Source organism: Pezoporus wallicus, unplaced genomic scaffold (genome assembly GCF_028554395.1).
Source record: "Pezoporus wallicus isolate ANWC-B61680 ecotype Strahan unplaced genomic scaffold, APGP_CSIRO_Pwel_v1 contig_3181, whole genome shotgun sequence".
NCBI classification, from domain to species: Eukaryota; Metazoa; Chordata; class Aves; order Psittaciformes; family Psittacidae; genus Pezoporus; species Pezoporus wallicus.
The window spans coordinates 5,139,260-5,427,617 of NW_026641700.1; the positions used below are offsets into that span (position 1 = coordinate 5,139,260).

Here is a 288,358-nt window from a genome sequence, read left to right on the forward strand (position 1 = left end):
AGGGATCATCAGAAAAATCATCAGGCCACTTGTAAATTTCCTCTGCAGTGTTGTAACCCAGGTATGTATTTAACATTTCTTTCTGTGTTCACCTTCCACTCAATACAAAAATGTTCCCTGTATCCTTGTTTTCTATAAATTAAGCCATGGCAATACGCTTAAGTTTTCAGTTTACTTCCCTCAGTTACTTTGATGTAACATCACCTAACCTTCTGATGTGCCTTCAGGATTCTTGTACGTTTTCTACTATTCCGGAAGGCAAAGCAGAAACTGCTTTTGGAAGCAGCCTGTTGGTCTAATGAGATATTTTGAATTAGGATGCTTCCAAGCTAAATACTGAGTTGACATTTCTAACGAAACATCATTTCTTTTTGTTTTCCTCAATTGTGAACTGTAAGATTGAGTCATAAATGTACTTAACCCTAAAAATCTGCCCAGTGCGTAGCATTTCTACAAATTCTGTAGCAGCCAGAAGTGTCTTCTGATAGAATTGCAGTGGTCACCTTTCAAAGCTCAACATTTACCCAGAAATGTTACACAACTACCTACAGTCAAATGATGAAAGCAACAGGAGTAAAAAGTTTTTAATTTCTGAAATTGTAAAGGAAAATATTTCAAATCTCTAAGCAAATGGCTATTCATTGTTTTAAACAGAAAGACAACTGTCAAGAGTCTCAATTTTGAAACAAATTGTCAGTTCAACAGTACGTGGATACTTGTTTACTTATATGATACATATGCCCTTTAAGTGTTGTATATCTCCTCTTCCAAGGTCCTAAAAACCTAATATGGAATATGATTTTGAACTGAGCTTTAGAGGTGGCAGCTGGAAGCCAGTGATAGTTGACCTACATGAAGTGCAGTGAACTTGCTGTGTGCCTTAAATGTTATTTTAGCAGTAACCTAGAAAAACAATCTGTAACTTCTTCAGCTACAGCTAAAATCTATGTCTTCCAGTTCTCAGGCAACTGCTGTAGTTCTGAGACTACTGTACAAAACATAACTAGTATTGCCATTGTTTGAAAAGACACGGAGCCATAGTGAAATTACAGAGCACAACATAGGCATTTAAGTTCATGGGAGAGTGCTGCAAATGCTGAACTTACATGGCTACACACCACAGCAAAGCAGGAAGAGGTTTCTCCAAGTATGATGTAGTTTCAGGCACACTTGTTCCCTGAGCATTCCTTCTTCCACATTGGTTTAGCTGACTGCACTTTGGTGTGCAAGGGATTGTAATGCCATTTCTGGGAGAACTAAAACTCCATTTGCTGCAAAAAATTAGATTGAATTCTACTCCTGGACGCCTCAACTTTATTCCATTTTCGATATTTCACTGTGGATTGGGCCTTAATATTTATGAAAGTCCTAAAATCCCACTGAATTTAGGTAGTTTGACGCTTACGTATATATCTGTCTCCCCACTAAATATAAGCAATGAACAATATTAATCCACTTGAAGAATATGCCCTACAGGAAAAAACTTTTTTTCTTGTTTAGAAAGTAAGAAACAAATAAATATTCTATTAATAAATAACGCAAGGTCAAATAGACACGTGCATAAACCTAAACACCTTAATTTCCCATTGAATATTTAACAGGAAGACAAAGACAATGACTTCAAGTGTAAATGAAACAAACAAACAAACAAACGAACAAATAAAACCCAAACCAAACTCCACAAGCTAAACAAAGTTTTCTTTTTTAGAGACATTTAAACATTAAGATCAAAGAAACTGCCTGGTACTCTTATTAAATTAGAGGGAGCCAAGACTGTTTTACAAGCGCAATATTCACAATGGAATTTCCAATAGTTTTTTGCCCTGACTTAATGCTCTAAGAAGCTCATTATTTCAAGTCTTAGCGGCAGAGAAGTTATCAGAGAGTTAGGCTGGCATTGACAATAATGTGGTATTGTGCTTAGAGGCACAGTACTACAGCACCTACTTATAGTAAGATATTTGTAACATGAAACAAATAAATCTCTGAAAGTATTCCTGCTTTTGACATCTTTAGCCATCCAAAGCTGAGAGAAAAATAGAAAAAGAAAATCTTGTCATAAAAATAATATTTTAAAATGTTGCATGAAGAAGAGACTTAGCATTATACCTTCTCCTCTGCTGCTGCACTAACAAAGGGGTAGAAACAGTTAGTTCAGAAGTGGGGAACTGCAAGCTGCAGTATATGATTTGTTCCCCAAATCTAAGGAAGCATTGTAGCAATTGTAAAGAAAGTTAATACTCCCTCTCCATCTCAGATGATGAATGAAGAAATAGTGCTGTCCTTTAATAGAGACGTTAGCAAAAAAATCCTCAGTATCAGTGTTTTTAATCACATTCTCTGCACAGTAAAATCTCTCTTAAATTTATACTGTTGATGTATCCAGAAAAACTACTTCTGTGCTTCTAATAAGTATATATGTCTTCTAATATATCCTTTTGACATTATATGTTTGATTGAATAGCAATACTCAACAAAATGATGGGAATACACAGAAGAGAGATCCAAGATTTTTTCATAATTCAGTTCAACAGTAACAAAACTAAGTTTTTCAAAAGGTTTAAATGTCATCATTAAAAGGCTTGAAGCCATTATCTATGAGCACACAACCACCCACCCCACCCTCAAAACATCTGATCAGTGAAGCCATTAGTAGTGGCAACATTTTCTTTGGGTTTTGTAAAATTTTAGTGAACAAAAACTCTAAAAGCCAAGTGTTTCTTAGTCTCATTTCTTTTACTTGTTTGACTAGGCAATTATCAATGTATTTTACATGAGCCCATAAAGACATTTAATCTTTGCCTTCACAGTTAATAAAAATTAATAGAGTACAGGAATATCTACAGCTCTACTCTCATGACTGCAGCGTGCTTGGCCTTACATGGGTCTAGATTTAGATTCAGCTGCCATTTGGAAGACTTTCTTTACAGTCATAAGGACTAGAAGCATTTATCTGAACATGCAATTTCTGTAGAGTTTGATAACAGGGTAGCAACAGCTGTCCTCATATGTGCTATTAGCATTAGTGTCACCAGTTACATCTAAACTGTACCCTGCCTGGGTAGTTGGTCTCAATTACAAGGAAGCCAGGACCATCATGTGGTGTGCCCTAGGGCGCAAGTGTCCTGGAGTTTATATGCAGAGAAAAAAAGGTATTTCCAGAAAAGACAGAGAAGTAAGTGATTATATATTGGTAAAACGTTATCTTGAATACCATATACAGCTAAGTCCACTAAGATAAAGAAGAAAAAACTCAAACTACAAAAGATATAGAAAACATCTATCTAATAAGCAAGAAATATGTGACAATGCTATAAATGGTTCTTTGCTTATTCTAGTAAAACAGAGGCTGAGATAGGGTATATGCTGCCACCAGTAATTACAGCACTGGTAAACAGTAAGAGTGAATGTTAAAATTGATGTTGTCAGAACAAAACAGTATGTTTTGACCAAGATTAAAATTATTTTGATACTTGAAAGACATTGCACAGGGTTCAAGGAGCATCTGGAACCATCCTCCGAGTCCTCCAAGATCAACAATGGCAAAAATTTGATAGATCTCAATCCTTTTATTAAAGCATTATATAATGTGTTCCCTCTGATAATAGGCAAGTGGTCCCATTATCTCAAGCTTTCTTTCTGCCTCTACCATTCCTTCGTAATTTTGTTCAACTGAAACATACACCAGCAGTATAATTAACAGCCAAACAGCTACATTTGCCACTGCTATTGCATTTCAGCACTGCCTTGTATACAGAGCAAAACAGAAATAATGGAGACAGTTACTACAATACAGAAGTTAAAATAAATGTAGAGTTGTTCTGTTATTGACAAACCTAAGGAAACTCTATAGCAAATGACGACCAGGAGGTAGCTGACCTTTATGTAGTTATATTATAATCTTCAAAAGCATGTGTATATGTGTGTGTATGTATATATGCATGCGAGATTTTAGTAAGCATCAGCTGGCAAATCTATTCAGCTATTTAAATAGGTATTATCTCACAATGTTGATTTCTCACGTTTATTTATACTCTGTGCATTGAATTGACTGCATTATGACAATGTTTGTCATGTTAACTATTTTTAAATGTTGCCAACTACATAATCATATATGACATGAAAAAGTACTTGCCTTTCACCCCCAAAGAAAATGTGTTCTGAGACTATTGGTACTTCTCTCTGCTGTAACCACTACAATATACATGTTAGAGAAAAAAAAAAATCAACTATATATGCCATTCTTTTTCATTTGTATATCAAAGACATGTGAAGAAGTTACTCCCTTTTGGTTGCAAGACGGTGCTCATATGGCCTTCTGCAAAAACTTCACAGAAACATCCTCACCTCTTCAGACGCTTTTTGTTTAAATGTTTTCAGTTGAATAATGAAAGCCAAAGGCTTATGATGCATCTCCTAATTAGGACAAACAGCATTCATTTCCATTTTTAAATGCTATGTATTAGTTTGCTTCCATCTTTCTTCTTTTTTGCTTTTCACTGCATCCCAACCATCAAATGTAAGACTTCTGATTCTCCTGCAAACAAAGGCCTGCACAGCTGTTACTTTGCAACAAGCACATTGTGGGCCCCATCCAAAGCTCATTGAAGTCACAGTCTTTCAATTGACTTCAAAAGGCATTGGATAGACTCCTTTTTTAAGCTATATCTTAATCTGTGATGCATTTCTAAAGCTGAAAAACCTTTAATGCACTGACGTTTAGGCAGTTTATTATAACAGAAGATACAAGAAAGATACTAAAAAAAAAATTAACTGAGTTTACTTTGCACGAAGTCTTAATACAAAATGTGCTCTTATGATACTGCTGCCAACTACTTTTAATATCCCAATAATGCATTGTTACTCTACGACAATACAGAATAATTTTAAATCCCCATTCATAAGGACTCCAATTATAATCTAATTCAGCTCAGATTAACTATGCTTTGATAGTAATTTCCTTATAAAAAAAAAAAATTAGCCTAAGATAATGTGCTGCAAATATAGTTTCGATGCTAATAAGAGGCAGTTTAACAGCCTAGAGAAATTCATTTTGACTACCTTTTCATTGCAGTGATAAACAGTATATAAAGCACCTCAATTACATATTTAATATAAAAAATGAAGTTGTAACATACAATTTTGTCAAACTACTGTTAACTTCACTTTACTCTTTCAATAAGTAAAATTGTAACTTTGCTACTTTAACACAACTGTGGCAGTTGAAATTGGTGTTAGCAGTGTCACTACAGACGCATCTGCTTCATATCATAATTTCATTGCTATGAAAAAGTACAATAACTGTCACTGTTTAAAACTGCAACAGCTGTAAGTGGGACATTTTAGTTCATTGCTGCTTCAGCCAAGCTCTGCACTGAAAATTATTCAGCAAACTTTCATGACAGCTTTGGATTTTTCTGTATCTTACAACAGTCTTTTATTGACATAAGTTGTTTTCTTGCAATAAATGTAAAATGATATGGAGCTACATTGCTTATGCCAGCTGAAGATTTGATCCAAAAGCTGATTCTGACATCAAGGCCTTGGCACAAGGGCAAATCATAAATCTAAATGAAAAATCAGAATAAAGATATCTGCTGAAATATTTAACCTCAGTGAAATCACTAAATCATTCTCTTTCCTTAGAATGCAAGGATTAAAATTCCTCTATAATCTTTAATATTAACTTTTAGCTAACATAATTTTTATAAATCTGAAAAACAGTAATTATATTCCAACTTTTCTCTGCATTTTTTTTAGCTGTTATTCAGGAAGAAACTCATGAATGAGTGAAATCTTCTGACTGATACATAACAGCGACAGCCAGAATTTTGTTTCATGAAAAATTCTGATTTTGTGTTCCAGAGCATAGAAAAAGGGGATAAAGGGGAATTCCTCTGAAGCTCTTTTATGCAAAGAACAGTGACCAGAAAGAAGCCTAATTAAGACTGACAGCTATGATTAAATGGCCCCACATGGAAGTTTGATCTGTTTTATATCAAGCAGAGACTGATCTCCCTTATCCCCAAGTAGACTTGATAACTAACTACAGGGCAAAAATCTCCTTTAATACACTGTTCTGTTCGTTTTCAGAAAGAAATATTGATTAACCAGATTAACTCTATAATGGTTGTAAAGCAGGTCTAAGATACAGAAGACCTAGATCTGAATCCCCATTCAGAATCAAAGACATGGAGAGGGATTTTCATCTTACATCTTTTCTGAAAAGCATCTTAATCATTCCAGTTAAGATGAATGGGTTCTCTCTGACACCATAAAGTCTGCCTTTGACAGAGAAAAGCTATTTAAAAGTACTTAAATATAATAATTTTTGCTTTTGATGACTGAAACCAATCCAAACGCAAAAGCAACTCTGAAAGACTCCCACTTGTGTCTCAGAATGACCGTATGCTATGGTCAAGATATGTTTATGTATCTTTTCTTGCTAATAGCTCTATCTAATACTTTATTCTGCCCGAATCACTCTACCAAATTATCACCTTTTGAATGAGCATTGGGTTTCCTTAGTCTTTCTGAATTGTTATCACTTTTAACTTTTGAATATTTTCCTTTCTTAATGAGTTTACTAAAATGAAATGTTGGAATTCTCTCCAAATCTGAATTGAATCAGTGGCTTCCATTGTTTTTTTCCCAGTGGTATAAATCTAATCCATTATGAAAGGAAAACAGGGATGCTAACGAACCAGATTTTACAGTAACATAATAAAATTATTTATGCTATAAACTATGGAGTATGTCCCTTTGGTTACTGTAATTTTCAAAGTCCTTTTAGTATCGGGAATGAGATTTTTCAAATTAATTACCCACTAACGACAAAAAGAGAACAAAAGCCTTCTGGCCTTCGGTTACTACGCCCCAGCTCCTGGAACACAGAGGGTTATACCGCTGACCAGCAGATGGAGACACAGTATTCTTCTTGGAGGAGAAATTGCGGCTCGAGGTCCAGGTAGTCTTCAGCTCTCCTGATTGTGACTTTGCAATTCATTAGTTACCAGGTTAGCTCATTCCAAACCTAAATCCATCTTCTGTTTTTTTTTTTCTCAATTGTAGCTATTACTGCTGTAAATACTCTAATTACTTGGATAGTGTCAGTTTTGATTTTAAGCAAAATTTGTAGATATATTTGCATAACAATGAATTAGACAAATGTTTAACTACTTTATCATCTTTCTATGATTAACAATTTCTCAAAAAGACAAAATTTCTTGTAAATCAATTCATCTATGTGAGCTCCATACGAATGGAATCACATTTCTTAGACACTCCCTTGCTCTTGTTTTTGAGTGTAAGTTTCATAAATTCAAATATTTGTGTTTTTTTTTTTTCTTTTCTCAGCTGAACACTACCAAATAGCTTTATTTGTATATTCCAAATGAATACTTGGGACTACATTTGCTGTAGGAAAACTCACCCATTCATATTGTTTTTCCACAAATATTCCCATCCATACGTTCAATAATTGTAACGCTCACTGAAAACATGAGTTTGAAAATTGATTAATCAAAACAATCTTTTAAAATGAATAGTGGGAAAATAGATTTTCCATGAGGTACACCATGAAAAATCTTGAAATGATTCATCATCAAGCTCTGAACCCTGTGCCTCCAGATCCTCAACACAAGTTTTATCAGTTGTGTCAAATGGCGTCAGCATTATTATTATTTTTGGCTCCAGAGAAACAAAGGGGTATTAATTTTCCCAAGAGATAAAGTAATAAAAAATTTGCATATTTGACCTAAAGATAAGTTGTAAGTGGTGCATCAATTATTCTGGACACTTGGGTGTCTGGTGTCTAAAACACTAGAATATTATATCCCTTTTTGTTAGAGTTACCATATGGAAATTTTGAGTCATCTTACATTTTAAATTCTGGAGAACAGCAAGCAGGTTTTCTCAAGCATGATACTAAGCCAGAGTAATTAACCAAGACTGAAGAGAACAGAAATAAACCCACAGTTTACTATTATGCAATGAGTCTACCATGATTGTTCCTCTTTTGGTTGGAGCAAAATGGCTCAGCCAAGACAATTATTGACAGAAGTCAGAAAACAGCTAGAAACCTTCAGAATCAACAAGAAGAACAGCTTTTCAAGGTGACTGGACTGAAACTCCAGAGTTCTGTATTCACAGAGGCTTGCTTCAGCTTTAGGACACCAGAATTCAAACCATCCATCACTAAATAGATCACACTGGCAGGAAGCAACAAATATGAGAGAGTAGGGCTTGCATTTAGAGCCATCAGCGTGGAAAAGCACATAGATCAGCATGCTTCTGAGCATGTGGTAGAAACTTTAACTTTTCCTTTTCTATATGACATTGATTTAATTCATGGCACAATAGAAAAGAGAGAAAAAGTCAAATAGAAAAAGTAGGATCTTTCCAAAATCAGCAAAGCATGTAGGATCTGGTTAGAGATGATTTCCTAAAGAAGTACATATTATCCATTATGTTTCCATGAGTCAGTATAATAACAAATGCAAAACCACATAGGATTTAATGTTAGCTCTTGCAAAGTCCTCGTGCAGCACACTGCCTAGAAACAGAAAATGTATTTGCCGTGAGCCCATGAGCTTTGCAGTCCGCAGCAGGTCTAGAAGCTATGACAAATTCTGCAACATTAAAAGTTCAGTTGCCCCTATTTTTTATGACTCTTCACAAAAATATCCCTGTTATTCTAATAGGAGCATAGTTAAGTCAAACTGAACACAGGTAAACATCTCAGTTATGCTACGGGCCCATATTCACAACTTCTCTTTTCTCCCATTTCTCAAAAGTCATAGTTATCTACGAAATGAAATTTTACAGTTTGGTCAGCTCTGTTCTTGAAGTCTGTAGGTTAATGCCAAATTTGCTACAGCTTAGTGGCCATTTAGAAATCTACTGGCTGTTTCAACAATATTAAGTATTATGCACAACAGGAGCAAAAATGTTCAGCCAAGTACAGCTGGTGCTGTTATCCACACCATATTAATTACAGAGGGGCTTTTGGATTAGCTCTGGTCTGATCTCCTATGCTGAACACCAATTAGAATTCAAAGTGTGTTAGGTGTACTCCTGGGGATCATCTTCCATTTCAGTTTTTACCCAAAAGGAGCCCTGTTTATGTGTTCTGCCCACTTAGAGGTGTGAAACAAAGCAAGTCAAGTTGGACAAGAAGATTCATTTCAGCACTTCTCTCCTAATCTGAACTAGAACACTAATGTAGCTGCAGCTACTGGTTATTTGCCACTCTGCCAAGAAAGGCATTATTGTTACCATTAAAAGTCTAAAAGAACATACATAGAAAAAGTTTTTACTAAATTAATATAGCTATTTTAGAGGAAGACTGCAGAAATTTGTATAGGTGGGCAGACATACTATCTTCTAGCAACATCTCAACTGAGGAGGTCTAGCTCATTCATGGCTTTAAGGCAGAAGGGAGAGCAAAACTTTTTTGCTGCTGTTACCAAAATCAATCCCATTTTAGCCAAGTTGAAAGTTGAGTTGTGTTCAGCAGAGACTTAACAGAACTTCGCAGTTCATTTTTTCAAGGACTTCGCCTCACTATAGGCTGGCATGAATTATAAGATGGACTAAGGATGTGGAAATGGATTGTGACAAGACTACTATGAAACATTCAGAAAATAGGGTTGAAAGCTAGTGGGAATGGGAGAGTGAGAAAGAAACAGAAGCAGGAGGTAAAGAAAGAATACTGAGATTCACCAAAAAAATAAACGGTGACTAGAAGCCATGAAGAAGCCAGTGGGAGCATAAGAGAGGAGGCTGGAAAAGAGACAGGATGGTAAGAATGAGGCAGACTACCAAACACTCTTTGCCCCTCTCTTTTCTACCTACGCATATATATAATCCAGCTTTCCAGAGTTCAAGTGCAGTGTTTCAGTGACATGCAGCTATAGTCTTTTTGGATGGAAAATGATCCCATACATCCATATCTCCTAAAAGCACCAGAAATTCAGGGAGAAACTTACAAAGAATATTACTTAGAATCTTAGTGTATGGCTTGCAGTTTCTGCAAATTTCTTAAAACTACTCAGGAGATTGACAATAAAGAATAAGGTATTCGCTATCTTACTCGTACAGTTCTGCTTTTGAAAAAAATCAGTATTTTTTCTTTGAAATTCACAGTAATTTTGTATAGCCTAAAACGTACTAGCTTTCTTTGGTGGAATGGCATGTGTATAGTACTTGTTTTATATTTGATAAATAAAGGATTCAAAGTTGTTTCCTTTTGTTACTTCATTAAAACTTTGCTAATAATAACTGCTCTTTAAAAGTCCTTTCTAAGTGTAAAAATAACATACATTATAGAATACATTTGTTCATAAAATGAACACATGTAGAATTTCTTCTATTAATACTGCCAACATTATTTCATCAAAGTCATTATCAGTCATTGAATGGCTTTAGTTTATGTCTTGAGACATAACAACAGAAATTCCATTTTTATTATGATAATATTCTAAGGATGTTGCTGTTATTGTTGTTATTATTATTATTACCATTATTGCTATCATTATTATTACCATTATTGCTATCATTATTATTAATAATGTTGAAAAAATTGATACTATTGCCAGCTACCACAGTATTTTGGCTCTTCAGTAGACCCTGAGGAGTACTAAAGTCTAATACAAACTGTGTTTTTTGTATCCTGCATATTTTCATTTCAGCTTCAGTCCTAAAATTTCATTTGTTTTCTGACTTCAAATATCTATGCCAACGATTGCTTTTCCATTACATTCTCTGCACGTAGGAAGAGAAAAAGAGTCGATACAAGAGGTATGACAGTGTTCAGGTAATCCACGAATTCTCCAGTGGTAAGGAAACCTCAAAAAACTAGCTGTTGTTGGAGTGGAACGAATCAGACTTAAAGGGATGGTGAATCTGATTTTATATTTACTGCATTTTGCCTTCAGCAAATACTACTGAACAAATCCTTTTTCTCCCCAAAGGGATGGCTAGAGCTGGTTTTGGTTTGAATCTCTGTCAATATTTTTACTTCAGACGAATAAAAGTGATTAAGCTATGGTTTGAATAAGTTTGTCAACTCAGTCTTAAATGACAAAATGAATTCTGAGTTACTCCAGCGAACACATGAAAGTAGAGATAGCAATAACTTCTCAGTTTCCTAACATTTCAAGTATCTGTTCAGTTTTTAAAAATAAAAGGAAAATAAGCTTTGCTGCAACAGCTTCAGCATGGAGTACATGCACATTTATGTCTACATTTTAACTCTTTAGAATGGGTTAACGGTGAACAGTACAAGCAGTGATGTTTAAGAAAGTGGTATAAGTTAACCTCTGTGACTGTCAACACAGAGGCATTCCTTGTTCTGTGGTCACACTTTAGTTACAATAAAACATGCTTATGGAACACATAGCCAAAACTTGTTGTCAATTATTTAGTATTCCCATAAACCATTAGATGGTCAAAAATATCTTTAATTGATTCCATCTCTACCTACACTACTTATTATTTATTAGTATAACAAACTTCTCCATGGGAACAGCTAATTGTACCTCCCTAGTGGCCACTTCTAGTGGAATAAGCATTGCACAGTGCTGCCTAAGATACTGCTGAAAGGTCTTCAACATTTGGGATTTGATTAAACCTGTATTACATGTGCATATCAGCAACCATCTCTAAAACAAAACACTAATTTAAAAAATCCTTCTGCTATACAGCTTAACACAATTGAAAAGCTTTGCATGCATGGAAAGGGAAGGGTGGGAGAGTCTGCTATCTCTTTTTTTTCCCTCTCAGACAATCATTTTGTAATAGAAATAATATAGCATTCTCTTGTACAATGAGAAGGGAAAGTGTGAACCTTACCAGCTGCACTGTGGGAGAGACCTTCTCTGACATACGTGTAGTACAACCAGCTACTGCTGTCTAAGCTGCATGGTTTTATTTCCCTTTTTTTTTTAAGACATAATTGTGAATCTATTCTATAGTAGAAAAGACAGATGTTACAGAAATAATAAGCCACACTATGTTTAGATTGTTCTGTGACAAGATATTCCATAGGCAATGTTTCACAAAGGAAAATTTGGACAATAAGGCGTACATTGAGACATGCAGGTGAGTTGTAACTACTACTGGACAATATTAACATAATGGCATTGCAAGCATATCATTTAATGAAAATGTTCAAAAGATTATGTAAGAGGTAGCAAACAATTTCTACAGTGACCAGTATAAACCAAGATTTTATAACTATATTTTAGCCTGATTACTATGCTAAAATTTAACAAAAAATGAGCAAGCTATTTTTCATTTATTAAAATAATTAGTGCTCTTTTGTCATACTCAGAGACCCTTTGTTGAAATGAATAATCTCTGAAAATCTCTAAAGATGCAATTCAAAATGTGTCTGGATGATTCAGATCACTCTTACTCAGTTTTTCTTTTGCTTTAAGCCAAATGGCATATCTGGAAGTGACCTTTCAGGCAATTAAGAGACACATTGTAAAAACTGGATTCTACCTATGCAGAAAGGAGACTCTCATTCCTTTCTGATGCCCAGACTACATATCTGAAAGTGGATTTACACTATAAATGCAGCACCAAGAGAAGAAGATACAAACTAAGGAAATCATCTAGCATCGTGAATTTGTTCAGAATAGTCATGGATAACAGTCAGTTCAAATCACCTCAAAGACACGAGTGTCAGTAGTCTTAGAGGTAAAAATAAACTCTGGCAAAATACTGATGAACTGGCAAGCAAAAACACCACTGGTGTTTGCAAATGGGAGGTGCTATGCCCAAGCCAGACTTTGAACACTGACTCCCTATAGAGTCCTTTAATTCAAATTGCCTTCCATTAGAAATTCCCTACTTAACAAATGAGATAGCCTTTTGCTTTTCTCTCCCTATCTTTTCTTTTTCCAGTCTTCAGGAGGAAAGAATAAAAATACTGATACATTTTATTAATCACCAAAAATAAAAACATTTATAAAAAAAAATTCTTTCGAAATTAAGGATGTAAGGGAATTTTTTTCTATTTTCCTTAAGTGGTAAACTAGAATTTAAACTGCCAGCATCTATTAGATGTTAAAAGTAAGCAATGTGGAGCAAAGAAGAGTTTAAAAATTATCAAAAAAATCAAGTTAGAGCCACTAGCAGACAAAGCAGCTGAGTTACCACATATGGTAATGGACAAACATTACTGAAGCAGAAATAAAAGCAAACATTAAGTTTTAGACAGAGAAAAGAGGGGGAAAAAAAAGCTATTTAACAGTCACCAGTGTGAAGTGACAGGAATAATGGAGTATTATTTTTGAGAAAGAAATGCCTTTCTGTACATGCACTAAAATGAAGTGTTTTGGTACAAACATTTGTTCCATATTTTAGGTGAATGGCCTGTATTACAAATATGTAGTGAAGATCTGTAATTGGAGATTTAGGTGTAAACTGACACATCTTCGCTGGAGTCAATGGCGTTTCTCTGCTGGAGGGTGTGGATCTTAATATTCATGGAAAAATGGCACAATGCTGCTCACCGAGACTGCAATAGGTATCCAATGTGCAACACTTGCCACTCAGCTGTGATTGCATTAACTATCTCCTGAGTGCGGGAAGGACCATGGAGTGGAAAATGCTGAGACTGTCATGGGCTGCATAGTAAGAGTTAGAATCTGATTCATATAGAATCATTGCTAATACAGTGGAATTAGGGGAGTGCCCTAGTGCTGATATATGTTGCTGTTATCCTAATTTCTCCTATAAGAAAAGCAGCAGCAGTGAATAGGAATGATGTATAAGACACATCTCAATTAATTTTTAACCACTATATTGGGTGGATAGTTTGCATCTATAAATCTGAAATAACTTTCTGATGCCTTGGTATTCACCAAGAATTAATAAACTAAGGTAAGCTTAGAATCATCTCTGCTTCTTAATTCTCACTCTTTGTGATTTTTATCTACAGTAAACAACCCTTCTATTAGCTTCCAAAAAAGTGTGAGATATGTAAAAGCCTTTTAACAGAATTGTTTTTGAATGACAGTCAGTGTTTTTCAACATTTTTAGTAATCACTTTTACTCACTGTTTTATTTCAAAATCTGTTAAAATCTGCTGGTTTACTTCAATAATTTTTCTCTCAAGAAAAGGAGGAGCTAAAACACCAGTTTGTAATTCATCCCACTATTACCACTAGGAATGTTGTTTTGACAACAGCAGACTGACTCCACCAATAGTTACTGGATGATCTTTGCCACTTCTTTTAGTTGCCATATGACTAAGGCAGTAAAAGTAGGATATTAATATATGCCTCCACCATAGCTGGTTTATGAGGTATCATTTTATTAGCTTGCTGTAAAAGCAGAACTAATCAAAAAGATCAGAATATTCATACTATAAAACTCCAGCATCTCAATGTATATTTTAACCCTGTCAATATGACAATAAGCTACAAACACACAAAAATTTTATTAAAACAGACAATTTGTCAAATTCAAGATGCTCATAAAACAATGTGCTTTCCAGTGAGAACTGAACAAAAGACTCACTGAAAACGCATCTCTGAAACGGATGAGCTTTAGAACTAGGGAAAAAATATTCTCTTCATCTTGACAAGAAATCTAAAAATAGAAATTCCTCTAGATTATTACTTCACCAAACTTGTTTTCTTGATCTATTACTTAATTAAAAACTTACATGTATAGCCTAAAAAAATGCAACTGTGTGTTCTAAATACCTAATAATAGGGCAAAGTCTCTGCAAAACCAAGGCAAACCCACTTGATTTTGTACAGATTATCATATCTGGCTCAATCATAATGGTAGAAATATGGAAACCCAGAGGGAATTGTTCTGCTGTTATTAGGACTCACTATAAATAAAATATGAAGCATATATTCCAAGAACAAATCTCCATTATGATTACAAAGACGTATCTAAATGAAGAGAGAATTCTCTTGGTTACAGAGTATACTGAAACAGAATATCATTGTAAACAAAACGTTTCACCAATACAACTTTTTCTGAAAATGTTAATGAATTTTACAAAGGAATGTTCTTTTCAGTCTTGAAAGACCCACCCTCAAGCTATGCTCCAGATAGTCTGTATATTAATTTACCCTAAGATGCATTATGCTAAGGATCATAATACATAAAGCAAGCACAAATACAGGCTGGTCAGAGAATAGATTGAGCACAGTCAGAGAAGTACTTGAGGGTATTGGTTGAGAAGCTCAACATTAGACAGCAGTGTGCACTCAGTTCAGAAAGCCAATCATATGCTGGACGGCATCAAAAGGAGTATGACCAGCAGGTTGAAGGATGTGATTCTTCCCCTCTACTCTGCTCTCATGATACCCCACCTGGAGTACTGCGTCCAGCTCTGGGCCCCTAACATAAGAAGGACATGGACCTGTTGGAGTGAGTCCAGAGGAAGCTATAAAGACAATCAGAGGGCTTGAGCACCTTTCCTATAAAGACAGGCTGAGAGAACTGGGCTTGTTCAGCCTGGGGAAGGGAAGGCTCCAGGGATAACCGCAGCTTCCAGTACCTAAAGGGGGCCTACAAGAAAGTTGGAGAGGGAATTTTACCAGGGTGTGTAGTGATAAGACAGGGAGGAATGCCTTTAAATTTTAAAAGAGGGTAGATTTAAATGAAATATAAGGAAGAAATTCTTTACTGTGAGAATGGTGAGACACTGGCACAGGTTGCCCATCCCTGGAAGTGTTCAGAGCAAGGTTGGACAGGTCTTTGAGCAACCTGGTCTAGTGGAAAGTGGAAAGCGTCCCTGTCAATGGCAGAGGAGGTGGAACTACGTGATCTTTAGGGTCCCTTCGAACCCATTCTATGATTCTATAAATAAAGACTAAAAGAAGTGGTTTAAAAACAAAACAAAAAGCAACCACAAAACAAAACAAAAACCACACAAAACAAACAAGCAAGAAAAAAAAAAATAAAACCACTAAAAAAAGACTAACTGGCAGGAAAGCAGGGAAATAATGATTTTCAAAAATAGGCAAAAAATCACTTTAAAAGCTGTAGCTGAAAGTCCTTAGATTTAAGAGAGTAGTTACTAACATAAAATACTGAAAAAAATAAAGAGGTAAGTAGTATGCTCACTAGTAACAAACTAGCTAAAGACAGTGTTACAAATTTCAAACAAGATGATCTCTAAGGCCACTTGCAACCCAAGCCGTTCCATGATTCTATAAAACTTTTTTTTTTTTTAGTAAAGAATCTGGATATACCAAACTAATAGTAATCTTAAACAAATTGTAAACAATCTTTCTGATATAACTTCTTAGCTATTCCTCAATAATAATACCAACATTAAAACTCACTAGTAAAACTGTGTAAGAAAAGAAACTGGATTTCCCAAATCACAGCACTTTCTAAGACACATTTCAGTTTTCTCTGCCCTGTAGCCTGTTATGCATCAGCAATGAAACTTATAAAATTAGAAACCGAGTTATGACAAGGACAAATGTGATAGTCCTGTATGAAAAGCCCCTTAAAACAAGAGCAGTTGCTTCTGCCTATTCCTGCCTCTCAGTGGCAGCAAAGTCTCCAAGGATCTCCAATTCTTTACCAACATTCTTTCCCATCTCTGGGCAACTTCAGAGCAGCAAACGCATTCTTCTCCATATTCTGAGAAGCATGAGAAAGTGCTGAGTTTCCACTTTTTCCTAATCCAAAATTTCTCATTTAATTAATTTTGTGTTTCCCAGCCTAGCCTAGGGTCAGATTATGCATCCATTTAATCCATAAATGAATTTTCATCTGCCAGTCATTTGTTTGTCAATGCATCTCCACAGGTTCTTTTGTCACCTGGAAACTGGATACAACAGGGCTTAAAATCTTCTCATTCACCTGACAGGAGAAATCAGCAGGTTTTTTCCCTTTCCTTAATAACACCTCAAAATCCTCTACAAAGAGCAAAAACAGAGATGAGGAGACCTTGGATGAAGAATCCCAGAAGTGAGACAGGAGCTCTCTCTTTCCATTCTGTGTATGGTACAGCATACGGGCACATTCATCCTAACAGGTTTTTTGAACAATATCACTCCAAACACAGGTGAACAATAACGATTGCCAATAATAATTAAAGTAAGCAAGATATTGGGTGGGCTAGGTTGAAAAGTGCTCATCATTAAAATAAGAAAAAGTAGTGCTAGGATAGTTCTTGTATATATATTAAATATACAAATAAGTCTATAAAAATGTAATGATGACTGTCATATTAAGCTAGGGGTATTTAATGATTTCATAGCTCCGTTATCATGCCTGAATGTTTAATGAACAGTTTACTGCTACTCAATTCTTAATGACTTTAAAATATTACTATCCTTACTTTTGAGGAAAAAAAAGTACGTGAGATGACCATTTTTTTTTTTATTTAATTGTACAAATGCTCTAAATTATCTTACATTTATAGGCTGTGATATTATTGTTTAAATGAAAAATCAATCCATGAAGTTCTGCTTTTGTTTGTGTTTCAGTTGTTTTGGGAAGAAGATATTCCTGGATGGTAAGCTGATATTATAACATCCATCACAGTTTTTGATATGACAAAGTTGCAAAACACTGGCCAACAGAAAGCACTTCCCATTTTTTAGCCTTTAATTCTAGAAGATAACGTCTAAAAGGATTTCACAGCTATCTCATATTTACCCGAAGGCATCAGTTCATATTTCAGAAATTATCTACTTTAGAGAATTCAGTTATCCCACTGTTCTGGTGCAGAATGTAAAAAGGAATATCCATTTTGAGAACTCTTACCCTTTTAAAAAAATGCTCATAAAAGAACATTAAAAATATACTCATATAAAAATGTTTACACATATGCATATGCATATATAGTTGTATATACACATGCACACATATGTATTCCTCTCAAAACCTGAAGTTTACAGTTCTTGTCTTCTCCTTAATTGTGATCTACAATGAAAATGTTTTTATTCTGGAGATGACCATGACTGTATCATTTCACTGACTTACAGGTACCTCAGGAGGCTCAATAGCTGCAAAGAAGCAAAAAGAGTGGGAATATTTTAGCAACTTTTATTTATTTGCAACTCAGCTGTTCAGAGTAACATGAACAAATTTGCTCCCACTGAAAGCAAGCCACATATCTACAGATACCTTGTTGATGGATTCTAAAAGTTATTAAAAAAAAAAACACAATAAGCAAGACTGAAATAAACTACAGAGAGCACTGGGGATCTACTGGGTACAGATCTACCCCTTGCCTGTTGTCTCACTTCCATCTATCCATCCATCCATCCATTCATCCATCCATCTATCCATCCATCCATCCATCTGTCCATCCATCTGTCCATCCATCTATCCATCCCCAGAGATGATATAGGTCACACATACTTCAGTTGATTCAACAGATTTTGGTAAATAGTGTCATTATTAGTCCGATTTGGAGCCTAGAGAATAAAACGTCTTCTCCATTTTAAGGAGTCCAAGGAATATTGTATAACAATGCTAACCAAATAATGCACAGTAATAATAAGAGGTCAAAACCCTATCCTTTAATCTACTTCTGGACAAATACTACTTTTGTTTATTAACTTCCCAAAATGTTACCAGGAATATGCCTGTGAAGACTTCCACACTATGAAGAAGGTAACTCTGTTATAAAACAGTACTGATAACATTCTGTCCTATACATGTGTTGACCTCTGTGCCTGCCATGAGAAGGAGGAACAAAAATTTAGGGAAAAGGCAGAAAGATACAGCAGATTACTAGCAACAACTAGGGAGCTGCTTCAACCTGCTTCTTCAGAATACTTATTGACTGCTAGTACATACCTGTAACTGGAAGAGAGATTGGTTATTATTCTTTTATACATAATTACTATATTTTCTTTTAAAGGGTCTGAGATCAGTGGTTAGCCATCTAAGCATATTTATTTAATAGTCTCCTGAGGTGATTTTCTCTTTTTCCAAGCAGCAGTGGGGTCCAGCTAGAGAAAGGCTGAGTCAGTTACTAACTACCTTACCAACAGTATTCACCAGTTACAGTTACTTATAAGCAAGTTAGAAACAACACTCTTCTTATACTTTCTTCTGCTATATTGCAGCATATTTTCTAAAAATGTTTTTATTTCAGGTTCATTGTTTGTTACCCATTTGCCACCTTGATTTCAATGGCAGGGACAGATCCAGCCATACACTGAAAGGGAGCAGTGACGCAGATTGCACAGATTGCAATGTAGCTGCAATCAAGTCAGGCAACATAGTGCATGAACCATACCAGTGGTGCTAATTGAAAAAGCTATGACTGCCTGACTGACTTACCCTAAGTAAATCTATTCCTGGTCAATCCTTTATTTTGTGCCTGGAAGACAGAGTATTGTATGATAACATTTTACAGAATACTGAGAATGTGAGATAGGTTTAAGGAAGATATTTAGTTGGTTTTATTATCATTGAATACTTGCTCTCCTGACACCACTGTCTTCAGGAAGAACTTTTTATCAAGTAAGGTTCTACTCTCTGTGACTAAAGCCAGCAGAATCTGATCCAAACAGATTTAAGCAAACTTGTGGTTTTTCTTATTGTTTAAGTCATGTTTTTACTGCTTTCCCTTTTAGCACTAGGTTTAAATTCAAGTGTCATTTCCAAAGAAATAGCTATGATAATTTGTGGTGAGCTGATTAATAGCACATATGCAAATTTCAGTGACCACAAAGTTGTGAATGTGTCTGTGTGAGTGATCTACTTCTTATAAAGTAAATGAGACTTCTTTCACATGTTTAATAATAGTCAGAATTCTCTTCTCCTCCTCCCCTCTGCATTCACTCTGAAGTCTTCTCCTCTCATTTGTTGTTGTTGTGGCAAAGTTATTTTTTTCTTCACTATTTCCACTCACTCACAGTTAATCATTTATGGCCTTTTCCACTGCAAACATGTAGAAAACACGTAAAAAGGAAGCCTGTTATCACACAATCAGCAACTCCGATTATAGCTTGATCAGAACTGACATCACTGTGGTTTCATTAGTGATATTAGATAAGTGCAATCTATTTTCAATCTTTTTTTTCTTTTGCAATGTCAAAAAGACACTTACCTTGCCCCAACTGGTTCTGTTTGACAGTGACAGGACTGCATAAAGGATTCCTTTCACTTATCATCTCAAGACCATTTTACATGCCAAACAAATCAAATCTACACATCTCTCACCATCTTTATCAACCTGCCCAGACAAACGGTCGGAACCACTACAACCTTTGACTTGTTAACTTATTTTTCTCTCTTTACAGCCTAAAGCAACTAGTAAAACGTGGAGGATGTACGTGCAAAAAAGTAAGTTTTGCAATATAAGTACTGGGGCAGAGAAATGCTCCCACTGACAAGATCTGCCAATGCAAATAATGTTCTCCCCCGTGTGTTTCATTTTACACATTCTATCTTAGGTTTGGCAGATATCTTACCTAAAGCAATCTTTGTGGGGGGGAGGGGGGGGGAAGTGCTTATCCCAGGAGATTTTTATTTTATTCTTAATATTTTTATTTTTGTTATCTCTACAGTTCCAATAATTAAATGAGTTAAAGTGTTCTCAATTGGGGAATCTGGGATCCCTTAGGAAAATAGCTTTTTGCCTAGTAAAAATAGCATTATTAATTTTAAGTTATGTATTTTTCATTATATAGTGCTTCTACAGTACTGTTAAGACCCTGGCCATAAATACGATTCTTCAAATTTGTATTTTTGGTAAGAATTTTTTTTCTCAATTCACATTTGTGAAAACTAATGCTGTCCTGAGTTTCAGTAAGATTCTTTATTTTCCCTCAGATATTTCCAACTAGGCTGAATCAAGAACACACTTTCACAGAGTCACAAGAAGCAAGGCATTCTTCTTGAAAGGAACCTGAGAAAATCCAGAGATCCTGACAAAGCCAAGGGAGATGAAACTTCATGATCTTCTTAGGGCAAGACCTGGGGGAAGTCTTTTAAAGCTGTATGGGTGCTTAAAAGTGCACCTACAGGAATGTTTGAATAGTGAATGTAACAATTCAATATTTGATGGTTAAATTAAGCTATTGCTTGCCATGAGCTGTGAAGATAGATCAGGAGAATAAACATCCTGTACTTTAACTAGTTTCTTATTATCCCTGGGCATTTTCTATTGGTTTTTATCAGAGATAGGAGGAGGGATTAGATGGAACAGGCATAAACTAATGCAGTAGCTCTTCAGGGCTTAGTCCACTTGGGCTCCAAAGTTCAGCATCACAAGGAAGCATATTTGTAGCTGCTGCCAGATTGTACCCTGAAGTTATACCCTAGAGACCCAAAATTAAAAAGTGTAACAGATGTTCTTGCACCAAACTAGCTGGGAAGTGAGTGGGATCTCAAGATAGGCCTAATTTAAACATGTGAATGGTCACACACTAAGCAGTTAGCCTCATCTACTACTTATATCAATAATAATTACACTCTTAAGTGAAAAGACTTTGGAAAAGAGGACAGACTAGATGTAAGGTAACATTAAGTTTTCATATGTACTCTTTGGTGTAATATTCACAGTGAATTGTATATGCTAAATCTTTCATAGAAACTATATTCGTTCTACAAAGAAGAGAGGGAGTGCAAGTTCCTTCTTTCCATAAAAGGAAGAAAAGGAAGCTAAAGAAGATGAAACACTGATTCTGGACAAATATAGAACTCAGTCACATATGCAAATGATTTAGAGATGATAGAGGAATTCAGTCTGGATAGGTAACAGCATGCAGAAAAGCAGCCCTCCTCCACAACAGCTCTGAATCAAAACACAATTAAGTTCCTTGACAAGGAGAAAGGCCATCTGGACATCTGCAAACACTGGAGCCCCAAATAAACACTGATCAAAGTCAAGACAGCAACACTGAGTCCTCTGCATGGAGTTAAACTGGGGGCCCTTCTGTAGTCCCATTAGCTTTTAAATCACAGCTGGATAAACCACCTGTGCAGACATTGCATCTCTCCGACATATGTATCTTTCCATAATCACCTCCTTTCATTTACCTGCAACCTCTATTCTCATATAGACACACCTATCCTTTGATCTTCATTCAGGTCTTTCCCCCACTCACATACACTTCTCATTAGCACAGACAAGATGCATCTGACTAGAAGAAGGGTTTCTGTCAGAAATGGAAGCTCAGCTATGTGAAGGAAGAGGCTGGATTTTTGAGAGAGGAGGAGATTAACATTTTTTTAACAATACAGTAGTAGCTTTGGGAAACAGATACATATCTGAGTTTGGAAGGAGGTGGGAACAGTTAGGTGGAGAGAGCTACAAAGATATTTTCATGCAGGTGAAGATAAACACAGTAAAACCATTAAAGTCTAATTTTGGAAAAACTTCTTAGAAGCCATTCCCGGCTAATTATTCTCCAGTAATAAATGAATAGAATAGTAAATGTTATTAGAATAATTTACTATTCATCAAGAATAACAAATGAATAGAATAATTCATTGTTCCCACATCCTTATTCTTTGCAAGCTCTGGCAAGCAAACTAGGGCACCAGGAGGAGTGTCTCAGGAAGAACAGGGAAACAATGCACACAGAATTTGGAAAAGAGGTTTTAATTTTAGGTGAAAAGTTCACATATCCAACAGCATTTTGTAATTGTGCTGCTGACATGAACTACCATTTGAGCTATGTGCATTTTACCACACTGTAAAATTTATTTAGTTTGCTATTGCAGAGATATCCAAAATTATGGAAAAGGGCTGTGATCTTTTCATATGGGTATTATTTTTTCAAAATTATTTCATTATTTCCCGGTCATACTTTTGTTAGCATAAACAAGTTATGCACACTGATATGGCAGTGGCACAAGTAACAGAAATCAAAACTAATGTACCCTATGTCCGGTTCTCTTGGCCAATTTACTGGCTACGCAAGGTCCTACACCTGGGTCGGAGCAATCCCAGGCACAGCTACAGGTTGGGCAGAGAAGAGATTCAGAGCAGCCCTGTGGAGAAGGACTTGGGGGTGTTGGTCAATGAGAAAATGAACATGAGCAGGCAGGGTGCGCTTGCAGCCCAGAAAGCCAACAGTATCCTGGGCTGCATCAAAAGGAGCATGACCAGCAGGTCGAAGGAGGTGATCCTGCCCTTCTGCTCTTGTGAGACCTCACCTGGAGTACTGTGTGCAGTTCTGGTGTCCTCAACATAAAAAGGACATGGAACTGTTGGAACAAGTCCAGAGAAGGGCCACGAGGATGATCAGGGGACTGGAGCACCTCCTGTATGAAGACAGGCTGAGAAAGTGAGGGCTGCTCTGCCTGGAGAAGAGAAGGCTGCGTGGAGACCTCATAGCAGCCTTCCAGTATCTGAAGGGGGCCTATAGGGATTCTGGAGAGGGACTCTTCATTAGAGACTGTAGTGACAGGACAAGGGGTAACGGGTTACAACTTAAACAGGGGAAGTTTAGATTGGATATAAGGAGGAAATTCTTTCCTGTTAGGGTGGCGAGGCACTGGAATGGGTTGCCCAGGGAGGCTGTGAATGCTCCATCCCTGGCACTGTTCAAGACCAGGTTGGACAAGGCCTTGGGGGACACGGTTTAGTGTGAGGTGTCCCCCCCCATGGCAGGGGGGTTTGAACTAGATGATCTTAAGGTCCTTTCCAACCCTAACTATTCAATAATTCTATGATTCTATGATTCTATGATTCTATAATGTATATATTTTGTATTTTCATATATATAATACATTAAAAGACTTTATTCCATCAGACAAGGAACAAATCCTTTCATATCTCACATGCTCTCCAGACAGCTTTCTCTGCATCACAGGCACAGTTATCTCCATAGACTCACCATTTGCTGTCTTACAGAGCTCCATTTGCTTCATGCTCCATTTGCTATGCATGCTGTTCTCCACCAGCAACCAAAGGTCACAATATAATCATAACAACTGAACTTGTCTAGAACACTTATGGATGTAATAGGAATTCATGAGAATAAGTCTAATCTTCTAGATCTTTCCATTCAGACATAGTTTACTGTAGGAGCCATGCAAGTGTTGTTATTAAGGCCTATATTCTCTTTGTGGCAGGTTCTAGGGCTTTTGTATCAGCAGATACTTTTTCAATCAGATGCAGTCTATTAGATGAGAAGTAGGCTTCTAGGGCTTCTCAAAAGGTCACAATAAATCCATTAAAAAAAAAAAAAGGTACAGAAACATAGAGGGAAATCATCTTTTTTTTTTTTTTTCAGATGTGGGAAAATTCGTCTTTCATAGTAGGTTAATATTGTGTATTACAGCAGGGTAAAACAATAAACTGAGGGTTGATCAGCTTAGGGTAGGGCACTAAGCATCCTTATAACCTTGGGCAAGTCATTTAATCTTTCTATGACTAAGCTTCTAAGATGTAAAAAAGAAAATCTTCCTTTATCTTACTGCCTATCTTTTTTTTTTGCCCTCCGTTTAAACTTCAAGTTCAGTGGGTTTAGGATTATCTTAACATGCATCTTGTAAAAGGACAGTCTGGCATGTGTTCTGCAATGAGCATAGCTCACCTGTCTCCCAGGATGTGTCTGTGTTTCACAATCTGCTTTACATAGATGGTGAGCATCTCCTTGCTCCATTCTCAGACCTCACTAGACTATGGGAAGACATAATAAGCAAGGCTAAAATAATCCGTATGCACAGACAGCTTTAAACAAAAAACATGCTTATAATATGCATTGATGACTTAAAAAAGCCAAACAAACCAACAACAAAGGCTGGAAAAGTTTGGTGGGATTCAGTGAGCAAGCTTCCATCATAATTCTGCTGTGGCCCTATATGTTGAGTGATGTTGCAATGTTTCATAGTCCTAGCTCGCTTTTTCCTTTGCGTAATTTCTTTTACCTCTACTGAAGACTTAAACTGAGGGGAAATCTCATGTCCTCTCTGAAAATTTAAAATAAAGTAATGATTCAAAGAAAATCTTTGAGATGCTGTTGCATAAACCAGTATTTTTGGACTGCTCTGGCAAAGCCAGGCATCTGATTATTGCAATTGAAAAAGGACAGACAGTAGAAAGGTGTAAAGAGGAGGCCGATATTATGAAAGAGAATTTCTAAAGAAAGACTTGAAATGCATGTGAAAGGGAACATTTTTCCAGTGATCTTGAGGTGAGAACCTATTCAAGTGCTTTAGGTACACAGAGCTAAGAAGAGCTGTTTCTTATAAATGTTATAAACAAATTCTGAAATCTGGAGAGATGCTTACAGAACTTAACACATGAGCTCAGTTTGGCCCAGCTATAAGAATGTTGTATTTTTAGAGTGTGGTTTATGGTTTTTACTGGGTTTTGCAAGGAAACTGGCACACCTAACTTACAGAATTTCTCCAATTTTGAGATCTGTTCCTACCCATAACTATTGGTTTGTTAACATTTTCATGTCCTGAGACACCAAAAACATTTTATATTAGTAAAAATATTTTGCTTAACCTTGTCTTTCAAAAAAGCCAAACACAGAAGTTAATATTTTTACTCTAAAATGTCGTTTTATCTAGGTGTCCTTAATAAAATTGTTTTATTAAAATGTAAATATTCCATATTTTATTCTTTACAGATTTTGAATCAGGAAAGTGTCTAGGCAGACAGTTTTGTAGTTTGTTTTTTTTAATCTTACCTTTTGGTAAAAACATCATTGGTAAAATAATTTCCTATGAAATGAACTGTTTAGCTAATTTCCCTTGTCTATTCGGCACAGTCTGACCTATATTTTTATTCTGTCTTTCACAGAATTTTCTGCTTAAGTGTAGACTGATAATGTACTCCATGCTATCCCTAATTTTCTCACTACTACTACAGGGGTCTAAAATTTTATGATGCTCCCTCTTCATTTAATGGTAGTTAAATACCTTCTGAAATAAAGAGACGGGCAAGGAGGCTGAGGAGGCATATTCAAGAACTTCTATAATAGCTTTGATTACATTCCTTAATACTTGACAATAGTAGAGAATAGAAAATTAAGGCAAAAACTAAGGAACAATTCATGTATTTAAGTTGATCTCACCTAGATCAAGATTCTCCCAGCTAAAAAAAAAGAACTGCTGACATGAACATAATAATCAACCACTAGAAAGGATGAGAAAATGAAAGTTTCTCACACTGTCCCTTGGGGGAGGCAAACTTAGAAGTGGTAAACAAAAAGAGGCAAGGTATGAAGTGCGCCATATGTATGAAATGCTTGCAGGTGCTCTTCATATATCCATTACGTTTGGGAAGGCAATTCTTGTAATTTTCTTTGTGGAATGAGTCTCAGCAAATTCTAAAAGTACCCACAAACTGTGTGGAAGAGAGTGGGAAATTCCAGCTTCGGCAGCTGGTCAGTTGCTACAAACTCAGCATGTTGCACATGAGTATTTTTGCTTAATAAATCTCTGAAGTCTGAATAAAAAAAACTGAGACTTGGGGCTGACTCCTGTTTTTGTTAACACAAGTTCCAGTACCAAAAATGACACTGCTTACTTTTTTATGAGATTCTGAACATGCATGGATAAAGTACACTTTTTTAAATGTCATTTAAGTAAAACATGCTGTTTCTACTTTTCTTTCTTTTTTTTTTTTTTAATTTTAATAGCAATATATCTCGCAGCCCTCAAATCTGCGAGCAGTAAAAAAATAAGCACTACACCAACTTGTTTATCACAGTTATCAGTGCACTTGTTTGTGTGAGATTTCCTGTGTTAACAGAAAGGAAACATACTAATAATAGATGGCAAATACATGTTTTTGAATTTGTGCAACTGGGCTTACTATTTATATTTTATACAAATTAAATTACTGTGCTCTTGGAAAGAAAACACTAAGAAATCCATATCTGAAGTGAAACAATGTGCCTGTCAATAAAGCCAGCTTTACACCAACTAAATTTCATTAAAGACAAAGAGAACACATTTAGACACCTGCAACTACAAGATAAAGATCCATTACCTTTGAGAAAAGGTCAAAGATGAGCTTCTATAACTTCAAAGGAAAATGTCTTAAAATAAACCTGCAGTTTAACAGAACAACAAAATCAGGTAAGCTAACTTTAGGAATTATTTAAGCTGCTGTTTGTGAAGAAGTCATCAAACAGTCTTTTTTCTTTCCTAATATCTCTGTACATTCACTAACTAAGCTATCTTATTTCCCAAATACATACAACATTCTCCCTGCTAAATGCTCCTAATAAATATTTCTTTCTTAAGTACCATAAGTTTATTTATTTGTAACTAATTATACACATTTTTCAAGTGAATATTTTGTAAAACTGCTAAAGTCTGATAATTTGTATGAGGTTATGTTTTCATATTTAACCTTAAATTTGACCACATGAAAGGTTTATCATCACACCTATATTGCTTTCAGTACATAGCAGAAAGACATTTTCCATTTGAAATTTGCCTCGATCCAAATGTCAGCAGCCTTCTGCTCCATGCCTCAGATGTTATTTGACAATGTCTCCAAAACTCTTTGCTGCTTAGCTTTTTTCTTCCATTACCAAATTCCCTTTTGATTACTTCCCTTTAGGCTTCGTTGGACATGTTTGACCTTCCGCACTTAGGAACTATCCCAATAGTTCCTATTAACATCAGGACCAGTTCCTATGACATTAGGACTATCCTAATACAAGTTGGAAAAGTACTGTGATTCACCTGCAGTTGGCCATTCATGGATTTTATCACCTTGAAGGTAAAAAAATTCAAGGGAGAAACTGGGAGTAAAGCATCCTTCTTAACTGATCTCTTCTAACCAAATGCTTCCTAAGCTAAATCAATGACAGCTAAGTCAAAAGTCATTGTAAGATACTATGCTAATTATCTGATAAATAAATATATAAATAGAATTTTCTCAGACTGCAAAAATACCTTAAGCCAAATTTCCTATTTTAGACATGAATGCCTCATACATTCTTGCAAATATATGATATATACATGCAAATCAGATCTTTACATCTGCCTACTTCAGGGTGTAGATATTTGTCTGTATATGTGCAAATATGCAAGCATCCATGACTAACACCGAAAAACAAGTAAATTAAAAAGACATCCATGTTCTCAAATCTGAAATGAATGATTGTATGCAAGTTATCTCCTGTATTTTGCACAATATTAACAGCTGATTTGTTGATTTTAACCTGGAACTGGGTGGGTTGTGGGAAATACCCAAGTCTGGCTTTGTTGTTGTGATTCTTGACCATGTGAGTAAGGTGAGTTTTGGCTTCCTTGTGCAAGAGAGAATTCAAATCTGTGGGACCAGACTAAAAAATAAATGCACTAACAAGCAAATAAATACAAGAGGACTCCTTCTGTGTGAAATCTATCAAATTATTTCCTGTCTGGAATGATTACCTGACAAGTCTGAGGAAATATAACTAGCAATCATAAAAATGGCCAGTAGGACTACTCAGAAGACAAGAGTTGAGTTTTTCCTAATTATTCAAGCTTTCAGAATTTTTTGAGAGAAAACAAGTCTTTTCACAAAATCATAATGAAAATTCTGAGAAAAAATAAACTCTAAAACAGGAATAGAAAAAGCATCCATGCATGACAGGTGAGTGGACAGACCTGCACACAAGGCTATAGAGTCAGTCTTTAATCTTCCCTAATAATTGTTTATATTAAGTATATCACCCTCTAATACCAAAAAAAATTGCTGTCCAGCAAAAAATAAATCATCTCTTTGTAGGCTATTTTCAGGGACTGTTTCTGCTTTCTTTTAGTATTTTGCAGACAGTCAAAACACCCCCAAAGGGAACTAAGTTCTCCCATTAAATTTCTGAGTAAAAGGAAAAGGACTCTCTTTCCCCTTTAAAAGTAGGGTCTGGACAGTGGAAATAGCAGAGATGAGTTCTAGAGAACTCAGTAGCCTTTCATGCCAAGGTAGTCATGTCCTATCACTGCCTGCTTCTGCTCTCCTCTCAGTAGTCACTTAGCCCAGAAGAAATGACAGTGAAAAGGTAATAGAAATTAAAATCAATTCTCAAAACATTTAAATAGCAAAAAATGGCATTTGAACAGCAATACAAAGAGAAAGAATGCTTCTGAGATCTATCTAATTGTGGTAAAGGCTTTTTAATGGGGAATGGTATGTCTCCGTGCTGCTTCATAATTCACTGTGCCATTCTAGATGCCTCTGTATCTTAAGTACAATAAAATTTTAGTGGGATTTTGAATACTCCCAAAGTTAACAGGTAAGTCAATTTAATGCCATAAAAAGAGATGTAACTCTAGAGATCACAAATAGTTTAATCAGGTGTAACCATTTCTTCTAAAGTACTCTGATATTTTTTATCAGGTTAAAAAGTACTACAGCATATCCATATGCATGGCTACAGACAGCAACGACTGATTTCATTTCATGTGCCTGTTGCTGAGAAGTATAATAATTCTGCACAAGTCAGCATAGGCTCGGCAAAATCTACTAAAACCTCTGCATTGACCAAAAACTGCTCAGTTTTGGCTTTTGTGAATCTACTTTAGCAAAACCATATAATTTTGATAGGAAAAGGAATAGACTTCCTTTGTTATATAAGTTTATAGATTACTTCTAGCCTAAAATAGCAATTTATTTATACTTTCATGCCTATGGCTGAAAGTTTGCCATTGATTTTAACTAGAGATCACTGATTTTTTACAGTCTTTTATGGCTACCTAGGGATCAAGTTGAATGTCCATAACAAAGCATGCCTATTAATTATTTGATTTGGAAGGAAAAAATCGTTGATCAGATTCAACCTGACCCCCTTTGGTGGAACAACCATAAACCCCTTTAGCAGTTGTCTGTCTTTGGTGATAGACAATAAATGAGACTTTGAGGTTATTTCTCCATTTGTCCTACAATATGTTTTGCAGTATGCAGGAGTTATCCCCAGTGCTGCTCTAGTCCTTAGGCCATCTCACTGTTCAAGGCTCACTAAATACAGATCAGTTTAGGGCTTTGTTTTTCCTCAAATTAAATGAGGTTGTGTTTATTTTGTACTCTCTTGTGCACCCTCCTACATGCCCACCCACTATTTACCCCATGTGGTAGCACAGCAGAAAAACAAGGTTTGCTGTTGTCCAGGGAGTTTATTCTATGTTATTGCAGTTTGCATTTTATTAACTGGGGCCTGGGAGAAACATGACACTGCCAATGTTTGTGATTTTATTGCAAGTTTCACAATATTTAGCCCTCTTATTTTGTGAAGTTAAATAAAAAAAAGAAAGGAGCTTGGGAATGATAGAATCTCAAATACTGGAAGATTAGTCTAAAAGAATACACATGCATACTTATACACAAATGATATATTGCCTTTAAAAATCATGCCAATTTTTAGCTGATTTCATGATTTAAAAGCCTGATTTTTGATTTTGAACACTTCTGGTTGGCATTATGAGTAGTTTAGCAGAAATTGCCTGGGTTTTATTTCCTTCTAGTGGAATAGAGTAGAAAGATACATCATTTGCATGAAATGGGAACATGCAGTAAAATTAATATAAATTCTTTTATAAATCTTTTTCCCCTTTATTTTTCTTATTATTTATTGTTTACCTCTGTACTAATTCTTGCCTTTTATTTGCAGCCTAAATGAAGGCAGGATATTAAAGTAATATTCCCAGAAACCCAATCCATGAAAAAAAATTACTGCTTGCTTTGAGTTCCTCCAACTTTCTTATTCAAACTGTGAAAACTCCAAAGTCTTCTAGGCTTACTGGGCACTAAAATCTTATTATCTATACTGAATGAAATTTAACCTTGCTTTTAAATGGTTACTATATTATATCAAACAGATATGGCTATAATGGATAGCCATATTTTACATGTACTGTTACCCCCACAGTTTCACATTTAGAGGTTTCTGCCTTTACCTCAATATGTTAGCTTAATTACTTTTGATGAAACAATTTTCCAGCTGCAGTTGTTTTGCTTCTTTAAAGAAAGGGGATTTGATTGGCATTTGTAAAGGAAGGTAGATTTCAAACAATACTTAAAGAAAGAAAATGTCTGTTATGTAACTAAAAAAAATCTAAAAATGGAAACAGTTTTTAGTTATTAATATGGAATTTTTAGAGCATGAAACAAATGGATCCTATCATGCATGAATCAGTATGAACTACTGAACATACCTTTTTATTCCTTACTGCATAAATATTTGTGACTGATTATGATTTGCAGTGAATTAAAGAAAAAAAAAGTCAAATAGTTAAAGAAATAGGATGTAGAAAAGGATACCTGGACCTACTGGCAAGTCTTATGTATATTTTTATGACATGCTTTGACAGCAATGAGATGGGAGGAAGGAACATTGATACTGATTAGTAGTACTGTGGCTTGGTGAAAAACTACAAATTTGACAGAACACCTAGAAAATACCATTTGTACCTTCTAAAAGACTTTACCATGTTTGTTTGGATGCTCTTTGCTCATACCCACATTTTAAAGTTTTGTCCTGCTCACTGAAGTAATGTGAGAGTAAATCTATGAGGATGAGCCCAATGTCCTCAATACCATCTGCACAGAACATAACCATAAGACATCCACTGATTGTATTTATGAGACCTGTCTACACTGTTCTGTCAGCTTTCTCTTGAGAGCCATGATCATCTTCACACATAAGCAAAGTAAAACTGCCTCCAGGTGAAGGGACGCTGTCTGTATCTATGCTGCTTGACCCAGGCACGAGTTGCTTCAGACATGCTGATTATTCCACAAGCCTTTCTAGCACCCCTGAGAAATCTCAGGTAGCCCTTGAGTTGTGCCCCACTTGTGATCCCTCAGGCTGTTTGCCGTAAGGAATTCTGTCTGCCTCTCATCATTACCTACTAGCTCTTCTGATTATCAGGAGAATGTGGGAAGGAAGGAGAGAACATGAATCCAGACCCCTGGGCTATTAGCCTTCTCCAATTTCCAAAGAGCTGTTTATACCTTTAACCTGACAGCATACAATAAAACAGCATAACAAGTACCTGCCCCACAGGCTTAGCCTGCCTGAATCCTTGATGGAACACAATGGCCTTTCCCACTGGAGATGGGACAACGAACATATCCCACAGTCACCCTCCAACACTGCCTACCTGAACATCCTCTTGAAGAAAGCTTTTAATCTTGGCCTTAGAATAGCAGATCCCATGCGAGTCTTCAGCAGGGCTGGGAAAGATGGAAAACCTTCATGGGGCAGGCAGACCTCTTACCTGAGGTGATGCACCTGAGCATGCCTGTGCTGGGTTTTGGAAAGGTTGGGTGCTGGCCCCCACACAACAGCCACCATCAAGAGAGAAAATGGCTGCCGGCCTGGGGAGGAGCATGGCATGGCTGAGCAGAGATCTCTCATGGGCTAGTGGCAGAGCACACACAGGGAAGGTGCTGCCAGGCAGAACAGGGGCATCTGGTGATGTGGAGCAGGGGGAAGGCGAGGGCAAGGAGAGCCTGCTGCTCCTGAAGGCTGAAGTAAAGGGGAATGGAGCCAACACAGCTGTGCAGGTCTGTCTGACAGAGGTCCCCTCCAGGCTCTGGATATGGTCAGTCAGAGTCGTGGACTGTCCCTATAGACTCTCAGGACAGATTCCCAGCAGTGTGGGTGGCAATACCAACAGAGGAATAGTTTTCCAATGTCAGCATTTTTATGTGGCACTGTATGCTTTCAGGATACTGAGCCATGGAATAACCCACATCACTCTGTGGGGCAGGTGGCAGCACCTTCATGCAAGAACCAAGGAAAAGCTGAAGACAGTGCTTCCCTTCAGCACCTTGGCCACATGGCTCTGAAAACATCCCTCAGGACCACCTGAGACTGAGAGGAAGGACACCTGAAACTAAGTAGAGGTGGACAGCCAGGCAGTGCAGCATCAACAGGGTGGCTATGGGGTGATCTTTCAAGACAACACAGAGCCAACTACAGAAATTAAAATATTAAGACTAGTAACCTGGAGGTGTTCATTTTCTGTGAGTATTCACAGACATTGTGTGCACGTAAAGAGAAAATATCTTCTCTTCCTGTGGTGTGTAAACAGCAAAGTAGCAGGTATATGGAACAGTATTTGAAGTTTCCTTATTCCTTTACCCACTGAAAGCTTTACATATGTAACATAGTATGGAGTATATGCTTGCAAAACATATATTTACATCATTAGTCATTCACAGAATAATGAATTAATTAAAATCAGAATATTTCTGATTTCAAGATGAAGCAGTTCTGTTTGTGTTTTTTTGTTTAAAGGGAAATGACATTATATCTGGGATTAACATTAGTTTTTCAGTTTCACACATAGATTAAAATCTTAATACTTTGTGGTTAAATCTCACGACCTCAGGAAAAAAGAAAAAAAGGATAGAAATCCAGTCTCATTTGTCCTTCACTGTTTTTGATGAATATCCTACACTCATCTGCAGAACACCTAGTACCCACCAAAAAAATCCAGACCTGGGACTTTCTATTGTTATATACCTCTGATAAAAAAATGTAAAAGCATATGAGAAAAAGACGATGAAGAGCAGCAAAGAGGCGCTTCCCTCTGGTAGTTCCAAGAAACACTCCTGAGAAAAGTTATGGCAGGCTTGAAAATAAATGTCAACGCTTTTCTACCATTAAAAGTGAAAGGAAGCACCCATCATCTATATATTCCTACAGTAAGGAAAGTATGGCACATGGACAACTCCGCACTGCTCCATGCAAAAACTCTTATACTGTCAACCACTCCAGCTATGACACCATGCCACAGTTTTTTCCAAGCCTCCTATAGAGAGAGAAAGTTTTCTATAACGTAGCATATTAACATGGGTACAGTAGCCATCAGTTATTCTGTACAGGCTGAACTCCTGCAAATGAGCAACTTGTGAAAAATAAAACCCTGCCAAACAAAGAAATCTGGCAACATACCATACAAAATGTACTATAGCTTTTCCTCAAATCAAAGAAATGCAACTGCTAATAAAACCCTAAAATGAAAGCTTTTTTAGGGTTCCTAAAAGGAACTCTAAAAGTAGTCAGATCAAAACTAGAGAAGGAAAAGGATAGACAGGAAATGAGTAGAGGAGTTGGTTGGTTTCTGTTGGCTTATAATCAGTGTATTCAAAGAAATGCCTTTGTTACTGAAAGTCAAGAAGCAGAAAAAAGATGGAGACAAACTACAGCCAGTTCAGGCAAGGCTTTTATAGCTCTTTTGTATAGAAAAATTTAGGCTGTGGCTGTTTTGAAATACCTAGATGTACCCAAGACTTTTTTCCACTCTACCTCGTGCTTACCTCAGCTGGATATTCTAGAATATCTTCCTTTTCCTAACATTTTGCTCTGAGGTAACCAACTTTTTGTTGCCACACCTTTTTTTTGGTAAAAACAACATAGCCCGATATTTTATGTGTAAATGGTACGAGTCTTACCTGTGTCTAGGTGGATTTATTGCATTTGTTGTAAGTTAGGTTAAGAAAAATAAGCTGAGTTTTGCTTCAAAATATATTCTTAATCACTTATTTCTGAAACAAACTCTATTTTATTAACTGATTCTATGATTTAAATAAAATCAAGATTTTAAAATCTCATTGGGAGCAAAGTCTTGCAAACTTTCCAAAATTGAATACTTTAAGTGTTGATGTATGGAACTAGTTAGAAAACTTCAGGAAAGATATAACATGCTACATCTACTTGTTAGAAGTACATTATACAATAAAACCCAGATATTCTTATCCAGCATGAAAGATGATGCTGCCGTATATCATATTTTCCTTTGACGACCATGTATTTATCTTCTATTTCAATTCTAACCTGAATTAATTAATACTATCAAGGAAAAAAAAAACTTAGAGATTTACTTATTTCCCTGCATCAGCTTTTTAACCATTTTAAATATAAGCATTGCCTTTGTCATCCTTTCAACTTATTATTGCTAGCTTGGTAATATTTACTAAGGGTCTTTGTTTTCACACCTACAATTATATGGAGTTGGGGGTTGGGTTTTTTTTTCAGAATCAAGGACTAGATATTACATCCTTCTCTCACCTGGAGTTCAGTAATCTCCTAAAGTTCCCAGTTCTGATTTTCCTACATTTATTCTAACTTTAAATCTTCCCTTTAGTCCTGATGCTTAAAGTCATCATCTACACTTATAACAAAGGACTCCTTGTATTACTGGAGCCAAATCTAGATGATGTGGTGTATTTAACCCCAATTCCTGACCTTGCAGCCCACCTTTCCTTTCCCTACTCTCATCTGCTTTGTATAAACTGAAGAAGTTCTTTTGCCTGTAGATTCTGCCTTTGAGGGAGATAAAGATCCAAACCACAGCAGAAAGCTTTGTAATGAATGCCAACACCTCGAACTACACTCAGGAACTAATTAGCAGTTGATGTAGTAACAAGTCAAGAAGCTGTTAATTCACACAAAAAAAAAAAAAAAGTCAAGTCTACCTGAGTAATTCATTGTCAATATGCTCATTTAGACAGATGTTTACAGCTGGCACATTGGTACACGCATACAGTACATATGTACACACACATCTGTCATGGATGTACATATACACATGCTTAAGTTTACATGTGATACTGTGTTACTAAAGTACAACAAAGTAGCATTTCTTTAGTAGAACTTTCCCTGGTTTAATAAAACACCACTTATTTTTACTGGGAATGATGTACAGACAATGGACCCATTCATTGTTAGGATCCTACAGGGATGACTGCTTGTGTGTCTTTGAGGAACACACTAACTACTATAGGTCACAGATCCAGTTTACATCTTTATTTCCAGCAACCAAGAGGAGTCAGTCTTCCCTCCTGTCTCTTTGAGAAGAGATCCTTTCCATGAGCAATGCATGCCAAATGATATGGAGATAATTCACAACAGGATTTGCTTCATTAGTAAAAAAAATCGAGATTGGTCATCCCTTCTCATGACACTCCTGTAGGTTATTGCAGGTTCATTGTCCTGTACCGTCTCACTTGTAGCAATGTTATTGTTTATTAGTTCAGTTAGAGAACAATAGTACTTTTTTATAGGTCCTGTGCACTGCAGCTGGGCACCCCAAGGTGCCCTGCTCTGCTGCCATGCTCCCTGCGAATTTCTGTGTGAATTCCTTTCAGAAAGTAATGCAATTGCATAGCTTAGGATCAAGACAGATATTTTCCATGCTTCTTTTTACCTGATCCGTGTTAGCACCATTTTCAAAGAGCTGCTAAGTAGCGTGGAGAGGACACCAGTGAATGTCACAGTCCCCCTGAAGGAATATAAACAAATTGCTACCAGTAAATCTGTAGTCAAATAATGGCCTGTATCTCAGAGCACTGAGGGTTTACAAGATCACTGAAAACTCATCATTCTTCCTCCTACATATTTTCTTCAAGTAAATGTACTGCACGCTATACAGCTTTCAGACTCAGATAGCAAAATCTGACTAGTGCTGCAGGTAATCAGTCTCAGATCTCCAGGATGTCAAAAGGCAATTTCCTAGAACTCCTAAGTTCCTCTTGGAGAGGTAGTAGCAGAAACCTGCACATGAGTTCCCCTCAGCATGAAGAATCACATGGAAACCTCTCAAAAATATTTTACACTTATAAGTAGCTAGTCTGGTGCTTAGTTTGGTGCAGGCAGATAAATCATCACATTTTTTTTAGTGACAATGAGCACAGATCTGAAGATGTTATCCTCCTACATCATTAAACACAGCACAGAGATAGACGTAAGACCACACATAGGTAGTTATGAAAGTGTTTGATTAGTTAGGATTATATAATTATGCTGCAACCACTGATGCAACACAGACTTTTTAACTTGTAATTCACAGATACATAAATGTGATGATCCATGATACTGCAAAGACTGGTTAATCAGTACTAGGTTAGGTTCTAGAAACCTCTGAAATGGAGGATCTCTTTAAGGCCAATTTTTTTTTTAATTTTGAGAGATGGAATTTTTGCTGTGATGGCAGTAACATTAAGGCATTGTTCTTTCCCCTAGTCATCCTGAAGATCTAAATTATCTTTTGTAACCTTGGTCCATGAAGTCTTTGCTAGACACTTGCACAGATAAGAACATCTCTATCAGGGCAAACATCCTGTTTCTGAAAAATCTGGATGCAGATATTCTGGAAAGAGTATAAGAACAAGACAAAACTGTAGCACTACTTCCTCTCACAGCTCTGGAATGTCTTAATGCTAGGAAAAATTAAATGGAGTTTTATTTCATCCATTTGTCCAGTTGCCTTTAGAATTCACGTAATAAACATCCACAATGTTCTGTGCCAAGGAGTTTCACAATTTTAATATACACCGTGCGAAAAAGTATCTCCTCTTGATTTGATTTCAATCTGTTATCTGCATAGGAATAAAGAAGGTCTCTACACCCCAAGTGTCTGTGGAATAAAAGTAGTATATTTGAAAGATTTAGGAATAGAAGGAAGATACTGAAGCTGGAAGTGGGAAAAAAAAAAAAAAAGTATTTTTCTGTGGTGATATGAATTTTCTTTTCTTTTAATCAATTATAGGACCAAAGGAGAAATGGTTTGCATAGATTGGAGCAATAAAGAAGCATCTCCTAAGCTTTTCCCCATATCTTCACTACATACAAAAAAATATTTTTGACTTGGCATATTCTAGCCCAGCTGGGACTATTCTGTTTTCTGGAGAATGACCTGGTATAGGATTTACATATGGCACCATGATATTCTTTCAGGCACGAGTGTTGTACAGACCGGCATAGTACAGCTGGGTGAACACCATCTGCTGTAATCATATAAAGAACTAACTCCTGGCTCAGCTCTAGCTTTTAAGTAAGGTGACTTGTTATATTGGTTAGAACATTCTCAGAGCCATACAGGGCACTCAGATAATCAAAGAGCTGACCCCTGTACCCCACAAAGTAATATGGAAGAACCTGGGAGGACTTTGACGCAATGTCCTGGGTTCAGCAGTAGCAGTCATTTTTCTCCTTCTTGGTAGCTGGTGCAGTGCTGTGTTTTGACTTCCAGCCTGGGAACAGTGCTGGTGATACCGATATTTTCGATTGTTGCTAAGTGATGTTTACTCTGACCAAGGACTTTGTGAGGCTCATGCTCTGCCAGGGAGGAGGGGAAGCCAGGAGGAAGCAGAGACGGGGCGCCTGACCCAAACTAGCCAAAGAGGTATTCCATACCACAGCACGTCATGCCTGGGGGGGGGGGGTGGGTAACTGGGAGTTACCTGGAAGGACACGGGCTTCTGGGTGGGACTCGTTTCTTGGCCGGTGGTATCATATTCTCTTCCCTTGTTATTTTCTCTTATCATTGTTGTCGTTGGTAGTAGCGGTGGTGATTTGTGTTGTACATTGGTTGCTGGACTGCTCTTGTCTCAACCTGTGGGAGTTGCACTCTTTCAATCCTCCTCCCCATCCCTCCGGGAGCGGGGAAGGGGAGAGCCTGGGGTGGGGGCCTCGACTGCTCTCAGCCCGGCACCACTCACTGGGAGTGAGTGAACAAGCTGTCTGGCTAGGGTTTAAACCACGACACATGTATTAGTTGTTCTATGATGAGTACATATCCCTTCATACTTTGCAGCAGGTCAGTCCAGCCCACACCTCAGTAAACCTAACAGAAAACTTGTTTTAGTATCTTGCTTTAAAATGCCATGGGATTTGCAACAAATAAGCATTCAATGTGAAGAGAAAATGCTTTAACATGAGAGGACTTGAACTAACTTGCCACAAATATGAAGTGTACAGTGCCTGGCACAAGTATGAAGTTTACACTGGACCTTGCAAACTAGGACTTAGTTATTCTGTTTTGCTCCAATTGAGGACACATAGAATTTTTTGCAAAAAGAAGAAAAAGTAGGAAGGTCTGTGGCTTTCATGTTTGCTAGAGAGCATTTCCTTGTTTCACCCCAAAAACTGAAAAATAAAAAGTAGTCTATGCAGAAGAGTATATTTGTCTGTATGGCTACTTGTATACTGGGTCAATACAATATTTTCTTTGTATATGTTAGTAGCATTTGTTTCCTTTGTTGATACAATGATTTTGTTATTGTTGTTGTCAGTAGCAAGGGTGATAATGGAGTTGTTATTCATGGAATTATCTATCTATGACTGGGAAGCAGACCTGCCTGTAGCACTTGTATTTCTATAATATATCTGTAATTATGCATTCGGGAAATTTGACAGCAAAATGTCAAAACAAAAGCAGATTTTCTCTGTTGAAGGTACTTGAAGACAAACAACGTTACATCAGAAGCTTGTATCTGGTTCAGACAGGCTATTTACTGCAACAAAAAAAAAAATAGCCTGTACTTTCAGCCTTCCATGCCTCATGTTAAAAGGCCACTGCGGTGCTCTGTCACTTACTTATCAGCAGAGTAGTGGGCAAAGAAGAGCAGGAGTCACAAAAAGAGTTAAAGAAAATGATCACTTCAGAAGACTGATTTCCTGTAGCTTTGAAAAATGAGGGTTTCCTTTAGTAGTATTTAATAGTTATGGCTGAGTACATCTCCTTCTTTACAGGCATTCCTAACACCCATGTGAGACATTATTGATTTTCACACAAGAGAATGTCTGCTTGCTTGTTGGAGCTAATGTAATGCTCACAGGAGGCTGTACCAAGCTCCAAAAAGAAGCAGTGATAAATTCCCTCATTCTGTGTAAGGGACAATATATTCCTTTCTTTTACCCTCTGATATCTACAGTCTGACAGCTTTATACATCAGTGTTTATGAATCACCAAACAGGCAGTGGGAGTTAATTCTACTAAAAAATAAGCTGATACATTTCAGATTATGGTTGAAGGTGGAGTTTGTCTACATAAGAGGTTAACAACAAAAGAGTTTTGATCACCAAAAGACTTTAGGTTTAATGCACTATTTTTTTTTTAAAAGATACTATTTCAATCCTGTTCTTTGCAATGAGCATTAAAAAAAAAAATTGCAATTAAAGCTAACATCAGACTGAATCTTTTGCTAGAATCTTTTACATAGGTGTTAAGAAAAGACTGGCATGGAAAACAGGGTTTCGTGCTACAGACACAGGTGTGACCTCTGTACCTGCACTGAAAGTTTCCAGCAGACCCATATGTAAAGAGACATGTGAGCATTCAGCCTGGAAAATCTATGGTGGCTGTCACACAGCACTCTTTCTTTCACCTTCTTAATTCTTATTTTGCTTTTGACAGTTGGTAAGTCATCTTTTTAATGGCTCACCACAGTTTTAATGCACAACTTCAGACCAAATTGTTTGAAACCATTACTTAATTCATGGAATCTATTAAAAAATGTGTTGACAGCCTTCATTCCAGGAAGAAAATGTTAATTACTTGTATCACAGTAGCACTCAAGATTCAGGCCATATTGCCCTAGATTATAGATATGCATAGTTCTTGTATGTGACTGTTTTTCTCTCGAAATGGAATTGACTGATGTGAAGTACTGCCACACTTATTTTGCACAATACAGAGCTAGCTGTTATTATTGTAGAGGTAAGGAATGGTGCCAAAGGCATGATAACTGAACTGTCTAAGGTCACAGAGAGGTCTATGGCAGAGTAAATAATCACTTATGGACATGTCTCTTGAATCTTTGTCTGACACAACAAGAAAGAATTACCTTTCCTGAGGACATAATGTCCATATGATAGTATAGAAAGTATATGATGGAGAAACATGACTTTTAAAAACTGGCTGTTCCTACCTGATGATTTGTATTCTGAAGTTCAATTTCTAGATATCCTTAGGTTTAAGTATCAGAAAAAAAAACCAAACTCTGCAAATCCACCAAATCCAAAATGCTTCCAACTGGGCATTTAAAATCCAGGGGACCCAGATCAGTGGCTGTTTGTGAACATTTGCTCTTACAACTGTGATTTGACCTATATAAGAGAGTAATTCAGAAATGTCTGGAGTCTTATTTTGTTCAACAGATCTGTAACTGATATGGGCTAATGAAATATCATTCACCATAGTTCCTAGCCAGATTCACAACAACTTCTTGGTCCATCTGTTCACTGAAGACACAGCATTTTACATATCTCTTTGTACCCATATTTGTAAAGTCTGTATTTAACTTCCTCCATTATATTTATGGTCCTTTCTTGGTCAGAAATAGAGAAACAAGCGGATTCAAGAAATAGAAAATAATATAGATGGGGTACAGTAAGTATATAAAACCCCCTCTAAAATAAAGAAAAAAACAAACCTCAACACACTTAAATCTTTACTGAATAATCTGCTGCTCAGAAATACATATTTATGTGAATTCACTTCAGAGTTCTTGCCTTTCTACCAATAACAAACCACAAATAGCTAAAGTGAACAGCACATGAATAACGAATAGACTAAATATTAATCATTCAAAATATTCACTAAGTACTTAGAATTTTTAACTACTTTAAAAGAACAACTTTGTCCACTAATGATGTCTGCAGCAAAAAGGAAATTAAATGAATAAGTAAGGATTTTATTGTATGCAACTTCTGTGGATGGTTATTACCAAGCTTTACATATGTATTTTTCTTACAGATACTGGCTACATGTTGAAATAATATTTTTAAAGTATGCTGTTCACTTATTTGTTAGAAATCCTAATTAATAAATGTTTCTCTGCTTCTAAGATATAGATAAAGGCAAGGGCTTGTTAAATTAGTTTTTTTCTGAACAATAACATGTAGTGTATATGTAAATAAAGCCATAACATTTAAGAAAATATACTAAGTCGTAAACATAATTTTTTTATATTGGTTGAAAGGATCTGCATGAAGGAGTTAAGTTTGTCTTAGCAGTGTGGCTGTTTTCTTTTATTGTCTTAACTGCCAGGAAATGTAGCCTGATTATAAAAGACTGATGGAAAAAAATAAGTTAAAGGAGCCCATGCTTCATTTATGAATTTTTAAATAGGTGCACAGGTAACGCTCTTGTCTATACCTAGCTAGTCTTTATAGAGAGTGTGTAAACATATTTACTTGCAATAAACAAAAAATGGGATCCCGAAAGTTGAAGTGTCCCACTGATTTACTTTTCTTTCTTTGTTGAGCAATAGACTGTTGGTGAAAAGGGGTTAAATACAGTTTCTAAATGAAAAAGTGCTTTATTGTGTCAAGTGTCAGGAAGTGAGTAGAGGTGCAAAGGAAAGAGAGCGAGAGAATAAGATCGTTAGAGCTGATACCATGAAGTGTAACATAAATTCAGAGATGACAGAGCAGGTGAGGTCTTTGAAATGCAGCCATCACAATAATGTCACCTACAGCTGAGAATCCACAGAAGAAGAAAAAGAATGAGAAAAAAATAAAAAAAAAGGGGGGGGAGGGGGGGTTCTGGTGGGAGGGAGAGAGAATAAAAGGAAAGAAAAAGCATAACCACAATTCAAATGCGATCCAAATACAGAGCAACAGATTTTACTATATGGAACCTACTGAAAGAATTTTTCAAAAAGCCCTTTTCAAGTAAGTATTGAGTAAAATAGGAGGAATATCATGTAGGCCTTCCATAGGAAGTATGCAATTTCTTTTTAGCAAGTAACTTTCTTGGAGTGCCAGATTCTGTCTTATAGAATTAAATTAGAAACATAAATTGCATGAGCATTTGGCCCTACACATATTGTTACTTTGACTGTTCCTTTTATCTTGTCAGATACCACAAACTTTGACAAGTTTATTTGCGCTCACTGTGATAAATTCTCTAGTAGCGCACATAAATACATGTATTTGCCCCAGTAAAGAATGTTATCTTATAGCAGACACACTTTTGTTTTCATGTAAAGCTTCTTCATGACTATCCAAGGAAATGATTGCAGGAAATTTTCCTTCTATTCTTTTCTCCCAGTGCCACAGTGTTTCACCTCGTAGGCAACATGTTACTCTTCTTCTTAACTGTCTCAGCTACACATATCCCATTGCTTTTGCCGCCCGAGGGCAAAATCCTGCAGTCAGGATTACACAGACAAAGCTTACATTGAAATGAATAGCAGTGCTACTCACATAGGGCTAAAAGATTCTCTGGTGATGAAAAGAACTGATATACAAGGTAGGTCAAGTTTTTAGCCAGTATAAATCAGTGTAACTCCAATACAATGGAACAGAATTACCGTGCTTCAGCCAAAGAAGCGATGCTACATGTGCTGCACTTTCACACTATGAAAGAGATATTTGTTACATCAGGAAACAGGGCCAATGCTGCAGTGGCCTTGTCAATTAGAAAAGAAAAAAGAAACTTAAAAAACCTACTGCACATTAAGAACTCTTTTTGTCCAAACGTTGCATCTTGTTATGATGAGAGGACATATAAACAATATTTCATCAAAGACCAAACTTTGCAGGGCTCATACAAGATTCATTCCTGTTTACATTACATGTCAGATTCCTAACTGTTAACATACTAAGAGCTGTGTTGCATCTTCTGAAATCTATTTAAGGTTCAGAGCTGGGAAGAGAGGGACATTGAACTTTTTGAGAAAAGGATTAGAAAGAAAGGCACTAGAATTCAGTGCGAAAAATAAGCACTATCTAGAATAAGACAGAGTATGTCAGACTGGTAAAAAGGAGAAGCAAGGCACGCTGTCAACATCAAAAAGGGAAAAAAAGACTTTTAAAATGAAAATGTCTATGTGCTACTAAGTATCCTGAAACTAAAACAGTTCTAAAAGTCTGACAAAATAGGAAGCTACTTGTCAGGCTTCAGTAATTTATGTGCCATTTGCTTAGATGAGAAAGTCAATATGGGACAATTCTCTAATAATTAACATTTAACTTGTTGTGCGTAAGCAATTATTCAGCACCACCTTTTCCTATCCTACAAGCGTATGTCTTCTGCTTACCTATAATGAAAATAAGGACAAAGGACTAAAGAAAAGTTTATACATTTTCTAGAGTGGAGAATTTCTACCCAACAGACTGTTTTTTAATAGACATGATGACAAGAGTCTGTTTCATTATACTTTAAGACCAAATTGAATCTGACTACTGCATAAGATATTGGTGCAAGACTTCGAGAAAAGCAGGTCACTAAGTTTTAGTTTTATTTTCATAAATGGCTACTAATGACAAAGTATCCACATTTGGGAAAGTTTGAGAAATGAGGTCCTTTGTCCTGAAAGCTATACATCCCAATGAACTGTTGGCCATGTAATATGTTTTCAAAGAGCTTTTAAAAGTAGATATACCAACTGATGATATTTTTTACCTTCTCTCTACACACTACTCACCCGGTATTTTTGACGCAATTCATTTCACAGCTATTAACAGATAAATCTGACTGCTTTGAGCAAGAGAGGCTGAACTAAGTGATCTGTAGAAGTCTCTTCCAACCTCAACTATTCTGTAATTCTGTGATCTTGTCAAAGGAATAGCTCTTCCCTTTTTAGTATGCTCTTTTCAGGAAAAGGCTCGGCTCAGATTTAAATGATCTAAACTCCACCTTTGCTCTTACATAGACTGCCTTATAATAGTGAGATGTCTTTGACAGCATGGAGTTATTTTGCAAGCTTTTTATTTCTGTAGTACTTGCACTGCTGCATTTGGCTTGGCAGGGGAAAACCCCAGAATAACTGTGAGAGGGATTCCTGGACTTGAAACCCATGCCCTGATTCTTTTCTTTCTCATTTTCCAAATTTTATTTCTAATTTATTCTATTTCTACCTGTACTCCTACTTGCATCCTGGTTTTTTTTTTTTTGGTCTGTGACTTCTATAGTACACATCACTACTTCCACGCTGTATTTTCTTCTCCTTGGCCAAGGGTATGTTCAATGAATTTGCAAGGAACTTCTCAAATTCTGGTAGAACAAATAGCTAAAAAGGGTTCCTAGTATTCCTTAATTTCCCAGATAAATCTGTGACTAGCATATTATGAGGGTGCATCTTTTCCACTGCTCTTACCTGTAACAGCTTTTTTTAACATACAGCTTTTAGATCTGACTTATGGCAGGAGTGACCACATGGGCTCTCTAGTAGCAAGGGACTACTTAGTGATAAGAGTGCATTAGATAAGTATACAGAGGAAGTAAAGGCTTGATCCCAGATTAAAGTGATAACAAGACAGTTTAGTTTAAGTTCTACTTCACAGAGAGAGTGCTGGACTTTATGCAGGATATGAAGCATGTCTCACAGCAAGGACAGACTATCCTATGTAACAGATCTGCCCTCAGTACCCAGGCCTCTGAGTACAACTACCTTCTGTGGATTTGGTATGAAAAGAAGCACAGCAGGAAGAAAATACAGCTCTTGCTTTTTTGTGATTTCTCAGTAGAATTAGAGCAATGATGCTTATTTCCTAGTGTCCTTTGGAAAAATCACCTGCCCACCCCTCTTCATGACCTTATTTGTAGCAAATCTCAGCTAAATCAGAGAGAATTCTTATGCAGCCCAGGGAGTGTGACTGAGCGAGATGTTACATGGTCAACAGACATTCTCAGCTATCTGCAAGCACATCTTTCTCTTTACAAAGGAGCTGGATGCTGCAGTGTTGGGTATTGCTGACAGGCTTGAATCACACAGATTAAAGCAAGGGATATTCACCAAAATAATGAAATATTTTCTGTAATGACAGAAATGAATAAAATAATGAACAAGGAGGAAATATAGTCCTCTAGAGTGTTTTATAACTTGACTAAAGGTATAATGGATAGCAGGGACTTTACACGCTGTCAGCATTAACATTAGCAGTTTTTAACCATGACCTGAGCTCTGACAAGCTGTTTCCACACTGTCAGTCTCTCTGCTTGAGCTGGCAAGTCATATATAGTAAAACTGTCCAGACTTTAACTGTGCAGTTACTTAAAAAGCCTATCTGGTGCACTTGCCTGTCCCACCAGCATGAAGAGAGCCTGGAAAAGTCTGAGTGACCTGTTAATCTGAGCAATCTTATTGGATAGTTAAAAACAAAACATCAACATGCGCCACCAGGTTGGCTTGAGAATCCTCATTGCCTTTCTATTTCAGCAGATTTCCTAGAAAATACCTCACCGCTGCTTAATGCAGGTATTGATTAAAATACTGTTTATTAAAGAGTTAAATAAAAGCAATATTCCCTCCTAACCACTAAAATGTTCATTCAAAAAATTTGTTGAGTAGAAGGTACTAATGACTTTGGGGTCTGTACGCTTTTCATTTTCAACATCATCAGGGTTTTTGCTATACCTTTGAGTTCAGTATCACTTTTCAAATCCTAGCCGTGGGCATTCAACTGTGCACTTGGAGTTGCCCAGGAAGGAGATCTGAGTGTGTAGGACCACAAGTGAATTGCACCATGGCAATCTTTCCAGGACCCCAGTCTGGACAGCAGACTAGACAACACAGAACTCAGCTGCTCCCCAATCTAGATACAGCAAATAATACTGAAATACTCTTACAAATCCCAAACTCATCCTATTGTGCCAGGTTATGCTGTGTAAATTTTTTCCATCTTTCTTTAATTAAAAGTGTGCCCTGAGTTCAGCAGTAGCAGTCATGGTACTGCATTTCCTAAAAGATCCTAAGTTTTCATTAAGAATAGAATGATATTTCGTATTGCAAAAACCTCTGTCTGAACAGTATGAACAAAGTTTATAATTTCATATGGAGAACCTGGAAGGGTCAGACTATAAGGTGAAGATTCTAGATTATAAATAAAACACCTGCTTAAGATAACGCTAAAATAATGAACACTAATCACTTATTTCCATCCTAATAACTAGTCCTTAGAAGACTCAAGCTAGAAACCTGGCATTTGCTATCTAAGTAGACATAATACCATTATTCTCAAGCAGAGTCCTTACTATTGTGTATACAAACCCTTCCCTGTGCATAAAAGTAATCGTCCCTTTATGCAGCCATTCTTCAACCCCTCAGCATGCAGCCCCTCTCTCCACTTGAAGAACTGATGCAGTAAGCCACCTGTGAAGTCATTACCCACTCTGACAGGTTGCTGGTAAAGAACCACAAGACACTGAGACAGGCATGGTTTCCTTGCCTTCCCCATTTAAAGAAACAAATCCAATATATATGATTAAGTAGATGGACTGTGCCTATCTTTGGAGCACCGAAAGCAATCCTGAAGCCCTTAGATCTGTAGGCAACAATAATGACAGACTTACTTTCTGAAATCTGTAAACAAAATAAATGTGTGAGCATAAATCTGATGCTAACAGCCATATATGTGAACTTCTACATGATGATTACTGCATACGTACATTAATTAGTAGAGAGGAAAGTCTGGAATACAGAATTTTAAAAAGCAGAAATAACTTGCACAATGTTCTTTTGATTTAAACATTTTAAGCAGAATTTGTTTTCTAGGAGACTTTCTGAACAGAAAAACAGAAAAACTGTTGCTCCCTCATGCAGTGGCTTTACATTAAGTCTACACTACATTTAAAAAAAAAGAAAAACAGAATTAGAACCTTTAGAAAAGTTATTCAAATACAAGGGGTAGAGGGGAGTCTGTAAAATTCTATTGTGTGCAATACTGATTTAGCACTGTTAGAGACCTTCATCTGCCTAAATACACTTATAAGAAGGAAATGTCAGATAATCCTTGGTGTTGGTAAAATTTTGAATGTTAGATCAGCTGCAAAGCAAGCTCCTTCCTCTTTTGATCTTGGTGTGGGAATGTGAGGTCAAAGCTGCTGTGGTATTACTTACTTTCATGGGTTTTGCAGGGGCAAAAGATATTTTGGTTTGTATAACTCCCCAGTAAAAATCCTGTTCCCTCTCACAATGGAACAATGGAAGAGTTGTAAACTTTCTTTTCTTTGAGTCTCAAAGAAACAAACTAATCTTGGAAGTGACATTTTCTAAGCTCTAAGGTTTTTTTGATATGATCCCAAATCAGTCCAAAGAAATCTAAAATAAAAGCTAAGTTGCTAGTGACATTTCAGCTGTAGATCCTCCACCTATAGAAACTTGAATGGTCCTGACTGAATTTAATTGAAGTGATAGATTCACTGCAATTTTAAAAATTAAAGCCAGTTTCTCTCATTTTTTCTCAATAATGTTAACGAGTTGTAAACTTGAAAATGATTTCACTCATGCCTAATGGATTCATGGCATTGTTTGGTAAATTGCTTGTTTTGTCCAAATTACCAGCAACCACCACCAGATCCTAAGCCCAGATCTTCTAATGAACCTCATATGCTGAGACACAAGTTGTCCACCATTTGCAAGTCTGAATTTCCTGTGTAAAACAGGTAAATTCTGATTATTATACTTGGACAACATTGTTTGAAATTTAATGCTTTGGAAGCCATTTTGAATGTATAAATAAAAAGCATTATAGAGTTGCCAAATTACAAACCATTAGCTATCATCTAATAGTGAAGTGACACAATATCACCCAATCTAAAAGCTCTAGTCCAAAATATTGGAACTTGATTTTCAGTTCCTGAATCTAAATAAAAGTTGACAAAAATTGCCTTATCTGTCTGTGAACGGGAAGGCTAAATCAAATCATCCATGAAACAAAACCTCCTGAAATGCAATTCTGTCTGCAGACTTTCAGGGTTCCCTTTTATTTTGAAAATGTAATGTTGAACTACTTATGTATATACAGTGGAATGCAACAAAAGAAATGACAAATGAACCACTTAAAGCAATCACGCAGAAACTGGCTAGAGCAGATATTCAGACTTGTCTTGAATTACATTCTTAGGTATGTGTGCTGTTACCTCTGAAAGGTAAGGTAGCAATTATCGTAAAGGTCTTTATGTCCTCAGCAACCCAAACAGCAGAGCAAGCAATTGAGTAATCAGCTGAGCCCATGACTCTTCACATGGGCAATCATTGGCAGGGGAACCTAAGACATGCAAGGTTTGGGTTTTTTTTTTCATTATATGTTTTGACAGTTCATGTGCAAATCTAGTCAGATTCAAGTGAAACTTTTCATTACTTTGCTTTTAATTAATTTTGTTTGTTTGCTCTTTAGTGGTTTGTTTTGGGGTGGTTTTGCTTTTTTTTTTTTTTTTGCTAAGATTAATCTTTTATGTGCAATTTTTTACCAAGAGAAAAGCCAGTGACCTTGAAAGGAAACTACTGCAGGTGGAAGGCTTGGATCTTAGGGTTCTTCCTCGGTGTCATTCCAGAGTTAGTACAAAGGTCCCTTTTTAGAGCTGGTTGTTCAGTCATCAGACCGCTGTGAGACAGTGAAGCCAAAGATCACAGTCAAAACAACAGCTGATACTGGAACTGGTCACAGCAAACTTGTTGCAGGGGAGGTCATTACTCTTAAGTGTCAACTGGCAAACACTTTGAAATCTGTATTTGCTGCTTTGAAAGAATTTTCTTCACAATATGTCCTTTGCCAGAGGTTAGAGAAAGGAGACAAAGGATATTTTTATTACAGGCCGATTTAATCAACTCGTAAATGGAATGGCAGCAACAGGTCAGCAAACTTCTGTACCTTGAATACTGCTTTCCAAGTGAAGGGCAGTAATTAGCTGAAAAATGCAAGGTTGCTGAGCTGTTCTTTAACGTTTTTTAATTTATTTATAGTGAAGAAGAGTGTGTTCTAAATCTCTGTAGTGGCTTATAATAATGAGGGTTTCTCTAATCTTTCCCACGCTGGAAAGGTGTTGATAATTCTAAAATGAAATAGTTCCTAAAACACAATTCAGTCATTTTCTTCATAGTTCAAAGTTATTTGCATAAGATATATCACTCTTCGCAAATATTTACTTTGCTATAGCCAAAGACATTGCAAATTATATGTGATGGGTTTGAACTCCTGTCTTTCACTCTTGTCTTTGAGTCTATGTCTTTCACTCTTGCTGGGTTTCAGAAGCATGAGGAGAGAAAAATAATTTCTTTCTCAAATAAGGTCCAATGTGGGCTTCAAAGTGAAAGACCTGAATTCTACCTATAAAATTTGATTACAGTCTGATTAAAAAGATTGGGGGAAAAAAGGAGCTGTATTCATGGGCTCATTACAGGCACAAAAAGGGGATGCTCATACAGACCATAGAGAATTTAAAAATTTATTTATGATGTATTACTGTAATTTTTAATTTAGACATGCAAATTTTTTAATTTGCACTGACTGCTTTGCCTTAATGGTTTTGATTAATACTTGGAGGTAGTGTTTGTGAAAGAGATTTATACTGTGATTCATCTGCAAAATAATCAAATCATTACCAGCTAATGACAAAGCTGTGAAAAATGATATAGATATTGTGTAACTCCCAGCTACTGCAGTGCATGTAAAGGTGCCCAGTACTTCCAGCAAATGTGGACTTGTATTAATAACTGCTCAGAAGTTTGCTCTAGGTCCCTTCTAATTTGGTAACAAAAAACATTGATCTTAATAAAGCTGTCTGATAAAAGTAGAAGTGATTAACATCCCTGAACCCTACGTTCTACTGAACATGCCAAGGTTGGAGACACCCCTTCTGTTGACCCAGAAGGGAGACCTCATAGGAATTTCTACCTATCTCTGCATTTTACTTCAGTAGTCACAAACTGTAAGGTTTTGTGACAAACTGTAAGGTCTTGTGACAAACTGTAAGGTCTTGTGACAGGAGAGTCCTCAACAACAAGACTAGATATCATCAGTGGCTTTTATTATTGAAAAATAAAAAAATAGAAAATTATTGCCTGTAGCTTCCTAAGCATTTTGCAATTACACCTTTCTTGCTTCCTATCACAGACTTTTCCCTTCATTTTCTTTTCTGCTAAATAAAAAACTAATGAAACAATTACTGGGCTGCTAATATACAATATTTTTTGCAGCATAAGTGCATGTACACAAATGTAGATGGGTTAACACTCAGGCATGCAAAGTCCAGAATCTTAGACATGTCTCTGGCTGGAGACAATTTCAAAATAACCCCATAAAGTTATCTAGAGAGACATTCTCTTGCTTGACTTCAAGCTGCTTTTTATGGATTTATAGTAGACTTTCTTTTTGTTTTCCTTTTTTCAAAAAGATTTTCCTAAGGAGTAGATGAATCAGGACTTTCTGCTGAAAAACAGGAAAAAAACAGGAAGAGAAACTAGTTGCACACCAGCTTGTGAATTTACACCTCTAAACCAAACTAGATCAACAGATGCAAACTACAGTACACCTATTAAAAACAGTAAAGCTGTATGTTTTTAAACCAGCTTCTGACATTGTCATGTTAGTTCCATGGATCCAAGGATGTAGTTTCACCTGAGCACTTAAATTTAAATGTGCGTTGCAGCCTCCCTCCTCCCCCTTGCCAAAACATACCTTAATGATGTTTCACTTGTATTCAGGGCTGATTCAGTTCAGTTCACTGATCTGACAGAAAATTAACACATAAAAAAATACAGTTAGTTTATTGATGTGACTCACTCAGGAGTTGCACTATTGCTACAGTTGAAGAAAGTGAAGTAGGGGGAGCATGTGTGCAGGGAGGGCAGCACACTGCCCTTTGGACAGCAACCTTGTTGTTAAATCAGGTCAAGCAATAAAATCGCCTTTATTACTCCATGGCATATAGTGGGACCTCAAGCCAAATAGAAGTCTCACAAAATGCAACCACATTATCCAAGTTCTCATTTTCTAAGCAGACCCACTCAGACCTCTTCATGATCATAAACCTATCCTCTGATTTTTCTTCCTGTGTGATTCATGCTTTCTCTGCCCTTCCACAACAGCCTCTAAAACTTCAGCAGCCAGCTTATAGATTAACAGCAACAACTTTTTTCTGCCAAACCCTTCTGTAAAAATTGGTTGTTTGATACAGTGATTCAGCTATTATCACTTGAATATCAAAACCTAGCCAACTCCCTGCCTTGGAGGAATGCCAGTCTGCGGTGTATACACTCAGTTTTTGGATCCCATGAGTCTGTCAGCTTATGTACCCTCCTCTGAGCACAGGCTTCAAGTATCTGAGTTCACATGTCAATTTAGTCAACTGATGGGTAAGCAATCTCAAGCCTGACCTACCACCAGTCAAACAAATTTCACGGGCAGGGTTCAGACCAAAGGCAGTCCTACACCACAGCTGACTTTCCCAAGTGCAGAAGTAGTCTAGAGGGTGAGCCAAAGTCTACCTATGAGCAGCCAGGAAAATTTAACTTAAATGTGAACTTAAATCTAAATGAACGTGATAGAACAGAAGTGTCTACTGAGTCCCTAAATCCTTTCTGTTAAGTAGAGCTATGCCACACTCAAGAGGACTTTTCTCTACAGCATGCTCTCAGTTGTGAACAGCAAGTGTGGCCACTTTACCATTAGGTTTAACACTCCACAGCTCTGCTTTCCTCAATGCCCTTTGCCATCCCCCAGCTGTTTATTCGTTCTGCCTCAGCTTTTGCATTATTGTGGTTATTGCTATTCTGTCACTGTTCTGGGTAAGAAGAATTCTACAGAAACAGAGAATTGCGGGTAAATCACAGACTCATAAAATCATACAATGGTTAGGGTTGGAAAGGACCTTAGGATCATCAAGTTCCAACCCCCCTGCCATGGGCAGGGACACCTCACACTAAACTGTATCACACAAGGCTTCGTCCAACCTGGTCTTGAACACTGCCAGGGATGGAGCATTCACAGCCTCCCTTGGCAACCTATTCCAGTGCCTCACCACCCTAACAGGAAAGAATTTCCTCCTTATATCCAATCTAAACTTCCTCTGTTTAAGTTTGAACCCTTTACCCCTTGTCCTGTCACTACAGTCCCTAATGAAGAGTCCCTCCCCAGCATCCCTATAGGCCCCCTTCAGATCCTGGAAGGCTGCTATGAGGTCTCCACGCAGCCTTCTCTTCTCCAGGCTGAACAGCCCCAACTTCCTCAGCCTATCTTCATACGGGAGGTGCTCCAGTTCCCTGATCAACCTTGTGGCCCTCCTCTGGACTTCTTCCAACAGTTCCATGTCCTTTTTATGTTGAGGACACCAGAACTGCACACAGTACTCCAAGTGAGGTCTCACGAGAGCAGAGTAGAGGAGCAGGACCTGCTTTGACCCGCTGGTCATGCTTCTTTTGATGCAGCCCAGGAAAGGGTTGGCTTTCTGGGCTGCAAGTACACACCGAAGCCGGCTCATGTTCATTTTCTCATTGACCAACGCCCCCAAGTCCTTCTCCATGGAGCTGCTCTGAATCTCTTCTCTGCCCAACCTGTAGCTGTGCCTGGGATTGCTCCGACAAGTTATTCTCAATTGCATCCACAAACAAGCCCCTGCAATCTGCCCTACTTCAAACCCCAGCAAACAGAGTGGAGTTCTTTAGATCTAACTACTACTTCATTATTCAAAATTAGTACTTAAAATATATAACTGTATATTGTGCTAGATCGAATTTATAGCTGTTATTGCTGTTTAGCTATTAATTGCCAGACTCCAGTGCTTGCCATGGGGCTTGCTTGTTTTAATGCATATTAGAGTCTAGTGCTTGTTAGCGGCTGCTTTTTGCTTTTTCTTCTTGCTGTAGTGCTGTACTGGTTAACATCTTACTCTGCTGTGCCTGGGAACATTTTGGTAACAGCAGTGGCTATGCACCACCTGTTTCTGTGCTCTACTGGATAGGCTGGAACTCCAGTGTGAACTTGAGTTGAAGGGACTGTTACCTGTGGCTGAGCCCATGTGGGAGCAGGACACCCTGAAGCATCTGTGTCTGTAGATAAACTCATGGCACACCATATATATCTCAAAGCACTGGTGGCTGTGGTTATGTCTGTGCAGGTGCACCTCTGAAGGGATTGTGGCCCAAGGAGAAGGTACACCTCGAAGCATGCATGAGGTCACACTGGAGCACCCCAAAACATGTGGCCAAGAATAAGCCAACAACAGAGCAGGTACACCCCTGGAGGAACTGCAGCTAGGTGTAAGGTCATGTTAGAGCAGGGTCACTCCTGAAGGGACTGTGGCTGTGTGAAAGGCCACGCTGTAGCAGGTATACCTCTAAAGGCTCTGTTGCCCATGGACAAGGCCACACTGGAAAAGGTGCACCTCAAAATTGTTGTGGCTGTGGATAAATTCACCACAGCAGGTATACCCCTGAAGAGACTGTGGCACATAGATAAGGCTCCACTTGGAGCAGGTACTCCCCTAAGGGACTGCAGTCTGTGCATAAGCCCAAGCCAGAGCAGGGGAAAGGAAAGGGTTCATTGCAACCCCAATGGGACCTGGGGTGGGGAGAACATTGTAATGGAAATATCTTTAGATCATTGTAGCCCATGATTTGAGTTGCATGTTATAGGAAGTACTATAGCAGGAATCACCTGAACCAATGGAGGACAAGCTTTACAAGCAGCAATGCAAGTGCAGCAGTGACCCCACTGGAGCTGAATTTAATGCCCAGTAACTCCACATAACACACCATCTCTCTTGTCCTGAGTGACCACCATAACAGATAGATCCCAAAGTAATGAACTATATTAACTCAGTGGATATCTTCTGGCCATTTTACAGACATTTTACAACGTTCTATAGACTAGAGAAATGATATCTGTGTATTATACTAGAGGATGGGAAGGACGGTTGGTGGTTAATGAGATTGTATTGGACCTGAGGATTACATAAATCGTAAGGAATAAGGGATGGACAATGGTTTTGGCTGGGATAGAGTTAATTTTCTTCATAGTACCTAGTACAGGGCTATATTTTGGATTTGTGCTGACAACAGTGTTGGTAACACAGGGATGTTTCTGTTACTGCTGAGCAATGCTTGCACAGAGCCAAGGCCTTTTCTGCCTCTCACACCACCCCACCAGCGAGTAGGCTGGGGATGCAGAAGAAGTTGAGAGGGGACACAGCCAGAAGAGCTGTTGGGAGGAGACTTACCCTGGTAACATATTATAGGATATGCCCTCAGCAATTAAACTTGGGAAGTTTTGGAAAGGGTGTGGGGTTATTGATCTAAGGTGGTCAAATGTAGTGTATCTTCGAAGTTTTTCTGGGAAAAAAAAAACCTATTTTTACTTCCAAACCCAGCTGCTTTCATTAGCCTCTTCTTGCATGAAAATTTGACTTGTTACTGATTTCTTACTTACAAGATTTATGATTTGTTAACCTATCTCTAGTCATGCCAACAGCTGGACATACACACACACATACATAAGCAAAACACAGTGCTATTAACCTTGATATAGGTTAATTTGTCATATAAAAGGGGTTTCTAGGGTTTTAAAGTATTTTATCTGCATCTAGTGTGTGTTATATATATATATATAAAAAAAACAACATTTAAAAAAAATCTTCAGTAAAATGTTCATATTGTGCAAGACTTGAAGACAGCTACACTGGAACATTCAAGAGAACTATTGAAGCCAGTAAGAGTTTCAAGTATCCAATAGGACTTTTTCAGGCAAAGCCTTGTAAGACATGGATACAGCATTTAGGACACAGGGCGATAGTGACAAGGGACTAGAAATGACTTATGTCTCCAACATATTCTTATAGGTATGAACAATTAATTCCATATTGTTGCAACCAGATGGAGCTTCAGTCTGTCTAAAAATCTCCATATTTGTTAATGTCATGTCATTTTAGAATTTGAATAAGAGATTTCAAGCATTTCTGCTACATATGACCAGGCAGATCATGAGTTTATACCATTGATACGCAAAAAAGCTACTGGTTTCAGTCTACATGTGGATGAGTGAATCTCTGTGGCAGATTTTTTTCTCATAGTTCATCAATCTCCTTTTGAGTCTGCGAGAAGCCAAAATTCAGTTTGAAACTTAGGCTTTTCTCAGATCCTTTGTAAAACCACTAATTTACAAATGATTCACACTGAGAATGCACAGTTCTGAGTTGTGAAAGTCTAACTGTCTTCAGGTAAAAATTATGTTGGAAACCAGAGACAAAAAAAAAAAATACCATGAAAAATATTCAGATATCTTTAGTGGTTTTTCCAATATGTGTGAAAACCCGATCAGTTTAGTTTTGGTTTTTGCTACCAAAAGAAGGGAAAAAAAAAAATAAAAAATAAAAGAGCTGAAGTGCATGTCCTTTATTACTGTAGCTGTTTTGAATTTCTCCAGAGAAGCAACTGCATGTTGTTGATAAGTTGATATAAATTTCTGAAGAAAACTTCAACACAGCAGGTACCAGCCCAACTGCAGCATCACAGAGCTAACACATTTGCAGGCACATGAAACCTGAAGCAGCGCCAGTTTGTAGAATCCCAGTACTGTCAGACACAACCACACAGTCAAGGCTTTACTTCACATAATCTGCGTCACATGCCACCAAGCTCTGTAAGCCACCAAAAGCTTCCTTGCATGCTCTAACAAACTTGTAATCAAACACGAGTTTACGGAGGTGTGAAGTCCTGCAAGAGGAGGACAGGAGAACAGCAGATTGCTGAGGTATAGTAAATCACCCTGGTGATCCTAGCAAGCAAATCATACGCAGCCCTTCAGAGAAAGGCAAAAGAAAGGCTACATATTCCTGCCAATCTGACTGTACTGGGAGGGAGTGAGAGTGGACAAGCTCTGCCCAAGAATGGAGGAAGCAAGTTCCTTGCTGGTCCCTTTGAGGAACCAGTTGAAACTTTGAAACACAGTATGTCTGCAATATGAGGAGGTTGCACACAAACTGCATTTCAGTCTTATGTCAGTCTCCTTCAGTTACACCGCCATGCTGGATATCCAAACACTTGTATTGCAGTTTCCCTGTTCCAGAAATTCACGAGTTTTAATCATAGAAACTCTTCTATGAATTATTATATTCAAGCAATTTTAGCTTTTTCCATTGCTATTATGTGCAAAAAATATAACTCCAAGAGTAATGAGAAACCTTCTGCTAAAATCCATTCTATTCATAATTTTAGAACCACTGCTCTTATGCACTATTACCTTTTCAGTTAAACAGCTGTTCTTTGTCTTTAACAATCCTGAATATATTTCTGAGGAATCTTCCTGTCCCCTCTCAACCTTTGTTTGTTTAGGCTTAACAAACTATCTCATTTAATCTCTCTTAGGAGATTAATTTTCCATTCCTATAAGCATACCAGTAGTCTTTCTCTTCCGTTTTAAGGTTATCTTTCATGAATATAAGTGACCAGAACTTTGTATAAAATAAATAAAGCCTTGTCACTGCTTTTAACAATGAAAAAAACATGGATAGCACATCTTACAATTATACTAGATTTTACAATTACCATAGAATTTAAAAGTTGCTCTACATGGCAACTGATAATCATGCAGGAAAACTATTATGTCCATATTTCCACTACCTTCAACTGATAAATACATATTATATTCAAGAAAAAAAAATCTAGTTACTCGTCCATAAACCATTGCTTTTGCAATCTGTGCTATTAAATTTCATCTCATCACTTGCATTAGCAAAATCATCTGGTTTCCCTTTTAACAAAGGATGATCCAATCCTTTGTTAAGGTGATGCTTTCCCATTTTATGTTTTCTGTACAACTCCCAAATAAATACGCACTTCTTACTCCTGTATCTATCTCCTATATCACTAACCAATATGTTAAATGGTGATTGTTCCTGAGACCAACCATGAAAATATTTGTGATAGTCTCTCCTTTGAGCAGCTTCTTGCTCTTGTCACAGTTCTCTTGTAAAAATAATTACTAACTTCAAAAATAAAGTACAATCCATTGTCATCATCTAAAAAATCTATTACCTAATTTAAAAAAATACTGGGTTTATCTAAGATGATCTACCGTTGTGAAATCAATGTTGTAATCAACCTGTATTCGATTTCTCTTCATGTTCTTTTCTTTAAAATGTGTTCTAAACCTGCATACTGCTGAAATTCCGTTTGAAGTCTGTAGTTTCCTGGATCACCGTTTTGCTTCATTTTTTAGGTATAGATACTATACTGGCTGTTCTCAATCTTTGCATTGTAAACACACATTAAAAAAACTCTTGATACTAGGGTTGTAGTCAGTATAAAGACTGGATGCCGTCCAAATTCTCTGATTCTGAAGTATAGAAAGTTAATTTTTTCTTTTGCTTGGATATAATTTCTATTGCTTTATCCTCATTTTCTTTAGATACCTTTTGTTGTTGTAGATTGAAACCGTTCAAAACAGCCATGCGGCTCTGGAAACTCTTCAACTTCAGAAGGCTTTTTGAATGTATCATTGAGTTTGTAGTATTCAATAGAGTAATAAAAAAAAAAAAATTCATGTCACTACATTTCATGCTGCTCTTGCAGACAGGGATTGGGAAATTTGGAAACCACAGAATCATCACTTAAGAAGGCAAGAAAAAAATTTAATCTCCAGAACTGGGTCTATTACAATTCAGAGACTTACAAACATGAAAAATTCAAATGATGGAACACCTCCTGATCTGCATGGCCTTAGAGAAACCATCAGATGACAAGTATCTAGGCAGGGCAACAGCTTGAACCTGTGACTGAATTTGGAAAGAAAGAATATTTGTGAGGGATAGGAATAGATAAGTGATCTGACATTATTCTCCTTAATTACCACCTTTACTGAAAGGTGGTATTTATACACTTGATCAGGTCCATGGTTAGCCTTATCTCTTTTCTTGACACCTCACCATCAGCGTATAGAAGAACCAGTTCCTCCCAGTTTTTGTTTATATGATTAACAGCTTCAGACATTTGTTTTCTTCACTAATCCAGAAAGACTTGAGAACAATTTAATTTGTTTTCTATAGATGCTGATATTTTGAAGATGAACAAACATTTTAAAGAGTTTACAAACAATAAACTCTTTGCTCTTCCCAAGAATTCTACACTTTTCCCTCTAGATTTTCCACTTAACAACATTATTGCCTCTTTGAATTACAATAATTCCATGTCTGGTAATGATCCTCAGTGTATGAATTCTCAATTTATTGAATCCAAGTCCTCATCCTATTAACTGGCATTCCTATGTATCCCTAACTTGCCTTTCTAAAATCCCAAGCTTTGATATGTCCTTTATTATTGCAGTAGTTAAGCATCACACAACCACTGATAAATCTACTTTTTGAATTCCTCTGTAACAGACGAAAGCACTACCACTATTTTACAGAAAGACAACAAGGTAAATTGGTTGCCTATGGGATCCATGGCTGCAGTAAGAAACAAACCCTATACCTAAAAGCATCATAAGTGTGATAATTCTTATTCAAATTGATATGAACATGGGATAAAGGCATTCATATCACAACAGTAATCACCAAAATATGAACACAACAATAAATACAGTAAATACGAGCACAACAGTAATCATCTAAATATGAAATATAAACTTTAACCTACTAAGCTTCTCTTAATTGTACTCCACCCATTATTTCACAGTACATATTTCTCTTGATTCTCTGTACCTCTTTAACAAATATCATTTTTACCTGCTTACGCAATGTGGAATGACTTGAGACTTCAGGGTGAATGCGAAGTGCTTCAAAAAGCACGTATGTTCAAATCAGAACATGGTATAAATGAAAGCATGTTGATACTGTTGCTGATGTATTTTGCTTCTGTCTCTATTGCTTGCATAATATCAGTGCTTGGGCTCCCCTCAGTTCTTTGGAAGGTATACTCCCTTGGGGCCATGGAGATAACAACAGCAAACCCAAACCACCTGGAGACAGTATTTAGTAGATGATTAACCCAATGGTGAATCAGAATGTTTGAAACAGAAACAAGAAAACAGCAGGAAATAACTTGCACTATATGGCTGGAAACTACAGTGAAATCCCAGCCCTATCAAAGTTAACGCTTAATGCAGAAATTCATTCTTAATATTTATGATCTTTCCTGAATAGTTCTAATGTCATTTATTTTATGTATGACAAATTTGAGATGAAAAAATGATATGCAACTATGTATCAGTTAACATAATAGTCATGCCCGTACCTGTTTCCTTCTGTGTGCTCACATTTGCTGGAAATTTATAAAGATTCTTTTTTGTGATAATACGAATGAGAAACCTGTAGAAACTTACCTCTTCTTCCTTTAATGCTGACTCAAGGTTGGGGTTTGGTTGGTTGGTTTTTGTTTTTTTTTTAATAGCTATACAACCAGAACAACCATGTTGGGAGAACAATGAAATTATTCATTATGGCTTTATTTATTGCAAAAGCATCGAAAAAGAAACCAGTGTCAATCAAGTCTTAATATCTGTTGCTAGGAGAATAAATTAGGAGAAGCTTACAGCACTCAAGCTCCAAGGATATTCCCCTGGTGTGGACACAGAGAGCATGCTCAGTAGAATCCACCTGGCTTCATCAGAGCTGGCAATCTTTCATATCATCATCAGGGTATCATTTGGATCAGGTTTCATGCTATTTCAGCTGAGGGGATGGTTGAGGCAGGGTAGAAGGTCAGAGTCTGAGTGGGCTCATGAATCATGACTAAATATTCTCAGTGGGTGCCAACTTTTAAGAGCTACCATTGACAGCACCCATAGGGCTGGAGTCTCCATTGAGCAGGGTCCCAGATAATTTTTTGTTTGTGTGTTTGTGATATTTTCTTATCTGTGTTTGATGTTATTCATGCTGGTGAAGTTATATATTTAAAGGAGACCTGAGATTTTGAGGGGAAATTGTGTCTTTGGATTTTTTTAGAAGAGACAAGTACATAACATCCATAGGAGGAGTCCTATACAGGGGAGGAAAGAGAGAGGAAGTAACATGGGAACTTTCAGTATTCTCTATTATCTTGATAATATGGGCTTTGTCAAGCCTGAAGTGAAGAACCCATCAGCCTCTCTCTGAGCACAGCCTTAAATTGAAGCACAATTGTGCTTCACTGGGAAGTCACTGGGACTACTCATGATGATCCACATAAATTAGGCAAGTGCCTAAATGTGATGTAGGACTACGAAAATTCCATTTAGAAAATGCCAGGAGGTTTTTGAGGACGTTAAAAGAAATCTTTGTGGATTTTTTTTTTTTTTAATTATTATTATTTTTCTAATGAAGTCACTGTGCTGCTTCTGTAACACTGTAAAGCTTTCTGGATTGGAGGTCTCTGGCAAAACTCTGGGGGGGAAAATACCCCTTCAAGGCAGCGGCATACTAGGTAATGTCAAATGAAAAACAAACAAACAAAAACCTCCAGTAAAAAAAAAAAAAAAAAAACTGAAGCAAACCAAACCACATTTCCCCCCATTTCAAGGGAGATTTTTTTTTTTTAACTGAAACTATTAAATAAATATGCTTGTATTTTACAAGTGTGCTTGCTGCAAAAAGTGCAATCTATTTGTACAGCAGAGAATGAAGGACTTACTGCTTAAAGGCACAAAAAGGGTGTGTAATAGGATTCTGGCATCTTCCCAGACAGCTTGCAGACAAATTCAGAGATGAACAGAGAAGTATCCTTTTTGAAGTATATTTGGCCAAGGTCTCATTCACAAACAGATAAAACCAACACATTTCTGCATGATAAGGGTCAACAGAATAGCGTATTAGTTTGAGAAGAGAACCCATCTGCAATTTTCTTATATAAAAATATACGAGGACACAACAGGAAAGCTGTCAGCATGACAGTTGGAGGATTCTGCCAAGGAGCCAGATGCTAGTGTCAGAAGAACATGTTCCACAGCTTGGCATCTGGGTTCTCTCATTGCCCTCCAAGAAGGAAGAAAAGGAGGAGTGATAAGATATGCCTAAATGAATAAAACTACAAGCAATTCCACCACCACCCCCAACATGCTCAAATCACTACTTCTTTTAGAAAATCCTCAGCTACATGTTCTCCTACATCTTTTAAATCAAAATGGAAGGTGATAAATTTAACCCACTAATGTTTTAGTATGTTTAAAAAGCACTTGCAGTTCTGAATACATGTCTTACATGATTTTAACTGTGTCACTGCAATTTATTTTATTTCTTGTTGGCTTTCCACAACTTTGCTACAGAATAAATTTCAAGCTCAATTTTTAGCCCATGTCATTCTTGGGGAGGGGAGGATATAATACTGCATTTACAGTTGAGACCTAAGAATAATTACAACTTTATACTTTCCCTGAATAGTTACTAACTGGGAAAAGCTCAGTAATATCAAGGGCAAAATGCTAAGGGTCAGTTTAGGATGCAGCAAGTTCATGTAGCACCATAAGGAATCACCTTATTATGGGATGTGTGTAGTGGAAAAAAACACTGTTCTTAAGATACCTTTGAGGAAGCCATAGTTGCTACACAGGCCCCTTAATTATTCTTATCATAGAGTAGCAATGCTAAGGGTATGTTTGTAGTCCCAGGTCCTTTTGTCACATCCCCTTGTTATGGGCAATTAAGTAAGTCTTACCTTTGTATCCTTCTTCCTTTCCTGAGACTATCACCATGATGCCTGAAAATTGCAGCCTTCCTTAATTCTCAGGATATCTCTTTCTTCTGAAGACCAGCTCTGACTAGGGAGGACAGAGTGGTCCCATCCAGTAAGTTGGTTAGATCCCATGTGTAAAGCTTTAAAAATGAAGACCAAACTCCTGAAGTTTTTGAAATCTCTACAAAAAGAAACCAGAAGACAGATATCATGTACTCTCACCGGTCTTGCAAAATAAGCTGGCTGCTGTCCTCTGAGCTGACGGGCATTTTTTAAGGTTAGACATTTCAGATTTACAAGTATCATTTGCCCTCATACCTTATTCTGCATAGGTATGTTGTAGCCACCACTTATATTGATCTTCTAGAGGGCATGGGACTGGTTTCCACCTAGGACTATTCCTAATTCAGACAAAACAGCAGATGATTGATCTCTCTCAGCACTTGCTAAGCACTTTAAGTCACCTCGAGTACTAGTCCATCCCCAAAATGCAGAGGGAATGAGGCATAAATGCTGCAATTTACAAGAAGTTTTATTCCTTCTCTATGCAATAATGTCTGGCATAGTTGCAGTATTTGCTATCAAAAAACTAATCATAGAATAGCTTGGGTTGGAAAGGACCTTAAGATCATCTAGTTCCAACTCCCCTGCCATGGGCAGGGACACCTCACACTAAACCATGTCACCCAAGGCTCTGTCCAACCTGGCCTTGAACACCGCCAGCGATGGTGCATTCACAACATCCCTGGGCAACCCATTCCAGTGCCTCACCACCCTAACAGGAAAGAATTTCTTCCTTATATCCAATCTAAACTTCCCATTTAAGTTTTAACCTGTTACCCATTGTCCTGTCAACCCCAAGTCCTTCTCCACAGGGCTGCTCTGAATCTCTTCTCTGCCCAACCTGTAGCTGTGCCTGGGATTGCTCTGACCCAGGTGTAGGACCTTGCACTTGGCATGGTTAAACTTCATAAGGTTGGCATCAGCCCACCTCACAAGCGTGTCAGGGTCCCTCTGGATGGCATTCCTTCCCTCCAGCGTATCAACCGAACCACACAGCTTGGTGTCATCGGCAAACTTGCTGAGGGCGCACTCAATCCCACTGTCCATGTCAGCAATGAAGATGTTAAACAAGACCGGTCCCAACACCAGTCCCTGAGGGGCACCACACATTGCTGGTCTCCAGCTGGACATTGAGCCATTGACCAGAACTCCCCTCACCAGTCCAGTGCAGGCACTCTCTACACCCCGAGCTCTGCACTGCAGCCTCCCCTCTCATCGGCTCTGTCTGGGTGCCTACGCTGGCCACCGCCGGGGCAGCCAGAGTAGAGCTCCCAGAGCAGGCCCCGGTCATAAGGCGAGGGCCCCCCAGCTCCCTCGCACTGCCGTGCAAACTGCCTCGACCCACCTTGCTCGCCGCGCTCCCTGGGGCAGGCTCTTAACCAGTCAGGGCTGGCGCCGCTCCTCCTGGCTCCGCCCCCTGTGAGTCCCTGCTCGCGTCAGCTGAGCTGTGCCCACCCCCCGAGCAAGTCCCGTCGATGACTTAGGGCTCCCCCGGTGGCGGCAGGACGCTGAGCTTCCCCCAGCTCAGGTGTTGGTGGCGTCCTCTCTCGAGCTGCTCACCTCAGCAGATGACCTCAATGACCGAGCCTTTCCAGGTACCACCAACACAGCACCTACAGAAATGACTGGAAAAGCTTTTTCAGCAACAGAGGGGAATTCAGAAGATAGTACTGCAAGTTCCATCCCAAGTTGTCTTGCTAACAAACTGCTGGGAGAGTCTGTTATAATTCTCTGCGGGAACAGAAGAAGGAAAGCAAGCTACCACCACTACTGTATTACCTACCCTTTGGACGCATGATAAACTATGCACTTAAGATAAAAACTTACGGTGCTTGATCCCAAAATTAAGACAGTGCTATTCATATAAACACAGTCAAATAATTCTTTAAAACTGAAGCCTACATCTGAAAAGTGAATCTCTGTATTTGTTCTGCCCAAGTGACTTCAGGAACACATTTGCTTAGTTCAGAAATCAGGTGGCGATTTTAGTCACTGTCTACTTTAAAATCCATTTGGGTTCTGAACATCAAACTTCTTGCTGTCTTTTCCATCAGCGCTGCCAGTGAGGTGTCTGCTGTTAGAACCCCTCTGACAATGGGATGTGGGACATGAGGTGAAATAGATCTCAGCTCAGTCTTCTGTGGCGGACTTTGCCTCCGCAGAGCTTGCAACACAGTAGGAAACTCAGTCAAGTCAGTGGATACAGTACAAAGGCACATATGGGAAACAGATGAGGAAAGGGTCCATTTCTGCACTAACACTTCCTATTTTAATTTAATTTTCTGGCCCAAATTTGGGCTACATTATGTTCTTAGTCTTACTGATGGGATATAAAGCTGAGTTTTGGAGCAGAGAAATTATGCTTCTTAATCTTCTAAACCACTCTGAAAGAAAAAAAAAATTGAAAATTCAGATCAGCCAGAGCTGACCCCAAAATTAATCTTTTCTTGTTGAAAGCAGATATAAATCTGATCCAAAAAGGAGGAACATTTTGGTTACTATTTGCTTCCATTGTCACGATTGATAGAATGGGTTGTATTCAAAAGATGTTACCAAGTCCATTTTTTATTTTAATCTCCTTTTAATTTTATGAAGTGAAAACATATCTGACCTTGTCAAACCAAGGCTGTTCAATTCTATTTTAGTTTACTGCGAGGACAGGAAAAATGCTGATCTTGACACCTCTTGGAAAGTCATCAATAAGAAGAAATCTAGATCCATCAACTTTTATTATTGCAAGACTGCTAGAACAACCTTGTGAAAGAAAACCTTTTCACTCAAAATATGCAGTAGAAAGATCTGTGCAAACAACAAAACAGCAAGAGGCTAGAAATACATGAGAAGTGGTGTTCCTCTGATCAAAGTTTGAGGGCATTTGTCATCAAAATATGGAGATCCTTATAGGATTCATCTGACATGGAGAACTCTGCATGACCTGAAACCTTAACAGAACCTTAGACAAAAGCAGACCAAAGCAGGAATGGGATATCCTAGAGGAAGTTCAGAACCAGGTACCGTGTTGTTTTCAACAAAATATTGGGCCTATGCTTCTTGATTCCCTGCCACATAATTCAAAAAACTTCTTCCCAAAATCCCTACAAAAAAATCAAGTAAGTATCCTGAACAGAACCTTGAGGGACTGTGGTGGTGCTGGTGGCATGAAATGCTGCTCTGGGCAACTAGGGTAGCTGGAATTGGGACTCCAGGAACACTCAGGGGCACAGGCAAGAGGTTTGATTCCAGGGAGAAGTGCTAGAGTTGCAGAGTAGGAATCAGATCTTCAGCAGACCAGAACCAGTGAGCAAAGGGGTCCTGAGATACCCAGTGGTGTCCATAAGAGGCTACAGTATCCCTAAGCTGGGATACTTTGCACACAATACCAGAAGCATTCTGAATCAGCCTATAATGCTTTTCTCAAGACCTCTTATGCTAAAGTCAAAAGTATTGAAAATCTCAGAAGACTTCCAAATCATCCTGTAGTATCAAGGACTTCTTCTGACATACAACAAAATCTGTAGCAGCAGACCACCTCAGCTTTTCTAGTTCTTCAGTTAAATTTCAGAATCTTCCCAAGGCCTGTCCATAACATCTGTGGTTTGTTTTTACCTGTAGCAGCACTGTATATTTTATGTGATAAATTATGGGGAAATCCACTCAAAAAGGAAAGTTTTAAATTCCAGTGCAGAGTTTCTTTGTTTCAAATTGCCAAGAAATGAGCAAGGAGAAAGAGGGAGTAGGAGTGCTGCGCCTGCTACGTGCTTTTTATGCCACTTTGATTCATGAGAGGCAAACTTCAGCGTATGTTTAAAGTCTTTAAAGATTTATATTATTAACGAAACAAGGATTTTTACAATCAGTGAACATTTGTTTAGTTTCCCCCTCGCCTCCTCCCTCCCTACACGACCCCCCAACCAGCACACACAATTTTAGGAGAATATTTTGTTGGCTATAATTAAACTATGTGTGTTAATTAGGATTAGATTTTAAATGCACTGCTTGGGAAGTAGAAAAAATACAGGATCTGAATGAGCCCAAATTGAGATGACACTTGAATTTTCACAGATGTTTCCATAATCCTAATTTCAAATTGATTGTACTTCCTGAACAGTGAGAAGCCATTTTCAGTTATTTATTCAGATATGAACTACTTTTTCAGTGAGTAGAAAATATCCAGACCCATCGTTAACTCCTTAAAATACATGGATACCAGAGAAGATTTTGTCTAACAATAAGTAAGTGGTTCCACAAAACTGCAGAGTATCCATATCAGAAAGAAGGCATCTTTAAGCATGTGCAAAATCTCTGCTTCATAAAGATTATTGCTTGTTGCTGTTGGAGGACAGAGTAGGTTGACCATTGCAACCAGCATGTGCCACCATATATTCACGCTGCTGTGCCCACAGTGGAGATCTATAGAATCTATCATACAAAGCCAATGCAGTCTGGTTGTGCACCAGGAAAACCTAAATTATTCATCATGAAACCAAGTAGAGCCTGAGGGCTACTTTGATTTAATGGCAGCTGGCAATGGCCCCAATGGACTAAAATAGTAGCCATTAACCCATGTGCTCAGTGGGTATTTTTTCCTTCTCTTTTATCACAATCTCTAAACCACTGTCAGGGAGGGTTGGCATCTCACTCGCTACAGACATGACCTCTTCTTGCCTGGCAGCTGCTGGAGTCTACTGGAAGAATGGCACAGAACAAGAATGACATGCTACATGACCAAATTCAGCACAATAACTTCATTCACAACAGTATTATTGGCCTTGTAAGATTGGACCCAGATTTGCAACCTTGCTGCAGAAAGGGGCTTATCACTATTATTAATGTATGTCCTTCTGGTCTGACCAAGCCTTAGAATTCTTGCTGAAGGAATTAATGTAATTTAGAGCCCAATCCAACCTGTGATTTGGGAATAGTCCTAAATGATGTAACTCATAGTTTGTTCGTGGCCATATCTGTGGTACTGAATGTTCCAAAAACATCAGAAAGGATATGTCTGAGCAAGATTTTAATTTTCTTTCTAAAAATTTCTAAAAGAATTAATAACTTTTAGCAATGAGTTTGGCTGGGCTTGTGTAGACAGTTTTCATACAAGCTTCTCCACATTGCTGTGCCAGTGATCTACAACATAAAAATAAGTAACTGAAAATTAATCTCTTTTTTCACAACACCCCCCCCCCAAAGAAAAAAAATCTATTCCCTTTTTCTTGTTGAAATCTTTATTCCAATTTTATTCATCCACTTCATCACTCATTATACAGCAATGTTGGATCTAATGTGAATAACTGCAATGAATTCCACCAAGTTCTGAATATGGAACATGATAAGCAAATAGCATGACTGGCTCGGGCACAAGTACTTATTCTTACATGTGGTGTATTTATGTTTCTATACCATATTATGAGCATTTTCTTATAAATTTAGGTCATGCCATTCTGATTTTACACTCAGGGTACATAAATATAGGACAGGGAAGCTCTGACTAATGACAAGAGCCAAAGACTCTTGTTTGTCATTTGAACCACAGGCTACAAATAACATGCTGCACAAAAATGCCCACTATTGTCACTAATAAAGGACAGAAGGAAAGTCCTGTGTGGATCAACTGGCCCTTGAGATGACTATTTACTTCTGGAGCAAAATCAAGGAGAAGACCTAATAAGAGTCGTAGATCAATACTGCCTTTGGGTTTGCATTTGCAGAGCCAAGCAGCTTGAGACAGTTGCCTCCATATTGCCTTCAAGGCAAAACAGCCCTAAATCTATACCTGAATTGCCTGGGGAACTTCTGCCTCTCTCCTGTCTCAAATCAGACTGACAGTAAAAGTAGACACAGGGAACAGGCAATGAATTCAGCATCAAATATGAGTCTGAACCCCAGGTTAATGTAAAGCCAAAATGCAGCACCTGTTGTAGGTCTCCAATCAGGACCCTGTAAAATAGGCATATACTTAGTAATAGCAAGCAGCTGCAAGAAAAAATACCATGCATGTATTTTTTGTCAATCTCATAGCTTCTTTTTACCATCAACACAGGCAGCTTTTCCCAGTTTGCCTAGGAGCTATAATTCAACCTAGAATAATGAAGACAAGAAACTCTTTAGCAAATGCCATCATCCTTTGTTCACCACCATCAGCAAAAACGACACCTCTGACTCCCATACAATTGATTAAAGTTTAAGTCCATAAAAGCTGCCCTCATGCCACATTTAGTGTTACTTTTTTCATTAAGTGTCAGATTAACTGGTGATCAGTTCGATAGAATTACTTAATATTATTACTTCATATAAAATGCTCTATAACATTTCTGCACACGAAAGCATGTGATTTACACCAAAATCATTGCATGTCAATACTCCAGTGCAACAGTATAAAATCGAGATGTCATGCGGTGTATTCAGCTAAAATGAAATCCCTTCCGTTGATTCCTCCTCTGGTTTTTCTGAGTATGCACTTCAGTATTTCTGAGAATTTTAAGCTAACCGTATCTGTGGTCTGAACACTGCCCAAAATAGACATCTTGAGATGAAGTTCTAGCAGTGCAAGCAGTAATAACAACAAAATACCTTTCAGTGCTCTTATAGTTGTAAACAGAAAGGCTCTATCCTATCTTACACAGCCAACCTATATTGACTGCAGTGGGAGTTACATGAAACCGAGGTCAGAATTTGGCCTACAGTTAAGGAAGTAGTGCCAGCAAACTGTTTCCACTGAAAAGTCAAAACAAGTTTATCAACTAAACAAAGTAGATTTCCTGAAAATGACAACAGGTATAGGTGTAATTTCAAGAACAACTTGAGGGTTTCATCAGGCCTCTCTTTTTTTCTCTCTCTGTCTTTTGAGAAACAACTCATTTTATCAGAAACTGCATGTGTGTGCTTGCATGTGTGAACATATAGTCACTACAAAAGTGAAGTGGTAACCAACCTGAAGTTTTTCTCTTTTGTTTCCTGGCTGTGTAAGCCTTTCTTTCTTCTATTACTGTAATTACGAAATTATGGGAGGGGCTGGTATGTTGACCATCATATGCAGGACTCTTACTACAGAACTTTACCAGTAGTTTTTCACGTACATGAGTGTATATAACTACAAATGCTCAGCACATGTGCACACACAGATTATAGTGCTGTGGTGTATCTGTATGCCTGTGTAAGCACACACAGACACACACACAGGGTAATCTGCACACATACTTCTACATATATTGTGGTATAGCTGTGGTAACTGCAAATAGCTTGATGTAGTTGTACAGCTATTTGTGGCAGGTTGTATTCAATAATATTACATGAACACATGGCAAAAGCAAAGAAAAATAAAAATTTTTAGATGCATAGCTCTGTAAATGGCTTTATCAGAAAATACAGTGTAGTGTTTGATAGGTAATGGCTGGAAATACTCTAAAAATGCAAACTTTAGAAAGCATTTTTAAATCCTTTGGTGAAAGACAAGCTGTACTGTGAAACATTGGTATCACTTCTAACCTCTTCATTTACTTTTTGGTTGGTCTGTCATGTCTGTCTGCCTGACAAACAGTTCCAGGAAGATTATTTGTATTTAACAGACCTCTACTGAGAAATTGTTCTTTGTGCCATAAATTTCTTCTTTTAGAAAAAGTAGATTTTGGTTGCTGTTTTTTTTTTTCTAAAATTCACAAATCAAGAAGTTACTGATTTTCTGGAAACTTCAGTTGAAAAGAATAAATACACAAAAAGAAAAACAGTAGTTTAGTTTGAAAAAAAAATGTTCAGTTTCACAGAAAAGGGAATTTTGGCAGATACTATGCTTCTGAAGCAAAGGTAAAGTCACAGTCTTAACACCTGGCCTAAATACTTAGCTTACATTTTAAACAGGTATCCTGGAGCAGCAAGTCTCATGATACCTTGCATATCATAGAGAGTGACAAGATGAGAGAAACACAATCTGAATCCTTACCGTTGGCTTCTAGCAGCACCAGCAAAACTACTCTCCAGCACCCAGCTCTGCTCCCTGTCCTGTCCTGTGGTCCAAGCTCTGCCCTGCAGCCCTTCCTTCCCCAGCCACCTCTGCTGCCCAGGAAATCTGATCAGTATCTGCTCTCTGAGGTTGCTTGGTACACAAAGATATCTGAGTGAGTGAGTTTTATCCTACATGGCACAACTACATTGCCAGATCTACCAAATGAATCTGCTGTTTGGCTTTATCAAGGAAAATCAGGGAGTGATAAAACTTTGCCTTTGTATGTCCTTTTCTGTGAGGCCAGACTATGCACAAGCATTGTAGGACACTGTGTCTGTCATGTGGCATCCTCTCTTGTTCATATTCCTCTTCATTCGCTGGTCACGATGCTGTGGGGTGATAGTTAAGTTTGCAGCATGCCCTTTTAGTTGCCTGTCAGCTGAAGTCAATCATGGTTTCCTGGAAAAATGTAGCATTAATTTTGAATGCAAATTATTGAAATGTACAACTAGTAATTCATAATTTCTAATTAATAAATATTATGTGCACGATGCATTAGTAATGCTATTAAATATTTATCTATAGATGGAGATACTGTGAATTAAAATAAGCTGTAAAAGGGTTCTATTAGCTTTTTCAAAAACACAAATAAAATTGAAATTGTGATCAATATAATGAATAGATGATGTTAAAATTCCTCTTGCCTCACAAAACCATATCTGTTGATGTGTTTTATGAGCAAATCTCATAAAAATGCTAGCAATATTTAAAAACAAAATATGTTAAATAAAAATAAAATCTACTATGGAAAGTAAATTTAAATATTTAATGATATAATTAAGTCTTATTAATGTAATGTTCTTTATTTTTTTAGATTAAAAATTCACATGGATTGTCATCCTGTTTCATCTTAATCAGATGGTATGTTTGTCATAATTATTTGTTATGTATTTTCATTAACATTTGATGAATATTAACTTTGCAAAATAGAACAATCGTGCTCCTGAACAGATCAGCTGTAGCAATGTAAGGCCCAGTACCCCGTGCCTTTGCTGCAGTGCTGCTGAGGGGGCAGCAAAGAGACAGCAGGATTCTCTCCAGCTTCGAGGACTTTTTCATACGGTTCATTGCCGTTGTGCTCCTTCATGCAGGAAAATGGGTATGTGAAGTTTGGGCCCTCATGTCCAATTTGTATTTCCGGTCATCTGGGTCAGACTCTCAGCTATGGCAAACTGATGTAACTTCATAACTACCCCAGTCCAGAGAGGCTGAAGCTCCATGAAGTCTCTCCTCGAGCATCCTCTCCTGTTGCTGCCTCTCCCTGCCTGCCTCTTCAGGCTCACGTGTCTAGCCTGCAGTAACAGCTCTAACAAGCGCAGGACAGGTTCAGCAGAAGCTATACGGCACCTTCAAAAAGGCTTTAGGCCTAACTTTCCCCTGCTTTCCAAGTCTGCTAAGCATTGCTACCCTGGAAAATTATTATATGCAGTCAGCATTCAGGCCCTGAGCTGCATACACTGCCCATGCAGGAGTGGGAATGACCACAGATAGTAAACGCGGTACAAAGTGAGATCCTCTCTCCTGAGGTCTCTATTTACCCTCTGGGTCTTTTATCTTGCACTGCTCATGTCATTGGGACCACATGTCCAGTAACATACTCCTCACCATGGGAAGGGTTTTGATGAAAATATGGCCTTCTGTGTTATTTCAATGTGTTAACTTTTAACATAGTTCTGAAGCATTTACAGATTTGCTCATAAGCTTGTTACTTACCTTAGTAAAGCCACTGTTTTGTCAGTCACCCTATGACTGTTAACAGGCATCTCTAAGACAGTGTAAAATTATTTTGAGTTGAATAAAGAGAAGCTAAAATATTATCAGAGACTGGGAACATAGACAGCCAGTCCTACATTTCACCAATATTGTTTACACAAAACCATGGCATCAGATCATTTTTAAAGACTTGATTTTGTCTCCTTTTTAATCATGAAGGATAAAATAAAATTGAGTGACTGAAAGGAGTAAATAGATAATGAAGTATCAGGAATTTTTATATAGAAGCTCCTTATTAAAATGACTGTTTCCTTCAACTGCTTAATTTAATTTCTCTAAAGCAGGTTTTTACTTGTTCTGCTCATACTAATGTACAGGTATCAGATGTGTTAATATGACACCTCACTGGTCACGCCCTGAGCTTGAAGAACCACTTTAACCTCTTCATTGCCCTGTGGGCATGGCCTGCACCTCCTCCCACAGGGCTGCTCGACCTGACCTATGGAGATGTGTCAATATAAAAGGATGCATCAGCAATCAGGAGGCATCACAGGGTTCCTCTGTCCTATTTCCCCTCTGCACCACTCCATGGCTTACTTCTTCACAGCTCTGACTGCTGTCACAAGCAAGGGAGATGATAATGGTTATCTTTGTCAGGCCAAAACTAAAGCATGACTTCATTATCTGTTGCCATTGTTTTGTGGAGTCTCCCTGGAAGTTAATGGAGATTAGGCATTGCACAAGAACTTTTTTAAGGTGGAGAAAATGTTCATGTCCCCTTCGACAAATCCTTCCCTGACAGACACATACGCTATGCAAGTATTCACAGTATTTTGAAGAACTCACCAAGCACTGAAAAAACTGTATCCTAGTGGAAGAGCAAATTATCTGAGGACTTGTTTTATAGTATGGTTAGGGCTGGAATTGAGTTTTATCTGAAGATTTAAAGAATACAATGGCAGAGGCAACAGGGAGCCAGAGACAGGGGGATGACTGTGGTTACTTAGGGAACAGCTATTAGAAAGCACAGGGAAGGGGGCAAGCAGCAGAGAGGAAGCAGGTGGGGAACCAGGATAGAGCACATGATGTTGGAGAAGCAGCAGACTATGAAAGGATCAAAGGGAGGGTAGCTATAGTGGGAAGGAGGGATGCTTATGTAAACTTTTCATGTTACCCACACATACTGACAATGCAGCTGATTCACAGGACAAAGGGAAGTGGTGATTTACAGGTAAACCAAGAGAAAGCAGTAGTACTTTTATTATCTTAATAGCCACTTTATGGTAAGAATATCTTCACTGACCACCTTCCAGTTATGAAGTTTGTGACATTTATGAGCAGAAACAATGAACTGCCTTTGTTTCCCTTTACATTCATTTAGAGACCTCTATCCACTGTGTGTTGTTTAGAGCAAGCAGGTAAGGACCAAGGGACTAGAATTCAACTTCAAATTTGAGCTACTGGCTCACTATGTGATCAGGAACAAGACAACCAGGGAGATGGCAAAACTCCCCTCACTTCCCTAGCACTACCTTGGTGTGCTCAGTGCCTGTTGCTGGCTAATGGGAACAGGAAGCATTTGGTGGGATGGTCACAGACCAAGGAGAGAAAGATGCTTAAACTATGAAAGGGAGATTATCTCTCTGTTTATTATATGTAGGTGTAATGACTTTGCAGGCAAGTTTGAGCATTTTTTGCAATTTGGTTCAGAAACAGTCTTTTGACTCAGCAGACCTCTGAAGATTGAGGCTGGTAATTTCATGTGGACAGAGCATGCACCTGCCAGGGGTGGTTGTTGTTGAATTTCAGCAGTAATTGCCTTTTCCATTTCACCTTCCCTTTGAAAACTTGCAGGTTTTGTTAACATAAAAAAGCCTTAGGAAATTTCGTGGGCTGTATTTTATGGAGAATTCTAACACAAGATAAGGATCTCTTCCAGCAGTTAACACCTTCTCAGAGTCTGTTGAAACACCTGAACAAACGAGGCAATCCTCACAGTAGTTATACCATTTCAACTCAAAACCAAAACACTAAAACAGATCTATCAGTGATTAAACGCTTGGGATCCTCTGGGCTTTAGTTAGGGAATCCTTGGGTTTTAACCAAAACCCTCCTCTCAGGTGAACATGTCAAATCTCTAATGTATTGCTTTAAGCCTTCAGCAGAATTGAGTGGGACTTTTTTATTTTCCAACTCTAATCACACCCTCAAGATGAGTTTCAAAACCAGCAAAAGCCACAAAGACAGGAAGAATGAGCTGTGGAGCACACTCAAAGTAAGTGTCCCAGAACCCTAAGCCAGACGTGATTTATGGCAAGTCTGGTGCTGCCCCTGAGGCCTTACCATGAGATTTTGTTTATGAGAGAGGGATTAGGAAAAGACCTCGCCATTTCTTCTTTCTCCTAGTGCACAGAATGTGCAAAGAGCAGTTACACTTTAGTTCTCTTTTGTCCTTAAAAGAACATGAAAAAATAAGGCTGAAAGTAGGCTGGCTCTTCCTATGGGCTGTTTAGCAAAGCTGTCCAGCAGCAGAAGAGAAATACACAACACTGTCCATTTTCCCAGTGAAAGTGAAGACTCAAAGGAAATGTGTCCTGGAGGTTTTTCTTCATATTGTAGCTCCAATGTATCTCCAAGAAGGCATCAAGACACAGTCTAACTTACAGCGAAAGATCAGTGAGGTAATAAAAGAAAATGACAGACTAAAAGAGAGGAACACAAGTATATTCCCAGGCTTTTGCTCTCGTCTTTGGTGGGTATTATTCTTCCTTTGACACATTTTAGATCACCCATTGACATTAAAAATAGCCTTGCTCATCCAACTAGTTACTAATAGAGTCCATTGTATGATCATATTTCAGATATAAATGTTATTGATTAAAGGTACAGAAGAAACAATAATCGCATTTTAGCTGAGTCATTTTGCTACCACTTCACCTGTAATTTTATTATCACTTCACCAAAAGGCAACAAAGATGCTTGAGTTAATGAAAAGCTTAAGGTGTATCAAGCAAATTAATAAGAGAATTCTGAGGAGAACAATACCTTTATTGAGGTGCAAAAGTCTAGAAACACAAAATTACTTAATTACTACAGCCAGCTCAGTTTCTAATGCCAGGAGCAGTGAAGGAGTTAATACTTGGGTGCTAATCAGACAGAGAATTTCTTTGTGACATGAAGTGCTTGTAGATAAACAGTCATATGCCTTGTTTTACAGGTTTTCTGTAGCTGGGTCAGGGTCCCTTGCTGCACAGCACATATTGAGAAAGATGGATACACAGAACACGGGTAATAGCTTTTCATGTCACAGCAATATAAACCAGATAGTTTTTATAAACTGAAAACATGTTTTTAATAGTAGGTCTATACAAGAAATATCTCTATGAAAACAATAATATAGATGGGAAAATTTTTTTTCCTCTTCCTAACCAGGGGTAGAAAGGAAAGCCAAGCAACCCACATAAATCTATTGTCAAGCCTCACGGGAAACCCCATAGGTGAATTATGAGTCATAATAAGAATTATTTGTTGTACTACTGTATGCAATCAATCAGCAATTCAGACATAGAAAACTTTTACCCTCTGTCTCTATCAGATAAACCTAATAACCCTTTCAGAGGACTTTAAACTAGATGTAAATTGATGTGAAGCATGAGCAGCTCCTAATAAAGCCACATGCAGAGTGGCACTTCCCCTCCTTCAGGGGTTCTCAACCTTCTTCTGTTTGGAATATCAAAGCTACCAAAATAGAAAGTAAAAAAACTAAAAGGTTCATCTTCCCATGCTCCCGGTTGCACAATCTGATGGTTCGTGGACAGGTGAAAAAGCCTGGCAGAGGAGTGCAGAAGAGGCTGGGGGCTTAGGAAAGATGTGATGGCCTAGAAAATAGTGAATGGCAAGGGTTTTCAGTGAAGTGCTGCTGAAACAAGATACTGGTAACACGTGTGTATTCATCCCTCCTGAAGCCACACAGGCTTTCAAATGAAATATGAAGTGAAGGAAATATTCTACAGAACTAATAGTGGAGTAAGAGTGGAAATGCAGCAAACATAAGGGAAGATAATTCTGAATTTTTCTCCTGCCCCTTGCTTGTCCCAGAGTCTCCCAGATACTGAACAGTCTGACCATCAGGTGCTATAGACACTTTTATGTGGTGCCCCAGAATGACAGAGTTGAGACTATGTGTCTCCAAATCAAGATCATATTAAACAGCAGCATCTCTGCTACTATATATTGATTTATATTTTTCCTCTAGAAACCCCAGCAAAATTTTAGTTATGATCTTCTACAGCACCAAGAAGACCTGGAAAACAGTGGAAAACCAAGTGGTTCCATGAACTACAAAATCCATTAAGTTTGGTCCTTTAGGGGTTTGAGTTTTGAGATAATCTGCTCAAAAAGTGTGCTCTATCTTAAACAAAGAAGGACTCAAGCACAGAGGCAATGTCCTCCATCTATCCCCCAGGGAAGCCCAGCCAACCACAGCAGCAGTCTCACGAAGAACCTTCCTCAGTTCATCCCCAAGGGCAATTTCGTAGCCCACAAATTCCACATTTGTCTGATCACATTTGCATTTTTCCAGCTTGGCAAACAGGTTATTATGGTGGAGGCATTTGAGGACAAGTTGAACATGCCAACTGTGTTGTTCCTGGGTTCCCAAAAAAAAATGTGGGTGTCATCCAGACATGCTGCTACATCCTAGTCTAATATCTTCCTCTCAATAGCATAAATAAAATAATGGAATATTGCTAGAGCATTAGAAAAGCAAGGAATAGGACAGGATTTACCTGTACCAAGTGTAGAAAGAGATCTGCTCTTAGCACCCTGTTAGATGAGTTTATGCTCTGTGAAAAGGCATGTTTGCTCAAGAGCTTAAAATAGTTTATTAATAACATGCAGAGGCTACTTGCTCTCAGCTGTGGTTAGAGCAGGGCTAAGTCACCTACATAAAACTGCAAGAGGCCAGAGCTTTATTTAACAAAGTCATGGACATCCATTTAAGGCATTAAAAGGTGGGAATTCCTTGGCAATCCTTTAGCTGAGGTGGTCCCATACATCCCCAACTTCTGGGTCAGATATTAAATACCTTCTAGAGCCAAAGGAATCAGTACTTCAGACCAGAAGTTAACAGGTGGAGTACAGCTTCTGCACTTGAAATTGCTGGGCAGGATAGGCCAATATGCAGAATGTATCAACTAAAGCTGAAGTGATTTACTACGGCTTTGAATGGTGAACCACAAAATGCAGGTCTCAACATTAATAGGCATGAGCAGAAAGGAGACCTATGAGTTGACTCTATTGCCACACTTGAACTAAAAATAGGATAGCATAGTTTAGACAAGTGTGATTCAGAATTCAGTCTAGATTCATATAGTTCCTAGATATCCATAGATATCTTTTATTGAATGCAGGGGTAAACACAGTGACAAAGGATGAGGAAAAGGCTGAGGTACTTAATGCCTTCTTTGTCCCAGTCTTCAATATAGACACCAGCTGTTCTTGGGGTACCCAGCCCCCTGAGCTGGAAGACAGGGACAAGGAGCAGAATGAAGCCCCCACAGTGCAAGTGGAAATGGTCAGTGCTCTGCTACATCACATGGACACACACGGGTCAATGTGCCCAGATGGGATCCACCCAAGGGTACTGAGGAAGCTGGGGGAGCTGCTCACTGAGCCACCTCCAATCATTCATCAGCACTTCTGGCTTACTGGGGAGGTCCCAGTTGACTGGAGGTTTGCAAATGTGATTCCCATTTACAAGAAGGGCCAGATAGAGGATGTGGAGAACTGCAGACCTGTTAGTCTCACCCCAGTGCTAGGGAAGGCTATGGAGCTGATCATCCTGAGTGCCATCATGGGGCATTTACAGGACAGCCAAGTGATCAGGCCTAGTTAAATGGGTTCATGAAAGGCAGGTCCTGCTTGACTAACCTGATATCCTTCTATGACAAGGTGACCTGCTTGTGGATGAGGGAAAGGCTGTGGATTTTGTCTGCCTGCAATTTAGTAAAGCCTTTGACACCATTTCCCACAGCCTTCTCCTGGATTAACTGGCAGCTAATGGCTTGGATATGTATATGCTTCACTGGGTAAAAAACTGGATGGATAGCTGAGCGCAGGGAGTGGTGGTGAATGGAGTTAAAACTAGTTGGTGGCTGGTCACAAGTGGTGTTTCCCAGGGCTCAGTATTTGAGACAGTTCTGGTTAATATCTTTGTCAATGATCTGGATGAGGTTTGCAGATGATACCAAGTTGCACAGAAGCATTGATCTTCTTGAGGGCAGGAAGGGTCCACAGAGGGATCTGGACAGGCTGGATTGATGGGCCCACACCAATTGTATGAGGTTCAACAAGGCCACGTGCTGGGTCCTGCACTTGGGTCACAACAACCCCATGCAACGCTCCAAGCTTAGGGAAGAACAACTGGAAAGCTGCCTGGTGGAAAAGAACCTGGGGGTGTTGGCCGGCAGTTGGCAGAACATGAGCCAGCTTGTACCCACGTGGCCAAGAAGGCCAACGGCATCCTGGCTTGTAGTATGGCCATCAGGACTAGGGAAGTAATTGCCCCCCTGTATTCAGCACTGGTCAGGCCACACCTCAAATACTGTGCTCGATTTTGGGCTCCTCACTACGACAAAGACATTGAGTTGCTGGAGAGTGTCCAAAAAAGAGCAACAAAGCTGCTGAAGGGTCTGGAGCACCAGTGTGATGAGGAACAGCTGAGGGAACCGGGGGAGTTTAGTCTGGAGAAGAGAAGGCTCAGGAGGGACCCTATCACTCTCTACAACTAACTGAAAGGAGGTTGTACTGAGGTGAGGGTCTGTCTCCTTTCCCAAGTAACAAGTGATAGGACAAGAGGAAATGGTGTCAAATTGTGCCAGGGGAGGTTTATATTGGATATTCAGGAGAAATTGTTCACCAAAAGGGCTGTGAAGTATTGGAACAGGCTGCCCAGGAAAGTGGTGGAGTCACCATCCCTGGAGGTATTTAAAAGACCTGTAGAAGTGGCACTTAGAGATATGGTTTAGTGGTGGACTTGGCAGTGCTAGGTTAAAGGCTGGATTCTGTGATCTTAAAGGTCTTTTCCAATCTAAATAATTCTATGATTCTATGTTGAAGCTTGCCATCAACCAAGTCTAGGTGCCTGGTTAGAGTAAGGTATGCTAAATGAAGAATCATCAGCAAAGGGTGCCTTGATTGAAAATCAACCTCCTCTTTCATAATAGAATTAGTTGCCATCAATCACAGATCTTCTGCAGTAAGATCCACAAGGGTTTACTGTTTACCCAATGGGTGGCACTCCATTAATCTGAATCCTGTCAGCTGGGTGAGTTAGCAAGTAAATGTGCCAGTCAAAAATGACAGTAGTCCTCTTTCAGGAGGACTGAACTGTAACTGTGACAGATATGACACCAGTTTGCATCACATGTGCAGAACAAGAAAAACTTTAATTGAAGAGGGAGATTTATTCAAACAAAAAACATAAACAAGAGTCAGTATGGTGAAGATGAGCAAATTCACAGTCATTCACATATATAACACCCATTACCTGCCTTCACATTCCTAGGTGTCCTGGTTTCAGACTGTGGCCCTTAATCTGGAAACTTCTTTCAGAGCTCCCAGCATTTAGAGACTAGCATAAAAGAAGATACAAAACTATAATGACAATCTGAGACAAACCAGTAGACAAATCAGTGCAGAAGAGGAAAATGAGTTGAGGTTGCTTTTTCCGTAGATGGGAATAGATAGATACTGCTGGTTTTAGACAACAGGGTCTTGCTCCAGGTCTACAATTATTGAGCCCCAGGTAGAAATTTCCCTTCAGCTGTTTTCCTCACCACTTCCTCTTTAATGGCCTCTGTAAACAGAGGTTCAGGTAAATGCCATTTGAGGTGCTGGCAACCACGTAGAAAAGGGAGGCTACCACTAGCTTTCCTTGACAGTGTGCAAGCCCTGCTGGAAAAAGAGCCCAGAGTTGTGGTCCCTATTGGTCCCTCAGTGCCGCATCATTTTTTGATTCACTGCACTTTCAGCTCCTCCACGTCTGAGCCATGGAAACAAGCCATGCCCCTTCTTTCCATGTCAGCTCTCCATGTCACTCCTTGGGAAGGGCACACTTGCTGCATCACACACTACCCATCAGAAGAACCTGCTCCAAAAAGCCAGTTTGGGCCAGGGCCTATCCCTGTCGAGGTCCACATCCTAAACAACTTGGTGGCTCCACTTCAACTGAGATTTTACTCTTTTCTCTCCTACACCCTTGGCATTGTCTTGTTTGGGGCCTAAAGTGAGAAATTCTTCTGAAGGAAAAGGACCATTCTTGCATGCAGAGCTGCCTCTGCATGCGAATTATAGTATCATAGAATTATAGAATAGTTACGGTTGGAAAGGACCTTAAGATCAAGTTCCAACCCCCCTGCCATGGCCAGAGACACCTCACACTAAACCATGTCACCAAAGGCTCTGTCCAACCCAGCCTTGAACACCACCAGGGATGGAGCATTCACAGCTTCCCTGGGCAACCCATTCCAGTGCCTCACCACCCTTACAGTAAAGAACTGCCTCTTTATATCCAGTCTAAACTTCCCCTGTTTAAGTTTTAACCCATTACCCCTTGTCCTGTCACTATAGTCCCTAATGAATAGTTCATCCCCAGCATCCCTATAGCCCCCCTTCAGATACTGGAAGGCTGCTATGAGGTCTCCATAGAATCATAGAATCATGGAATAGTTAGGGTTGGAAAGGACCTGAAGATCATTAAGTTCCAACCCCCCTGCCATGGGCAGGGACAGCTCATACTAAACTATCTCACCCAAGGCCTCATCCAACCTGGTCGTGAACACTGCCAGGGATGGAGCATTCACAACCTCCCTGGGCAACCTATTCCAGTGCCTCACCACCCTAACAGGAAAGAATTTCCTCCTTAAATCCAATCTAAACTTCCCCTGTTTAAGTTTTAACCCATGCAGCCTTCTCCAGGCTGAACAGCCCCAACTTTTTCAGCCTATCTTCATACGGGAGGTGCTCCAGTCCCCTGATCATCCTCGTGGCCCTCCTCTGGACTTGTTCCAACAGTTCCATGTCCTTTTTATATTGAGAACACCAGAACTGCACACAATACTCCAAGTGAGGTCTCACGAGAGCAGAGTAGAGGAGCAGGACCCGCTTTGACCCGCTGGTCATGCTTCTTTTGATGCAGCCCAGGAAAGGGTTGGCTTTCTGGGCTTTGAGCTCACACTGAAGCCAGCTCATGTTCATTTTCTCATTGACCAACACCCCCAAGTCCTTCTCCACAGGGCTGCTCTGAATCTCTCTGTCCTGAGGATCTCAAACTGACCATCTCATGGTCGCTACAACCTAAGCTGCCCTGGAGCATCACATTTCCAATCAGCCCTTCCCTGTTGGTGTGCATGAGGTCAAGCATGGCACCTCTCCTTGTCGGCTCCTCTTTTACTTGCAGGAGGAAGTTGTCTTCTACACAATCAAGGAACCTTCTGGTCTGCTTGTGCTGGGCCATACCGTCGCTCCAACAGATATCAGGATGGTTGAAGTCCTCTATGAGGACAAGGGCCTGTGAGCGTCAGTCTGTTCCTATCTGTCTGTAGAGTGCTTCATCCACAGAGTCCTCTTGATCAATCTGTAACAGGTCCCCACAGTAATGTCTCCCATTGCTGCTCTCCCTTTAACCCTCACCCACAAATTCTCTATTGACTTCTCACCTGCCCCCAGACAGAGTTACATACTCTCCAGCCTATAGAAACTCCCCCTCCCCACCTGCTGGGCCTGTCTTTTCCAAAGAGCCTGTAACCTTCCATTCCAACACTCCAGTCATAGGAGCTGTCCCACCATGTTTCTGTGATACCTATTATATCATACCCCCATAGACGTGCACACATCTCTAATTCTTCTTGTTTGTTCCTCATACTGTGGGCATTTGTAGATAGGCATCTGAGCCGAGCTCCAACTGAAGCCGGCTCATTGGCTGGAGTGGCTGAAATATCACTACATTGCTCCAAGCATTTGTTATAGGTGCTGGCAACTGACTGGGAGTGCTGGGACTGAATGATGCCCCCCCTCCCCAACACATCTAGTTTAAACCCTCCTTGACCAGTCTGGCAAGCCTCCTACCAAAACCGCTCAGCAGCTCCATCAGCCCCCAGTAGACCTGGCCTACTAAACTGAGTCACATGTTCTAAATACCCAAACCCCTGACTATGGCACTACCCTTCTAACCATTTATTAACCTGGCCAATCCTCCTAGCCTTTTTAAGGTCCTCCTCTTTATCCTGGAGAATTGACGAAAAGACAATCTGAGCTCCAGAGCCCCTAACCACCTCTCCCAGGGCTCTGTAGTCCTTCTTTATGTTCTCCAGGCTACTGCTGCCTATATCACTAGCCCCCACCTGGATCACTAGAAGTGGCTAATAGTCAGTGGGGCTTACTAGAGCAGGCAGCCTCTGTGCAACATCCCTGATCTTTGCCCCTGGTAGGCAACACACCTCCCTTGAGACTGGGTCAGGCCAACAGATGAGTGCTTCTGTGCCTTTCAAATTAGAGTCCTCTACTACTACGACCCACTGCTTTTTCCTGGCAACACCAGTAGTGATCAGTAGCACCAGTATGTGAATGCTCATGCCAAACAGTGAGCACAAGGCTATTCAGCTTATTATGGAATACAGAGACTGTCATTTATTCCAACAAACTCATTGTTTCAGCACTACCTAAATTAGGACACCACAGAGGCAAACGTACCCTCAACCCTGACCGATACAGTGGTTCCAAATCCCAGCTAACACAACCATATGTTTCTAACAAAAAATGTCAATAAGAGGACAAAGCTGAAGCTCATTCCCTTTGAATTTAACCATAAAGCATATTAAGACAGCACTCCTGTTACCAACCTTAGCTGAATTCAGGGAGGTAAATTAGAGGTGAAATATTTCACTTTGCCAACAAAAGCTCAATCTATTCTCAAGCAATATATTTTTATTAATAACTTCAAACTCAGATCCCCCTTTTTTATGGCAATCCTACTGGGCTGTCCTGCGCTGAATTACTCTGTAAACATGTTTTTAAATATTCTGTTCCCTCTCTGTTCCCACCTCTTCCCTACTCTTGGGACTAAAGGATCTTTTCTCTGACATTTTAAAGCATTAAAACAGCTTTAGGGCTAAAGAAAACATTTTTCATGTAATCTTTGAAAAGTTTAGTTGTCAAGGAGACCAAGACCTTAGCGACCAGGTATGGAAGCCTATTCAGCACACTAAAATGCTTGTGAAAGAAGGTGCAAAGATGATATATACCTGGAGGCAAACATGCTTAGTGTTTCAAGAGCGTCTTGCTTCCTGACATACCTTTTATTACACAACTAAACAGTGACTCAGATTTCCTTCTCTTTGGATTGTATCATCCAGTGAGCAAAAACAGGGTTAAAGGACCTTACTTGGACGATATATTGCCTCAATAAATCACTGGATTGAGGTATGCTCTGGAAATATCATTCACAGACTGACACTTTCCAAGGAAGAACAGGTCCAAGAGCACATTTGATATAATTGCAGAATAAATGACAGTCAACAAGTAACAAACTGGAAAGGTGCTCTCTTAACTCCAGGCAAAAGGATCATTATCAAATGAGTCTCTCTCTGATATTACTTCTGTTGCCAGGATAGGGGAATGTCACACAATGCACAGGCTGAGGCAGAGGGAGACAGATGCCTGGCATTTTCAATTTGTACAAAAGTCAAATTCAGTTTGCAAATTTTAAGTCTGCCCTTAGTCTGTTTGCTAGCACTGGGACCTGAAGAAGTATATATCCTTTCATAGGAGACAGTGGTGTGCTGCCATGAGATTAACCACTAAGCCAAAATATTTGTAAATATTACAAGTAAATTGCAGCAGAAGCATTTGAAGCCTGAAGGAGACACATAATTTCACCTTAAATATACTTAACATTCAATAAAACATTATAAATAATGACTATAAATAAAAACTCTTATGTCATAAAATGTGTTGCTAAACACATGCAAGACAAATCGGTATAAATCTCAAGAACCCCAAGAGATCAGCGTCAGAACCACTATTAGTAAACATCTTTGTCAGTGATCTGGAGAATGCAGTGTGAAGATAATACCAAGGCTTTTTCCAGACAGTCAGATGCCACACTGACAGTAAGGAACTCCAAAAGCCACACAGTGTGTGTGTGTGCACAACACTCAGATGCAGGTGAGCTTCCTTGTGGACCACTGTGAAGCAATGCATAACCTAAATTTTGCTTACCTGATGCTGTACCTAGAACAGATAATTTCCACTCATGGAAATGCTACTGGAGTCATCATTAACAGCTCTTCGAAATTCGGAGCTAAGTTTGCAAAACCAGGCACAAAATGTTAGGTATCAGTAGGAAAAATAATCACAGCAAAGCAAAGCAAATAATTTTGCCACTAGGGACACCTGCTCCACCAATATTGTAAATATATTTGGAGTTATGGTCTGTGCATCTTAAGACAGAACAGTAGACAGACTAGAATTAGTAAGAAACCTACAGAGAATACCAACAAAAGTAATGGAAGGGGTGTACTGGTAACTTTAAAAGGAGAAAGGGTCGGGACTCCATTTTAAGAGAATATGGCCAAAATGGGGATATTACTGGGATTCACAAAATCATGAAGGTGGTAGATCAGGGTTAGCACAGAATTGTCCTTCACTAAGGCCTGCAGTATTAAACCAGAGAGCACATAGTGAAAATAGCAGGAGAGCAGTACCTGCTTATACAAGGGGTGGTGAACTTCTGGAACCTGTTGTTTCAAGAAGCACATTTTATTATCGAGTTCATGCATAACAGATCAATAAGCCCATACAAAAATGGATCAGGCAGGGATGTGTCCCCTAAAGTCCCTAATCCAATCATTACAGTCATTCAGGAATACGACAGGTTGCAGAGAGAGGCCAGGCTCACATGCTTCTCTGGACCACATCTCCGGCCACTGGTGAAAATGGACTCTTGGGCTAGATGAACACTTCTTCTGTTCCCACTGGGCGTTTCTGTCTTCTTCCAGTTTTACACATTGCAGATGGTAAGTCACCTTTTGTCTATTGTTCATTTCATCCTTTCCATAAAGGACCATATATGTATTTCTTGGACTTCCAGATGTCCTATTACAACTCAGCCACTCCAAGAAGACACATGCTGCAGAGGAAGGACTGCCAGTGAACATGTCCATTGAACCCCACACTGCTCAAAGGTGGTGATAGAGTAGTCAAGGACTCTGATACAGGCTATGTCAGATGAGCATCATTAAATGGGCTAGCTTCTACCCAAATAGCTGTGGCATGCTAGATCTCAGCATAGGCTGCAAAGCTGTCAAAAAAAGTTTTGTGTATACTTTGAGTATTGTAGTGGGAGCGGAGTATTTGCTTGATACAATTTAGTGAACCATTACGAAGAACCAATTCACTGAACTGCAAAAAAGCAAGCTCTAAAGCTTTTTTATTTTGGGGGGGGTGGGGTGGGTGTTAAAGATTTTAGCCTTTTTCCTCCACATTGTTTATGGCATCCTCTTTGAGGCTTGAAAATAATTTTTTCTCTTGACATTGATATTTTCCCAGGAGTGTTAAACAGAGATGAAATGAACACAGCCATATTTGCTTAACAACTAGAAATTCAGCTTTTGAAGTGCATTATCATACTAAAGCATCTCTGTTTGTCTATCAGCATCAACTGACGTCAGCACAAAACAAAGTGAAAACTCTTTATTATTTGCTATGCACAGGACTGCAAGGAAACACAAACCAGTATTGCTGCAAGGAGGGTTTTACAAGAATATTGGCTGCTCTTGGAAGGTACTTGTTTATAAGTGAGCATACAGAACAAAGAGAATAAGGTATCTATATGCATTATATGTTGTACAAAAATTACAAATTATTAGAAACCATACTACCTTGTGTTATTTGAAATATTCTGGGAGGTTTTGTTGTTCTTTTTTTCACTCTGCTTGCTTAGTCCATTTCTTCTACGGAAGACCAAATGTGTTTTCCTACTTCTTGGTCTATTGTTAGGGATCCAGTTTTAGGTGTACTTTAAAGACGAAAAAATTGCAGACTGTGGCAAGTTGCTACTCTGCATGAGTGCTAATAAAATGTCTACCTAGCAACACCTTCTTCAAATAAAATCACTCTTGTAAGTACACCATAGCCTTGCACCCAGCATGCTTGTCACATCATGCCCAGCAGCAATGGCCTGGAATAAATATGAGAAAAACTTAGATGTAAGAAAGAATACAAACACCGAAACTGGTGCATGTTTCATTAAAACAGACATTTCCAGGAAGAGGAGAGGGATATGGTGAGTAAGTTTAACTCATGGAAAAATGAAGAGAGAATTGCTGCTTCTAATGCAAGGAAACAACATTTCTTAGCTGAAAAGCTTTTTGGGATTGCTTCCTTGCCCTGAAGTATGTTGAACAGCCACAGCCTGAATTCTCAGTCATCTGATCAGTAACATTCCACTTCCCTAATGCTTCCTAGTTATTTAGTATTTCCACACCGATACCTACGTCTCAGCTTCCTAAGAGGCAGCTTTCATGGTACAGCTTTGAAATAATGGTAGATAATAGTTGTCCACATTCTGCTTAAGAATCACCTTTTCAAAATCATTGAGTTAGCTTGCATGTGTTTTGTTTTTCCTTTAAGTACTTTTAACTATTGTCTTCCATTCAAAGCTTCAGGGTTAAATTATAGTAGACAACTATCCTTCATAATGACAGCACTATGCCTTTGTTCAGTAAGGCAGAAGTTGATAAGACCAAACTCAGTAGCACTCTGTGGTCAGTCAAAGGATTTCCAAAAGGAAATTTTATACATTTACCTTTAGAAATTCATGGTTCTTCTACCTCCACCAGTGTATTCATCAAGTGCATTTATCTAAAAAATTGAAAACACCCACAAATCTCAATAATTTAATTTAAAAATTAAAGAACTCTCACACACCCTATTTTTATGAGTAAACTCTTTCATGCAATGCCCTCTCTCTTTCACCTCCTGTCTCTTTCACCTCCTATCTAGTGAGCAGTCTATCAGCGACCACTTTGACTAATACCCTTCACTTTGGGTTGAAATGTGCATGCTTTTTAAAAAAAATACACTTATGGCTCTTATACTAGTTCATTATTATTTTATAATAGCAACAAACTGAGAAAAGTGCTGCTTAAAGGAGAAAACCTAAAACACACCACAAACGCAGAGCCACTTGTTTCCTTCCTGAGTTGACATGACCTTCAACAGGTATAAGGACTGTGCACTTGAGTAGAAGTGAGGAAGGACAAGGCAAGTGTAGCTATTTTAAATAAAGAATAGGTCTCTACTATAATTGTCATTCCCAATCTTCTCACAGGGATTTAAAAACTGATATTTCAATCCCACCTCGGTTTAATTTTCCTCTCCATTTGAAGGACTAAATGTGGTACCGTTTTTTGATCCTTACTAATTATTCTCTTTTTTTCCTAGCCCCAAATCAATTGAAGCATCATAGCAGTTTTCAAATTAATTATTAGATTTTTTCCCCTGACTCATTTCAGACACTTTTATTAGAAAAAATGATTGATATATTAACACCATTAATTACTTTTTTGACCCATTAATTTTGTGTATCTGCACAGACCTAATTGAAACAGCCTACACTGAACCTAGGATCTCATTTCACCAATCGAAAATTAATTTTTGGATACTCTTGACTGCTGAGTCTGTGTGATGGTTAAAAACACTGTTCCCACCTCAGACATCTGTTTAATATTCCCATTCCTCCTTCTCAGTCCCAAAAAGACCTTCAGACTCCACCCCTGAAAGATTCCTATGAGCTTTGTTTTCTTCCCTCAATAAACAAGACTATCTCAATAGGCCTCCATAAACGACAGTTCCCGTTCATTTGACATAATTTGCCTTTCCACCATCAAGCTAAATTTCTTCAATAGACTCTTAATTATTCTAAACCTATTATCTAATGCTATTATAAATGTTTAAATAATATTTGATATAATCCTGGTCCCACTGAAGTTAATGGGAATATCGCTGTTGCCTTAATTAAGATCAAGATAAAATTTTTATTGTTTAATTTGTCACACATTACTGTTGGGTAAAAACAACCTAGTTAGTATTCAGAGGTACTGAACAGGCCCAGCTCCCAGACTAGAACTGGCAGGTCCTCAGCACTTCTCGGGAGCAGTCTGGGAGGCTGTGCTGCACAGTGGGCGGGTGGAGAAGGGAGCAGTCGCAGTGTCGCGCACTCTGCTGTGTACTGGCAGCCCCAGAATGTTTCCTGCGCTCCAGGAAGCTCACAGCCTTTAAATGGAGAGCTCTAGTCAGGATTCGGCAAAAGGACAGGAAAAACAGGGAAGTGAGAAAAAGGAGAAAAGCATTCCTCAATGTGAGAACAAACCAGATGCGTTTTTCCAAATTATTTGATTAAAAATCTGGACAATTTTAAGCTAAGCGCTTTAAAAAGTCTTTGGCAAAAAACCCATTTTGTGCATTGATCAGATCTAGTTCAAAAAGAAATATGTCTTTTTAAAACAGAGAAACTAAATATGATTAACATGAAGATTTTTGGCTGGTGACCACTAAGCTTTCATTAAAATTTAGAAAATAAATTGCAAGCTTTTTTCAGACTAACAGCAACAGCCATGGTTATTCTTATACTGTGAATAAAGGCAATCATTAGGAAAAAAAGAAGGGCAGCTAAACTATAATTTAGATTTACTTACATTTTTTAATGTTTCCTACAGATCCAGCATTATATTCTGTTCGGTCACACAATGCTAACTTCAGAAGGCAAAACTAAAAAGCAGGTTAATTTGTGACATCTTTGTTACTTTCACGGCCAATATGTGATCACACCTACATTATAAAATCTCACTTCCAGACTCCTGTGAATGTCCCTCCCCAGAGTGTCTGCCTTACTGCAGCAACACGTTCCATGGTGACATCTGAAATTCCTGATGAGACCGCAGTTGTTTCCCCTTACTGAGGAAAGTCCCCTGGCCACTTCCCCATTTGTTCACAGCTGTCGTCATCCTGGCAGGCTGCTGCCTTTTAGCGCTGTGATCAATAGCTGCTGTTTCACTTCATGTTTTTGGAGATAAAGAGAAAAGCAACATGTAACACACACTGCTGATGCTTCCAAAGGCAGAGGGGCAGAATGGGCTATAGAAGTGAACCACAGCACCAACAGCTCCCAGAGCCAGGCATTTATTCCTAACTCCTGTTTCACCCTGTTCTCATTGTTTGTTACTTACTTCTAACCCTGTCATCTCCTATGAGCCTGAAAGAAGGCTGAGCCCAAACTTCTTCCCAGGAGCCAAAGGGAGAACATATTGCTACACTGAACACAAGGTCCGTTATTGCTGCAGCATGTCTAGATATAAATGCAGCAGCAAAGTTTGAAATGCAGGAAGGAAAATCATAGGTGATTTAATTTTAAAATATATGTGCAAACAGAAAGGACCAAATTCCCCAGTGGGCTCATTTGCTGGGATTTCAACATATATCTAGACCTACTAAATTGGAGCCCCAATAATGAGTTTCTGGCTCTCAGAGCTGGGAATCCTAAAAAATACAGTGACTCAAATCCTTAAGCAGTCTGGATTGTTTTTTTATTAAGGCTCTGATCCATCCAGCTCTTCAGCTCCTCATGAGTCTGCATGCATTAACTGCTCCCTCTTTCTAGATGCTGGAAGCATCTTGCCACTCAACAGTATCTCTCCAGTGAATTCAGAAGTAAGGTTGCTTTGTCACAGAGGTGAGAAATGGGATGTCCTACAGGTGGAGGCACAAAGAGGCTCCTTTCTGTCTCCTTTTCATTGATTCACAATATCCCACAATGCAAAGAAAAGCATCTTGAAGCCTCCTCTACATCACTGAGGAAGCTGCTTGGATGCCCTCCAAGAGCTCTGCCAGCTTTTCCTGTCCCTTGTTCAAGCCAAAGGTGAAATGTCTTCAAGCTGGTCCCTAGAAACAGATTCCAAGACCCGTAACAGATTTCTGAATTATTGCTAGGATCTCCTAAGTCTTAACTTCCAGCACGACCCCAGAGGTAGAAACCCATTCTGCGATTCAGGCCCTCACTTTACATTTGAGCTCCCATTAACTGGGAGGGTTCTGCCATACTGCATTGCCCTATCATTTCCTATTCCACTGTAAAGAATACTCTGTCATTAACATTTGCTGCCCAAATCAACCTACCTATTAACGTTGTTTACATTAGTCCTAAACATAATGTAGCAAACAAATCAATGAGGAGTTTATGTCCCTTTGCTAGCAGATTGGTGTCTTTGACAGTAGGTAATGATGATGCATTTTCATCAGCTTCCTAATCTTGTGGTTATATAACTTTCCTCTAGCCTGGGATTTATTTGTGTTGGAAGAGAATAGCAAATATATACTACAAAGTGCCTACAACAAAGCAATACTTGTATATAAAAGCACTTTCAGGCATTTATAATATTTACTGTAGGTCATCAAATATATCCCCTGCTGTGAAAGGGTGTCTTTGTTGTTCTTAGGCTCTTCTTCTACTTGTTTCATCTTCCACAATGAGAAATACACTTATCTGTGCTTACCCACTCTAACACAAACTGTAATCTTCAGCTTTTATCTGTATTGTTCTTGAGGAAAAATACATCATTCCATATAAGCAGAGATAAATCAAAGTAAAATATGTTAGAAATGCATTAATCTACAGCAGTACAGCTCTTAAACCTGTTTTGGGCAAGTTTCAAATCTCTTCATTGTTTGTCAGAGACATAAAGAGTGTACGGTGTTGCAAAAAGCTTGATATGGAATGGAGTTTTAATTTACTTCTTTAAAAAAGAAGCACATAAATAGGTATATTCTTAATGCTGTCAATTTTCTGCCATGCCACTTTAAAGAAAACTCTGAGTAAAGCAAGACCTGACTGAAAGATAGCACTGCTTGGGCTCCCCAGCTGCAAATGAGCATCCATAAAGCTCACATGCCTCGAAGCTACAAAAGATTATCCTTTATCCTTCATCTTTCTCTGCCCTTTGGAAATGCTAACCTACTCTATATAAAAACTGTGCATAACCTGCCTGGTGGAAAGCATCACCAAACACTTCCAAAAGGTTTTCCTCCATGCTAATTTGCTTCTTGGTGGTCGCTATTTTTAAATGCTACTGCATTACACTTCCGCAATTGAGCTCTTTTGTAGGATCAGAGTTTGCATTCAAATATTCAGCTCAAAAGAGATTTTTAAATGTGCCTTTTCTCTGCATATTGATCTCAGTTGTCACTCCCTGACTCAAACTGAGAGCTAAACCAATCTCTCAATGATATTAGCTCAGGCTGCTTTAAGTTCAGCTGCTTGTCTTCAGCCAGCATGGACAGATGGGTGGTTTGGGACAGAGGGACTACCTGGCTGTGAGCAGAGCTGCAGCAGTTCTCATGCAAAGCTAGAACTGGTGGGATCCTTCAGTCTTGGCTTACCACCATTAGACCACAGCCATGGACTGGGCTGCATGACAAATAATTCAATAATATTTTACTTAATACTTCGTTATTTAAAGAAAACAAGGATGCAAAGCCAAAAACAAGAGTATAGGAAGTTCTGCATCCCAAAGCCTGATTGTGTCTATAGAGGAAAACAGGTTTTAAGATCCTTGGGTTTTGTAAGGTGTTTAAAGGACTGCTGAGCTCTTTTCAGAATTATTCTAATTGCGGATTGGGAGTATTTCACAAGTCTGGAAGCAAGGTCTTTATTTTAGGCATCTAACCTGGGAACACAGCTTAAAGCACCCCCTTTTAAAAGTGTAGGTGTTTGAGAATGGGCGGGTTGGAGGGAGGAGTGGAGATTTCTCGATGGCACTGTACAAATGAACTTTTCAAAACTTTTTTTTTTGGTCTATTTTACTTGACCTTTAAAATAAAAATAAATCATACCAGATTATAAACAAACCAATAAGTTTGTACAGTGTTTGCATTATTAATAAAAGAAGCACCACCTCGGTGACTGTTTGTCTAATCAAAACACATGTACTATAAATAATGGAAAGAAGGACATCTCCTGACTTCCAGCAATTAAAGCTTACTTTCTAACTTATGGAGACTGCTGAAAGGCAGGAAGCTACATGCAGAGTTTACTCTCAAGGTTTTTCTGTGCATGATTAAGCAACATCGGGGAAAGGGATTATTATGAGAGGGGTGCCCATTACATCTTCCTTTCTTGAAAGGCCCAAAGAGATGGTGAAAAGAGGAGGGAAGGGAACAAGACCTGACATTGGAAAGAGAGTCCAAAGTAGATAGGAACTGACACAACTGTAAAAGCAGATCTGAGAGGAGACAACCTGGACTTACTTCACACATGCAAGTTTACCTGCGTGCATGCAGGAAGTCTAACACAGGACGTATCAGACAGTGCAGTGCATTCCAAACATGCCCAGCTTACAGCACACAAAGACTGATCATTAGGGCAGTTCATGAAATCTGCTCTTTGTGATCTGTGCAAGGACATAGCTGTTGTCTGTGAGCCTATAACCTGAACTAAATTCTAGCAAAGTTAAGATCACCACCAAAGGCAGTAAGCAGTAGATAATCACAGAGAGCCAGTAGCCAAAACTGGCAGAGTTGATAGACCTGAATTTCTACCTGGATATCTGAAGAAGCACTATTTCAGTTATTAACTGGAGTTACTATGCTACATATTGCTAAAATGTGATCATGAGATGCTCGAATTTGAGATCCTCAGGACAGTGAGAAGAGCGTGCAGCAAGCTCACTGCCCTGGACTTCAAAAGAGCAGACTTTGGCCTCTTCAAGAACCTGCTTAGGAAGATTTCATGGGATACAGCCCTAGAGGGCAGGGGGGCCCAAGACTGTTGGTTAATACTCAAGGATCACCTGCTACAAGCTCAGGAGTACTGCATCCCAACCAGAAGGAAGTGCAGCAGGAGGGCCAGGAGACCTCCTTGGATGGATAAGGAGCTCCTGAGGAAAATTCAAACGAAAAAAGAGGCTTATAATAAGTGGAAGCAAGGACAGGTGGCATGGGAAGAGTACAGGGATGTTGTCCGGGAAGCTAGGGACCAGGTTAGGAAAGCTAAGGCCCAGTTAGAATTAAACTTAGCTGGAGGTATTAAAGATAACAGGAAGGGATTCTACAAGCACATAGCAAATAAAAAACAGACTAGGGAGAATGTAGGCCCCCTCAGGAAGCTCTCAGGAGAACTGGCTACACAGGATTTGGAGAAGGCTGAGGTTCTGAATGACTTCTTTGCCTCGGTCTTCACTGGCAAAGGCTCTGACCAAACCAACCAGGTCTTGGAAGGCAGATGCAGGGACTGTGAGAATGAAGACCTTGTGACCACTGTAGGAGAGGATCTGGTTCGAAACTGTCTTAAAAACCTGAACGTGCACAAGTCCGTGGGTCCTGATGAAATACATCTGCGGGTCCTGAAGGAGCTGGTGAATGAAGTTGCAAAGCCGCTGGCCATCATATTTGAGAAATCACGGCAGTCAGGTGAAGTTCCCGAAGACTGGAAAAAGGGAAATATAACCCCCATTTTCAAGAAGGGGAAAATGGATGACCCGGGGAATTACAGACCAGTCAGTCTCACCTCTGTGCCTGGCAAAATCTTGGAGCAGATTCTCCTGGAAGGCATGCTAAGGCACATGAAGAACAACAAGGTGCTTGGTGACAGCCAGCATGGCTTCACTAAGGGGAAATCCTGCCTGACCAATTTGGTGGCCTTCTATGATGGGGCTACAGAACTGATGGACAGGGGTAGAGCAGTTGATGTCATCTACCTGGACTTGTGTAAAGCGTTCGACACCGTCCCACATGACATCCTTGTCTCTAAATTGGAGAGACATCAATTTGATGGATGGACCACTCCGTGGATAAAGAACTGGCTGGATGGCTGCATGCAAAGAGTTGTGGTCAATGGCTCAATGACCAGCTGGAGACCATTAGCGAGTGGTGTCCCTCAGGGATTGGTGTTGGGACCGGTCTTGTTCAACATCTTTGTCGCTGACATGGACAGTGGGATTGAGTGCGCCCTCAGCAAGTTTCCCAATGACACCAAGCTGTGAGGTTTGGTTGATACGCTGGAGGGAAGGAATGCCATCCAGAGGGACCTCAACACGCTTGTGAGGTGGGCTGATGCCAGCCTTTATGAAGTTTAACCATGCCAAGTGCAAGGTCCTACACCTGGGTCGGAGCAATCCCAGGCACACCTACACGTTGAGCAGAGAAGAGATTCAAAGCAGCCCTGTGGAGAAGGACTTGGGGGTGGTGGTTGATGAGAAAATGAACACGGGCCAGCTGCACTGTGCGCTTGCATCCCAGAAAGCCAACCGTACCCTGGGCTGCATCAAAAGGAGCGTGACCAGCAGGTCAAAGGAGGTGATCCTGCCCCTCTGCTCTGCTCTTGTGAGACCTCACCTGGAGTATTGTGTGCAGTTCTGGTGTCCTCAACATAAAAAGGACATGGAACTGTTGGAACAAGTCCAGAGAAGGGCCACGAGGATGATCAGGGGACTGGAGCACCTCCTGTATGAAGACAGGCTGAGGAAGTGAGGGCTGCTCTGCCTGGAGAAGAGAAGGCTGCGTGGAGACCTCATAGCAGCCTTCCAGGATCTGAAGGGGGCCTATAGGGATGCTGGGGAGGGACTCTTCATTAGGGACTGTAGTGATAGGGCAAGGGGTAACGGGTTAAAAACTTAAACAGGGGAAGTTTAGATTGGATATAAGAAGGAAATTCTTTCCTGTTAGGGTGGTGAGGCACTGGAATGGGTTGCCCACGGAGGTTGTGAATGCTCCATCCCTGGCAGTGTTCACGACCAGGTTGGACGAGGCCTTGGGTGATATGATTTAGCATGAGGTGTCCCTGCTCATGGCAGGGGGGTTGGAACTAGATGATCTTAAGGTCCTTTCCAACCCTAACTATTCTATGAGTCTATGATTCTATGTCCTTACTTTCAAAGCTATGGAAGCACATCCATTTTGTTAGAAAAGTGGAACACTAAATTCTCCCAGTAGTTTCTTTTTCTTTTTGAGCATACAATGGACTAAATTCTGACCTTGGTTACATCTGTATAACTTCAGAATTGTATGAAGGCAACTAAAAGCAAAAGAGGACCAACTTTTTGAGCCTATTTCTGCACATGTTTAATTGAGCTAACCAAGCAGGAGAAGGCTTTCTGTACAAAGGACTTTTGTATTTGTTTTTATTGTAAAAACACTTCTTTCCCATCTCCGCCTCACTCCTTAAAAAAAAAAAAAAAATAATAAAGATGAAGCAAGCAGGAACAATGCTAATTACATTTTGTAAGCAGCGTAAGAATGGGCAGGAGGATGGGGAGGCATGGAAAACAGGCCCCTGCAGAAAATGTGTGGAGGGTGACAACAAAGTTCTCCTGAGATGGATAGAAGTTTCTGTTTCACAGGCTTCCAAATGAATGGTTCAGATGCTGTGAACACAATGGATAGTAATGATGATTACTTTTGCCAATGCCTATGGTGATGTTATAAGCTAATTATATTAGTCATTTACGCAAAGGCAAGATGCCTTTGATAGCTACTATTTGGAGCAACAATTCAGCATGTTGAGTCACTGTTAAGTCACTCTTAGAGCCAGACTCCGATTTAACTTACACCCAAATGAGTCTTCAGCAACTTCGTTGAACACAGCAGCTTTACTCTGCATTTAAACCTTTATCCAAAAATCCAGTTCTGGCAATTTTTTTCTCTATACATTCCTTTTTATTTTTCACAGGTCAGTGTGAGTTAAATCACCTAATCCACACTTTGTAGGATTACATTAGTGAGCATTCTATATCTGAAGATACCTTATGCCCATAAAAGTGATTAGTCTCCATTTAACTTTATCTATTTTGACATTTACTGCTCTGATCCTTTGGAACTATTCATTTCTCAATAAGTGATAGGGAATCCAGATGTATTACTCGGTTGGGAATATAAGCACCAGAATACCATTTTTACCATTGAAAAAAAAATTTCCTTTAAATCCCTCTTGAGAAACATAACTAAGCACAAGATTTTCATTAAAACCTAAAAGCGCCCATCTTATTAACAAACCAGGGTCATGCCCCCAAACCATATCAAATTCCCAGAGGGTATGAACAACTTTTCAGAAAGAGAAAAAAGGAAAATTAAAGTTAATGCTCCATGATTTTTAAGGACATGTCTCCAGGGTTTTCTAGATGTCCTGTCCAGAACATCTCCTGTATCATTAGAGGAATATAGATCTAGTAACCAGCAATGTATTTTAATATTCCAAGTTACATTCTCTTCTGTGGTTCAAGATCTGCTTCTTAAGAGTAAAACTGTTAGAACATTTCAGCCTCCAGTCTTTGGACCCATAGACCCCAAAATGGTCAAGACTTAGAGGAGCCAACTGACTATTTGGGAGTTTTGACTCCTTACACAAACTCTTACCAAGTCCCCTGACAGCAAAGCTCTGTTCTGCCATAGCATTCCAATACGACCATGTCCCACCATCCTAACCCAAGTCTATTATCCCCAGTGCAATCTTTCTGTTGGGAAGTGGTGGGCAGAAAACATCCATCAACTTTGTGTTAGCAAGTAAATTTCCAGTAAAGAAGTCAGTTCTCTTATGGTGATAGGGCATAAAAGGACCCTTTCTTCTACATCCATAAGCCCACAAGTCTATGGGCCCACCAGTGTCACAAACATCTTCTAACATAATTCATGGCTGCAATTGTAGTAAAGAAAGATTCCTGACCCCTCTCAAGTTACTGTAGCCTAAAAGTGAATGAGATAGATAAATTGCAATCCTTGTGCCCATTTCAAGAGCTGCGTGTCCCACGCATTGCTCTCATTTTTACTGATTGGTCTTCGTTTTTACTGATTGGTCTTCTAAGGCTAAATGCTCCAGCGCAAGCCCAGCCAGGAGCTCAGAATTATCCCTCCTCAACTTCTTAGCAAGTAAAGCCTGATTTCTGCCCTTCAGGTCATCTGGGATTCTTTACATGCTCATGAATCCGATTTCTCAATAACCACACTATCAGGTTTAGTTGCAGAAAAAATAAAATTGCATCTATGATGAACTTTCTTTGTTTTCAGTTTCTCTTCCCACCTTTGACACCTTAATCCATATTAACCCAAAGCTTTCAAACTTTTCATACGTGATAACTATTGTGAATCCCAACAAGTTTTTATTAATAGCCACCAAATACTTAAATGTGTCATTGTGGGGAAGTTCAGAGCTGACATCATTTTTAATAGAAAGCAGAAAGCCCATGGAGTTTTCAGAGAATTGTGTCAGGACTTCCCCACACTCAGATCAGTTGAGGCTTGCATTCCTGTGCATCAGGAAGGTCTCCAATAAGAAGAAATAGAAATTCACATAACAAGAATACAAGAAATAAGATTCAGAAGTTATTCTTGATCTCTGCTCACTTCTATGAGTCAGTAATTTTTACAAGTTACCTTTACCATTTATTTCCATTTCATAAATCATTGAAATTGTTTTCAAGCACAAAATTGGAGGAGGCACTGTTATGGCTGCAATTTCTATTAATTCTTATATTAGATAATTCCAAGCAACATGCAGGCCTCATCAGCATGAAAATGCTTGTAGTTATATATACAATATCCACAAAAAGGGAATTATTTTTTATAATACAATTTATTTCAAACTTAGTAATTGTCAAGATCACTGACCACACAATACCCATTTCTAGCATTCAGACTGGCCCTGGTGCTGCTGTTAATGTTTTCTCCTCAAGGGGTCAGTTCATTGTTGGATTCCTTTGAGCTTTGCCTGATGCCAAGTGTTTAGAGGTGGATGGATAGTAACAGTAGCATAACACACATTTGTGAAGAAATTATTTTTTGAAGCTCAGTTCCAGGAGCTTGAGTTTGAAATGCTACCTGAGTGAATACAGATTATAGGAGAGGACTTGATTCTTGACTTATGGGCTTTTTGTGCCTCCTAATTTTGAAAGATTCTTTAAAGCCTCTCCTGGAGGATCTTTCTTATTTGTAGTATGTTTTATCTAAAAAAGCATTTGATGTCACTTTTGCTTCAGAGAAATCACTTTTTGAGTTTGAAAGTGGGAAGAAGATTCCTCTGTTGGATTGCTTTGTTGCTGGGTCTTTGTGTGACTTCCCTAACTTTCAAACACTAACTGTTCATATTTATAAACCCTGTCTGCTAGAAAAGAGAGTTAGCTATTTTTTGAGTAGCCATTATAGTCTGAAATCCTACCTGACACTTTCCCAGATAACACTGCGCTCAGCTGTTTAGCAGCAATTTGAAATCCATTAACAGTCAAAATTCAGGGTTTTCAAAGTTTGTCAAGACTTTGGGTAGTTACAGACTGTTTCCTTCTCAGACATTATAGAGCCAGTGTAAAATTTACTTCTTGCAACATATTGGTATTTCTGTTGTTTGTGTTTTATCAAATCAGTAATGCAGAAATGGAAGAGAAAAAGTAAAACGCAGAACAAAACATAAACCCATATAATATATTTCATTTTCATCCAGTTTGGCAGCAGTAAAAGGTAACATACAAATTGGCAGAAAGCGTACTGAGAAGTCACAAAGATTACCCATATGTTCCACTAATTAATACAAATAGTTTTCTATTTTACCAGGGCTTACTATTTTTGAGGTAAATTATTCTGAAAGTAAAGTGTACAAAAACTCATGAGTGCCATGTTGTTACGGGATCTGAATGGGGAAATGCAAGGTGAATTCAGCCCTGTTCAAGTGGAGTTCAGGGTGCACTTTTTTTGCGGGGGCAGAGGGAGTAGGAAAGGCAGTCTACTCAATCGCATTATTTTTATTTCCCTCCTCCCAAACAACTTCTGAATTCATGTCTCTGTGTCAATCCAAGCTGAAATGCCATAGATAGATAACTATGTTTCTATATAACTCGTGAGAATCAAAAGTAGAAGGAGAGCAGGGACAAGGTGAGCGTCTCTACTAGGGAGAATTGCAGTTTGTCGCCCTCACCCTCTGTTTGACCAGCCAGGCAGCATGCACCTTGCTCTGTGGCTTCCCTGCACCTAGGGGATGATGTCACATGGGAAGAGTGAGGGATTAATTCAGAGCAGGGATTAAGAAACAAAAGCATTAGATCTCATTAGCTCTGCTGCTCTTGGAACAACAAACCCTCCTCCCCCCTGCCACCACTATGCCAGTCAGCTTTTCTTTCAATATATAATAATATTAATCCTTTATATTCTCAGCTCTATCTGGCAAGTCCTGAATTCTCTCATACAGAGGACTGGTTTGTGATTTTTTTTTTTTTCCACTCTTGCTCTGATAAAGAGTTGCTCACTTAAGTAGTCTCATTAACCCCACTATTCATGTAAGCCACCTGCTGTTTGCTTGAGCAAAGAATGCATAAAAGTGAGCAAGAGCTTTGGGAAAAGTAAAATTTCTACTTATACAGTTCACACGCCCAATGCTGCATATATTGTTAACAATGGCACTACAAACACTTCCCATAAAAGAACATTTGGGACGAGATCCGTAGCTTTTTAACTCAGTAAGAGTCTGATTTCAACAGAATTTTGGATCGGGGCCATATAAAGCAAATTACTTATAGAACCCAGCCTTTAACAAAATGAACGATTGCTAGTAGGTATATCACCAACCTTCAGCATTTTAACACCACACCCTAACATATGTGATTATTCATTATTCTGTGGGAAAAAGACCTTTATATGTAAATCCTGGGAATACAGCAGATTAAAATCAGGTAGTGTACTTAAACACATTTGTAATAATTAATAAAAAATTACAAACAGGTGAGAGAGCATAACTGCCTCTGAAACATTTATTCTACTAGTAATTTTATTACCATTGAATTCTTGCCAGCCAGGAAACACCTAGAGGCTCATGTTTCACACCCAGTATTGCAGAGGTGAAAAGGTAGAACATTCTGCCTTAACAAGTATGCAAACAGCAACTTCAAGCGGAAATAAGTTTAGCACCCAGCTCTTACTGGCTCAGCCACAGAGAAACTGTCCATAATAACTCAGCTGCACAGCTTCTGTGAGACTGTGAGCTTTTGCTTTGGATCTTAGCTGTGGGAAGGCATGCTGTGTGCACACACGCTCCCCAAATCCACTTTCCCTGTAAAGGTTTTCACTGACTGAGTACTTTTTCTGCCTGACTCCCTGCTATAAAAGAGAGAGCTAAAGAGCTACATTATAATCATTCAACGTACAAACTACGCCTTTTCTACTACAGCAACAAAACGCTGTAGTGGAATAATTATTCATCTCTTAAAGGATAAATCCTTCTGTTGTAATATACTATACAACCTAGAGGCATAGCGATCTCTCCAGGCAACACTAATTCTCACTATCCTTATCAAAAATGACAGTTGTTCCTTTGAAGCAGATTGCCATGGTAAGGCACTAGCTGAAAAGCCAGTTTTGTTCTGTCACGATAGGAGCCTATCCCAACTCTGCGTACACTAACATCTTCCTTCTATAAAAGCAAATACAATAAACCTTTTCCGCTTTTCCTTGAGACTTGTACTTCAGTTTATTGAGTGTGAAGTTGACTGGAAATCTAGATACACAGAATGGAGCAGACAAAGTTGATTTTAACAAAGGAAGCACTGAAATATTCACTCAGCTTCAGTCAGATCCCTCCTTCACCTGCAACTATAGGTCCTAGACATGTCTTTATTTACTATCGAGAACTACCCCTATTTAGGAGTTCCAAATAAGCACGCATTAGGTATTTCTTCATTAATATTGATACATGTATTTCTTTGGTATATGTTCTCTAATGGTGATGGGAAAAAAAATGTGTACCAATAAACTCATTAAATGGCTCTCAGAATATTCTGTACTGTGCCTGACATCAGCTCTGCCATGAGGAAGAATTAGGTTTTGGTTTTTACTTTTAAATAGAAGGTGACAGCATTGGCTTTAATGCAGATAAAAATATTGGCCCCAGTATCAACATTACTGCAGCTAGTACCACATAATCCTAGTGTCCAGAGTACTGGCACAGATACAAGTAGATACACCTTGAAAGAAACTAGTTACAGACTGAAGTCTGTCTGATTTGGCCCAGGAAGAAGAAGGGTTAAAATAAGCACTAGCAAAATGGTATTTTGAATGCCAGTCTACATCATCTAGCTCTGCAAACTGCTCTTGTATTCTCTCCCTGGGTAAAATGAAAAAGTAGAAAATTAACATGCTCATGGGTATGATATATTCTCATAACGATCATAGTCAAGGCACAGAAACTCAACAGAGTTAACAGGGAGAAAAGCCTTCTATTAAACCTATGGTAGCATGGAAAAAAACAGATGTTTTGGGCACACAAACCCCTCTTAAGATAGAAATACAAGCTTTATATTTACATCATTCTTGCAAGTGCTCAGGCAGAGCCTGGGAGCAACATGATGCTGCTGAGGTGACAGTAATACCACAGTGAGCACAGCCCTGTAGTAATCCAAAGACTCACAGTCATTCTTCAGAAAGGTTTAATGAAACACACACAGTTATGAATTAACAAAAATAAATAAATAAACAAACAAATCTGTCCACAAATAATTCCTAGAACTGGATTAAAAACAAACCAATAAGATGACTCTATAAGCTATATACATGGGTGGGAGAGAGAAAATCCACCTGGTTGTATGTGTATATTCATTATGCCACTCAGATTTAATTCATACCAGGAAGAAAGGAGGATTCTTACCCCCTATCATCTTGCACATGATGAAACAATCTTCATCTGCACAAAGCAAAGATGGGGTCTTACTCCATCAGAATTCTGCATTCCCGTTTAAGCATTTTACATCTACCACACACTGGTCTAACTGACCAGACATATTATCACCTCAGGCATATTGTCAGCCTGAGTATGGAGCTCGCCATGACTAGCTAAAAGATATAGTTGAAATTATTTTTATAAATAGGAAATGCATGGTAAGGATGTGGGGGGAGAATGGTGACTTATGATAATAAGGGCAGTTTAGTATTATATATATATGGGGAGAATTTATACTTTGTTTTAATTTGTTAGCACTCTGGACACATCATTTTTCATCATGTACTTTGAATGAGAGAAAGATACACTTTATAAGAATCCTCCATGCTTATATTATAGTATCATTCTCTCTTAATAGCCTTCTGGCTATCCACATGCTTCATAGTAGAAATTATCTGCCAAAATCACTTAATGCTGAAGATATCATGGGACTGCAGGAAAAAGTCCACATTATAGTTTGTCTTCATTTCTTCTTCAATTTCTTTATTTTTCCATCAATCACAATAGTTGATTCCTTAATGGTGCCCTTGAGAATCCCTAACAAGAAAGCAGAAAGTCCATAGACTCTCTCAGTCAGATGTTTCAAGCATACTCTGAGGATCTTGTAAATCTTCTCTAATACCGAATGGATCATTCAGGTCTCAAAATGTTTAATATAATCTCTCTTCCAGTCAGCCTTAGGGACTACAGTCCTCAGGGCTGCAGCCCTTCCCCTAATTTTCTGAGGTTTTGAAAATGTCAAGGCTAATATTAGATTCACATAGGGTTTTTTACGTAAGTTGCTTGGCCTTTGTGTTTCACAGATATTCTGACTGATGCAAATCAATTACAAGGAAAGTTTGTCACCATTTTTTTTTTTCCTTGGGATATTCATGGTCTTTCCAGCTACTGTCATTTAAAAGCAGCTTTTAAGACTTATGAAAATCTATAGCTATTGCTGATCTGACCTCAAATCATTCTGCAGCTACAGATGATCTGTAACTACAGCAGGTATAAGTTCCATACTGGCTGCATGCTGGAGAGGAAATGTCTTCTCTCGTAACCTACAAGAATTGCCACAATAATAGATCAGTAGTAAGAATAATGCCTGACTCCTGTAAAATGCTTTTTATTAACTACTTTCATGGAGTTTTACAAAAGTGAGGAAATATTACTGCCATTTTTAATGGGAAACCTCAAGCGATAGGCAGTGCTATGCACTCAAGGTGAAGGGCAGAGCTGGAAACACACACTTGGTTTTCTAGGGCCACACAAAGGATACTAACCTTATTAACATGAGTCAGTGTTGTTCAGTAGATTAACCAATTGTCCTGGGTTCAGCAGTAGCAGTCATTTTTCTCCTTGGTAGCTGGTGCAGTGCTGTGTTTTGACTTTCGGCCTGGGAACAGAGCTGATAACAATGATGTTTTGGTCTGGCCAAGGACTTTGTGAGCCTCATGCTCTGCCAGGGAGGAGGGGAAGCCGGGAGGAAGCAGAGACAGGACACCTGACCCAAACTGACCAAAGATGTATTCCATACCACAGCACATCATGCCCAGAATGTAACTGAGAGTTACCCAGAAGGGCTAGGTCTGCAGGGTTGGATGAGGTATTGGTTGGTGCTTGGTCGAGCTGGGGGGGGCAAGTTATCGGTCAGCTGGTGGTGAGGTGTTGTATTCTCTTCCCTTGTTATTTCCTTTATCATTGTTATTGTTGGTGGTAGCAGTAGTGATTTGTGTTACACCTTAGTTACTAAACTGTTCTTATCTCAACCTGTGGGAGTTGCATTCTTTTGATTCTCCTCTCCGTCCCTCCGGGAGTAGGGGAAGGGAAAGAAGGTGGGGGGGAGTGAGTGAACAAGCTGTCTGGCTAGGTTGAAACCATGACACCACTCAATCAAACACTTTTTCCATTTTCCATTTTAATACTGGCGCTGACACCTAGTCCCTCTAATAGCCATGGTTAAGCAACTAAGAGGACTCACTTGGAATAGGCTAATGCCAAGGAGGTTTTATCCACATATGTAATTTAGGCTTTAATAATTTGCTTCCTGATTCTTACATTTGCACAAGGATACCATATATTTAATAACTGACTTTCTAAATTGCATAACTTAAACTGACAAGTCCTGATTGATGCAATCTGTAGATTTGCACCCATACCTGAATTTAGGGTGCAAAAACAAGTCTTCCACCTCTCCAGATCTAAATATGCATACAAAAAACTATCCTAAAATGATGCCAGATGACACATGGTAGTTGTCCATAAGTCTCTAAAATGCCATCTTATTTTGAACTGCCATTTAAGTATCCTAAAATAATAGCAAACATTCACAGGGCACATTATGAATAATATAATTCAGCTAAATTTGCTATGAGGTTGGAGGAATTATCTCATTGACCCAAGACCCAAAACTGGTCCTCTATTTGCATATTCTGGCTGAAAACCAGTCAGTTACATCTGCAAAGAATACAAATAAGTTTTTCAAGCATTCCACAATGGTAAGGCCTGAGCAGGGTCTTTCAACAGTTTTCAGTGTCACTTCAATACTCTTCTGTCACACCACTGCTTTCTGGCAATGGATACTTGTGCACATGGAGCATACGTGACTCAGCAATGCATTTCCCTAGATTCCAGTCCCACAGACCAATGATGGAGATACATCTTTGATTATGCATCCAGCAGCTGTGATACTGCCATACCACTGATCCTTAGCAAGCATGCCTGCAACATGTTATGTATTCCAGGAAGGCTCACACGTGATTTTTCCCTTTTCAGATGCCTTGCTACATTAGGCAGAAGGCAGAAAGATAAGGGCTATTGGAAGACAATCTGCAATTTTGCCCAGCATTCACTCTACAAACATTATGTGAAGGTGATGGGATAATCTAGGGACCCTCAATGAGAACAACTTTCCTACTCAAAGGTGTGAGAACACTGATAATATTTCCTGAAATTCTCAACAAGTTTCCTCATTATTGTCCCTATTCTACTGTCATTATTGAGCTTGAAGCTGAGTGTCCTTCTATCAACAGCATTTCTAATGTGACCATTACTGTAGCATTTCTAGATATTAGGTAAGGTTTGGATCTTTCCTTATATTTCTTGGTTATGTATGATGGAATTGATGGACTGACTGTAGGAAGCCTTCCAGGTATTTTGTCTTACTGAATATATGTTGGGATGCACTATTTTCAATGGTTATATCCCCTTGAATTCCTATTTTTAACATTTTCAGTGGAGTTACTTAAGAAGTAGCAGGTAGTCCCCCAAAATTTCAAATATAGTTAATCTCTTTTTCAGGAAAGGTTGTAAATATGAATTATAGAAATAAACACCTGTGTGAAAAGTACTGACTGTGAAAGGGGAAGTATCTTTAGCAGGAGTAGATTTTGCAAGTGTTCCTAATCTTATTACATTAAAGCCAAAGTTACAAAGCCATCATTCTACAAAGGTGTAACACCTAGTGTGAATGTCATGGAGAACTGTGAAGTTTCCTCATAGAGTACAGCACCATTACAGAAACATCTTTGTTAAAAATAACTTCGAGCTTACCTATCCTAAAGAATTCCTTAACCTTTAAAATGTTTCCGTTCTTACCTGATGCTTTAAGACTTGCATTATGTTCCAGACACAGCTGTGACAGCAAAATCATCATCCTTTTTTTCTTGTTCTCCTGAGAAAGGGTAGGACTTCTCTGTAGTGACAAATACATCTACAGCTGTAATAAACACATGCGCAAGTATAGCAACAAATACATCTACAGCTGTAATAAACACATGCGCAAGTATAGCAAGTAGGGATGAAAAATATCCACAGTCCAACATCTATATGTTTTGTGTCTGCCTCCTTGTCCTCACCTGAGGTGTGACTACCATGACCCTTTCCCACAAGTGGCACCATATTGGTCTGTAGCAGTAAGACCCCCAGCTGGGGGGGGGGGGGGTTACCCTTCTCCGTGGCTTGCACTTCTACCCCAGTGTCCTACAAGACTACTGCAGTGCAACAGTAAGCCCAACATAAGTCCCAGCATGCACACAGATTGTTTCTAAAGAGGGGAGCAAAGTGTTTCCTAAGAGGGGTGTGGACCAGTGTGACAGAATTGAGGTGAATAAACTTAAAAATATCTGACCATCAAACAGGTCCTTGGTGACCAGAATAGACTCTATCTGCTGCAGCTCATGCAGGAGCACAAAAGAAGGAGATTTTCCTTGCAATGGTCTTCATGAGAATCTCCTCTTTTGGGAGGGAATTGGCAACCTGCAAAACTCACACATCTGGCTTCTTCACCCAGCTCAGTATGGCAAACATTTGAGAGGTAAGAAGAGTGAAGAGTGATGAAAAGAGTTGAGTCCTTCCACCTATTCACAGATGCAAAATGCAAGGAGCTGGGGATAAGTAAAGCAGCAGACTGAGACAGCTTGAAAACCACTAAGCTTTATTTTTCACCCTTATCCTGGTGGTTGTTAACACAGAGTAGAGACTGTCCTACAAAAGGTTTTCTTTGTGTATAATACAACATTTCTTTGTAGAACCAATAACATCTCAGACCAAAGAAAAAACAACAGTGTCCTTCCTAGTAATAGCACATTCTTGATTCTTATTCATTACTTTATCTGCCAGCTGTTTTAACTGATTAGTCAAAGGCACACTCCTTGTTGACATAAAATGTGTGGCAAAAACAAGTGTATAAATGAATAATTATTTCCAACACTTGCAATGAGATTAAGCGCTTATGGGATTAGGAGAATAACAGGATTTAATGGGGTCATTTATGCTGCAACTCTAGTATGAAAATGTTCAGTGCATGCATGCATACATATCAGATTACAATCTCTACAGTCCATCTAGCTATAGCCATTTAAATATTTTATCTATCCAGCACTAATACATTTCTGGTCTTTTCCTTTTTAATACAATACAGGTGAGTGTCCTTGGGCATCTTTGCAGTGAACACGTGACACAGTTGTTATTGCCATTAGTGAACAAGCATTTTTCAGTACAAGCTAGTTTGGTATCTTATAACTTTCCTAGATCTGGGGAGATGCCTTTCAAGCCTCAGGCATATACAACAAATGCCTCTCTCACTGCTTTTCCCTCTGTATGTTGCTGGAGCCATCACAAGCTCTACCAGTCTTCATTGCAGTGTCTCCACAGCTTCCTGGGAAAATGAAAGGAACAGGAAAGGGTGATGTGGTAAACCTATATATATGCCATTGTGTTGGTTGCGTTTGGCAGGAGTGCTGTAGGGGTGACCTCTGAGAGAAGAGGTTGGGGGCTGCCTGAACACAGCCAGCTTCAATGAGCTCCCCAGTAGACACACACACACCGCTGACCCCATCAGGGGAGTCTGGGGTTCCTCTGTGAAAGCACCTGTAGGAAAGGGTAGAAAACATTGGACCAGCAGAGGAGGAGGGGGAGAAAAAAGTGAGAAACAACAGAGGAAGCACCAAGGTCAGGGGAGAAGGCTTTTCAGGCACTAGAGCAGATATTCTCCAGCAGCCCACAGAGAGAACCATGCCAGAGCACATGGATATTCTTCAAGTAACTGAAGCCCATAGAGAGTTCATACTGGAAGAGGTTTTTTCATGAAGGACTGGAGGCCATGGAGAGGATCCACACTGGAGCAGACAGAAACTGCATAACATGCATTCCCCGCAACACACAGCAGGGCAGTGAGAGGTATCAGGAATGAAGGAGTGAAGGTGTGCCTGGGAATGGTGGAAAGAAAGGTGGTTTTTTAATGTTTGTATTCCTGTTTCTTACTGCCTGGATCTATTTAAGCTAGCAATACATTAATTTTCCCAATTCAAGTCTGTTTTGCTGGTGATGGTAATTGGTACAGTAACCTCCCTGTCCTCATCTTGACAAACAAGCTTTCTCATTCTTGTCCCCTGTCCTGCCAAGGAGAGGGAGTGCAGCTGGATGGGCATTTGACTGTTAGCAAAGATTAACCCATCATACCACTAGCAAATTCTAGACTGACTTACGTTCAGACACTATGATCTACAGATGACTATGTGGTGTAGCATGTGTCTGTTTTCCAGGCTAATTTGAAAAGGAACAATCCTGAGTATCTCTTCTTTACTGGTAAAATTAGTGTGGACATCTGAATGGTGGAAAAAACCCTTCTTTTTTCCCAGTCTGGATTGCAGAGCAGTGATCTTCCTGAAGCCACCTTGATCTGGAGTTGATCAGGAAAGTCAAGAGCTAGATGGTGTTGGAAATTGTAGAAGGATCAGAATAAAAGGAGGTGCCCACAAAAAAAAAAGTCTATCTGAATCCAAAAGAATACTCACAAGCATAAAAGGAATCAAGATGGAGAATAGCAGTAGGGGAATTTCTCTGTTTTGAATGAGTATCATTTGACTTGTCTAAACTGAAAGAAGTTTGGTTTGCATGCCATGTGCACTCTGCCTTCTGTATGTTATGTGTCCTTTTTGAGTACCTCACTGCTTAAATTCCTGGAAAACAAGCACTAGTATTGGCTACAGGACCCTACTTATAAGTGAAAGAAAACCAGCCTTTTTTCAGGGATATAGAGTTAGACTAGAGTCAGCCACTGAAGCTGTGTAGTTGTTGATGCTTCCAGTCACAGGACAGTCAGAAAAAAATTAAAACCACTAAGCAAATCTGAGTTTTTAAACAACTTTTTGAACTGCATGAAAATATTTAATTTAACCTGAAACAGAATTTTCATTGCAATTTTGAGAGTTTCTTTCCTTAAAAAAAATACATTTCAGAAGAAATTGAACATGTCTGGTATTTTCAAACCAGAAGATGATACTATTTATTTTAAAGTATTGTAATTAAGAAAAGAAAAAGCTATGTTTCCAATTTCTTTTCAGGAGCTTAAAGAAAGTTACTTTTTGTTTGGTTGGTTTTGACAAGTAACTTGATTGATAGAATAAAATCAAATTCTGAGTTGTTTGGTAGTGCTGAACCTGCCTTTTTCATGTGTATGAAAAATACAGACACTGTATCAGATAAAAAATATTGACAGACTTTACCTGGAGCCAGACACACTCCACCTGGAGTGTTAAAGCTCTGGAGCTGCCACGAGGGAGAAGTCTGGGGAAGGTTGAGGGATGGATCAGTGCTTCTTATTGATCTCAGTAAAGTTGCTTCAGTCTTTGAATACCAGGCAAAGCTATAAAAGCATATAACAAAACCAAATAAACAAAAGAACGAATACGTTCTGTGACATCCTTTTATTTAGGTAAAGCTTCCAAGTAACTAAAAAGACTGTTATTCTTTTTGTAATTTATCTCTTCGGAAAGAAAATATATAATTTCATTAATATTTCTTGTATTTCTTTAAGTTTTGTGAACAAAGCCAAGAGTGGCAAAACACACAGCATGACAAACTGATCACCCCAAATCTGGGCTCAACAGGTGTAGCACAGACGCGCACATCCACTCACTTCTATCTACATCATCGACCAAAGCTGAAAAGAAAACTGGTTTTCATGTTGTCTGTCCCGGTATCATAGTGATGTTGCAAAGCTGGGACTTAAAAACATCTTCCCAGTTTGCAGCTGTCATATATGAGTATTCCTGAGCTCAGCACAGAATTTTTACTTTTCAACTTTCTTCTTCCAATAAACACATAAAACCAAGCCATGCATGACTCAAATTGATCTTTTACTTCTTCTATATCCTTAGCCTTTTCCTATTTGAAGACTTGACATATTTTCTTAGTTCTTTTCCCACTACCCTCTTTACTGAGCAACTCACATCTGTCCTCTCCCAAATGTTTCCTATGGTTTTAATCAGATCATCCATGCAGAGACATAAATGTGATCACATACCACATTCCTCATCAGAGCATTTTGAAGACATCACCATCACCCACACAAGTGTCTCTCTTTCCCAGAACATCTCAGATAACTACAGATGGACCCAGGCTGAGGCTTCTTTGAACACCTCTCTCCTAGCACATAACTCATCCTTGTTTTCAAAAATGCTCTCTTCTCTCTGAAGATAGGGGATGCATTTCTATTTACAGTAATCCATGAATATTTGGTGGCCAAAATTCACAAATATTCATGTATCCAGACTTGAAATCTCAGAAAGATGATTTAGATCAGAACAGCCTCTCTGCTGAAAAGATGTCACATCACTTCGCTTCATTTCCTCTGCTGGCTTCCTGTTGAAGACACGGTCATATATAAGATTTTAGCCTGTTTATTTTCAAATCCACTTATATGGCAGGTCTGAACTATTGCTTTGTCCTCTGTGATCATGACAATTTGCATCAGCTACCCTCCAGACGTGAACAAAGTGTCTCTCACAGTGCAGAAATGTGTTAGTGCAGGAGACAAAGCTTGGCTGGCAGCTGGTGCACATAGCCAGAAAGGAATTCACATCCAGTGTGCACAGGAGGACCACAGACTCATCACCTCAAACACAACATCCTATATCCCGCAACATACATCCCACTGTATATCCCTAAAGCAACACTTCACAACAAAACAGTCTGAAACCAAATGAGCCAGAAGATGGATAGACAAATAAGTAATCTTTGCAAGTGTATCTTTGCAGACTACAAACATAAGTTGCTTTATTCACAAAGAATAAAGTTTTAACAAATATACCCCAAACATATTACTAGATTGCTGAAACTGCTGGCCCAATATATTTAGCATGCACATACTTTGTCATGCAGATAGTGTCCATGTTGCCCATATATAGACACATACCTATAGGCTGACCAGGGGTCAAACACATCATTGCCACACTGAATGAATCCCCATCACACTGCTCATTGGAAGTGCTTATTTAGACACTGACTATTTCTGTGACTGAAAGTAGGTGGGATCTGGACATCGATTTGCATAGTTTTCACAGTTTGCTTAAAACCTCTTCTGCAGGTTTTAACTTCTGTCTTAATTCCTGGTTTCATATTCATTTTCTACTAGCTTGAACATAAGACCAAAAAAATAATGAGTCAGTCAGTAAGAGTACGTTCCTTCGTAACTAGGAGCTCAGATTTCAGACATAGGATCTGTTTTGGCTTTTGTATAGCTTGAACAAATTAACATTAAGTGACAAGTGATGTCATACATCTGAAGGACATAAATGTCAATATGCAATGTATGGTTTATACAGTCACAGACTCAAAAAAGAACTGTAGTAGGGAAACTGAAGTGATTATTATTTCAGTACCCCAGAGAATCTCCATCCCCCATTTATCTTGGCAGGTGCTGCGTATGCTCTGCACTTTTCAGAATCAGGCCTCTATAGCCCTGTTACTGTAAGGACAGAAGCACAATCTGAGCAGTTTCCTCCTTCAGGTAGAGAAGGATTTACTCAAAATGTTTGTGAAAAAATGCCTTGGATATTTTCTGCCTTCAAGAAATGAACAAAGTCATCTGTAAGGATGTAAAAATCACTCACTACTCATTAGCTGTGGAATTCTGTAGCATCTGGAGGTTGGGAGCTGTTTGTATAACCAGTTAAGCCTACCACAACCAAATCAGCATGGGGTCAGAGTTGGAGGTTCAGAAATCATCAGAAAAAACAAGAGGTTTGCTGTTCATGCCAGGCTGTGTTACCTTTATGGTATTATTTCCACCAATACATATGAGGTGATCTCTCTCAGTCCTTTCTAGCCTCTTCCACCCTAGTCCCCAGTTCCACCCTCTCAGAGAATAGTTTGCGTGACCCACAAGAGATGAAAACAGTGGGATGATCATGATGATCCTCCACCTCCACAAGAAGGGATGAACCTGTCAGTATGGTGTGTACAGTTTACACTTGAGATAAGACTTGAAATTCTGACTAAGGGCTCCCACTCATACAAGTCCCTCCAGCTTTCACCTTCCATACTCGCAGTTGCCCAGGAAGCTATTGCCTTTTGAGATCATCTCAGACAAAATACACCAACACAAAACTGGTTTTTGCCCTGATACACACTACAACAATTTCTCCCAACAATGATTTTATATAATCATAGAATCATAGAATAGTTAGGGTTGGAAAGGACCTTAAGATCATTAAGTTCCAACCCCCCTGCCGTGGGCTGGGACACCTCACGCTAAATCATATCACCCAAGGCCTCGTCCAACCTGGTCTTGAACACTGCCAGGGATGGAGCATTCACAACCTCCCTGGGCAACCCATTTCAGTGCCTCACCACCCTAACAGGAAAGAATTTCCCTCTTATATCCAATCTAAACTTCCCCTGTTTAAGTTTTAACCCGTTACCCCTTGTCCTGTCACTACAGCCCCTAATGAAGAGTCCCTCCCCAGCATCCCTATAGGCCCCCTTCAGATACTGGAAGGCTGCAATGAGGTCTCCACGCAGCCTTCTCTTCTCCAGGCTGAACAGCCCCAACTTCCTCAGCCTATCTTCATACAGGAGGTGCTCCAGTCTATCCAACTCGATCTAAAAAAAATGACCTTTTATTTTAAAGTGCATCCAGTACCTTCCTTAATGTTACATCCAAAGCAAGGATGTGTTATAGAATGGGTTTTGAAGACCACTTTCTAAGTTAAATTAGCACTTTTAATACAAGCAAGTACCAACGAAACGGTGGAAACCCTGTATTTGTGGGGGGAAGTTAAGACTGTTAAGAGAAAATAAAAAAAAATCCCTAAATTTCACCAATAAGCAAATTGGTATAAAACAGTAATAAAAACACAGCTATTTAAGAGACTAGGACACTAGCATGACTGGATGCAGAACGTAAACTGACACACATGCTTATCACTGTAATGCTTAACCTCTTGGTTAATCAAGAGAGTGGCTGAAACTATAAATCAAAGTGTTACCACTCCAGATGCACAAATAGACAGATTCTGATAATGGACCTGCTTCTCTGGTCTGCAGTTTCCTGCCATACTTCAGGGTTGCTTGAGCGAAGTGGACTGATACAGTGGGAATAGAAATGCTTCATCTCAAAGGCAGCTGTATTTTTAAATATATTTTTTAGCACTTCCCAATGTATTTGCCTGTGTCAGGAGACTTAAATATTTAAACAGGGTGACAAAGTTCATTTCAACCTCAATGACAGTCAAACCCCTTGACATGCCCCTTTTGTAATGTGAGCAGAATTTTCTTCATAGAAATAGCCTACCTCAAAGGACCGAGGGAGAGAAAAAAACTTCTGTGCCAACTTTTAAAACCCTGAAAGTCTCTGCAATGCCATTCTCACCTTTACCTCCTTACTTACCCCAGCCGTTTCCTAATGATAACCATTCATTTCTTATTTTGTTTTATATTTATGTCTGGAAAACCAGGTGCCCCCTTTGTGGGTTAACAGGGGGCTGGCACTGCCGGCCTCTGAGGCCCTCTCAGTCCGATCTCAGGCCTAAACCCTCCCAGGGCAGCCCGGGCTGCCGAGGACCTCTCCGGAGGGGTGTGCCTGTCCTCCGGCAGACCCGGGCATGAGCAAGCGCCTTTAAAATGTGACAGAACAAGAAACGCGGACTCATTTCCTCACCCTGCGCGGCCCCCGGGGCTCCAGCGGGGCCCAGGTCACCCCACACGGCGCCACCTCGTGTCCCGCCTCGGGAGCAGCACGGCAGGCCCTGCCTGTCCCCGCTCCTCCCGCTCCTCGCCTTCCCATCGAAACGGCGTAATCCATGGCCATCCGGGCTTTCCTGGGCCCGCTCATGTCCGAGCGAACGCTGCTCTCAGGTGTGCGCTCTGAGTTTGACAAGAGTCAGGCACAACCCCAGAGTCGGTGCAAGTTAACGTAGCTTTTCTGGCTGAAACACCGAGGGGAAGGCAGGGCAGTGCAGCCAGGAAAGCTTTTACTTGGGCGGGAAACGGTAATGGTTGTCCTCAGTAAACTGCTTGGCTCTAATCACAGCACTGTCGCTGAGAGGAGAGGCAGGACAGAGCTCTCACAAACCCCATCCTTGCATCATCCCTTATTCTGAGTTAATTCCCTGTATCACACCCTACCACCACAGAGCTGAGGACCTGTGGACACCCCAGGTACTCTGTGAGCAGACGCAGGTATGCAAGCAAAGGAAAGCTCCCCCTGTTCTTTCTGCCACTGTCAGGGGAAAAGGATTAGCCTTATCTTAGAAAAAACCACTCAGAGGAGAGAGAAGGAATTTGTTACATGAAATACGTTTTATGCTGAATAATGCAAAGGTGTGAAAAAGGTAGTGTATTTTGCATGGAGAGTTAGTAGCAACTATGCTGCAAATACTACCTGCAAGGGGAAGTAACATCTCAAGAATGGCTCAGTTAGAAAGTTTAATCTGCTGAAAGGACTTGACTTGGGGTTGCATTTTTTTTTGGTGTTTTGGGTTTTTTTACCAGTAACAAGTACGTGGAGGGGCTGAGAGGAACAGGCAGGATGAGAAGTGCGTGGAGCTCCCCTCTTGCTGTTTATCTTTTTGCACAGCAGGGACCAGTGTGCAAACCCCAGAGCAGGTGTGGAAAGGAAACAGAAACCAACCTGCTCCCAAGCACACCCAAGTGCTTGCAGCCCAGTTCTTCATGTGATGAATTGAGAAGCGTAAGGAAATGCGAAAATCATGCCCATCCTCTTACAGAGTGCTGCAGTCCAGTAACCTACCAGACCTGTTTTTCTGGTGTAAAAGATGGCTTCCCACCCACTGCATGGCTAACATTGGAGTCCCCCAGTCCCTATGTCTTCAAACAGCAGCATGACTGAAGTATTTCACGACCATTTGTGTCCACCGTGGCCTTCTCTTCTTCCTTCCTCCTAGATCCTTCTTTCCATCATCAGCCAAAATGGATATGGTCTTCCACACAGTGGACAAGATTTTAATGGTGTCTAGTTGGAAATGAAGAAGTCTATGCCTCCCAGCCACACAGTGTGTTACTGGCCATGGAAGTGAGGGTGCAGCAGAAAGTACCTACCAGGAAATTCAGCTTCCCGTGCAGGCATAGGGAAGGTGAAGAATTTAAGTTTCTCCTTCCCTCTCCACTTCCCCCTCCACTTCCCCCCTCCACTTCCTTCCCTCTCCACTTGTCCTATGTAGCAGCAGCGTGGCTAAACAAGAACAAGAGGATCTTGTTATTCCAACACACTACTCTAGAGACAAAGCAAGTCTGACATGTTTCTACCTATCCCATACTCCAAATAGTTCAAAGACTGTATCAGTCTCTGCCTCTCCATCGTGCTTGTGGGGCTGCTTACCAAACCAGTGACTGAAGCAGCTCAGCCTGAAGAAAAGCTTCAAAACCAAAAAATTTATATCCATTGTATTGCCTCATGGAGCTGTTGGAATAAGCGTGAAGACAGCAGTCTTCAGACAGCTTTTCCAAGACAAAATGCCTGCTAGTCTCCAATGTCAGTCACAGTAAATAAGAAAAATGTTCCTATCATTCTTGTGTGTGATAAAGAGACATGGGCTTTAAGATCCTGCTTGGTGACTCCCAGGTTGTCCTGCAAGCCTCACAGAGCCTCAGCCCACCACCTGCAAAAAGCAGCTTCCCTGCCTAAGACAGCAAGTAACCAAAAGACTGTGACACACTGACATAGCTAAAATAGAGCCTATTAAAGCACTGGAGCTAGAAATTCCCCTGCCACCCTCAGGCAAGGAGTCCTGTGGAGGATGTTTGGTTCTGAGGGATGGCGACCACCCAGGCCGGCACAGCAAGCTGGCACAGGGCAGCTACGTCAGTGTGGCACTATGCCCAGCTCATCAGCTCTTCTGAGAGTTTCTGCACTGCCCTGGGTCATGTCTTTCTCACAAAGATTTTACAGGGATGTCATAACTATACATCCTCCCATATGCACAGTCAAAAATTAGAGCTTTCTTAATCCCACATAATTATTAACATGAGAGCAGTTAGATAGAAAGATCAAATAGGTTGTTATTAAAAAAAACGATGAAGAGCATAAAACACTACCAACTGGCATAAGAAATCTTGATTCAAGAATAGTAAACCCCATAACCTATGGAGTGTTTGCTTTATATCATATGATTTATATGCTATGGGATGTATTTTTCAAATTCCACCTGTCCTGTACTATGTGAGAATAGTGTAAGTCATGACGTAGGTCTCCAGGTAAACAAGAAGTGACACCTAGTGTGGCTAGCTTTTGCCTAATGCCACATTTTTATGATCAGACCTTAGAATATTATTTTAAGTTCAGCTAAAATATTACTTGGAGATTCTGATTTATAGCTGATTTTTTTTTTCCCATCATTGAACTGATAAAGTAAGCTATAATGAGAACCTTCTAGATGATAGATGTCATTCTCCTGAGTGGTGCTATTAGCACTTGTCCAGTTTTAGGAATATATATTAAAGAAAAAAAAGACACACATATGGCTTGGTGTAATTACGTAGCCCTTCAGAGTAAAAGAACTATTTCAAAAAACACAGTTTCATAAAGCTATGTTTATCTCCTTTTAATTTCTATTACTTTTTCCAAGTCTGTCAACTTTACATAGAATTTTACATTTTGTCAGATGAAGTTGATAAGACTAATTTCACAGGAATAAAGGCCAACATTCATAAACTACAATAACAAGCCAACAACATGCCTGTGTCTGTGAATGGGAAGGGGGGTAAGAAAAAGGCCTTATTTTGGTAGGCAAACAAATTTCAGTTTGCGTTTCACAAGGGATTATCATCAGTCTTGAGCAAACTCAATGTCTGTGAACATCTTACATTATTCTTATGATCCACAGGTTTTGCAGAGCTAGCTTGACTTTGCAGACAGTTCTTTAATGCAATTTAAACCTTACTTAGCAGGTCAGAAAATAACACCCAGCTACACAACATGTCAGATATTTCTTTGGACCATGGGCAGGATGTATTACTAGTATTTCTTTCAGATCTTCTTTCCATGTTATCTAATCCATTCTTCACTCTATGTTCAGATTTGTTTTCCCATGCTGCTTTCTTCTCTTCTGCTTCCCCAATTTTATTATTAGTTATTATTCTATGTGATCATCTTCTGAAAAGAACAAGAAGCTAATAATATTTCATGATTAGAAATGGTCTTTGAATGGGCTTGTAATGAGGTAAAATGAATTCACCCATCTCTAGTCATCTTGTATACAATATTCTGCTAATAATGAGAAATACCTTGACAGAATCCCCTTAATTAAAACATTCAACAAACTGAGAGCCTGTGGTAGCTGATTTTATGGATTTACACAGTATATAACTTAAGCAGTGGCTGAGTCGAATTCTAGGGTAAGTTGCTGTGATTTATGCTTTCTTTAGCCCAAAAGTATTTTACACTGTCTTGTCTCTCTTTTAGTGCACTTAAACACCTTCAGACTTACCCAATTACCCAGAATAATTTTGATTCACAATCACTGACTAATGTGTGAGTTACATTTTTGTCCCTTTACATGAATTCTCCACCCTTAATCTATTTTACTATAAAAAGCTTCAGCAACATTAAGGTGTGATTCACAGGATGTGCTGTTGTTACACGAATGAACTCCTAGTGAATAGTCCAAATATTAAAGAATTGTTACTCTGTTGTAAGGAACTGATTACAATTTCTTTTCTTTGCAACCAATGGTGGGTTTTGCAGCTCTTTTCATGACACTTTTTTTAAAGTGAAGACATACAAAAAAATACTGACAGAAACTTACTTTCCCAGTGAAAGCTACTACAGCTCCTCTGTGGGCAAAGAGATTTTCATTTAATAGAAAAAAACTCCAAAAGAAAAAGAGACATTGTAAATAAACAAACCAAACCTACTATTTCACTGTAATACTAAATGGCCTTTAACAATAGGTGGTGTAAAATCAAGCCAGAAGCACAAGCCTGCCAAAACATATAGCAGCCACTGTTTGTAAAAGTGAAAGCTAGCACACTGAGAAAGGGAAAACACAGCTTTGATGTCAACCCTTCTGCAGACTTCTCTGTAGCTGTAACAGTTGCTCTTTCCATTTTCCAGAGAGATGTGATGAACAATGAGGAATGGGAGAGTGCCTGGAATAAGTGCTGCATCTCTTTGAAGCTGCAGGCAGTAGCTGGGCTAGGTTCAAATGAGTTCGTTGATGGTAATTCTTGAAATGACTTATTCTTGGTGGTGTACTTTGATTAACTCTTTGAAAAAAGTTACATTTAGATTTTATGAGGCAGGAACTGACAGTCATTCTGCAATAGCGTAGAAGTTTATAGTTTACTCAGCAAAAGCTTGCATGCTGGCGTATTTTAGAAATGTTGGTCACCACAGTACCTGAGAACCGATTCTTGCTGGATTCTCTTAGTTCTCTGGAACGGAAATGAATTGCATAGTTTCAGAGTTTGAATTTCACTTATTATTCGCTGTATTCGTAGAACCATGATCCGAGCAAGGTCTTCACTATGTAGTTAAGAGCGTTATGAACTCGCAACATATTGTCTGTCTCTAACGCAGCAAATTCACCTCATTTACTAAGCACTACCAACGTAAACCACACACCAATAAACTCAAAAGATAGGGTCTTTGTCTTGAGGAACTGACACAACTGATCAAAAGCCTTCAGATGCCAAGGGAAGACCCTTACTGGCCTCAATAGACTGTGGATCAAGCTGTAGTTTCAAACATGCTGGAATAAAAGAGGGTGATGAAGAACAGGGATGGTGATTAGTTCTGTAACCTTAATATAACACATTAAACTTTTATAGATACACAGTGTAAAATCATTAAAAGCACATTTCTACACATATGTTTCAAGGATCAAATTTCATTTATAGTTCCTGAAGAAATATAACCACTAGAAAAGACACACGGCATAATCTTAGTCTGCAAGGAATCAAAAAGCTGCTTATAATAGCATGTGTCAGAGAAGAGCTTGTTAGTTCCATGAGGAAGACAAGTGATGCACTCTTGGTAACAGCTCGGTCACAGTCTGGTCTTACCTTGACCAGACTGAAGCTATATCCTCACCTCTACCCATCTCCTGCATTACTTGGGTTGTACATGTTCTTGTTGATGTTAAACTTACATTCCCAGAGGCCTGCTGTATGCATTGAGGAGCATGTTTTGCATGTCTTTTCCATTATCTTTTGGGAATTTAGGAAGTGAATAAAATTCTTGCCATGATATGCCACATGCCCAGATCCCTGTTTTGCCAGTTGGTAGTAAATGTAGATCACTTAGCACAACATACTTCACCTGCCACAGAACATGAATCTGGCTGAGCCACTTTCATGGCACTGTGCTGGAAATGGTAGACAGTGTATCTATATATATCATGTGTGTATAGTATAGCAATAAGAACCAGAACAGATCTAGCTGGTTTTGTTGCTGTTGTGATGATGTTGCTAGCTTGTGAAAGTTAGCTTGGGAAAACTCTCTTTGAATAATTTCCATGGTGAACCACAACCACTAGGCTTGGAAAATGATTAGGTGGTACAGATCAGCATTTCTCAGCATTGCAGTGGCTAGTAATGATGTTGCAGTGTTTAATTACCAGCATTCATTTCCACTTACATGAGTGAGGAATCGGCCAAAATGGGGGTAACAGTAAATAAATATTCACAATTAAGTCTAATTGTTATTTGGTTTCAAATTAAAAGTGTGGCAGTGGTACAACACAAGGAAGCCTTTGGTTTTTCCAAAATCTATTTGTCAGGCTCTCTGATTTAAAGAGGCTGAAAAAAGTGTAGGCTCAGAAATACTTGCAGAAAGTTAAGCAAATGCTGGAACATTTGCATATTTGTGAGGAACTACTTAGTTGTCAAAATTAACTGATAGTCTGCCTTTTAAAAGTAATGAACTATGTGCATATTTACATGTTCTTTTCATGGAGAAACAGAAAGGCAGCATCATCTTCCTGTGAATCCCTACTAGCTGCAAGTAGTTTCAAGTGTCATCAGCACCTGGTAAAACTGAAGTTTCTCCAATGTTTTGCATCTTCATTTAAAGCCATCCTCCATGCTCTTATGTCTTCTACAGTGAATAAATCTTGTGCTGTTCCTTTGTGAGAAGTTCTTTCTCTATTGTGCTTCCCATAAGAATGACAGTAAAAGTACTTTATGTATCCAAAGTCACATATACAATTTATTAGAAAGAACCTACCAGGAAAAAAAAAAATAAAAAAAAAATCAGTGTAACAGCCAGCTGTTTGTACTCACTATGTGCAAAAGGAAAGGGACCTATAAGCAGATATTTTGACTGCTTCATAGGTTGCTTGTTCTATGATGCTCACCACTGTTGCCATATATGTTGTTGGTTAAGACATTCTTATGAGTTTTACTGTAAAATGTCTCCTCCAAATGTCTGTGAAGGGCAAATAGTGATTAAATCAGTACCCTTGAGAGGTGGAAACCCTGAGGCCACATCAAAATTAGTCTTGGTGACCAATACCTGATGACTTAGATTAAAATATGCTTTTCCGAGAACCACACTGCAAAGCAGCACTAAAGTGAAGGATTTTCGTTCATCCTTGTACTTATTGCTAAAAGTTATACAGAAAAAATGAGTTACAGTGTGATGAGCTGGCTATTTTGTGATTTGTTCCCAGTAATCACAGAAAAACTTTATCTGACCTTGTAGGTGTGAGGAGAGAGCTGTGAAAAAGCACGTATCACTTATGGTAGAGACTGCATCCTGCCTGCAAAAAGGTTAATGAAAGTAGTCGCTAACCTGCCTTCCGTGGTTAACCCAGCTGGTGGTCATTTTATGGGAAGGAACTCTTTTTTTGTAGAAGAATTTTGGTGAAAAATTATTAGGGAAGGATTAAGTTGTCATTAAATGATACAGAGGAGTTAGCAGTGAAGAAACTTTCTATTTCCTCCCCACTTTCCAACTCCCCACTTCACAGTTTGCCTCCCTCTGGTTGTGCCGACACAACTAGATCTTGGGATGTGCGATAAACCAGATCTCTGAAATGATCAAAGTAAAAATAACTCTTCTGACTATCTTACAACTGAAGTATTACCCTTGCAGAGCTCTTGAAGACTAATTTTAATGTTTATTTTATTTAAATTGAATAAGACAAAAATTATTGTCTTATCAGAAAAACCCTACTCTTAAGCATTATAAAGCAGTGCATCATGCCTTTTTCAGTTCATAGATTTTTTTTTATAGCCAGAAGGGACTAAACATTATGAAGATGATTTCAAGTTCATGGAGAATAAATGAATTGAATTTTGAGTGAGAAGGAAAAATTGACACCCTAAACTTACAACTATATTGGCAGGCTACCTAAAAATGTAAGACTGCTTATTTTAAAAAGAGAAAGAGAGTGAGAGCTAACCTTAATAACAAGAAAACATGCAAGATCAAGTGTAAGTTTCAGAAAGATAAATTTATCCCACTTACATATTACTGCTGCTTGCTAAAGCTGTCTCTACCTAGTTTAAATAGATTGTTGAAAAACCTGCTAAATAGTAGACATAAAATAGTGTGCATTTCATACAAGCTGAGAACAAGAGAATAAGCAGATTACCTAATAATCAATGTCTGTCCAAATGCTTGGCAGGGATAACTTTAAAAACCAGTGCTCAACGTTATGAAAAAGAGAAGAGATGGAAGGATTATGAAACAGCTCTTTCAATAAAATGGCAGTGGCATTTAGTTCCTAAATTATTTGTATAACATGCACTGTATTTTAATTCTGTTACTTTCACAAAATGCATATTATGCTATTTATGCTAAAACACTTTCTTAAAGAGTTGCCTGTTAAAGACAAGGCAATCAGATGTTAGCAGAAAAATATCATTAAAAGTTTGCCCTTACCAGTGCCCTGATAGGAAGTGTAGCCTCAGAGGGGCTTAACCTGAGCATCACGACTTTCTGCTTTGTCTCTAGCATACTTTCCTGGATTAGAGCACAGTTACAAAACATTATTCAAAGAAATTTCATTTTGATTCCTGCAGCTGAGAAAGCTTCAGCATCATTTTCTCATCTGCTTCTCCATTTCACTTACTTGAACAACCTTCTCTCCTCTGCTCCAGTTGAAACAACCTTTCACCAGCACCGTTCCAACCATCTTTTGCTTTCGCATTCATTGTAATCAGATGGTGTGATGTATTATTGGCCTGTTTATGGTTTAGAGCCTCTCTTCCCACGCAGTAGGTAGCTGAGGCTTCTTTGGCTATAGAAAATTAGCAATGAGAGAAGCTCCACCATTTTCTAGAAAGATCCTAGAAGAAGAGGAAAAGATGTTTGATATCTTTCAAGACAGAAAATAAACCCAGATTTATTGAACCCTTCTAGACTGCAGGAAATTTCATAAGCCTACCAGAGCTTACAGTAACAGAGGAGCATAGAAGAGCTTATCTACAATACAATATGGTAACTAAAATACTTCACTGTTTAAGATTCTGACAGTTCAGACTTTTCTGGAAGAGAAATATAACTTTTGAAAATGTTAGTGCCATTTGAAAAACATTTATTGCTGAGCTCTAATAATAAATTTTTCTTTAGTGTCACTTTACTCTTTGCATACTCATTAGAGTCTTGTTTTCAGCCATAGCTTCTGAGACCTAATCTAACATGAAAAAAAACAATATTTAAATTAAACAAAATCAAACTGAGATTAGAGCATTTGTGTCTTCTGCAAACTCAAGGCCTTGGTGTCAGGTAGTATATTTCTCCTTCTGATGTGAATATGCACTTGTTTTACTAAGCTCTATGTGGCAGGTACCTTGGCAGTATTTCTTTCCCACATCCATACTTACTGAGAATCTTTACAAAATGCTAATATAATCTGAAACATTAGAAAGGAAAAATAAAATAAAGAGGAAATTTACAAAGGGTTAATTTTCATTGCAATGGACTTTATTTTTTAAAAAATGTTGACTTTTAACACTTGCTATTTTAACAACAATATTCCAGGCCTTTTGTGGTCATTGTTACAGTTTGGAGAAAGACGAGGACAGTGAAAGACTGGATGAAAAAGATTTACAACACCTTTTCCTCTGTTAGTTACATCCATGTAATTATAGCAAAGCACTGAGTGGGTACTACTTTGCCATGCACCCGAAGCATCTTTTGCTTGATGTTGCACTGATAGTTTAGTAACACAGCCCCTACTGTGACTGACAGTTGGCTTTGGACTAAATCACATAAAATTGAATAGGAGATGGTGGCTATTGGTTTATTCAGCCAAAGGCTGTTTGGCAGAGCATAGTAACCTTCATGAAGCTGTGCATTATTGCACAACTCCATGCAATAGTGCTGTCTGCAACACACTTTTACCCTTAGCTTGGCTACTAAGGGTAAACAAAGGCAATAGTGTAGAAAAGCAGAGAATCACTGAAAAAGTTTTCTGTAGCTGCAAGAAAGATTAGAGAGATGCCAAACACATTGGTATGGAAGATGACCGGACAGAACCAGTAATTAAAATGATTCAGTCTTCTTAGAAAAGTTGTTCCTGGGCTAAAAGCTCAAACCTCAGCTCACTCAAAAGAAAATTATTGTAGAGAATCACTTCTATATTTAACGCATTGGGAAGGCAAAATGACTACATTAATACTGTTACTTCAATACTTTTATCTGGTTTATTTATTATTTTCCAAGAGCCAGCTCATTGCCATCCCAATCTGTAAACTACTTAAATGGAAAGCATTTAAGTCTGTTGATTGGAAAAGAAGCAAATACCATATTTGTATTGAAGAAGCCTGAAAAATCTGAAGATGATCCAAGAAATTGCATTAATGTAAGCTTCAGCTCAGAATCACAGATGAGGCTAGTAGTCAGCCACCAGGGAGAGATAACAAAATAAAACAGAAGAGTGAGAAGAGATTGGATGGAACCATAAGTCCTGCACCTCGCCTTTGCCAGCAGAGCCCAGCATTGATGGGTGCTCCTGCATGAACTTTCCAAACCAAGTTTGTGCTCTTCCCAAGGGTGCTAGGACTGCAAGATTAGGGTTCCCTGCTGATCTGCTCAGACCCTGGGGAGACAGGAGATTGTCGTACCACCTCTACAAGCATGCTTCACTCCAGCCATCTAGACAAGTCTCAATTCCAGGTAATTAAAAGTAGGAGCCCAACTTTGTTCAGAATTAAGCATCAAGTGCTTGGAATAATTTAGGGTAGCCAAAAAATCAGCCCAAGCTTGATAGGTGCAACACGGGCATTACAGGAGAGCTGCAGCTGCAGGCCAGGGAGGTGACAGGAGGGTATCTCAAATGGCAACTGACTCCCATGTTTAGGCAACTGATCTGAGAGCCTAATTTCTCTGTATAGCCCACAGAAAGATGTAGGCCCCTGCATCAGTTAGTTCAAGGCACTGAAATTAGACAATGTGATTACAGCCCATAGGAAACACTTAGAGAGGCAGGCAGCCTTGCCCTTTTGCAAATAACACATCCTCTCCTCAAGTGTCAGTGACCTGTCACCTCTACTATGAAGATTAAGATGGGATTGAGTCTACTGCTGAGGAATAGTGTTGTCCTTTTCCCTCTGCTATCACCTGTTCTTCTCCAGGAGGGAACTTGATTGAAGTAAGGCAGTGACAAAACTTTGGCTAATGCTGAATCCTGTAGTGTAGTGTAGTGTAGCTTCACACTGTCTTAATCCAGACTGGTGCCTCTCATCTTTCCTGTCTGGCCTCTCTCTCACTACCTAAACAATTCACACAGGGTGGAGAAGAGATTTGTACAGAGAGGTGGGGAAAATCCCACCCCTGAAAAAATGCTAGGGTGATGAAAACGGGGCATCCGTTTTACATGGCCTCTGGCAGGTTCAAATGTCCAATTCAAATGAAGCAAAATCAGGGCTGGCAGCATGAGTCTGTCTTCCATGTAAGTGTTCTTATAACCTCTAGGTTACTGCTTCTCCAGAGCTGCCTTAGAACACTTGTTTCATCCTGATACAAAGAGGGAAATTTCTGACTTTTTGGCAAGATAGTAAAACCACCCAGATACAGTCTCAAGGCATGCACCCTGTCTTCATGGGAGGTGAGCAATCATGCTCCACACTATTCCCTCAGGTACTGGCCCAGCTCCACAGGCTGATAAAGAGGGATAATAGGTCTATGGCCCCACCTCCTTCCTTTGCCTTTTTGACATCCTGCTCCCCGAAACTGAGTGACAACAAAGGTTAGTGCCGTAGCTCTTGGGCTGCCTAGGACACCCACAGGCAGCCTGTCAGGTCCCGCATGGAAGCCAGGGCTCGGCTGGGAGCAGATCCTCCACAGCATAAACAGCTTTGGAGACTCAAAAGCACTCACTTTCACTTCCAGCCACCGGCAGCATCACCCTGGGTTACCTGAATTACTTCGGGGTCCAAAGCTTCCTTCTTACTGTGCCATCCTTCTCTTGTATGACATATTCCCTATGGGTACCGGCCAGACCTCACCTGTTGGAGGGGTAGGAAGGAGGGGAAAATTAAACAGACATTAAGAAGGCTCACACAAAGCAGAAAGATGATGACTGCTTTAGCCAGTGCTGGCAATTGCTGCACAAACTTCCCCACACAGCACTGCCAATGGAGCTCGCTCCTGACTGCGACACACCTGCTTGCTGAGAGCTCTGCTTCTCCGTGCCAGGGCTGCCCACTGCACCGACTGCCTGCGACTGTGCTGCGCCAGGCTCCGAAACAATGCATGAGGCAGAGGGGAATTGAACAACCCCATTCACTCCACTTCTACATGCAAAGAACCAAATTTAGACCTATAGCTCTCAGTCCTGGTGTAGTAACCCATCTTTCATGTCCTTATCGCATATACACGTGCTATACACCAAAGCAGGAAGTCACACTTTCCTATCTGTAGAATCCTCTACGTGATTTGCAGAACATCAGTGAATTAGGAGAATTCATTGCTGAAAAATGATTTTCAGTGCATGTTTTATTAATCAACACATGCCAAATCGTGTCAGCAGGGGAAAAAAATAAAAATACTGAAAGAAACCCAAACAAAAATAATAGAACAATTATCACTTGAAGATTTTGATTGTATATAAATTATAACTCTATTCAGCTCCATGAAAATTTATGTTTTCATTTATGAAACCATTCTTGTTATTAACTTTCAGTCTTGTTTACTGGGGGAAGTAGGAATACACCAAACAGGCAAATCATTTTAAACCATGTCTCGAAAACTTAGGGTTATGGCACACAGGACATGTTTATTACCACTGTTTTAGAGCATATGATAAGTTTACAATGGGGCCTTATTTCAAAACAGAGGGGTTGGTTAGGACAAGTCAACTTACCATGTCTGCAGTTCCTAATGTGAAAGTGTCAATGGGCTCAGTATATTCATAACGTGTTTATTCTCATTACAGTTTTCAATTTGTCAGTGTTTTACTGGCATGCAACCACACAGCATAGACTGCTATTGCTGGTTAACCTTGTTATTGCAGACAAATTACAAGTCCTGACAAGAGTTTGATAACTGTGCCTACTTATTTTAAGCCATATATGAGGAAAGGGTAGGAGGTTCAAAGTAAGTTATGCTTTCCTGTGTGAGTCCCCATATGATCACTCAAAGTTACTGTAAATATAAAAGCAGAATTGCCTGATTGCTATTTTGTCACTATGACACTAGACAAGAAGGTAACCAAACACCAGAATCAAACATAAGACTAAAGGTACAAAAGTGTAAAACCCTGAACCCTCAATCCTCTAAAGCAAATGTATGGATTTAGTCACCTGTACAGGTGATTGCAGGATGGAGGACTCATTCACTTGCATATAATCTTTCCTGGAATCTGTGTCCCAGAAGAAACAGTGACCGAACAGGTAAAGAGTGGAAAAAAATATTCTTTTCTCCTCCTCCTCCTCTTCCTCCTGACAAGTTTACTGCCTATTCGTCTGCCTTAGCCCCTTGTTCCATCCTGTTGTAGACTTTGATTATGAAATTGCTAGGTGAGAATAAATTTTTTCCTATTAATTTAAAAAGAACAAAACAGCTAGCAAAATAACATCATTCAGCCCTAATCTTCAACTTAGTCCACATATCACTGCTAGAATGTAAATATAATCTTACTATTTGACCAAATACTCCACAGCAGCTAAATAATAAATATACAATATAGAGAAAAAGAAATTAGAAGTTTAGGCAGTTCCTGGATGCAATTTCACAGACTATGGTAAATCAGATTACTCTTTTACAGCTTCCCAAAAAGAGACACCTAAATAAAATCATTTTGATATTCAGAGACATTGGCCATGTGCTATTCTTCAGAAGTGAGGATCGTGGATGTGCAGCCCTACAGTTAAGAGATTCATTTCCTGTTTACATTTTGTCACCTAAATTAGTAAATTAGAAAGCCACCAAAGACTTCCCCCCCCAAAAAAATTAAAGAAATAAAATAATTAGAAAAGGAAAAGTCATTGATCTTTAACAAGCATCTGCCAGTGGCCATTTGCACATCGATTCTGATTGTTGTCCTGCTGTGAAGTTGTGCTACCCTGTGTACACCTTTGGTTTGAGCGGAACTTGCCTATCATTAACGTCCATTAGAGTTCATTAGTGTCCTACAACATAGCAGCTGACATATGGGAGGCAGAGCAGAGAGAGGTAAGATTCTGTTCCCAAACAGCATCTGACACAGGTTGGAAATCCTGTTTCTTCAGTCTAGGAGCACGCTGCCCTGGAAAAGACAGTATCTCACACATTGCTTTATATCAATGAAGATCCATTTTACCAGAAAGCAAAAAAACCCCAGCAGCTCAACTCAGCTGAAGAGCTGCTGTAAAATTAAGAAAATGCTTTTCTCATTCATCTTTTAATGTTCCCTCAAATTAGATGGAGAAGAAAGATAGTTACTGGCTTCACCCTCACCTTCTCCACCCTATAATTTAACCACAGAAAAGACTGATTTATAACAACAGTAACTTCTGTACTATCAGACATCTACAAGTTTTTCAGTCTGCAATTTTACCTCACATGAATAGATACTGCAGACTTAACATGCTTCAAAAAGTTAGAACCATTTTAATGAACTACTTCTAATGTGACTATACTTCTGAGAACACAGCTCTTTCAAATGCGTTTTCAAGTGAAATAACTCTTCTGAGATTTATTAGAACACATATATTTTTTCCTGAAAACATAAGGAAATTATGCTTTAATTATTCTTAAGTATTTGAAAGCTGGTTATTTTCTTCTTTGAAATCTTCGACCCAAGCTTGGTTTAAAAAAGTAAAAAAAGTAAAACTTAAATGCAAAACTATCCATTTGTGCCTTTTTTTTTGCAGTCATGTATGTCCTGCAGTAGGATACTACACCTCGGAGTAGAAATACCTCACATCATTTCACAAAACTTCAAGATGGAGCACCTATTCTTCTGATAAAATGTTTGCTTAGAAAAACCTCCTCTTTAAAGTGCAAGCTCCCTGGTGCTCCCTGGTGCCAATTTTGCCACCTTGGTAAATATTTACAGATGAGTCACTATCCTCTGAACAAAAGCTTCAGACTGAGAGCCTGACTGAAGCATTGATAGTAACACATAGAATCACAGAATGGCTTGGGTTGGGAGGGACCTTAAAGATCACCCCGTTCCAACCCCTGCTATGGCAGGGGCACCTTCCACTAGATCAGGTTGCTCTAAGCCCCGTCCAACCTGGCCTTGAGCACTGCCAAGGATGGGGCAGCCACAGCTTCTCTGGGCAAACTGTGCCAGTGTCTCATCACCCTCACAAGAAAGAATTTCTTCCTATTATCTCATCTAAATCTCCTTCTGTCCATTTATAGTCATTCCCACTTGTTCTGTCATTACAGGCCCTTGTCAAAAGGCCCTCTCCAGCTTTCTTGTAGCCCCATTTTAGGCACTGGAAGCTGCTCTAAGATCTATTCATGTTTCACTTGCTGACCTTGTACCTGCTACTTTTACGTGAAAATCAAATGCTTTTCACTATTCGATTCAATTTCTGTCCTATATTTCAAACCACGTCTAAACTCAGTAGAGGCTCATGCTGCTGTGTAAACAGAACTTTTCTTTATGAATCATACAGAGATGTCAGCACTATGGGTCCTGGGTAAAATTCACACACTTGATCAACCTGAATCTTAAGGGAGTTTTTGTTGAGTCTGTGAGAGAAAGCAGCACATTTAAATAGATTCTGTCCATATAAAATGCACACAAAAGACATGTTTTTATACTCTGATACACCTCAGAATCGGGAGGTGAAACATCAAGTGTAATAAGGAATAAAGGGGGTCATGGACATTTCACCAAAACAAATATACTTTATTGTACACAAGATGGCATGCCAGGGTCAATGCCATTTTTAGTTCCATCTCTGACAATCCATAGGGACTGTAGTGTCTCCATACAGCTATGTTACATAAGTGGCCTGTGCAGCTGTCATTGGTCCCTTAGATTTACATTCCAACACATTGTTTTGGTAAAACATTGGAGTTTAATGAAGGTTGGTTGGAGCGGGTTTCTAAGTGAATTGACAAGGAGAACTTAAGAACTGACATGAATAGTGTGAGGCCCACCATCATGAGATTCCAAGCCACCTATTTCACTCCAGTCATTCCCCACTTTGAAAATGCAGGCTAAATTTTCATCACCTGTCTCATCTCAATATCAAAACAATATTCAGACCAACAAGGTATCCTCATGTTGCGCTTCAGGAGGCCAAGATCATTCCATATACACCAAGCTCAATCCCTTTGATTCAACTGGAGAGCCGGAGATGTCAAACTGATTGCTTTGCACATCTCTGCAAATGAATGTTGGGGACATAAATCCCAACAGAAGTTGCATTCATAAAATGACCCCCCTCCAGAAATGCAGGAAATATGCTGGATGGAAAAGACCTTTCTCTCAGTCATGCAAGGTACAACTATAACAAGTATTGTCTTGCAGATCTGTGCACTACCTGGACTTTTCAGGTGTCAGAATGATTTACTTCCCTTACCTATAGCAGAACAAAAAGCAACAAGCTTTAAAACAAAGAAAAGCATTTATTCTTTTCTTTTTTTCCCAGGTTTTAGAGTTTGGAAGACGTGGCAGAGAAACCCTAAAGTTAAGGGAAAACAAGACAAGAGAAATCATGGCCAAATAGTTAACTTTCTTACTATTACAGTTACAATGGTTGATGGACCAAAGGCAGGCTCCGCATAATACGGTGAGGTATGTAGGACATGACAAAGAGAGTTTGAGTGGACAGTAATACAAGTGTTAGGGAGTAGAAAGATAAGTTGTACCCCCATGAGTATGCAACCTGCTGACATGGTTTCAAACAGCACTACTCTTAACTTGAAACGTGTTAAAACATGGTAATTAGCCTGGATTGTAGCATAGCTCATTTTCTTAGTGTTAACAACAGGATTGCAGGAAGAAAAGGTACAAAAAAACATGAAGTGCAAGCCAATATGAGAATACCTCCACAGTTTGTGGACAGACTGCCCCACTTATTGCAAAGGCATCCACAGTGACATACTCTCATGGTGTTCGGAAGGGTAACAAGATTACCCTTAGCAATATCACAGTTAAGAAAGTGTGCAAGAACAGGCTGATTATCAGAATCAGCACAACTATTTTGCTGACTGAAAATAGTTGAAAGCAACACAAACCAGTATCTGGTGCCAAAAAAAGACAGGAATAATATCACTCCAGCATGGGATTCATCAGCCAACTCTCAAATTTAAGCCCAAACATTACTGACAATCCTTTTAAAACAAAAGTTCAGTAACATGTTTTTGAAAAATCTGAATGCTTCTGCAATTACTGTTTGCATCCAGATCACAAAGAAGTATCAGAACGTGAAGGGAAAGGTCTGGCAGTCCTGCTGAGCAAGATGAAAACACAACAAGAGCTAGAAGACTCACAAAAACAAACAACCCCTCCCAACCCTGTTTTTTGGGGGGGCTGGGTGGGGTTTTTCCACATTTTCCTAGACAAGAAAATAGGAAGAGTGTTCACATATTGAGGAAATTAACCCTAGAGGTTTTGAGAGCTTCTTCTCAATAATTAGAATATTGTTTATTCCTACTTGCTGGGGGTGTCCTCTCAAACTGGCTGAAATCAAAGGCATATTAGGGCAAACTTCCCTTCTGTTTTCTGGAGCAGCTGTTAGAGCTTGTGGTGGTAGGAGACAAGCCACCCCTTTTTGGTACCTGCACCCACTGTGTGGCTGCAGGGGGGAGCAAGGGCGCCAGGAGGTGCCTTCACCATCCTGTTAGAGGGACCATGGGGATCCACATCCTGACTGTGTGTGTTGCTGAGCCTTGGGCTATGTGGGGTGCACAGGCAGCACCTCCTCACTGTTGTCTGCAGAGAGGAGAGACGAGGGATTGTGCCTGTGAGGTTCCCAGGGCGAGATCTGAGAGAGGAGCCTGGTCTGGGGCTCTGGAGGCAGACAGAAGCACAGGTGTCCACAGCCGGAGTGCCGGAGGGAGGGTCACCTCGCCAGCGTGGGCCCAGATGGCACCGCACATGGCTCTACCCTTGCCGAAGCCGTGCCCACTGAGGCAGCACCTAAGGTCACAGCAAGGCTTGGCAGAGACCTTATAGAGCTTCCTATCCCCTTGCAGTTGCTGGGATTTGAAAGGCTGGTGGGTTTGCAAACGATAAGCTGCTCTCCCCCAGTCTGGGGAGAGCTACCTGGTGACTTTCCAAAGACAGTGCCCACCAGCCTTTGCCCTGGGGTGGGCGACCTACCTGATCCAGGCATAAAAGGAAAAAGCAAAACAAGACACAGTGGTGCTGCTCTACCTATCCCAAGAATTACAGGCGCAGGGTTGGTTGTTCCTTGCCTGGTAGGGCACCACAGCAGTGTCTGGCAGCCAAGAAACATCGAACCTGGGCTTGGAGGTGGCAGCTCTCACCAGCCAGGTGCTGCGCACCCAGCATGGAGTTAACACTGGTGCTTGTGAAGGGGCCTTGGGCAGTAAATATGGCAGCTGGTTGGCCTGTTTAGATGCTCCCAACAGAACTAGCACTTTCTGCATCATGCTTGAACATCGTGTTTCTCATCCCCACCTTCTCCATCCACACAAATGGCCACATACTGCAACATGTGTGCATACTGCTGGCACCCATGGGTGGGACCAAGTGTCAGAAGGGCTTTGGCAGGGATACTACAGGGACTGTGGGAGTGGCAATAAATCCAATGGCATGTCACATAGTATGACCCAGGAATGAGATTGGGAAACTCCAGGGATATCATAAGGGTACCTCTCTCACCAGGATATGACAGGAGTCAGAAATTATGACCCTGTCTGGATCACCCATAGTTAAGGAAGCTTTGAGAGTGACATAGAGTGGCAGGATAGTCAAACTCCTGCCCAGCACCACAAAATCCAGGAGTCTTTTGACTTAATTCTTGTGTTTTCTTTTTACAAGTTTGAAGAGCAGGAAAGCATGACCTAAATATAATAAATACAGTTATTTCACTCTGCCTGAAGAAAGAGAGAGGGTGGACTGCAGTATGCATCTCAGTAAAGTATTAATATAATAGGAGGTTTACCAGCTCAGCTAATAAAAGCATTCTTCATTCTTGCCCTTGAATTTAATTTGTTGTTGAGACACACTCCAAAGGTTGAGCATTTCAGCTCGTTTAAGGAGTTATGACTCAGCACCGTACTGGGGTTCCCATATTCCGAAAGACTGAACATCCCTGTTAATCACGGCTTCCCAGCAGATCCAGAGAAGGAATACCATAAAATTGCTTAGTAAACAGTGCATCTGCATTGAATACAGACAAAAGCTCAATCTGAAATATTTGGAAGTAACTTTTAAATAAAAAGGCATTAATTTTTACTACACATTTCTACAAAGCTATTTCTGCTGCTATTATGGTGTACCTTCCTGGGGTAAACGTGTGGTTTACAGCATCTACATTATGATGTATAACTTGTAGCACTCACACTTTATGCTGTAACACATGTGCAGACACTTTTTTTTTTCCTCCACGATCTTCTTTTGGATGTGATTTCTTAAGGCTTGTCTACGCGGGGGAAGTTCAGCAGCACAGCAATTCTGGGCTAACTACTCCATGATAGCTCCCTGTGGACACTTCATTGCAATAAAAAAAAAGACTTTATTTGGGAATAATTACTCTGCATTGTGAGTGGAATAATTATTCTAGAATAAAAACCAGCCTAATTCCAAGATAAAGTGTATGCACCTATGCAGGAGGTTTTGTCTGTTTGGTTGGGGTTTTCACCCCAGAATATGAATACTGTACGAGAACAGCTGGAACTGTTTTTCCCTGGAATAGCTATGTTAGGCCATTTTTCCTTATAGGTAAAGTTATTGTATCAAGTTAAATGAAATGTCTTTCAGCTGGATTCTTGTTAGTTTGAACTGCAGATTTTCTCAGTCCAAAATATTTGTGTTGGCAGCCAGTAGCAGGCTGATGGGCCTTTCCTTGACATGTTTATTTCCATTCCTTGGTAAGAGGAGATTCTTCCTCCTCAGGATATTTTTCAAATATGAAATTTCTAGCCGGAAGCTGAAGTGTTATAGATTTTATCCTGTGGGATCATGATGGAAAGTATCTTCTTTTTTTGAACATCTCTAGCAAAAGAGAGCAATTTTCTTTACCCCATAATTCCAGAAGAGTCAAATTGTGACTGGCAAATTCTTATCTAATAGTGTTTTGTCTCCCTTTCTCCCTAAATGCAGCTGGCTAGTTATTTTAAGCACTTAGGTAATAGACAAAGATCAGAAAAGGCCATGATGGTTTGCCTGTTTAAGCAAAGCTGAAATAGCTTTCCACCTGGCCAAGATGCAGGCCAACCACAGGCATCTCTCTGGTCCTTTATCACTGATCTTTCTCCAAGTTCACTCAACCATCCCTTACCTCCTGTATTTATGACCTCTCCTGCCTTTGTATTTTAACTGACTCTGCTCTCAGGCTGTGGGTGGAGTGAAATGTGTAAAACCACCTGCCCATGATGCTGTGTTTCCACTCACCTTCAGGAAAAAAAGGGTTTATTCAGTAATTAAAAACTCTTTTTTTGCCTTTAGATGTGTCTAAGCATTTCTAGCAGAAACATAAGTCACGCAAACAAATCCATTCCTCATTCAGCTTGCTGGCCTGCCTTTCCCTTTTCAAGACATGTAATTCTGTTTGAAGATAGTCTACAGGGTCCTTAGTCCTGTCATACTATGGCCTTTCATTTCCCTCCTTGCCCTTTAGTATTTTTAAGGATATCTGGCAGCCAAGGCTGTTTCAGATACAGAATGTGTTCATGATACTAACAGCATTTAATGCACAGTGCAGTGATGATATTTAAAGCATCATAAGAACCATAAGGAGTTAAATACAACTGCTTCAATATGAATCAGCTTTATGTGCAGATAAATTGCCAGGCAAAGAGCAAACTGCAAATGTTGCTCCTGATTCTGTGTACACCAGCATTTTTGGTAATTTTTAAACATTCCATATTATCTTTTAAACAACAGATGGTGTTAATAAAATTATAAACCACACCCCATAAAATGCCAAACAGCAATAGCATTTTTCAAGGAAATAATACAAGGTATAATATTTCCGCATTAATGAAAAGCTGAGCGTGAAAAACATTCACATTGCAAAAGATAAGACTCAAAATACTCCTTTTCGTTTCTTGTTAATGCAGCTTCAGCATTTTAATTAGTATCAATTACTGCGAATAGAGTTCTGGATGTGTTTTAACTTGTTCAAAAGTTTCAAAAAAGAAAGTTTTTATTTGTTTTGTATTAGCCTCACTGCAAGTTCAGATGTGCAATATGGGGAAAAAAAAAAAGGATCTTCTTTAAGACATAGTTTGCTTTGAATCAGTTAAAATGAAAGAGATGAATGACATGTTAAGTTTTCTGTGAGCTCCGAGTATTAAATTACTTAATAAAGAAAAGTTAAATTTGGCAACGCTTGGTGAGTAATCAGAAAATAATGAAAACACACTTAAATAGGTGACAAGTCAAGGCTCTATCAAGGGCCAATTCTTATTCCAGGAAAACTCACATTAACTTTGATCAAAGTGAGAGCTTGTGGTGCTTCCACAGATGGAAAAGAATGCGGACTAGGTAATGTAGAGACCTTCATTCTACTGATGTTTTTCAAGAGTTTATAAACTATATGGAAACAGACTGGCTCTCTCCTTCAGACTAAACTCGCAGCCTGAATATCATTCCAGAAGAGCACTACAGTAGTTTCTCAGCTATAGGATGGAGACATAGGGACAAACAAAGTGTCTCATATACACACAGGAGAATGCCACCAAGCCTGTCATCACTTGGGTCATTCACCACTTCCTCTGCCTATTTTGAGCCCAGCCTGCTGCCTTATTGCATTATACTTAAGGGAGAATCTGTTTCTTCTCTCCTCCATCTCTTTTTGATACTCACAAGGCAGTCCTCCCACAAGGAAGACCAACAGTCATGGCAGCTCAGCTACTTATCTTAAGGAAATGAAAGCAAAGTGCGTGTGAGAGCTGGACAAGAATGCTGGTATTAGGGATCTGAGCATAGCTAGACTACGTTCAGCACAGTGAAGTGTAAACCCAGTCAGACTCTGCACTTAATTATGGAAAGTAATGATTATGCAGGATGAAAAGTCCTGTCTCAGCCAACTGCTGCCAGGTCTACCTGTCTTAAGGTGTTCCATCAGGGTGGCTAAATCTTCCAGGCTCCACCCTCCTTTCACAGTCTCTTGTGGCATGTGTGTTTCTTCATTTTATAGTCTTCAGGGCTAGTCCTCTGAGTGCAGTTTATATGAGTCAAGACACTCATGCTGGAGTTACTGAGATCAGAATCTGGCCATTTGTATGTCTGAGCACATATTTTCCTTGAAACAAGTTTGTGGTAGTATAGTCAGGAATGTTTCGCACTCAGGTTCAGATCTGGTTCCAGCTGGAGTTCCCTTGTGATGTTCCAAATCTCATTAAGTTAATGAGAGCTTTTTTTTCCAGCAATTTCAACGGGATTCCCTGTTTCTGTGCCCACATCGTCGGCTCAGCTTTGCACACAGGAAGCCAGGGTGAGTGTCAGAACAGGAGGTCATGCTCCATCCCAGCCACTCCCTTTGCAGCAGGACAGCAGGAACTGAGTGGGGGTGTCAGGGCAGACATCCCAGCGGCAACTGGTAGCCACTCTTGCCTGCCACCCTCATGCCTTGCCTCTCCCTGTTCCCCAGTTTTTTCTGTTTACTCACATGGGCAGGGATTTGGAATTAGGAATTTGAGGCTAGGAAAGTTGCACAAGCAAAGAGGAAAATTAAACAGGAATTGTGTGTGTTACCAAGCTTGAGGGAGTGCACACTGACATTACAGTGATGGGCAACGGTGTGACCCCCACCTACAAGTCAAATCCAATCAAACACACTTTTTTCCTTTTCATTATCAAATTGACCTGTCACATGTGACTGCCTTGCTGACCATCCCAGAAAAAGAGATTGCAGACAGAAGAGACTGCCCTCAGATGAACTGAGGGATGGCTGGAAACCTTGTACAGCTGGTGACAAAGCTGATTTATTTTCATGGAAAGAAGTCTGCAGCAATCAGGACAGTCAAACCAGTATCTTTAATGAGAACTAGATTCACCCACACAAACAAGTTGTATGGACTCAGAGATACCTATCTTCTCGTATCCAAATCATATACCTCCTATTAGCACTACAATTATTACACAGACTCACTAAGAGAAGACAATCTTCCTAAATATTTATTTAGTGTTGATAGAATTGCTTACAAACCCTCTCTGTCATTCTGAGAACCTCTTACAAGACTCCCTTGTTCCCAAGTTCATTATAGCTACTTATATTATTACTGTAAATCTTTCTAATGCCTCAAATGTTTGGCTCTGAAGAACATTTTTATAATGAGGGTGGGGCAATGCAAAACTTTTCCTCTCCTAATTCATTGCTAAATTGTATTTGCAAGTTCAAATGCCAGAGTGATGAAATCACAATATTATTCATTGGATTTTGTTTGATTATTTGCTAGTGTTGTAGGGAACGTATCTATAAAACAACATGAAAAGCAAAGCAACAGAGCTTTAGGGGTTTTCCGGAACTTCTCTTCCGCACACATCAATTTTACTGTATGACTGTCCTGAAAGATTTATGCTTTGTGTTTTGAGGGCCAGGTTTTAAATGGCTTCACAGAACAAAAATATTAAAATTTAAATGCAACTTTAAAAATGTGTGTTGGACCTTTGGGCCTTCTGGAGAGGTCAAGTTCAAGACACTTATAAAAAGACCATTCCCAGAGAGACTGCATGGGAAAGACTATTAACATTACTGCTTTCCCTTTATTTCCCCTTTGATCATAAAATAAGGTTATGGGTGGCAAAAGCTGTAATGGTGGGAAGATCCCAAATAGGATAATATGATTTCATCTACTGAATATATTAAAAAAAACCAAAACAAATCACCAACAACAATATGGTGGGGGACCAAGGAAGAGAATGACTGCAAAGTGCCTTGCTAAGAAGAAACAAAAAAAAAATGGCAAAAAAAAAGATATGAAAAAAAAGCCCTTTACAAGTGCACAATAGGAATTACTTTGTTTTTTTTTTAATTTGAAAAAGGGAAAAGAAAAAGCATTTTCATTCTCCTTCTTTAAATCTCATTTTGTCCATATGACAAAAACCATAACTATAGTTTAAGGAGTTCCTAAATCATTAGTAAAAATAGTCTGCATCTGACTTAAGAAATAACAAAGGACAATTATCCATTTATGCTAGTGACATGACTCAAAATCTCCATATTCCATATAGAGAATATCGAAGCCCTCATTTTCCTACTTCTGCAGTAGTAATAACAGTGGCAGTGACTGATTTAAGGGAAGAGAGGGAGAATATACAAGTCTGCATGAACACTTCTGAGCTCATTTTCATCCAAGCAAACTGGCTTTTGACTCGTTATATATATTTTATTCTAAAAGCTGGAGACATTTTCTCGGTTTTACTTAATATGAGGTAAAATTTAGAAAACATACTATAGGAACTGTCTTCCGTTCTCGCTCAGGCCATTTTTTCCTATGTGGGTATCAAAAGGTCCCTAGCGTGAAATAGACTTAAGCTCATTGATTTTAAATAGTCCCATATAAATAAAAGCAAAATTTGGCTCTGAACACCTCTAGCAAAAACCTCTTATTGTCATGAATATCTTAAGTGTAATCATTTTTCTTTTAATTAACATTCTAAAGAGAAAAGGAAGTTGGAAATCCAGATAAATCTGTTATGAGTCAATTAAGAAGCCAGGATTAGCATATGCAATCAAGATGGGTGCAGCAAGACTTCATGGAAGAGTTCATGAGGAAGCAACCAGGATGTATCATTTGCATGGGCAGCCTCCTTGGTTTGTGTTCTTCTCAACCTCAGTATTGTTGATTTGACTCACTGCATAAATATTACCAAGCAGTAGCAAACCACGATTTCATTTTCCTGCTTGTACGGATACAACTTACCTCAACACACGGCTTTGAAAAAGACAAATCGTTTGAACTATGACAGACAGTAGTGGTCCTTTTCTTCTTGCAGATACTCTTTAATAAAATCTTTCTAAATCCCAGTTGTATCAATATCATCAGTAGATGCTGCAGACTGTTCTAATCTTCCTTGATCAGATAGATTATATTGAATACCCCTCAGGGACCTAAAGTGGGATACTTCACACATAGGTCATGTGAGCAATGGAAGCCTTTATCAGGGGTAACTGATTAGTGGAATATACAAAAGGAGCTGATGAACTCACACCAGTTACTATCAGATGAGTATTTATATTCTAAAGCCAGTGTCAAATTTACAAGATAATGCAGCTTTTTTCCCCTTTCTTTTCAGTAGTAAACCAAAAACATAGATGAGCTTTATGGGTACAAACCCTGAAACATTTAACATGTTTTAGCTGATTATTCTATTGCTGGGTCATCACAGAGAATCTTACATATCCACTTACAAATAAACTGAATCTCACAAATAAACTGAAGGTGTGAGTCTCCTGGGATGAACAGCTAATGTTTTCTGAACTTCACATTTCACAGAAAGAAGAATTTAAGGTTTTTAAAATATGATGCTCAATGGAAATTACAATAATTTAATATATATCTGTGATCTCACTTGCCCAGAAAAAAGTTGTCCATGGCACTGCAGAACAATGCAAATTTAGCACAGCTGCTGAAGGACAGTCACTACTTAAGTCATTTCCAACATATGGCATGATTTTTCTTAGATCTACAGATTGAGGGAGACTGATGAACACTAAGCTATTGTTCATAAATCTCAAGCCTTAGTTACCATGGTTCATGAGAAGCTATATACCTAATGCCAGTTAAGAAGACCATTTGTTTATTTGACTGAAAAGAGAATACAGAGCAGGAGGAAATAAGAAAAACTGTATTTTAGCCACCAAAAATAGTTCTGTGTTGTGAGAAGCTCGTGTCTGCTTTTGCTGAACTTCATATTCAGTAGTTACTATAGGATTTGTACAACACCACTTTTCCTCATATTGACCAAGATTTATATTGATATTAGTCTAACACAAGATGTGACCCCTTTAAATTCAGTAAAGAAAATTATATTACTTCACAAATGTACTTTCCTAATTTGAATTTTCCTGAAACAAAACATTTTCTTAAAAAACAGTATTTCAAAGACTATGAGAGATGGCCTGGCCTTGACATTGCGGTAAAGACTGACCACTATAGTGATAGCAATGATAAGCCCTTAAAGACAGGAACTTGAAAGCATAAAAAGAAACACATCTACTGGACCTTTATTCCTCTTACTGAATCTTGCTCCATTATCTTCTTCTATATCACAGTCAGTCTAAAAGGAACAACAACAACAAAAAAAAAGATTAAGGAGCCCTGCACATCAGAAATGCTCTACATGGACTACAGTTTTAGAGGGTGTAAATATATTAGAATGTATCAATGCATATGAACAAATTAGGGTAGAAGGGTGTGTTTCAGAGGCTTTTCACTGTGTGCACACTATTAAAATCTGTCTGAGATCTGTTTGGAGAAAGCAACAATTATATATCTTATTAAAGAATACACAATTACAGCCCTCTTTGCACTTCCTGCTTCCTTCAACAATGAAGACCTGTCTGCATTGAAGATTATAAAGTCCTGCACTGTTTCACTAGGTCACCAGACTAAACAGGCCGATCCACTTTCACAGCAATTTATTCTAGAAATTCTCTTCTGGGCCAACTTCTTTTATAATAAAAGTGGGCCTAGCTGAAGATTTACAGCATTGTCACTGGAGGAGAGTTAGCCCCTATAAAATTAAATAGAATACAGTTTAAACTTAAACACCAACAACTTTTGTGAGGCCCCTAATATATTATTCTCATGTCTATCACCTTTAAAACCTTCATCAGACACTGAGAAAGATGATATTCAGAATTCCCAGTTTTCCACAAAAGTCACCACAACCATAGCTGGTACAAACACTTTATGTACTAAACCATTATTTTACTTCCTTTTTGTTTATGGCATTTGTCTGTCATCAGAAAAACCAGAAAGTCTACAGTTCAGATTTCTCAGGATCATGAATGGTTTGATTAAACTACAGATGTTAATTAAGACCCAAATCTGTATCTTCATGCATAGCCAGAATAACCAGCTTGTTAGCTAGGGAAAGCCCATGATATTTAGAATATTCCATATTGTAGGATGCAGATCACAAGTGGAAGGGTTCCAGGGCAGCTTTGTAACCTCCTCTTTAGTTCTATCAAGCAAGTTCAGGAAAGGAAACATGCATGGGACAGACTGTCTGAATTGTGCCTGTACAATCCTATCTGTGGCAAAAGCAGTCAGCTACCACGGCAGGGGAAATCTGTGCACTGAACGCCCATGATGTTGTTATCTTTTTTGGAGGAATATATTGTCCCCTGATTTTGGAAGTTCACAACTAGGTAAAATGAAATTATTTTTAAGGGAGAAATAAGCATCTTTGAATATCATTACACTTTTCCTAAAAAAGGTCAAAATTTTAGTATGTATTTTCATTTTAATTTAGTTACACTCTATAAAGATATCATTCTAACCTTGTATCCCACAGGATCCAAACCAATATGAGTGTCTAGCCATGCTACCCATTACAGCTTCTAATGGGAAACACTTACAGTAAGAATTTTCATTATAAGTAGTGTGCAATCCAACAGTTTCCTGTGCTGTCTTTTGTGATAGAAAAATAAAAATGGACCAGAAACTCATACTGAAAAAACAGTCACCAGCAGATACTAAGTATTGATGTTAATATGAAACCAACTCTTATGAATAAACTGATTTATATGGTTTATGGCCTAACCCTATAAAGGGTTCCAGAGCTCCAAAACCTTTGGTGCTCTGACAACAAATTTTTCAGCTCGTGATCCCCTACCAGGTATCCATAATCATGTTTCAAGAGCATGACTTTCCTCTAGTGTAAATGGAGAGACATTTGGGCAGCTTGGAGAACAGCCAGGACGGCGTGCCTTGACCTCAACATAAGCTGACTGGAATTAACCAGGGAAAAAATGAGTTTGTCCCAAATCTAAAATCCTGCTTTTCTCTAAAGCCAGGGCTCTACCTGAGGGTTACCTCTAAAGACAGGGCTCTGCCCAAGGCTGTCTGAGAGATGCCTCCATCCACTCAGTATCTACACCCTGATTCTTTTTATGAAAATAGGTTCCTGTGATCTTTCCTTCAAAACTTATGTTTTATTAAAACATAGCTGGAGGAGAAGCTGGCTTCCCATCTCCCTCTATAAAACAACTCTGTGATTAGAGTACTCATGCAATCATGGGATTCATCTCTCCTGCCACGAAAGGCCCCAATTCACAACTCTTCTCACCCCAGGGAGGACTCTGACCATCAGGCTGATGGTTATTTTAGAAAAGGCAGTCTTGACCCTTCTGCTGAAACAGTGCCCTTAAGCACAAACAACTTCAAGATTCCTTAGATCATAATCTAATATTTAGGTTATTCCCAGGGCCGAGGCACACACTGACTTTTCTCGGGATTATTTCTGTCTTTGCTATGCTGTGTTGTGGAATATGCTTTGCTATGCTATGTTGTGGAATATGCTTTGCTATGCTATGTTGTGGAATATGCTTTGCTATGCTATGTTGTGGAATATGCTTTGCTATGCTATGTTGTGGAATACACACAACACCCCCCTAAAAGAAATAAAAATAAAATAAGTCCCATGACTAAGTACCAGCATTACCACTGTGACCCTGCTGTGTTTTGTCAAGGAGACAGTTGTGTCAGTGAGTCTGGGGAATAATCCCTGAGTGGCCAGGAGGTCACGCCAACCAGGACACTTGGATGGAGGAATGTCATGGTCCTGGGGTCCAGAGAACTTGGGCATGTGTACTCCTGAAAGTCCTCTCCAGAGTCCCAGGTGGAAAACTAACTAACTCCAAGGCATGAATCATGAGAGGCAAACGTAGTGCTTTGAGATTTAGGCAACTGCTTAGCAGAAGTTTTCTGAATCACACTTGTTTGTTCACACGCCTAGATTCCACCTGAGTCCCACATTTCACACCACCCAGACCCTCTTATTGACGCAACATAAGTATTAACAGAGACATCTTTGTGCTCACCAAAATAGCCTTTTATTTATGAGAAAAAAAGCAGTTGTTAAGGACAGTTAACACTGAAAGCATTGAGTTGTCACGTTCACAGCATAATCCTTGCCATAGCTCAGCTGACTGATTATTCAACGTATGGTGCACCTATGGTTAGGAATCACTGCAAGGCTTAGGGCTTTACACTAAAACTGCCCTGTCTGTCGATGAACCCCAAAGGGAGAATTGTGCTAAATCCTATTTTCTAACTAGTTTCCAACTAACTAGATGCAGTAAACTCCAGACCAAAGACACATTGCTTTAAAACTTCCTTATTCTGGGCATATTTTGTTTAGGCCTTTACAAAATCTCTACATTTCTAATACCCATTTATACTTGTGTTTCTAAACAGTTCTGTGGTAAAGTGTTTACATACATTATCACCTATAGCAGGAAAAACCTTTCCACTGGACTTACCAAGAATACAACAAAAAAAAAGGTGATTTTTGCCTTATTTTTTCTGTTTTCATAAATCTATTTACTAAGATTTAGTGGCACACCTTGTAACTCCTAGTTAGGTATTAAGAATAGCAACATAACTACAAGTTAAATATAATTTGTGAAATATATGCCATATTTGATAAAAAATGCATGTAGTCATAATCATATGATGATATAATTTGCATAGATGTAAAACCTGAATTTATTATACACAACTGCATTTGTGAAAGTAGACAGTCATCTGGTTTCTCTTCACTGGTTTAATCTTGCAGTCCCTCACTAGAGGCAACAGAATTTTTAAAAGCAGTCAAGACAAACCAGACACCAAAGGGAAGGAGAAAAGCAGAAACAATGTGCACGAAAAGTGATTCACACAAATATTAATACAACCCCTTCAGTCCTTTCAAAATGGTAATTTTAGACTGACAGAAGATAGAGAGGGCAGTCAGGCAAAACAGAAGTGAGTCTGATATCACTGATACACCTGCAATAAATTAATCTTCTGTTCCACAAAGCAGAAGTTTTAAGAGGACATTACAGGATACAGTTTACTTTTTAGGCAATCAATAGTTCTCCTGTAACAGAGATGTGAAGCAGAAAGTAGTTACCATTTTGGAGAGAAGCTGAATGGACTGAGGTACTGTGTAGCAGCAGGGCCTGGAAACATGAACCTTCAGTGAATGACTGGAGGAAACGTAAGCTGGTCTGGAGATGAACGGATGAATTTGCTATTATTGACATGATACACAGTTCAGCAGACAAACTTTCTGGAGAGACATTCAGGTAGTGAGATGGCATAGGCCTAAGCTCAGGAGATTGGTGTTTAACCAACAAAGAGTAGAATAATCGACTGCAGAAATACACTGAAAGCAGTTGCCACATTCAGAAAATCATCCAAGTGTCTTCTACTGAGCCACCACCAAGATGAAACATCAGACAAGGTTATGGTACAGCTAATGATGGCCACTTGCGTTTAACATATGTACAGGAGGCAACTTCAGAATGGCTGTATTCATTCAATGCCCTTTTCATCTATGACAGATAATGCTAATACAGGTTGGAACATAGTTACTCAAACTAAGTCATCAAGCTGCTGAGACAGCTACATGTAGACCATGCTACTAAGCAGGTTTTATCGCTGTGCTTCACAAGTACTGACATATAAATAGATTACAAAACTTAGGCTTCTGGGTTTGTAAGTTAAGAGGTAAAAAAGACTTAAATGTTATTTCTAATTTCTGATGTGCTTAGCTAAAAACAAACCATGCAAAAAGCAAGCAATCATAAGAAGTGCTAGATGGCATTTAATGTTTTTCACTGCTATAGCATTAGCCATGTACTACAAGCTGAAAAAAAACATACTTGATAAGGTAGATATTACTTAGGAATGACCTAAGTATCTGAGTATTACTGAGAGTTCTGTTGATCATTTATAATTTGAGGCAGAAGATGGCCTTCTCTATCAACATTGGGTCAACATAACTCTCAAGTATGCACACATTCATGTAGTGTGTCTTCTCAGTAATGAACATTTTAATTCAAGCCCCAGTTAACATCAGATACAGAAAAGAAAAAACCCAACCCACATGTATTTATTTGGTTCCTGGATCTATGTGGATGATTTTAACCTCACTCTACTCCTCACTTCACTTCCCACCCTTCTTTACTCATGTCTAAACATCAAGATATTTACATGTCTGAAAGGAACTGGAAAGCATCTGTGATATTTCCCAGAGGATCCAGTATCTCTTCTCACACAAAAGTGTTATTTCCACATCTGTATATCACAGTAGCACTTCAATAAGGGACACCTCAGGAAGGGCCTCTGACATAGTTTCAACTAGCAGATTCACCACTTTCACTACCTCACTTGAAAGAGAAACACTGAAACAGAAATAGTTTCAGTTAATATAGTCCTTCACTTAAGTTGGTTATGCCTGTAGTCCCTATAGGATGGGTTATCAGTAAAATGGTCTTTGAATAAATGTACTTCTACATATTGTTCAAAGTCCCTAAAAGTCGTAGGACTTTGAAATCATGTGGATTTCTGGTGTTCTTTGGCAGGCTCTAAATCGACAAATTCATGAGTGGCTTACTGTGATTCATATGCCACTTTCATTTTTGGCAGGTAACGCTAATGGTATTGGAGAATGATTATTTGAGTGAGATTGCACCCACTTCCCTCAAACCAGGACTCTAAAAAAGCTCAAAATGTAGCTGTCAGAATAAATACATAAAAATATATGTGAACATTTATTCTGCATAGGGTTTTGACTGTACAATCCCAGCCATTAGGGATGAGCAGGACTTTCGATAGTTCCTGTAGAAGGTTGGGCAAGCAAACATCTGGGGGTGGACATTCAGGAAGAGGAAATATCTGCGTGTCAGTAACAAGCAAGTTATATTGTACACCTGATTTTTAGGCATGCCATTTGTGCTCAGTCATACCGTAATGCAGCTTTGATGACATGCCACACTAAAGGGCAGGCAGTATACATCTTTCCTCATTGACATGAATGACACAACTTGGTAAAACTCACTGCCTAATGCTATAAATTGTAACTCTCAAACACAGTATATGGTTGCCCTGTATGTTTTCAATGTTTAAACACATGTTAAGTATTTTGATACTGAAAGTGCTGAAGGAGCATTGTGGCGAAAACCGATGCACACTAGGTAAGCAACAGCACCTTATTGATACTAACGCCAGACTTCTCACTATATTTTGTTGACACCGTAACACCCAGCAAACACTGTTAACTGTAACCTAACAACAAGCAATTCAGTTCCCATTACTGCTCACAATCTCATATGAAATATTTCTTGTTTCCACAGTATACTTCACTATGTCATTGAAAAGTATCACCACACCTTTTTAAAAACCTGGATAAACCTTATCTTTAGAAAAGGTAATGTGATATGAAAAAAGGTGTGTTCATTTTGACTAATACACAAAATTGATGAAAAATAAAGTTTACATTAAATTTCCTTTTCAAAGATGCATTTTCCACAGTGCACTTTAGAATCTTTAAGAGGGAGCTCAGTCTAAATTCAGTTTCAGTCCTGGATCTAAAATCCATGCGTGGCCTCGGGCAAATGTGTTAATTTTCCTGTTTCAGTTTCCCTGCCTTTAAAGTGGGGATAATGCGACTAACCCAAATAGCTTAGCTGCAATTTATGAGTAACTTGATTATTAGATTTCTGAGACATGAAACATGATTATTATTAGGACTTACTGACCAGTCAGTCAGAAGAGTCTGATATAGACAAAGAAGACAGGTCTTTGACAACAGAAGGGTACTGATTAGTCAGAGTAGCTGTGCAGGGAAGCTGCTCTAGGGAGCCAAGAGTTGGACCTACAGAACTGAGAATGCCCCCTTTGTACTTACTTTCTATTTATTACCCCATGGTACCTGAAGACTGTAAAAAACTGAATCCTCTCTGAGAATTTAATAGGTCCAAAGCACTACAACAAATCAGCTTCAGGCAAATAAATTTTTATCTGTGTAAGAGAGCTCTATGTTATTTTCCAGTGCAAATGTCAGAATTGATAAAAGACACAGTACTTCTGTTTAAAATGAGTAGTGGATGATACATTTTAAAGGGAGAAAAAGTCAGAGGCCTGATATCATGGAGATAATGAGGAAAATTAATTTCTGGTGTTGCTGCAGAATTTGGTACTCAGCATGTTGAGTCCAAATTTACACCACTGAACACTGAATAAATCCACGTGCCTTTTAATAACTGTGACAAAAATACACTCCCTACTGGCAAGGTCAACATTATTAATTGTTATTCCTATTATTAACCTTTGGGCTTGTGCATCCTCCATGGATTAATGATTATTCAATAACATTCAACAAGGTTGCACTTTCTAATAGCAATTAATAGAAGGGCGTACCACTGGTTAACTAGAAAAAGCACTGACATATCAACTTCATGGTCTTTGTCCTGTTTCTGAGACATGCAAAGGTGCCTGGAGGAATTGTACCTGTCAGTTTCCAGAGCTGAAAGAGGAAATCTGCCTCAAAGTCAAGACAAATAAAAAACGGAGAATGAACTGACATCCAGGGTCCCCTCTTTTCTCAGTCTCCTAGTAAATAACAAGCAGCCTCAGCTTTCACCGAAACATGCACTCATTGCCAGGATCACTCTCCAGGAACTCCACTTCCAAATCCTGCAGTAGCGAAGATGGGAAAGAAGGTCTTAAAAACAAAAGCAGACAGAACAAGTCCCTCCCCAAGGAGAAGTTACACGGATAAAGGCAATTCTCAAACAACGTTACTGAGGAGCACGTGGTGCCAGGTGAAGCACCAAGCGAGACAATCGGCGGGGGGATGCGCGGAGGGACCGGGCCCCGACGGGGCAGCCGTGCGGCGGAAGGAGGGCGGGCAGTCGCCCCCGGGGGATGCCTGCCCTCACCCTGGCCACCCTGTCCCGCGGAGACCGCCAGCGCGGCTGCGGAGCTTCTGCCTCAGCTGCCTTAAAAGGCCGGTGGCCGTGGGGCGCTGCTTGCCTCGGAGCAGCGGCGGGGGTCCGGGGGGGGGGGAAGTGCGCGGGGGCAGGTGTGGGAATAAAGGAGAGAGGAAACGACGAAGGGAAGAGGGAACGCGGGGGAGCGGGACGGGACCTGGGAGCGCCGTACGCGGGGACCGCAGTGAGGGCCGTAGGGGAGCTCTGGTCCCTCTCGCAGGGCGGGAGCGGGGGGGGGGGGCAGAGATGGATGCACCCCGCCACCCCACCCGGCACTTCCACCTCGTCAGCCCCACCGCCACATACCCACACACAGCCGCCCCTCGGTTTGCCCCCCCACCCCCCCCGTAGACCCCCGCTGCCGCGCAGGCAGGAGGCAGCAAGCACGGAGCTGGCAGCGATGCAGGGCGCGGATTCCCCCCCCGCCGCCACCGCAGCCGGTCCCTCGCGACCGCCGCCGCGCTGCCCCGACGGCCCCGCCGGGCCCTCCCCAGGGGCAGCGCGCACCTCCCCGCCCGAGGGGCCGAACGAGGCGGGGAGGGGGGGGGGGGGGGGGGGGGGGGGCAGATACACCCCAGACACACACAGGCACAGCCGCGCACACAGACACACAGAGGCAGGGCTGCCCCACGCCGGTACCTTGCTGCCCGGGTGTTTTCCGTCAGCGCTCCTCCTTGCTGAGGCAGCTCGGGAGCGGAGCCGAGCGGGCGGGTGTGTGTGTGTGTGTGTGTGTGTGTGTGTGTGTGTGTGTGTGTGTGTGTGTGTGTGTGTGAGTGTGTGTGCGCGCGTGCATGCGTGTGTGTGCGCGCGCGCGCGCGTGTATATGTGTATGTGCGCGTGTGTGTGTGTGTGTGTGCGAGAGCGAGCGAGAGCGACTCTCCCCCTTCCCCCTCCCCCTCTTCCTCCTCGCTCTCCTTCCTTTAAACGCCCACTCCTGATGGGTGAAAAGACAACTTGAACTTCAGTGCAATTAACTTCGCCGGCGCCTCGGAAGCCGGAGGTGTCGCCGGCCTCGCCCGCCGCGCTCCCATGAGTGAGTCGGTCCCGCTCCTTCGGCGTCGCTCCTCGGGGACGGGGTGGGGGGACACGGGGGCCGTGCCGGGGCCACCCGCCGCGGTGATTTACTGAGGCCGGCGGTGCTGACCTCCGGGCGGCCGGAGGCGCAGAGCTCCGCCGGGCGCTGCCGCTGCCGGAGCTTCCCGGCCAGCGCGGGCTCACACCTGCCGCCGCGCTGCTGCCGGCCGCCGGCCCCGCTCCGCTCCCTTGCCCGCCGCCGCCACCTCGCCCGGTACCGGCGCGGGTGGGAGAGGCGGGTGGACCCGGGCAGAGGGAAAAGAAGGGAAAACTAAAGTTTGGCAAAGTTTGGCCAGCCCTGCAGCGCCGGGCCCGGGGCGGCGGCACCCTGACAGCGGGGGGCGCGGGGCGAGGCTGCGGGCCGGAGCGGCGAACGGGGGGAAGGGGGGGCGCTGGGAGGAGGGCGGTGCGGTGGCGCTTCCGCGGGGCGCGGGGGTTGCGCGGGGGGCGGCGGCGGGGGCTCTCCTGTGGTGGCGGGTGGCGCGTCCCCCCCTCTCTCCGGCCGCGGCGCGACCCGGCGGTGCCGCTACCGCGGGGAGCGGTGCCAGCAGCGCGCCTGTTTGCTCCCGGATTTTATGGGGTTTTGTTTTTTCCGCTCCGTCTCCAAAAGCGGCAGCCGAGGTTTTGTTCAAACCGCCGTCCTTTTGTCGCCGTCGCCGCTGGCTGCCCCGGGGAGCGCTCCTGACAGGCACCTGCCCGGTCCACAGTTTCCCTCTGCCTGTCTCCAGGCTTCCCTGACTGCGAGAGAAACTTCGCTAAAATGCAAGTTTGATGAAATAGTTTGCACCGGCTCCTAAGCTGCGATGAGTTCGAACTGACGAAAGCTCTCCGCTGGTTTTCGTCGGTCCAAGTCAGCGCAGCGCTTCTGTGAAAATAATTCGCAAACTCAGATGCAGAGGAGCCGGGCTGCATGATCTGGTAGTGCCCTTTCATTCTGGTCCATGCTGCTTGGGTGGGAGCGAGCAGCAGTCCCTGATTTCTACTTTATATTATTTTGGTACCGTGCATTCATATATTTGTCTGCTGTAGTCTGCTGGCAAACATTAGCATTCAAGCTTACATTTTTGACAAATGTGCAGACAGGAATAGCATGAATAGGCATCTTAAATATTAACAACCTAAGCATCTGTTGTGAAACAAATTTAATATATTTACTCTGTTTTTCTCACATTGTTAGGAAAGGTTACAATAAGTGTAAAATTTCAGCTGTAGTTAGCACAAGGAATGCTTGGATATTTCACTATCTCTTAAAGCATTTAACACAATCACCAGATAGAAATGTGTCAAATCAGGCGCACTATTCAAAAACAACTTACAAGCAGTAAGCGTAGAGTGTAAAGACATGAATGTAGGATGTTCTTTGCAATTTCTATCATCTCTTAATTACTCGGCACCACTGTTTGTAGGATTTGAGACTGCTCTTTTCAGTCCCGTATTCCTATATGCTCTTTAGTGCATTTATACATACGCTCATTTTCTAATTCATTTTCTATTTGAGGTTGTCATTTGGTATTACCTTGCTTTTCAAGTTGAAGCGATGGTTTGCACAAAAATGTGTAATAACGTGGAGCAGGTAACAAAACAGGCAGAAAATGCGACATGTTACCATATAAGCATGTGTCTGAACAGATAGCACATGCACATAATAAGGCAATAGAAGAGAAATTAAAACACTGTCTAGTATGTTATGTATGCCCACTCTTGAATACAAACAGCTAGTGGAAAAGAAACAACTGACTCCAAGGAATTCCTCTGTCTCTGGAATAAAACTGTTCTGACTAGAACAAGAGCACTGAAGAGTAAAGTCTCCAAAAGACTGTAGAGTTATTTCAGGAATCAGTGCATTCCTTCCCTTTTTCCCACAAGTTCAAATATGTAATAAATAAGTCTTTTGTATGCAAAAGAGTTTACTGGAACAAAAAATATTTAAATGGAATGCTTTTTGTCTGTACACTTTGAAAAACTAGCCATTTCCTTTTTATATTCTTTGTTCTTAATACTTTAAATAGGAAAGTGACTCTCGCAGTCAGTCCTCTCCTGTTATTTCAAACACATGCATGAATCCTAACTTGCTGCTGTGCACCTCTGAGAAGGCACAATAAAGCATACAGAGATGATCTGTAACTTGCTAATGGGACATAGTGCTGTGCCTGAATCAGAAGCAGAGAGAGTCTGCCACAGTAGCCCGAGCTTGCAGCGTAGGCCCAGCAGGTCATCCGAGGAGCACCTGCCCTCTGGTTGCTGTGCTTCCCAAGGCAAGACAGCGCCAGCCCAGCTTGCAGGCTTGCCAGCATCCCATGGACGCCACTGCCACACTCAGCTCTGCCGGGAACGCAAGCACGTCCGCCCTTTCAGCACGGAAACCTTTTCAGAGTAGGAAAGTCCTGAATAAGCACTAACATCCCACATTTCATGGGATAGAGCAGGGTTTAAACTGCCGTTTAGAAGATTATTGGCCAAAGTCTGGTGATCTTGGGGAAAAAAACACCAACAAATCTTTTAATTGCATTTACTACTCAATTTTTGGAAGTATTGTCACCTTTTAATTGTCACCTATTTTTTAATCTAAGTATTGTCAGATAAATGTGAAGTTCTTAAGGTTTTCAGCTGAATTTGGGGAAATTTTTTTATTAGTAAAATAGTTTACAATTTTTATATATAAATGTATATTAAAAGTAGATTACTGAATTAAAACTGGAGAAATCATGACTTCTGAAAGGTTTTAGTTGTATTTCTAGGAACTATGCTATTTTAATATAGATACTACTGAAGCATTTTATTGCCTTCTTCTGTATAACTGCCATTGCTCTCTCTCTAGCTATATTTAATATATATCCAGTGAAGCCACAAACTTTCCTTCTATAACAGTTTAAACACATCTGGAGCATTTTACTTTCTTATAATTTATGTTAATAGATGTAGAGTGTATATACAATCTTCTCAGAAATCATTGCTTTTTCCAAAGGGGACTTTTTTACTTTCAGTGAGGGAATATATATATAAGGACAAAATAACTCAAAAGTATAGGCAATTCTATATATCATTTTATTTTCTGTTATATTAGGTTGATTATATAAAGCTTTCATTTAGAGCAATGGGATGATGAAATTACAGAGGAGTGATTGGCTTTTGTTTTTTTCGAATGGTTCAAGTTGAGGGCTGCAAAAATGAATGTTTTTGGTAAAGTTCTTTGAGGACATAATATTTTTCATAGAATTCTGACAAATTAATTTAATAGAAAAGCCACAAGTCTGTTAGCACGGGAGGCTATATTTTCAGGTAAAATGGAAGTCCTGCTTTTGCCATTATAAGCATCAGGCTTCAGTAATCTGCTCCTCTTGTGCAATGAACACTTTCTACTTAAAGCTATCATGCACCTACTGTTTATTTACGCTGCATTAAACTGACAGCACAGCAATCAGAGGAAAAATATGACTTACTTTCCTGAAGTAAACACCAGTTTATAGGTTAGTGCATGTATTTATATTCCTGTTGCCACTAAATAATGGCTGTCTCCTTTTTAATATCTACCTGTGGTGTTACCCAGGGCAGCTGGCTCTTCCTTGCTTTTAATGAGGAAAAAAAAAGGAAAGGGGGATGAGGAAAAAAAGAAAGTTGTGTTATCATTCCACTCCAAGAGGAACTTAATAGAAAAGTGACTCGGTATTCCTTTCTGTGGCATGCAGGAGCCAGTTTTAAAGACATAGTATTCAGTTTTACTGGGTGTATTTGAATTGCATCTCAAACAGGGAAAACAGAATTCCTTAACAGTATTTGTCTATCCAAGTCACTGAAATTGTATATTCAGGCAATGGCAGATTAAGGGCAGAAGCATTTTATTAATAACTGAAAGCACATATGTGTGTGTGATGAAAAATGTTCTGCAAATCTGTCACTATGCAATCAAGTGCATTTTTTAAACTTTAGTTGTCACAAAGTTGCTACTGATTCTAAAAAAAAAAATAAAAATAAAGCAGTTTGACGGTTAAAGAGTAACTTACAGTTCTTATTGCTTGTTTTACTGAAATTTTGCAACTTTATAAAGTCCATGTCAGAAAACCCTGTTGATGTTACTTTTAATCTTGGACTAATGCGTCCAAGTAGCTGGCATTTGAACTGAAGATCACCACAGTCTGAATAACCCACAGTTTGCAGAAAGCTTCCCTAAATTCTTCATCAGAGGATTCCATTAATAACCCCTACCTGAGAGGTCCATTTTTGTCTCAGCTTCTGAAATTATCATATTTAACATTAAGCTAGCTTGTGTTTCAGTTCCCATGTCAGCGGTACCCTGAACTCTCAACAGCCCCAACCACAACTTGTAACTGTTACTTCAGAAATGATATACTATAATGTGCCCTTCAAAACTGTAGGTGTTTGTGAACACTTGCCATCCTGTGGTGTCTAAGCTTACCACAGTTATCTCCAACACTTTGTTACTTAATTGATATCCATTTTGTTGCTTTGCAAATGTCGACTTTCAGATGGTCTCTGCACTGCGTTGCTCTCAGTAGGTATAAATCTTAGAGATTAATTTTAAAGAGACTTGCTAGTACTGTGCTTGTTCATCTGTTGGATGATGATCTGGACCTCAAGCCCTGTATCATCTGTAATCTACTCTTAACCTGTATAAATCTGGTGCAGTGTAGTAGGAATGTCATAGTAATAATAGAGTGCGGTATCCGAATGTAGTAACATACCTCAGGCACTGTCTGAATTGTAAATATCTCCTAAACTTGTTGGGCTTGACTTTCCTCGGGATTCACACTGGTGTATCACTGAAGAGGTTGGTAGACCTCCGTTTTTACAGTTCTTATAGGGGATCAGTGTTAGGTGTTCAGACACACTGGGGGATACACCAGCACTTAGTATGTATGCTGAGGTCACCTTTTAGCTATTTATTTAGAATACCAATATGCAGTGATCTCTTTGGAGATGATGGGTTGAAACTTAAACAGGGGAAGTTTAGATTGGATATAAGGATTAAATTCTTTCCTGTTAGGGTGGTGAGGCACTGGAATGGGTTGTCCAGGGAAGCTGTGAATGCTCCATCAGTGGCGGTGTTCAAGGCCAGGTTGGACAGAGCCTTGGGTGACATGGTTTAGTGTGAGGTGTCCCTGCCCATGGCAGGGGGGTTGGAACTGGATGATCTTAAGGTCCTTTCCAACCCTAACTATTCTATGATTTTCCCATGAGACTGTGTGCATTTGTGTATGCTGGGATTAGAATAGGTCGTAAGAAGGCTTCCTTTCACCAGCTCTTCTTTCAGTCTCTGAGCAGTTGTAAAGCATGGAAAGACATCTCCACAGACAAGAATTAGCTCTTGCCACCTCATGCTTCTCTGTTGTGAATGGTGGGTTAGACAGGCAGAAGAGTCTGCTGGCTTGCAGCTGGACCTCAGTCACCCAGCTACACCAGGGTGCAGACATCGGGATGGGCCATGTGTTGGCTCTGTTGGCCTCGCATAATTCCTAGTGACTACCTGCTCTATCTCTTTCCCTTGGCACATTATGACATGATATGATCTGAGGAGATAAGGGAGGTGCTTTAAACCTCGAGTGCATCTCATCTTCCCAGGATCCTGCTCTGACAGGATTTATTTGGCCAGTAGCAATCATTTGTGTGTTGTTCCACTTGCTGCTCGCTAGAAGTGGTGATGCACTCGCATCGCATATACCTGTAATCTTTTTTGTGTGTCTGGACTCCTGATTCTGGTTTCAGCCCTGACAAAAATGTGATCTTGGGTAAATAACTGACCGTGCCGTGTTTGTAGTCATTAATGACGATTTTGAAAATGCTCAGCACTCACAACTTTATATGAAAAAAATAAAGATGCAGCACATAATCCCTGCATAAATGCGGCCTTAATATGCCCCGAGTTTATTTGCTCAGCTATGAAATTAGTAATATGTATGTTTCACAGAACATTGAAGGATGAATTAATTCTTTATATTTGTAAATCACTCCTACAGTGAAAAACGTTGTACAGCACAAGTGCAAAGAATTTCTGCTCTGAACTCGTACCCACATGCAAAGGTGCGACAAAGGTGGTAGCTTTTCAGTAGCTGCACTTAGAATATATATGTTTGTAACAGCCAGTTAATTAAAAACATTTTCAGTGACCAGGAGAAAAATCCTAAATATAATACATGCCTTGTATTCCCGATTGTAACATGCTAAATAAAAGACAGAAAGAGAGGAGGGGAGAGAGAGTGGGAGAGGGAGTACATGCACGCAAACTCACAGAAAGACCAAAGGCAAAAACAAAGTGGAGAGAAATTGCAGAGTGAGTTTTAAAATGTTTATAATCAAAGTCTAAATTAATATTTTTGTGGAGAGCTGTATTAGAAAGACTTTAAATCATTAACGCTTTTCATCATAGGTGGGCTTCCTTGATAAACGTAAGAAGTCTCAAGAATAATTAAAGGCATCTTAAAACTTAAAAAAAAATGACAGTTTTAGCTTCTAAGGATTCATTGTAATATAATAATACTGTATGCTTTTTAGTGTTACTTCGGCACTAGACATTTAATTACAGTCTTTGTGAGACATGTTATCTGTATAGTAACCAGTGCATAAAAAGAATGATATATACTTTTACATACAAGCTCTTGCTTGCCAGCTTTCTTTTCAAGATTATAGATTAAGATCTCCAATCCAGAATGTTAATGTCTTCAATGAAAACAACTTAATTTCACAATTTTCAGGAGGAAGGGGGCATTTACTGCAATAGTATTTCTTCTGTAGCTAAACTTCTTGAAGTTCAGCTTTTTTTTTTTTTCAGCATTTGTTTGCTTGTTCAAGAGATAGATTTTAGAATACCAAATGAAAAAGCATGTTTAAGTTGTATATTGAGAAATAAGATTAAAAAGAGATACCTAAGAGTAGTTTGGTGGGGCTTTCATATGTACAGTTTAATGTTTAGAGGAAATCTGGAGCTCGGCTTTCCTATCTTCAGATATTGAATATTGCATGAAATATATTCTGGATAATTTACAGCATCCGTAACCTGGTCCACACATCACTGTGGAAAAGTGAGTACATTTGCAAAAAAAAATCAGGGACATAAAATTAGAGTTTTTCTCTTGATACATTTGTGAATTCCTGTAATTGTGAAGCTTGTGAGAAGTGCTGCACTTCCATGTACTGAATTTCCCATAGTTCCCTATGTTTTGAATTGCGGTCACTGCAGGATGAAGCATAAGGGGAACTGCATCCAGCTTTTTAGAGTAGAGCTTTGCAACTGATCACATGCATGTCCTCTTTTGGGTTTTGTTTTTCACTTCTTACCTAGCAGCACTGTGCAGAAAGGGTACAATACTGGTGCGGAGCCCTTAGTTTCAGTATGTTTTGTGAGAAAAACGGTAAAGTCAGTCAATCAAAATCAATCTTTGTCCCATTGACTGTATTTTGACTTTTTTGACTTTCTCTTTCTTTCTTTTTTTCTCCATTTGACTTGCCGAATACCATAATCTTTTTGGCCATCCCTGAAGAATTTTGTTACAATCTTTATAAGATAAAGGATGTAATAATTTTGTGATAACATTTTATATTTGAGGCTTGTGATTCCAATACTTCCTTTATTTGGACTTCATGTCCTACAAGAAACTAACTACTGCATTGCCACTTAAAATGATAATTAGGATACTCATAGGTGTAGTTACTATTTTGTAAGCATTCCAGAAGAATTTTATACGCACCACACAAGAAAATTGAACCAGTACATTTTTTTATGTGTGTCATGATGACAGATATGCCTTAAGAAGCATTATACTGTCTGATAAATTGCATTTCCAAGCAATATTTCACATAGGTTCTGTCTCTTTAAAAATGCAGTCTCCTCTATTTGCCCTATTAATTGTTGATATGTTGCCATCCACGAGACAAAAATTAGAGCTGTAATTAAATAATCATGTGATGCTCCTTAGTGCCAGTGAGAGCAAACTCATTTTTCCAGGCCCTGATGGTCACTGATTATTGTATTACTACTGGCTTGCTTTATTTTTTTTTAATGGCTCTATATTGCTGGGTTACCTAACCACTGCCCTTCTTTTCAAAATTAAAGGAATTGAAGAACATTAAGTCACTTAATTGGCCCATGGTCTACAGGGACACAAAGTAGTCATACCTTCTCTGCTTTTTGGTCACTCAATTGGTTCTACTGGGAGAACTACATCAGTGGTGTGGTTGCGTGCCATTTAATTTACACTGGTGTTTTGGCTGGGATGGATGCATATAGGGAATGCCAGGAGAATTACAAAAGGAGCAGGGTATTAAAATTCAGAAATGATTAAAATTGAAATAAAAGGATGCTGCTTCTTTGCCAGTACTCTGGCAGTCATAATGACACATAGAGATTAGTTTCCACCTTCATCTTTTCCTTCTTTCTCATTTCCTCTTGTTTATTGTTGACACATTTTCCTTATGTCTCTGCTTCTCAGCGCTTTTTTTTCACTGTTAGATATTCCTACTTTTTCTCTTTCCTTAAGCATGGAGAAGCTTACTTAACCTTATTATAACAATAACAGAATAGGTTATTAATATTTAATATGCACATGATTAAAATTTCTCTCTTAAACATAGGTCAGCTCTATTATTAACTGACATGTTATTTTTCATTAAAAAATTTTTATTCTGCCCTTACGGTTTCTCAAACACCCTTTACTTTGGTGGTGATTTATCACATAATGTTTAGAAAACTGTGTTAGGCTAGTGAAAAAAAAGAACTTACCAGTCATGGATAATCAATTATGCATGAATTCAGATATAACAGATGGAAACTGGTGAGTTAAAGTTTCTCTTTAGCTTCATGATTTTTTTGTTTTGTTTTTGTGACACCTGTCTCTTATGTATAGATAAACATCTAACATAGCATACTGCTTTTCATGCATCTTTGTGTTTTTTTGCTTCTTGGGTTTGGGTTTTTTTGTTTCTTTTTGGTTTTGTCGGTGTGGCATAAACTCATTTTCCCCTGTTTATAGCTTACTATTTTTAATTTGTTTGTCTGTGAGCATTCTATACTGCTTCCCTTTTCTAGGGCTAAATTGTCCTGTGATGAAGCCAGCATTTAATCTTCTAATAAATTACACAATGTCATTTAACCTTAAAATTGTGTCAGCAGGATATTTTAAATTCTATGAGTTCTCTTCTGCCTTCAGTTGCTCCTGGCCTATAGTGTTATAATATTAAAGCAACAGGGTAGACTGTGGCTGTGCATATGTATTCATATATGCATATATGCGCATTCTTGTGATTGTGATACTTATATAGGCGTTCCCTCCAAAGGCATTAATTAAATTTCTTTCAATCATTTGACAATGAAGCAGATTGCTTTACTGCTTTTTATTAAAAAGTTCCGTATGGACTGGGCATAATATTTCATTTGGACATGGAAAAAATTTCACTAGACCTAAATTAAGCAAAAAGAATTATAACCCTTTGTGATATGCCCACAGCAACAACCAGTTGGTATTAAGTAAAAAAGGAGGGAAATATGTTTTCTTTCTCTTTTCACACAAAAATACGTAAAAGTGCTTTAAGCATGGGCTTAGATGTGAGATGACAGGGTCTTTGTCTGGTTTGTTCATGGCAGTGTGCTGAGGGACTCCGATATTTGAAGGTGTCCCATGTTTCAGAAACAGGGCTAAGTTGATTTGGACATTATTCTTCTATGGCTTCAATAATTTTGAGCATTTCTTCACCTGCCTCCACCTACCTTTGAAGCAGCACATTTTCAGATGTGGTGCGGGGTTATTTTCCATCTGTATAACTATAAAAGAAAAATTACTTGAGAGAATGCACCGCAGCTTTTTCGTGAGCAGAATACTTCAGAATTTCTCTTGAGCATCTTACCAACGTTTGTGAAGCAAAAAAATCTAACACAGGAGAGTCTGTAGTACAACCTGGCAGAAGCAAATTATATAGAAGAGATCCTAAGGAAATTAACATGGACAATGTGAAAATAATTAGTTTCAAATGTTATTTCTTCTATTGCATTTGAAGCTCAGCTGTGAAACTTCATGTACATGCCTCAGTTTCTTCTTACCCGGCTTTTCTTATCTCAACATAAAATGCAAACTTTTCATCCAAATTCTTTTATTTAATGCGGAAAGTAATTTTTACACACCTATTCAGGCATTTTCTTCCAGTGTTTGCATGAGTATAAATGAACTGTCATAAGTATTAACCTAATTTTAACCTAAAAATACTATATTCTGGTGGGTTCCCAACTGCTGCTCTCTCTATGTTTGCTTCTGTTGTATCCACTTAGCTGGAAATCTATAAATGTAGTTGTTTTACTTGGAGTAGCATTTTGAAGTGACTTGGTTTTGCCTTATGTTGTTTGCACTTAAACTAAGTGCACTCCAACACATGTAAAAGTGACCTTTGTCTCAGTGACACTGCATATTCGAAACCTTTTTATGTTATACCTGAATATTAACAGGTACCTTGTTTCTTAAAAGAACTGTGAGTATTAGCAGCTAATTGCTGCTGAAAAGGACTGTGAAAGACTCATTCACTTTGTCTTTGTTATTGTGGAATCATTTCAGTTTGAGATGGGAAGGAGCCCTAGAAGAAAAAGAGAATTCGGCCAAACCCACCAACTTCCAATTTGTTTTGCACCAAACCCAGACATTTTGCACGTATTTTATGTACAATGAATATTGACTCCTGCCACGTTTGGCCATAATTAGAGGCACAGTTTTACTTAAAAGGTTTTGAACCTTAGAAAATGCGTAGCAGAACCTGGGCAGAGTTCTGAGTTAACAATGAAACTGGAAACAGGACATTTCATGTGGTTTTGGGTTTCATAATGAAAGTTTGATATAGTTCAAGTCATCAATCAGTTCTAACCATTTTCTTAGACCTAAACTCTTCCATGTTTTCAATTTTTGTCAGTAGATTTTGTTCATATTATCAGGCGAAAGAAAAGATAATTGTCCCGTTGATAAAATATTCCTATGTAAGAAGTCACTGTGGTTTGAGCTTGATGGCATAAGCATCTAAGCTCTAGCTAATAATGCTGGAATAATCCTCTGTAGTGCTAAGCACAGTGGTTCAGACTGTTTTCTACCATAATGTGCAGCTTTGCTTGGGCTGTGTGAAATTCATCCTCACCTAGAATTGTTGGATCAAATTAGGGAAAAAATGCAGTGGGTGGAGTGATGGAGCTAGGAAAGGGAAGAGAAGCAGAATCCATCAACATTACAAACCGCCTTGGAGATAATGTGGTGTATCTTTGTTTTAACAAGCAAAAATAACTGAAACTACAGATTTATATGTCTGGGGATCACGGTTTACACACTATTAAATTAATAGAGCTTCTACTTGCACACATCCCTAAAATAACCTGTTTACCAACTGACTCTTCTTTTAGGTAACAATTATTTGCCTGTCTCATGCCTAAGAGTTATCTAGTGCTATGATGATCAGGGTTTCAACAGGAACCACTCTTTTTTCATGTTCTCATGTCCCACATTAAACGTCTTCATATGATAGGCCTAAAAATTATACCTCTGGGGAGAAAGCTCTGAAATTAGTGACCTGCTGAACATATACTTAAGACACAGGTAACTTGGCTGGTCCTAAGATGCCAGCTTTCCTCCTTTCTTCCAGCTGCCTAATTGCAATAAATACTATTATATAAAGTTCTATTGCTTTTTTTCATTTGTCCTTTCTTGTGGCACAAAAAAGAACTGTAGCTGCCACATGGAAATTACAAGCATGACATACCAAGGATCTAGTCTACTACATCTACAAAATACTTTTTTTTTTAAAGTTTAAGCTTTCTATTCAAAGTAGTTCTGAAATCCACACTCATAAAAAATATTGCCTTATATTCAATAATAGCGTCTATGGTAGTTGCAATGCCAGTATGTTTAGGAAGTGAACCCCACTTGTCCATATAGCAAGTAGAGACTGTGCAACCACAGATTAAGATTTATGTGATTAATCTGTTAATATTCATTGCTGTGATCATTTATGGGGAAGTGGACACCCATCTATTAGACTTTTAACCAGCTAGGATTTCTTGTAGCAACCAGAGGTGAAAGACTTTCTATTCTCATTAGCAGTCATGTTCTCCCTTCAGTTCATCATACCAGTTTTGTTGGGTTTTACTCCATGGTTTTCCTTCTGTGACTCATTTGGCACCAAGGAACAAACTAAAATGACTTCTGGGGCCACATCAGAAAATGTATGTATTTGCTTCAATTATACAAGCATCTTAGTCAAAATAGGCATACAGCTATGAAAGAGACTTAAGCAAAATGGTGCAGTAGTTTGACTAAAAGTAACTTGTTTTATCCAGAACCACATTTTGCATATTCTTATTCAACTCCTTTCAAAAAAAGATTACGTGATTGAAATACACTGCAGAAAATGTTTGCGGGAGTAAACGAGCCTCGTCACAGAGGCAATCAATAGGGAGATGTCTGTTTGTACATGATTTTACATATCTGCAAGCTAGCTGAGACATCCAGCTACAAAATGCTGCACCATGGGACACTGTGTAGATATCTGATACTTTCCAAGGGATTTGGGGTCCATAAACTAATGAATGCACTACATGTAGCCATATATGTAGGTTTTTCACCTCTGACGAATATGGTAAGGGTAATTTACTTCACTTAATAAGCAATTAAGTGCAGTTCAATACAGCTGACTATCGCAAGTTAAATATTCATTTTACGTAACTGTTTGAGGACATCGTGTGTGAGAGAACACAAACGAGCAGAAATTGCTCATGCAAAATGTGAGAGGGGACAACAGCTTGTGTGTGATGCCTTTCAGTGCTATGAATTTCATTTCATAGCACTTTTGCTTTTTGACAGGCATCCTATCCAGGCTGGGGCAGGTTGCAGTCAAAAAAAAAAAAATCTAGGTTGGTATGTAACTTTTGAGTTCAGTGTGGGGGATGTCACAGAATGCTGTGATTCACATTGGTGCGCATTGGATTCTTGGGTCGTATGTAAATTGAGATTGCCGCAGTCAGGTTGGTTAAGTGTTTGAACAATATTGGACAGCTATTGTTGTTCAGGGCAAAAGAGAGGGGAAGTCAGTCTGAGGAGAAAATAAAACAACTTTAATCAGAGGTGCAAAACTTATAGGGCCGTGGGGCTGGGTCCACATCATGGTGGTGACTGTGCACAGATAGACAGCTGTGGGAAAGGACAGCGGGGCGCATCCTTCCCCTTAACCCTCACTTCTATCTAACCCAGGTGGCAATTAGGCACAAGCCCACTGGGAATACATCCAGCTTTTTTCCATAGATGTTTACCTTCAGACAGATTGGTATTTTCACTGCTTTGCTATCCACCAATTACTGTTAGCCCTAGATGTGCACACATCACCCCTTGCAGTGGGGAATATTCATATCCCCACAAAAGTGAGTTTCCTGGTAGTCCCACTGCTGCTGCACAGCTCTGCATTACCTCCAGAGTGAGCTGGGGCTCATGAGTTACACAAATGGCTGCAGAGTTGTCAGAAGTATATATGTATAAAACCCAATCAGCCTGATCTCCCCAAAGAAATCTGATAAAAGAGAATACACAGACATGCTGGTTTTGCTCTGCTGCCAGGTCACTTCTGTTTGTGTTGCACAAGAGCCAAGCCTCAAGATTTGGGCCCATATTTCCCAATTTATTTTGAACAAGAAAAGATTGGAATAGAGACCTTAGAAGGCACCGAGGCAGCATGCTGCACTGGAGAATTTGTATTGTTTTGCAGCTACTGAGACTGATGCTCGAGAATTAATTCACTGTGGGATTAAAAAACACAGTCCAACTTTTAAAGTATTTGTCTCATTTCAACACAACCTGCTGCAAAATACATTTATATATCATAAACACAGTGCAGCAACTTTATTAAGGATTAATAAGCTTTATTAAGCATATATTTGTCTGCTGAATGTTGACTAGAAACTATGAAAAATGTGACGTTACCATTGCTGCATGTTTAAATGATTGCCTGCATATGTATCCATGACAATATCTATTCATCTTCTGTTCTTTATATATGTTTTTATTATAAATATCTTTATTCTAGTGGAACATTTTAATATCAAAGTTGACACAGTGAAGTGCAAATTGGAATAGGTCAAATGAAAATCAGATATCTGTATCTTGAATTTATTCCAAGCAGTTTGGTATTGATAAGAGATATCTGATTGTTGTCTATACGTCAAGACATAGCAGCCTTCAGTAACTCGTGCTTCTTAGTCAAAGCAAGGCTTCCATGCTCAACCTTTCAAGCCTGTAGTAAATACTTTATCAGGCATAAGTGGTGTAGGGGAATTAGATTAATCCATTTTGTAGGGAGTTTATAAGATTTAGCACATATATGCAGTTTCAAGAAGAGAGTTGTTTTCCATAATCATGTAGCTCAAGCATAGGAAGCATATGCATGATTATATAATTAACAGAATATTTGTTTGTCAGTGTTTGGTTAGTGTGCGTAATAATATCATTATTAGGCCTTCTGTGCTCCCGTATTATCAGATTGTTATCTCCCTGCTCCTTTAATTCACTGTCTCTGCTTTTTAGATTAATAACTTTATTTTAATCTTAACATTGGACTTTTTTTGACCATGAAGAAAATTGTTTGTGAACACCAAAGCAAAGGTTATTTTAGAGCAGACTTAAATGTTGCTGTTTCATTTGGGGGGTTGTTTATTTGTTTTCTGGTTCCTTCCTTTTTTCTTTCTTTTTTTTTTTTTTTGGTTACAGTCATATCTTTAAAGCATTTTTATGAGGTACTGGTTTTGTTCCAAATCATATTTGTAAATATCTGCTCTATTCTAATCAGCTCCACATCCCTCAAAAATTACCTTCAATGCCCTCTCCCACCATTAGGCTGCAGGCAACCTAGTGCAGGCTGAAACTCTCATCCTTCATGATTTTCCTCTTTAGAGGTCAGTCCTGCTCACTGCTGAAGTTTACTGTGTATCAGGCTCTCCTGAAGAGGATGAAAAATGATACAATGTGGACATTTTACTTGCACTTTCAAAGTGTGAATTCAACCAGTTACCACCGGTTTTCCTCCAAATATTTGAACATACTGGGAAATAAACATTCCCTTTTTTTCCTTTTCTTTTTATGTCTGTATTTTTTTGTCAGACACTGAAAAATGCTCAATCTATCTTGTTGGAAAAAGATCAGTTTCTAAATAAACAACCTGCTAAGCAGTTATCCCTTGATCATATGGTTTAGAAGATGTCATCTATATTTTCCCTTGTTTTTCTTTGTGAAACATGTTTCTTGTTTTTTTTTTTTCCCCTCCTTTTCATCATTCTTGGAAACAATCTTAGTAACCTTTCTCAGTACACGCGACATAGGTACAACTTTTTGTGTTTCCTACGTACGTGCCACCACCACTCGCTCAGCTTTGAGTAACACTATTATGTAACAGTGGGTTCATTTTTCAGTGTTGCATTTCTTTGCGTCTGAGATTATAATCTATTTTGTGCATTGCTGAATGTGATAAATATTGAACGTATTTCACCCTATTACCATTTTCTTTTTTCCTGCATGCTCTCTATACTTATTTCAGTAAATGTGAGCTTGTTTCTTTACCCAGTCCCACTGCATTCCTCTTCTTTTATAGTTAGTGATGTATGTGTAGTGATAATTTTGTTCTTCATAGATTCATTGATTCACCTTTTCTTTGTTTAGAGGCCGTGCTATTTTGTGTGTTACAGAACTGGTGCTCACCTCCCTGTTTGCCTACTTCTGCTGCTGCTTTGAGTGTGTACGTGCAGTTTGTTATGGGCATTTTTGTTGCTTTTTTGTTGTTTGCTTGTTTTAAAGTAACTACCCTAAACGCTTTGGCTATATGTCCGCCTGTGCAATAACTCACATCTCCTGTGGCTGATGATGCAGCTTCCCTTTTAGACATGGCATATTCAAACGCTACACATTTTATCAATAAAGAAAGTTTAATTTTTCTCTTATCTCGTAGCTTGTACAAACTTGTTGCATTCAAGTTAATCTCGTTGGGTTACTTTTTTTTCCAGGTGCATGATGGGAAAAAAGTTATGTCTGTCTCGCACTCGGTTGGTTTGTCAATAGTTACCACCTCCTGCTCGCACCTCTTTCGGGCGGTTTCCCTCCCGCACTGTCGACACGCCGCGGCGACACTTTTGTGACATCCCGCGTCTGGAGTGATGGGGATCTCACCCTTACGGACGCGGGGCGATGCATTACTGTCCCCTCGGGAATGCTGTCCGGCGAGCCGCGGCGCCCGCCGCCTCACCCCGGCGGGGGGCTGCCCTCCGATGAACGGGGGCAGTTTTCCCCGACCTTTGCCGCCTTTCCGAAGCGCGCCCGGTGCTTTCCTTCCACCTCGGCTGGCACCGAAGAGAGTGGGACAGGAAAAGCTGCCCCCTCCCCGCGTGGCCTGCGGGCTTCCCGGTGGCCACCGCGACCTGAGAGTCCCCTCAGAACCCCGCTCCGCACCGTGCACCTGCCTGCCGCGGCCCGGCCCGCGCAGGCTCCGCGCCGAAGGGCGGAGGCTGCGCTGTCGCGGCGGGCGCGCTCGGCGGCGCCGGCAGGATATTGTTCAGCCTTCACCCCTGCCGCCCCTCCTCCTCCTCTTCTCCCCCCCGTTCCCTCTACACCACGCTCCCCCCGGCTCGCCCCCCTCCGCCGCAGGCCCCCATCTGCCATGTGCGTGCGTGCGCGCAGGGGGCGCGCTGTCTGCGCGGCGGGCATTATGAGCGGCGCAGGCAGGGCCGCCTCACCCGCACCCAGCTGGCTGCAAATTCGTGCGCGCCCGGAAGCCGCACGCCCTCTTACCCCGCCCCCCCCCCCTCCCCGATCACCTACCGCCGGCGGCGGGCGATCCCCCACCCTTCTCCGGCCGGGCCCGGCGCCCCCATCCCGCTGCGGTCCCCCTCTGCCACCTCGCTTCTGCCGACCTCCCCTCCCCTTCGTCCTCACCGGCCTCCCTTCCCCCACGCCTGTCTCCTTCACCACCTCCTCCTCCTCTTCCTCTGCCGCTTTCTCTCTCCCAGGACGCGTCGGATGATCCGGGGCCGTCGGGAAGGGCTCCGGGCAGCAGCAGGGAGCCTGCGTCCTCTTCCCGTCTAGGGCTGTGGGAAAAAAAAAAAAAAACAAAAAAAAAAAAAAAAAAAAAAAAAAAGCCGGTGGCCTCGGTGTTATTTTGTATTAAAATGAGGAGGAGGAAGAAGAAGCAGCGGCAGCAGCGGCAGCGAGCGGTAGCGGAGAGGAGGCTCTGAGCAGGGGACGGCGGCGGCGGCGGCGGCGGCGGCAGCAGCAGGAGGAGGAGGAGGAGTAGTGATGAGTCAACTAATAATTTAATGGGGACAGAAACAGAGAGAGAGGGAGAGGAGGAGGGGGGGGGGGGGGGAAGAGAGAGAGAGAGAGAGAGAGAGCGCGCAGAGCAAGGCAGCTCCGTCCGGGGACACACATACACACCGATATATCCATGTAACATCCAGCAACAACCACAAAACCGGCCTAAATAACAACCATAGTAGCCAGCCAGGGGAAGCGAGAATTAGAAGGGGGGGGGGGGGGAGAAATAGACAAAAAAAAACAAAGCCTACCATTATTATTCTTTTTCAGTTATTATTTTTTTTTTCCTGCTGGCTGGGTTTTTGTTGTTGTTGGCTTTTTGCAACCTTTCTGTTTTATATTTTTTATCCCTTCTGGCGAGTAACTCTTCTCGGAGTTCCCAGATTTTTTTTTCCTTTGCTGAAGCAGAACCAATTTTTTGGAGGTTTTTTGTTTGTTTTTTTTTTGTTTTGTTTTTTTTTTTTTTAATACAGAAGGTTGGGGTTTTTAAATTCTAATTCCTCCCGGTTTTGGACTCGGAGAGGGTGAACCCTCGTCACTTTTTGTAGTGGTGCTGGTGTGCCTTGTGTGTTTCCTTCCTTCCCTCTGTTCTTTTTCTCCCCCCCGCCTCCCAGTGTGCTCCCTCCCTCTTGCACACCAGCCCCCCGTAAATGAGAGGAGACAGGTCCTCTCTGCCTTTTTTTTTTTTCTTCTTTTTTTTTTCCCTCCCCGGACCGCAAAGGCGAGATTCAAAGTGCCATCTCCGTGCCTTTCCCTGCAATTTTCTCTACACTTTTTTTTTCCTGTTGTTGTTTTTGTAATCTCCAGTAGCGATCTCTGGGGCTGAGGTTTCCGCAGAAAGTTTGGGGGCTGTTACGGTGTGTATTTTTGCGGAGGGGGAGGGGAGCGGGCTCCTTCTGTGTGTGCTGCTCCTCTGGGTGCCTATTGGAGAATAATAGTGTAAGTGACAACCTAGAAGTAGACTTTCTGCTCTTCACACTGGATAGAAAAGCTGCCTTTTTTTTTTTTTTGCCTTTTTTTTTTTTTAATACCCCCCTTTCTCACTTGCTCCTGTACGCATTGGTCTGATTTTTGAAAGGATAGCTAGACTTAAGTCACCCTCCACCTCAATTTTAACCTGCTACTTTATCTTTTTTGATGATGATGAATTCCTCGTTTTGAGCGTTACACTTGTCTGAGCAATTTGATCTTCAGCTCCTTCCTCCGTTACTAAACCTCGAAAACTGGCTCTCTCGTAAAAGATATTTAATCTCTGTTTTTTGTCCATTGCCATTTTTGCTCATGGCTACTCTGTTTCTCGCTATCTCTTTTTGCCCCTCCCCGCCTAGAGGAAAATAGCAACAAGGAAAAAAAGAAAAAAAATAAGAGAATATTAGGGGAAGTAGTCCTCAGGTCTGCTGCCCCCCCTCTCCCCCTTCCCCAAAGGGGGGGGGGGGAACCTAGAAAACATCAGTCTTGAACTTCTTCCTCTTCAAGAGCTCGGGCTGCAAAGGAAACCTCCTTTGTTTTTGTTATTTATATGCTGTCAAGTTTTGAAGTGGTGAGTTTCGGGTCGGTTTTGCTAATTTCACTCAGAAAACTGCAGTGTTTCTGTTTCTAGATAAGTACTTTGCTTCTTTGTCTCTTTAAAAGGTCACAGGGAAAGCTTGGCCTGGATTGTGAGAGCCATATGGAACGGATAAGTGAGGAGCCTCTCTCAGATGTGATTATGGGGTTTTATGGGGGAGGGAGGGAAGAGGAGGGGAAAGGCATGGGGAGGGGGCTGATTCAGGAGGAGAGAAAGAAATAATATAATACTGGCTGCGTTACATCGCGACAAAAGGAGATACTGCACCGACTCTCATTCAGAAATTGTGCGGTGTGCCCGTACGTGTACGCTGTCTCTGGGAAACAGTGCCTTGAAATTGTGCTCTTAGTGCCTTGTGATGAAAACTTGTGGTTATGAAAGATGCCTAAATGTGAAACACAGGAAAACTCTTGGCCTAGAACTGGCGGAGATGATAGTTCTTCTTTCCCTGCAACCCTCTTCCTGGGCAGGCCACGCTGGTTGTTGCTCATCACTATTCCAAACTGAGGTTTCAGTGAACTTTAGCCTTGGGCATGGAGTTTAAATGAGTAAATTAGGTGTTTTATGTGCATGTAATTTTGCTTTGTAACATAAAGCTTTTTACAAGATGACTAAGCAGGGAAAGGATGCCGATGGGTGGGTATTCTCAGGCCAAGTGAAAATGACCCATTTGGTGTTTTGGTTGTAGTCGGTGTATTAACTAAACTGTGATCTGTCACTTTTATTCACTGTATATGATGTAGTGCAATTCTGACTCATGATGACTAGATATTTTTTGTAGCAAAGAACCTCGGTGCCTTAGAGTACTTCTGAAGTTGCCAAAAGTGACAAGGATTTTCTTGTTCAAGGCTTTTTTTGGTTTGGTTTTGCCCTCCCCTCCCCTTCCCCCCCCCCTTTTTTTTTTTTTTCTTGTTAATCCTCTTATTCTTGTGAGAGACCAGTCTCAGAAAAGCAGCCCTATAGTATGTTAGCATCGGCAGAAACATCGGAAGATGTTAACGGTTTGAGCCTGTAATTCTTTGCTTAGGCTGCAGTTACTAGAGTAAAAAGAAAAAAAATCTCTTTGAAAAGTGGCTAAAATAGGCACGTTTACTGATAGTGAGGTGCACAAACTAAGCCAGATGGGATCAGGATGAATGGTAAACCTTAGCCTCTCACCTTATAAGGCAAAATAACAATTTTCTGAACTTCAGCTATTCAGTGGCATTTTTGGGGTTGCTTGTAAATGTTCAGATTCATATATTACCTCTTTCTTCACCCTATTGGGAAAAGCAGCATGATATTCACAGAAGAAAAAAATAGTTTACAGAATTGTCACTGGCATGTATATCAATGGCATAGAAGTGTGTACAAAAATCCCAAGATGTTTAGGCTTTAATAACTTTGCTATGAAATGTACAGAAAATATATTGAATTACTAGGCAACTGAAAGAAAGTAGCAATTATCAGATTCACACTAGGCTTTCTAAGTAAGACTTCCCCAGTATTAGTATTTGTACTTACTAATGTAAATACTAGCTCATAAATTAATGTCTAATCACCTGTCCTTAGTGATTATTTTATATACATAACATAATCGTCAGTGAAGTCACACCTTTCTCAGTCAGGGAAAGGTAGGGTAAAATACCTAACAGTCACAACGGTATTGATGAATGAAATCAGAACCAGAAAGATGTCTCTGTTCTCATCTACTGATTTTTAATTTGTGTATTTAAATATGTATTTGGTAAAATGGATTCTGATGAATGTCAAAAATTCTCAAAACTTGCTCTGTTATGTTCTAGGCTTGGGAGATTTTTAGGGATTTAAATGGAATTGCTACTCACGAATGGAGGTTTCAAAAGTTTACAAAAAGGGAAATAAAAGCATGCAACATATACCTTTTCTTAATTTGAGACAGAAATTACTTCTGCATCTTGGTTTCAAATAGCTGTGCCAGCACGTAACATAGCATTACCCAGGGCTTTTTTTATTTTTTTAAGGGCTTCAAAAGTACTGTAGAAATTGCGTTTGGGTTGTTTGGCTTATTTTGTTCCCCAGCATCATGTTTTGTGAGATGCTACCTTCTCTTCTCAGTTATTTTTCGTAATTCAATAAGCTACTTCATTTAACCCTTAAAGCTGAACATCTGAAAAAAATCCATATGCATATTTTGAACTTTTAAAAAAGTTGATAAACTCATAGTGTAATATTGGTTAGGAAACTCAAAAGCAACCATGTCCCGCCACTGCTTTCCAGAGCTAAATGTTAAATTCTCTTTTAACTTTTATTTTTAAGGGGGGAGGAATTGTAAATGAACAATATTCTACATCTTTAATAAATCTGTTGCTCCTTCAATTAAAGTTTTAACAATCTCTCTACTGTTGTGCATCCATGTTTTTAATCAACTAGATTGAGAAATGTTTCACTAGAATCCTTTTCTTTCTCTGTCTCTCTCAACATAATAAAAACACCCAGGATTAATAACAAACCTTTCTGTGAGATGTGTAACAATAGCTGTGTTGGAGCATGTACCTTGACAACCGTCATCATTTATATGAGTTTCAGTCTGTCTCTGATTTAGTAGAATATCTCTGAAGATATGTATTTTTTTAAAGGAATACTCTAGTAAGCATTTAAAAAATAATTCCACCAGATTATGATGCGATTTCTCTGTAAACTGCGGTATGAGGTCACTTTTGGAGAATAAGTTTGTTTCTTTTTTAAAAAGGCATCTTCTTTCCAGTTGAAATAGTTATTTATTCTTCTTTATGAGTTTATGGTACATCTCTCTCTCTCTGTACATGTGCAGGCTGTGTACGTATACATATGCGCACACGTGTACAACATATATTTTTTTTGAATCATGGCAGGTGATCTTTAGAGGCGGGACTGAGTATGGATCATTTGAACGAGGCAACTCAGGGGAAAGAACATTCAGAAATGTCTAACAATGTAAGCGATCCAAAGGGTCCACCAGCCAAAATTGCGCGCTTGGAACAGAATGGGAGTCCATTAGGAAGAGGAAGACTTGGAAGTACAGGAACTAAAATGCAAGGAGTGCCTTTAAAACACTCTGGACACCTGATGAAAACTAATATTAGAAAAGGTAACACTTTTGATAATTCTGCGTTAGAGAAATATGATTTATAATATTTTTTGGGGGAAAGCATACTTTTGCAGACTCTACTTCATTTATATTTCAGGATTAAATCTCCATTTAAAAATACTATATATTCCCAACTCTGATATAAATCACATTTGGGAAATGTAAGCTTCATGCTTGGGTGGAGCATCTTGCTTTACAGGGTGGAGTTTGATATTTGTGAAGGTAAAGGCTAGCTGCTCTTATTAAAGGAAATTCCTACACTGAAATAGAAGTAATAGAATGCATTAATTCTTTGAGTAAGTGTTGGGCTAAGAAATGCAAAAATATCTAAGAGTAAATACCAAACCCCCAAAACAAATTCTTGCCTTTCCTCTTAATGATGGTCCAAGATTGGAAGGACAGCACTATTTCCATAACAGTTGCAAGTTGGTTTAAAGGAGAGAGTGTAAATCTTTAGGTATCACGTTGGAAAAGTCATTTATGATGTCAATCTTTGCAGTTTATTTTCTTAAGTACAATTCATTATTGAACAATGAACAACTTGGGTGTCATATTTTTCAGTGGCTGGTTTGCTGTAATTAGACATTTGCACAAGGAAAAGGCACATTTAGAATCATTGATGTTTGTATATGGATGGCTTTTGTTTGCAATGAAAATACTTTTAATGGACAATAATCTATAAATTTTGCTTATCGAAATGTGTAAGCCTTTTTGACCATGTCCTGCAGGCTTGCTAATTTAAATCAAAATATGCTGCATGTAATTTGGCGTTTGTTTTAAAACAGCCTCTACTTTTCTTGGTATAATCGGTTATGTTTATAATCCAGATTTTTCTTGCATTTGCGAAGCAAAGTGCAAAATGCAACCAAGACTATTAAATGCACCCAAGACTATTAAATGCACAAAGTTAGAAGGCAGAGGAATTTCATTGTGTCTGATGCATAACATTTATCGTACAATCATTTATTTTTTCCTCGGTTTGGCGAAAACAAAGAATATATTGATCCTGAAATGAACAGACACAGCAGTCCGTATTGTTAGATCTTTATCTATTAAAAATGGAAAAACAGCACTTCAGCAAATTCTTTGGCCTCTGCTCATGATTACCCTATTTATTGATTGTTTGCCAAGAATGTATGCGTCTTAAGAAAGCCAGGGTAAGAGCATTAAAAATATAATTTATTACGGCTTTTCAAGCAGAGTGCATTAACATTGTACAGTGAAGCAGTGGGGCTATATAAAAAGGACTTTCTGACGCCTGCAAACATATAAGTTCCATAAATTCCTAAATAGGAGATTTCAGCTGTCTCTGGTATTATGTGATATTTGCACAGCAAACTTTAATGCCAGGACAGTTTTAGACAAGGATTCTACAGACTTCACTGCTCCTTATGGCAGACGTGCTGTTTACACAGACTCGTAAACCTGCAGCAAAAGCTCTAACACTGCCTTCAGGTTTAAATCATGCTGTATTTTTAGCAGCGAGCAGTGACCAATGCTCTCCCCTTTAATACTAGAAGGTTATGAAGTTGCTGCACTTGGAGGTCTTGCCAAGTACTAGCGGGAGTGATCAGCCAGCTGAGATTGTGCTCTCCTGTATAACATTTTTCACATTAACAGAAGGACACTAGTGACAGTTTGCTAAAAGATTTAGTGGCTTGATCTGTAGTCAGATGATACCTGTGCAGCACTACCAGCATCCACCTCTGATAATCTATGCTTTACATCAAAATTTGCCCAGGAGGTCCTCCTGGGTTTTTTAAAGTACGATGTTTTGCAGAATTCTGCAACTAGGGAGACTCTGTACCTGGCAAAAAGTGTGTTGATACACAGCTAAGTACCAGTGCATCGCTAGTTTTGTGTCTGATCACAACTTAATTTGTACGAACTGATATGGGGAAAAACAAATGGGCTTTGCAGTATGTCTGCATCCTTTGCAGTATGTCTGCACTGTTTGTTAAAATGAAGCTTTGTTTACATTTTATCTTCAGGTATTAATGGTGAAACTACTTAAGAATTTTGAGCCCTTATGCTGAGTCAGGCGGTAGTAGGTCAAACATCAATTGTGAGAGCCTGGAAGGGAGGAAACAGAAAACCCACCACCTTTTTGCAGATGAATCATGTGTGTGTTTTAGAAAGCTCTCCACAGCTTAATTAAAACCAGCGAAGAAATCACCAGTGTGCATGTACATGTACTGTTTTTGCTTTGGTCTTATTTTCTGACCAAGTCTCAATTAGATTTAAAAGAAACAAGCAGACCAACCAAAAAAAAAAAAAAAAAGAGAAAGAAAAGACCCCAAAAAAGCCCAAAGGGAAAAAAAGAAAAAGGTCCTTCCTGCACTACATAAATATTGGCAAGCTTTTAGTCTTGTCTTTCATGCTGAGCCTATTGGGCAAACTGAAGTGAGTTTGTGAGCTTTTCCAAGCAAGCCTGAAGGGGTTTGTTTGCCAGAGATTGACTCTCTGGTGAGCAGATGTAGTTTAAATATACGTGCTTAAGAGGTATCTTTTTTATTGTGATTTCTTGCTATACGTTAGAGCACAAATCAACAGACGTGGTCTTAAAACGTTTATCTATTGTCAAGAATAAATCTTCTTTTTGTACTACAGCGTGCCTGATGCACTTTAGCAGGTTAGGAGGTTTCCGTGAGTCTAGAGGGCAGTGGCTGTAGAGGCATTAACATTGCAGGACTAATTGGAGTTCCTGGGTGCCCTGTTAAAATAACCCTTGTCATCATTTATGCTAAAGATGATACCCCTCTGGCAGGCTGCCATAAGACAGTTCTGTACATCTGCTTTTAACCCTTTTGTTTTCTGTCATTATGAGATCTTAACCTGTGCTGCTGGAAACAGCAGGACAGGACTGGGACCTGAAACTGTGGATCTGAGGTCATCGTGTCATCTGTGTCCGTCTGGGAGGCCGGGAGGGATTTTCATAGAGTCTAGGAATCTGATTACCAGCAGAGACTTTGTCCCTGAACCAGCTTGGATCGTTTGTTACTTCTCTGTCTGTTGTCAAAAGGGAGGGGAGAAAAAATAAAAAAAGGAAAAGGTTATTTGCCTAATATTCTGTGTAGGGTAGGGAAGGGTTTGTTGTATGATGTTACAAAACTGGAAATTAGTAATTGCTTTTAGGCTTCCCAAAATAGCAATGAATACCAGAAATGTGGAATGTAAAGGGCAGGAGGCAACAACAACCGCAAAAAAAAAACCCCAAACCAAACCCTGAGCTGCGGGTACACTTCTTAAAACAGCATTGAAATCTTGGTTTGTTTCTTAAAGATGCGAGGGAAAGTACTGCTCAAGTGCACTCAGTGAATGAAGCATGAATTAGTGTTAACTTTTGCCTTGTTTCCTTGTGTACTGTTTTCAGAGGGAATGTATAACACACAAGGTGATTTGTTGTTGATGTTTAAAGCAATTAAATATTTTTGGCAGGACTAAGAAAGTTTTAATGTTAACGAACAAAATTATGTAGCTGGTACTAAAATGGCTTACAGTGAAGACATCTGCAGTATGTATTTAGGTTCTCATGCTGCCTGCTACTCACAACAAACCAGGCAGGACAGAGAGAATCAACTTCTCTTCAGTCAACCTTGTTATTTCTATAGAAGGTAATTCTTTAAATCTGTAACTGATCAAGCGAGATAAATTTGCATTTCTGCTTTTCAGAGAGATATAGGTTTTGTAGAACTTTTTCCTTTTGGGGGGAGGGAGAGGGGAAAGGACTCGGGGAATATGTTTATCAAATATTTGTGATGATTCTTGATGCCTCCTCTGCCTGTTCTTACAGGTTTTATTTACATAACGCTGTATAGACCCACCTACTGTACTATAACTCAAGTTTAATATGTTAAATATATATATTTTTTAATAGGAAGTATGCTTCCAGTTTTCTGTGTAGTAGAACATTATGAAAATGCCATTGAGTACGATTCTAAGGAGGAGCATGCAGAATTTGTGTTGGTGAGGAAGGATATGCTTTTCAACCAACTGATTGAAATGGCATTGCTATCACTTGGATATTCTCATAGCTCTGCTGCCCAAGCAAAAGGTAAATAGGATTACAAAATTGTATGATGAATTCTGTTTGTTTGTGGGGTCTTGGGGGAGGGGCAGGATTTCTTTTAGGAACGCAATGCAGGTTTTGCTTCTTAAACTTCTTGCAGATTCTGTCTCTGCGTGTCTTTTTTTGCATTCACGTATTTTTGTTTAGTTTTGTTCGTGGGGAATGTGGAGGTAAATTCTTTTTTTCTTTTTGTTTTGTTTAAAGAAAAAAACAAAGACTTCAACTGAATCATTAGTATGCTTATTGACCTTAATAATCTGCTCCACTGAGGATCCACAAGGAAGTGTAAAGCATATTTGAGCAGATGGACTGTTGAGAGTCAACTTGCATTTATGACTGAATATCCAGCTCTGTTTCTTTTATTTTGTTCCTGATGGTTTTATAGACTGCAAAGTGTTTGGTTTTGGTTTTTGGTTTTTTTTTATATACTCAGTCCTTGCATTGCAAAATCCTTCTTAATTTAGCAAGAGGAATGGTATTATATCCTATTTGAATTCATGGGAACTTAGGAAAATACACTTCTATATGTATTAAAAAATCGCTACTATAATGCATTTGTATAATTTCATAATACAGATAAAGCCTATGCTTGGTGATGTATGGGTAGGATTTTTTTTGGGGGGGTGTTCTTTTGTTCTGCCAGATTTAAGAGGCTAGAACAAAGGTGGTGATCTTGTTAAAATCGGATACTTTTTTTGCTCCTAGGAATTAACAGGTAAATTACTTTCTTCCCCCCCCCCCCCCCCAATTTTTCCTGCCCTTCTTGACAACTTCCCCTCCCCTCAAAAAATAAAAATCCCACAGGGCTTATCCAGGTTGGGAAGTGGAATCCAGTTCCACTCTCCTATGTGACAGATGCCCCTGATGCTACAGTAGCAGACATGCTGCAAGACGTGTATCATGTGGTCACACTGAAAATCCAGTTACACAGGTAAGTTGCATACCAGTTCTGGGACGTGAACTGTTACTTGTCAGCTCTTACTGTTCATATGGCTCGTATTTAATTCCCACTGTGCTGTGTGCTCAAAGTACAAAGGCTTATCTAAATTCCTTTTTAGTTACTCTAATTCTCCTTTAACTTACAGTATACTATTGCTGAAAACTTTTATAGCTCTGATACATAGATTTTCTTTGGATATCATTAAAACTATATTGCATTTTAGTCAATTAAATGATGCATTACAAGAAGGCATTTTACATAAAGTTTACTTAAGAGAAAAATATTTTTGCATATCATGAACAGTACCATCTGTGTGCATTTTGTAGAAGAATGACTTGCTCACACTTATTGTTGCTGTCTAGGTTCTTAAATTCACAGTAAGAAAAAAGAAAAAAAAACAGTTAATATATTAATGCTTTTCATGATCAGTTGTGAGAAAGCATTACACCTTAAATTGTTTTACCAAGCGCATCAGAGCAGGAAGGTAGAAGTAACATGAAAAAATAGTCGCCACATGCAGCTGATGTATAATTCATGCATCAATACAGCAGATGTGTTGTATAAAGTAATTAACTAATCGGAACAATCAGGAGACCGAGAGCAATCTCCAGATGCATCTGCTTGATGCGCAAAATGAAATCTGTCTGTCTTAAAGGAATGTTCTGCAGCAGGATGCAATCTTGTAATAATCCCTTTTCTAATCTGTGTTTCAAATAGTTGCCCTAAACTAGAAGACTTGCCTCCTGAACAATGGTCTCACACAACAGTAAGAAATGCTCTGAAGGACTTACTGAAGGATATGAACCAGAGTTCATTGGCCAAGGAATGTCCCCTTTCACAGGTACTTAGCATAACATGTAATAAATAATAAAGCACTATAGGCAACGCTGATGTGAGATTTGAGATTTCTACAGACTGTAGCAAGTAGTACCCGTGGAGTGAATCTGCCAAATATGCAAATTCATTTGACCACTTCATGATCTTTATAAATATGCCTGATTCATTTTGAACATAGTCTTGCAACGTTTCCCATGGGGAGCCATGAAAGGTTGTTTACACCACACTAAAATTGTCTCACAGCAAACTGGATTTTAACTGGTTTTTGTCTTTATTCTTTGAACTGCTTTGATGCAACTACTTTTTTCAAGCACATGTGTTCAAGATGTTAAAAGGCTCTTTACTTACTGCTGTCAAAACTACTACTGAATCTGAATGCTTGTTAGATAACCTACAGTAGTTTTAAATGCTAATTCATAAAATGAGACAGTCTTTGGCATGCTATGTGAGAAGGGAATAAAGAATAAAGCTCCTTGCATGATGTGTTGTTGCAAACAACCAAAGGAAAAGAAGTCATTTATTAGTTCTAATCAAAATATACCTAAACAAAAATGAAATTTCAGTTTATGCATTGCTAAATATTGAACTGATGCTTTCATCAAGACTTAGCGGTATTGTTCTTTTCTGCTATTCTTTTTGTAGTTGCTTTGTCCAGTTACTGTAAAGGCACAACTTACTTTTCTGTGCACTGCAGTGTCCAATGATGCTGTGGTGGGACCATCATATTTCTTTCCACCTTCTAAATTAAAAAAAAATGTGTATTGTTGTGCAGCAGCAGAGGCAAATTCAGTATACAAATAAATGATGCTGGTTGTGGTAGGGAATGGAGAAGGAAAATAAGGAAGTCAGGGTATTTTTATGGGGATTTTATTTCTCTTGATGAGAATATTGGAGTCTTTGCCTCTGAAAGACTTCAGTTAATCTATAAAGGACTACTCTCTGTCTGTCTTTTCAGTGGATATATTAGCAGGCTGTTTTGCCATTGCTTTTTTTTCCCCTACGGTTAGATTGTTTTCAGTGGCTCCAATATAGGAAGTTGTGAAGTGGAAATAATCAAAATTATTTTCACTGGTTGCAAACCATCCCAGTAGTGTGACTGCAAAGTTATCTTGTATGTGCCTACTATAAAAGCATGTGAGCTTTTGCACTGCTGGCTTATGGAAGCTGCACGTAATTTGAGATTTTTCTCCATTTTAATAGTGCTATCTTGTACGTGATACTGATGGAAAGCAAATAAATTCTATCAAGATGGAGTATTTCATTTTTATTTGGACACCAGGTTTCCCATACCAGCTTCTATATATATGTAGGTGATGCAATGATAAAGCAGAGAAAAGGTTTTAAAATTAATATTTCACTAGAGGCAGTATCATGGTACTGGAGAAAATTCAATCATTGCATTTTTAAAAAGTTGGGTTTTAAACTATGCTGGATTTTTATGTAATAATTTTAATGGGCAAAATCTATGTTGCCTAACAACAGCTCCTGACATTAGTAGTTGAGATAACCAAAACCCCAGAATACAGAACTCTGATTTTGGGCCATTTGTTTGCTGCTTTTCACTAAAAGAATATACTTAAAGCCGTCATCTTGTTTCTGTTGTTTAAATCATGCTTATTTTGTCATCTCTATCTTCACTAGCACTGTGGTAGTTGGGTTGCAAGAATTTAAATAGCTTCTGCTTTTCTTCTTTCTTCAAAGACCAAATCACATTAAGCTTAAAATATATTTGTTTATTCTTAACTTTTGGAAAAAACAGCTGTTACAGTGGTTGATCAGGAGCCCATCAGTCAGTTTAGATATTCCCATTTCTGTCTGGGAGCTTGAGGGAGGACGTGTTGATCTGATGGTGTCCTTTTCACAGGACTAAATTAAGCTGAATGCTTCCCATATTTGCTTAACTAATAACTTACTGTATATCTATCATATGGAAAGGATACTGATTTAAGAGCGTCTCTGATTTAGTAAACATATTAGTTTGTGAATTCCCGTGCAGTGATGTGCTGCTGCAAGCGAGGTGAGATGTAAGAGCACAACAGAGGTTGGAAGGTAATGTTTCCTTAGAGGGTCCATCAAAATGCCGTCATGGGAGATTCTTCTAAAAGCAGAGGAGTGGTCTCTCCCGTTATGTACTTCCACGGGTGTAGGTAATGCTATATGAAGTGCTTCATCACAAATGCAAACTAATACAGTGACACTGTACCATAACTTATTAACACTGTTATATAATTTATTAACCACAGAAAAATGACTGGAAGTGGAAATGAGAGTAGTTATCATTTTCGGTCACTGTCATTAGCAGTGCTCTATTTTGTGTAGGGACAGAAGGATTTGTTGTAAAGTATTTAAGTTGCTGTGCTCAATGCATGGGATCTCCAAAGCTCCGTCTAAGCATGGAAAACTGAGAGTCGTCATTGTCACTTAGAATTTACTGTATTTTCTTAATTGATCTTGCATTTTCTGTATTAAAAAAATTGCTCATATTTATTCAGAATACTGATATTCTATGTACTGCAAAGAAACCTAAGTAGACTATTTTTATACTGCAGATATTTTTAATAGCTTGAAAATATGTGAGCAAACAAACTTGGAGATCCAGTTTGTCTTAATTAGAGGCTTGAAAACTTAACAGCATCATCTACTTAGGTGGGTTTTCTTTTCATTTTCTCTTCCCTGTTTCTTTTCTTGTCCAACTAAAACCATAGGGCATACAGGGATGAGCTCTTCATGCCTTCCTTGGCAAAATACCACTGCGACTCTTGCTCTCATTAGGAGAGCTGAATATATGGTCTCTTTCGAACCCACTGTAATTGTCTCGCTTTGTGGGTTCTGTGACCACACCTGAAGGCCAGGTTTGTCACTCAGTGTATGAGCCTATACCACAGGGTATCACCGTTGACTTAACTTGAAGTATTCGTGATGGACCAGAGCAAATGCATGGCTCTGAATTGCTGTGGAATTGCAAGCATCTATCCAGAGGTTTCAGTTCTCAAATTTTTGGTATCAAGTAGGCAAGGTAAAAGCATGCTGCAATTTTGTATGGAAAACCAAGCTTGTTCTGAATTGTATGCTGCAGTATGTATTTTCATGCTTTACCTTGGGTTTGCAGATTTTATTGATAGAGGGGAGCAGCATACCCATATACCAGGTGAAAGACTTTTTGCGTTTGATATGCATGGCTCACTTAATTTCTGTTTTCGTTCCAGACCTCTTTTGTTGGGGAAGGCAACTTGGAATTTAATCTAGCACTCAATTTTGGGCCATCTTGTGCATTCCATTAAATTGGTGCATCTCACGAGTGGCCTAGATCTCATTTCCCTCTTGTTTTGGCTCTCCAGTCTCCAAAGAGCTGTAAAGAAATTGTTCTACCATCAATTCTTATTTCCAACCCCTTGCACAGAAGCTCTATTCTACCTTGGTCTGTTGGGAGCTGCTCTAAAGTGATCAGGCAGGCAGGCCTATTGCATTTATTTATTTAATGTTAGTCCTTCCATCTCTTTACTCAGCCTTAGTGCTAGAATTTTCATACTTCACAGTTTTGCTCTGGTTTGGTTTTTAGTGCAGAAGTCTCTCATTACTTCCACAGTTAAAATAACTGAAATACTACAGACTGTATTTATACCAATGTTAATAAGGGTTTTTTTGTTGTTGTTTTGTCCCTACTGAATTATTGTCTCTCATTCTCTCTCTCTCTCTGCGAATATATATATATATATATATATTCACACACATATAGTTAGATAACTTTTTATGAGGGAAACATGGGCTATCAGCCTGAGAAAAGGCTAGAAATTCTTTTAATAATTCTGAAACAAACTCACTGTATGCTTTTGAACATTTAGATGTACTCCTTATCTTGAGTTCCTCTAACCTTTTCCATGAAAAGAAGATAACAAGTTACCTACCAAATGAAGAGATTGTAGAGATGAATTAGTATCTGGGCACCCCTTTGAAAATATGTGATCAAATGACATTGACTTTTCCACTGGTATTATCTTGCCTTTTTTTTTTTTTTTTTTCTACAAAAAGATATTTTTAAATGACTTGTTAGTATTTACAAACAGGCATTTTATCAAACCCTCTGCAAAAGCACTTCTGAAACAAGGGATTTTTTTCTTTTCCCTCATAGTATCCTGAAATGTAAAGGTGGGCGATTTTTTGTATTTTTTTTTTTCTTTGCTCATCCTTTGCAGCTGCTTGTGTATATACAACCAGTAGTCCGTGCCCTATGGATGAGAAATTCCAGGCCTGATGTGTAGCAGAATCTCAGATCTCGTTTTATTTATTTATTAAATATTTTGTAGGGGACGTGCAATATTTGCCATGCACTATATCTAGAGGCTGCGATACTTACGGACATAGTCATTTGCAGACATTCCATGTTTATTTTTTAAGGTATTTGTGTGTGCCTACATACCCCCACCCCTCTGCCATGCCTATAATATGTTTTACATAAGTTTGCTCCAGATGAAGAGGGATTTTGTCAGACAGAGGGATACACACTTTCATTCCATGAAATGTATGCGCACACAGAACAAGTGCTGTTATAATGCCCAAGTCTGAATAGTTTTGCATTTGTGATAAATATAGCTATCCTGATTGCATTTTGATCAAACTTCTGTGCTGTTGTGCATGGTTGTCTGCATCTGACATGGGCACCATATAGATCATATAATTTCCTTTCTGTTCGGATATCCTGCCTGAAATTTGCATGCTGTTTTATGTAGACATTGTGCCGACTTCGTGTGATCTGGCAGAGATGCCAGACAGAAAGCTTGCTCAGAACATCAGTGTTTCTCAGTTCACCTGATCTGAAGGCACCTGGCATCATAGCAAATAAGCAGCACGACAGAAATCCTCTCACATTTTCTCACTGCTGTTCTGACCATCCCACCTTCAAAATCCTACCAAAAAAAAAGAAAAGCGGCATTTGCTAAACCTAAGATTTCCAGACCTATAAATAACCAAGGAATGAGCTATTAAGAGTTACCAAATACATACTTTTCATGAGCAATTTTTAATTCATGCTTTACGAAACTGAAAGGTGCTTGGTTTTCTTTTTTACCTTACCCTTTCAATTTTACCTGCCTAGACCTGAGATTAAGTCTTTAGATTTCTTTGTTGCTTCTGATTCCCTTCTATCCTTCTCTCCTCTTCCTCCCCTCCCCCAGTAGTTAATAACCTGAGTAAGGAATGTAGCTCCTTTTTCTGTAACTTAGAAGTTACTATACTTTAGATTTTAAGGACGTCATTAATTATTTCAGGGAACTAAGTCCTTGAGGGCCTGGATTCAGGTTTTGGCAGGCAGAGCCTATCAACCCACCCCTCAGTTGCTTAAGAGCATTCACTCTGATGTCTCTTCACGCTGATGTGGTATCTAGATTTTTAAAACATTTTCAATTAACTATTAAAATTTGTGCCCATGATTTTTAGTCATCCAGATAGAACAGGCAGTACAGAACCTATTGCTGATGGGATGGGGAAGATGAAATGCACATGTTGGTAGAGCTGTGTGAGGACATTCACAGGATGCTCAACCTTTCAATTGCTTGATCTTTTGATCACTGATTTATATTCTTTAGATGCATCTAAACACTCTCAGAGTTAAATCTATGTCATTCTATCTGCAACTGTTTTATCTGAGCAGAGCCCTGTGAAAAGAGAAAATATATAGCTATTTTTTAATACCTCTTCATTAGGATTAACGTTAAAATCAGGATGCCAAGAATCCCTTTCCAAAACAGTTATAGGGCCTGGACTTAATCTGGGGAGGAGGGCAGTGTAATTTTTTTCTCAAATAAATGCAGTCTCTTATTTTAGAGGACTCTGTAAGGTGTCAGCATGTCCCTTAGTATGTGTGCTGTTATGAGGTCTTGCGTTTCTGCTTCTGAAATAGTGGAGGAGAGTCCAATTCATTTCTTATTTTTTTTGTATACCCCTAAATTCAGCTGTATGGAGATCCAAGGAGCTATCTTCCCAGGCTCTCTGGAGCAAAAAGCACAAAACTCATGTGTTTTAAGGGAATAACAGTTTTGGGACTGTGCTCCACACTGTGTGTTAACCACATGGGATTGTATCTCAGCAGTTTTGAGAACTGTGTCATGTGAATGGTTATCTGCATTATATGGACTTCAAACTTTAGGGAAGTGACAGAATGAAAAAGGAACACAGCACATTTTCTTCTGATGCATTTTCCTCCTAAAACATGCACTTGTTGTAGAACTGAGCCCTACCTGACTTCTGTTTTCATTTAGTAGTCCTGAAATGTTGCATAGACTAACTCACATTTTAAACACTTGTGATGATGTTCTTTTATTTATACATACACACACATATATATATATGTAAACATGCTTTCCCCCCCCTTTTTACATTAGAGGCAGTCAAGTAATGCACTGCTACAAAATTCTGTATTTATTCATTCTTGTTTCTCATATGCTTCTTAACGCAGTCATGACCAAGTGCAAACCCTGATTTATTTATTGTTTCTCCATAACTTTATTAGAGGGTTAACAAGAAACTCCTCCAATGTTCCTTAAAGCAAGATTGCAAATAAGTCTTTCTTTCTCATCTTATTGGCAAATTGTTGGCTGTAGAGTACTGCACAAGTATAAACAACATGAGAGATCCTTTAACATAACATGAGAGAGCCTTTAGTCACTTTGCTCTCTAGCTTTGGAACTCATTGCCAATTGAAGTAAGGAAAGCTCTGGCTGTTGGGACTTTTAAATCTAGACTTAAAAGTTATTTGTTCTGTTTAGCATTTTTAAAATTATTCTATTAGGAATTGTATGTGCTTCAGTTTTAATTTTAACTCATAATGATTGTAAAGCACCCTGGGATGCTTGCATGAAGGGCGCTACAGAAACCCAAGATTGTATTGTACTGTGTTGTAATGTATTGTATTATTACATGGTGCTGGAGTTGGACCACGGACAATTCATATAGAAAGCATTTGAATACTTAGCTAAAGATAAGAAGTGAGTGTTGGGGGGGGTGCTCTCTCGCTTCTTTTCCCCCTTTTCTGTCAGTTATTTTATTAAACTAAATTAACATGGCAGTTATTCCCTAAGAAATGCCAGCATAATTTACTGCTGCAAAGGGGCTCAAAATGTAAACCAGATGATAAACTAAAAATAAAAAAGTCCACATTAAGATTTAATTGCACTTCCCTTTCTATATTACGTTCTTATGTAAAATACATTACAAAACAGTACTTTCTTTATCACTTCCTTCAAACTGAATTTCATTAACAATGAAGAAATACATTGTCTCTGTTTCAGTAATGTCACTTGACAGTTAATCCGTTAACTTGATGTGCATGTCTTTTTTTTATTTTTTTTATTTTTTATTTTTTTTTTTTTTTACAAAGAACATGATAGCACTGAGTGGAGCCAAGTATTGCACAATCATGTGATTTGCAAGTTTCCCAGCTCACAGCTTTGCCAGTGCAGGTCAGTTCACACCTGCCACACTTATGCCATTCTGGTCCTCATGTTGCTTTTCCTCAGTGATTGTCAGAGGTAGAGAGAGTTGTGCATGTGGCTTCTTCCTTCCCCCTCCCTCCCCGCTCCGAATGTGTGGTAAACCCTGTGCATTGGAAGTGTCTGCTCAGGAATTAAATGGAGTTTAATTTCTGTCCATTAGGAAGCTGCTATCCACATCACCAATTAAGCCTTCTATTTAAAGGGAGAGGAGATACGTATGTCTACATCTTAATCACTGCTGCGACTGGTTTGCAGAGACCTTCCCTGACTGGTTCAGTTATTACTAGCAGTGGTGGGAGGCACAGAGATCAGCGAGATTATAAAACCTACCCAAAAGCTGAGCAAATTCTGTAGGTGCTGTAGCGTCACTGTCAGCAGATTTAAAGCTGAGGTATGCTTGTGTTAGGGGACGCAGGGGTGTAGGCAAAAAGATGCACTGGGAGAAAATGACTTGAATTCGTAATATTTACCTGACAGGAATGAAAGCAAAGCAGGACCCACTTACTGAGAGGCAGTGCTAAGACATGAGCAGCTCTCACCTTGTCAGACCAGACTAATTGCATGTCTTTGCTCTAATCATAACTTAGGAAGGAAAGAGATGCATTTCTCAAACAGACTCTGAGCAAAATTCTCAAAGCTTGCTCCCTCCCCTACACTTCCTAAATTTTTTTAATTAATAATTAGGTTCTTCCTTTTTATTTCCAAGAAACATGGTAGGAAAACCTAAGGTGGGGGTGAGCTTTGTGTCTCTTTCCTTGGACACTTCTTTATGAACAGCACAAATAGTATCAGATTCCTCCAGTGCCTCGCAGCAATGATCAGAAGACAGGTTTTTCAGGACAACAGCAACCTCAGACCTGCCTGACTCCAAGCCATGGGATAAACTACTCAAAAGGGAAGAGTTCCATTCCCCAGGGGTGGGAACAGATGAAAGGTTCTACTCATATACACCTGTCTCTATTATTTTTATTTTATTTGTTGAGGCCTAAGATTTCCTATGCTGAGAATTGCAGTCCTTCTGTAAGCTTGCACTGTGCTAAACCATAACCCGTGCCTGGCTGTGCTGCCTTTGCAAAGGATTTGTTACTTCTTAGTAAACTGTCATGGAGAAGGATGGGGTTTGTGATGATGAAAACTGAGGCACACGAGAAAGATATTAGCGTCAATGGCCTTCCTAGAAATGGAGAGGAGATTTCAGCTCCTGAAGTTTACCTAGTGGTATTTTTTATTTGAGTCAGTATGTATAGACTCTCTCAGAATTTTGGGTGGTTCTCTGTGTGTATATATGTATGCATGACAGTGAAATCCCACCAAAATATACTTGCCAGCTAGTATGTCCCCAAGCTCCTAAAGCTGCATTCCTTATTCTGCACTTTTTTTGTTAAGGATGAGCTTTGTGTGCTAAACCTAATCTAGCTACGTTTTTTCCAATTTATATATTTTAATATAAGGGGTAACTAAGAAAAAAACTGCTAATAAGTAGACCCTCAACATGCAAGTGCAGATTCCACATGGAAAGCTAGCTGGCATGTTTCTTTTTTGATTTACCTTCATTGAATGTGGCATATTTTATGTTTTTTTCAGAGCATCTATAGTTTTCATAAGCTCTTCTCAGTGCAAGGCAGCAGCACACAAGCAAAACTTGGTGTCTTGGTTAACATAGCTTCTTAAAATGTCACCTTCATGCGACTTTGCTTAGCAGAAGTTAAGAATCCATAGCAAATTTCATACTATAACTGATTTTTCTCCTGGCAAATTTTTACATTTTTCTCAGGACAGAAAATTGTCTGTTATTTATAGGCCTTTAGCAGCATAAATATCCTCATAGAATTCGTATCTATATGATTAAGAACAGTCAGATGTACAGGTGGCTCATAAAGAGGCACATGGCCTGAAACAATAAATCTGGCACTTAAGCATTTAAACAAAGGAGAGGCAAGGGATGTTACATTTGGCATAGAGGGGTATTTAAGCAAGCAAAGGCATGAGAGAGGCACTGACTAGGAGTGGAAATCAATGAAGTTTAAACTAAAAGCTAGTCGTACATTTAAAAGAAAAAAAAAAGGTACATAGCTACTAAGATTACCATGGGATGTGGTGAAAGATCCAGCACAAGAAGTCTTCAGATCAATATCAGATGTTTGCTCTAGCTGAGCCACAGGTAACTTGTCTGAATTCAGAAATTGCTAGATGAACTTCTAGGGTCTCTTTTGATGTAATGTCCAAGTAGATGCTTAAAATGGTCCCTTTTGGCTTGAAAAGTCTTCAAAAAAGGTGTAGGAAAAGGGATCAAAGAAAAGGCTAATCCTAAACACAAAAGAAATTCAGCAAGACAACTGTTGGTGTTACTGAGTCTGATGACTTCTTGTCTGGACATTGTGCCTTAGGGCTCAACTTCATGCCAGACATCTGATGCTTTGCCTAGCAGAACAGTGGAATCTGAGAAGAGACTTGCTGAAAATCATGTCCTGTTTCCCAGCAAGGAAATCTTCCTTAACATGATGGATCACACTAGGCAATTTTGAAGAGCCTTTTACAAAAACTGTAGTGAAAACAGCTACTGGGGCTCGTTGAAGATAGAGCTATTGTCAACATCTCTATCAAGAGAGTGTACATTGTTTGTGGAAAAGGCTTATGTGCCCAAAGCTGAATTTAATGCATTAATAGATCTAAAAAGACCCTTATCATACAAAGCATTTGCATTAGGATAGCATTTGGAAGCATGTGGATTAGGATTAGCATTTCCAGATAGGAAACAAGTCAGAAGCACTCTGACCTGGACAGAGCAATTGGAAATAAAAGCAATCCACCTGAGAGGAAGGCTGAAGGTGTCTCTTACTGCAGATTAACACCAGATCAGTCTTTGAGACCTCCAAGGCCTCACCCCAGATTTTTTTCTGTACAAGTAATACTGGTTTGCCCTATTCATATCCGTTGTGCATGATCTGGATTGTCCTCCTGGGCTTCAGCTTCCTCTAGTCTTGTTCCTTGCATCCCAAGGAGAAGAGATGAGTATAGGCATGCAGGCTTCACATAGTGAATTGCCTCGTGTAGGAGCAGCATCAACCTGGAAAAGGGGCTGAGGACCCTGTCTCTACATTATGAGACATACCTTGGAGTAGTTTTGCCCTGGTCCAGATGTGTTTGGAGCATAGCTTTTGGGTTAGGTTTTCATCCAGAAGAAATTCTGCCTGTATGCCCCAAAATAGCTTTGTGATGGGCACTGAAGTAGGAGCAATGGAGGGAGCCTTTGAAAACGTGAATTCCCAATTCAAGCTGAAAGAGCAATCTAGTTACTTCATAACATCTTTAAGCAGATTCCTGTCTAAAATGGATAGTGCTTTCCTTACCCTGTGGAGCTCTCAGGTTTCAGAGCTCTTCTGGCAAAGGCACTTGCAGAATCAAAATCTTAGGGTATAATAATTCACCGTTCAAAATATAGGACCATTTTCATTCCATGAAATAAATGAGAATTAACTTATTAAATACTGATTATGTTGCATTTTATATTTTATCCAGGTTGATTTTGGGAGAGCTTTAGCCAGGGCTTTTAATGTTAAGTACTCACCATTTACAATATTTCTGTGTGCAATAAAAATCAGTATTCTTAAAAAGATTCATGTTGGACATCTGTCAATGAATACAAAAATGTGTTATGTCTCCTTATCTTTTACAGGTTGAGGTTGTGACTCCTTTTTCTTTCCTTTTTTTAAAGTCTAAAGCACTATGCCATAAAGCTTGTGAAGCAGTTATGAAGTTCTTCAAATCTGAATTAACATTTCCCACCTACCTATCTTTCTCTCTTTTAAGCTTTTAACCTTTGTAGATATAAGACTAGTATCTTGGGAAGCAGCTTTTTATTTGAGCTTTATTTATATCCGTCAGTGGGAGATGCTTGGAAAACATTGGGAGAATGCTGCTCTGTCATGCAGCAACTGGGAATTTACATTACAAAATGGTAAAAATAGTGCAAGGATCAGTTCCTTCAGATGCTGAATCCTCATTTCTGATTTTCAAAATCTTCTTGTGTGGGGGTATATTGCATAAACCTGTGTATATATGATTTGGATTCTTTTTGTTTCATATGTTTCCTCATTACATTCAGTATTTTATTTTTACATTAATATGTACATATCTAATATTTAAAGAGAACAAAAGGCAGATAAGGAGGAGGGGATATTTTAGGCTTTACAAGGATAGGAGAAAGCAGGAAAGACATGGTTATATATTGGTAGAAAAGCTTGTGTTGTCATTTTAATCCTGCCTTTAGGCAGTTTTAACTTATATGACCACTATTTGCTGTGCAGATCCTTACTTCTCCTGACCCTAGCAACAGTATGGAGGTCAGATAGCCATCCAAGTGTAATGCCAAAGGCACAAACAAGTGTTTTTTTCTTCTCTGTCCATCTGTGGGTTTTTCACTTATCCTACATGTTTGTAGGGCATATGACAACAAATTCCATTGCATTACTTGCTATAGTTCAAGGTAATGGACCAAGGAATTTAACATAATTCTTCATATGCAATTAAACTGTCCATTTCATGATTTCTTGTCCAAAAAACAGTTAGTGGCTGGATATATTTAGGCTGCTTTTATTCAGGGTGGCAGATGCTAATTCTCTGCCATACCAGAACACTAGGAACAACATTTTGCCCTGGTTGAGTTTTTGCAGTATGTGGGCTGGCGTAGGCTCAGGCAGGCTAAAATCTTTTGATTTGGGGATAATCTTGTGTTATCCGGTTGGGGCTCGAATGTTCCCTTCTCATTTGAAAAATGTTAATATAGAGCCTCCTCGGAAATAAGCACTCCTAAGAGTATGGCTTGTATTAAAACTGATGCTTGCAATTTCTACACAAACAAAAGGCACTGATAGTGGCTAGGATTGGGGGAAACAAAGTTCCTCTGTCCTTTATGAAAAGACTCCCCCACGCTCCCCCTCCCCTGTCTTTAAGTTCTGTTCTGTTCTGCAACTTTATCACTATTCAAACTAGGCGTAGGGACAAAGACTTGTAAGGGTTGTAGCATTGAAGCATGCTACCCTGCTGGTGTCTAGGGATGTAAAGTGGAGGATTCATGAAAGAGAAAATAGAATAGAGCCTTAAAAGTTTGGCTTTAAAAAATGGAGCCAGTAGTTTGACAGATTGTTCAGTAAATGTTCATTTTATTGAGAATTATAAAAAAGGTGCTTAACGCCTCTCTGCCATTAATATAATACATTAAAAGGTTACTGTCAAGATTAGTGCCTCAGCTCTGAAAATTGACTGTAGGGTTTATGGGCAGCACTGTTCATACTTTGCTTGGAAGATGAGGTATCTTCTACTTACCACTTGACAAAACCATTATGTTGTTACAAGACTTTATACTGAAAAACTTGATAAATAGTAAAACATAAATAAAATCTCATTTGAAAAGCAGGAGAATAGTTGCTGTCTGTCTTACAGCCAGATTTAGCAGATGCGGGTTTGAATGTAAAACAGTTGTGAAAATAGCCAATGTCAAACTAGTGCAAAATTAAACTTGTGGGGTGTTCTGTTTTCAGTGTCTGTTATTGTTGAAGTACTCCATTTCAAAAGCATGCATTCCTTCCTACAGAAAAAAAAATCAGATTCCTTAGTTGAAATTAATTAGCATTCAGAAACCAGATAGCATGTTTTTGGGTATTCATGAGATCTCTGTTTGAAAAAATGTTTTTAACTTGTAGAAATGTGTTGCAACACACAGATGGGAAGAAAAAGAAAAAAAAATGTCTTTAGCAAGCACTGTGTGTAAAAGGAATATTACATTTTGCACGCTCCTGATTACCCTGTGTAAACAGTTTTTGACATCTGTCTTTATAGTTTTCGAGGAGAGGAAGACTTTGTTAAAAGAACCATTTTTATACAGCAGTCACCATTTCAGTCTTGCTTTACCTGTATTATGAAAGCAGATGGTCTGCATGTCTTTTGAATATTTATAACTATCAAAAACAATCTCTTGCTATTCACCCTTAGGCTTATGAGATGTCAGGACTGTTCTGGTTGGAAAAAAAATCATCTTGGGTGTTTACAGAAAGAGGATTACATTAAGCTGAAATGACTATACATTTTCCAGTTTAATATTTGTCCATCAGCTGTTTAATCGTATTTAGATAATTGTGTAAATAAGTTGTTGCAGCCCTTGCCCCTTCCACCAAGCAGGCTTGAAGCCTTAAACACCAATGAATGAGTTACGAAAAAGCTTGGATTTTTTTTCCTAGTTAAACAACCTGGAAGGCCTATGTAAGTTTTGGTTACAATGCTTCTTTTGAGGGAAATGTTTCATTTGCAAAGGAATCCCCAATATCTAATTCAGCCGAGTTGTTTTAGGAAGCTGCTGTGTCTGTTACTCTGTGCTAAGTCTGTTCGCATGTATTTGTTCTGTGTAAATACTGCAGCCCAACTACCCCTTCATGAGGCATGAAAACAACCTCATTCTGCCTATATAAAAATAATTTTAAGGTTATTTAGGGGAAGTTTTGGGACTGTGGGGGTTAAAAGCTTTTTTGACTGGAAGCTGAGCAATCACTGATAACAGATTTTGCTGTGGTTGGTTGATTTGGCAGAAAAGCATGAACAGTTTTGGTTTAGATGATTGAATTAACCTGATTAACATTGTTTTTGCTGTTTTGCAAAAGGGACAACAGTATACTTTTAGCGATGATCGGACAATACTTCACATGGTTGGAGAGTGGTGTTAGAGGCAATGACTCAGAAATGCCTCCCTTGTAGCACCTGCAGCGGTGGCTGCACCGACCTGCCATCACAAAAGGCTCGGATCCTTCCCATGTCTTGCAGGATGCACCTTGCATTAGAATCTGGCACAATACGAAAGGTGTCTGATTCTACCTTTTTATCAGGTTTTATTTGATGGGCATATGAAAAGAGTTCTGGTTGAGTTTGAAAATATTTCCCCAGGGAGTTCCCTAACTTCTTTGAAAAATGATGGTGTCTGGTTTTCAAATCTCCGGTATTTAATCTTCCTGAGAGAATGGGATTTGGTTCAAACTGTGCTGGGTGAACCTCATCTGAACTTCAGAACGAATTCTACCCCTACCTCCACACAGTTGTTGGATGCCTAATTATAATTAACTTATTTGGCTAAAAAAAGAGCACTTGGGCTGCAACAGATGGTATAATTCCAGAATAGTGGGATTTCTGTGAAGGTGGCACCATTTCAGATGCGATCTCCTGATTCTCAGAACGGGACTGCTAATGACTTGGTTGGGGTGGGGGAGGGATGGAGAGAGGGGAAAGACAGAAGTTTGGGATCTTGAAGTCTCACAACTTATTTTCAAGGATAAACTTCTGGGAAGTAACGTTAAGAGTGCATATCCTGTGGCCAGGTTTTGTGTTCTATCAAATTTTTTTGTGATGTGTGGAAAAAAAATCAGATTATGAATGATGAATGTAATGCATTTGAAGATTTGTATGATATGTTTGTATTTGTCATCCCTCTACATGGAAGGCATCTGCCTTTGTGCCATACAGATAAGGGATGCCTATGTAGAGTTGTACTTGAAAATGATGTGCTTCAAATACAATAATTTTAATTTTGATTATTGATAAGTGTAAACCAAGACATGGGGAGCTCCTCTTGTGTAATGACCCAGGAAATAAGAAAAATTTCACTATTTCTCCAGTCTAGATAGTGGATCTCTGAAGACCCCTAAGTCATAGGGTTAATTTTCAGGTTTAGGCCCTAACCATAATGGGCATTCGTATTTGTAGATTGCCATTAAAACAGATAGGAATTCTACAGCAATAGGAATTATACAGGAATTTCTGTAGCAAAGTGCATCTCTCTGCACTGACGTGACTGCAAGTTTGATGACAATAAATAAAGCATAGAAACAATGAAATTCAATGTTGTCAAGTTATTTTCTGAGTTAACAAGGTAGTAATATTTTATCCAGCTTGTAAAATTTTTCCTTCAGTGAATTAGTAAATAAATCATTGATTCCTCCTGATGAGGATTCTTAGCGTAGGTAATATCACTTGAATGTTTGCATGAAGTGTTCTCAAAGAAAATGCAGGATAATTTTCATTTTAAAATGTGTTGAGGATGTCTGTGGGATTTTTATTTTATTTTTTTTTAATCTACTTTGAAGACCTGGAGTAAAATGCCGGTATTAGCCATCAGAGTCTGAAATTCACATTGTGTCAAAGAAGGGGAAATTTCTAGCACTGTTATTTAAGCAGGCCAGCTTAAATTTGGTTATAAAATAAAGTAACTGCATTGATTTTATTCCTGAAGAAGAAGAGGGTGTCACAAACTGCCATGTCATTGCCATATATTCTTTGTAAAATGACATGGAAATGAGGATTAGGAAATCCTAGACAGAGATCTTCATCAATAATTGGTAATTTAGTAAAATTATTATCGATATACATGTTTTCGTACTCACTGAAGTTATTTGGGCAGGAGAAGACATCTGAAAGAGGCAAAGTAAAATGAGAGAAAACCACCTTGAAGCCTAAGTGGCATCCTTAAAATATGCACAGACTAGTATGGGATGGTGGCCTATTACGAGTGCAGCTCCCCATTTTGCACATGCAGATCTGCAGGTTTTGCATGTAGAGCAACTGTGCATTCATATAATTCACCAGTTCAGATCCACAGGGTTTATGTATCATGTGCCCATGTTTAAAATGGTTTAATCTGTAAAAGAGCTTAAACAATAATTTTGTAAGTATTAGACATTAATGATACTGCTATTATACTGGAAATTGAAATTGGGTTCAGCTGATCTTGGTTCAGGTCATTCAGGCTAGAGCTGCCGTAGTCTATTAAGATTTCATTCTCCTTTCCTACCACTGACAAAAGGCTTCTAGCTAATTTCAGAAATGCCAGATTAATATCAAGGAATGGTAAGAATTTTGGTGATTCAGAGAAACATTAAAATAGCTGCCTGGAGAGTAGACGGTATCCACATTTGGCATAAATAATACTGCCTCACTCTAGCAGTTCTAAGCCTCCACAAATAGCTTGTTACTGAGTAATACGTTAGAAAATGGCTATAATGAACTTCACTAAGATCAATAATCAAGATACTTTTACTTAGAAGCAGAACTAGCCTCATAAAAGAAGACTTATAGTAATATTTATTGCATTTTTACTCCAAACTCTTTCTTTCAGGAGTTATGCAGTTTGTCTAATAAAAGGTTGATGCTATACATTGATTTTACGACAGCACAAATATAGCCAAGTGTTACATGCTGAATAGTGAAGAAACATAATAATCAGGGCTTTGTCTCCTTGACTTTCATTGTTTCCTCAGTATGCCGGACAATTCCTGTAGTTAAGCTAAAAGTAACTACTTTCCACATAGAAATCTGAAGTGTGGCCAAGTTCAGTCTATTGAAAATACATTTGCTAATTTTGTTTTTCATACATGATATACTGAATATAATTTTCAAGTTGGAGCATTATATCATCTTGCAAGCCTTAGTCTTGCTTGATTTTGTACAAGAATATACTGGAACTGAAAGTTTTATGCATTGTAAATTCCACTATTTTAAAATTGGTCAAAACTGAGCAGAAGGTAAATTTCTCACTGTAGCTATCTGATATCTCGAGAACCTTTGAGAAAAAAAAAATCATTTCTATCATCCTTTGGTCTATTTTACAGCTAATATTCAGTTACAGAATTAGCTTAAACCACGACAACATGACAATAAGAGCTTTTCATAAGCCCATTTCTGCAAATCACTTAAAATACCCTGTTCAGGAAAAGCAAGTCTGGATTTATTATGAGTTGTTGCATACATGTTTTATTCTATTACAACACCCCTTATTTTATCCCACCAATAGGTGACTCAGATAACTTTTTATCCTATGGCTTTCTGGGATCTGCCTGATGATAAGTAGCACAAAGGGACTGGGCATGGGCAACTTGAGGCATTGCTTACATTTTTGGAGTCAGTGTAGGATTTGTATGCCTGTAAACTTGTGTGAGTACATGAAGGGTAAATCAAATTTAAAAGCAGAAATAGTACAGACAAAATGCACTTTCAAGATTAGCCTCTTCCATCCAGTGCCCATCCCATTGCTTGATGTTTCTTGGTCAATAACTTCGTTCTTCCCTTAGTACATCTGGTTGGGTTTTTTTCCTTCCCATTTACTATATACCTTGGTTTGGTTTTATGCTCAATTAATGAGTTTTTTTGAAAGCCTTTGGATGATAGGATTAAAAATGCAATGTGGTTCTCAAACTCTAAAAATATAATGGTTTCAACAATTGAAATAACTTGTGCTTTGGCTTGTACTGCTCTGTATTACAGATTTTTTTTTTCTTCTCCCCTTTTCACACAGAGTATGATCTCTTCCATTGTGAACAGCACTTACTATGCAAATGTCTCAGCAGCAAAATGTCAGGAATTTGGAAGGTGGTATAAACATTTCAAGAAGGCAAAAGATATGATGGGTAAGCAAAAAAATCATTTCTGCCACAGTGGTGGATACATACCATTATGTGTCACATCGAGGTTTGTCACAGTCATGTAAGAAGCCAGGTCCCTTCATGATAAGTTTAGGATGCTTTTGATGAGTAGATGTAGAATGTATATATATAGTGAAAGAATTCATTTAAATAAATATTTGCTGTTGAAACAGCCAAACTTGACTTGGGTTGCCAGAGATGTAAAGCTGTCATTCTGTAAATCTAGACATCTTCTACTGCCCAGAATAATAGTTTAAAAACCTCTTCCTGGAACTGTGACGGACTGATTTTTCTTAATGTATGTATATTTTTCCTTTCTCTGGCTAATGTATATTTAAAGAAGCAGGCTTCTATAACTATTACTGCCTTCCAACAAGAATGCTATAATTTTATAAATTCATATCTTTCTCTAACTTTGGGACCCTGATTTCAATTCATTTTAAACAAATAGTTGTTGTGACAATTGTTTGCTTGTTGTAGTAAGCACAAGTAAATTACTGGAGAGAAAAAATCCATCAGTAGGACATATTAATTCTGTAATACCTTTTATTTTTTTGTATTTTCCCTTTTTTAGAACTATTTCTTAAACCTGTTAACATGATTTTGAGCACTTTGTGTCAGAAAATTTCTCCATAATTTTCAACAGAAAGAAGAAATTGGACCTCAATTTGGATTGAATTTTGAACTTGACTTGGCTTTCAGTATTTGAAGCAAAATCATTTGTCTACCAAAACGGGTTCCTTGCCTTTTATAGCTTAAGGCTGTAATGAAGATAATCCATCACTTTTGTGATAATTGCTTGAATTACTATTCCAAGTGAATGGCCCACTTGGGTTGATCTCCACTTTCCACTAGTGAAAAAAAGGCAACCTCTTTCTGTTATCTACTTTGTACCTTCTGTGCAACACCAAACCCTTGTTCCGAGACCACCAGAGTCGGTGGTAAGATTTCACTTGGTTTCCTGTGGTCTGTGTGTAAGGCAGCTGAGCACCTGCATGGGAGGGTGACCTTTCCACAGCAGGCTCTCCCACCTCCATGGTGGCAATGCTCCTGCGCTGCGCAATTCTTCAAGCTTTTCCTCACCTGACCTGCCAGGACTGGTTGATCACCCATTCCTTGGGGCCAGTGAAGTCAGTGCATAGGAAACATATATAGGGGTGAGTTTTCCTCCGTAACCTAATGCTGGGGTGAGAGGCAACACTGCCCCCAAAGCCATGTGGATGAGGAGCAGCTGATGCTCTACTGAGGGACTGATCCACGCTATGGACACCAAACCTCTCTGCAGGACGACTGGCTTGATTTTCATTTGTTAATTTCTACCCATGATAGGCCAGATGGGGAACCAAGGCTGCGGGTGGGAATCCAGGTGCTGATTTCTTTTGTTGGCTCTCATCCCTGTTGACGAAAGGGTGGTCTTGCACTGAATGACTGTTAGTTGAAGATCATATTTACTGTTGAAACGCTCAGACATTGCCTTTATTTAAAAAAAAAATATGTTTTACTATAAGAAAAAAATCACTCTAACACTTTTGTGAAGATACTGGCATTTTGGTTTGTAAATACAGCACGCTTTCTTAAGGTTATTTGCAGACCAGCATTGCCAAAGCTCTAGAACTGAGATTGTTTAAAATTATAAAGTGCCATACATTGATAAAAAGGCAAGTCCTTTATATCAGCCTGGACTCATTTATATTGTCTTATCAAGCACAAGAGGGATTCTGTAAGAACTCTTGTAGTTTAAAAAACTGTGTTGTTAATTAAAAAGGAGGGTGTGTCAAGGCAGATGAGTTAATACAAGAAAAAAATTCAACCATGTTGCAAGTCACTGAAAAAACCCATGCGTACATGGTTGCAAGATAAAGCAGCCCATCTGTGTAATTTACATAAATTATACTAGTTCCTAGCAGTCCCATACAATTGATGCAGCATCTAGAAATTAGCAGAGCATGGGGAGGTCTACACCCCCACCCTGCCTGTTACAGATTTCCAGTGGCTGGGAACTGCAGATGTCATGGTGGGGGACACCATAGGAAGAACAAAACCAGTCACCAAGGGCTTCTTCTTCTCTTTAGTCAGGGTGTGCTTTCCTGCAACAGTCCCCCTACTCTTTGCGCAGATGCACTGATCATTTCACCTGCATCTTCTGCAGCACAAGGAGTGGTTTCCTGCGTCTGATCTTTGCCCCCTCTCTAGTTGCTTATTACCATGTCCGAAGTCCCTTGCACCTGTCACTGTGGGAATGTGCTCTGCAGCCACACAATTGTGGTTTAGTTGCATTGTGCCGTTGCAGAACTCTCAGGAAGTTACTCCTTTGCCTTGTGTGGTTTCCAGCACATAAAGCAAAGGAGTGGTTTTGCCTCTGATGTTCTGCTGGCTCCTCCAAGGGCCCAGTGATGATGATGACCAGTTTGTTGGGTTTTTTGTTTGGTTAGTTGCTTTGTCTTTTGGTTTGAGTTCTTTTAATATATTCACTATACCATTATTTGTAGGTGAATTTTGAAGGCAAATAGCTGTAACAGTGATGTTACATGCTGCTAATCTATGCTGGAGAGTACGGGAAACATGAACCTGAGTGCGCCATTTTATGTTTGTTTAATTAGCAGGAAGAGCATGAAGTTTATGATTTTCAGTCTTATGTTGGCTTTTCCAATGTTTTTCTTCCACCGTAGTTGAGATGGATAGCCTTTCTGAACTATCCCAGCAAGGTGCCAACCATGTCAACTTCGGTCAGCAGCCGGTCCCAGGGAACACAGCCGAACAGCCTCCATCCCCTGTTCAGCTTTCTCATGGTAGTCAACCATCAGTTCGGACCCCGCTTCCAAACCTGCACCCTGGACTTGTATCTACTCCCATTAGCCCTCAGCTGGTAAATCAGCAGCTGGTAATGGCCCAGTTGCTGAACCAGCAGTATGCAGTGAACAGACTTCTAGCCCAGCAGTCCTTAAACCAACAGTACTTGAACCACCCTCCTCCTGTCAGTAGATCCATGAACAAGCCGTTGGAGCAGCAGGTCTCAACAAACACAGAGGTGTCTTCCGAAATCTACCAGTGGGTCCGTGACGAACTGAAACGAGCAGGAATCTCACAGGCAGTATTTGCACGTGTGGCTTTTAACCGAACTCAGGTCAGTTGTCTTTTTAATCTTTCTTTTCTTCTTTAATCTAAGAGTCCCTTTTTTCTCACTCTGTTTAGTAATTATCATCATTTAAGTCTCTCCTCATTTCTGCCTTGTCACTTAGCTCCTGTGAAGGAACCACACTTCCTTGCAGGACCAGTGCCCATGTTGGTACAGTACAGAAATCTTCAGTGACTAGTTGTGGAAATACCTGCTGTTCTTATAGACACCTTGGTTCCTCTCAGCTGTGATGGTTTATGAATAGCTGAATCTTCCCTGGAAAGTAAATGAACAGCTTTATGCAGAACCATTCACAAAGTCACCCAACAGATTGCCTTTTGTGTTGCAAAGGTATACTGACCACCTTCATGGACTGAACAATCTGTCTTCTTTTACAGGTATACTGGAGATGGTCTTTTATTCTTGTTTTCATTTATTTTTATTTTAGTGAAATTCTTAATAACATCCTTTCAGGCTTCTGAAAGGATTAAAAATTAAAAGCTTTATTTTTAGATCGGCTACTCTACATGTATTTTTGTAGTTTGTTGCAAAAACAGTAGTTGCTGAGATTGCTGATGTCCACGTCAGAACATATACTTCAGCTCTTCAGTGCAGAAAAAGCTAGCTAGCCCTAGCAAAGCTGATAAGTAACACTAAAATGTGTTATTTTTTACACCTGTTTTAGAAGCTAACCCTGTTATAATTTATTCTGCTCTATGAATTTAACTTAATGCCATGTTGCATGGAATTTAATCAAGCAGAAATTATGGAAGAATTGTCAGTATATCCAATACTAAATAATAAGATCTCAAAATTTAGAAGTCTGTTATAACTGAAAATAAAATACAATTTTTTTTGTACAGAAAATACTTTAAAAAAAGATGTAGGTAAATTTGCTTTGGATTCCACATTTTTTAACCTAAGGAGCAAGTATTTGTCCATTATAGAATGCAGTAAAAAAAATCATAATTTGGGCTTCTCTTGAAATGTTGATGTGTCTTCCTGCATAGCTTAGATAATAAAAATTCCGTTTCAAATGCACTGGTACCGGGTTTGAATCAGCATGTCATTTGTGTTTTGAATTATTATTGCCTTAAAAATTTGTACATCTTCCTTTAGCTAAGAGAAAGTAGAGTCATTGTGTGAATTCTCTGTAGAGCTATGTGTGTGTATGTCTTTTAGCAGCAGAGGAGGTTTTCAAGATCTGAGTCTTTCATACAGAATTTCATGGGATACATGAACTCATGCAAAGATTACTTGTGTAAGTTAGGTCCAGGCAATTTTAGTTATTATTTTTACAAAAAAATGACACAGAATTTTGTTTAATAGAGTGTTTAATATTTTAGCTATTGACAATACAAAGTATTGAATTAGTAATAGTAGCTTCAATTCACAGTGGTTTGCAGCTGCCATCTTACTTGGACAAAAAGTCAAGCAAATAATTCAGAAAATAAATAGTTTATTAAATATTTACTTGTTTCTCAGACTTGCCTAAAAGCATCTTGTTTTCCCTCAACTTTCTTCCCCCTCCAAAGTACAATTTGTTCTTTCTTTGTCAGCTAGCTTTTCATACAGCTTTTGATCTGTCATTTGTGCATGAGCGCAGTATTTGTTACCTGAATAAAAGGATGATTGGTTCTGACTGGACATTGAATTTATATGGCACAGTATGAGAATATGCTCTTGAGATGTGATGAATGCAAATGTAGAACCAGATTTCTAATGCAAATACTGATTCCTGATTTTTTTATTATTATTATTTCTTTCTTTTATTTCTTTTCATTATTAAATATTGTTGAAGCCTTTCACAGATGTTGTGGTTAGCCAGCTTGGTAAAATGAGTTCAAAGTGACCTAAAACTGTGAGGAAGCCCCAAAATGAATGTGGAAAACAAAGCCTGTGAGGAGATATGAAATAGATATGTAACGTATTTGGGCAATTTTCAATCAAATCTACTCAGCAAAACACAGAATAGTATCTTTATGTCCTACAAATTGTGTTAGCTAATCGAATTAATATTTGCAGATAGCTATGTAAGTTTATGTTGTGCATTGTGGCAAACATAGAGAACAGGAAAAATACTAGGAGCCTAAAAAATATTAACCTCATTGTTGCCAAGAAGTATCTCAGTATAATTTTCATATTAAGTGAAGCCCCACCGAAATCCAGAGTAGTTTGTTGTAGCACATTTCAGCTTTGCAAAACTGAAAATTGTTCATTTTACCAACAGTAACAGCTAATGTCCAAGCATAAACACAAGTAGAGATACCTGTGATTCTTACATGAAAATATGTACATTTGTTCTGCTTGCTGTACTTGTGAATTCACCAGAGCTTATTCAAGGATACATCACGTTTAATTAAAATTAGGGCAGCACTTTGATAACTGATGCTATATAGATGTTATTATCTAATATTGATGTAATATCCTTTGTCTTTTTTCTTTTTCCTTTTTGGCTAGAGCAGGTGAAAGCGCTTGTTTAAATTCATCTACTGTTTTCTGAGATAAAAAGCTAACTCAGGCTTACCACTGACATTTTTGAAACTGTTATAAGCATATTTGAGCTGCATCCAGGGACCATATCGTGCCATCAGTTTCTAAAGGTAGAAGATCTCATTGAAATTGGTTAGGAGTTCTGCACAAAAAATCCCTGATGTTGAGATGTGGTCTCGGATGAGGGGGGAGATCTGCTTTCAGTGTAGAAGTTAAGGAAGGGAGTGATAAACTTAGAGTAGTTTAGTGTAATGTAAAAATGGACTTTGGTGGAATCGACTGACCATGTTGGCACCTCTTGTTTTAAGACTTGTGCTCTACAATATGAATACAGAACTTGGTGGTGGTTTTAGGTGGGAAAGGTGGGTTCTACAAGTTTAGTATGGAAGTTCAACACTTGGCCGTGATTTTCAAGAATTTTTGATTTGGGAGCGAAAATAGCAAAAATTGACTAGAATTATTTGTACCTCTTCCCAACTCAAATGACATAATTTGGTAAAATTACTTCTGAAAAATAGGATGGCTTTTGGGGGGCTTTATTTTTTTGGGGGGTTGTTTTTTGGTTTTTGGTTTTTGGTTTTTTGTTGTTTTATCATCTACTTATAAGGCAGAAAAAACCCTCAGACACACCTTGTAAAATTGAAAGGGTGTTCTTAATATCTTCTTGGATAACATCCCTCCTACCCTTAATTTCAAAATTGTAGTTTCTAAACTATGTAGCTCTCAGGGAGTGCTTTGCAAAGTTTAATCAGAGGAGTCCGGATAGCTACGACTTGAATGAAAACTGACATCTACACAGGCACAACAGAATGGTTGTAGAAGCAAAAGCAGATTTGGATGATGGAGCACCTCTCCCCATAAGAAATTTTGCAGCGGTCCTTCTAAGAAGGCTTCAGAGTGCAGACGGGTCTGAAGTTTTGTCTTCCAGCAGTTGTGATTCCAACTCACTGGCTGCAAAGAAACTGATTGAATCCTCTTATCCCTCTTTGTAGTGCACCCTGGAAAAGTTTGTTGAGTCAGCATTTGTGCTGGCAGATCTGAGTTTCACCTCAAGCGTGGCTACCAGTTGTGGCTCACCAAACATGTCTATTGGTCTCTCTGTTAGCTAGGGTAATTTTGGTAAATTGATCCTATTGTGTTTCAGTTGCTGTTTGACTGAATACGCAATAATTTTTCCAGCTGATGTCAGCGCAGACACCTCTGCTCTTTCGGAAGAGTATTTTCTTACACTTTGCTGGCCAGAAAATGGCATTTGTAATCCACTCACTGGCTCAGGTGGCACCAAGTAGCCACAGGGGTGATGGTGCTGATGCATCAAGGCAGCCCCTCAAAGCATGGTGCCCTACACCAGCCTTGGCCACAGCCTCCCATCAGCAGAGAGGCTCAGCCTGTCCCTGCAGATTTGCAGTCAAACTGGAAGGTTCTCTACTCTGTTCTTTTTGAGGGAGCTGGGGTGGAGCATAGGCTGAACCACCTTCCGAGCCCTAAACAAATAAACAAACTCCTTTACATTTCTGTTGTGTGTTTGTAAATGTAAACATGAGTCAGGAAATGGAAAGCTTGGGTTCCCACAAGCAAGGCTGATGTTTGACTTGGAGGTGTAGCTTATCCCTGGTACATGGCAGGCTGACATGTATGCACTGTGCGAGCAAGGAATTGTGTTAGTCATGGTTGTGGTTGGAACTGTAACTCAGGGCTCCCTGTGTCTGTGTACACTTTGAACCATAACACTTGCTGCATGAACCCAGGCGCTGCTGTACAGGGGTGACCTCTCTGCTCCATCTTTGCGAAAGGAGAGGGAGTGCTTTTTGCTGCTTTTGCTACGCCAGGCTATTGTAATTTTTCTTCTTCCCACCAGTGATGGTTTTTAATCTCAAGGGTTTTGGGTACTTCTCTGTTTCTGCCATATGCCTTTTCTCTCACCCTCTTTTCTGCTTCACCCCCATGCTTGTTTAAAATATTAGCTGCTGGGATATGATGCCTTTTCTCGTATGTGAAAACTTCCGTGTATTTAGGACTCTGCTAATACCAATTCTGGGCAATTGCTATTTTGAGGGAGAATACTTGGATGCAATAAATGGCTCCATGTAATTTTAAAACAAAATCCAAGTTTACACAAACCACCTTCTCAGGCACTTTTTTTTTTTTTTCCTTCCACTTTGTCTTTGGCACACTTTATTTTCCAGTAAAATGAAAAATGAAGATGGATTATTCAAAATTGATAACAGTAATGGACCATCATGTAATGTTTTATTGAATTTGAGTTCTGTAAATTATGTGGTAGAGAGAAATTTGCCTGCTTAAGTATAACAGAAATTGCCACTGTATTCATATAATTCTTCATAGTGTAATTTAAGAAAAAGCACACTATCCGTATCACTATTGAATAAAAGGTAAAAAGGTGCTATTACACTATCATGACAGCTCTCCTCTTGCTACTAAGAGACATAGATAAATGTGTCTGCTTATAACTTACTTGGCAGGGATCCAGGCTGATGGGTGGAGCTTGTGAATAATCTTCCACCTGGGCATGGGATGGGAGCACCCTGCAAAGGAGAGGAATAGCACTCAGGGATGTTCTGCATGTTTTAGGCAAATGTCTTCTGGGAGCTTTGAAGTTCTATCAGACTGATAAAATCTATTTGAATCAGTGATTATGTTCAAAGAGGGGACAAACCGGGGGCCAGACAGGCAGTATTTTTGTTCATACTGGCAGACACTTTCATTTATCTCCATTTTTAAAGAATTCATAATTAGCTTTTGGAAGCCCTGATAATTTTTATTGAACATTTTTGTGCAGTTAGTAATGAATTATACTTGTGGTGACACGTAAACTTCCCTTTTTTTCAATGGGATCTGGTAACATTTTAAGAAAATTAATTTCCAGTGAAGAAATAATACATTGGAGAAACAGTGAGGACTCTGCGCTTAACAGTATTGATAATCTCTCTGCAAAACAACGTTTAGGTTTTATTCAACCTGAGGTACAATACCAGGAGATCACACCAAGACCTGTATTTAGGCAAACCAGTTCAAGCCTGATAAAATGAACAGTAAATCTCTGCATGTCAGCATGGGGCAGGACATGAGAGATGATGTTTTCTTTCGAGGGTTTTCCTATTTTACATCTTGTCCAACAATCTTTAGTTGAAGTTTTGTTCTCAGAAAATTGAAACAGTGCAAGGAAGCAATATCTGAAACAGGCAAATTGTATTTTAAGACTTTGCCTGCAACTGGTACTACACCTTATGTTTCATATTGTTTCCTCACATATTCTGACCTTTAGTTTCAAAGCTCCTAGAAGCAAATACCTTCTCCTTGCCTTCCCCCCACTCTCTCATCTCCTCTCCTCTCTCTGCATCTGTGTTGTCTCCTCTGCTCCCAGCTCATGCAAGTGATGGGGGAAGGAGAGGGGGATGAATGCTTAATGGCATTTCTAATCACCAAGAGGTGTCCTGCAGCAACGGTTATACTGACAAATACAGGAAAAATACAAAAACATATTTTCTTTGTTTACTTATTTCACTGAGGGGGAAAAAGTTATACAAGAAAAACAGCCTTTTCTACTCTTTTTTAGCTGCCCACTATGTCAGAAGGACTTATACAAGCAAATATTTTCTATTATGGGCTGAAGTATTTTTCAAGTATGTTTGCTGTGGCTGCCACAGGGCTGGCTGGCTGACTATTAATAAAGAGCCTCCTTTCCTGCCAGTCCGCTTGGGTTTAGTTTCTCTTTCTTCTTTTTAGTCCTGGTTGTTTTCAGCACAGTAGCAGTCAGAAATCACATGAGTTTACAACTACCTGAAAGGAGGTTGTAGCAAGGTGGGTGTCAGTCTCCTCCCAAGGTACTGTTTCAATAGGAGAAGAGGAAATAGCCTCAAGTTGCACCAGGGAAGGTTTAGGTTGGCTATTAGGACAAAATTCTTCCTGGAAAGGGCTGTCAAGCACTGGAACTCACTGCCCAGGGAAGTGGTTGAGCCATCATCACTGGAGATATATAAAGAAGCGTAAATGTGGCACTGAGACATGGTTTAGTGGTGGACTTGGCAATTCTTGGTTAATGGTTGGACTTGATGATCTTACAGGTCTTTTCCAACCTAAACTGTTCTGTACATCCTATGCTCCACAGCCAGCTTTGCCTCTCTTGGAGTATGTCATGTAACCCTATGACTGACAAACAGCAGTAACTGTGTATTTGAGTACTTAGAAGTAGCAAAACCAAAAATGGCAGTCAAGAATTTAATTTCCATATTTGCTAGTAAGTAAGTTTATTATTAGACTAATTATTAAGAAAAATGTTAGAACTTATCTTCCACCCAAATGCCACTTTTGTCTGTAATTCATTTATTTGCCTTGCAAGTCTTTTTCTGGACACCAGAAAAGAGGAGGGAGGAAGAATAGTCTCGGATGGCCAAGCCTGCTCCATTGCTGAGAACCAAGACAAAATGATTGTGTAGGAAACCTGATGAGGTCTGTACAAGCCACTGGTGGCATGCTGTTGCCTGCAGCCTGCCCATCTCTGACATTGCTGTACAGATGCCCTGCGTGCTGCTTTTCTCTCATTTCCTAGTGCTTGCTTTTATCTATCCTTGCTGGACTTTGAAAGTGGTCAAAGGACAAAAGTTGATTTCGGAAATTAGGAACGGAATTAGGAAAAGGGACCTGCATGGCAGGTGTTCAGATAAATAGCCCAGGCAATGGGGTGGGTGAGAATTAGAGTTGTTCTGGGGAAAAGAGGAGGTGGGAGGAGGAGGAGGGTGAAGGACGAGGGAGCATTCAACAGAGAGTTTCCTAACTTGTTGTTAAACTCCAGCATACAACTCTCAGAACAAATATTGACTTGTAAAAGCACATGGACCTGAGTCAGTTAAGCAGTACTTTAGAAATATTTCGAGTTTATCATCTCAGATTAGTTGTGAAATATCACTTCCTTTCAAAGAGCTGTTTAAGTTGCTAGAAATGTGCAAAGCCTTTTTTTTTTTCGGTTGGCTATACATTTTGTCTGGGAAGCCTGAGAACACCCCAGTATCATGACTCTGGACTATCTGTATTTCACTTATTCTTAATGTCTTGTGATTGTCTGTTGACTGTGAAAGATTTCATGGCAAGTTAAGCCAGTAAAAAGAAGGACACCTATTAGGCAGATTCAATTTATGTTGTATGTAAAACAGATGCTTAATAAAATTAAGGGTACAATTGAGGCTCTCTTCTAAATGCCATTAATATATTCCTCTGTGGAGTGAATAGTGTATTTGCTGCTCTCATTCTCAGCCCAGTGGAAAGAAGAAAGAGGATGGATAAGCAGTGGCTTTGGAGAGGACAGTTTTACAGGCGCTCACCTGGGCTAACTCTCTAGCATTTTTTTTTCTTCCCTCCCTACAGGGCTTGCTCTCAGAAATCCTCCGAAAGGAAGAGGATCCCAAGACTGCCTCGCAGTCCTTGCTGGTAAACCTTCGGGCTATGCAGAACTTCTTGCAGCTGCCAGAAGCTGAACGAGATCGAATTTACCAGGACGAAAGGGAAAGGAGCTTGAATGCAGCCTCTGCAATGGGCCCTGCGCCTCTCATAAGCACACCACCTAGCCGGCCTCCACAAGTAAACCGCTCTCTCTGTCCCTGAGATTTGCTCTTTGTGTTTTTCTGCTGTCCTGTGGGGTGATACCTTTCTTACAAAGAAGAAAGTCTTTCCTGTTGGCATGTTTTTAATGCTTGTAGAATCATTATTTGCAGTCCATATCACAAATTAAATGTAAGAAACATAATGGATGATAGCAGCAGTTTATTACTATCTATTTTCTAGTTTTAAGATAAATTCTATCCATTATGACACCTGCAGAGGTTTTTCTTCATTTTATTTAATTATTTAAGATTCTGGCTTTTAGCTGTCTTTTTTAATCTGTAATTCTCAGGTGTTGTTTTTAATGTTAGAAGTTCAAATAGTGATGTTGAAGGATTTGGACCACTAAATTGAGTGGGAATGAAAGCAGAAGTATGAGTACATAATATTATCTTGAAAATTATCTTCCAGAAAATGAACAGGTAAAACTAACGGGATGGAGAAAGAAGACTCCATCCCAAAATGCTGGGCACACTTTTACCAGGTTGAGCTACTGACAACTGGGTAACATAACAGACTTGCTATATCCATCACTCTTGAAAGATATGGATATGTTTTTTAAAGCTTCATTTAGTACTTGTTCAAATGAAACTCCTATTGATTTCTGTAAAATCTAGTGGGGCTATTGGTTTAATTCTCTCACAGTGATAAAGTTTGGTCTAGCGGTATCCAGAAATTCAGTGGTGTAGTTCTTGTGTCTATCAAGGAAACTCTAATGGTGATTTTAGGGTGCATGAGGAATACGGGTGTGAGCTGTAGGAATGGATAGGATTTCTACAAAGAAATACATGGTTGTGAGTGAACACTCCAAAAACCTGTCTTTTCTGAAATACTCTGCATTGATGTGGCTCAAGATTGCACCTATGCAAGGAGAAAACAGACTGATCTGCATATGTGTGGGAATCTTGGTGTATACGCAGTCTGGATTTGCTATACAGAGCAAGGCTTTGGGGTTGTGGGAGTTTTGTGATGTTTGAGTACATAAACACAGCAGTTTTTTACTAACCAGGCTTAGGCTTGTGCTTATGACTCTCTGCCATACTCGTTCTCAATGCTATAAATTCCTCAAGATTATTTTTCTAATTTTCCTGCAGCTAATGGAAACTAAGGACCACCCTAAAGTAATGAGTAACAGAATTGTAACAAAATGAGGACAGATCACTTTGACCTGCTGCAGTACTTTTCACAAGAAGAGAAAAAATTCTTAGCAGAAAGAACAGACTGTCTAAAATTAATGGTCCAGTTTTGTTATCATTAACTAAGTTTAGTCTATGAAATACACTATAGATACTCTTTAAGATAAAGGATGAGATATTAGTGCTTTAGTGGGAAATAGTTAAATATAGATAACTGTGTTTAAAATAACATTGGAGTTTGTTTTAATATCTGTACCTGCTCCCACAGCCCAGGTAATTCAGAGCAAAGGCTAACCCTCCTTCTTAACTTATCTCTTTCTGCCAAGGTAATGTCTCACTCTGTCTCAAGTGGTCTTGGGCAATTTCACAGCTAAAGAACAGAGTTAATTACAGGACCTTCCAGAAGGATGTCAAGTCAGAGGTAGTCCTTGTATTGGTTTTAATTCACACTTTAAACTGTATAAATCCCTGGCAGTCAGAAAGAAAATGAGACTTAGGGGTTTTCTTAACTGACAAAACATACTGTAAGTCCAAATTTAGAGGTTGGAGGGGGGGGGCTATCTCTGCTGTGCTCTTGTTCATAATTACGTTTCATTTTTTTAGTAGCAGTCAGGAGTATAGTTAACCTAATTGTGACAGTTCAAAGTGGAAACAGCATACAGTTTTGATCCCTTTAAAAAGAAAGCAAGGAAACCTTATAGACTAATACTTGACTTCTACAGAACAAAACAGTCATCTTTCTGGTTGTTGTATTGTTCTCAGTTGTTCAGCAAAATGTGCTTACTTTACCTAGTGGATGGATGGAGGATGTAGAAAACTCTTGAGTTGCGATTCTGTGCTACTGTTTTACATGTTGCCAGAATTACTCACTTATAAACATGTGAAGCGCTTGCCACCTGCTACTGAATGTTTAGAGCTCTGAGTTTGAAAATTGAAATATCTGTGTTGGTAACATAAGTACACTTAATGCTAGAAATAATAGTTAAATTGTTCTAGTTTTTGCACTGGCAAATATAACTACAAATCGTAGCAGAAATAAATTATAGTTAGGATACCGCAAAATTATTCATGCAAACTACTGCTCTGATACTACCCCCCCACCCCCCCCAAGTCCACAGTTTATTTAATATTTGATACTAAGGAAATAAAACTACTAGCATCCTTACTATTAAATTTATTAGAAGCAATTATTTAAAGTTCACTCTACAGGAATGCAGTATAAGATTTTTCTAGCTTAGCTGTCAGCTTCTTGGATGACTATTGAAAGACAAAATAGACCGTTTATCCTGACAACACAATTTACGCAAGAGCCAACATATTTAATATTAAATCTTTAGACCAGTGTAACGTTTGAGACAATTAAACTATGAAACCATGAAAAATGGGAGCTAATATGCCACACATGAAGGTTTATTTTGCAATTGCAAGTTATCAGTTTCAGAAGGATGTGAAAATAAACATCCTGAAAAGGATCTATTTTGCATTTTTGTGTTGCCAACTGGTGGCCAGACAGTAGAGCAGACTTAACCATTTAGCAGCTGGGCTTGTTCTGTGTGAATTTTGCATACTGTTCCATGCAGAAACAGAAAACGTGACCTTGGAGGTCTGATAAGGTAGTAGGAACTCACCAAGCGTAAACCCTGGTGCCTGAGTTAGAAGGAACTGTGTTGAATTTATCTCATTTTTACAGCATTCTTACTAGTTGCTACTTGAGCTAATGTATCTGGATTGTTTCCAATTCTTTTTTGAAATCCTTTAAGAAGCTCTTTGTCCCCCTCACTTCTCGCTTTCTCTCTGACTTAAGCAAAAAACCAAACTCTTACCTTTTTTTTTTCTTTTTAATTGAAATCATTAGCCTCTAATGCATGAGCTTTTGGGATACGTGTATAGCTCCCTAAGCTGGGCAAGTTGTAAAAGTCTGCTACTGTCTTCCATGCTGGTGGACTGAGCACAAGGAGTCAGCATACACAAGGATTTTCCCTTGGACATTGTTCATCTTGCTACCTCCTGGGGCAGAAGCCTGTCTGTCAGGCTCTTGGGCTCTGAAGTTTATAAATATTAGCACCTCTATCAGGTAGGTACTGCATCACTGAGACAGTTTAACTTCTCCAACCTAGAAGGAAGAAAAAAAAGCCGATATTCCCCAAAGTAAATTTATGCTAACTTTTGGGGGTCATTATCACCTTTTGTAAACAGAGTTCATGTAATGTCAAGAGCAGAATATCATTTTAACAAGGTGATGTTTTAAGGAGTACCAACAAATATTACATTAGTTATGGTTCTGGTTACTGAACAAAAAATTTCATTTCTGGCCTCCCTGTGACTCCAGATAAATTGCAGTTCCTTCATGCTAAAGCAATTTCTGTTTGGGTCCCAGAGACTCTTGAAAGACTGGTCTAGAGGAAGACACTGCTTTTCTGGTGTTTGAGGACCAGTGAACCTCCATTGCAAGGAACTCTGTATAACACAAGCTCCTGTGAATCTTAATGGTAGAGCCTGGAGTTCAGATACATGCACACACCATTCATCCTCACCAGCAAAATTGTTACTCGAGAATTTGGTTGATACCTTTATGCCAAGTTGCATTTTAATGGAAGTAAAAATGCACAAAATAATAAATGCAACCCTCTCACCACCACCCCTCGAAAACCACCATGGAGGAGAGTTAATGGAAACCCTGACACTTAACTATAACTGCACTTCCAGGCACCACTGTAATAATGGAGTAGTAAACCTTGTCCTGATGAAAGCTGTTCTGAAAGCAATAGCATTTATTGTACCTCCTGTGCTATTTGCAGAGCAGAACTGAAAAGTAGTTTGTTTTGCCTGGAATGAACTACTTTATGAATTTTAATGTACGATGTAATATTAAAAGCTAAACCAGGATTAAAGAAGATTTTTGTTCCCGAGCTAAAACAGTACTTATGAGAATGTGTTATAAGAGATTTTTTTGTTTCACTTTCAATGGGGAAGAAGCGACCTTCCATATTTGTGAAAACCTCTTCAGATTGGTTATCCCTTCTATAAAAAACTGTCCTTTGTTTAGGAAAATTGAATTAATCCAGAACTTCTTGCTGCTGTAATCAGTCTTGTTTGATGAATAGATGTATCTGGGCAGGCCAGGAGGGGATGGATGTGTTTGGGTTGTTTTTTTTCCCCAAGTACTTTTAGAAGACTGAATTGATTGGTGACAGGAAGATGGCCAAATGATTTTCTGATTCTTGGTGTGATACATTTGTAAAATACAGCTCCCTTGTTCAGTTAGTGTTTGCAAAATCTAGTTAAAAAAAAAATTAGCTGATCTATGGTTTCTTTCCTAAACAGAAAATGTGGCTATAAGTGTAGGTGGTGTGCTTAAGCGTGGATAAGATGAGAGATTATGTTTTGTTTTGTTTTTCTCTCCAAAATGAATACTTTTTCCACCTCCTCTCCCAAGTCCTGAAGTTGCATCATTGAGGACTCTTTTGTTTTCTGTTCGGGTTTTTTGAGGAGGAGGGTGTTTTTTCAACCCAGCTTCAAACGGCCTCTGTCTTGAACTCAATTCTAAATTCAACACAACAGCCTAGATGCTTGCTATGTATGAATTATGAAACAATTTTATGTATGGATATTCTCCAAGAGGTTAATTAGCATTATTGCATGGAATTCATCAGACCAGAGCAAACCAATGGTCCATCTAGTCCAGCCAGAGTCTATACCTGATCTTTGAAGAGAAATTACTAAGAGGCAGGGGAAGAATTTTTATACTTGGGCATGATGTAAATTGGGGAGGGTGAGGGGATTGCTGTGAACAACAACTCCCCAACAGATAATTTTATATCTTTTAAGACTTCTATTCAAGCTTCTGGGTCTAATATGGCTTTTTGATGCAGATGCCCCAACCCTGGAAGTGTTCAAGGCCAGGTTGGATGGAGCTTTGAGCAGCCTGGTAGAGTGGAAGGTGTCCCATCCCATGGCAGGGGGGTTGGAACTAGATGATCCTTAAAGGTCTCTTCCAGCCCAAACCATTCTATGATTCTGTATTAGTGGTTTCTGTTCTCTTCCTAATGCAATACCAGTCGAAGGCACCAGGAGTTTGTTTAACTTCAGTGCTATGTTAGATGCTGTTGAGTTTGTTGTACCTGTATAAAAACACATGTGATTTACCAACCAGAATGAGGATTTTAGTGATTCCCCTGGGTTAAATGCATATCTGTAGTAAATTGGGTATTGAAAAGTTTGGACCAAGATACACAGTTTAAAATTACATCTTCAACATGGTGTGCAAGTCTTGGTTTTGATTATCTGGGTGTTTGCAACTCAGTTAAGTGGTCTGTGAAGTACTGCTCCAACATGAAACTTGTCTTTTGAAGCTGAGTAGCAATCAAAAAAGGCAATGTGCTAACAGAAGAGACATTTTGATCAGGATCACAAGAGCAAAGTGTTTCCTTCCCGAAAGATACCATGGACTTGAGTGTGCTAACTGAATACCATCATCTTCTCATCTTCCCCTTAGGACCCTGAAAGATTAGTTACAAGTCAGAAATATTTCTTTGGGAATGAGTGAAATAACTTTGCCAAAATTTAAACCTGAGGTCCAAGAAGGTGTGTTGACAAAACCATCTCATTTTCATTTTTTAGTTTATCTTAGCCTGATTTTTACAAGCAAGCAGAGAAGGCTGTCTCCAGTTGTATATTTAACATCACCAATGCTTGTCAGTTATCTTTTACTTTAAAGGTTATAAAATTGCCACTGATTTTGGAATTCCCAAATGATTTCACTGCATGGTATTCAGGAGCTGCACCTGCTCTTGTGGCCACATGCTGATTTGCCCAGTGTGAGGCATGTGTTTTCATGCTCGGCGGTAGGAGGAAGGGAGGTTCGTTTGCTGCTTCTCACACTGCCCACTGCCAGGTGCCTCAAATGCTTCTGAGCAGGTGTTGGACAGGGCTTGGCCATCCTTTACTGTAGCAGTACCTGAAAATATGACACTGCAGAAAAGGAAACACCTCTCCCTCCAGGTCATGTCTGCAAAGTACCAGTTATTTTCAGGTGAAAGCAAATCACGACATAAACTTTATGCCACATTCTGGGATTTCTCCTAATTTTCCTTTTTATTTAGGACTCATGTTTTCAGATACCAGAAAGTTGCTAATGCTTGCCAGAAGGCGGCAGGTGGAGGTGTGCGTTGATGCCTTGTTCTTGCTGGGGTTCTGCCTCTTGCAGCTAATGGGCATGTGTTAGCACAGCTCCTTTTGAAAAGCCTCACAGACAAATCAGGCTCAATAAAAGTGGGGTGCACGCCCAGTTCCCAGGCTAGATTATTTTATCTTGAAAGCCCTATGGAGGATAGTTAACACAAATTGAGTGTGACATTTCTAGGAAAAAATGGGCTGATGATTTGCCTAAGTATGTCTCCCACCTTTGACACTCATATTGTGAGACCTGTGACATATGAAAGCTCATAGAGTTAGATTAGAAGATAAATTATCATGTTGTCATGATTTCCCTTTGAACCTCAAGGGACTTTAGAGCACAGGAAGATGCTGACTTGCACTGAATTAAACTGATAGTGAAAGTGTGGGTTTAGGCACCTACTTAGAAGTAGACTGAATCACCCTCTGGAAGTGTCAAGCTCTATCCATTAGATTTCAAGGTAGCCTGAATGACTAACTTAGGCTACACGTTTAACTTCTGCATGGCTGCACTAATGCAGCTCTCAAGAGCTTCAGTATGAAACAGTAGATTTGAATTGAAATCTAAAGGTTTGATTTTGCATCATCACCTTGTGGGTTCTTAGCAGAAATCCAGTCTTTCCTTTTCTCTGGTCTGCTTTAGGATTAGTGATCCATTAGGTCCACTAATCTTGGGCAAGCATTGCAAGAGCAGCTGCTAAAGAAAGATGTTATCCTTAATTATTGAGAATAATGTAGGATAAGCTGAGTACCTGGTGATTTTTTGTACCTCTCAACTGATATTGCAGAAACTGCTCCGTAGCCCTGGTGGGATGATTCTTGATGTCAAAACATTGCTTCAGTCATTTCCAGTGGCTGAAGGAAAGGATTTTCTTCTGCACATCATGTCACTACTGATGTATGTTTTGTTATTTTCCTTAATGCTGCAGATGCAGCACAGATGTGGTAGCGTAATCATTCTGTCTTGTTTTCGTGCTTTTTTTTTTTTTTAACCTGGACTGTAAGAAGAATAAATATTTGATGTATATAAGTGAAATGCAATTGCAATTAAGGTTTTAAAAAGCTCTACCTTAATATCATGAATGAATGGCTAAAATGTTCATTATTCTAAATTACTGCTTTCTTAAAAACAGCGTAAGAATTCAACAGGTAAGGTAATATTCTTTAAAGTTAAATCTAAAGTCACAACTTTTCTGCATTATCATGCATTTGAGTGTACTGGACGTAAGGCATGAATCAAGATATATCTGTCAGGGGTTTATTTCATTAGAGGTTCTTTTATGCTGCACTTAAATTTTCACTTAACTTGCATGGAGTAAAGAAATCATGTGAGGATTCACCAGTCCTTACAAGATTGTTTGACAGATTTGCACCTAATTTGTTTTATGCTGTTGAAAGTCAAAGTGGTCAGTTAATGATAACTCATATTTCAGATGCACTCACCTGTTAACAATATGCTGAATTTTCTTGTTTCCCAGTTGCCTGAACCACGAATAACTTATAATGTTAGATCTCTGAAAAGCTGAAAGAACATCAGAGTAAGATTGAATAAAAGGAATAAATTGGAAAGGGGAGCTACTTGGGGAAGGAAAGAGAGGAAAATAACTTCTTCATAATGAACAATATCTCATAAAATTTATTTTCTAGGTCAAAACGGCTACTATTGCCACAGAGAGGAATGGAAAGACAGAAAATAATTCCATGAACATTAATGCTTCCATTTATGATGAGATTCAGCAGGAAATGAAGAGAGCTAAGGTGTCTCAAGCACTGTTTGCAAAGGTTGCGGCAACCAAAAGCCAGGTAAATTTGTTCCCAGGGCGCAATGGCCTCCCTGTCTGTGTGATTATTTCCCCTATCCCAGTTTTGATCTGTTCCTGTATGAGTTATAACAAATGGCTGGGTTAGCACACCAGCCTGGTACCACAACTTGGAGCTCCTTGTGAGTCCAAAGGTAACCTCCGGTTACCATTGGCCAGGCAGGTTTAGAAGCATCTTTCTGAGATGCATCCCTCCTTCTTCCCCACCTGCGAGATGCTTTCTCTGCATGCCCGTGATTCTTGCATGTCTCAGAAAGCATCAGATTCATCAGTTCTTAGCTAGCGTGGACATGGCAGAAGCTCTGGGCAAATTCTGTGTAGTGCTACCAAATTCATCTCGAGGCTTTGGTGTTTTGCAGTTACATGGTGCTGTTGAACTCTGAGGTTCTGTTTTTTTTGTGGAAATACTTGGACTGACTGGTGAGGCTGTGCATGGGATGTGGAGCAGCAGTGTCCATGTCAAAAAGCAAACAAAAAACCCAGCAAATTACAGTTATACAGGTTACATCTGAGAAAACATGAATGATCTTTATGGAATATGATGGCTGCTTGTTTACTTGCATGTGTTCATATATTGCATATTCAGTTTTAAGCCTTTGTTGTTTGGTTTCCTGTTCTGTTCTCTTCGAGTGAAGAGTTTCTGTCAAGTTTAGTGGCAAGAGAGGGAAATCAGCATGCACTTGTTGGGTGTGATTATCGTAAGTGACGTGTCTTCTGAGATAGATCACCAGAGTATGCAAAAGCATTGATTTAAGTGAGAACGTGCTCAAGAAGTAAGTGAAAACATACAGAAAAATGGGAAAGACTAGAGGCATGTTTATACCAACATTTCAAAGAAATGGTATAGGTACCAATGCTTGCAATGTAGAATTTTCACATTAGATTAAATGTTAAGTCCACTTAATTACTATTCCTGTTTCATAGGAAAATACAGCATCTTCCAGGGAAAGCTGATAATGAAGTTAGACCAATGTTCCTTGGGCCATCAGCATTTTAGTGCTGGTTTTCTTTTTAACAGTTTTTAACTTTTGACTTCTGTGTTGTTCATGTCTTGGAGTTCACTTCATTGTACGGAAAGGATGTTGTCTCTTAAGTTATATGCTGTAAGGAACACTTAAAGGGATATTTTGGAAATGTTATATCAAAATGATTAAACTCAAGCTGTGGACTGTAAAAATTACAGCTTTATGGGCCACATGCCTGCCTACCCTTCAATCACTGTCAAAGTGATAATTTCTGCAATAATATGTTTCTTTTATTGTGGGATTCTAAACACCAAGTGCTGTTTAAACATTAAACTGAATTGTTTATGTTAGTGCTGTACTCGGTGTGTCATACATCAGGCCACTATAATCTCCCATGGAATGTAAAAATTCTGTCATGAATCATGGCTTGTATATCAGAAATTACTGTAATTTTGATTGGAAATTACAGGGCTCTTGAAATGTTTCTAATTATGATAGAATGTTACAGCAGCTTCCAACCTGTGTGCTCCTCAGATGTCTTTATTTACATGTCAAGACCTGGGGATAGAGAGCTGTCCATTTTCTACACCTTCCCCTTTCCATTACAGTTCTCCACAAAACTAAGGTACGAAGCCAATCTATTGGTCCACATAATTTTGATCTGATCTGATTTGTGTGATAGTATATTTATTTAAGTGCATAGTCTTAAAATTGCTAGGCGGGACAGCTCTTCCAATGCAGACACTAACACAGACAGGTAATTGAAGAGAAGCACAAAAGCTTCCAGAGGATGTGGTGCAGGATTTTTAGACGATTGGTATAAAATTTAGTTTCTTGTACAAACTTTGTTACCAAGTATAGAAAACAAACAACACCAAATACATAGTTCTTTTCCCTTTTATTGTGGAGATTATGCTCGTATTCTCAGAGGTTATCTTTCTCTCCAGTTTAAGCAATGCAGTGTTAACTTATATGTGAAGCAAGCGTCTGGGTCTGTAGTTAGTGATGCTATTTGTAGTAGAAAATTGCTTCACAGAAGTAACCTCTTTGGTAAACTGGATGTGTTGGGCCTTCTCTAACCAGCTGCCTACTAGTCAGCCAATTAATAAACTTAAGATATGTAGTCCAGCCACATATATTTAAGGGGTTATCTGTATCATAAAAAATTCTGTATTGGGGCTTATCAATGGTACAGAGAAATATTTCTAGGGATAAAGAAGTCTCCCTTGCACAAAAAAGAGGCTTAATCAAACATATTATTAATAGAATCTCACTTGAGAGAGATCCATTGTTGTTTTGTTGTTGGTTTTGGGTTGTTGTTGGGTTTTGGTTTTGTTTTGTTTTTAATTTGGAGATATTATTGGTTTCCTGCTTAGAACTGGAAATCCTAGAACAATCACTTCCAGTTACTGAAAAGTCTGGAGGATGCATATTAGAGAATGATGCGTTGGTTAATAGTTTTGTTTTTAATATCACTAAAATTGAACATTGCTGCTCTTATCATATTTTGAATAGAAAAACTTGATTAACTCCCAAGTGTAGTCTGGAGTTGTGGTATAAAACATTGTGTGACCTAAAACAGCTCTGCCATTAGTAGGGCAAAGATAGTTGTTTGCTGGAGGGCCTTTTTATTAATTTTGGTTTTTAAGAAACTGATTTGGGTCAACATGAGATTGGGTGTCTAAGTAGCTGGCATCTGCAAGGTGGCTGGGCTTGCCTGAGCCAGGAGACTGCAGATAATGTTCTGCTGACAAGAGCACTTTGTACAGAAGAGTTATTAAATGATGCACTACAGAAGTTTCTATTAAGCTAGTGCTGAGGTAAAAAACAAGCATCTTCCCTTGTGCTGTGTTAGTGCATTTGGCAAGTTACCTGGTTGCCGGTGGACCACATGTAGACCTGATGCCCAACAAACCAGCTGGCTACAGGGGCTCAGTGTGGCAGAGGTCATAGCACAGGGCAATGGTGGGCTGGAGGGAACAAGAAGAGATTGCAGTGATGTTAGTGAGGTCGAGCTCTGGCTTACATGAGTGATGGTTTGCATAGTTGTGGTTTCATGGCACTCTTCGCTGGTGGCTTGTTGGCTTTCCCAAAGAAAAGGTACTGTCTTTGGAACAAGACTGGGGACTAGCTAGAATATTCCTTCAGATGTTGAAATCTTTTCCCATATAAGAATGTATGCATTCTGTATATTTTTAAAGTTTCTATGTTTTTAAGGATCGATATATTATCTGCAACATAAATTAAAATTATTTTAAATTCAAAATATATACTTTAAAAGTTACTATGGTTCTACTGAGGAGCTAAGGAAGATATTGTAATTCAAATTGCTTGAATACGTTGTATCTTTGGGGAGTTTTAGAACTGTAATTGACAAAAAACTAATGTCAGTATTTAAAACCTTACTTTTTTATTTCGAGTTGAGTGCCTAATAGGTCTGCGTGTTTTTTTCTTAGATTATGTTGAAAAGAGAGCTTTAGAAAAATGCATGCAAAAAAAAAAGACAGAAGGGTTTACCAAATGCTTTGTGTCTGCTCCCAGGTTGTTGATTTTTTGTGGCAGAATGGCAAAACTAACAGCACTGTTTACTAAAATTGAATCAGCACACCTGAATAAGTCAAAATGAAAAGAATCCACACATAGATTTGTGTGGTACACGTTACTTTTACAGTTTAATCATACTGGGGGTTTATTAAATTTATAACCTGACAGCCTGATTCAAGTAATTATAAAAGCACATTCTTAATTTCGTTATTTCAAACAAAAAAAGTTGATTTGTGTAATGATCATTAAGGCATCATGGTTCAGTAACTGTGCATTGGTTACAATGTTTTCATGTGGGAGCCAGGAATGAGCTTTTTTTCTTGATGGTGACAGATGCTGAAATCTAATTTTGTTCCATAAAAACAGACAAACAAACAAACAAACCCCAAACCTAAAAGCCCGGAGAGATGAAGCAAGTAGAGACTTTTAGTGTTTCTGTATGTTTGCTGTGGTTTGAGAAGTTACATTTATGTTAACGGCTTATCCTGAAAAGCTGGGGCCTACACATGCTGGTATGAAGCTGGGAAGAAAGCAAAACTTTTCTGAAAATCATCCTATGTTGCTCAAGCTTTCTTAAATTTAAAAAATTACAGTTTGCAAAAACTGAAGTAATATAAACTTCCGTATTCCAAGAGTCCCATATGTTACAGTATAAGGACATTAGCCTGCGTTATTATACCTAAATGAGTTTATAGTAGGATAAGTACATAAAGTCAGTGCTTTTCTGCAGCATCAATCCTGTTATTTCCTGAGTGTGGCTGGCTACATGAAAAAATGCCCTCCCTTCTCACTGAATAAAATGCTTGTATGTTGAAGGTGAGACAGTTGCCTCTCACAGAATTGTGCTCCAGTTTTAGTTTTAGAATAAAACTAGTGGAGTACTACACATACATCCAGAAACTTCATATTATTGTGGAGAGTTCTGACCCGTTACTTTGAGCTGTTGCACTGTGCTGCCTAACTTCCTGTCCTTCTGCCCCCATCTTTCATTTTGGTTAGGCAGTTAGCCCCTTGGAAATGAGTTGTTTAGCATGCAAGACATAGAGGTAAAATCACTGGTTCAGTCCATGCCAGGGACTCCATCATAAGCCATCAGGCAAGTATTTTGTACAGTGGTATTTTATTAGAAGTGTTTGACTTTTTGCCTTAGTGTGCACGTGGAGTGTCCTCCTTCCAAAGGCTGTGTGCAGAGGCGCACCAGGTAGGCATTAAGCAGAGCATCTAACACTCTGAGTAGAAGGGAAGGAGTTAAATGGGAAGGGAATGCTAAATATTGGCACTAAATTGCTTTTGGCATGCAAATACCATGCTTTTCCTGACATAAATATTTTCAGAATAGGCCATTAGAGTTCAGGTATATAAAACCCTGCTTTTACTGGAAATTTTAATGTTGTAGTAAACCCAGAGATTTATAGTGAAAAATTGATGTCTGTTATCTCACTTTTTATCTTTTTAACCAGCAGTTTTACAAATGCTATATCTTTGATCTGGCTTTTTCCATCTAGAGACTAAGCTATATACTCTAATAGGAAAGTCATTTTTAAACAGCTTCCCACACTGAACAAGCATGGTATTGTGGATCTGGCACAAAGATGTAACATGCCATTACCGCAGATATAGAACAATCTATTCAAGTATTTTCCAGCTGTGGGGAAAGAAACCTGTTTATCACCAAGGGTAACCCTCTGTTAACAATGTGGCTTTAAGAGGGAGATCTTGAAATTTATTTCCAAAGCTGTTTCCTCGGGGCACTGCACCTCAGGCTGCCCCAGCAGGGTCCAGCCTAGGGAGCAGGAGTGGGCTCAGTCCTTTCCCATCACCCTGTGTCTCTGTCGGGTCCTCTCCCGCCTTTGTCTCCCTCAGAGCAGCTGAGTCACTTCCTGGGTTTAAATCTTGGCTTAAAAACCTTCTTCCTCCCCCCCCCCCCCCCCCCACCTTGGCACACAGTGAATTCTCTGTAGAGCAGAGAGGAATACTGCACAGGGAGATGCGAGGTGGAAACAAATCGTGCTCTGATGTCTGCCTTTTTTCCACTGGTCCACCTTGCCCTCACGGGAAGGTGAGATACAGTGGTCAGAAAGCACTTGCTGCAGAAGTGCACCAAACAGCTTCCATTTATTTTATTTTACTATTTTGTACTATTTTCCTCCCCGTTCTGCTACCCTTGGGTGATTGCTTTGGCAGCTGAAGAGGTGCCATGAGCAACAGGAGTCAGGATGGGATCGGGTGTCAGCAGGGATTGAAGAGGAAGAGTGTGAACTGAGAAAGCAAGATGGGCTTCTGCGCGCGATCAAGAATTGCCCCATAAAGCGACGTGTCATTCAGTGAAACTGTGAAACTTGGCAGATAGAGCTGATTTGTTTCTTCCACAGAATACCATGTTGCAGAGTCATAGTATGTTCTGTCTCACTCAGGTCAGAGGGAAAGAGGTTTTCGGGTTTCTATTGTGGGAACAAAATGAATGCTTAAAGAGGTGCTCCCTCTGCCCCATGTCCTCATCTTTTTTTTTACAACATCTCAGTAGTAAAGGTTAAAACCTCGGAAAACTTCCTCAGGATTTTCTTTTTTTAATCAATTCTCAGAAAAAGGGTGTCAAAATTGAGTTCAGTTAACTCATTTGTCACTCAACCTGGCTAGACCTGGCGAAGGGCCAGCACTGATTCTGGCCATATCCCACATTATTGGCATGACCCTGGTGGAGTGGGTTGACTTCAGTGAGTCTTGGGTCCCCGCTAGTAAAAAGTAAACAAAGATGCACTGAAGAGGAACCTCCGTAAAATCTCCAAGGTGATTCATATAAATGTGCAATTGCCCATGGAAATCTGCATGGCGGGGGGGGAAGGCATTAAAACTTGAAATGGTTCAAGCCGAAGGAAAAGGTACAGAATTGAAATTACTTAACTGGTAAGAGGATTACGATGACCTCTTCAGACAGCTTCTTGGGGCCATGCAGCCCTTTCAGCACGTAAGGCAAAGGCTGGATTTGTTGACACACGGATGAAAAAGTGTGTTTCCGAAGCATGCTTTCCATGTGGGGTCCAGCTAGAGGTTCCCAGGGAGGTGGGTGGCAGCGTGAGCTGTTCAGAAGCTGCTTACAATCCCCATAGAGGCCATTTAAAGAACAGGTAGCAGCTTCAAGAAATGCTGTATATTTGAGCCCTAAGGAAAGCTTCCCTGGAGGGATGCAGTGCACACCTGCCCTGCATTGGTCAGGAGTTAATGCTTAATGCTGTCACAGCTTCAGCCTGCAGCACATCCCTGGGAGGCGCTGGGGCTGAGATTTCTCAGCACCTGGCAGGATGTGGCCCTGCAGGTGGCCAGAAACAGCAAAGGGGGGCTCTTGGCTGCTTTTTGTCTGGTGGAAGGAGCACGGATGTGTGGGAGAAGCTAGAAGTCCAAGTTGAAGTCATTAAATGTACAAATGAAAAAAGAGAGCCAAGTAGAGGAAGCTCTTTACAAAATATGAAATTCTGTTAAAGCAGCAAGACGGCGCAACATAAGGAATGTTTGGTACATGTTATTGAAACTGAAAAATCAGAGTATGGAATGAATTGTAATTTAGCATAATCCATAATTTCACAGTTTTCATTTTGAATTATTTATCTTATATGATTTGATTAGAGATAAAACTGGCTGACAAGATCTTGAACGTCTCTGCATGTCTTAATGACAAATGAAAGAAGTCCTCATTATAACTTCACTGTTTTAAAATTTTTATTTGTATTGTTTCTATATAGTTCCCTTTTATTTTTAAAGCATATTTCAGATACGCATTGTGTACACGCGATTCCATAACCCATCAGGCTTCAGTGTTGCCTCAGTACCTCTGATTCAGTAAATCAGATCATAGGCAGCATGCTGTCATATAATAAGGTGTCTGATCCTTATTACCAGTTTGTTGATGCACAGACTCCTTCAAATTGACCATTGCAACACATGGTTTCCCCTGAAACTAGCTGTGATAATTAGCGTGGCTCTAATGAGACAGAATGTCACTGATCTTGTGCTGAACTGTCGAGTATCGACGCTACGGATGGGAACTGTCAAAGCTTGCCATCTGTGACAGAGCTTGGCATATTCCATTTGCAAGGTAGAGCATGCTCAATAGACTGTTTTTAAACAAATGGTCCATTTCTTGATTAGGGCTCTGTGTTCTGTTACCGTGGAAGACTTTATATCATAGTTAAACTTTTTCTTTTTTCTCTCTGTTTTTTTGCTGGGGTAAGCTTGTTATGAAATGAAACCACTACTAATTCTAAAACTGGTGCCTTTAATCTTCTGCTAGCTTTTGGAGGATAGGTAGGGGGAAGCTGAGCATTTATTTATTCTTCTTCCTTCCCCCAGTTGTCTTAGTGTGGTTCTTTAGAGGCGAGCAGCTCCGCGAGGCTTTTATCTGATTTTTGTAAGCAGTGAGGGTGTAGTTTTGAAGGCTAGAGGAACAAATCTAAAAAGTCTTAGATGCCAGGCCACGGAAGCACGTGCACCCGGGATGAAAGATGTGACCGGTCAGGAGAGTTGGGCGCCCCAGCTCCCGAGACCGGCCCTGCAAAATGCCGTGCAAAAAGTCCAGCACTGCTTATCATTCCAAAATATGCTTTGTTGCTTTTTATTTCCTCCTTCTCTGGCAGACCACACAGGGCTTGTTCTGAAGAACATTTTCACTAATCTGATCAGGCAGCCAAATACGCCGGGAAAACTGCTTTAATGATCCCACTAATTACCTCAAGTCAATATGAACTGTATTATTAGACTGAGGGAAAATATTCCATTAGGTCTCCCCCTTGGGAGTTTCTCCGCTTTGTGATGTCACAGAAGCCTTCGCCCTCTCGCTTGTAATTAATTTTATTTACACACGCAGGCACGCACAAGGTCACACCTGCACAACCGGAGCTGGCCAGGGAGCTAGTGGCACTCAGGCTTAATCAGATCTGTCATAATTACCATTCTGCATGTTTCTGACACACGCTGTGAAATATTTCAATTTAACTGCCGCTACCAGCACAACCAGATGTAGTGTGAGTGTGGCTGCATTGGAAATATTATTCCTCAGGATAAACTCTCTCCTCCTCCTTTTTCCTCCCACCCCCTCTCCCTTTTACAGCTAATGTGGCACAGAAGCTGATGTATCCTGTAAATCTTGAATGCAGCGCTAGATTGATAACAGCAGATTAGACAGTTTAACCACAAACAGCTTGTTCATTTTTCACAAATGAAAACCACATGTGGTGTAACTAAAATTTCAGGCTCCTTTTTTTTTTTTTTCCCCCCTCCTCTTTGGTTGTTGTTTCCTTTTGTGTGTGTGTGTGTGTGTGTGTGTGTGTGTTAAGGTCTGCTTTCACTGTAAAGGAGTGAAATAAAAGAGTAAACATATAGGGGGGAAGAGACTGCCGTCTTCGGAGATTATTTCTCCGTGACCTTTATTAAAAACCTTCCTTGCTTTGGCAAAGAAATCAGATACCGCACAGGGGGTTTTGTGTCTCGCTCTGAGACTTTCAAATCTCTGGGTTTTATGCCCACTTATTAAAGAAGTCATCCTACTGTGCTGGCTTTTTAAAATAACATGCCAGCAAACACCTTGCTTCTAACCAAAAATGTAGCCTTCACTCCTGCCTAAATTTAGTAGAAATAAAATTTTTCTGCCAAGTTTTTCACTATGATTTTTTTTTTTTTCTCTGATAAAATCTTCCCCTCTGTTTTCCTTTGGGAAAAAGATTCATTTTAAAAAAGAATCCTCAAAGTGTCTAGAATTTTGGCAAAAAATCTATGTCTTTTTTTATCAAAACATTCCAGTATTTCTTACGTGAACAGATTCAGGTTAGCTCTTAGGAAACTAAATGTTGTCTGTAAATTGTTTTGCTTTTTTATATTTTTTTTTCAGTTAAATTGTTCAGCTTCCCCTAATTAAACAGCCTTAATATTAAGAATGCAATTTTATACAAAGTTTGATTATAAGATTCTAAAACGATTCTTACAGCAAGGACAAAAAAAAAAAGTAAGTGTGCAGAGTGGAACTGAGGAGATTCCATGGGAGCTGTTGCAGGTATTGTCAGGCAAGAGGAGTGGTCCAGTGCATCTGATAGAAATTCATCAAATCTAATCTGTAATAAGGCTTCCAGGAGAGGTTTTTAAAAAACCATAGCTTTACTAAGAGTGATCATTGCCAGTGATTTGTGATGCAGTGGCAATTTCGAAAGTGGAGGAGGCTGGAGCTAAGACTGTTTAAAGTCAATCAGAAGAAGGTGAGCAGGATAGTTTCTGAAAGCCACTGAAGGCATTGCTTGTAGCAGAAAATTTGGCTACATCGATGCCCCTCAAGACTGCTGCAGAGTGGGTTAAAGACCCATGCTTTTACCACTTGGCCAGCAGTTATAGACTTCGTTACGAGTCCTCCAGAGCTGAGCTGGAGTAGGTCGGCATAGGTGTGCAGTCAGCATCCCTTGCTTCCTGGCAGTGCCACCTCCATTACTGAGTCCCCTGGGTCTGTGCAGACCCTGAGCAAAGGGGAAATCTCATCCTGGAGGTGCTGTGGCTGCAGGTGTCTCGAAAATGAGTCTTGAGTAGGGCAAAGAGGAGGGCAGGAGGGGCTTACATTGGAAGAGATAATGCTGAAATGAACGGTCAGGATTCCTGTGAGGGTCCAGAAATCCAGCTCTTATTTCTTCACAAAACTATACAAGAAAAGCGTAGTTAGGAAGCACTAGATTGCTGAAAGGAAAAAAGCATGATACCCTCTCCCACCTCCTTTGAGTCTTTTATTTTTAGTTTCTCTTTCTTAGGTAAAGGTATTTCAGTTCCTATACTCCAGATGTGTGAATCAGCTCTTCCCCAAGCAGCACCTGCTGTCTGCATGACAAGAGCTGCTGTTTCTGGCAGGATGGATTTTCTTAATCTCTCCTCCTGCTTTCTTGTATGCTCACCTTCTCTTTTGTTTTCCTCTCACCATCCTCAGTAATTCCTGTCATTACAGCTCTCCTCTTAGCTCTCCTTTCTCCCACCCTGTTCTTCTGCCATATACACCCTCACCATTCACTCTCACTCCATCTGCCTCTTTCTCCTGCCCTACTGCTGGCTCTGCGTGCAGGAGTCATATCCCAGGTACATCATTCCCTCACACGGTCACTGTACAAGAATCCTCTTGTGCTTGAGGCACAGAATAGGCACCCCAGGCCCTTGGGCTTTGCTGGGGGGGTGAGGAGCTGAGGGCTGGTTGCCAGTTCTATCAGCTTCATGGGTGAAACATCCTTTCTTTCCCCACATGGTGACACAGATTTAGCTAGGCAGAGAGCTGTGTTCTTGATTTCTCAGGATGCTCTTGCCTGCTGTGGGAAGATCACTGGTTCAGGAGGCTTTTGAAGATTCAACATATCAGTATTTTAACATAAACTAAAGCAGCACTTAAAAAAAAGGGGGGGGGGGATGAAGTTTGAGTGAGCTGTACGAGAGTTAATGATGTATGGAAATGAAAACAAAGCTGTAGTGGCAGAGATGAGGAGGAAGCTGAGGAGTTAGCGAGCAGCCCGTGGTTCCCGGCAGTGGGGGAAGCAGGGTACCAAGTAAGCAGTGCAGAAAACAAAAGCGAGCTCAACCTGTAACTAAACAGGAAATAACAGGGTAAAACTCCAGAAAAAAATGAAAGCTGCTAAACACGATGCTGCAAAGGATAAAGGCATCTTATGTAAACACAAATACACAGTAAGAAGAGGTTTGTTTAAAGGAGTGACCAATTACAATTCAGGTGAAGGGTTGCTGGGCAAAGGAAAGAGTGAGCAATAATAGATGTGTGTTTTCTCCCTTCATGTTAAACTCGTAATTCAAAACATACTACACCTGAAAGAATGTTACAGTATCATTGGGTGCAAGTGATGAAGGAGACAATGTTTTGTTCGAGATAATTTTTAATTTCACTGTTCCCAAATAATTTCTCAGTCTCTAATTTTTTTTATTTTCTTCCAATTTAACCTCTTAAGTTAAACTTTAGATTTTTGGTTAGGAATTACTCCAAGCTTTTGGCATATATGATCAGGCTAGGGCACGCATGCAGCTAGCTAAGTGGGGAAAATTCCAACTTGCAAATATTTATCTAATTCCAAATCTGCCAAATTTTATCTGAAAACACATTGTTATTCAGTGTTCGTCTCAATTTTATTCCTGTGCAGTGTCATGTTCCCTTACTTCAGGATGGCACTTGAGAAGCATATGAAAATAGTTTTCAGGATCTCTGTGAACTAAATATGTTCAATGGTCCTTTGCAAATTCAGTGAGGTTTTGGACCCCAACTGAGCAAGATTTGCCAACATATCAGTTAAGTCTGTGGGTTTACTTAGGTGACTAGGTATTTTACTGAGCCCTAGTGCGTAGCATCTCTAGCATATGTAACATGCAAGCCAAAGCTCTACAGGTACAGGAACTTTAGAATGTTTATTTAAAACCAGTTATTTTATTCATTTAAGCTGTGAAGGTCCTAAGTGAGATTATTTTTTTTTTTGATTTGTGGCAGCCAGTTTGCTTCACCTCTGATAAATCATTTGCTGCTCGTAATTAAGATTCTCTCCTCATATTGAATAAACAGATTGATCCTTTTCACTGGGGAAAGGGGAGAGAGGGATCAGGACAGGAAGAAGTGCGCCTGCTCCATGCAGTGCTTGATTTAAGGGCAGAAGCTTTGGCCTGAAAATAACAGCTGAGGCTCGGCGTGGCTGGTGCTGTCCTTGGCCAGTGAGCAAAAGTCTAAGGCTAAGAGCTGCTCTATCTAGGAGCTTTTCCCTCATGGCTGCTCTTGTCCCCATCCTGATGGCAAACTACGGGAAAACCCTCATGTTGGTTCCCACCCAGAAGGGGGAAATCTGATCTCTCCAGCTTCCCTTTTGATCCAGCTTTCCTATTCTTTTAGGTCTATGCCTAAAGCAAGCATGGCACAAGTAAGGCTATTTTAGCTTTCTGAGGGCTTCACTGCCATTATCTTTCCATGGGTGAGATATAAGCTTGTGGCTGCTCCCTTCTCATTCGCTGGGAGGTGTCTTCTCTTTCACAGAGATGGATTTTAAAGATTTTTTTTTTTTAACTGCGTAGAGGTAATGGGTGTTATTAATTTTTCTGATTGTTTCTCTGCTAAACAAAATCTAAAGGAAAGTCAGGGAAAAGTTTCTTTTCAGTTTCCTTCAGACTCCACTCACCCTTGGCATTATCAGAGCATTAAGCATTCTTCACTACAAAACTGAGAGCCAGAGAAGCCAGCTGAACTGCAAGAGACAAGTTAAAAGAAATTTTGCTCAGAATATTTAAATGTCTAATTCAAATTTACATGAAAACATTTAGTTAGGCCATAAAAATGTGAAAGGATGTCTGAGAATGGATTTGAGCTGTGTATGTTTTGGAATGATGTCGCTTGTTGGAACATCTTGTCAGCTGAACTGAATTTACAATGAAGTCCAAATATCTGTGAGCCTGTGATTCCTCAGTGTGTGGTAGATCTTTTCCTGATCCAAAATGAATTCTGGAAAGAAAAAAACATATGACAAGAAGCCATGGATTTAAATTACTCCTTCTGGAAAATTATAATCTTAAGAAAATCCAACAGTGGGATATACAGATGTATAAGTAATTATGGAAGTGACATTTTAGCCCTTTGGCCTTTTTACTGGAGGTCTTTCCCCAAGGGAAATGTTAAATCTCTGTAGGCAATGTAATAATAAACATTTGCTGTTCACTTGTAAACTGATAGTAGTAAAAAAAGATTTTTAAAATTGCCAGGCTCTTTCTATTAAAGACTCTTCTCTAACTAAACTGCAGACATAGCTGCCATACAAAAATTGATTGCATGTTTAAGAATAAATAAATATGGGCTATTAAGGGTCGTGGTTAGATTTAGGGTTGTATTTACTTTCAAGGGAAGCATCAGTATTGCAGTGAAATCAGTACTTCTCTCTACTTAAACAGAAGATAAAGGGCTATGTATTGCTGGTCACCCTCTGTGAAACCTACTGACCCATTTTATATGCCTGTACTATAAAAAGTAATGTACCAGACTAAGACTGACTTATTTAATAATTAGCAGTTGAGTTTTTTTGTTTAGATTATTTTTTATCGTTAAGTTCATTTTTGTCACACGTTGTCTCATGGTTACAATGCCAATTGAATTGTGTATGTGAAAGAGGAAGGATCTGGAGTAGAGGAAGGCAGAATAAAGCTTCACCCACTGATTTTTGCATCTGTTACTTTTTTCCCTTCATTTTACATATGAATGCAGTTGCATTTTATGTAAGATTTCAAAGGCATGCACGTTATGTTTCTGATTAGGGCTTGTGCCTATCTATCATTGCTAGGCAATTGAAGGCAATACTGTAAAAAAGATACATTTGAACAAGGAAAAGGAAAGGTGGCAGAGGCTGAGAGCAGAGTAACCAAGCTTGGGAGAAGCCCTTCATTCAGCTTACTCAACTCCCTCTATACTCAAAAGTAATGATACTTATGTTTTCAGTCAGTTTTAGAGTTATATTTTAGGGTTCTTTTCTTTCTATGAGCTGGTGGTACATCTCAGGTGCTCATATGCAAGCAATGTACCCACCAGGTTTGATACAGTCTCAGACCTTAATCTGACAAGTTTTTTGGTAGCACTGGCTCTTGGCTGCTTACCATGGCTCCAGCTAGGAGGGGTCTAATATGACAGACAGGGCTGTGGGAGCAGGGCCACAGCTCTCCAGGTCATTTTGTTTCTGTACTTGTTTGCTCGTTGAATCTTAGAGGTTGTTTTAGCAAGTTTCCTTTTCCTATTTATATATTTGGATGTTTACAAGACTAGAAATATGTATTTAATGTTTAAGTGCTGCCGCTAGGGAGGAGGAAAGGCAGAAGAAAAAAAATGTTAGGAATCCTTTTCCCCCCAGGTAGCACCAAAATGTTGTGCTGAAATACAATCAGTATTACTGCTAGCTGTTTGGTCATTGCACTTTCACAAAGAAGAGGTGGAGGTAACAACCAGACAGATGGTGTAACTAAATAATAGGTTGGATAAGACATTTAAGGAAATGGCATAATCTGCTTCAGTATTCTTCAAAGGAATTTTTTTCCTGCTAGTGAAGTTTACCTTTCTTCTGAAAAGCCCTATGAGGTTGTGGGGTTTTCAGTTTGTTTGTTTTGCTAAATCTCATCTATTATGATGGCAGATACAGATTTATTTAAAACTCACATCTGGCTTCCCCTTTCAATGTTTTAGTAATGAAAGCCAGTAAAATAGATAAACCAGAAATATCTGAAGATAAAGGACAGCTTCAGGTTTCAAACTTTCTCTGATTTAGGGAAACGCTCAAAGGCAAAGCCTGAATCTTAAGGCTGATTAGCGTAAATAAAATACTAAAGCAACCATCTTTTGGGGGACATTTATTATCACTTAAGGCCACATCTCAAGGAGAGGCATTCATATTCTATTATCTCTACTGGTCTCCTGGAACAGGCTGAAAATGAGCTTTTGCTTCCTGAATTAAAGGAACACGGTTTTGTGAGAAAAATCCAAGTATTGAACATTCACAGCAGTTTTTAAAATGGCTCAAAAGTATGTGCCTCACAGAAGTCAGTGTTTGAAATTACTTGAATATACCATCTAAACTGAAAGGATTTTCACTAACAAATGTGTTTATCAGTATCAAAACCTACTAAGTCTAGATTAGTAGAGTATTACTTTTCATACATCAGCAAAGTATTCAGTAGCTTTTCTTTTAACAGGCTTCAGTTCTTCCATGTAGCATTTAGGACTGTTTGGTTTTGCATAGGAGATAACCAGGACAATTTCTATATTTTACGAAAGAGAAACCTGCAGTCAGAATAAATTTTGTTGCAATCAGGAAATTCAAGAACTTGAAAGCTAAAAGGGACCACTGTTGTCATCTAGGCTTGTTTTCATGTCTGAACCCACAGGTATTACACCCAGAAAGAAGTCAGCTTTATGTAATCTCAGCCAGAAAATGAATTTTGAATGAAATGCTCTGTTACCCTGTGTGTTCTTTCCTGCTGTACTTTTCCAGATAGTACAACGTAACACAAACAGCATTTTCCCAGATAAATTAAAGAAATGTCCATCATTACTTATTTGTCACATTTGTTTGTACTGAAGTGACATTTGCTTATTTTGCTTCTCAATGCCATATGCATGAGCTTACTGATTCAGAACTCCCTGAATTTTCGATCCTGTTGAACACTGTGAGAAACCTCAGTTGAAGGGTTTAATGCGTTTTCCAATCAATGTACAGAGGAAATTTGGCCTTATCAATTTAAATGCTGGAGTTCCTTTCATTGCATTATGGAAGAATCTTCTCTAAGCAGAGATTATTCTTAAGAACTTCATAACATTTAAAGGTTAATATGTTAGGTAAAGAACAATATCTTAAGACAAACATTTTTATTACAGGACATGAAGGGATAGTTCTGATTAAATTAAACGATTATTTGAATGGGAAAGAAGACAAAGTGCATCATTTCTTGCCCTCAACTTTAATGCCTTTAATCAAATAATGACCTTCTGGAAATAGTTAATTTTAAGCATTTGGAAAGATCAATACCACTTTGCCACCAAAAAATGGCCCAGATGATGAAATTTGATGTATTTAAAGTACCATTTCACCCTTTTAACCTAGTAAATAATTTAAAATGCTTTCAGTACTCCTTTGCTACCATTATGTATCTCATTCAAAGTATTATGACTTTTCCAAAAGCAACCTTTCTGTGCAATGAGCAGCTTACAAGTTTAATACTTAAGACTTTAATACTAAGACTAAGACATATACAGTAGGGGTGAAGTCAGCCTTTTTTTCTTCTTTTCTATACATGGATTCTATTTTGAAAAGAAATGGAAATATCTATGATGAATACAAGCATTTGGAACAATAATGACATTTGTAAAGCAAGTTGGATGGCTTTTGAAGGGGAAAAAAATCAATATTTAAAGTTTAGCCAATATTTCAAGTTTAGTCCGCGAGTTCTTTTCCTTTGTTTTGTCTATAAGCTTCTGGGCTAAAGGTGAAGGATTTGGGTTGCTCAGACAATTAAGAGCCCATTTTACCAAGCGTAATTTCATATCTGTATTCTATAAACTGGAGTGCCTTCAGCATTGTAAATAAAAAAAAATTGCCCTCTATTAGCATGTTTGTGGGCAGATTAAAAACAGTCTTCATTAGCATAAGTAACACTTACAGATTCTTTTAAAAGTAGAAAATTATTTGCTGAATGATAAATTGCTAGCTTTATAGTTAGTTGCTGAAAATGTGCTCATTCAAAATGCCTACTTTAGTTTAGTCTACAATACTCAATTTTTTTTGAGTTAGAAGTACTGTTTAATGGATTATGTACTTAGTCTTTGTTCGCAGTAGATGCTGAAATGCATTCACACTTTATGCTAAAATGTTTGTATCAAATATCGCCCTATTTAGACTGCTTTCTTTTAATACCATATATTTTTATTATGCTATATGCCCCAGAGAATGATACAAAATAATCTTAGATATACTATACGAAAGAAAAACTGTTCATGTCTTAGCAGTTATACCTTTTTAGGCAAATTACAGCTCTTCTAAAAGATGAGGAGTCTTTGTTAGTTATTCTATAAGAAATATTAATGAGTTAGCAAATTTTTATCACTATAACAAATTCGCCAAATTAAAAGAATTTAGTTGCTCTACCTTGAAGCCATTTCTTCACAGATTAGATGTGTTTGTTGCTGATTTGGAAAGCTTCGTCCAGAGAATATTTTTCATTATTGTAATGCTGCTCTCTTTGATCTACTTAGGGTATTTACACCTTAAGTGCAGATTTTCAAACCTCTTTTTTTTTTTCTTTTAATAAGAAAGATACCAGAATGCAGGAATAATTTGTGAGAAACTCTGTGTGAAAGAGCAGAAGATTTTATTTAAACACAGCACAGGTCAGGCTGAATAAAATAGCATTTGGGTGCACAGATAAAAATCATAGATGCTTTCTTTAAAATAAGCATGCTCATGGGCCTTGCAGAGTCTAATGTTTGGCAGTTATCCTCTTTGCGCTTTTCCAGCAATAGCTTGGCAGTTCGGCTTTCACAGGTTTTTTTCTCCTACTGTCTTATGTTTCTTTACTAAATCCTTATCAGAAAACCAGACAGAAGACTCTTATTTATTTTAAATATCTTAGGTTTAGCATCTTTTTTTTTTTTTCACCATTTTCTTGCTTACTGTAGCAAGACCTTTGCAGATGGTACTTGGTTACTTGAAAGTGCATAACAGTATTTTCTTTGTAGCAGATGGATTTAAGACTTTTAGTTCCCAATAAATGTAGGTTTACAATACATAACTTTACAGGATTTGTGTTGTATATAACAGGTTTGAACATATTATCTCAGAATTCATCTGCATGGCATTTTCAGCTTATCCAGGGCCCATGCCAGTATTTTAAGTAATAGGGAGAGCATAGTGATTGATAGCAGCTAAAGGCGTGATTTTGAATAGAAACAAAGGTTTTAGAACAGAAGGTGTCAAATTAAACTTTGTCAGTTTGAAAAGTAGTAACATCCTGAAAGTTCTCCAAACATATTTACATGTGGCTAATGTTTATATTTTGCTTTGTACTCTCTTTATATTCAGTGTAATGTTGCCTGGCAAATTTACTCTGTTTTAAAATCAAGGTTGTTCCCAGTGTCAGTGCAGAGTTTTGGGGGGTTTGCCTTACTGCACAGATATATCAGCTTCATTATTTTAAGGCTTTTTTTTTTTTAGCAGTGCACTATATATGCTGTATAAAGAGGTTGTGATTTAATATGAGTTACAAAGAGTTCCTTATTATTTTGTGGTGGTCCTTTCCACTTCCTCTAAGACTGTAAAAAAACAAACTAAAAACACAAGCCCTCCTTCAAAATAAATTATTTGAACTAGACAAATTGCTTTAGACTTAAATGAGTGTCGGAAGGGAAAAATCAGCCCCTGTTACATTCACTTGTAAATTGAACTGCATTAACTACATCAGTTTAGATTTCTTTGGGTCTAATGGAAAAAAAAACAAAACTTAAAAATTTTACAGAACTTAAAATTCACCATTGGGAAAATCAGTGTGATTACATTTCTTAAAATTTATAAAAGCATTTCTTGCATTCTCATTTAAATGACTTCTACAAATGACCTTTATGTCAGAATTCTGAACCTGAAACTAAATGAAATACTTATGGGGGGTTTTGGTTAATTTGAGCCAAAACAAAGCATATGGGTACAAAGTTTTTAGTCTCTTAACAAAGCAAAGCCCTACAGCCTGTAACTGCCCATTTGCTATCTGTTCTGAGAATATTTGTGAGAGCAACTTTCATAAGCATTTTCAGAAATACCATGAAGACAAAAGAACTGTTTATATCTTTGTAATTTTAGAAGAATTCAGTTGGTTGTTTCCATGTGGCACATCGTATGTTTCATAAGTGTATGTCTGCTTCTTTAAAAATGTGATGAACCCTCTGGAAAAGACATTTTGGTAGAGTATCAGTCTATTCTGTGTAACGTGTCAGAGGCATCTGATTTCACTATCTCAAAATCACTGCTTCCACGAAAGGCTAGCAGAGACCTGCTTCAGGTTACAATTCATCAAATCATTTTTATGCAAGGAATTAGAAGTATTATTTCAGGGCAAAAGTTGATAGAGAAATACTGGAAATAGAATGTCAGCTATCAGTAATTAATAGAAATAAGGTCTGATATAGTAAATGTAGCAACAGAAAAGACAGGAGAGAAGGAATTTCTTAGTTAACAAAATTATTGTGAAATACGTTTAATCAACACAAAATGTGATTGCTTAGGAATTTTTTTTATTACTGGACATTTACAAACAGTTTCAACCAACTTTTTTTTTCCCAAAAAATATCTGTGGTTCACATGAACATCAGGCAAAATATGTGCAGCTTCTAAATGCATGGCACAATTTCTTTTCCAGTGTGTCTGAATAGGTGCCATGGAAGGGGACATGTTGTCTTGTCTTTTTTTTTCACTTTCACCAAACTCTCACGATAGTCAGCTCTGCTCCCTGTTTCACCATCATTAGAAAGAAGGCCAACGGTTTCAATGTGAAACAGTGCAAACTCCAGACAACTAAAGGGCAATTTTTATGCTTCAGGATGGGCTGATTATCTCTGTGCCTGTGTTGTTGGGTTCTCTTGTTTCATTTTAGTTTGGTTTGGTTTTTTGAGGGGAGGGTGTGTTTTTTGTTTGTTTGCTTGTTTGGTTTTGGGGGGTTGTTTTGGGGGTCTTTTGTTTTTTTTTGGTGGGGTTTTTGTTCTTGTTTTGTTTGGGGGTTTTGTTTGGTTTTAATTAAAAAATTTAAGAGCTGCATTTCAATTAAAATATCTAGATTTGTTTCCCTACATCATCTTCTCTCTTCTGGCCCCAGCAAACTACCCATGTTTTCTGATTGCATCAATATTAACTCACTGCCGAAAACTAATACTGCTGTTGAGCGTAACGCAGCACATACACCCATGGAGGCAAGGTGGGCAGAGAGCTGTGAGCAACAAGTTGATTTTGTTAGGGTCACGGGGAGTTTGTGCATTAGCTTGTTAGCAGGGGGCCTTACAGTGGGGAGAGAGAATCCACAGACCCTCGCCCCTGCTTTAAAAACATGCCACTCGGTTCCAGCTGTGACAGGCTGTATGTTGGGTGCTCTATTTGAAGGCATTTGGCCACGTTTCCCAGTCAGCTTGCTAAACCCTGGGGCAGTACCCAGCATCCAGCCTTACCATGTGGTCAAGGAATGGGGTGCAGAGGAACCCTTCTGCTGCCACTACTCTCCTCCCTCCCTCGCACACCTAGTGAGCACCCAGTAGATTTTGGTCCCGTGTAAATTTTTGCTTCTCTGCTCTGCTACCACCATCTCTATAACATTTCTCATTTTGATTATTTCTGTTTCTCGGGGGCATTTTCTTCTATGTCATTTGTTCAGTTTTCCACTTATATCCAAGAGAATATACTCCAAATTTTTATACACACCTCACTAAATATTTTTGTATACAATATGATTGCATTAGATTGTTTGTTTACTTTCACCTCTTTCTATTGTGACAATGTTTTTACACTGCATTTATTAACTGTTAGCTAAATATATGAATGTCTTCAAGAAAATACTTATCTATATTGTATCTATATCTCTATTGTATGCATTAGTAAACTAGTCTGGATAAACCATCTTCCAACTACCAGTATATATAAAAAGGATCTAAAAGCTTCTGTACATTTATATTATTTGTTGATTCAATAAAATGTCACATTATCTTTCCTACAGCATTAAGAAATAAAATTGCATGGACCTAGTTTTGAAAACAGATCCTTTCTTGAAGCTAAAAGAAAGGACATATGCGTGTTTTATATATGTAATATTTTGTTCCTAAATTTTATTATACCAAAAAATTGCTGCTTTTTCACACTGTGGCAGCTGGAGTGTCTGCACTCTTCTCTTAAAGCTACCAGTGCACAGCTGAGAAAAAAATCCTCAATTAAATTTTAAGAAGACATAAGAAAACAATTGTTTAAATTTTCAAGATGAACTCGTATGTCTCTTTTAGAAGCAAATTATCAGCCACTGCAGTTCTTATGCGAGATTCTCTAGCTGACTTTGTAGTATGTATCCCAAAAACACATCTGAATTAGAGGGCAGCTTGCTGTATGGAAATGGTATAAAGGGTATATCAGAAGCTCGAGTATACCTTGCTCCCCCCACCCCACCCCCAACCGTATGGTTTATGTACATAAACTTGAGACAGTAGGTTTTTTCTGGGTCTGTAAGAAAAATCCTGTAGTAGATAATCATCTGTCACTTGCGATAAGTTCACCTGCAGAGGCACCTCTACTTGTAGCAGATACAGGAAGATATTACTTGTCTAGTGAAAGGATTCTTGTCTTTCCAGAGGATGTTAGGGAGCTCCTCTACTGCTATGATTTGAATTAGGCAGCCCTGCACTCAAGGCAGGTATTTGAAGTACTTCCTTGTCTTTAGTAGTATCAGGATTTTAAAAATTGCTCAGCAGACAATCAGCCAGCTCCCAAAACACAGGTCAGTGCTCTTGGGCAGCTGTATCCTTGCCTAAAAGGAAATAGCACAGTGAATGTACTGGCAACAGTGAAACCTCTGTCGTGCAGTGGGAAGCGTGTAAGGGATTCTGCCTCCAGCAACCATTTGTTTCAAAGCAAGCAAACAGCAACACTGTGGTGCTGGACCAAAGGGAAGGTGCTTTCTGAAACACTTGCAGTTGGCGAGGAACTGTGAGATAGCGCAGCAGCCTCTCGGTGTATCAGTGTTTGCTTTAAGCCCAGCCTGTGCAGTGAAAGCCCCTTCCTACTGGGGAGAGTGTGAAAGAATGCAGCACCTCTAAAGTACGTGTTTCACCCTCATTTTGCCCCTCCTGAAGTGAGGAAAAAAACTAATGTTTTGCTGGTGTTATCTTCAAGGGGTGGCTTTGTGAGCTGTTACGTTGGAAAGAAGATCCCTCACCAGAGAACAGGACCCTCTGGGAGAATCTCTCCATGATCCGAAGGTTCCTCAGTCTTCCTCAGCCTGAACGTGATGCCATTTATGAACAAGAAAGCAATGCAGTTCATCACCATGGTGACAGGCCTTCCCACATTATCCATGTGCCAGCAGAACAGATTCAGGTTAGTTTACCTTGGCCAATCCCACAGAGCGTTAAGTAAATAAAGCTTTAAACGAAGCAAAGGAAATTAGTGTTTCTTTCCTCCCAGCCAGGCTAAATGCAGGTCTCCCAGTACGAGATAAGAGCACGCTGCCGTCCACCACCAGAGTTCAAAGGACAGTGTGTGACCACCCGTGGTTTTTGTTTGGGTTAGGTGGACGCGGTGGTGCAGAGGCAGCTGTGTGTGGGGCAGGTTGAGCCTCCATGCTGGCTGTGCCTGGCAGGACAGGCGGCAGGACCAACAGGCAGGGGTGTTTGGCACTGGTTGTCAAACTCCTTACCATCAAAGCAGGAGGACCTTGTCCTGCTGCTCAAAAGCTCGACTCGAACCAGGTAGGAATGAAGGGAAGAGGATTCCTCATCCCGCTTTATCCCCGGTTGAGGCTGGGGTGAGTCAATGTTTGTTTGTTTTTCCTTCAGAGCCCCTCTCCCACCATCCTTGGGAAAGGAGAGCATAGAGGCGCTTTCTTACCAGGCCTGCTGACCGCTGGACCTTGGCTGGGTGCTGCTCCGCAGGTGAGCTGGCACAAGGGCACTGTGTCAGGGAGAGAGAAGAGGGATGTAGGACCCATGCAACTGGGCGTGGAAACAGCTATGCTCTGCTCTGGGGCATTGCTGGTGGTGTCCCGTCCTCCAGAGGGGAGCACACCCTTTGCTCACACGGGCACTGCAAACTGGAAGCCTCACCAGCTGTTCTGCCAAGTACCATAGCCAAGGTTGGCCGTGCGGACTTCTGTCTCTCCGAGCTGGGGACTTTTTAATCCCTTCTCACAAAAGACCTGAGGTCAGCCCTTTAACTGCTCCCTCTTAAAGGGCAGATATTATCCCATGCTTTCCCAACCTCAGCTGAGACCCAGTGTATCATTTGTATCACCTATACAGAAAAATATTTACAAAGCTAGGAAGGATAGAGTTATCTCACAGCCAGAAACAACATGAGTATATATTAAAGATAAAGCAAACTGAATAAGACAATCCCTAAGGATATCAAGTACTAAAATAATTGTGAAAGCCTGGAAACTTGCTGTTTGATTTAACCAAAGGAGAAAGATCTATACTGAGTAATAAAGCAGCACTTGTTTGAAAGCGTACATTGTTTTTAATAAAATCACTTCTTAAAGGGATAAAAGGCGAAGCTTATGCAGAGTATAAACATTCAACCAGTCTTCTGCCACTTACTTAGATTTTCTTGCCTTGTTGATGAAAGTTGTGTGTTTGATCTCGCAAATATTATTCACACAAGCAGTTGCATTGTAATCTCTTAATATGAATTGTAAGAGTGAGGATTGGGAGGTTGGGCCTGAGTTTTGTTTCTGCTCTTCTACATGGCAGTTGTTGTAAATGCATAAATATGTAGCTAAGACACAAGTTTTCAAACTGTATATACAAAGCCTTCAGTCTTATAAGAATATAATGTGCTGGGAGTAGTCTTGAATCTCTTTGGGATTGAAGCCTTGAATGGGACTGCTCACAGACCATAAAACATGAAAGGATGTGAATAGGGATGAGGCAAGAGCCCTAATTCCACTGGCATTTGTGTCAGATCTTGCAATAAGGTCATTACTTAAAAGCAGTGGCTTCTAAACTGGGTGTTGAAACCTATGTGAAGTCTCTACAACCACAAGTGCACTGCAAAGTGAGCAGAATTATAATTCTTCCAATACTTATAATACTGTTTGTACAGTATTTTGTGTTTCTTAGGATCTCCAAATGAACTGCAACTGCAAGCTTGGAAACCCCTACCATCACACAAAACATTGTTGAGGGGAGACTCACAAAGGGAAAATAAATGTAGTGATAGCAACTGCTTGTTTTGCTGCTGTTGTTTTTAATAATAGCTGGTGGTTTGTACCATATGACAAGAGATTTGCTGATCCAAAATATCTTGCTAACCAGTGCTTCCTGTGCTGTGAAACAAAGAATTGTCAACAAAAACAGTAGCTGATAAATTTACTTTTGATTTCAAACATGATCTTGTAGTGTGCTGTATTCTGGTGGTAGATGAGAAAAGCATTTCTTTCCCTAGGGCTCAATGCTTCACCTTTTAAGAATGTTTCTGAATACATGCTTGCAAAACTTCATTTTAAGCTCTTGTTAATTATTTACATCATGATTTGCTTTATCTTATTCTTCTGATGTGCATACTGGCTCATTTTTATTGCCTGAGTTTTTGGAATGCAGCATGTTCCCTTCTAATGATAATAGTGCAACTTATTTAGAACTTTGCATCTTAGTGCTTTATAAATATTAACTAAATAATCCCCAGCACAAACACAGAAGCAGATAAATGTATTTGTTCCCTGTATATACAGTGGGATACTTGAATATGGGCAAGACAGACCCTCTTTGAAACCACAGGCAAGAGAGGTCAGAGCCTGAAGGGGAAATACAAATATCCCACCTCCAGATCCCTTTGTCCTTGCCAAGGCTGGGTTTGACAGCGTGACATTAGGCACTTCCAGCTAACACATTCTGTGGTAATGTTTGCAAGTTTGACAAGACTTCAGTTCACACCAAGGTCAGATCACCAGTGAGATATTTCTGCTCTTAGCTAAAATGCTCTCCTTCTCCCCGATCCCCCACTCCCTTAGTCTAGCTATTGATAGAGATTTGCAGCCCTTGTTTTTGAGCAGCAGCTGCTGCTGCTGGCAAAGCTCCTGTTCGTTTGCCCTCATCTGGCACTTTTCTCACTTTGCCCTCGCTACAGTTCTGGCTAAGCTGGTCAAGTTAATCCTACACTATGTCACCTACTTAGCATTTTGCCTTCTCTGCACTTGACTCATGGAGCATGTTCATTAAAACCTGTCGGCTATCCGCATCGATGTCACATCACAGGCATTTTCAGTCAGACAAAGTCAGAGTGTTCCTTCCCCCTCTCTGTCTCACCACCCCTTTATCCTTGCCTCTGCTGACACACAGACAGACACTTGTGAGTTATGCAGAGTTACTAACTCATATTTTAATTCAGGTTCAGCAATAATGGGCCTTGTTTGGTTGGTTGGTTGGTTTGGTTTTTGTTCTTTAAACTCACTAAGCCTTTGTTTATAGCTTTGCAATACCCCACACATACACCTCGGATTTTCTTGGTAGCATAACATGTAAGCAAGAGTACATGTACAAAAAAATCGCTGTGCTTTGTCTTGCAGCAGCAGCAGCAGCAACAGCAGCAACAACAGCAGCAACAGCAGCAGCAACCAGGTCCCAGACTACCCCCAAGGCAACCGACAGTAGCATCACCAGCTGAATCTGAGGATGAAAATCGTCAGAAACCCCGACCGCGAACAAAGATTTCTGTTGAAGCCCTAGGGATCCTACAGAGTTTCATACAAGATGTAGGCCTGTATCCAGATGAAGAAGCAATCCAGACTCTCTCTGCTCAGCTTGACCTGCCCAAGTACACCATTATCAAGTTCTTTCAGAACCAGCGATATTATCTCAAGCACCATGGGAAGCTGAAGGACAATTCTGGTTTGGAGGTGGATGTTGCAGAGTACAAGGAAGAAGAGTTGCTCAAGGATTTAGAAGACAGCATCCAAGACAAAAACGCAAACACGCTTTTTTCAGTTAAACTAGAAGAAGAGTTATCGGTAGAAGGGAACACAGAGATTAATGCTGAATTGAAAGACTGATCTAAAGGTATTATTTTCTTTCAACAGTGCCACTGGTATTTACTAATGAAATGAAAATTCCATCTTGCGTTCTGTCAAAAAACCTTTATTATTCATTGTTTGGCCAATGAATCTTCCAAAACTTGCACAAAAGTTGAAAAAAGGATAATGCAGACTGCACTAGATGTTTTACTCTGTTTTACAAACTGCTTCGCAGCAACAGATGAAGCGTTGAGGATTGTTTGATATTAATTTGTGTTCACTGGATACACTGTGAGTGTACCCAATAAGCATGATACCAGTGATTTTGATTCTGGAGCCTTCAGACAAGCATTACAACTTTTGTGATTTACTGTTTTTCGTTTCTGTTCTGTTCTTGTTTTTTAATTATTACTGTAGCACTCCACACTTCATCTTTGGAAACTCACATTTATTTAAAAAATGAAATAAAAAGAGTTTGTTACTCTTGTACTATTGTATGTTACAAAAGAACTATAGACTGTGGAATGCAGTTTAAAGATAACATATGCCAACAAATGCCTTGTATTATATGGCACTGCCGTAATTCAGATTTGTTTTCTTTTGGAAATAAAGGTCACTGTATTTTTTTTTTCCATTCTTATTGTTACATGGTTTTAAAGAAAATGAAAAAGAAAATGTGAAACACAATTTAGTCCTCATTATTTATTTGTAGATCCTGCAGCATCATGTTGTAATTAATTTTTTTGGAAGTTTCCGTTAAATGTAATATTGCTTCCCTTGTTATCATACTGATTTTTTTTTCTATTTATAAATGTATTTTGATGGGCAGTAAAACAAAGTGTCTTAAAAGTTTTAAATAGAGAAAATGTGCTTTACACAGTTGCCTATAAAAAGTGCTCTATGTTATCCAAGCAATTCATACTATAAGCTTCACTCTTATTGTTGTATGCAATTTTTACTATCATGCAAATAAGCTTAGGTAAATAAAACTAATAGATCACCTTAGAAACTTATGCAATTAATGTGAAAATAATTGATGTTTGCAGTGTGTCTTCCTTTGTTTTACAATCAATTTTAAAGCTACAGCTGTATAAATTTTCTGTATAAAGGTGTATTTCTTTTTTATGAGTTTATTGCTATGAAAACACCAGTTATTTTGTTACAGCTGGCTGTTTTTATAAGTGTATCACAATTTTCTTTATGCAGAAATGTTCTGACTAGGAGTGGTTATTGACTGTAACTACACAATTAAAATTGTTTGTATGGTATGATATGGCAGGGTTTGTCTGCGTATGTGTGTATCTGGGAGGAATAACTTGTTCTTAGTGCACATTGTACCTTCTTGCCACCACTTTGAAGATGACGTTTCAATTGTTCTCCTTTAAAATCACAGGCAGGTTTTCTTTAATGACCTCCTTAAAATTTGAATTTAGATAATGCACTTCAAAAGGAAACCCAGTTTGGTTATGAAAATCATAACCTGTCTTTTCTTGGTTTAAAAACTTGCCTGCCCAACAGAGATAGCAGGATATTATTGAGTCAAAAGGCTATCAGGCATAAACATATTTACAGTTCCTGGCAGTAATGCACTTATAATGGATACAGCTGATTTTATTTTACACTAGAATTATGCTAACACTATTCCTTGCACTAATGTATAAACATAAAAAAAAACATTAATAGTCACAAAGTAAATAGGAAAGATGGGCTTCGCACATAGTAGTCCCCTTCTAAGAAAGATTATTTTTCATGATTGTTAATAAGGTTGTTGATAAAGCCATAACAGTTGGTGAGCTCTGAATTTATGCAGGGCTCACGTCTAGGCTAAAGAAAAGTCTGCAGCTAGAAGTTGTGGAGCACACACTGTTGTTCTGCTTTTCCTAGGAGGGAAATAGCTTGCACCCGGTGCGATTCACGATTCAAATTCAGCTCAGTTCTTCTAAAATGACTGAAAGTTTGTAAAACTCGAGTTTCAAAGGCACAAACAATTCTTAGGTTGCAGCAAATTTCTCGCTTAGTTTTATTAGCCTCTTTAGGAAGACACATATTAGGCAGCAAAGCAGGTTTTCATTCCACGCATTTAAAACTGCCACAGGTTGCCCAGGTGCTCTGTCTCAGTGCCCTTGGGGTTCATTGAGCAGCTCCCAGCTGTGGCACCTCTTGGCTTCTTCCAGTACTCTGTTGGGGCTGCACCATTATTTGGGCTTGGAAACCAGTCCAGTTAAAAGAGATGGGACTTAATTCCTCTCTAGGATGGAAACAAGCCTTAGGAGGGACTGGGATGTGTAATTTGGCATTCCATTCCAAGGAAAAGACAATCAATGCCCTTGCTTATGGGGGACTTGTAGTACTTATAAAGCTATGGATAGCCCAAATCAATGCTGGTTGCAAAAGGGCAAAACCTAAGCCTAGCGCAGGGAAGCCACTGTGATCATCCTTGGATTTCTTCACTTATTTCAAAGGGGATCATTGTTTCGTACAGCCAGGCAGCCATGCAGAGCCAGGACAGATTTCTGTTCACAGCCGTGAGACAGGATGAAATGTAACCCACGCAGTGGAAACTGATTTGACATGCAGGATGATACCACTGGCACCCTTGGGCTGGCTGAAGTGCCAAGTGACCATTACAATAGGGCTGCTCAAGGGAAAAAAAAAAAAAAGAATACACTTTAAAACTAATATGTGTGCCTATGCAGGGTAGGAGGGAAGGTGAAGGGGTGAAGTAAGACTTTCTTGGAATATACTCCTCTTCATGCTAAAAGCTAATACACGCAGCACTCCTAATACCAGAAACAGGGCAACACGTCCAACACGCTACAAAAACATAAGAAGAAATGTTTATAAAATTGTCTTTCCTATTTTGAAAGCAATCTCCTTTTCTTTTATTCTTTTAAGTTTTATGGGTGCTGAAGTGGAGGCCATGTGTGGTTGCAGATGGTTATTATAGCGGTTTCTTTTCCATTATCATATTCTTTCTCCTAGCGTAGCTGAGGTTATCTTCCAAGTAGTTCAGCCTCTGTAGTCACATATTGCCTGCACAGAGGTTTGAATCACTGCCTTTTTATGTCCCAGTGAGTGGGCTGCAAGTCCATTCTTCTAACTTGGCCTAAGTAACCAAAACCATTTCTGTTAAATCTTTAGTAGCATTTTCAAAGGTGATACATGTATGAAGGATCCCAATTTTATGCAGATGTGAGAGATTTACGCTGTTCAGAGTTAAGTCATTGGAAGCATATGCACCTTGATTCATGGACCAGTCAGACTACCTGCAAAATTAGCTTATGTCCTTTTCTGTTCCTTTTTCCATTTCTGCAAAGATTAAGAAATCAAACTGGACTTCTGTAATAAAGAACACAGATTTAGACAACAGAACACAATTGGGAAGTTGTTAGTCAAACTCAGTGAGTAGAACTTCACTGCAAATGTATGAAATTATTATTTTGTATATACTTAAGAGAGTATGGAGAAAGAGTATTGCTTACTAGAAATAGAATTTAAGCTGAAAAGAAGTCCAAGTACCTAAAAAAGAGGAAACTGGGTGGGGATGGCAGGACTTACTTTCTGTTATAAAACTGAGGTTTTTGCCATGTTTATGGTGTTTGCCATTAAAAGTGGAGCATTTTTACGCCCTGCTGACTCCCATTAATCTATATTTAACTGACAAGATATATGTGTATATACTAGAGTGCCCAGTGTGAGCTTTTCAAGCCTGAAAGAAAACCAGAGGCCCCATATTCTAAGCCCATGGCTTGGGGACAGTTTAAAACCCCAGTCATACATACAAAGGTTGCTTTTTATTACAGACTCCCTACCCTGCAATGGAGGATTTTGGACTGGTGTCTTTTATAGATACTTTCAATTGGTCAGATGATGCAGAAGAAAAGTCACATTTTAAAGTAAATCATTCTACTTAATTTTTTCTTTAAGTTGGGAAGGTGCAGCAAATGGAGAAAGAAGGCAAGGTTCCCCCAAACCGGTGGGTTTGTTTCAGTGATTTACTAAGTCAGTACTTTGATTGTGTGCTGGGAAAGCATCAAATATTGCTGAGTTCACTTGCCAAAGCAAATGCCCCATATGTTAAGAGCAGTATAAATTAGATACTACAGAAGATCTACTTGAATATCAAGTATTAGCAATTCTGCTTAACTTATTGTACTTGTGCTTTGATGTTGGGCACATTACAGAGACCAAAGGTATTTTGATTTTTACATAATGATTTATATTGTTCTTTGAATAAGAGTCCCATGGCAAAGGAGGGATATAAATACACTCCCAGGCCTTTTTTTGCACACAGATGTAATTTTAGTTTGGCCTCCTCACAGTGCCTTGTGTCCACACAGTTCTTTTACTACAACAAATGAGCTAATAATTCAAACTGCAATAAGTGATCCTCCTTGGAGCAAGAGTAGCACTACTTGGCAGTGAGTTTGTTTGCTTTCAGGTTCATACGGGAGCCTTCCCTCCTGCTCTGCTGCTGGCATTCTTCCCACTACCCTACTCTGCATTGTTTCACATTGCCTCACAGGCCTTTGCTGCCTTCCTGCTCTGGGTCATCTTGCCCAAATTTCATCTCTCCCAGTTACATGTTAGCACTCGTGTATACGTGCCACAGTTTAGTGTGAAGCAGCAAGTCCTGTATGTATCTGATGTCACCTACCCTTTATCATCTACACCGTGAGCCCTGAGGACTTGCTAGAATAGGCCACTTGCATGGGAAAGAAAGTGACAACTGGAGCAAACCCGCTGGCAGATAAGTAGTTTCTGAGATGATGGAGTAGAGGGGGCAAGGGGACATGCCATCCCAGAGGGAAGCAGGAAAAGGAAAGAGGAAGGTGCCAAAGAAAGATGGGAGCATTGGTAAAGTCACAATAGCTACCCTTGCATGGATGAGCAGGCTCTTTTTGCAAGCTGTACTAAAGCAATACCCAGAAATACTTCAAGGTACTGCCAAGACTCCATGGAAAATATTTCTGTCCTGAAATGGTACAATGGTCTCCAATCATGCGATTTGCCTTGGCAGGCAATATTTAGGATAACACAAAAGCCTCCTCAGCTGTCCTCAGCTGGCAAAAAAGGTCCCCTAACTGTCCTCTGGTACTGTCCCTGTGTGTAGGACATGCAGGAGTCTTTTCATCAGCTGCAGACTAACAGCAACCATGACAGATGCTGTTAAGACTCTCTTTCCAGACTACTTGCTTACCCATATAATGTGCTAAAGCAACATCCAGGCTGTAAAACAGGATCACATCCAACCACAAGCAGCATGTTTTCAGGCTTGAGCTTACTTTTCTGAACTGTCTCCTGCAGCTCCACTCCTCCTCAGATCAGATGTGCAGGGGAGTTAAAAAAAAATTAAAATGTATTGTATGGCCCAGATGTTTATCACAGTTCAAGGGAACAGAAATAAAACACGACCTCTGTGGGTGCACGGATTTATATAAGCTCACACCCAATTCTGAAGTTTTGGAGCAAGTAAGTTGCCCCAAGAAGCTTCAGAGAGAGAATTCATACTGCTGTAGTTATCTTAAAGAATCAGTTGCAATGATCTGAAATTGTTGGGGCCAGAGAAATTCACGCAAAGTCCTACAAACTTAGCAGGAGTCCTTCTCCAAGAACAGAATTTAAAGAAAAGAGCGCTGAAGTTCTTATTCTCATTACAAAATAAACAGTCTTTGCAGGACCAGCCTTAAAGATGTTACTCTTCCACATCCCTATTACAGCAGGAGACCATCCTGATCACTAGCAGCACTGACCACAACTGTGTGTCCCTTCTTGCCCCATCTTGAGGGGGCTCACCCACATGTAGCATGCCTTAAAATAGCTTAACTCTTCTTTAGTCTCCCATCATCAGCCTAAACACAGCCTTTCATCTGCAGTCAACATTTTTACCCAGGGAAAGCAACATAGAAAACAACTTACCTTGCAGCAAACTGCGGCAGGGAAAGGTAAACGAGGATGTCCTTTCACAAGTGTAGGAAACGTGATTCTTTATCATTATCAGCATGACAGCTTGGACTGTGAGATAGTACAGGTGTTGTTGTTGGCTTGCCTTAGCAGGCAAAATGCTATATCCCCAGCTTAATAACGATTTAATATCAGCTGAGAGGCTGAAGGAGATAGAAGAGGAGGAAAGGTGAGAAGAAATATCTAGATAAAAACTTACTGGGGGCAGTCGTGCCTAGAGATGACTGGAGAATTGCGAGACTAGTTTAAATTGAAGGGGATCTGAGCTAGCCACCAGGGAAAACTAAGTGAAGAGCACTTTGTGGTTCACCTACTGAATATCCTGCAAAAATGTGGAAAGAGTCAATGGAGTTGTTTCAGAGGAAAGATTAACTAGAGAAGGCTTAGAAAAAGGTAATGGCAACTTGCTGCTCTAGCAAATACCTGCAAAACCATGTGGTGCATGGAAGGTGAATACCCAAACAAAATTCACATTTTTTGTAACACAACTAGCGGTGATGTTAAAATTATCACCTATCAGGATTAAAAAACAGCCAAAGGGAGCAGTTGTAACTGCTGCACTCACTGCTATGCACGCCCCTTCATGCTAAAAGCACAAACTTAAAAAAGTTCAAAGAATTTGTGAAAGCTGAGGGTTGATCTGACCTTGTTTTAAAGAGGCCATGGACTGCTTTCCCCTCCCTAGTGCCGGACAACATGTGAAGATTACACTGAACTGTTGTATTTCTGTGACCCACTGATGGTATCCATGTGGGCAGTGCCTGGCATCCAGCCAGGGACAGGGTTGCTTTGAGTCCTCCGTAGTCACAAGGGAGATAAATTTGAATCGGCTGAAATGCACACTGTGTTCTTGGTCAGGTATGCTAAATACAGTTAATGTGCTTTATTTCCTATCTATCTTGTTCATAACCAGATTTTAAAACACCTGATCTGAATAATTTCATTGAGGAGTAAGTCACCTCATATTTACAAAACATTCCCTCTCACACACTCAGCATAAAAATTTATACCCAAATCATTTTGGCTATTGCCATGGTACCAGTGCAGCCACTGCTCACAACTATGCTCTTAACTGCAAGAGTAAAGTAAGGCTCCTTTGACCCCATTCACCTACAAAAATGGGATGTTATGTATTACGTGGTAGCACATTTCTTTTAACATCCTCTGAGCACATCCCACTTCCATTCAGGTTTAACTGACCTGTCCCTTTCTCTTCTTCAAAAGCCCACTGGAAAAGTTCACATCAGGGAAAGGTGAGGGTTTCAAAGATGAGTGAAAAAAAAAAAGATGTATATATTTACATCATCTGCTAATGAAACTTCACTCCCAATCTTCTTAGGGTGCCTTATAGGCTGGCTGGAGAAGAGTGACAGGAATGTACTGGTTTGATCCCAGCTCCCAGGTCTCCTCCAGTTGTCACTGGGCTTTCTGCAGCACACTCTGGGGGAGCAATGAGCAGAGTGATGGTCACTGCAGGTTGGTGTACCTACCCAGGGCACCACATAGCACATGAGCCTGACACCACTTGCAAGCACACTCTTGGACAAAAAAAGCACCGTGGGAAAGCAGATCAAAGCAATGCGATTGCATTTCACGTTTGATACAGCTCATTCCTGAAGCCAGGGTGAATAGCCTAATCCAATGTATCATTCCTGTGCAGGCAGACCCCTCGGGCTGTCATCGTGTCCCATGGAGCACTGCTCCAGCGTGTGGCATCTGCCACTGTCTGCTCTAGGGCTTGGCTTCAGATTGCCCTCCTCCTTTCCATCTCCTTTTGGGAGATGCTTTGCACAAACTTTGAAGGCCAAAGCTCAGTCTGTTTCAGGCCCTTCAGGGCATTTATTCCCCTGCCACTTCCTGCACTACTTGATCTTTGTTCCACACTCCTGACCTTTAAACATGCAAAGGGGCAGATTTCCAGCGATTTAACTTCAGTTTTGCTTGCTCTTTATTTTTGCAATTATAAGTCTATCTGCTTACCCGTTGTCTCCCCTGTTTAATCAATACATCAGCTGTTGATCACAAACACTGCCAGACAGCTAGTAGATGGGGCATTTATTCTCACAAGGACTTTTAAGTCCAGACTTTCAACCTACCGTGTCCAGCATGGAGCAGCTGCAAGAGCTCTGAGTAGCAGCTGCCACTTTTCTATCGTAACTGCTGAGCCACTCTCCTGATGGTCTCTGGCTACTTTGCTAGGGCAAGGGGAAAAGCTACTTTCTTTTACAGACATCATAATAAAAACCTTAAGCTTCTGCTGCTGTAAGAAAGGATGTGAAATGCCACATCCAGTTCCTACCCACTGCAGTCACAGTGTAAACTGGGGCAGCTCTACCCTTCACACAGCCAGCAAATGACTAAGAGGCTCAAGACCTGACAGAGAAGTTTTCTGACTGTCAGTTTTAACATCTCAGCTTGTTAAATAGGCACAGGGGCAGATGTTCCTACAACCTAAAGATATCTGGAGCAGTCTCAGACTTGGGATCCTACAGCCCTTGGCTTCCAACTTATTTGCTGAACAAGAATCTACAGCTGGCATTTTCAAACTTGCATCCTGAACTTCAGCAAACCCACTGGAATAATGTCAAGAGGAAAAACAAAGGAGGAAACATGCCACAAGTCATAAATACTTATTCTGAGAGGAGGATCAAGCAATTTGATGCCAACCTTCACACTTTTGGGCACTGAACCTCTTCATCTCACTTCCCAAGGATAAGACTGTGCCTGGGAAAAAAAAAGTGTGGGCAAAACACTCATCCACCTGAGCCCTCAGTTCTGCTGTGGTTCCACAGAGGTCAAGTGCAACCAAGCACAACATGAAACAGCTTTTGTGTTGTTATGACTTATGGTAGGAATTGGCCTTATATTCACCTCACACTGAGACTCAGGCTAAAATTGTGATTTAAGGCCATACTCCCCCACACCTCTTTAGTTTTGCTGCAAGCACTGCTCATCGGTACCAAACCATCTGTACCACCATAGTTTAGGGCTGTGAAGTTACAGCTGCTAAGTGTTACTGCTGCTAGTGAGAAATTGTATGCAACATGCAAGATGAGCAGAAGTAACTACAGATTTCTGTCTGGACATGTGCTTGGTCTTCTATCCACTTCTTCAACACTGGCAGGTAGGATGGAGGGCATTTCTGACATCAAGGGAATTCCCTCTTTTTGGTGATTTCTCCTTCCTGGGCTCTGTCAGAGCCCAGCTTGTGTGATTCACTAAGGGAAAGCAAGGCTGCATCTCCAGTCCTTTCACAATACCTGAATGTGAGTTATAGGGCTGCCTATAGGGTCAGAAATCGTTTAGGGGAATTTATGCTGACTTCTCTCAAATGCTCACATCCAGATGTGCAACCAACAGTTATATCAAGGCATGTTGTTGCCCCACAGAGGGATCCCTTCCAGCAGGTATGTGAAAGGGTCCTTCAGCACAGCATAGTGATTCAAGCCACTGGGGCTGTGTAACTGTGTTAATGGCCCAGCACTGATACTGTGCTAGGAGAACAGCAATAGGAGACAAGCGAAGAACACCATCAGAGAGAAGTGAGGAAGAGCACAGTGGAAAAAACATGTGAATGGGAAGGGTTGCCTTGATACTGAAAAAATGGAAGAAACAATAGAGAAGGGAAAAAGGAAATTAAAGGCAGATGACTGAAACATATGCTAATGGCAGCAAAATGTCCCACCCCTCATCTATACTCATTTTATTCCGGTATTTCCTCCCTGTCTGACAAAGATTTGCCTGTTTTTCACTTAGCTGGTAGGAATCAAATAGAAGCTATTTCCTCCCCGGTGAAGGGAGTGTTTTAAACTTTGATAGACTTGGATTCTTCTAAGTTCTTTTTCATTATTATTCTTTCTTTTGGGCTCATAGGCATAATGTTTATCTCATCCATACATGGGAAGAGGGGGAGGAATGGGTAAGCTTGACTTGTGCTAACTGTTGGCAACAGTTGTTTAATTTTTTGCAACATGCACCCAAGTATCATGAGACTGAGCAAAACATAAATAAATATGCTCTTTGGAAACCCCATACATCTTTATGGCTTACAATACCTTCAAATCATGGGAAAACACATGTTTGTTTGTTTGTTTTTGTGAAAGAGATTTTGGTGGCAATGCTACCTCCCATTGCTGTAAACAAGGTCAGGAGGCCAAAATTAGTCCGTCCTATTTCGCACAAAATAGTCAACAACTTAAGATGTTTTTGCAATAATCAGAAAATTATTGACCGGTGTCAACACCCCCTTTCTGATAAACTGTTGAAATGTTAATATTCTTGGCAAAATTGTTTTTGCTCTAATTACTGTATCCATCTGCTCTATAAGATTGATTATACTGTGAGAATGTTTGTTCTCTTGTCTCCTGCAATGATGGGCCTCTCCTTGGCGCAGAAACAGTCCTGCCTCATCTTTACACAGAGACGAATGTGCAACAGAAATCAAACCAACACTCAGCCCCAGTGAAGCTGAATAAAAAATCCTTGAAGGAGTTAATGCGATAGATACTAACTGGCTCTTTGATGGACCATCCCATTGGAAAACTATTGCCTTGGCCTCTATGAAAACAGCTGGCCTTTGTCCATCACAGGATATCGATGACCAAGAAGGCCACAAATTCTGGCATACCAGCAGTGTTACTGATTCATTCAGCTGAGGACAAGTTTGGCTAGTTGGCGGCACCAGGCCCCCTCTGCTCCTTGGCAATGAGCAGCAGAGTTGTCCGAGGAGCAGAGCGTTTCCTGTCCTACCTTCCATAAGCACCTGCAAAGGCTAATGTCATCTGGATAGGATTGGTTCTTTTTGGAGCCAACATATAATATATGTGTATCTGTGGCATGTGCCAATAAAGACTTGGTAAAAACTGATGTCTAGTATTAATCATTATTAAAGCTGATTAAAATACAGCACAACAAAACCTGCATCCATTTTCTTATGAAGAAAAAAAATCAGTGGAAAAATAATAGTTTTATTAGCAAAATGTTGGTTTCCCATGGCAAGTCTGGAAGAAATTCAAAATTGCATTTCATTTTGAACTGGTATTTCAAAATACATGCGCAAAAAAAGTCATGCTAACTAACAAAAAACAAATACATTTCTTTGTGTATTTTTGCACAGAAGCTGAACTTTCTCATTGAAAAATTATGCTTTTCTCACACACACAAAATCAAATTCAGCAAAAGCATTTATTTCAGAAATACAATTCTCTGCAAAAAAGAAAAAATGCAGCTATTCTTTTCCAGATACTGAACTGTGTAGTCCTGTCTAAAGCATTCAAAAGCCACTGAGAATCAGGCTGAGATTGCTTTCAGTTTTTCCATTTTGAAAAAGATTTAGGGTCTTGACTCCGTAGGGTGCATTCAATGCATACGCTTATCCTTGCAGAAAGAAGCTTAAAGGCTAGAAACTTCCAAAAAGGAAGGACTTTCTAGATGTTGAAAGAATGGCTTTTTCACAGTTTTAAATTCGTAACATATGAGTGCATGGAACTTTTCCTGAACTGCAATGCAGCCTAAAGAGCATCTGCTGGATACTCATTTGCACCTTCATGTCAACTTTCCGTTTGTGCCAGCAGGGAGTATTAGGTTGTACTAAGTTAACACAGGTCACTTCCAGTGCCTCAGCTAATGTATCATACAGGAATACCTTCAGAAGAGTTTAAGAAAGAAGAGGGGAAGAATAACAAGAATGTTGTAACTGGATTTATTGGAGATGGAGTGGGAGAACAAGGGTTTTAAGAGAAAAGGATTTTGTATCCCTGCTTGCTCAGTGTGCTATTTCATTACTTAGTGATTATATTTTAACACCTGAGAAAAGTTTCTATTGGGAAAGGGTGGCTGCAGTACAGCCTCAACATTACACCTCTCTCTTGTCTTCTTCTGGTCTTACTTTCTCTTGCAGCAGTTCCCAAACTTAATAAGAGCCAGTACAATGCCATCTCAGTGTTACCATTGCCTAGAGCAGGAAAAATGGAGGAGGACTTGCTACAGGAGAAATGTAGTAGAGGTTTCTGCAGACTTCTTGCTTCAAGTGGAGTTTCTCAGGCCTGGGCATCAAGCACCTGAGACATCCATTCTGTCCTCCCTCCCACAAGGACTGTGTGTCTTGTGACCACCATTCAAAGGACTTTCCACCTGGAAAAGACAGGGTTTGGTTATTGCCAAAGCCAGGGAGTGACAATATCCCTTTCAAAATGAGCAGAGTTCTAGTTAGGCATGTGGGAGATGTAAGCCTGGGCTAACTTCTGCTGAACTCAGTAAGGATTTCCAATCAGATTTTGAGCTGACAACTGCTTTTAAATTATTTTTCAAAATCTTTTTCAAGCTGTTTTTCATCATCCAGTTGTTTACTCACACAAGCCCAAAAAGGCTAGATAGGATTCTCGCAAACATCATGGGAAATATATCACAGAAAGGAAGTCAGCATAAAGATCTCTAAATCTCAGAAAGGAATAGGATTGAAAGTTACAATCTTTACCTAGGACAAATACAAATACTTCAGAAAAAGACTCTGGCAACAGTGAAGACCCAATGCTCCACACAGAGCCACTGGGAAATCCAGAAGTCCAAAGAGAAATTATGATTTTTATAAACATTAACTGCTACAGCTACTCTTTATGCAGGCACCTGAGCACTCTCTCATTGTCCCCTGCAAAAACACATAGATTGCAGTGACTAAATTAGGCTTGATAATTTCCTGTGTGCCTGCAGACTCAGACTGACATCCTGACGCTGTCCTACGGTTGAGGACCATTTTTAAAGCTGCCTTTACAGGCACATTGGATTCAATGCAGTTTTATTTTTAAATGAAATCTTTGATTATGGAGAACAAACCCATGGCTAGGGATGCATGCTACAGAACCACAGAGTCTGTAGGGGACCATGCTTATCACAGCAAAATCGCCTTCTCAACTGTTCAGCACTGCTGCCGTGTCATGTTATAGTAATAACTGCAGATGAAGAGCTTTTAATTCATTGATAAAAGCAGAAGGCTGGAGTAGCTGGCTAGCTGTAATGAAGCTTATTATTCTGCAGCTAATTTGCCGATTATGTTAGAGTTTTATTTCTGAGCACTTGTACCAGAAGACAGCATTATCAACACAGCATCTAAACATAGAAGGTCCTGGGAAGAATGTTAATCAGCTATCACCTGCCTCTGCAAAGGTCCCTGTTATTAATTGTGAGTATAGATCAAAAACTCTCCCTGAAGAGTGTGAAACCTGTGTAAAATATGATTACTCATTTGGAACATAACCAGAAAGTAATGGCTAAGTCATGTCTTATTTAAAAGATTGTGGTTTCATTAATGATGGCAAGTGGAAGAGGGCTCAGATGAAACACCCTTGTCCAACACGGGGATTCCCACACAACCCCACAGGCTGAGTTTGATCCTGGGAGAAAACCTGTTCATTAAGGAGTATGCTGTTGCTCCCTATCTTCTGCTTTCGTTAACTATCTCACTTTTTTCACTGTCTGGAGGCCAGAAGCCCTCAAACACTACTGAAACATGGGATCTGTGCCTTTCTCCTATCCCTACCACTGAGTTCTCCCAGAAGCCTGAAAGAGGATGCTAGCACATCTCTTTCTGTGTCAGGGAATAAAAGCAATGTCATGATAGATGCATGGGAATCAAAGATAAGACATTTAGCTACCCAATCACTAAGATCCAAGCAAACCTTCAGTCAATCACATGTTCTGTCATTTTCCTGGAAATATTGAGTCTGGGTTTTGTTTTCCTAAAATTCCTACCAAATTTCACTGGGAAAGGAATTCTTCGTGTCTTCTTGCTTTGCTCTCCCTGGTCTCCCACCATTCCCAGACACAGGTGCAGTTCTTTCTGGGTGCTCATGAGAATGTAACACCATGCTAAGCTTATGAGAAAGTCATATATTGAGTTAGTCTTTGGCAAGTTGAAACTAGACCAAAGCACAGAAGAGACTGCTGTAGGGTATGCTTTGGTTTTGTGTGTAACAAAACTGTAGTTCAGAGAGGTTATTTATCCTAATCTACAGAAGCCCATAATTGCTTTGCAAGCTCACTGCCTGTTTGAAGGAATTACAAGCCTGAGAGTTTCTCCTCTGCTGTCTTGTGTCCAGCCTGAAAAATGGATCTTCTACTACTAAGAAAAAAAAAGGGAGAAAATGTAACAAAACTACAAAACTCTTGTTTTCTTTAAAACATGATGCAAAGTACTCAGCAACAGGTACTATCTGTTTCTCTTTCCTATGCATTAAAATATTGCTGTTGAAAAACTTGCTTTCATTTACTAGTGGCAGTGTGCTCTGGTTGTTAAAATCAGTTTGAAACGGAGGTTCATGACTGATTTGTCAAAGCACTAATTGCTGGAGATATTAATGTCAAACTGATGTAACTGACATCAGATAAATGCCTGCTGTCCCCAGAGACCAAGCTGTGCAGACGTTGTTTATCCTGTGGTCTTGCCAGCCTGCTGGCTTGCCCAGAGAGGCTGTGGACAGGAGTGGTGAGGCCATAGGGGCTGGCTGCCAGGGGGTCTAAAGATGTCTTTGCCCTTCTTTTGGGGCAGTCTCCCAGCTGGCCTTTGCTGTGCTAGAGGCCACCTGGAGCCAGGATCAAGACTAAAGAAAGCTTCCAGCCTAGCCACCACCATCGTAAAATTTGCTTTAATCTGACCCTTGCTTTCTTTCCAGAAAGGGACATTTGAGGGTCAGTTCCACTGTAAATGGTGCTGTCTGTGCTCCAGCACATGCTGATTAGCCATGAAACACCAGGCTGCCAAGCACAGCAGGCACACTGCATGCCAAGCATCTCTCTGGGGTGATGTCTGAGTTGCATCAGCCCCAATTCCATGTTGGGGTGCAGAGTTCCTGTATCCCAGGATAGGACAATGCCCACAGACAAGCAGAGGGGACAGGCTTATCTCAGCGTGTGGTAGGAGGCTAACATGGGGGATCCACAGCTTTTTAAGAAGGGACAGAAATGTCCTGCAAAACAGCTGAGAAGATGGCTAGTGATGGCAAATTCCATTCCCCAAGCAAACATCAGTTCACCAGCACGACCTTCTCTGTATATAGGATATCTTGTCTATTAGAGACCAATCCACGTAGCCACAGGCAATCTAGACTCCTTAGGGAAACAGAAGGTTGTCTACTTAGACTTATTAGGATGGCAAATGGCTGAGCAGCTGGATGAACAGGCAAAAATAAACTATCTGATATTCTTCCAAGTGCTATACAGAAACCATCCCCATTTCTCTTCAGTCCTCTTAGCTTTGCAAGGCCAAAGGGATTTAAATGCTTAACATTCAGGACTTAGAAATCCAAATCATCAAAATGTAAACAGGTTTGAAAGACTTCAGAGTGGCAGTCTCACTGATTTTCCATTAAAGTTTCAAAACCAGAGGTGTTAGGGTCTGGTAAGGCCAAATGGAATTATTAAGACATTCTGAAGACATTATTAAGACATTGTGACATTCACAATGACTTGACATGTAAATAATAATGGAGAATATGGGACTCACCCCCCAAACCTGGAAAGATTCAAGCAGATCACAAAGCCATTCCTAACAAGATCTAATTCAGGTAGGAAAGAACTCTATTGCTCAAATCACAGAAATCAGGACAGGACATTAGATACTAAACCACAGCTGACAGAAGTATCACCATTGTGCCATGTGCCATTCACCAAACTGACAAAATTTTAAGGATTTATCATTATACATATAGGACTAGCTCATGTTACTGTATAGTTAATTTTTCTTTGGTTGGGTTTTTTTCCATCAAAACAGTGTTTCTACAAGCCAGTTTTTCTGATATTGATGACTTCATATAGAGCTTTTCTCTAGAGCAGTTACAAATGTTTTGGAGCAGTGCATTATGTATGAATAGTTGAAACAGTTTATCCTTGTAATTGTGTATTACCTTAAACTCATGTCCCACAAATTCTTTCTATACTGTGGAATCTAACTATTGATTTCCTTTTCTATGATTTCAATGCTTCTTATTTCTTCTCCCCTTGAAATAAATTCTACCCAGTAGTATACACTGTAGTTTCTTTATACTGGTAGGAGGCTGAGAAAGACCCTATTTGATTGTCAGTCCATCTCTTAAGTCTCTTATTCTGTGGTTCTTGAACATAGAGGCCAACATTTTCCAAGTCTGAGTAATGTTAGGCATTTGAATCCATATCTATATACATAAATAAAGTTAGCCCTGCTTTTCAGAGGACTCTCAGATCCCATCAGTGGGAGTTTTTATGGACAGAAGACTGAATAAGCATTGCAGGATTTAATTAGTACTATTACCCAAAGGAGTGCTTTAAAGATGGCTATATCAGAGGACGCTGATACAGTTCAGCAGATAACTGTTCTTTTTTCTGTGTATAAGCTTTCAGTGATGCTTAAGAAGGAGAATATTCTTCCTTAAAAATTAAGTTCAACTATGCACTGCTTGAAGTCGTATTTATTTGATTAACGTGTCATGCATTACAGTTGTCATTATTAAAAAAAAAAGAAGCATGGAAGACTAGAGTCAGAGTAAGAAAACTGTGTCACTTCAGAGCTATGCTTGCTTGCCGACTTAGTAGAACAATCAAGGACAAACACCTTTAGGAGTTACATGTGGCACAAACCTACACAGCTTCTCAAAAGGAATAACACAATGCACTTGTCCACCTTTTACAGGACAGATCTCAAAACACATATCCTTGAAAAAGGAGAAGTCTGAAGTCAAAAACCACCACAAAATTTACAACCTACTTCAGATGGTGCCTCAGCTGGTGTAAATCAGTGTAGCTCTGCTTGTTTGGACGGAATGACACTGATTTACACAGGCTGTATTAGACTGCTGTGCAAATGTGCTTCTTAAATACCTAAAGAAAAACAATGTGAAAAATAAGGACGGGGGAAATTTCTAGATCTATAGCAGAAAATGAGCCAGGAAATCTGTACCTATGTTTCCTATAGGAACACATAGGTACTTTATTGCTTAACAGACCCAAAATAAAAGACTGAAATTTCAATTTAGAAAGTGCTGCAATGACATTCTAAAATATTTGTGTAACAGAATTAAATTGCATGCATTTATATTCCTGTGATGGTTTGTGGTGTCTGCCTTCGCACAACTAATGAGTCCAGCTGGACATTATGAACTCTGCTTACACTTTTGATCTTGTTACACTCTTAGTTTTTACCATATTATATGTTTACTTACAGTGAGACTATGTAGCCTGATGCCTGGATGGTTTTGGGAGATGGACTAGACTGAAGTGCCTCAGACAAGTGTGGATGGCAATGAGATTCTGGTTAAGAATGAGGAAACCAATGGGAAGTTATTTGACAAAGATCTTCCCGATTCAAGCATAAACACAGCGGTGGGGAAAACTGTGGAAGTGAAGCCAGTAAGTACTGCAGCCATAACTAGTGACAGCAGCGTGTATGCGCATTCATAAGGGGCAGATGAAAGATTTAGTAGATAGATAGATGGCAAAACAGGTGACACGACTTCTGATTCTGACTTATGGAAATTGATACCTCTGCTGAAGCACAACCTGTTCTCCAAATCCTGACATTAAGACGAATAGCAGCCAAACGGCAACCCCTAGCATTTGATGTTTGTGAGAGCTCAAATATTGATTGCACTACTTATTAATGAGTTTCATTCATAATACATACATGGTATGTTTGCACAGAGGAGGTGTTTTCTAGGGGAGGCATTACATGCTGTATTAAACAATGAATAATTTCTTAATCTTAAATGTGAGTAAACAGCAGCACAGTAAGTGTCATGGTTATAGGCAATTTCAGGAAGGTGCAAGTGTAGCAAGTGCTCCAGCACACCTGATGGGGCATCTCTCACTCCAATGAAAATTTTCTCTATAGCAATTGCTTTGTGATGTGTTATGAGGTAGAAATTACAGTCAGAATTTATAACAGGTAAAGGGTTTGCCTTTTCAAATACTAAATTCCATGTTTTATTGAAACTTCATGCCTGTATTTATTACAGTAACTTTCTGTGCTGCCCTTTTAGAGCTCCTCTTATTGGAAGTATGGCTACTTCTACGATGTCTGGTCTTGGCTGAAACACTCCTTTTTTTTTTATTCTCATTTGAATCTATTTCAGATAAAGTGTTTCCTTCATGAAACAGCTGACATTTGAAATTCAGAGAAAATAATGTATCATAAAAACTGCACAGAATGGACTTCTTAAAAATGGATGTTTAACATTGCATTTCATAACGGCTGTACTTCCCAAATTGCAGGTCAAGTTGCCATTTACTGTAATGAAACATAAGATGAAGTCTTGTGTTTAGGAGGTGAAACTTCAGAGCTCTTGGCACTCACTCTTTTTTCCCCCATGTTCTGTTTTTTTTTTTTACTGCAGTTACTAGGTGTTCAATTCCTATGATCAGCTTTTGATACAACAAACAGAACATCCAACCAACACTAAAAATGGTCACTGTTTTATATGGAATATGCAATTTTTCTTGCACAAATGTTCTCTCAGAATACAAATCATTACAACTGGGCTAATTGAAAAATTTAATGTAAAACTAATGTGGAATATTTTATTTTCTTCACCGCTGATACATAGTGGAATAAATGGGTAAAAACTCTTCCAATGTTTGGTTGGTGATAAGATTCACAGAACAAACAGCAGACTGTTTGTAGAATGCTTCTAATAATGTTGTAACATTTACTGTTACCATAAGCACCCTATTTCACTACCAAATTTCCCATCAAATACTAGCAAGCAAGATTGTTCTTAGGAGGAACACACAGTAACTCACACTTGTGACTGGGGCACTGCTGTCTAGATCTTGGGCACTCAAAAATTAGGCTGTATCTGCAAAGTGGCATCTTCAAAGTTACATCATTGGATCCAGTGCAGATCCACTGAGACCCCAGACTCCTTTATTAGCTTCTTGACAGTGGTGGCAGCCTCTTGGATAGGAGCAGCATCACTTATTTTTGAGAAACAGCATATGGTACTTAGAATCCAGTGGTTGCCAGCTTGTGATGTAATTAGCCATGATCTCTGAACATCTGCACTCATCAGTTAGCCTTTAAGTTGGTGATCTATTGTTCTGCATCAGAACTGAGATTACTCTTTCTTTGGGCATGCTTCCTTCAAGCTTAATATCTTTAGTTAAAGTTATCAGCTTCAAAACCCTGTGAGTACTCTGTAACCAGAAATCCTATTATAGATTATCATCTTGTCACACCTGAAAAGTTCTCCTGAGATACGAAAAAGCGACTGCTTAAAAGGCTCTGTAGAACCACAATACATGATGGTACTGTCAAGACAGGAATACCCTCGTCAGAATAACCATGTTTACTAAATCATATTGGTAGTCTGATATTGTCAGACTTACTGTCATACATATGTATTAGGTAAGGCCAGTAGGTTTATAACTGGGAAAATGGAGTTCAAAATCTAGTCAGAAGAGCTGAGAAGCTGAAAGTAAGTCAAAATTTTACTAGAGGTTTTCACTAGAATTTTGAGTTGTCCAGGAGTGCTAGCCTTAGAAAGGGAGCAAAGAAGAACCATGCATTCAGTGATTACTTTTTCCTTTTTGAACTGCAAAAACAAATTAACAAAGTATTTGTGACCAATTATAACCTTGGATTACCAGATGGATTGAAAGAGACAGTAAGGCAAGAGAGAGAAACCATTAGTTAAACAAGTAATCTCATGGAAGCCATATGGGCTGTTTAAGCAATTAGGATTATTCATAGAAGAAGGGACTTAAAGAGTCTTTCAGAAAGTCCATTATCTTTGATAGCAAGGTTACACTGGGCAATGTGAATTATCTGGAAGAGAAATGATGCTGGAAGAAGAATTGAAAAGAAAGAAAAAAATCCCAGGAATGATAATTGCATCTAGAATAGCAAAATCAAACTGTAAGTGAACTGATAAATAGTTTCCCTGGTCATAGAGGTCTAGAAAATAGTATTAATTAATTCTGGAGCAGCAGAAAGAGAAAGGAAAAAGTTAGTGTCATGAATACTGAGCATTCAGCAAGAAATCACTCCTTTTTGCTAGTTCTATATTTCTAGTACTCATGCACATAACTATAGGACATCTAACACAGGTCAAGGAGAGTGTTAATACTTGAGATTGTCAGGCTTAGTGGAAATAATAGTCCAGGTCCTCACTAAATAAAAGAAGGCTACCATGTTGTCTATATAATATTTTCTTAATGCAACCTGAAGGCATCCTGTCATGCTACACTCACTGACAGGGTTTATCACCTTATCTGCAGCTCCTGCAAAGTAACCAACATACACTATTTTGCAATGAAGCTTTATTCCCAGGCTAAACATATCACTGAAGTGTCACCTGAAAATTACACATTGGATAATGTACCTGAAAGATTAAAAGACTCACTCAGAACAATCCAAAGGCTTGTACATACTGAGCTTGCTGAACTAACAACACAGTCTTCCTGCTTTGCTCACCAGCCATTAGATCTTTTCAGGGAGCTCCAAGCAGGATTATGTTTCATTGACACATTACACCACTCCTAAAAGGTTTAAAGTCCCATACTAGTTCACGGTGGAAGCTTGTCATGAAGCATGAATCCTGCACATTGCCTAGTATCAAGATTAAAATCCTTCCAGATGCAAGGGATGAAAATTTCTTCCTCTCCAAGAAGCTTTTCAGGAGGCAAGTTCCTTCAGGTGAAGAAATAGTTGGGGTCTGTAACAAGGCTCTGCAAAGTGGCATTCAGCTAGAATCAGGTTAGGATAACTTCAAATGACAAGCAAGAAGAGAATGTTTATTTATTTTCCCTGATTTGCAGTGGTTTTGCCATACTTGGCTGTGTCCCAAAGAATTGAGCTCTGATGAGCATTGTAAGAAGAGGATTGTTTTACCAGCTTGAAAGAGAGAGAAATACAGGGAATTCATTCTTATTTATATTGTTATGAAGATCTTTTGTTTTTTTGGCCTGAGAGTAGAAAGACCAAAGGACATTCAGATCCTGCACTTTTTCCTGCAGCATTTTCATCAGCTGACACAAAGCTGGCCAATTTATTGCTCTGACTGACAGCAGCTCATCAAGTGTTCCCAGAGCCACTATCACAGTGTGAAACATTGGGTTCAAAATGGTGATGGGTTCATTTGCTGTAATTCTAAATGGGACAGAGCCCAAAAGCGGGATCCCAGCTCCCTTGAACTCAAGCTGTTCAAAATTCAGATCTGTACCAGAATCTTACTGCTCAGACCCATCACTACTTAATTTACCAAGGCTGTTACTGGCACAGCACCTCATTCTGGCTGTCTTCACTAACCCTCATGTGGCAGCCACAATAAATTATGCAGCTGGGAATGCTATAGCATCTGAAGTGATTGACTTGTGCAAGGATAGTGATATCGCTCACATTGCTGTGATGCAGCCCCATGCCGGGCAGAGCAGTGCTGCCCTCCACCAAGGGGACCAGAGGTTGGTCTCCTACTCCCCCACAGGCAAGTAAATATGGCCTGTTTGGCAAATGCTTCCTCGCTACCACTGACTATGTTCAGATAAGATTTCCCTTAAGCAGGTCTGCTTCCATGTTTCTTAAGAAACCCTGTTAGCAACGCTACAGCTTATGGAAAGGCTTCTCATGTAGGAACATAAGTCCTTTTCTTGAAGCCTTCACTTTAGCCTGCCTGTATATTTCTTGGAGAATTGGCTGCAGGTTCAATAGTTAATATCATTGGTATTCCTATCTCTGAAGAAGATAGTAAAGTGAAATGTGACTGTGACCACCTGTATCTAAAGCCCAGAGGATGGCTGATTTGGCTGAGACTCAGGAGATCCATTACAAATACGGCAAAAGTGGGTTAGAAATTGGAGCCAAAGAAGTGTGCGTCATGACCGTTAGGCAGTAGTGAAGGCATGTCCCTAAGCTCTGATCAGCCCCAAACTCTTTCTTTATCCCAGTTTTTATGAGAGCAGACCCTATTGCAACGATCAAGATGTCATACTGTGCTGCATACTCTGCAGCATCAGCTCTTCAAGAGCTGGAGCCAGCTTGGGTTTTCCCTGTCCTGAGACTAACCTGAGCTTCCATCCATGGGGGCACTGGATGGCTTCAGCAACTGCAGTCACACACAGTTACCAGTGATGTTTCCAGCCAAAAAAGGTCTCCACAGCCGGGGACTCATCTACCTCCTCATTATGGCCCTGCAGTTGTGTTCTCAAGCCAATATTCTTACTTCCTTGAGCATAAAATCTTTCCAAAGGAGCAGAGAGGGACAAACTATAAGCTCCTGGCTTAGCTCCAGAGCCTAGACAATGCTGCTGGTTTAGAGATAAGAAAATGACCTTCTGTTCACAAAGGGGGTATCGGAGCAGCTGTGTTACCTATGGGATTGGGAGCATTCCCTCCGTCAGACAGAAGTGCTTCACACCCTGCCTTCAGAGCAGGTTATTTCTGTGAAAAGCTTCCCAAGGGACTGACGCTGAACAGTGTGGCCTATGCTAATGCTCATAACTAGTTTGCACCTCACTTTCTGTCTGAAACATCAAGTATTCATCATGAGTGCTGAACTACATATGGTGCAAGGTATACATTATTCCACTGGCAGCCATTATATGACACTGTAAGTAAAATAAAGTAACAGGTAGATATATTTTTCTTGTTAATCACAAACCTAATATTCTATTAAAATGTATGAGATGACAAAATCTCAACAAACTCTTTAAAGCTATTACTAGAGGATAAAGTATTCCACCAAAGTATTAATATTAACATCATTAAAAGAGTTTTATCAAGTATGCCTTTATCTCCAGATTGCAAACAATAGCAGCCTGAAGGAGAGATATGCCCTTGAGTATTGTGGTATGAAAACCAACAGCAGTTTTAGAGCCACATAAAGTCTTGTGGCTTCAAAATTAGGGAAAAAAAATCTTGGAGCCACAATTATAAGAAGTAATAGAGTAAATGAATCTATTTTTCATCACCTTGGGCTCTGAAAAGAAAACATTTGAGAATTATATTGATAAGAGAAAGAGCTCAGATATTCAAATGCATTTAAAGTTGTTTTAATTGATTAAACTAGATCAGGAACATTTGAAAATGCATAAAGGAGCTGTTTCTGCATACATATTCAAAATCTATCTGGTTCAGAAGATAGGTGCTGCTTTGTACATGTAAGTGATACAAGATATCTTCCATAAGTCCAATCTCTTTAGAGTCTTCAAATTTTGGGGTGCATTTTTCAACCAGTCATTGTTAACACTGGAGAACTGCCTCTCCCTCCTTTGGAGAAGGAGTGCTTCTGGCAGCCCAGCACTTTAGAAAAGGGATCTGAGAGAAGGGAAGACAAGGAAAGATTTTGGTTCTACTGTGGCAACCTACGGCAGGTTTGTCCAAAAATCTGGCGATGCCAGTGAGTTACAAATCCATGCATGTAAAATTCTGGACAAATCCCCCAGCCTATTTGGGAAAAATATATCTCCTTCCTAGTACATGACTTTAAAGAGCTATCAACACCATTTCACCTCTGAGGATAAGGCCTTTTGAAAACGCTAATCCACTGGCTTACTGATGTCAAGAGCACACTGTTTGGTATCCCTAGCCTTCAGATCCCACAACATGTCTGTAGAATAGATGGTGAAGCCCACTGCTCCTTCCCAGGCCCTGGAGGTCCTCTGCCCAGAAGCAATTCTTCTCCCTGTTGCTGCTATCAGTTGTTTTATGAATCCTGACAGTGGGTTATTTCAACAGATTTACAGCAGGGGTCTTGTGGGGAGGAGAGGATGGTCTGGGGGAGCGGACAGAGCTAACCAAAAGCCAGTTTATTGGAGGGCCTGTACCAGTGGCAGAATTCCCAATCTTGACAAGGTCCCTTTAAAATGTTTCTTTGTTTCATGATCATAAACTCAAAATAGTCCCCTTTGCCACATCAGTGTAACACTGCTCTGAGATGAGGAAAATGCAAGAATATTGTACTGTAGAAGTCTGTCTCCCAGCTGCATTGAGTGATGAGGCTCTCCCTTCCCTGTATGTTCATAAGAGGTAATTTCTTCTAGAGTCTCTCCATAAAAAACTCCTTACAGGGAGCCCACCATTAATCTTGAGCACAGTAAGTATTAGCCAACATGGTAAAAAGAACATTAAAAAAAATCTTGTCCCTAAGCTGAGGAAGCCTAAATAATGACAGTAATAGCATAATCTCACTCTCACACACAAATATGTTAACTGACAAAAATAGAGTTCATGCAAAGCAGAGTACACAATCAGAGCAGAAAAGCACAACTTTCTTCACTAATTCCCAAGTAAATAACACTGAATATATTGCTTTTAAGTGTTTCATTTATTTTAAAGAAATACTTCTAAAAGAAGTGTTCCAATGACAGACCATGAGAAGCATTTTATAAAAGGAGAGTAATTATATCCTGAAAGTTACAAGTGCCATTGAATAAGAGGCCTGCTGTATAAAATACCAATATACCATCCTGCTCAGCCACCCATTTGGGCTAGGCCTGATCCTGAATTTCCAGATGAGAACTGGAATTATTTAGCAGTTATTCAGCCAAGCATAAATATTTGGAGACAGTTTCTGCTAACAAATCTTGCCTCTAGGAGCCAGGCCCATAACAATATTCTTGGCTCTAGTTTTACACATATAAATCAACCCCCTAACTTCACACCTTCTTTATTTCATTTTTACAATTTTGAAGAATACCAAGTCTGGTTTATTTATGTGGTGCTGCACCCAGGATTATCTATACTATGGCTGTTATTAGATCTAATTCTGGCTATGTTGCCACCATTGAAAGCAGTCCTACAATATTAGAAGAAGTGACAAGGGAAATAGGATTCATAGTACTACTGAAAAAAAAGAATAACGCCCTTCTAGCTGAGGAAAGTACAGACAAACAAAATATCCTCCTTTTCCCCTGAGTTCTGTCACAAATCTCTGTATTGCTTCCCTCTTATACTATATACATACATAAAAACAGTCAGTCAACTGATTCTCCTTTCAGGACCTGCAAAGTGTAGAAGGAACTAAATCTGGTAATTTAGGTTTATCAAGCATGTGGACAGAGAAGGCCTGGCTCTGGCTGGAGCAAGCAAAAAGCTGGGGCCCAGTAGCTACCCCTGCCCTCTGAGATTTGCCTTTCCGAAAAAAAACACCCAATAAAAACAGCTCAACATTTGCAGCTCCATATGAATCATGTTGTAAGAAAACTAGTAACCAAGGAAGTCTCCTAAGCCAGGACAGATCTGCTGATCCAGGGGGATCTGCTGGAGGTGAGAGTGGTGTGGTCTGCAACAGACCTGCAACAACCCTCCTTCCCTCCACTGCTGAGATGGGTTTACTGGAGCAAAATTATAGCAATTCAGCTAAGATGTGACATGAAAATATTCCCCACTACTAAACCTTACTTTAAATACATCGTTGATGGCACAACTCTCTTTCCATTAGGCTATACAGAACAAAAATTCAGAGCATCCTGCAAGTTATTCTTTGCATCTGCTGCAACGTGACATTTTCTTCCGCTGTGGAAAAGCCCCTTTTGGCCACAGTGCTCCAAAGAAAATCAGCTATTTGCCTTGCTTTGTTTGTTTTGCAGTTTTTAGACACAAACACACCATGTCACAAGTTCACTACTGCAGTTTTTTAGAATGGAGTCATTTCCTTACAAGAGGAAATGACCTTTGAGGATAAGCTCTTTAACTACAAGTGGGGAGTGTATAAGATGCAGCAAGAGCAGTGGCCCCAAGAAACAGCCCTTGGATGCAGGTGATCTGCCTGTTCCTGACGTGGGGACAGCTCTACCTTCCTTACCACAGAAGCAAGTCATGTCTGAAACATGACTCTTCAGGCCTTCCCAAGGTTGCACAATGTATCGGAGAGAAAAAAGCCAGAAAGAGCGCAAGCCAGCCTCTTCTGCATGTGCTTTGTTGAAACGACTGTTTCACACTCCCATAGCTTGAACCTTCAGTTCCAGCACACTTTAATTCAATGGAAACGTGCCCCAACAAAGAGCTTACCAGTTTTCAACTCTAAATGCAGAGAGAAAAGTAGCAATAGCAGCAGCACCACAGCTGAGTTCTCTATAGATGGTAAATAAATCATGGGAAAAACAATCCCCAATTTTACATTAATTGTTTAGAAATCTCTACAACATCAAACATTTTGTTAAAAATCTAGAAAAAAATCAGCATGGCTCTTTTGTTGTTTTTGTTGTTGTTTTGCTTTAAAATGATTTGTTCTAAATACAGCTTAACATGCAGACGACTGGTTTGAGACCAGTGTATTTCTTCAAGAGAGAAGAAAACTTGCAGTAATGGTTTGTACAGGGATGTCAGCAGATAGGCAATTTAATAACAGAGGTACCTGGAAAAATACTCAGCACTTGCACATGGATGGGAAGAGTCAGGCCTTGGGGTAGTCCAACAAATTTACCTCTACTGGACTCAATTTGAGCAAGAACATTTTTCAAATTAGAGTGGAATAATCCCCCGCTGTTTGTAAAGCATTGGAGAATAAAACAATTCTGAAGTTCTTCACAAAAGACTCAAAGAAGTTAATGACTTGCTAACATTTTTTGCCTTTGTTAGTTTGACATTCAGAAGAGTCAATGCAAGCTTCGTAAGAACCACTGCTGTTTCTGCTCATGTTACACTTTGACATATACAGCCTGATATTGCACTTGTCTTCTTTTTTCTTTCTCTTTTTTTTTCTGTTTGGCTGATTTATTTGCAATTCAAACCTCTATCTAATTACTGCCCAGTAACAACATTTCCTTTTTTTACAGAGCAATTGCTTTCCATATTTTTGCTTTCCATTGAATTTCAATGTTCTGGATCACTTGCCTCTATTGTTCTATCTGAGCTACTGTTTTCCCCCACACTGAATCCCTTTATGCTGTTTTTGCCAATGCTTCTAGCCTCTCTATAGTCTATTGTAATTTTTCTATCTTCACTCAGATTTGCAACTTCTTTTGACTTTGTATCATCTGACCATGAATTACATTAGCATACTGTTTCTTTCCTCTTCCAAATTTGATGCCTCACACCAGCCCCTTTGTGTTGAAAACAAAGAAGTAGTTAAAATATGACTCTTTAACACATTGATAAAAGCTACCACAGGATTTTCCTCATTTATTCCTAGCACCCACCTGGTCCATATTAATAGGTTCACCTAAAAGGCAGGCTGTTATAGTCCAGTCTTTCCCCAATGCTTTGCAAAAGAAAAAAACAAAACAAAACAAAACAAAACACAAAACCAAACAGAAAATAAGTTAACAACAACAAAAAAACCCAAACCATCAGTTTTCTTTACAGTTCTGGCTTTTGCCCTGACTTTTGCCATGTTCCTCATTTTAACCTTTCTGTCTAAATTCTTAATGGTAAAGTGGAAATAAAAAGAAACCAAATTGCACTATAGTCTGTAGTGCTGAGTCACTGCTCTCCTCCCACTCCTTTCAGCTGTGCCTGTTCCAGATAGATGGCTTCAAAATCAGCCTCTGGGGGTTGGTAATTATGGGAGATGGGGACAGGAGTGGTAGTAAAGGTTTTTTTCTTTTTTTGGGGGGGGGGGGTGAGGGTGATGGCAGTTTTCTGTAGTTATCAAGGATCCTAAAATAAACTGAATATTCATTTCAGGTGAAGAGTTCTGGCCAAATTTTCTTGCAATATGTAGCATTTTAGGTATCTAATAAAATGAGAAAGGATTGTGGGTTACTTAAATCTCGGAAGAAAAATGCTGAGAACAAAGTTACTACATCTGGGAAATACTTTTTCAGAGAAATTGAGCATAAGCCAAATGATTTACTAGTGATCCTTAGCTTAAGTTGCTTTTAGTGAAGCAGCCATATTGTATTAAGGGAGCTTTTGGTATGACTGTAAGATGTGAGTGTATAACTGTGTTGAAATTGAACTGCATTTTAAATCTTTATGAGATAGTATTAAAGATTCACTGATATCAGAATATCTACCATCTGGGCTGTTCTCTAGTAGTTGGGAAATGTCTATTTCTTGGAGCCTCCAGGTCTATTTTAACCTGCCATCGGCTGTAACACCTGTTCCCCAGACCATTTTGTGGGCACTAATGTCCTTTCCTACTCTCATGGTGTCGCACAGGCAGAAATAAATGAAATCCAGCCATTGTGTGCTCATGGAGGTTAACATGCTCCTCAAAGCTCCTTGTTTCTACTCTAGCAGCATATCCCTAAGTTAATGCAGCCAACAGTTGCTTCAGAATGTATTCTGCATGTAACAAAGGTGCTTAGAAAAAATACCTCTGATTAATAAAAATTTCTCCTTCACTACCAGTCTGCCTGCAAACCAGTTGGTGATATGAGCCAACTGTGTCTTGGCTGCCCGTTGCATCCAATAATGTATGGCCCCAGTGTGTGTAGGGGACTGTAATTCACTTGCAGGACTCTGCCGATGTCAGACAGCGCCTGAGCAGTTTATGAACAGCATCAGAGCCTTGAGAGTGAATTATGGCCCTGCATTCACTCCTAGGACATCTGTTGTTGTTCAATATAGAGTATACTTTCTGTAAATTAAAAAAAAAGAAATATAAACAACCTCACTACTTCTTCACCCAGTCTTCATTTTCCAAAAAATCTTTTTCTTCTTTTTCTTTTCCCCTTTATTTGAAACCAAGTGGATCCACAAGAAACCCGTGGTTCGTCATGGTATTTTCTTGCCAAAGTCACCATTGCCATTTTAATCTTCTTATTCGGGGCCATCTTTTCATGGTTATGGTAGCCTTGTAACACAGGTGAAAGCACGATTTCTCTTTCATGCTTATGTATTCATAACCATTGACTCTACAAAGCCAAATTCTGAGTAAATCATTTTAAAACCACTATTGTTTGAGAACTGTCCATTTTGATTGGGTTCCTTGTCTTCTGCCTAATCTGAACGTAAAAGTCCTTTGTGATGCCTCTTTAATTCTATTTCCATAGCAAGTTCAGCTGCAGTGGGGCAAATCTGAAGTAATCTGGTGCAGTTAGTTTCCTCGCCAATACAAGTGACTGAAGTCCTTGGAGTTATTCCAGTTTTTCAGAATTTGGCCCAGAGAAGAGAGTTAAACATGTGACATCAAAGAGGCGTTTGTGAAAAACTTTGTTAAATATTCTATTTATGAACATTTCTGACCATGTGTCATGTTTTCTGTAGGTTTCCCGCCTCTTCCTATTTTATTGCTAGGGACATTTGCCTGAAAACAGACTATTTGTTACTTAGCAAGTTCATTTGCTCCTGCTGCTTATGCCTCACTTGAAGTCACTCCTGTGATAGTGGCATCATAATTAGTTGCTCTGGAGATGATTATGATGTCACAGAGGACTCTATGTTATATGGCTGCAAGTGATGAATAAGCAGCAGGAGCAGATGATCTCTCAAGCAATAAAGACCATGTCTTAATGAAAACATCCCTGGAAACAGAAAGGCTGAAATTCTATGTTAAAACAGTGCAATAGTTTCTAGTGTGTCAACACTTTCCACTGAATAACAGTGATTTTTTGGTGGGTATTTTTTTTTTGGGGGGGGGGGGGTAGAGGGGGTAGGGTAACCATCACTTTGTCAGCTACTTTAAAACTACTTTTGAAATATTTGGCCTTCACTTGTCCTTAGTGAATTACAAAGCGAGTGAACAAGTCATATCTACCAATAAAGGGATGATGTATCATATGCAATATAGCACAGTCACTTTCGATGGTCAGTGACCCACTTTCACACCTCTCAGTCATCACAGGAAATACTAAATTAAGTGGGCATGGATGCACAACATAAATCCCACTGCTTTCTACTCCAGCAGGGTCTTTGCCAAAGATGTTTCCTGCAGGCAAGGGAAGGCAGGATACACAGATGAATTGCCCTGTGTCTACACTGGAGTCTCTCCTCTTCCTTGAACAGAAATCTGTCTCCCTACCAAGCATTTCTTGGCATGTCAATCCTCTCCTAAAATCTCTCTGCTGGCATAGTGCTCTCACCTTTGGAGCAGTTCTTAGGTCTGCTGTGGGTCGAGGAAACGGTTCATATCTCTCCTTTCCCTTTTCAGCCTGTTTTATTCTCACCTCTGCCTTCTCCCCAGCTGCCTACAGTGGACAGGAGGCAAAACCAAGAAAGACTGGGTGCAGGTAACTTACATAACAATAACTTATATCGGGTCTAAAAAGGAGATATTTTTAAGAGGTACAGTGGAAGGTAGCATGCCACTTTGCTTTCTTTCTAGTCACTTGGTTTGATCCACCTGCATGCTACAGTTACCCTCTCTAATCCTCTAAAACCCATGGGTATCACTGTCAAAAAAGACCTTACCTCCCTTCCACCTCCACAGCATTTCAGTTTTTCCAAATATCAAAACTAATGAATTAAGCATTTCTAAAAAAAAGAAGGTTTTCATTTATTGTACATACATTCAGTATTGCTCTTTCTATCTGATTGGTTAATCTAACTTAATCTAGTGGGACAAAAAAAAAGATCTGCTTGGCGCCACAAAATACAAGAGAATGCTGTTCCTATTCTGACTACAAAGCCTGATGTTTAATTGTACAAATATTTGTGGGTTTGGCTAAGGTGAGCACTAATTTGTTATTTTAGCAAAAAGCTTCAAGTAATTTGGAATGTGCTAAGAAAATATTCACTGCCTTTTTGCAAACAGGGATGTGCTAAATGTTTAAGAGAAGCTACCATGCTACTGAAAGGACTTTGCAAGTAGATGCTTGCAAAAAAAAAATAAAAAATAAAAATAATAAAAATGGAAGAGTGAAATTTTTGGTGGTTATTTTCTGGAATGTCGAAAAATACAGCTTGCAAGAACTTGCTTATGGGCAAACATTCTCACTATGTCCCTACTCATTTATTTTATTAGTGTTCAGGGCTTTTTTAACCTCTGATGAGGGTTTTTGTTTCAGAGCGCTTTGCCCTTCTAATCTTCAAGAAGAAGAGTCTGCTGCTGTGAAAATAAGAAGGCGGTGATTGAGGATCTCCACAGCCCTGTTTCCAGGTAAATGGGGACCCACTGAATTCAGATAAATACCCCTGGCTCTTGAGGAGGGGAACTTCAATAATTCTCAGCTTCATCCTGATTACAGACCATGCTGTAAGTGATCATTTACATCAATGCTTGGTGGGATCAATAGCTGCATGCAAGGAGAATTACTCTGGGAATGTTCCCCTTTGCTGGGCAGGGTGGGCCCAGCAGTATGACTGCCACTGGAGAGTGGTGTGAGCACAAGGAGAAGTCCAGGCCAAGATATGCCAAGCAGGGATGTCCTCCCACTCACATCAAGTCATGGAATTGCAACCCATCTGCTAGGATGCTTTTTGGCATCCGTGAGCAGCGTCTAGGGAATTCTCCCTAAAATGTTTAAACCCTGACATAAATCCCAAAAACAGAAATCAAAGACAACCTATGGCTTGGGTGCACATGGAACACTCTTTTCCACCTCACAACCATGAGTTAAGCACATGGATTTAAATGGCAGAACATCTATTGAAAAAGATAGAGAGGAACAAAAAATAGAAGAGCATACGAATGATCCCCTGTGGCTAAGTAACAGCCTCTGGAGCATGCTGATCATAGTCCAAGTCTTCCCCTGGTAGGGATGAGTGACAGCACAGGTGGCAAGTCACTGCTTTCCTCCTCTGGCCCACTGCCCTTTATGGAGGTGAACTATTCCCACAGCTATCACAGTCAGGCTTCACTATCTCAGCCGAGAAGCCACTGGTTATGATCCCATTGTTCACCTCCACTATGGCTGCTCATCTTGCTGTTGCTCTCACCACAAGCTCCCTGGGAGTCTTGTGCTGCCAGTGTGTCCTCGAGGGCATTTGCCATGGTGAGTGTGATTTTCCACTCCATTGCTTTAACTCCCATGAGCTTGGTTTCAGGGCTGCTTTTGCTTTCCTGCTCCTTAAGGCTGCACACGCGGAATCAGGCTGCAGTGGCATCTCCTCTTGGGGACTTAGGGGGATCGAAGTTGCCTAAGCTTTTCATGGAGCCACCCCTACCTTTACTGTGAGCTCTAATAGAAATAACCTGCCTGGAGATAAAATCCATTGTCTTTTCCTTTTCATTTCTCCAAGAAATGCTGAAAGAGCGCTCCCACCCCTGGGGCCTTTGGGCTTTTCCTAAAGCTCTTTGCCAAAAGCTGCTGCCTTCCCTCAAGCCTCAGTCCCACCTTTCCATGGTAGCTGTTTTGTCTACTAGCTTGCTTTTGCCAAAAGCAGATAAAAAACAAATCAGTTTCTTTCTTGAAGAAAAAAGCCAAGATTATCAGAAACCGTCATGGCTTCAGTGCCACATACATCATGGCCCATGTCAGCCATATTCAGAAGGAAACATGAGGTTAAGCAAGCTTTTAGCTGGCCGGGGGAAGCTGTTGAAAATGTGAGCATGAAAGAGGTATCACTAATATCTCTGTGTGGTGCTGGGGAGAAAAGTAAAGTCTCTGCATTGCTTTCTAAACTTACAACAGGCTTTTTCCTCAGCCCAGCAGCAAGATTTTAAGTCAAGCAACAGCTGGTTATCATATTGTGCAAGCACATAAACTTCTGCCAGCTGAAAAGGACATGGAGGGAAGGAGCTGGCAGAAAAAGCAGCAAGAGAGCAGTTAAGAATGACAAACTCCCTCACAGAGGTCACACAATCACAGGCCAAACCATCCCAGGCATTCAAACCACCTCTTGACTCATCCTTTGTAGCAAGTGATCTATAAAATGGATTATCTGTGAACCGGATCTGAAAAAAACAAGACCATCATCTTCATGTATAAAGCCGTCATAGCTTCTGCCTTTGCTCAGCTCCAGTTTATACCTACGTTCCTTGTGACCTGTTGTACCCTACAGAGCTGTAGGTGTGCTTGCAAACTCTTCAATATCATTGCCCACCCGGCATCACAGCAGGGACAATTGCTGCCCTCCATGAACTAATCTCTACAGATGTCTACATGGCTTTGAAATCTGTCTATTGACAAACTAGTATTTGTTTCATGCCATGGAAAGATGTACAACCTTAGACAAATTCTGTCTCCTCAAGAGAAGCTAGGGCTTTTTGTTGCACCAAAGAAGAGTGCAAACTGAGGAGAATGTAGGCCCCGTCGATCTCCACAACTGATATTTTACCTCTCGGAGGACGTTATAACTGCTGAGACTGCGGAAGTATTATCTTGCTTTCAGAGAGCTCTCTGATGAGGAATTCAGTACTGTAGCTGTGGCACGGCATGAGACACGTGGTTAGGATGTAAAAAAAGTGAAAAATAGGGCCCGAAGAGCTAGAATGTCTGTGATGAAACTCCTCCTTCAGCAAAATGGGAAGTGTTAAAGCTCTGAATATCAATCAGCACTTCCCACAGGCAGTGGGATTCACTGGCAGGATCTGCCAGTGTCTCAGAAACAGTGAATCCTTTCCTTAAATTAAAATTGTGACCAACAAGAGGCAGAGCAAATTACTAAGGAAATCAAAAGTGAGTGACATTACTCTTTTAAAACAAATCTACAAAGTGAAATTCACTGTAGGGTGCATGAAAACTCCATCAGTTCTGTGGTTTATGTAAATGATCTCCCCAAACACTTGCAAATAACAGAAAATTGTAAAAATGCACCGCAGAGTTCAAGTTTACAATTCAATAATAATAATAGTGTACAGTATAATAATAATGTAATAGCAATAATAATAAACATCCATTGCTTTATTACAACTACAGAGTGTGTCTGATTGAAAGTCATTAAAAATGTATGTAAAAATCTGAAGAAAAGACGGAAAGTATTTTTTGCTGTAGCTGTTTATGTACAGTGTACTTTGCTTCTCTGAAGCAAATCAGTGAAGTGAGGGAAGGAAAAACAGGAAAAGCCCAAAATGATAAACAAACCATTTTTAAGAGTTGTTATAAAATTCCTGAGGTTCAGTTGTAAGGGTACTTTCTCCTAGAAAGATGACAGCCATTAGCTTCTTGCAAAGAGCAAGAGAAAACCAGGGGCTCTTTTCTGCAGTTCAAAATACTAGTTGTAATTTTCAGTCTTCCCTCTTGTCTGTCCTCAAGAAACTCAGATTAAGCAACTGCACTAGCAGGTACCACTAGAGGAAAAGGTACAAATAATTCAGGTTTGGTCAATACTAGTAGTCATTAAAAGGACATTTCAAATAATGTTTTTGCCTGTGCTTCACCTGGATACATTTGTTCACACTCTGGAGCAGATTGGTGCCCACAAGCTCCTGAACATCTTTAAGGAATAATTGCAGATGCTGTGGGAAACCCTCAGAAATGTTCAGACAGATCAGTGGATTGCGAAGTTTCCTGCTGGGCTGGGGTCTGGAGTTGTTCAGTAAAAGGAGGTGTTGAAGCATTTACTCATGTTATTGCTCTGTAAGTCCTCCCTGCCTGTAGCTAATGCAGTAATTGGAAGAATTTCTGTTTATGTCCATGCTGCTGGCTGAACAAGATGGTGGATGGCATGTCAGAATAAAACCCCCTCCACAGCTAAAAGAATGGTGGCTTCTTTCTGGCTGGCCTTCCTGTTCTAGCAGTAGGAGGACTCATTCGTTTCCTCTTCCTGTTCATCCTCTTGACATTTTCCTTGTACTTTTCAGATAACCTCCAAGGTTAGAATTAGAAGAGATTTGTTCCTGCATCCTGTCCATCTTTCTTCTGCAGAAAGGTTGCTTCTTCTGATGTCGTTCCCAGCAGAGTTTGCATTTTCCCTAAGCAACAGGTTAGAGACTATGTTGGGAAAAAAGCTGAGCAATTGTCGTTGAAACAGTAACAACAGCAGAAGGGATGCATGGAAAATCAAATGATTTATGATTTCAAGCACACGAACAGATCTTTAACCTCAATCCCATAATCTCCTATTTCTAGCATAAACAAGGCACAAGTGAAAAACAGTGGGCACCAACAGATGTGAATCATCTGGAAGTTAAAAAGAGAAGCATGTTTTGAAAGCAAAGACGTTTATAAGATGTATTTCCCAATTTATAGTCCATCACTTTTTTACATATGCAAAACAATGAACATTTCTCTTGGGCGACTATTCCACAGCTCAGTACAGACAGAAAGAATTTTTTCAAATATTCAGTCTTGGTTTTCCATTTCCTATAATTAACCCACGATTCTTAGCTATACCCTAATTATACCCTAGGTATATAATTAATACCCTAGGTACTAGCCTAAATTAATCCTCCCCATCCTTGTTGTCTTCACCCATCTAATTCTCCTGGGAAGAAAAGATGTTGATAAAATAAATGAACTGTTGTCATTTTTTCTCCCCAAGTTTAATAGGAAAAAGTGAGGACAGCTGAAGGGCAAATTGAGATTCTTACTTATTCTAGCATTTTTTTTACACAACTCCAGTTTTTCTCCAGGCTTTCATAAGCTGTTGGTCTTTTTCTCCCAGTTCTCACTGCCCTCAATAGGAGAGGTTTTGAACTTACTCTAGTTTTATACTACAGCTTTCCAGAAGCATTGTGAAAAATAACATTTACCTTGTGGACAACATTCTTACGGAGATGCTATTGAGTAGCTAGAGACACACCATATAAACCATTCATTTCTGTCCTCTGGATCTCAAGGCGATGTGACTGGGTAATTTCTTTTTTCATCCTGAATGTCCTACAGTCCAATATGTGGAGTAACATTTCCTCAGGAGAAAGCTTTTTGCCCCTCTCTGGTTAGCCAGGAGTTATCTGCAGCTGTAAATAGGAAGGAATCAGGGGTAGAGGCTGAAATGATGCCCTGTGAAAGCAGATGGATGGAAAAATGTTGTCATCTTTTTTTTTTTTTTACTTGATCAATCAGCTCTGCAAGATATGACATTAAAAACATAGATCTCTAGTTCCCAGATCTGTTTGTGAAACTTTTGACCAGTCTTAATTCTGTCTTACATATAGGTCACATAGTCTATCAAACATACAATGTAAAATATTGGTTTTGGTAACTTGGAATTGGCAAATGCAACGTTACAAAAGGTGAAAGTTAAATTTCTCTGGGGTCAAAGGTATTTAAGGATAATCAAGGCACTGACCTGAAATACGGCATAGTTAGCTACCGGATGAAAATAATTTTTCTTGCAGCAATTGCCATGGTAGTCCCAGCAGGGGGTTGTTATGTTAAAACTGCACTGACACTCCAGAAGTGTTCACAGGCAGGTTTTTTAGGCTGCTTTGGAGGGCCTGCTGTTTGCTTTTGCTGGCAAGCATGACCCGTATGTTTATTTATTCCTTCCTTACTTCACATGGTGAATTTTGTTCTCTGCATGTATGAGAGGATTACAGGCAAGAGATGTTAAAGTTTCTGTTTACCTACAAGGCATGTACAAACAGAGGGCCTGATCCAAACCCTGCTATCACCAGTGGAAAGTTGAGTCATCATCTCTGAAAGTCTAGCCTCATTTTTCAAGGTGCCCAAGTACAAATATGTGCTCCTCAAGCACCATGTTTCTTTATGAGAAAAAGAGGAAACAGTCTGTTTTTTCTCTAATTTTCCTCTAGATAGTGAACATTTTTTTTTTTAAGGGCAACTTTGTGTTTGACTGAACTTGAGTTTTAAAGTTTTATGTCACCAAAGGTTACGCCGCAGCTCTGGCTGGAGACCAGTTTTCCCTGGAAGGATTTAACTGTTCTTTCAGTGATTCCTAACAGTGTGTAAGATAATTCTCTGCCCCACTTAGCCTGCTGTGTTAAATACTGCTCATAATTTGTTTATTTTGGGAAATATAAAGAATGAAAAACAATGTCGGTATCTCATTTCCAAGAAAAGAAGAGAGAAGACCATAGAACAAAGGGGTCAGCCCAACAGCAAAGGTGGATAGAGATGCACAGTATACTGTACTACTATACAGCATGGAAATAAGTCCTCACATGGTGCATAGGAGACCCCACCACAATCCTCTCCAGGGAGTCAGCAGGAGGTAAACAGCAAAACAGCCTTTGTGTAACGCATGAGCACATCCTGTAAGAAGCATACATAGATGGTGAATCTCTCTAAAAACTGATACTTAGCATGCTAAGCAAACAAACAAGCAGCTGAATACATGTAAATTAGATGAATGACTTGAGTATAGGAGATAGGAACCTCATAAGTCAAATGATTCCCCTCTTCCAGAAGGATTTGCATATAGCGTAAGGAGAGACCTTCTGCAGATGCAGGTTTGCTAGCAGGGTGTGTGCCTGGGGAGTTGCATTTTTGTGGGACTGACTCATTGGAAGAACAGATTAATAGACTAGGGGGAAAAAAAGTCTGCTTTCAAAACTGCAAAATGCAAGTGCCTGGGTGTACTGTTTTAATTTTCTTGCCCTGTGTGTTAATAGGTTGGGCTTTTCCAAATGAAGCACCTCTCTTTCCAACTCAGATAACAGGAGTCAGCAATCAGCCAATACTTCCTGCATGGGGGAGCTGCACGAAGGAGGATGACTCCTTTGGTTTGGACAGTGAAATGAAGTGCAGTTCCTCAACCATTGCTTGCTTCTGTTGCTCATTTATAAAACAAAACAATTAAAAGTTGTTGTAAGGAGCTCAGAGTTAGAATTGCCCTTAATGCTTGTCAGTGCAATGCCTAGTACTGTAGACATTGTGCCTTGCCTGCTATGTGACTCTGTTCCTCAGATAAAAATAATAACCTTTAGGAGGAGGGCTCTTTCTCTGAAGTTTTTACAGAGTACTGAGTTGTACTCTGTTGATGCTGAGTCAAAAACATGCACTTTTCTTCCATATTCATTACTGTGGTATTTGGAAGGCTCAAGGACGTGAAACGAACTTTAAGCTGAGAAGATGTTAACAGAATGTATACATGGAAATCAGTGTTTCTGTCTCCATCTGTTTCTTTGGTCTTAAAAAACACAAGTTCCTCTGTATCACAGTCAGTACAGTGACAACTTTTGGGCCCGGTGGGCAGACATTTTTCACATCCTTTTTTTCAGTAAGACTGCCAATACTAAAACCTTGTCACTACCGTTTGTAATGCACTTTTGTTTTATCACATTGAGATGAAATTGTTTCAGCCCACTGCCCAGGACTTTGCCACCATGACTACTGATCTGAAGCAAAGCTTTCAAGCATACAGAAAACTGGGGAGAGAGAGCCTGCAAACTGAAACAAAACCAGAACAGATTAAATTAGAGTTCTAATGAAACTTACTGAGATAGACACTGTAGCCTCAGTCATTTGGTTTTTATATCCTCTTTTAATAATCAAGATCCAGTGTGGATGGAAAAGAAGGGAGGAAAGATTGAGAAGGTGGATGTCCAGATATTAGGGTAGCACTGTGTCATGTCAATCACCTAGTAACCTCAGATCTCTATCCTCCTATAAATCAGTGCCTGTTACAAAGAAAATTCTGCATCTGAAAACTAACTCATTACTGACTGGCTTTCCTACAAGGATGTTCTTCCTTGTAGGAAGATGTCTCTTCCTCTGTACAAGGAGGCCTGAAAGCTGCTCCTAAAATGAGCAGCTTCCTCCTTACTCCTCTTCCAATCTGGATTGCATTGCTAAGGAAGTCCTTCAGATACCCAAGCATACAGTGTCACCATGATGCTGAGATGTTGTCCATTTGGGATACCTCGCACTGGCACTGTGCCATTTGCACCATGTAGAAGTTCTGATAAGAGCGGAAAATTGAGCTGGGGTTATTTTTAAGTGTTTGTTTGTGGGTTTTTTTACAGACTTATCCTAATCAGAATATAGGTCATCTTCAAACTTGCTCTAAGTTGTCAAAAAAACCCATCTGGATTGAAGCTATGGAATCAAGTTAGCAGTGATATCATTGCTGTTCACCTCTGTTCTATTGAGGTATCACAGGGTGGACAGAGGAGCCAGTGTAGGTATGCAGTTTATTATCAGACAAGGTAGATGAAGAGCAGTTTATAACTTATGAAGTGGCTTCTGCACAATCCTTTGATCTGTGTTACCCACTCTATTGTTAACACCTGTGCAATGCTCAATAAAACACTCCCACTAGTCCTTTTTGATATCTCCAATGTGCAGTCTGTTATATTTCCTGTCGATGATGCAGTACATAACTCATTTAGAGGGGCATGTGAAGTGTTCAGGAATGACAAATTAAGATTTAGTTCAAACATTCCTGATGGGGTCTTGGTGCATTTACCAGGTTTATAGATCTGTTTCCTGGGACTGTACCTTGTAAAGTTGCATTTGTGGGTTGTTTATTCAATGAACAAAGTGATCCATTATGTTTTTGTCACTGCTTTAGACGTGAATGGAAGGCAGGGAAATAATTGTAGTAAATAGCTCTTTCCAATTTTCACAAGAGTGAAAGTTGAAATACAGCAAATGGAATAACCCGCTCAGGATTGCAAGCTGAAGCAAAAAAAAATACTCAAGCGCATTTAATTCTCTCCTACTTCTTCCAGCTTGGGAATTTGGAGGAAAAAAATATCTAAAAATCATTGACTGATAAAATGCAGAGTGGGAAAATGGAACGCGAAATTTTAAATGTAAAAAAATTTAGTTTTAGTTATTCCAGGGGTTGTGAATGCCAGCGGGCAGGAAAGATTTAAAGCATGGTTCTCTCCCCACCCTGTTCTTTCTCACAGAAAGTCTTTGGCTGTCCAGTGCAGAAAGCAGTATGACCGGTTTAGTGTTTCCAGCCCAGAGGGCAAAAAGAACTCCTGCCAGTCTCAGAAAAGCATCCTGTTTCTGATAAATTTCTATTACTATTTTGAAGATTAAGTATGTTTTGGTGATGTGTGTCTGGTTTCTGTAAGCATCTTCTGATTTTTTCTCTATTACTGGCAAGTTTTTTGTTAATACTAAACACAAAAGTTATAAACAGTAAGGTGGGGAACTAAGTAATGTATTTTGCAGTGTCACTATAAGTGGGTGCTTTTACCAGAATTCCAATGTTATGCACCTTTGCTAGATGCCACAGACCAGAGCTCTTATGTTTTCAGCCACAGACTAGCTATCAAGTAATTCTTTGAACTAGAGCAAAGAAAATATTTTTTCAAAGTTCTCAGTTCTCTCTTTGACCCCAGAGAAGCCAATGGATGCAAGAAGATGAAAAATGAGTGTGGTTTTAATTCTGTGTGGACAAGTAAGACGCAAAAAGACGAGTTTTTGCAGAAGTCCAGAAGAAGCTGAGAACAGATCAGAGATGAAAATGTTCTTTCACCATTGCCATGTACTGCATTCCTACAGGAAATATCTGCCTGTGGATCAATTTTCCATGGATGGCCTCAAGGACTTGAAAAACCTTTACAAAATCATTTCCTTGGGAAAAATAGATAAAGACAAAACTTTCCAGGCCTTTTCCTGCCCCACTGAAGGGTAAGCACCTACTCCGAGTGCTGAGGGAATAAATGTGCCCATGTACTTAGACATGGCTGCATAGGCTGCGATAGCTCTGAAGGCTGTGTATTTCACATACTCCCTTCACTTCAAGCTTGGTAAAAGCCAATGATTTCCCTACTTCCCTATCTAGTACAGACACAAAATATTCACTGATGTAGTTAAAGGCTTGTGTCAGGGGGCAATATGTTCATTCCCTCTGCCACGAGAAGTTGTTCTGCAAAGTTGTTAGTCTCTGATAACTTAGATGATTCCTTTCCCTCTGTGTTGCAGGAGCATCCAGAAAAGTTTACAAGATACTTAGGGTAAAACCCTTTCCATTTGGAGGATAATCATGCCTGGCTCAAGCAAATTCAGTTGATTTAATGTGGCAAAAAAGAAACTTCCTTTTTCTGAGCTCTTGCTCTCTCTCAAAACAGATTGATCAATAGAGCAACACAGTGAGAGCGAAGACCTGTTTTCAAAGAGGAAAATATCTTGTGAATAAGCCACTGGCCTGAAACTCAAGAAAATGTCTTTGCTTATCACATGTTTGCTGACAGAGAATCCTTGCAAAATGCTGGATTTCCAAGAACAGATTGCTGAACTCCTACTTTCATCTCAGGAAAACTGCAGCCAATAAATCATAAAACCAGAATTACAGAGACTTTGTTTTGAGGTAAAATCAAAACTAGAATTAAACATTCTACTTTTAGGAGATAAACCTCTAATCCTGGACTATTCGGCCAGTGAGCTGTAGCCAATAAATAAATTTCATCACCAAAACTGAATAGCAAATTATTTGGCCCCACTGAGCTGTCAGATTTTCTCCCTTTTGTGCACTGTTCCCATAGGACCATGGATCTGGAGGGGGCTGTAGTCAGATTGTTCTTATGTTTCATTTATTCTCCTCCAAGCTCTGGCAGTTTAGAGAGTAGCCAGGATGAATGCTTAAAAGCAAAACTTTACCCTTTGCTACTGATGAAATTCAAGGGTTTAGGACCATAACTCTCATTCCAGACAATGCTGAAGCATGTTGAAATACGTGCGCTTCAAACCCTTTCTTCTTCTTGTTGTAAAGAAAGGTGAGCAACAAAAATACTAAGAAGACAAGGAACACATAACCCTTTATTTATTATACTTTATTATTTATATTTGGGATTTGATTCTGATCTGTGGTCAGGAAGGAATTTTTTTTCCCCTGTGTAAGATTGTTAGAGAATTGTGAGGAATATTTCTTTCTCTGATACTAAGATGCAGCTTCTTCCAGAGGTGTGTTCTTTTAACAAATGCATTCACGACTGGCTAGGGCACTGGTGACATCCCAATATCCCCCCACAGCACATTCGAGTTTTGTGGATGTTGCCTTTAAATAAGCGTAGAAGATATAGGGAAAGACATTTCAGCTTGTGAAACTTAAAATGGATGTTCTGTGACCACCCTTCAGACAAAATGTCTCCCACAAGTTCCTCTGACTCTGGGGAAATTATGTCCAAAATTCCTACGCAGCCTTTACAAAGAAATTTTGAAATTTAAATATTACTTTGTTTTCCATAATTGCAGCAAACAGCTGTGATCAGCATTCAAGTAGACCAAAGAAAAAGATCTTCCAGTCTTAACATTTTTCCTAACAAGTTAAATATCCATGATAAATTTCAGATATATGCCACTCTAGTTCCCTGTATTAGAATTCATTCTATGCTGTGGATTTTAAACTTAGTGACATATTTAGGTATACTGCATTTTACAAGAGATTTGGTGCTTGTTTGCTTCATTCTTTTAATTCAGACTCACCCATTTCTGGAGATAACCCTTATCATCAGAGAAGGAAAGGAGTGTGAACTATTTATAGTAGTGGTCTCCTAGGCATCACTTCGAAGACAGATGCAGAAAGAAATATTTTAAATTACATTACAAAAAAAGCAAAACTTTGATGGTTTTTCTAAATAAATAAAAAATATCTTATCCCAAGTCTGCAAGAACTCAAGTTTTGAAAGGTCTGAATTTTGAACTTTCTGTGTTCTAATCCCTGTCACAAACACGGAGACCGAAGAGATAATCCAGTGCAAAATACTCATTTCTGGGGACATTAAGGATAGGTGCCTCTGATTAGAGTTGTATGAAACCCAAAAACCTTTCCTGCTGTGGAGAGATTGCTTAATATCCTACTAAATTATACTCCTGTCCCTGAGTACAACTATTAGAGGTGATTCTTAAAGATATTTGGAGACTAAAGTTTACGTGTAAGGCAAACAGATTGCATTTGTAACATTTAACACACAATAACAATAATAAAACACACCGACGTGGGTTTTCTATGTAAACAGTCTCTTCTGAAGATAGAGCCAGTGAAATGTTTTGAGAACTTTGACATTTATAGCTGTATTTATAATTTCTTTTGGATCATTTCCTCATGGAATCACATGTTTGTGTATTTTAAATTCTCTAGAGAAATAAAAATGTTTAAACAAAATAATGATGTGATAGGCATTTTATGAGGGCTTGTTCAACACACGCACATGTACAAGCATGGCTAGATTTGTTCCGAGGTAAGTGAGTGGGAGTTTTAGAAGTGGGTACCAGGGAGAGAGCCTTACTGAAATTATTAGAAAGAGAGAAAAACAGCAAGTACTCTCAGGCCTGTATAAAAAGTGAGATTCTTGGTGTCTGAAAAGTAAAATGACAGTTGTTTTTCTTACTGTACCAATGTATGAAAGAGAGGTAAAGAGAGAGGAGATACACTTATGTTCATAAGCATGCATATACCTCGACAAGTGTAAATGAATTCACACAGACACATCACATAGGTGCTTGTATTAGTGCGTAATTCACATTAGATAATTTATTTGCCAGTCTTTCTACTAATGGCACATACGTGAGCAGACTGCTTTTTCTTAAATGTGATTCTCATTCCACAGAACTTGAGTAGGTTTTTACCGTACAGTGAGAGCACAGGTAGCTTAGTGTGAATATTTGACACTGGATATGCAAATTCTGGTTGTATCCCCTCACTGTTACTGATCACAGAGATCACATGGTGTTTTTCCTGTTTGTAGGTCATCAATGCCATCATAATGAAAAAAATATAAAGATTTGTTTCATAGGATGGAAAAAAAAGGCAGATCTGTTTCCAAAGTGAAAGTACAGATTGATAGGATTAGACATGCATTAGATGTGTATATGCTCCCTGGGCACCCCAGCCTTACTTAAGACACCGTTTGGTCACAGGGTAAGATTGTCACCTGTGTCCCTCAGTCTGCAAGATAGAAATCAGTTAATTACAGTGGGAGATAGAGAAACAGTCTGCCCAAACTCAGTAAGAAGAAACTCCAGGAGGCCTGTGCCAGTACTGCCTTCAGCATGGCTATTTCTTCACAACCCAGACCCGTATCGCCTGCAGGAAGGGGGGGTTGAACTCCACATTCCAAGAGCAAACACGTATCTCAGTTCTTCCGAAGTGCTAAAAAACTGTATAAGCACAGAGAAGCAAGTCCATTTTTAAACTCAAGCAAACGCTTGCCCAGAATGTTTTACAATGCTCAGTATAGCTTTCTCTTCTATTTTTTCATATTCAAACAGTATCACAGGCGTGTCAGCAGTGTTTCTAAAAAGAAAAGAAGATACAAAAGAGCTTGTGAGCCCTGGAAAATACTTTCTATGTCAGCTTCAAAATTCTCACCAAAGCTGTGTAAGAAGCTTGCTAGAATAGCACCAGATGCTCAAGTGTCTTCTCTAGTTGGAAAATGATAGCAATTCGGGAGCTGCACACAGTTCTCATTGAAGTCAGTAGAGAGATCCCCACTGATACAAGGAGTCACTGGATGAAAACTCAACTTTGCTAAATAAGTTTCCCTACCTACCAACTAGAGAAAAAAAGCATGTATGGTTGAAAGCAGAGGCTGTTCCAGAAGGAGCAGTGAGTTTTTCAAGTCTAACAGGAGCTCTAGTAATAAAGACCTTTTCTTCTGGGGGTTTCACAATGCTTGGAAAGACAGATATATTTGCAACTCTTCCGTGCAAAATAAGGAACTCAATTGTACTTTCTCCCAAATGCTGATTTTGCTCTCGTTCCTAGCAGCAAATATGTACTTTGTTCTGTGGTATAGAGTGAAACCTAGGTAAACCTCAGATATCAGAGGAAAAGCACACAAATTATGAAGTAAATCCTGCCATTATTTAGCGAATTACTGCCTGAATACATGTCTTAAAAGGCTTGCTTTATCCCTGGCTTTTGGATGAAGAAAAATCATTGCTAAGAAGTAGTTCAGGAGATGGAATGATTTGAGCAGAGATCTCTGGGGAAGTAAAGAGAAAGCAGAAGGTTGAAGTCTAGCATATAAAGCTCACGTAAATGAAGCACTGACCTTTACTTCTGACACTGTGTTTCAAGTCCAGCTTTCTCTGTTAAGTGGAACTAAACAAAGGTTGGTGGGGAAGTTTATTCCCATGGGACCACTGTTAGGCCCATCAGACATCCCAAGGGAAACAATTTGAAAGGTCACAATATAGCTGCTGGCTATCTTTTAGCTGTGGAAGGGCCCCAAAATTCAGTGTTTGCAGAGTCCTCCTGACTAGCGAAAGCTATAATCTGTTTTGTCCTCTTAACATGTTCCGACATTGGTACCAGAGCATTCAAAGTCTACGGAATTCCATACTGAGCCAGAATGAACAAGAAGATAGCTTTTGGTAATTGCTTGTCAGCTACATCCTGCTAAATGCTTTCTGAAGTCTGCAAGATGAAACCATATTCCTCCCCTAAACTGCTCTGCTGCCCCAATATAAGTATTTAGTTAATGAAGTTCACAGTTACTCTTTAGAGAATAGACTCAGTCCACCAGAGCTCTATAACAGATTAGAAAATTCCATTGTAGTTCTCAGATAGCTGTAGATAGTGGTGACAAACATGTCTAGGTAAGAAAAAAAAATCATGCGCCTTGTGGAGAAAGTGAGATATTTAATATTTTTAAAGGGCATATCACATGCTTTAGAAAAGGCTTCATACACCACTATCCACCAGAACAGCATTTTCTGAAGCCTTACTCTTTCCCTTTCTTTGTCACCATACCTCATATTTCCCCCCCCTTATCTATTTTCTGTTTGCTGTTCTTTCTTCTATTTTGTACATGTTCTTATTTCCTTCTTTTCCTTCTCCTTATCTGTTCATCCACAACCAAGGATCTGCCACAGTAAATTACGTATTTTTGGCAGAGAACATGCAGTTATCTAAAAGAAGATGTGTTCCTTTGGCTGGTTTTCTCCTGGCCAGTTCTATGCGTGCTGAGTGACATGGAGATCAAAGGCCAAAAATATTTCTATAAACCACAAAACAGTATGCAGGTTTTATAAGAGATGTGAAATGTCTCAGGATTGCAAACTTGATTCTCCAACCCTATCACTGACCAGAAGAAAATATCCCAACCTTTTTTAACTAGAATATATCTACTCAAGTGTATCATAAATGACTGAACTAAGTGAATCAATAAGCAAGAGGGGTTTTCATTTATGGAAAGAAAGAACTAATCGGTAGTAATATGATTGTTCTCTGTAGAAAATGGGTAAGGTATAGAGTGCTGCCATTGAGACGTAGGCAGCATTAGTCACTGTCAATATTCTCAGAGAGTTCTACTCATTGTGATGAAGCTTTATAAATCTTTGTCATGTCTTCAGTGCAATAGACACCCAAATCTACTTACATTTCAGGTAACATATTAACATAAATAACCAAGTACCAAATAGGATATCCGACAATTTCCATTAAAAAATGGGAGTTAGATTATTATGTGAAATTGTGCTGTATTATCTTCCATTTTTTTCTTAAATGATAAGTGCATACAGGGAAGACAAGCAGATTTCAGAGATGTTCACAGATGTCATTAAAAGTAGATTGAACAGTCAAAAGAATATCCACCTTTTAAATATGAAGTTAATGTCTCTCGTGTTGAGGCGTTTTTCACCTGAATTCTTGTTGACTGTTATTCAAATAACATGCTTCTTAAAGGTATTTATTGTATTCCAGATGATCATAGTTCTATGAGTCTATTCTGGGTCTGGTTCTCTTCAGTTGTCAACTGACACAAACCTATTGACATTAAACAAATTCATGCTAACAGATGTTTTGGTGCCTTCTCATCCAAGGCTCAGGTGCAGTTGTCTCTTTCACATTCTGCCAATCATGGCAATGTCTAGAAACTGAAAATAACTCCTTGTGTCTGGTCTAAGCTATTTTTGAGCCATGTTGCAGAATGTTCAGATTTGGTCCCAATTAGTAACAGTCACAAGTGCTGCAAAAAATCCACCTACAGTTTCAGTTCAGGATTGAGACTGGCCTTTGTTGTACATTGGCATGTTGATTCGCTAATATTATCTCTTTCTCTCCCCTCCCTCCAGCTCTGTCTTTACAGGCAATGCTACCCACATCATAAAATGTCATTAATGGAGTACTTTGCAGTATGAAAAGAAGATGAGTTAGTGAGTCAACGTATTCCTTTCAGACTACAGAGTATGTCTGGCCCCATCTGTCAAGGACACATGTATATATCTCTGAGTTCATTTTAGTTTTACAATATGATTTTATCAGATGTTCCCAGAGGCAAAAGGGTTTGACCCATTGCCCCAACAAGCCTGGGACAAAGGCATACACCAATGAAGAATCATGGGCTTAGAAAGGTAAATCTAGGTAGATGTTATGATTACTTTCTGAAAACAAACAAACAACCCAAACATTTTCTTCATTATGACCTTTTAATATATGAGGCCAATGTACCAGGAAGCAACTATTTCATTCAGGACTTATATATATAATATGCAGTGATAAATACCCATAGTAATTGTGCGCAGTAAAACATCAAACTGTGTACAGGCAGAAAAGAGGCAGAGACATGAAAAGTGTGTTTGTACAATTATACTTATGCCCAAAAGTAATTACTGTGTGGCCTGTACTCTGGGTTGGAGGACAAAAATAATCATGTATTTTCCATAAAAATAATAAGGTAATTACTATGTAAACACTATGTCGCTACATGGTAATTATTGCAGGCCAGGTTTTGCTCCCCCTATTCTCATAACGACTACTGCTACCAGGTGAACTGACGCCCACCTCCTTGATACCAAAGTGACTATTCAGAAGCCAGGTACCTAGTATGAGTAAAGGTGACAGCCTTGTGTAATTAAATGGTCAATGAGCAATTACCGTGTAAAAGTACAGCGTAATGGAACTCTGCAAAAGAATCTCTAAGCAGAGGAGCAGACACATTTAAGTACTGCATTATTAGAGTCAGCAGGTCCTGCTTTCATTGTCAGTAAAAAGGTTAAAAGATTTCCTTTCACATTTTTGTTTTTTTCCCTTTCTGTGTCCATTTTAAACAATTCTTGGGTTCAAGAGCAGAATCATAACAAAGCCATAATAAATGTGAGAAGGGGCATGTTCATCACTCTGCTGACCAGGTATGAGTATGCTGGTAGACCCATCTGTAAGCAGAAGCCAGCCCTGCAGCAGGAGTGGAACGGAAGATAGCTGACAGAAGTGGGTGGCATTCAAATTCTTGGGGTCTAGACTGATTTCTGTGACAGACTCCATCTGAAAGCTGTTCCAAGTGTTCTATGCCTTGGTTTCCCAGCCACAAGATCAGAATGGTTTTATTTTCTTTTTCTCAGGGATTCTGTGAGAGTGAAATCTATTGCTAAAGTGTCAAGCACTAAGGAGCTGCAGGGACCAAGGATCTCGTGCATAGGAAGATTATTCTTTCACCTCAGTGAGCCCCAGACATATTTATTTGAGCTTTTCAGTGTTTGTGATAAATACAGTGCCACTGTTCTTATCTGATTGCATTTGCGAATCTCAAAGCACTGCAAGAACTTTAATGATCTTGATGATACTGTTCCTGTTCTTATTAAAATTGACAGCAACACCCCCCCTTGATGTTAGTAGTAACACAGTCATTATAAAGCCACAGGGTTTATAATATGCTGAGGAGGAAGGTATATATCTCATGCTTTTTCCAGTCAAAAAATCATATAATCATAGAATGGTTTGGGTTGGAAAGGACTTTTAAGATCACCTAGTTCTAAGTAAGCCCCTTGCCCTGGGCAGGGAAATAACATGTTTTGTTTTCCTTATGAGCAACAGGTCCCAGCTCTAATATCAGGTTCCAGTTGGACTAAGAAAGCAAAACTTTGCTAAGAAGCTTCTTGGAGATTGATAATGTTGCTACTAAAGCAAGAGGAATTGTACCCACTGATGTCAGTGGTATGCTTGACCCATCACCCTCTGCTCCCTGCACTGGACCGTGCAACAATGGTTAGTTGTCAGTGCAGATAAAATGAAGATGAAGAATCAAGAGGCAAAACATCTCTGAGAATAAAACAGAGACATTATAGTGCCTAATTACCAAACTGTCCTAAAAGGTGTTTGTGTTTTCTGAAGCATTTTGTCACAAGACCACTGTCAGGTTCATTATAAATGTAACCCACCAGCACCTAATTGGTATTCCAATACCTTTGAGCTGTGACCTAGAAAGAAAGAGCAAAGCAGAAGGAAGTAGTACAAAAAAAAAATCTTGTCATGGTCCTAGAGTGGTAGGGCAAATGCCTGTTCACATACTGTACATGCATAAACAGCTCTTTCTCAGCTGCAATTTAATGTTGCTATACCTTCAACTGCAATTACATTGAATCACATTGCAACAAATCTTTGTAATGCCAATCCCATCTTTCCACCTCATTGACAGCTCTGGAGATGCATCTGAAATTCATAGTAGCCTCATAGCCTATGGCAAGAGAAATCCATGCTGCTAAAATTTTATTTTAGAATTCAAGCTGGTTTCTCTCCGTCTAGGATGCTCTGGTTTTAATCTTTTGCTGCCTAGCACAGTGTATCAAAATAACCAGCCAATATTGTTAAACTGTCAGGGGTCTTGACTGCTGCTGAATTTTACCAGTATAAATAAATACTGTAACTTAAGGAAAAGAATCCCTCTGGACAGAATTTTTAACATTAATAGAATTAAGAGGAGAGGGAAAATGTGTATAAACTTGGACTTGACAACAGCCTTCTCCTTTCCTTTTTCTCTTTTTTTGGTGCAGAAAGAAAAGGCTTGAGTAGAATATTCAGGCTGATTTACTGCTCAGGCTGATAGGGACTCCAGGCTGGATCCCAAAAATTGAACAACGTTCAAAGGGAGAGATATTTAAAAATCCCAGAAAAAGAGATATTTCCAAATTAATGGCATTGCCCAAATGCCTTGGCTCCTTGCACCCCACCAGGAAGGTTTATTATTTTCTGGTAAAATGTTGCTTGAATGGGGAGTGGTAGTCAGTGATGCGTCAGTGCTGCTCTTTGAAGACATTAAAAAGCTGAATGCACAACAAAGAACAGATGTTCCAGC

General features: G+C 39.4%; 1 protein-coding gene and 2 long non-coding RNA genes across 14 annotated transcripts; 1 reads left to right on the plus strand and 2 right to left on the minus strand.

Annotated features, from left to right (window-relative positions):
- Positions 1 to 106,047: 106,047 nt before the first annotated feature.
- LOC130607660 (uncharacterized) lies at positions 106,048 to 113,110 on the minus strand. Of its 3 annotated transcripts, none has more exons than XR_008974304.1 (4): positions 113,012 to 113,110; positions 109,376 to 109,713; positions 108,576 to 108,715; positions 106,048 to 106,726 (listed from the first exon to the last, which is right to left on the minus strand). It is a non-coding gene; the product is annotated as an uncharacterized LOC130607660 (long non-coding RNA). The 3 variants fall into 3 exon arrangements; XR_008974303.1 differs by lacking the exon at positions 113,012 to 113,110 and adding an exon at positions 112,646 to 112,880; XR_008974302.1 differs by lacking the exon at positions 113,012 to 113,110 and having other exon boundaries at positions 109,376 to 109,974.
- A 2,777-nt stretch (positions 113,111 to 115,887) lies between these two features.
- LOC130607659 (uncharacterized) lies at positions 115,888 to 147,592 on the minus strand. Of its 2 annotated transcripts, XR_008974300.1 has the most exons (5): positions 147,472 to 147,592; positions 146,351 to 146,536; positions 129,247 to 129,285; positions 121,389 to 121,605; positions 115,888 to 118,061 (listed from the first exon to the last, which is right to left on the minus strand). It is a non-coding gene; the product is annotated as an uncharacterized LOC130607659 (long non-coding RNA). The 2 variants fall into 2 exon arrangements; XR_008974301.1 differs by lacking the exons at positions 115,888 to 118,061; positions 121,389 to 121,605; positions 129,247 to 129,285 and adding an exon at positions 141,884 to 144,736.
- A 121-nt stretch (positions 147,593 to 147,713) lies between these two features.
- SATB1 (SATB homeobox 1) lies at positions 147,714 to 240,066 on the plus strand. 9 transcript variants are annotated; one of them, XM_057424943.1, is made up of 13 exons: positions 166,287 to 166,761; positions 166,854 to 166,923; positions 169,641 to 169,876; positions 173,754 to 173,930; positions 174,750 to 174,876; positions 175,603 to 175,726; positions 193,540 to 193,651; positions 196,336 to 196,790; positions 204,657 to 204,869; positions 212,849 to 213,004; positions 234,962 to 235,165; positions 235,624 to 235,719; positions 238,350 to 240,066. In XM_057424943.1, the coding sequence occupies exons 3-13, from the start codon at positions 169,666 to 169,668 to the stop codon at positions 238,830 to 238,832; spliced, it is 2,358 nt and encodes a 785-aa protein (XP_057280926.1). In that variant the 5' UTR covers positions 166,287 to 166,761; positions 166,854 to 166,923; positions 169,641 to 169,665; the 3' UTR covers positions 238,833 to 240,066. The 9 variants fall into 9 exon arrangements, with proteins under 9 accessions (XP_057280924.1, XP_057280926.1, XP_057280927.1 ...); XM_057424944.1 differs by having other exon boundaries at positions 166,854 to 166,903; XM_057424941.1 differs by lacking the exons at positions 166,287 to 166,761; positions 166,854 to 166,923 and adding an exon at positions 147,714 to 147,865.
- Positions 240,067 to 288,358: the final 48,292 nt, after the last annotated feature.

Excerpts from the sequence above, each read along its gene's own strand:
- SATB1 (XM_057424941.1), top strand. The coding sequence starts at position 169,666 with ATGGATCATTTGAACGAGGCAACTCAGGGGAAAGAACATTCAGAAATG. Across the intron at positions 193,652-196,335 it reads GAAGGCAAAAGATATGATGG|TTGAGATGGATAGCCTTTCT; the intron begins GTAAGCAAAAAA and ends CTTCCACCGTAG. Across the intron at positions 235,720-238,349 it reads GGCTGGGTGCTGCTCCGCAG|CAGCAGCAGCAGCAACAGCA; the intron begins GTGAGCTGGCAC and ends TTTGTCTTGCAG.